The sequence below is a fragment of the Motacilla alba genome, chromosome 5, assembly GCF_015832195.1.
Source record: "Motacilla alba alba isolate MOTALB_02 chromosome 5, Motacilla_alba_V1.0_pri, whole genome shotgun sequence".
Lineage (NCBI taxonomy): Eukaryota > Metazoa > Chordata > Aves > Passeriformes > Motacillidae > Motacilla > Motacilla alba.
The window spans coordinates 18,688,121-18,976,478 of NC_052020.1; the positions used below are offsets into that span (position 1 = coordinate 18,688,121).

The 288,358-nt window shown below is 41.2% G+C and overlaps 5 protein-coding genes across 21 annotated transcripts; 3 read left to right on the forward strand and 2 right to left on the reverse strand.

Annotated features, from left to right (window-relative positions):
• Positions 1-25,393: 25,393 nt before the first annotated feature.
• CD44 (CD44 molecule (Indian blood group)) lies at positions 25,394-78,259 on the forward strand. 14 transcript variants are annotated; one of them, XM_038137924.1, is made up of 15 exons: positions 25,394-25,616; positions 43,981-44,146; positions 47,384-47,520; positions 48,921-48,992; positions 49,620-49,862; positions 50,748-50,843; positions 60,826-60,930; positions 62,625-62,801; positions 64,364-64,525; positions 65,729-65,878; positions 67,117-67,401; positions 68,252-68,437; positions 71,385-71,507; positions 72,758-72,836; positions 74,855-78,259. In XM_038137924.1, the coding sequence occupies exons 1-15, from the start codon at positions 25,550-25,552 to the stop codon at positions 75,069-75,071; spliced, it is 2,265 nt and encodes a 754-aa protein (XP_037993852.1). In that variant the 5' UTR covers positions 25,394-25,549; the 3' UTR covers positions 75,072-78,259. The 14 variants fall into 14 exon arrangements, with proteins under 14 accessions (XP_037993852.1, XP_037993851.1, XP_037993854.1 ...); XM_038137923.1 differs by having other exon boundaries at positions 25,395-25,616; positions 65,726-65,878; XM_038137926.1 differs by having other exon boundaries at positions 25,396-25,616; positions 65,726-65,878; positions 67,117-67,374.
• LOC119701355 lies at positions 50,850-57,309 on the forward strand. Its single transcript, XM_038137938.1, has 4 exons — positions 50,850-54,298; positions 54,956-55,078; positions 56,212-56,337; positions 56,995-57,309. The coding sequence occupies exons 1-4, from the start codon at positions 54,154-54,156 to the stop codon at positions 57,204-57,206; spliced, it is 606 nt and encodes a 201-aa protein (XP_037993866.1). The 5' UTR covers positions 50,850-54,153; the 3' UTR covers positions 57,207-57,309.
• Positions 78,260-84,299: 6,040 nt separating the features above from the next.
• On the reverse strand, positions 84,300-173,938 carry SLC1A2 (solute carrier family 1 member 2). 3 transcript variants are annotated; one of them, XR_005257041.1, is made up of 11 exons: positions 172,536-173,329; positions 120,600-120,739; positions 119,351-119,503; positions 118,474-118,724; positions 114,912-115,071; positions 111,829-111,955; positions 109,176-109,409; positions 106,667-106,861; positions 102,541-102,675; positions 94,338-97,093; positions 84,300-93,443 (listed from the first exon to the last, which is right to left on the reverse strand). XR_005257041.1 is itself a non-coding variant. In XM_038137547.1 (11 exons), the coding sequence occupies exons 2-11, from the start codon at positions 120,727-120,729 to the stop codon at positions 93,369-93,371; spliced, it is 1,692 nt and encodes a 563-aa protein (XP_037993475.1). In that variant the 5' UTR covers positions 120,730-120,739; positions 173,919-173,938; the 3' UTR covers positions 84,300-93,368. The 3 variants fall into 3 exon arrangements, 2 of the variants coding, with proteins under 2 accessions (XP_037993475.1, XP_037993474.1); XM_038137547.1 differs by lacking the exon at positions 172,536-173,329 and adding an exon at positions 173,919-173,938 and having other exon boundaries at positions 96,862-97,093; XM_038137546.1 differs by having other exon boundaries at positions 96,862-97,093; positions 172,536-173,313.
• A 3,077-nt stretch (positions 173,939-177,015) lies between these two features.
• Positions 177,016-232,113, reverse strand: PAMR1 (peptidase domain containing associated with muscle regeneration 1). Of its 2 annotated transcripts, XM_038138944.1 has the most exons (12): positions 231,905-232,113; positions 223,246-223,422; positions 222,361-222,489; positions 216,413-216,527; positions 210,856-211,073; positions 205,870-205,977; positions 187,539-187,709; positions 184,670-184,882; positions 183,045-183,111; positions 180,689-180,921; positions 179,027-179,322; positions 177,016-178,069 (listed from the first exon to the last, which is right to left on the reverse strand). In XM_038138944.1, exons 1-12 carry the CDS (start codon positions 231,975-231,977, stop codon positions 177,533-177,535), a joined length of 2,337 nt encoding a protein of 778 aa, XP_037994872.1. In that variant the 5' UTR covers positions 231,978-232,113; the 3' UTR covers positions 177,016-177,532. The 2 variants fall into 2 exon arrangements, with proteins under 2 accessions (XP_037994872.1, XP_037994873.1); XM_038138945.1 differs by lacking the exon at positions 187,539-187,709.
• Positions 232,114-263,836: 31,723 nt separating this feature from the next.
• On the forward strand, positions 263,837-267,657 carry FJX1 (four-jointed box kinase 1). The gene has a single exon (XM_038139513.1). The coding sequence runs from the start codon at positions 264,005-264,007 to the stop codon at positions 265,283-265,285; it is 1,281 nt and encodes a 426-aa protein (XP_037995441.1). The 5' UTR covers positions 263,837-264,004; the 3' UTR covers positions 265,286-267,657.
• Positions 267,658-288,358: the final 20,701 nt, after the last annotated feature.

Sequence of the window (288,358 nt, forward strand, 5' to 3'; positions counted from 1 at the left end):
AAAAATTGTGAGGCTGAGTTGCATTGTTTTATTATACAAGGATCAGGTTAACATTAAAGACACATGTATGTTTTTATCAGCACTTGCTGAGGAAGGGGTAATATCTGCATATCTGTCGGTGCATTAGTTTAACCTGGAATAGAAAAAAGCCTTTAAGAACAAATTTGAAGGACAAGATTACTCAAAGATTAAAAACAAGGAAGCATCCAAACAGGGATTTTTGCAAACAGACAGTTGAACCACATCAATCTTTTTTCTCTTTCTCTAGAAGATCAGGCCAGAACTATTTGGCAGTGGGGAGAATCTGATTTATTTGAATTAAATGCAACATATATAGGATCACATTAGAGGCTATCCATGAAGAATGTGTGCAAAATTTCCAGTGGAGAAGAAGCTGGTAAAGGAGAAGAGAGATAAAGGAGCACCTTGGGAGTGAAGATTTGGACAGATGGTGACAAAGGTCTTGATCTGTAGTCATCACAATTACACAGGGAGGCTTGATTGCATTGGGTATTGGAGCAATAGAAATGAGATGAAATTCACCAGTACAGCAGAGAAAAGCACTTAATGGTGAGACTAAGCACAAAACAACTCTGAGCTGGCACTGCCACAGGAATAGTGGGCAATTAGGGCAGCTTAGAAAGAAGATTAATTTAGGTGAGAGAATGGACAGCTATCAGTTGCTGGCAACATATTCAACCCTGGGAAAAGACAAAAGTCTTGGGAGATGTCGTTCAGAGCATTGCTAGTAATGATGGAGGATTAAAGATGGAACAACTGATGGAAGCTGGAAGAGGTGCAATCAAGGGCACAACAGATGCTTAAGGGAATGGAGACAATCAGGAGACATTTGCATTCTTTGGCTTAGAAAGACAAAGAGGAAAGGGGGATATTGCTCTCTGAACATGAATGATGAGGATAACCAGTACCAAGAGATGACATCTTACCCAAGGAACACATGATCAAACAGATAGAGGTGCTTTGTTTATACGGAATCTGAAAATGAGAACAAGAATGCTCTGGAGGAGCCCTTCATTAAAAATAGTCTGGAGTACTCATGGGACTTCTAAGACAAAGATCAGAATAGTATGAAAAATCATTTTTGTGCCCAGGTGACTGTTTGAACAGGAAATTGCTGTGAGTGAGCTTGGAAAATCTTTCTAAGCTTGCAGTCTAAATGTGTATTCAATCATTTGTGAATAGTTCGTCTCTGATTCCTCTCCAGTTCTCTTAGTCTACAATGCAGGAACTGTTTAGTTATTCCATATAAACACACTTCTCAGTAAACATTTCCCAAGATTCATCCTTGTTAACACAACAATGAGCTTGTTCATAAATGTAGCGGGTTAAGAAGCATTTCCTGTAGCAGGCAAGGAGAGAAAACTACTCTTTTTTCACCTCTATCAATGCTATGGAAGATCCTGCAGAAACCTTTTCATTTTACTTTATTTGAATGGCCTGTCATCATTTTAATGACACCAAAATATTGTCTCCTCAGAGAACTGCTGGCCTGCTGTGTCTGAGGAATTGCACAGGTCAAAGTTTGAGAAAGGGGGCCGCATGCAAATTTCATCCAGCTGAGCTTATTTAAATTACATGCAAAAAAATGCCCCCCTTAAATATTAACTGGGTATTTTTTTATACTACTGTTTAGTTAATCACCTCTTTCTCCCCTCCTCCCTCCAGTTTAGTAATTGAAAACATTGTTTTACTCCTGCAAGAAGTCCATATGTGGCACAGGACATCAGCATGTGTAATTGCACAGGTGTGAAATTACTGACTTTGCTGCACCAGCAGAGACATTCAGAGCAGCTGAAGTGTGTAGAAATTATGTGCTAAACTCTTGCCTTCCACGGACCAAGCTCTCTCTCATCTCTTTCATGTATTTATCTTGCTAGTGTAGGCATGTACAATATCACTTGGAGATGTGGTGTTTGGGGTTCCTATGGCAGCCAGGGTCCTGGTTGCTGGCAGCTTTGTTTTGGGAGGAATCCAGCAAGTTTGTGATTCTGGGAGGTGGCACCCCACTGTTGGCCACATGGGACTGGATAAGAACGGTGGCCATTTTCCATGGGGAAGAAACCTCACTCCCCCAGTGTCTCAGGCTCAGCTCAGAGGTGGGGCCTGGGGCTCCAATGGCAGACAGAGTCCTGGTTGCTGGCAGCTTTGGTTTGGGAGAAATCCAGCAAGGTTTGCGATTTTAGGAGGTGGCACCCCACTGGTGGCCACGTGGGACTGGACACGAACGGTGGCCACTTTCCTTGGCAAAAAACCTCATTCCCCCAGTGCCTGGGGCTCAGCTCAGAGGTGGGGCCTGGGGCTAGAAGGGCAGTTTGCCACTTTTAGTGTCTGAGTTATTGGCATACCCAGAGTGGCTATGTCAGCCAGGAATTTTTATGTGTAAATAGTGCGTAAAATGATGTATCATATAGGAAAAAAATTTTAAAATGCACTGTTGATCTGGTAAAGTAAATATTACATTATTGTTCATTATTGTTCATCAGTTCACTTTAGAAAAGTCTTGCAGAAGATTTCAGTTTGTCAGTGCCTTACATTGTCAGGAAGTGGACATGCATTTATAGCCACAACTTAGTTTTGCTGTGCTGGATGCTGAATAGGGGAGACAAGTGTGGCTGACAGAAAACGAGAAAGTGGTAGAATTGCACAGAACTATCTAATTCCTTCAATGTAGGAAAGTCATAATCAAAGGGAAACACTCTAGGATGGTTGTGGAGAGACTTGAAAAATGCAAGATAGATAAAGGGAAGGGATACACAACAATGTACTTGGTCTCAACTGCTCTGATATTTCACTTCATGTATCCTAGCCTAGCAAGAGATTGAATAATTTCACTGGCAATGTCTTCATCTAAATGTTCAAACCCTACATTAGGAAAAAATCTTCATTTCTACAAGGCATTTTATTTCTGCAAAAGCAACACTTAATGCTCATTTCATAAAGAGTATGAATTGCCATAAAACTTGCTTTTTCTCTGTGAAATTGAAAACCCTGAGATTCTTCAGGTTTCACTGTAATAAATTTCATACAGGATAAGTAATTTAATTTGTATGTTTCAGAAGAGAAAAGTTGTGTCAGAAATTCAAAAATTTTTCATTTATCTGCTGAAAAATTTCTGGAAACCATTTTAGAGGTTTCGAATGATAAAACTAAGCCATCAATATTCTGCTCATGGGAAAATTCCCCATAGGAAGCATGCATAGTATCAACTAAAATGATGTAATTCTTTTCTGGAAGGAACACATTAAGGTCAACATATAAAGCCCACAAAGTAATTTTTTACATGCTGCTTTGCTTTTGTAGATACAAGTCCTATGTGATAGTACTCCTAAGTGACGGGTGATGATTAAACTAGAATGGAAGAACTAAAAGGCAGCAACAAAAAAGTGTTTCCACTTCTTTGTCTCTGACTGCCATTCTAATAACTGGTCCAGGGGTAAGACTATATGATGATTCCATAGAGGTGTGGCAGAAACTGAGGAATGAAAAAATTAAGTTCTTGCAGATGATGTATCTGATTCTCTCAGATTTTTGTAAGAGGAGGAGGTTTAATGCAGTGAGAATGATTTCCATCCTGATTATTCTATACTACTCTTCATAAAAAATTTTTGCTTTCTGGAAAACCTCCTGAACTCGGGTGCTTTTAGTACTTAAGCAGGATGATTTCATCGAGAGCAAGCCATGAGAGGGACACAAAATAAATTAAATGTTCTTGTGAACACACAAGTTATAATTTCTGTGGGTTTATGTTTATAAATAGTGCCTAAATTCTTTTCATGAATCTGCATAGCAGTAGGATTTGATCATACTTTCAGCTGCTGCATTCAGACATGATTATTGGTTTTGTTTCCAACTGGTTGCTTTACTATTGTGTAGTACAAGTAAAAAGTTGTGGTTTAAAATTCACCTTCAGTCACTCTCTCGGGTCCAGAAGAAGAGTTGATAGAACTGTTCATTAAACATTTTTGATAGAATTTCCCCATATCCTTTCTGGCCCATTTATGTCATATGAACCTGTTTCTAAACATGGTTTTAAAAGTGCCTTGATTAAATGCCATCTCATCACTGATTATATTTGTGTAAATTTGAACTTCTACATGGACAGTGACTGTTCTCTGGGTCATTTGACAGGACAATCAAGCATAATCCACACTGAGGCTCATGTCTGAGTTGGTATCCTAAAAGACTTTGCACTTCTGGTGTTTTTTAGAAACCTGGTTGAGGTTGGAATAGATCTCTTGAGATTATTTAGTCCACCTGCCTTGCTCTCCTAAAATATCTGTGATGGTATGTATTTGCTTATAAAGAGACTTGGCATGAAGGGCCAGGCATGAGGTTTAACATATTACGGAGTGCCAGTTGGGCGCAGAGCAGTGAGGGTGAGCCTGGCATGCCTTGCTCCTAAATCCTACTGCCTACTGGAGCATTGCCTACCCCTGGAATGCCTGCACTATTGCCTGTAGTTTCCTGCTGGGCACAAAAAAGCTAATTGTCCTACTTTGAAAGTCCTACTCCCTAGAAGTGATGGAGTGCAAGCACAGGGCAGAAGACACAGGCAAGAGAATCCTTGAAGGAAACTGGCAGTGGAGGTATCACCAAAATACAGCAGAAGAGACTAAGTAAATCATACAGCTAGTTCTACTTCCTGCTGCTTACCAGTCTGAAATCAGCCTGGAATAACTCAAAAGATGCAGCAGTGGACATGAGCCAGAAGTGATAGTGATTTCTGGTTTCCAGACTGTGCTCCTGTATAGTTGTTAAGGGATAACTTTCTAATCTTGACCTGTACTCATTTTTAATATGATTATTTTGAAGGAGTTTTGCATGCGAACCTTGCTGCTTCATTGGTTTGTTGTTTGTTTGTTTTTTTCCCTAGTTGCAGTAATTTTTGAAAGAACATTTTGTCATACTATTGAATACTATTTGGAATACTATTCATTGGAATTCTAAGCATATCTGAATTTTGGAAGTTTTTCCACTAGCCCAACAGATGTGGTAAGCAATTATTACATGCTAAAAATTCTACCCTTAACCTTAACCCTCTGTTGTTTCTGGGTGGGTTTTTGGACAGAGGACAACATTTTTTTATTTTAATGCAACCATGGCAAAGAACTTCTGATCTGTTGCCAGAACATTATAGTGTGTTCCTCCTCAGGATAGTAATCCTTTAGGTTTTATATATAGTTTATATTTTTGCATAAACAATTTGTAGTTGCAGAAGTGCACAAGCATAGTCATTAAAATCTGGTTAATATGGGGCAATATAAGTGTGAGGCTCAGACAGCTTGTGGTTACGGAAGAGATAACATAAATTGTTAGTATAGATTGTACTGTAAAAATGGAAATGTGGCAAAAAGCTTTATTCCTCCTTTTCATCTTCTCAGTAACCTAATCCTATTTAATCAGACCTGGTAGAGACAGCAACAGTTTTCACCAATAATTTTTATCTAGGAACGAACTCTGCAGTATTTTTTTTTTTTTATGCCTGAACTAACTAGGAAAATACAGTGTGAAGATTCAGTGTTTCCTGGGTAGCATGTGGAAGGGCAGTCATGTGGTGAAGGAGAGATTTAGCATCAGTATTTTGGTCCAATCCACTGAAGGTCAAAACCATGAATTACTTTCTTCCTTGGCACAGCATCAGTACAATGAACAGCTCTTTCATGCATTTGTGGAGTGAAAACAAAAAGACTACTGAGAGAATGCAGGAGCACTCCCTGTCTTCATTTGGAACATTGTCTGCCATTAGTTAAATCTCAGCTCCATCTCTGTGCTCCTATTAGTGCTCCACGGCAAAGGTGCTTGGTAGTTCCCAGGGAGGGAAGGACTGCAGTGGCATAGTTCTGATGATTACACATCTACTGCATTTCTTCCCGGAAATGTGGGAGAAAGCCATTGCTGTTCAGGTGTGTCACTATTGTTTTGCCTGCTGTAGGCATTTTTAAGTTTCTTCTAAGATTTTTAATCCAATAGAAACATGAATTCTAGAGCTGAATGATCTAGAGCTTTAGTGTAGAGGCATGAGAGGGGTGATAGGAGCTGTACCCCAGATGTCAAGAATGAACCTTTTCCTCTGTTAGCTCTAAAAAGCCTTTGGTTGCTATGGCAAGGTAGTTTCCTCAGGAAACCTCACAAGTTCATTGCCTCCCTAGCTTGGTGTTCTTTGGAGGGGGAGCAAGTAGTCTTTTACGTCATTCAGCTTCTTTTTGCTTGGCTCTTTTTGTCCAGCCTTACAAACCACGGAAATGGGAAGTCCAAAATCTGAGAGCAATTTGTTGAAGATAAGAGTTTTCTGTAGGATCATGTTAAACAGAAATACACATATTAAAGTAAACCATCTGAACTATATCCTCAAATGTGTAATGTACTAAGTTTGACATTTCTTGCAATAAATTTTTGGTGAATTCAACAACTGAAGAGAGTAAATAAGAAAAGGGGAAGGAAAGGAAGGGGAACTGAAACACAGAAATCAGTCAAAGAAAAAAGTTTTAGTTAAATAATCCCTGTTGCAGTTGAATAGATGAATTGTATGAATGAAGTGGCTGGCTTTAATAGCTGGCAGGAAAAAAGCTGATCTACATTACTTTCTCATAAAGAGTATTTAAGGACAATTTAATTGAGAACTTGCTGAAGGCCTAGCAGATAAAAGCAGTCAAATAGTTTAAAAATGTTTTTAATCTAGATTATCACAATGTCTTAATGAAGTGGCAGTGTTGATTTTCAAACTAAATTCTCAACCCCTTGATGAAATTTTAATACAACCTTTACTAACATCTTTTCAGTGACTTTCAGAGTGAAAGAATCTGCCATATTTTCCACAGTTATCTACTGAGTATGAGAGAGAGAGCTGATACCATCCAGCTCTTATATTAGCACATGGTAAAGAGTTTTGGCAATAGCAGGAACAGCATAAGAGCACACAGAGTTGAGATCTGTAGGAACCACTTCAGTAAAACTTGGGAGAAAATGAATGGAGGAGATCTCACAGAAGCAGCACATGTGTGAAACAAAATCTGACTCATTGAGGTATCAGAAAAAAGTAACTGTAAAAAGAGAATCATTAGAACATAGAAAAGTTTCTAGAGGACTGTCTGTTTTCTTGGCTCACTTGTTATTTAATATTTTCCTCTTTAATTATTATTAGAATATAAAGCCATTTCCAATCAAGTTTATGGAAAAGAGGAAGCACTAAAAACTGGTCAGACAGGTCCTTTATATGGAGTCCACTACAGTTCACATGGTTGGTCTGTACCTTATATTTTAGTACAGCTTCATGTGATATTTTAGAACTGTGAGCAAAGAACAGTTTACTACACAGGAAACCGAATCCCACAAACAGCAAACAGCAATGTGCATTTCTCTTTTTTTATGATTGATGGCTAACTGGAAATGAGATTGCGGTATAATTTTTGCCTTAGACCACACCTACATCTAAACTATTATTCTCTTTCCTGTTTTTCCCCCTCCTATTGATTTGATACTAGGATCTTCTAAACAAAAAATTCACACAGTGACATTTGAATTGTTTCCTCTTTCCAAATGTAAATATTTTTATTTTTTCCCTTCCTGTTTCAACACTACATTATTCCAGACTGATTAAGCTGTTTCATTTTGCTCAAAGTCTTGCTCAATTAAGTATTAGCTTTTCTTCTAATGCAAAATCATCACTTTTTCAGAAGTGAGTCTGTAACTTTCCATAATAAGGGCTGAAAGATTAAAATTATTTTCCCCTGATTGCTTGCAAGACCAAAAGCTTAGTAGCTTTTAAAGACCATCTCCTACTAATTGTGGGAAGTGCTTGGTACCCTGTTTGGCAGTCCAGGTAGCAATTAAGCTGACCTTTAGACCACATAACACTTTCTCCAGGAATTGCAACAGAAACAAAACACTGAAAATGACGAGCAGACTGGGTAAATGAGACAGTAATGTGCCCTTGTGTTGTGGTTTAAAGCCCAGCTGGAAATTAAACATCACCCAGCTGTTTGCACAGCTACCCTGCCCCCCACCCCCTGTGGAATGAAGAGGAGAATCAAAAGTAAGGCTTACAGGTTGAGATGGGAACAGTCTCATAACTGAAACCAAAATAATAATAAAAAAAACCCAAAGAGTGATGCACAATACAATTACTGACTGACTTGTGCCAGACCCACTGACTGGTGGGTTACTGACCCACTGACAATACTCACTGACTGGTGCCAGACCCTGTCCCTGAACCCAAAGTGCCCTTCCCCCCAGCCCTTCATTCCAGGTCACTCCCCCAGTTTATGTACTGGACATGTCATTCTATGGTGTGGAACATCCCTTTGCCCAGTTCAAGCCACCCTTCCTGGCTATGCTCCCTCCCAGTTTCTTTCCATTGGTGTACCTTTCTTTCCTTGCTGTACCTCCTCACTGGCAGAGCATGAGACACATAGAAACAACAAAAAAAAAAATCCTTGACTTCAGACAAACACAACTTAGCAAAATCCAAACCTTCAGTTTATTATCAACATTATTGTCATTTTGAATCCAAAATACAGCACTGTACCAGCTACTGAGAAGGAATTAACTCCATCCCAACTGAAACCAGGACACCTTCCTGCAAAGAAGTTAATGATGTCGTGGGCTGCATCAGGCAAAGAACTGCCAGCAGATCAAGTGAGGCAATCCTTCCCCTCTGCTCAGCACTGGTGAGGCCACAACTGCAGTGCTGAGACCATTAAGAGGTCTTGGCTTCATGGAAAATTATTCCCTTGTCCCAGTTTTTAATTCAGTGACAATTCAAGCTGAACAAATTTTTATCTAATATATGTCCTCCCAGACCAACAGATATAATTAATGATGCACAGAAAATCAGCACTGATACATCAGGACTGAGTAGCAATACATCATTTTCAATTCACTTGAAATGGAGTGATGTGAAAATAAATAAGGTAGCATAAACTAATCTGAAGGAGAAATATAGAAATCCTGGAATCAAGCATGTAAGGAGATTATTTTCATTTGTATTGTTTTAAATTTCAAATAGAAAGATTCTAATACTCCTCTGAGATCTGCTGTTAGAGTGGCTAAAAAAAGTCTTACTCATAATCTGTTTAACTGGTAATACGGTCTTTCAAATTACTTCAGTTTACCATACTGAAAGCAAATATGATGTCATTGCTACAAGTGGTTAAACTCAAAACTTTAATAATGTTCTGGGAAAACGAATGTATCAGTATCACGCACAAGCATTATTTATATTGAACAAGAATGCTAAGCAATCATAGAAAAGCAAAACCATGGCCATAAAAACTATGAGAGCTGCTTTGAAGCAGTAGTTCGGCTGCTCCTTTTGAGTAACTGCAGAATCTTTTGACTGAAAACTTATGAACCTTTGATTCTTCAATTTAAGAGTCCAAATGGATGTATATATTAAAAGGGAGTTTTTCTGGGTGGCAGCCAATTTATTTGTGAGAGCAAAACCTGTTTGATGGAATTGGTGCAAACATTGGATTTCCCTATAAAACCTATTATTTTTGGCTTAAGCAAATTTTTATGGGCTTGTTTGTTGTTTTTTTCCTGAAATTATTATAAGAAGGGCTATCAGCAGTTTCAGTGGATGACATACTGGATTTTGAAATAATTTCTGACTCTTGTTATCTAGACAAATACCAAGGACATCTTACTGTGGAAAGATCAGGTTTTTTCCTGAGACTTTTCAAAACAATGGTTGCATTCTCAGTCACTGAAATAATTTAGTTTTGCTTAATGCAAGCTGGTAGAAAAAATGTATGAAGATTGTCAAATTATCATTTGCATTAGTATTTATGTAGATAATATAATCTGTTTATAAACCCCTGATCTTCTCTGACCCTGTAGAAATAATTTTATTCGTTACCATAGAGGTAAATATGCACAAACTGGCAAAATTCCTGCAAGCACTGCAGTGCATCTTCAGATTTTCTCAGCAAAGTAGTCTATCTATTTTAGCTCATTTTTAAATTGGACATCTCTGCATGTCGCCAAAGCAATGTGGCTTAAACATGCAAATTAATCTGTTGGTCCTGGCAAAGAAGAATATTTTAAAGAAGAGTATTTTAAATATTCTGTGTTACCCACTTCTTTGCTGGCTTCTATTATTATTGTCATTCCCTTTGCTACTGATTGTGTAAAAAATTTTTTTCTCAAATGCTGTGAAATTATTGCCACTATGTGCACTCCCCCTCAAGCCAATGGGGCCACGTACATCAGCATAGAGCATAAAATCATTTATTTACTCCTCTTTAAAAGTGCTGTGAAGGATTTTTGCAATAGTGACCCATCCAGTTATTTCTACTTGCAGTAGAATATAATTTCCTTTCTCTGGCCAACATAGTAAGAGAGAGCTGATGGATAAATAATTTAACTACATCTCTTCAAATGAGAAAATCCATTTTGGAGGAATGGTTTTGTTTCCATTGCACAGATGAATATCTAGGCCTACCCTTTGAAGGAGAAACTATTAGGCTCAACAATAACATTTCTGCATTGATTATCGCTGCTTTGCTTTCCTGTTTAATAATTTCTTCCATTAAGCTCTGAATATTCATAAATGGGAACATAAATGTAAACACATATTCTTATAAACATGAAATCAATTTCTAGGTCAGAACTGCAAAATTCCTTAAAATACAGAGTTCTAAGTTGAGAGATCCCTGGGAGGGATTTATATCCACTTTGCCAAAAGTGCTCAGGGAAATAAATATTCTATGCTCAGGTTTTGTGTTTTAAGCCAGGATAATTGGGGAAATAATAAAATAAAAAGAAAGAATGTTGTAAGTAATGGAAAAGGAAATACTTTAATTAGGGTTGTGATCTCATGGGTGGTGGAAAAGCTGCAGTCATTGCTGCTTTGGGAGTACACATCTTACAGTCTGCTAAGTGAGGGGAGAAATAATCCCATCTCCATCAGTAACTCCCTCTCTGTCCACGTATGCTGTACAAATACAGTAAATGGGTATGCCCTGAAGTGCTGTAAGAAAATAAAGTGAGGGAAAAAAATGTCTTTTTTTAAAAAAGACAATTATTATTTTGACCATAGTGATAAAGGAGGGATGCTGTTTTATACTATTCAATGTTTACAAGTGTCCCAAATCATGAAGATACATTCTTGTGTACATATCTAAAGAAAAGTGAGGGTATGTAAGAAGATTCTTTGTTTTGATTTTTACTTAATCGGGAAGATAAAAGGGCAACAGACTGGGCAGAATGTTTCTCTGAACTAACATGTTAATGCAGCTTCTTTTTTTTTTTTTCTTCTCTTTTGACATAATTGTCCTTAATCCAATGAGTAAATCAGAATAAAAAAGAATTGTGCCATTGTTGAATGAGTGGAAGCCCAGGCAGGAAGCACAGTACCTTCTTGTAAAAGGTGATATTATGAAAGGCAGCAAAGAATAATGTTTCAGAGATTCTTTAGCAGGTAAACAATTGTCTTTCTCTTTGGGAATTTCTTTTTGTCTTGAGCACTTTTATTTGAATCATATGTGCAGTCATCAAGGGTTTCTCAGCAGCAGTTACAAATAAATGAAGCTGCCTGGGGTATGAAATAGGCACTTGATGAGCCAGGATCATGAGCCATTGATGACTGTACAGGAGTACAGGAACTTGCACTCCAGTGGGAATGTGACAGAACATGCCTCTGTGTCCAGTACCTGCAATGTGCTATCAGTCATTGCAGATATCTTGAGGATTACCACACGCTGAAGTGAGGTTGCTCACTGTGTGGAAACACCAGAGAATATGGATAGCTCACTGTTGAACACCTCTTAAATTTTTTAAAGAATTTTTCAAAGACTAGAATACGGACTCAATTTTTAACCTAACTTCTTGCCAGAAAAAAAAAAAAAAAAGGTTTAACATGAGTTAAATGGTATAACCTAAATAAAGACCAAAAAATTATGACCCACTGACTTCTTAAATCTAGGTAAGAATGTTGGGTACTTTTTGTGATGAAAGTAATGAGATTACTCTTACTTGTCACGGGGTGAGGGTGGGGAGCAGGGCCTTCTAGGGAGTAGAAAGGGGAAATTCAAAAATTAAAATAATGAGATGTCAGAAGTTCCTTCAATGAGGTGTTAAGAAGAGTCACCGGACAAAAATGCAGATTTTAGACCTTTTAGACAAAAGGGAAAATAACCCCCAAACATGTGCTTCTGTGTAGTCTGTATGGCTACTGTGGCATTAAAGATTCTACTGAGACACAGGACATGGGGACATTCTCTGTGCTTCCCACTGCACTAAACACTCAGTTTCTGACAGCAGAAAAATGCAGTAATGTGGTGTTATGAAAGGACAACTTATTTTACTGTATTTTGAGTCAGTGGCAGAAATAAAGGCTTAACCATACAAATTCCTTGAGCTATACAGGTTGGACCAAGCCACACCTAAGTTCCATCAGGAGTTTAGAAAGCAGGGGGGTTCTACTCTGAACCTTTTGACTCCATGGGAGGGTCTCCCGTATCCTTTTGCATCTTTTATCTTCATGTAAATCTTTCTAAATCAATGCTAAATCAATTTTCCTTTTTATGTTTCATCCATGCAGTAAGCAATGGATGGAACCTTGCCATCAAGCTTCGTTAAGTTGCATTTTTATAAATTTCCATTAAAATCTCTTTTGCTAATACCTTTCATAGTGGTTCTTTGAGTAACCCTAAACACTTTTTTATTACAAATTGACATAGTTGGCAGGATCCTAAATGGGGATTCACAACTGATACGGAGAAGTGTTTCCTTGATTTGGGTTCCTGGATTCGAATAAAGTCCTTCAGGAGTTTCACGCATTTTTGTTCTTTCTGCTTTTCTTGTAGTTTAGCTCTTTAAATATGTGCTGGGTGATTCACAAAGTTTCTTGTTTTACACACACACACACACACACAGAAACATACATAGTGCTAGAAATATGTACACATATATATACATATACAAGTATACTTGGATGCTACTGTAGAGGTTTCAGCCTTTATCTGCATCTTAAAATGAAAATAGATATGAAGAGACCTGGTATCACAACTGTATTTTTTTCCTTTTTCTTTTTAAGGATCATTAATATGATGGACATTTACAACCAAACCTATTTCTGTTATAGTTTCTCTCCTTTTAAAAGAAATGTCTCCACAAAAGTGAAACACCATTAGTAGTTGCATAGGAATTCAAACAGCACAGCAACTGTGCTATGAGTACAGAGAAATACAGAGCAATATTTAAACCAACCAATCCTTGAATGCCAGTCTGGCCCTCTCTGTAATCTACTTGCATAGCTGAGACTCTTGTCTCCCTTAAGAGGATGCTGAGAATTTCTTCAAGTTTAAAGTAAATTGTAACTAAAAACCACCCAAATAAGCAAACAAAAACATAACTAAAAAAACAAACAACCCAACAACAACAACAAAAAAACCCAACAAAAAACCCCAAACCTGGTGTAACATACTGTTCTGCAGCTTCTCATCTGATGTGCAATTTGTTGACTGTAATTGAGAGAGCTCATTGCAAAATACCTGGCATGTTATTTATGACTTTCCTTTACTCTTCATGTAGCCACATGCTGAAGAAAGAAATTATTGGACTGAGGTGGAAGTTGAGAAATAAGTATTTGTTCCTTTGGAAACTGGAGTTTATTTATAAACCCCACACATGGCTTCTGATTCCAATTCAAAAACTTTTAAAAAATAATTAAGCAAGTGTGTTTGATGCTGAATTAAAAAATAAAATTAATAATTGAAGTTTTGTTTATCCAGAATTAGGATGGGTAGGAGATGGTTCCATGCAAATGACTAGTGATTGAGACAACACTGGCTTAATTGCTGGGTGGAAATGAGTTCCCTGTCCATATAATGGTTTTTATCTCCTTTCTGGAACTTGAGATGTTATGACTTGTAGCAGGTTTCTGAATTCTCTCCGGGCTCCCCTTTTCTCTGCTCTGCACATCTCCTTTGGTTTCCACCTCTTTCCACCTCGTAGCAATCACCTGAGATGCAAATTCACTCATGTCATTGATTTAACAGAGAAGGCAAACTAAGATTTATAATAACTCTTGAGACTACGGAGTTTATTTTCCCCTCTAAAATCTGTCAGGTTTTCGGGCATACATAGGGAGAAAAGTCAACGTAGTATCTGGCCTAGTGAAGCAGATTGGTTTTCTGAACACAATTCTACATTTGTAAGTGTTCAGCCTTGGGCATAGGTTTCAATTCCTAAACAAAGCTGAACTTTACAACTGAAAGGGGGAAAACAACCTCCTTGATTTTACTACATCCAGCATGGAACGGACCAAACTTCCAAGACTTTAATTTGTATTTTGTTCTCCTCTTTTTATTGTAATGTTAGAGGTCATTGACAGATACAACTGGTTGCCTTTTGGGTTGGTCATAATTTTTTTGAAGATGGGCTGGACACCTGAATTCAAACTGCTTTCCATGTTTGAAGACTGGCTGACAGACAATACCCGGATCTCAAAATGCTGAAAGGGTTCAAAGTGTCAAAAATGGTGGTGTTTGACTTGGAAAAAAGGTATTTTTACACTGAATGGAAAAGGAATCTTTACTCAAAGAAAAAAATTACTTTTCCAGCTCTAAGAAGACAAATCTGTCTTGAAGTTTTTACATTCAGAAGCCAAAGCACCTAAACATACACAGGATCAAATTCTGGCTCATTTTGGGACTATTTAGAAATAGGGAAGGCATAGTCTGGAACAAAAAATCTGGTGAATTTGAGTCTCTGCCTGTAGGAAAGAAGGGCTGAGAACAGTATTGCTGTGTAAGCCTGTGGTCTATCTCAAGAAAAAGGAGCCACCATCATGTGAACTTCTGTAATTCCCCCTTTCCCCCCGCTGTTTCCTATAACTTCTCTTGTGACTCCCAGATGCTTCAGTGTTGCTTGTATGACTAGTGTTGCATGGCTGAAACTGTTCATGAATGATCATTGTCAAGAGTCATCTGGAGAACATTATATAAGTACATTTTGCTTCAGATCTCTCTCTCTCTAGACTTGATATTTTCAGTGACAGCATATCTCCTGACAGATCTTTTACTTTTTCCTTACTCTACTACCATACTTATAGCAAGAGATCATTATATATTTCATGTTTCTGAGCTGCAGCTCAGAAGGGATTCACTGACCTCAGTAGAATAATGCTAATAAGAAAAGAATGTGTTCAGCCCAGTCCTTATTCCCTTGTTTCAACCCCTGTGTCTCTCTCATATATAATTTCTTTCCCTCTGTACCACTCCACTCACAGGAATCTCTGAAACAAGTCAGAGCTGCACAGTTATTAATTCCAATATTCCTTTAGCACTGCCTGCCATTCTAAAAAGCAAAATTATTTGCTAAGTAATAGCTCAGCATGCAAAGCACTGACAAATGTGTAATAATTGCACAGCAATGAGAGTGTACCTGACCTAGGAGATCACTATACGTCTCCTTACGAGAACTCTTTTTTGTACAAATGTTTTTCTTTAAAATGCCTGTGTCTTGAACTCTCCGTTCAGTCATGCATCAACCCACACGTTTTCTCTGTGGTAGAAGCAATTACTGAATCTGTGAGGGAGTAGAAATTATTCTAAGATCTTGATCCTGTGAGGTTCTAATGGCATTGCAGAGCCCAGAGCATAATGCCCTCTTTCCATGACAATGGCACTGAGTGGAGTAAAGTGAAAATAAGCTGGTGTTTCTGTTGGAGTAAAAAAGTAGAAGACAATTAAAAATTAATCTCATAAATTCATACACAGACTATTCCTAATTTTTCAGTCAGTAATTTGCTACCTAATGATAATATCCCATCCATCAGGGATGTTAAATGGATAATTTCAGAAATGTAAAAGTAGGATGTCTGCAAGATGGTTAATTAGACAAAGAGAGAATAGATGGGTTAAAATACAAATGTCCCTTCCCATAAAATAATTAAACTATCTTTCAAGAAACAGAAAAAGCTACTAGCTGAGTTTTAGTCTGAAAGCTGAATGACTGAAAGCACCCCTTGTCTGCAGCCAAGTCTCTGAGGAATGGCAAATCCTACCATGGTGTGACTAATTCCTAGTACTGGCTTCAGTGACTGTTCAGGTGTTCCAAGTATAGCGCTTGAGATGTGGGATCCTCTTAAGTGAATCACAGAGTCATAGTTAAAAAGGTCTAGTCATTTCATCTATTCCTCTGCAAGGGTTCTCAAAAGCTATTCCACTATGTAGCTGGTCTCACAACAGGACCTTTCTAATGTTCCGATTTATTTCTTTCCTGACTGAATTTTACCTCTTACTCCAGCTAAGCCTCAGGAGAAATTTTTCCTAGTCTTGCTTGGCTTCCTAGACTTGCTTCCTGCTTGGCAAAGAATTTATTTGGCAAGAACAAAATCTGTTACTGAATAGGCTTTACAATCTGTTGGCTTTAGGCTTTAAATCTGTTACTGATTTTGGCTTCAGTCGAAATCCCTACCTCTGAAATCCTGCAGATCCTCACCAAAGAAAAAGAGTAGGGAGGTGGGGAAAGCACAGACAGCTCATTTCATACAGTCTCTCTTATCTGACAGGTCACAAGCTATCTTACTGGTGACTTGGGACTAATTCCTGTAATGAGATGTGTTCTTCAGGTAAGCTCCCCTCAAGGGATGAGGGACATGACTTCAGTTTGCAGTAGAAGAGGGTGAAGAGCTGTACCCAGCTGGTACTTCCACATGCTCGAATTACCAGGTATGCAAAGACACGAGTTCCTGAAAGCCGGAGATCACTACCAGAGCGTAGCTGGTCCCAGCTAGTTAGGCTTATCTGCAAGGCTAATTGGCTCATCAGCAATGCCAAACAAGCGAGGCTACAATGTTTTCAGCTCTGAGGCAGGCTCGGCTGACGGCAGGCTAGAGCTGCCTTTGCTATGCAGATGTGCGAATACCTGCTAAGCTGCCTACTCCCTGAAGGAAGGAGGATCTCGATTCTCAAACAAGAGTGTCAAACAGAGCCATCAGCCATAGGTTCAGCTTCTCTCTCTGGCCTAATATTTCTCTGTTTAAGCAAAACGGAGCAACTTCAATGTGACTGTTTAGGAGATACCCAGTGGACCAAATGTCCAGTGGCAGCTGTGCTTAGAATGTTTATAGCAGGTAAAGGCAGCCTCAGCCTCCTCGGGCATCCAGTAAGGGCTTCTGGCTGCTTGTGACTAGCACTGTGTGCTGCATTTTTACATTCCTATTTCTCGGGTGTCTAGGAGTGCTTCAGTTAGTTCTCTAAAGCTAGAAGAAAGTGTAAAGTATTGCGGAACTGCTAAGTTCAGCAAGGACTGGGCCATGTGAACTGTATTTCAGATACATCTGTCTGTACAGAACTGTGTGATTAAGAGGAGAAGAAAAACTAGCTAGACTGGGATTGAAGAACCAAATTTGAATAGGGAGTTAAAAAGGAATCCTTAAATAGTTGAGATAAGCTTTAGTATCCTTATATCTGTATTTGAACTAGACTCTTGAACATTCATAGCCTATCTTACATCTGTGCCCCTTGAGATATGCTTTGTATAATTCATCACTTAGGGAGTAATATATTTGTCAGAGATCATGTTGATGTTGATGCAGATCTGTCCTTCCAGGACCAGCTAATACCAAACAGTGACTCTCCTCCTGCATAAGGGAAAGAATCTTTGCAGAAGTGCACTCAACACATTCCACTTTGTCTCAAGACTCTCAAAAAACTGTACAGTATGATTCACTTTCTGTGGTCTTGTCTAGCAGTTCCTGCTTGCTAGATAGGGGTGTGTGGAGTTTATTATAGTACCAGATCTATCAGACTAACAGAACAGTTTTTTATTCCTCCTATTATCTCTGCCTTTCTACCCATTCCCCTAGGGAAAATTTTCATTAAATTATTGCAACAATTATGGAAGGGTTGCTTATAGAAAACAAAGTGAGGGGAGTATGAACCTCAGATAAATCTTCATGTGTACAAACCTCTTAATGTTTCTTGCAGAGGGCAGGAAGAGGGGCTTAGTACTGATGAGACTTTGGGTACAATGGACAGCAGATAAACTACAGATTCTCTTGCTAGTTTTCATATCTATTTGTATATCACTGAATTTGGTCTCATATCATGTATCTTTGAAATATCTGGTGACTCAGAGATAATTTCTTGTAAATTCAGTGCAAGTTGGCTGAAGCTTTAACATCTGAAGGAGTCTTAATAGCTTTCCAGATCTGACTTGTTCAAAAAGCTGTTCAGACATGACCTGCTTAATTCTTCCAACTCTTCAGTAAAATATTTAGACAATATAAGTAATGTTTTAGAGGTGCACTAATAGCTTATAATGTATTTATTGCCAGTTGTATTTCTGCAAACGAAATGGTTGTGAACACATTGCAAATATTTTAGACATGCACTATTCTGAAGAATTTATTAATTCATTAACAAATATTTTGTTTACTAGTGAAGCACAAATTATTGAAAAAGGAGTTTTCAGGAACCAAAAGATGATATGGAGTTGTTTAGCGATGATGATCATGTCATACTGTGTAATTTGATGATTACTGTATTTATATAAATCACCAGCATAATGTGAATTTTGTAATGTACAATTGCATAAAACACTGCATTTCTTTTCCTCTTTTCTATATAGGATTTCTGTCTGGCTAATATCTGTTGCTAATAGATCCTGTCTCACATCCCTCAAAAGGTAACCCAACAGGACTGCAAGTGAATGCAAGAACATTTTCAAAATCATATTGAAAATAATATTTTTTCTAAAATTTATTTAGTTATGGTCACTCAATATTACTAAAGAAAAGAAAAAATAAACCAAATTTTGGTCAGTAAAAAAGGTACATTTTCAAACACAGCTGTGTTGTTCTAGGTATGAATTTCTTGCTAATGAGAGAAATTTAATCCATAACTAAACTTTTACCAACTGTGTAATAGTATCCCAAATGAGTGTTTATTTTTAGTTTCTAAAATGTTGGCTTTCATTGTTACTTAAGCCAAGTTGTTGAGTAGGCAATGAGGGTGCAGTCTAGTGTGACAATTACCAGTTCCAAGAAAAACTCATTGTCTGGTAATAGCACTCAGCTCCTCCCTTACCTATTTCTATAGCAGAAATTCAGGCACATGAAAATGTGCAAAACCAGAGTTTCTGTCTCACTAATTTTATGAATTTTATTTTCTGTGCCTCTGTCCCAGCCTCACACAAATCTCCTGCCTTCAGTCACCCAGAATTACCTTCCTTTGATTGTTTACACTACAGAGAAGGGAACTTCCCTCAGAAGTCCTAGGATTTTCTACTTGACAACCCCAACCCACATTATGTCGAGCTCAGAAATAAGGCTCCAAGGGGAAAACTGGGAGGAGTTTCCTGCCTTGAGCATTCTCCATCCATGGAGGGGCACTTCGTGCCACCTGGACATGAGACAGCTCCCCGTCTTCCAGTTGAACTCAGGGAGACAGCACTCCTGGCTTTGTCTGGGTATATCCAGGTGGAAAGGACCAAACCTTAGGAAGCAGGCTGCTGCTGTTGCCCCAATTCATTGATTCCTGGCTGTGTTCAACCTGCATAACTTACAGGGTTCAGGGGGAGTGCTGGTTGCTGCTGATGTCTGCACATCCAACAAGGCAAAAGAACTGCCCATTTGAGGAATAAGATACCACTGCTGGTGGAATTCCCTAAAAGTACATGAGGGCCAGACTGCTTTGTGTGTATTTTCCCCAGTGAGTTCAGTATTTCCAAACCTAGCACTGCTGTGTCTCTCAGCCTCCTCACCCTGTTCATGCTATGATGTGCACACCTGCACCTTCCCTCCTAGAGCCACACTGGAAACAGCTGGAACCCTTGCCTCTGAAAACAAACATGCTTATTATGGTCTAAAATTAAGATGCTTTTCCTTCCCTTCCACCTTTCAAAGGAATCATAAAACTGACTAACAGAGTGACTACTGAAATGCAGTCAGTTTCTGTTTATATACAGATGGGGTCTGGTTTTAGCACTCTTTGTAACTGAAAAAGATAGGCTTAGCTGCTCATTCCCACACTGCTATGTTTAAGACACAGTCTAAATGTGGATATGTTGTGTGTGGCTATGGCAAGAGTGGCACAAACAGATCTGGTGTGAACAGAAAATGTTCCAGCTAAAATTCGTGGTTTACTTTCATTAGATAGGAAAATATTTTATCTGTGGTTATAAATCTGATGTGATAAATAAATGTATAAATCCTTAAAGCCTCTATCCTCTCAGACTATATATATATATATATATATATATATATATATATATATATATATATATATACAGGGCAAACACATAATGCAGTAGGCAGAGTTATCATAATACAGATATACAGATTATACAGATACTGGGACTGAACTGCAAACCCTGTTTGCAGCTGCCTTGATCTAAAATTTCTCAAAATGAATGGAAAACCTCCCTTGACTTTGAATGGCTTTGGTCAGGTCTGTATTAGGCACAAGGGCCCCTAAGCATTTATCTATATATAACAGTTAACAGTTTGGTTATGCAAATATGAAGTGTTTCCTGAGTTTCCTGAATGTTTGCTTTTTGTAAAGCTCACCTGCTCTTCTGGGGCTTTAAATGTTTGATTTAATAATTCCAATATGCTGTATGAAACAGAAAATGGATGAGAAAGAACGGGGGCTAAGAAAAAAGAGAAATTAGTGGAGATGACAGAGAGAATCAAGGTAGAAGTCACAAAGCAAAATCAAGTAGAAGAAAATAGAAAGAGAGCAGGGACAAAAGAGTACATCCAGGAAGTGGCTTGGTATAAGCTTGATTCACCTCTTGTATAACTGCAAACAAAAGAAATAAAAGTGGGAATACAGAACGCTGAGCACAAAGAGGGCGGCTCATGCTCAGCTGTATTCCCGCTTTCATTTCTTTTGCTCGCACGCATCAGTTCCAGGCACTTCTTGCACAGTGTGTGCTGGGAAGGGTGGCCAGGGGAAGGAGGGGCAGGGAGAGACAGAAATCACCTACAGAGACTAAGAGTGTGCCCTTCTCCCCTGGGTTTCCCCCGTGTTCCCCCACCCCCAGCTGCGCAGCTGCTGCTGACTCAGTCGGTCACTGATGCGCTCTGTGTCCCTGGGACAGCTGGTGGCCCCGCTGGGGACGCTTTCCAGCTCCATCCCCACCAACAGCCGAGGGGGCACAGTGGTGTTGGAGCTGTCCGTGGGGCTGGGATGTGATTCGCACGGCTGGCACACGAGGGTCAGCCTGGGACTGCGTGCGCTGCGGTGGTGCTGGGACCAAGATGATGGGGCCGCATGGTGTGACAGAATTCCTTCAAGGCAGCCCGAGCCGTGCCGGCTGCCGAGGTTCTGCCTGGCTTGGATTAGAGAGTTGTTTAGGGATCTGGGGCAAACCAGTAAAACAGGCTGATGAATCCACACGGTAGGTGCCAATCTGGGTTGCTGCTTTTTTCAGGAGTAAACAACTAGGAGCCATTGTTCATCTTCCTAACTCTCTGCAGGACACAGGCTGTAAATTACATCCAGGAACAAAAGCTCGATGGGAGTAGAACCGGGCGCTCAACTTCCCAAGGGAGTGCTTTGCCCTCCGGCCAAAAGAGCAGCTTTTCTTGCTTAAACCAGCACGGGCTCTTCTGGTGCCTTCCCATCAGCACCCAGAGCCCGAGAAAAGTGTGCAGTCCAAGATTTGCCACACTGGAGCATTTACAACCGTTGCCATTACAAAACCTGTTTTCAGGATTGATAATGAAAATTAAATCTACTCTGAAATTGAATTCAGTCTGAAATGCAGGAAACTAGATTGCAGTCTAGGGACATGGAGGAAATCTTATTAAAAATAGCATATTTTATTGATATTACAGATAAGTGGGTATGAAATCCTCCCTACTCCCCCAAATCTGATTTTCAGCCAGTCTCACAGATCACCCACAGTCTACACAGAATACACACAGCCATGACCAGAACTACCTAATGACATTTGTGCTTTTTATATTCACTGAGACCAGTTGCTGTTCAACTCCCCATAGCAAGCTTGAAATATTCACCAAGTTATGCTCAGAAAATTATTTTTTTTTTAAATTTCAAATAAATAATATTTCTGCTGATAATAGAAAAAAAATAAAATCAGGAGCTGTGGTTTTTTTTTTTTTTTTTTTAATTTTGGGGTTTCAGAAGACAAATGCCAGCTATTTTCACAGAAACAGGATTCCATTCTACTCTTCTTTCAATTTCTCCCATTCAATAGTGAAATCAATCTCCATTGATACCTTTTTTTTTTTTCCATCATAAGTGCAGGTTCATTCAGGTACATCCATTTTCTTGTCTGTCCACAAAACAAAATCTAAATATTCATTCTAGGGTGAGGTTGTGCCACTGAGTTCAGTGGAATTTTGGTCTTTCCATCAAGCTAGGCCAGAATTTCATCCTATTTGTGAACTCCTGAAAAAACCCCAACATTTTATAACATTGTAAGCCATGCATATGTTTCTAGGACTCCAACATATGTGCTCCCTATTAGGATTTCTATCAAAATTAATTAGTGCTGCCTACAGTTCACATATGTGATAAAATCACAAATGTGAGTTATTCTGGCGTTCCTGTGCTATATTTTACCATCACAGATTCAGTATTCACTGTATCAAAAGCATCATAGAAAAATACTCTTTTAAATGCTGGGGTTTTATCATTTTTCAGTCTTATTGTTTCATTCTCTTTTGAAAATTTAATTCATTAATCATTTTACAAATTTTTGGTGCCAGTAGTTTAGCTTCCTGTTGCCAAGGAAGGCAAGCAAATTCCAGATCTCAAATATTTAACTGTACTGACAGGCTCAAAAGGGATGCTCTGCTGCATTTCTTCAGCTGAAGATTTGCTTCAGGAATTTTCTGTTCCTATGTAATAAGGTTTTCCCAAACGAAAGGAGAAGTTACATATTTCTCACAAAGAAATCCCCCAAACATAACCAAAACAAACCCAAAAAACAAACCCCCAAACCCAACAGTTTTTCCAGAGTTGTACATCTGCTTTGACTAAATTTTCTGAGCAGCATTATGCCCTGCAGCCATGCTAAATTTGGACTGCTGGCTACCTGAGACCGACACAAGCTGACCATGCCTGTGTGGGAAAGAAGGAGATCTTTTTGTAATGTTTTTATTGGAATGCACATGTGTGTTCTAGGCTGCCATGTAGGCAGGCTGATGGCACGAGGAATGGCCAAATGCACATACAAACAGCTCATTAACTGTTTTTGTGATTTATCACGTGAAATTATGTAATGTTATCAATTATTTTTCTTGTGTAGATCTGTCTTTTCCTTTTGCATTAGTACTAGCACGTCCATGCACATGGTCTAAATGTACCTAATCTTAGCCCAGTTTTTCAGGGCAACAACCAAGAGAGAGTCTTTCCAAAGCAGAATACCACCTACCCTTGCTGAACACATGCAGAAGTATTGAAAATACTGAGATGAATAACAAGTAATATTTTGGTATCTAGAAAACAACCTTTTCATATTCAGGTGTCAGAAGGGCTAGAATTAGAAACTTTAGACCATGAAGAGACTAGGAATTTTCACTCCTAGTTATCCAAGACTCTGCCTCTATCCCTAAAATGGACATTATTCTCCCTTTACCTGTGCCAAAGAAAACTTTCTATTTTTTTTTTTAAATTCTGCATCATTTTGAATACAGGGTATTGATGAAGAGGCAATTTATGTTAATCAAATTTCCTGAATTTTAATTAAATGTTTAATTATTCTGTTTCATCCATAGGACGTGAATTTTAAAAGTAACTTAGCAATTGGAGAAAAAGATATACTTAGTAAATTTAAAACATTCATTAACTGTATGCCAGCATTTTGAAATCCCACTAAACTTTATTCATGGATTTTGATGCCAAAACATTATAGATATAAATGTACAGGATTTTACAGAATTATTTTTCTTTCCACTTTAGAGAATAAGGTATATAGGAGATTGCTTTTTAATTGCTTTTAAAGCCATTTCTTTAAAAAGAAAAAGTAGCATATATACTAAAGAGAATGTGTTTTATCCATAATTTCAAAGTTGCTAGCTTCATAATAAAAAGATACCCTGTGTTTAAAAGAAAGATTTTTACTTTAACTTTGTCCCATCAGATATTCTAGACCTGTAGGAAAAGCCTGTTGAAACGTGTTGCTAAAAATTTGCCTGGTAGAGGAAAGGATAGCCAGCCATCTCTAAGTCAAAAGGGGAAAAAAAGGGCAAAGTCCTGAAAACCTCTTTGTGTGACCTTCTTGAGCCTGTGGCTGGAGAGACTTGTCTGTACTTTTCCATTGTTTGTGTTAACGGAGATTAAATTAATGAGAAACTTCTTTCAAGTGGGAAGATCGACAAAATGGTAACCTGATATAGGACTATTCATTCCAGATTTGGCAAGGGAAACTGAAATCAGGGCATTTCTGGTTGTAGTTAAAGGTGAGAAGTGCTGGCTTTGGTGATCCCTGACCAGCCCCTCATCCCACAGCACAGGAACCACTGTTCCAATTCTCCAGCTCTAAAGAAAAGCCAGTGCATGGAGACACCACGGGAAATCCCCAAGGCACACAAGAGACAAGCCTTTTGCTTATCTACAGAGGCCTTGAGGTTTTCACCAGGGGTTTCATGAAGAGCCAAACAAAACCACACACTGCAATGAACATATGTCCCTCAGGAACCGAGACCTTGTCTGAACCTCATAGATCTGGTACCTTTTCATCCTGTTCCTCTGCTTTCTGAATCGGGAATAGGAGGAAAAATTCCTTCTGTACCTTATGCCATCAATAGAATAAAGTATCAGCCTTAGTCCCCACTACCCAGTATCACTCTCTTCTGGCACTGGCATTATTCACTACTCTTGTTCATTCATTATTCTTCTTGGAGCAGCCTGTGCAGGGACATCAAGGGTAGAGAGGGCTGTGGGAAACTGAACAGCCTCAACTTACCTTCTGCATGATGTTATCCTCCAGCAGCGAACAAAAACATTGCAGAAAGCTTCACTGCAGAGCAGGCATTTTACTTGCTCTTAATTGAACCGCACAAAGAGAAAATGGTGAGATAGAAATAAATAAGCAAAATATTTTTGGGAAACATCTAGGCTGCTATAGGTGCTTTACCAGGGTTTAGAAACTCCAGTGCTTTTATGTTCACTTGGTTTGCAGTAATGAAGAGATTTTAAAATGCAGGATGAAAAGCTTGTAACAAACTGCATTTCTGAGAGAACTCAGGAGTGATTACACAAATTTTCCTATAAGCACACTAAGTATAACTTTTGACTAGACTAGTGCAAGAAGAGAAGGTTTAGTGGCTCTTTAAAACTCAAGTGTGCCTGCTTAGTCAGTCCTAGCTCTCCTTCCACTCCCCCTTCTTCTGCTGCTGGGTAACTTTTGTTGCAATATGGGTGTGACTTTTGATGGAGCTTCCCCCTCCCAGTTATGTCATTACTTCAGTTCCTTTGAATCAGAATAAAAAGTGCAGCAAACTTCAGACTCATTGACTGCAGGCTTAACAAGCGTCGGGGCTTTTCCTCTTTCTGCAGCTTGCAAGGATCTTTGGATTTTGCAAAACAGTTCCAAGAAAATAATGGCCAACTTCTCCTTATGGACAGTTTTTGGATTATGTTTGCTGAAGCTCTGTCTAGCAGAAACAGGTAAGGTTTTTATGAATGAAAACGCTTATGATTGTTAAGTTAATGCTTCAGACAGCAAGTGTGCTTCTGCTAGATAGCTAACAGCTTTCTTGCATCTATAAACTTTTATTATTTCAAGTGTTATCAGAGATGATTTAGAAATGTAATCTCAGTTGTGCTGGTCTGTACAATCATGGAAAGCCGTGTATTGCTTGTAAAGGGCAATTCCAAATCTGTAAAAACTGAATTGCAGAACATTAAAGAATGAAGTTTAAACTCGGAACAGAACTACATTAGGGAGTTCAGAACGGCTCTGGCAAAGCTCAGTTCGACAATGTGACTGCTGTTACAAACGCAGTTTGCTCTCCCAGCTCCCCTCCAGACTGCTGTGAAAAGGGGGGTGGAGGGAAGGGGGTGACTCCCCCCCCAGCTTACAGCTGCCTTCTAGAGTTTACATGAGCTGAACCAACAGCTGAAACAAGCTGCATTTGGGCACAGCCTTGCTGAACAGGAGAAAAAGTGCAGGGATCTCTGCTGAAATTTGGAGAGCTTTTATGCCAAGCATGCTTGCTTCTGACTTTGTAAGGTCTCTTTGGGGCTGACTGATGAGCTTTTGGAACAAAGAGGGTTAGAAGTGACAAAGTTCAGTTGTGTATCACTTACCTTCAAGCAGCTTGGTTATCTGCTTCAAATATTTGTATTTAAAAATCTAAGGTCGATACAGAGAATAAAAAAAAAAAAATTATGTCCAAAGTGACAAAATGCTTTTGAAATTTTACATGGTGCAGGCTCAACCATGTTGTAGGGGAATGATCATACTTTTAGCAGACTCTCAGTGTGACTGCAACTGCCTCGAGACATTTTGTGGTTTGGGATAACAGTTGTGTTTCTATATTGTTTTTGTACTCATCAGTTCCAGAGTCTAACAAAATGCATTTTTCATGGCCATTGTCACCCAAGGGCTGTGTGTGTGTCTGTGTGTGTATAGTAAATATGTGTCTCATTTGCTTGAGCAGCAGGGGATACTTCTGTTAATGGTTGCAGCGCTGCCAGGCTGGGAATGGGTGTGTCAGGGGGAACAAGTTTCCAGTGCTTCTGATAGCTGAAGCAGCCTCATAGCTTTTCTGTCTAAAATCGTGTGTCCATTGTACCAAAATGCTCTTGCTGAGATCAGATATATACAGAAAGCCTTAAGAGAAAGCACAGGACTATTGTAGGCAAGTAAAGTATGTCTAAGATGTGTTTAAATCCTTGGCTTGGTCCATGTCTGTGCACTGTATAAATATTATAGCTGCTTGGCTGATTTTGACTTGTTTGAGCTGCCTGGAGTGTCCTAGAGAGCAGGGTCTGCACTGACTCTGGGAGTAATGTGTTATTACAGTGAGACAGAAAGCCCCATTATTGAGCCCTCAGCATAGTTACAAAAAGTGTGTCAAACTTCACATATGCCCTCCAGGGAAGTTTCTTTGCTGGCTTAGTGAGGTATTAGAATATAGCTACACTATATTTGAGTTGGTATACAGTACATTCCAGCATGACTTTGTAGTCAGTAATGATTCCAAAACAGCAGTTGACGGTGTTGTTTTCTATTTTTAGCCAGTGATTTTGCTGCGTATCATAGACTAATGGCTATTGCTGTTGGGAAACTCCTGAACTGGAATTTTGATTCTTTTAGTACAGAATTTTATGAAATTAAAGAGGATCTGGAATTACTGTGGTTTCAGAAAGAAAAATGAGATACAGAGAAAGCTGAAAAACTTACTCATCCTGATTTCTGTGGTGGTGTGACTATACAGTCTCTGATATGTTTCTTACTCTTGGTGTTGACATGACTTATCTAAGGAGTCTGGATCCTGGAGCATGTAGATGCTGACATCTTGGTTAATGATGTTTTTAGAGGAGATTTTCTCCTGCAAGCATTATGGATTTGTAGAAATATTTTTCTCAAACTTTTCCTTGATTAACACAAAGCAAATCCTAGAATTTTGACCCCCAAACTTGGAAGAAACTGGAAGAGAAGTAGTAGTGGTAAGGATGAAATGGAAAGAGGCAGAATGAGTCTGCCCGTGGGAGGAAGGAGCTTGCCTGTTAGCCCTGGAGAAGTTGGCAGAGCCCCACTCCAAAGTAAGGCTCTGAGACAGGGCTCCTGCAGCTGCTGGTCAGTCACAATGGAAGAGACCTGCCTGCCCCTTGGTTTGCATACATATCCTGTAAATTTGTAAATAAAGCAGTTTGAAGAAGCTCTTTGTGCTAGTTTATTTTCACTCAGTCCTTCCAGTGTGTATCTTGGCAGTTTCCCAAGGCTACAAAGTAACTGGACTTTATTAAGAGTTCACTTGAACTTTCCATCATTGTTTAGTGGAAGGGCTGTGGAGCTGTCCTGGAAACACTTGCACACGCAGAAACAACAAAGCATGGCAGGGATTGTTCTGCAGTCTTTGGAAAAATGTTTGAAGATTCTTTAGATACTAGTGTTCACCATAATGAAGAGCCATTACCTTGAAAATAGGAAGTCAGAGAAAGGCTTAATGAGGACAGATAGCATCGCACTATTGAGGAAGAACTTTTTAAAGTAAATGCTTTTAAAACCACTGGTAGCCCTAGCCAAGGTTAAACAAAATGTTCATCCACATGTGGTGTATCTTTCTTTCCAGAAGAGTTCCCATGCTTTTATAGGCCTGAATTGAAGATAGTGTGAATATTGCAGTTACTCATCTATCACCTAAGCATGAATGAGGTTTGACTGTATCAAGAATGTGCCAGGAGATGGAGACATCATGACATACTGATAGACAGATAAACACCAGAGAGAATCATGAGCTCATTACTCCTAAAATACTTGTTGAAAAGATGTGATAATATTTGATAAAACTAGTTCTGAATGTAGTTGATTGGTAGTAAAACACGTTGTAGAGAAGCAGAGATAAAGCAATGTAGACTTCCTTTATAAGGAGATGGTGAATCAGTCAAGGAATTAATAAGTTTTTTAATGTTCCAAATGCTGTAAAAAGGCTTCTCCATCTATTTTCTGGTATTCTTGCATCACATTTTCGTTCCAGAACTAAGGGGTAAATGTTTGAAAATACAGTCAATATGGATGATAATTCTTCTCTTCACATATCACTGTTTGGTCTTTTATTTTAAAGATAATACTACATGAGACAGCAAGGGAATGAGTTCTGCAAAACTTGCCTCTAAAATTGGTTTTTCCAGGACCAAGGCTAAATGTGCATAGTTATCTGTGAAATATAGCTTCACTGAGAGGATAATTGTGAAACAAACATGACCCATCACAGTAATCTTGCCTACTTTGAAAACAATGCACCATTGCACTGGAACAATTAATGGTGTTCAAAACACACCATATTTGAGAATCAGCTGGCATCTGGGAGTGTGCTGATTCAATTTGTCAGCATTAAACTGAATTCTTAAAACAGAGAAATGGAAACTTCCAACTTGCTAGAAAGCAGAACATATCCACAGTCTAGTTTGTTCTTTGCCTTTACCTGTCAGGGTTTTCTGTGTGATAAACCTGGTGGTTTGGACCATTCTCTGTGTGTTACCCACGACTGTGGGCGGGAAGCCAGTTTGGTGTAGCTGCTGGTCATCTTCCAGGAGTCCATCATCTCTTAACAGACAGCCATCTCTCCCTCCCAGAGAGGTAATAATAATTTCAAAGCTATCAGACGCCGTAATTATCAGTGGCCATGATGGGTGCTGCTAACAGCAGTGGCAGAGAGGATTGTGTCAGTGCTGTGTGTTTATCATTTCCTCCCCGCAGTGCCTCGGCAGCAGTATCAGTAGCAGCTGGCTGTGATTTCCCTCCCTTGCCGCGGCTGCCGGAGCTGCCCCCGCCCTAGGACGGCCGAGCAGCGCGTCCCATGAATGAGTCTGCAGGCAGTAATGTGAAGGGGCAGCTGAGGAAAAGGGGGGGTTTTCCTTGGAGAATCTTTCCAGTCAGACAGAAAGTTCAGCTAATTGCAATTTAAAGTTCAAACCTCCGTGACTGTTTCCTGCCTAACGAAACCTGCAGTCATTTTTTGAGTCTGTGCTTTCAATTAGGAACATAATTGAACTTTCTTTTGTAAGCAATGGCTTTGGGACTTTCCAGTTCCTCTACATGACAACACTGGCAACTTTTTATAATGCAGCTGTCTTATTTTGGTACAATAATCTTCAATTCTCATATTGTGAAACATTAGAAAAACCCACCCCAAACAACAAAAAACCCCCAAAAAACCATCAAAGGAGTTGAAGAATAATCTACAGTTTTAGCTGTTAAAAACATGAAAGCATAAGCAGGGTATGGCTAATTCAAAGTAAAAATCACAGAGAAGACCTGAATTCTACTTACATTTGGAGTTTGAAAAAGACTTAGCTTCACTTTTTTTTTTTTTTTCTCTTTTCTGTTGATGATTGATGTAGCTTAGTAGCTGGAAATTCTAAGAGACTGTGTTGTGTCTAAAAAAAAGAAAAAAAGAAAAAGAAAAAAACGCCAGACAAGACATGCAGCAGCTGTGTTAAAACTTCATCTCTCTGCTGATGATACTGTTGCAAAAGCAGTGTGAGAGGGTTGTAAAAGAGGTTGCCAGGGTACATACTGTCAGCTGCCTAGGAAAAGGGTATTAGCCTGCAATCCTAAACTTCACAATTAATGTTTTACTAAATACCTGCTTTCATAAATAAGATGCTGCCTCTGACAGAACGTGTAATAGTAAAAAAAAACTGCCGTGGCATAGCTTTTGTTAATTATGTGTGTCTCACAGTGACAGCATGTTAGCAAAACAGGTTCTCAGAAGTACATTTCCCTAGGGGGCTTTTTTATTGTTATTTTTGTTAATGGATAGGTGTCTGTAAAGAAGCAGGGTGTGGTGTGTGTGGGTAGCTGTAATGAATAGTTTCTTGCAGATTTCCCATACAGAAGTGAGAGGTTAACTGAAGCTCAGTGGATGTTCTGTGGACACCCAGAACCCTGTGAGCAGATGTGAGCGAGTGCACAGGCAGCAAGCAAGCTGCTGGCCAAACTGGTGCGTAGAAGTTGAGCACCAGCCTTGAGCTGGCAGCCTCTCCGAGGGAACAGAGCTTCCCAGCAGGGAGGTGTATCAGCGAGGGATGGGATAATGCGTGCCAGGGCGGCGAGGCTGTGGCTGTTTGCAGGGAGCGCTCTGAGCCCACATGCCCACTCAAACCAGACCGAGCAGGCTGCAGTGTGCTCCTCCTGGAGCGTGGAAAGGCAGCAGTTCAGCCCTGCTGGAGGGGTGGCTCTGATGGGAGCGCTTTACCTACTCTTTGCCATCGGCCAACTCAAGTGTCCCCATCACGGAATGAGGAGACGAGGGACTGACTCAGTATGTCACTGCTAAGGACAGCGACATCTTCCCAGCTCCATCCTGGTGCTCTGGATAAAGCTTCTGCACAAGGAAGATGGAGTAGTTAACCAGGCAGGTTTCAGGGAAAGTAGTATTTGCCAATTACAAAGAAACATGATCCATTCATAATGGAGACACTGAGGGTGCGGCCTGAACGCATCTTTCACTCACTTCCTTATTTTCCCTCCTCCTGCTTGGTTAGGCGTCCTTCATTGTTTACATGTCCTTTCCCTTTTCATCATTTACACAGGTGTGTAAATGTAGAAAAAAGCTTATTTTGCTAATAAGTCTTCATATTTATAAATATAAGGTTTTGTTCTCTGTTCCCATATGTTGTTTATGCATAAATTTGACATATAGGAGCCATTAGAACATGGGAGTGAAATAACACATATTTTGTTTTAATCAATTTCACCAGTAGCAGTGCTGTAAAAATCAGATAAAACTTTATTGCTCTGACAGTTTTATCCTGTTTACTTGTGTGTTTGCGATCTACATGTGTACTGAGGACTGGCAGCTTGCAGCTTTTTTCAGTTCAATTGCAATTGTTTCCTGTTAGACAACAGCAAATGCAAAGTAGAGCCTCCTTAAAGAGTTCTTATTGCATGCTTATCTTTTTATGATTAGCAATCTTTGAAGCAGTTTGCCAAGTGAGAACTGACTTACATCTTTTGCTCTGCTGTCAAAATGAACACTTCTTTAGGTTCAAGAACTTGAAATTTTTAATACTTAGCTGAAGAATAGTGTCTTAAATTTAGTCAAGTTTTGCTCCTGTTCGAAGCCATATTTCCTAGTGATAAATATCAGTTGTCTTATTGAGATTTTGGAGGTATTTCTACTTAAAGCTTGATGCTCTGGGAAGGGCTGTAGGGCTGGAGTATTTGGGAGATTGGTATTAACATAATACCACTCTTCCATTGCACTAGTCAGAGTAACTTTGTCTTGTGAGGAGCACAGTCTCTCCTAGCACAGAAAATAAAAATGTCCGCTTTGAGATTGCATATTGAGCTCTAAACTTTTAAACTCCTCTTTTCCACAATGTAACCAAATCATTTTATAGCCTTCTGAGAAGAGATACTTGGTGGTTCCAGTTCATCACTGAGTAGGCACAGCTAAGGTTTTAGAGAAGCACTTATCCCATCGACAGTTCTTGCATTAAAAGCAGTAACTGCCAGACATTTTGAGCATGTGAGACACATTCCCATGGTGACTGCCTAGAGAAAAGTTTCTTTCCTGCATTTGTGGCTTGCCTCAGTAAAACCCTGGGTCATTTTCTCCCTGTTGTGGTATAAAATATGGTAGAGCACTTCTAAGTGTGTCTATGATGATTTTCATGTCTTGTGACATTTCTGAAAGATCAGTTGTATTCACACTTTTTTTTTTTCTTCTTTTATTCTTATGGCCTAATTTCCTGGCTGTTTTTTGGGTGGGAAAATATTACAGTAGTTTTGTTTTTATTTTCTCAACATGCTCTTGACCTGCCAAGTCTCACACATTATCCAGTAGTGAGTTTGTTTGTGCTCACACTGAACAGAGCACAGCATTATCTGTTTTGTTTTTTTTTTTTTTTAACAGTGAAGCAGGGGCATTCTTAAAGCATCACGGAAGAGTAAGATCAGCATAGTTTTTCAGGTGATTTTCAAGGGCATCTCTAGGCAAATACACTAGACAGTGTTTTCTGTCTCTGTGGGTTCATGTGGATTAGAAAAAGCCCAGTTGTCCAGTTGTCCAGGAGGAGACATATCCTGTGAGTAGGAGATTGTTAAGACCAATGACTAAATCTGAATTTGCTTTCCAATAATGCTTTGATGTGATCTTATTTTAATTTAGATAGTACATATAACAAGTAGTTTGTGTTTCTTTCTGGATCTGGAGATTGTTTTTCTTAATCTTTTCTATTTCTTAACAACTCTTGTTATTTATATATGCCAGTGGGGACCAGACCTATTATACGTTGGTGCAGCATAAATAATATATCGCATAAAGAATAGTGCAAGACTGGTAAGATGTTTCTACAGTGCCCTTAAAGAACAGTAGAATTTCTATCAAAAATTTTGCATTTGCCAATGAATAAACTCTTTAATTAACTTCTTTTGCTGAGAAAAGGAGAAAAAATTCAAAAAGCTCTCTATGCCTGACTAAGCTACCCTTCAAAATAAAATATAGACAATGTTATTTGCTTCAATTGCTTCTGTTATCACAAGCCCATTAAAAACATAGCCACAGCACTAAAAGTCTTGGGCCCAGCAAGGTTTATATCTGTTAATAACCTACACAAAAGTATTTATTGATAACATTTACTTGATACACATCCATGTCTTAAAAGCTCAAGGTAGACATTACTAACAAAAAAAAGTGGTCTCAGTAGTGGTCTTCCCAGTATATCCTACAGTACCTTAAACATTCAAACATTTCCACACCAGCACATGTCTGAGATGTATTCCTTCTGTTTTTCATCTGCTGGATTCTTCTGACCATTGTGGAAGAAGTCTTGAAACAGATTTGCTGTCTTAGGCTTTCTCAATGTATCACTTCAGAAATAGATGGTGCCTCTGTTGAAATTTTGTTCTGTTTTTTTTTTTTTTTTTTTTTTTCTTTCCTTCCATTGCATGGAGTTTACGTAAATATTACAACATTTGGTCAAGAGCGAGTTACCTTATCTGGTGGATTTCATCAACACCTTCAGCAGAGCTGGAGTCAGGCTGAATGTGTTTAAATTACCCTAGAACTTCAAATTTGAAGTCTAGGTATAGTAGTATTTAACAGAGAAATAATATTCCCAGCTAATGAAAAAGAAGTGAACTGACAAACATGATGCCAGCAGAAAATTTTGATTTATGATTTTTGTAGCCTGTGGGGAGTCAGTGTTTTTTATCCCTGCCTCACAGGCAGGACAACAGAGAGACAGCAATGTAGCTGTAAATAGAACATCTTCTCCAAAGCCCCAGACCCTTGTCCCATCAACAAGATCAGTGCCTCTTTTGCCTCAGTTTCAGAAAACAGGTGTCATTTCACATACAGGGCTATTTCAGATGAAAGAAGCATTATGATTAATTGTAAGAAAAATGTTCTTGTGCAAATATTATTCTACTGAATAGGAAGTGAACAAGAACACAGAGGACCAGAGCATTCTGTGAAAACTGTTACCGTAAAAATAGGAAACTCTCTTCAGTTACTGTTTGGCAATCCATCGCTGAGTTTGGTTGTGCAATCCTTCCTTCTGTCGAACAATATGTGTGAGAAAATACCCCTTTTGTCAATCCTTTTTCAAGGACACCGTTGTAGCTTCAGGCCCTAAAAGTATAAATAACGAATTGAGGAGAGACATCTGGGAGGATGGGACTTCATAACCTGAAGCTGTCATTGGACAACTAACCCCAACATGTAAATGGACCAAAACTTACAAAAGTGCAAAAACTCGTGACCCATTGTTCATCTTGGGTGTAGCCATGGCCTAGCTCTTGTAGTGCCCAAGGTGTATCCTTTGAAGGCCTTTTAATAAATACCTACTTTATTTCTTTAACACTGTCTAGCCTCTGTTCTAGGTAGCCTCTCAAGGCATCAATACAACCAGTATTTTGTAGACCTGCACTGAATTTCTTAACACTATATCAGTCTACTGTCTGAGTTTATTGCTCATAGTGTTCAGATCATGTAATTTTTTCAACACAGTCATAATCACATCACTGTTGACTCACAGCAATTGCAAGGCAATGCATTGACACCTTTTTTCCACCCCTGATGTGATACAAATATATCCACAGTGATAGTCATGGCAACATGACTAATATCTTCTGCTTTTTAACCCACTGCTTTTGGTATCTTGAATTGATTTCTATATTGGGAAGTAGCCCACTATCTCCCACCCTTCCAGAGAAAGTAGTTTTATGAGTCAGGTCAATTAGCAGTTTGTTATAGCAAGGTGTGTCTAAGACAGGTTTTTAGGCTGTTTGAGGAAGACAAGAGGATCTATGCACAGTGATTGGCAGCAAATCACCTGGAAAAGTGGTTTCTCACTGCATCAGCTACTTCTGCTGTTTCTAAGACATCACAGAATCACAGTATGGCTTGGGTTGGAAGGGACTTTAAAAGATTACCTCGTTCCAACCCCTGCCATGGGCAGAGATGCCACCCTCTAAATGAGGATGCTCAGGGCTCCATCTAACCTGGTTTTGAATGCTCCCGGGGTGGAGCTTCTCTGGGCAACCTGTTCCAGTGCCTCCCATCCTCACAGTAAGGAACTTGTTCCTAACATCAAATCTGAATATTTTCTCTTTTAGTTTAAAACTGTTCCCCCTTGTCCTATCACCATCTGCCTGTGCAAAAAACTCTCATTCTTTTAAAAAAACCCTTTAAGTGCTGCAAGGCTGCACTGTAGCCTCCTCAGTGCCTTCTCTTCTTTGGGTTGAAGAATCCCAGCTCTCTCAGCCTCTCTTTGTAGGAGATGTGCTCCAGCTCTCCAGTCATTTTCATGACCCTCATCTGGACTGGCTCTGAAAGGTCCATGTCCTAGTGTTGGGGACCCCAGAGCTGGATGCAGCCCTCCAGGTGGGGTCCTACAAGGGCAGAGTAGAGGGAAAGAATCACTTCTTTGCCCTGCTGGCCACATTCCCTTGGATGCAGCTCAAGATGCTGTTGGCGTTTTGGGCTGGGAGCACACACAGGTGGCTCATGTCCAGCTTTTCATCCATGACAAATCCCAAGTTCTCATCAGGACTCTTCTCAGTGAGTTTTTCTCCCAGCCTGCACTCTTATGTCCTGGATGGATGCTTTGTCTAGTGGTCTTGATAAAGCACTTCGTGAATTTTGCTTCAAGTAATATCCTTGGTAGGGGAAAAAATATTGTGGTGCTTTATTAATTAGTAACTGTCTCAAATTTTGTATTTATTAAGATAGCATATTCTCAAACTAATGTTTGAAATGACTCTTGCTCAAAATAAATCCAATGTCATAGAACTCACTGTACCTGAACAGAGGTCTGCCACTGTATCATTTACCATTGGAACATGGATTTAGCTCTGGATCCTCCTGTAAAATCCAGTTATAGCTCATGAAAACAAAGTACTAGAATCAATGAGCATCACAGCAAATTCACTGGCTTCACAGCACTTTTGGGAAACAATGATGCTTCACTGTTTGAGGATGATTACATGCAAGCAATAGTGCATTGCTTTTATGTATCTCCACTGCCTAAATATATTTAGGATTTAATGTAGTATTTGAAATCACAGAATATCAAGGCCACACTGCCAGTGCCTCTTTCCCATTCATCCCTCAAGCAAGAGAATCTTCACTGCCTGTCGTGAATTGTTAAATTTAAAAAACCTTTTTTTTTAATAGGAAAAAATATCACTATTTCCACCATATTTGTGATGGCAAAATCATTGTGTACATCCTAATGTTTATTGCAAACTCTATTTATTAAACATGCCTTTTTATGAAACCAGTTCTAAAAGATTCATAACCAAGACTAAGAATTGTACAAGAAATTAAACTGCTCACATAGCTTAGTGTATGAATAACCTGCGTACATCTTAGGAAACTTACTTGCTAGTCAGCATTTTCAGTATAAATCTCAAGATTCTTGAAATGCTAGTACATGTGTGGATAGAGCCACAAAGACTCGAGAAAATGGAAATATTTTGTCACCAAAAATTCCAGGAGAAGTTGCCTGCTGGCCTAGGCAATCTGGTTACAGGCTATGAGATCCCTGTCATTCTTGTATTAGGGGAAAAACAAAGGGATAGTGCATGTGACAATATTCTCTTCCATCATCAGAAGCTTGCATAAGAACTTTTCCTTTGACTTCTACAGATCACATCCTACATTGTGAGGCATATTCTGAGCAGCCTTCCTTTCTTTGGTTTGTCTACCGGAGTAATCTTATCTTTGTTTTAACTGGCTGGCTTTCAGAGCTTTTGAAAAGATTCCTGAGGTTCCTTTCTTTGATTGGATAAGTGACAGAGCCGCAAATAGGAGTAAGGTCCTTTGGGCTCCAGGCTGGGGTTCTGTCTGCTGAGCCTCTCTGTGTGTGCCAACTGCTTTTATCCCAAAAAACTAAATTGGTGTAACAGTGAAAATCAGACTCCAGCTATCATTCTCCAGTTTTGTTTCATGTGTTTCTTCACCTGGGTTGCATGGAACTGATCCCAACTGATTCTGCTCACAGCCCTTGTTACTCAGCCTTTGGGGTAAGACTGCTCACTGTACAGCCTGGAGCTCTCCTCGTATCGGCAATGTTGATTATGTTTTCATCATTTCGAGGGGGGCATATCAGATAACTAATTGCAGACTATGATATCACTGCCTGCAATTTTTCCCCCGAGGTGCTGTGCAGCTGTACCGTGTTCTACTGGAGTCTGAAAACTTTCAGCTCCCTATTGGGTGAGACTATTACAAAAAGGCTAATATTAATGTCAGCAGCAAGGAGGTTTATCATAAGTGATGACACAGTATAGGCTCACTCAGGATGTTTACCAGAGCAACAGTTGCCACGCAGATAAAGTATGATTGGAAGATGCATTAGCAGATTCTTTTCTTCCTACAGCAACTGCTGAGGGCTGAAGCATATTTCTTGTACTTACTTGCATTTTGAGTGACTCTGTGAATTCTTGATTTATTAATAGCGCTACCCCCACACCCATTGTTTTAAAGCAGTAGCCAGGGGAGCTGTCAGTTGAGAGACTGGAGCATTTTGCCCATCAGCAAACAGATACAGAGACAGTGACTGCGATGATCAGTAGGCAGATTCATAAGGAACAACATTTAGAAGAAAGTCAGCAGCTTGAGCTTTGTTTTGCATCCCATTTCCAGTGTGCACTCCCAGAAGTAAGACAAAAATGCAAGGAATACTTGCTAATTTTTGTTGGAGAAAGTAGAACCTCCCACAGCACTGTATCCCGCTCTGGCCCCTGTGCATACGTCCAGCCACATTTCTTTTTTGCTGCACAGATCCATGTCAGCCCACTTGGACCTCAAGGTTAGCATGGCTGTCTCATAACTTTCCATGCAGTTAGCAGCACAAAGAAAAGTGAGAAAGCTACACTCTTATTTGCTTTTTTAGACTGAATTACTAGGTACCCAAATATAACTGGGTAGTAGGTAGAGCTCAGGCACCACTTCAAAGAAAGTTCTGACTTTACACCTTTGGATCTATGGAGAGTCATCTTCACTTTCTTGTCACCACACCCAACTACTAAGAATACGTTGTCTCTATTTATAGCAGGAACGCCTTACAAATATGCAGGTAAATCCCTTTTTAAGTGTTTTCCTGGACATTGCTGTCTTTAAAAAGCCAGGTGTGCAGAGAGTTTTTCCCTCCCTGAATATCACATATCTATTAGGGATATAATTATGTGGGATTTTTCTTTCCCATTACAATTTTCAAGGCTTAGAACATTTTTCTATGCCAAACTGAAATGAAAATATGACATTTTAAAAAATCCCTGAGGAAAATTTTTGTCTGGGTTCCTTAAACCATCTGCATGTATTGCAGCCATGTAAACATCTAAACCTGACTTTCTTCAGTGACTTTATTTTATTTTGTGCAAATGAGTTATTTTAATTTCAGAACTAAGCTTAATTTCAAACTGGAAAACAAATTCCTTATTTTGCTTTATTTAAGTATCCACAAGGGATAATTTGAAAACCAAAAATACCATTTATTGCCACCAAATCTGGAAATGTATTTCCTATAAATCATTGTAGGTTTCACAACTTGGCAACACTCTAAGGAAAGCATTTAATCAGACAACTCCTAAGAATCTGTGAAGACTTACTTTCACTGTCGCTATTTGGAAAAGCCTTGTTTATGGTGCAGGTGGTCTATTTCTAGATTTGTTTCTCTGCTTTCTTTAGAGAATGGTGGTTAGCAGAACCAGAATATCATAACTGGAGGAACACAACACCAGCCACGCTTAATGATCATACGTGTGGCTTGATCCTTGGTGCTTTTGTGTTGGGATGGTAAAGGACTGCTGGCTTCATTCACGTGGATCTTGCAAATTTGACTTCTGAATTTTGATCAGTCTGTAGTCGTGCCAGTTTTGAGTCCTATTTTCCCAGCACAGTTTTCCTTTCCTCATCAAGCCCCGAGGGATTCAAGTATAGGTGTGTTTTAATGATGTCGACACGTGTCTATTAGTGACTGTGGCTGGGATTAATGAATCATTTTACATAACCTAGCAAACAGCTATCCAGTGGTTTTCATCACTGACTTGGGCTTTAGTCCAACTTCTGACATAAAGGTAAAAGCCTCTGTATCCTGTTACAGTTGCCTGGGCTGTAAGTTGCTTGAGTGAAGTTTTTTACTAATAGACTAAAAAAAAAGGTAGAATATTCAGCAAATAATGCTTTCCAGGCCCATGTGTGTTGTAGTGTATTAGGTAATCGCTGAATAATATTTTTTATACATTTTAAGTTCTCACAGATGTCAAAATGGCAGTGATCAGACTGATATAATATATACATTGACAAAATGTTTTGGATCCTGAAATGTTTTATGAACCCATCCCATATGAAATTTGTATTCAGAGGCCATTTCCTCAAGTCAGAAATATAATATGCATTCTTATTTAGTCATGAAGTAGTTTTCTTGAGAAACAATTAGAAAACCAGGCATGACTAGAGATAAGTCTGAACTGAGAGACAAGATCTGGTCCAGATCTCCTTAGATTTTAGGACTCATATGGCCCAATTCATAGATTTGCCTGAAAAAGAATAGTAATGACTAGGATTTTCTTTTAAATATATTTTAATCTGTTTCCAGTATGTTACTTTTTGCTACTTCATTACTAGCATGCATTTAAAGCAGGTGATAATATTCATAATGTAGGTATCAGTGCTAAGCTGGTGGTTGTTCCTGTTCAGAACTGTCAGCACAAAATTCCATAATCTGTGATTATAAGGAAACAATTACACATGTACATCTGCATAAAGCTAGAAATCAGTTTAATAAATCTAGAACCAAGTTCTTACAAAAAATGTAAATCCTATATCTATTAAAACAAAGAGAATGAAAACTATATGCACTGTCAAACCTCTAGTTCTGTCTCTGTTGTCAGCCCCAGTTTAGCACTTCCTGGTGAGCTATCAGTCATCTTGAACCACAAACTGAAAAGAAAAATCCCCACCAAAACATCCCCCTAACATTTCCTGGTTGCCATACAATTCAGCATGTGGTTTTACCAAGAAGTCTGTTAACACGTACAAGTCTTACACTTGCTTTCGCTCCAGTGGGCAGGGTGTTCGCAGATCTTCCACTTGGTTTGCTTTGATGTATCTCTGCAGTTGCTAAAAGATCTGCTGCTGGGTTTTTTTTTTTCCCCTCAAATAAAAGACAGCATGCACCCTGATAATGAAACCCCCAGGTGGTGTCTTGAAAACAATGAAAATTGGCGAGTAGTGCATGAGACATCCATACAGTATACCAAAAAAATCTTCATGGAAAATGAATTCCAGTGGGAAGAGTTAGCGTGAGTCAGTGTTACTCATTATACATAAGGGTTGCAGAATCAGGGTGGAAATGGAAATTGCACCTGGTTTCTTACAGTGACAGTTTCTAACAAGCCTCTCCTTAATTATCAGGGTGTAACTCACACTTCTCTGACAGGACAATGCTCTTTCGTCTGTGTGAGGCGATTCTACCCCACCAGTGGGCTCTAGCTAGCAAATTGTCTGGGGAGCCAAAGTTAGTGATGTTGGTGGACAAGTATTAATTGAACCTGGTTTAGATATGTGAATGAGGATAGCAGAGAAAGGTTTGCATGCAGCTGCTTGAAAGAGGGCACCAGAAATCCCAGCAAAGACAGGGAGAAATGGCCTATGTGGAAGTTTGTGTTTTCCATGCTCATAAAGCTCAGCATCCCATGGCTTTGGTTTGTGTCACCCAATCTCACGGTCTGGGTGAGACTAATGATTATGACAATTCAGACGTATTTTGTACCATTTACCTTCTTCAAGGGCTATTATTAAACAGCTGTAGCAAATCATGGAATGAAAGAAGAAAGGAAGGATTGTGTCCTGTCAGGCCCCAAAGCCAGACAGCTCTAGGAGGAGGGAAGGAGGGAAAGTTTGCGTGCTGTTGGTGATTTCACTGTGAGTCCACTCTGAGTCAGCCCCTTTGAAGCTTCAAAAATGTAAAAGGATCAGCAATAGTTTGTCACGCAGAATGAGTTTTACATTGTCTTGGCTCTTGGAGCACAATAAAAATCCATCTTTTGCATAACTGTGTTAAAGCCAGCTAAGTAATATCAACCCGAAATTAATGGATTTGACCTTCCTGCCCTATGGGAAAAGGTGAAATATGCGTTTTGATTTAAATTTACAGTCATGTTTCTTCCTTAATTCAAAATTACTCTATAAGCCTCGCATGGGAAAAATATTAAGATAATAGTTTAGTTTAGATTCCATCATTTGTTTTTGATATGGTATTTATTGGTGGGATCAGAATCTATTTTGTTAATTCAGTTAAGGGTCCCCTCGTGTGAATGTTACAATCTGAGACTGTACTGTAAAAATGCTGCTTTCCCTGATAGCTCTGGGTTTGTATTGTGTCATTTTTAAAATGTGGTAATAACTGCCTTCAAAGAATAGATGCTGAATTTACACAATTTGCTTCGACTGTGAAATCCCATGATAGTTTTGGGTACTGCTTTGGTCCTTTTTCTGTACTCAGCTCTTCATGAACAGAGTGTCTCTGCTACAGCAGTGGTACTTTTGGAATAGTAGGCGTAGAAGATATCATCAAAGTGAAGACAAAGATGCTGTCTCAGCATTACTTTAGGGCACAGTGCCAACGAATTGGATGGCCTCAAACTCAGTTATGAGAACTCGATTGCCACATTTTTGCCTGGAGTTTCCTGGACACCCACGTGATCTCTCAAGCTGCACAAGCAAGGCTTCCTGGGAGCTTTGGCTTTGCTCCTGTGCGTGCGTGCAGCGCAGCTGGGCAGCACACGTGCAGTCAGCCTGGTACCTCCCAGCAGTGTCCTGGTGTGCAGGGTCTGCTCCGGCTGAGCATTTCCATGGAAAATGTACACATGTGTGGGCAGGCAGCTCACGTGTAGTTCCATTAAGCCTATCTGTGTAAGTAAGCCAACTTTCTCAAACAGCAGAACTCTAAGTTGACTCTCTAAGCAGAATTCTATGAGTGAATCTCAGAGTGGCAATAGAGCATAAATTGTAGTGTTTAAAACCAGGAATGGGCTGAGGTTTAATGATAGCTAAATCAACTCACTCTGAACAAAAGTGAACTTCACTTTTTAATTCAGTGAAGCTAGGATTAACAGCAATCAAATGGAACCCAAAGCAAGTGTATGTGGTATCTGCTTTCACAGCCAAATCTTTTTAGAAATTAGCCTAAAATTATCAGAAAAGATGTTGATACTCCAAGAAAATTTATCTCCATAGTCTCTGAGCTTGTTACTTTAAAGTAATCAAGTACAACTTTGTGATTTTATCCCTATATTTAACATTAAATCTTGGGCCTCAAAGAGTATGTTTTAGGAAGAGAGAATCAAGAAGGGAAAACGAAAGAGAAACATTTTTCTTGTCTAGGTAATTTGTGCTTAATACAGCTACTGCCTGGACAACTTCCAAGACACTATCAGGCTTTGAATATGAAATATTTGGAGCCAAAGTAGAAGTCACTTACATGGCAGATGTGAGAGCAGCTCCATCCTAGCAGTAGTCAAGGAATGGCAGAAGGGCCATATGTTTTTTAATGATATATGACAACAAAATATTAAAAATATGAAGAACTGTAATCAGCAAGACTGTTAAACAGCTCTGAAGTACTAATTGATTTTGTCTAAATTAAATTTTTTTTGTCAGCCAATATACTGGGGAAGGTGGAATTGTTGGAAAGAGTTTGTTTCCCCATTCTTTTTGTGGGAAGGCTGTCCAAGTAACAATAAGGATTAATTCTGTTGGCTGTGGTGCAAGCATTCAAGTTTGGATGCACAGCTTTTGGGCTTCTTTGGACAAGCAAGCATCAATACTATTGGACTCCTACCTATGCTGTGAATAGTGGTTGTCCTCTCATGCATCACCCAGCCTGCATCTAATCTGGTATTTTTTCTCTCTGAGAGTTTCCTGTGAGCTATGGAAAGGAAAGTTCCTTGAGGTTTACACTGAGTAGATACCCTATACACAGAATAACATTGATTTATGAACGGACAAAAGTAATTAAAGAAAGAGTTCCTGCCTTGAATATTATCATTTGCTTTCACATTTATGCTATAGAACAAAATGGACTGTCAAGCAAAAATCACATTAGGAAAGTTGCTCATTATTTATAATGTGTCAATGCAAATGTGCATGAATTGCATTTCGTGTCTTTTAGAAAAACAGTTTTTATATGTCATCTTTTTTTTTTTTTCAAATAGATGGTAAGGACACACCCTTTTAATATTGGAGAGGACTGGTCTATTTTTCCCTTTCTTGCACATGGAACTTTCATTAAAATTAAGATAAAAATGAGTCATGCTCCTCTTTGCACTGGAAATAATTGCTACTGCTATGAAGTGTGCTTTGCAGTTGTCATTCTAGTCTGGAGTTGCAACTGCTTTTTCTCTCTTGAGGGTAAGGTGGTTGCAGAAGCAAAATTAATTCACATTGCTTTGAAGTGCCCTGTTGTTTCCCAATTCCTCTCTATGCACATGATTATTCTTATTTGTATTGATATTATTATTATTATTATTATTATTATTATTATTAACCCTTTCTTCTGCACATTAGTGTTAATGGTATGTTAATTGTGCTAGATACCCTTCAAAAACATGTTGTATTGCTATTTTTGAGAAGGCTGAAGATTTGGCTCACGCCTCAGCCCAAAGAGGGAAAGTATGAAAAAGGTGATTGAAAGTGGCAGTGCTTTTTCTGAATGAACTGGTACCTGTTACTTCTTGTGGGTTTGATTTGAAAGCATTATACTTGAAAATAAATAATTTCCAGGTCTTCTGTGAAGCATTAAGTCTAAATTTTTAACTTTTTTTTTTCTTTTCTTTTGATAACAGAATTCAATGTAAGTTGCAGATATGGAGGAGTTTTTCATGTTGAAAAAAATGGTCGCTACAGTCTCACACGATCTGAAGCAGTTGAACTCTGCAGAGCTCTCAACAGTACCTTGGCAACACTAGAGCAGCTGAAGAAAGCTCACGAGCTTGGATTTGAAACTTGCAGGTAAAGAAACTCTTGAAAAATATAGTATGATGAGATATATAGTATAGATGAAAGATAGTGTATCATGACACTGCTAGTGTAGTCATTACATTTGACTTACTGTAGATGCTATGATTAGCCAAATAAATTATATTCTATAATGAAAAAAAAAATCTTTGTGCATGTGTATGTTTGCTCTGAGTCCAGTAATAAGTAGGTCCTTGATGAATATAGTTTTTTGCCATTTATTTTTTTAAAGAAATCACAACCTCACACAGATAAAGTATAAAGGTAACAAAAGATTGACAGTATAATAAATTAATTAGGAAGATGTTCAGATACTAGTGTGTCACTGAACAATTGGTAAGATAAGCATGTGGAAAGTAAGGGCCCAGTGTGAGGTCAAAGGCTGAGGATGGTGTCTGTGGTGTATGGAACTCAGTCTTGCCAAGGAGCAGTAAAAAGCAGCAGGTGGTACTGTGAGGGGTGAACTCTTGACATCCCAGTGAAAAAATGGCCACAGCTCTAGTGCATTCTTGTAATCTGTGAATGGAGATGCTTCAGATGACAGCTACAGCAGTTATTAAGAATCCCAAAACCCTGTTGTCAAGTGACCTTATTACTTGCTGTAATTAATGATATATAGGGCAACAAATGTGGATGATATAGACTCCCCAGTTTCTCAAAAAATAACTAGACCAAGAGACTAGAAGTTACAGAAAACTTTTAATTCAAAAAAATTAAGTGAATAAAAATATGTTAGGCTGGACAATCCAAATTTTCTCAGTGTTTCCTCATAGCAGAGGTGCTTCGTCCCTCTGATTAACTTCATGACCCTACTCTGGACTCCAACAGGTCCATGACCTTCTTGTGCTGGGCACTCCAGAGCTGGACACAGCACTTCAGGTGGGGTCTCAGCAAAACAGAGCAGAGAGGGGGAATCTCCTCCCTTGACCTGCTGCCCACGCAGCTTGGGACAGCCCAGGATGAGTTTGGCTCTCTGGGCTGCGAGCAGGCACTGCTGGCTTGTGTCCAGCCTCTCATCCAGCAGTACCCCCAGGTTTTTCTGGGCAGGCTGCTCTCAGTGTGTTTATACCCCAGCTGATATTGGTACCCTGCTTCCATCACCTATGCATTTCCTTCCTGTGCTTTAGTCCCAAAACAGCTGTGCTGGTCTCTTGGCTTGGTTTCCTGATTTGTTAAACTGGTATCAAGAGCTCTTGCACTCTATGGAAGGAATCCTTGAAGACCATCTCTGCCATCTCTGTTCTGCACCCTTGTCCCTGAGGGAGTTTCCCAGGAGAGCCTCTTGACTACCTCCTTGAGGTGCTGGCAGTTTACTTCCCTAAAATTCAGGGTTTTGAATTTACTCTTCTCCTCACCTATTTCTCTCAGGACTTCAAACTCCACCACTGCATGATCACTGCAGCCCAGGAGATTCATGGTGGCGCACCATTATGCAGTTTAAATAAATTTCAGCACATTTTCAATTTTATTGCAGTCTAACTTAAACAGAAAACATGGAGAAATTGAATTTATCTTCTAACTGACACAGAAACATTCAGTGGATATTTCTCCAAAATTTTAAGACTTTTGCTCTGATACTATGAGAAATAGTACTGACATCTGTACTAGTTGCAACTACTTCCTGTTCTGGCATGTTCATTTCACAAGTATTATTGTGGTGGAATATGCGAACAGAGAATTCTTAGAGGATTCTTCCATCAGAAGTGGAAATTTAAAATTGTACCACAGTGGTAATTTAAAATTGTACCACATAAAGACTAGAAATAGTTCTTTACTCTGAGGGGAAAGTCCTTCATAACGCAGTAGGCATGATCTTTTTCTGACATTAGCACATGAACATATACAGCATTCTGAATTGCCCAGCACTACACAATATTTAGAGACCAAATCCTGTGTAGGGATAGAGATTTCTGTGCAAGCAATTATGAGTATTCTAAACTATGGAAAGTATTTTCTAAAGCTAAAATATGAAGGCAATTGAAAGAAGAATTTTTTTTTTTTTTTTTTTTTTTGCGGGGGAAAGCTGTAATTTTTAATTAATGTTACAATTCCCTAATTCACAATTTACCCAAGGACGGATTTGGACATGTAAGCCATGTAGATAGGATTTCTTCTGCCTTTCCTTCTGGCCAACCCTCCCACCTTATTACTTTCACTTGTTGATCCTGTGCTGGAAGTAGTCCTCGTCAGTGAGCTTTAGCTCTTATTAAATGTGAGTAGGAGAGGGAAAATACCTGCATATAACCATCCAAATGTGTGTGAATAAGGTGAATCAACAGAACATAACACAAGTAGATCAATAATGGTTTGTAAAGTGTCAGCATTGTAAGCTTAGTTGGGAGTGTGAGTAAAGTAATTTATAATTCCACCTACAGGAGTTTCAGAATTGCACGTATCTGCACATTAGACATGAAACTGGAATGATGTTCTTAGATAAAAAACTGCAAAGCTGTGACATTTACTCCTCCCTGATAAATCATTCCTCTCAAGAAGTAAAGCAAAACCCAAACCAAACTCCAGTTCTTGTTACCATTACATCACATCTCCAGTTAAATACATTGGAATCAATCAGGTGTTACAGGATTGCAAAACAGTAATAATGTATTGTACCTTATGTAACCACAGTCTTCACTGAATTATGTGAGCTCGGTGCACAATAACCACACTGTTCAACTGAAAGATACAGTAAGAATTTGTGGATGAATGATTCTTGTATTTGAATTTTTTACTAGGCCGCCAGTTTTTGCAGATAATGATGTGTATTGCAATCATTCTTTAAACTTGCTCAGGTACCATAAATTGAGCCCTCAACATTTCTCTGTGAAATGTTTCGGTGTGTTATGTCAAAGCAATGAAAATGGGAATCCCTAAAGAATGGGAATTTAGTGTCAGGTAATACAAACTCACACTGAACAAAAAGTGCACTCGCTTCCCTCACTTCCACTCCCTTGCTCTGGAACTGGTCACCGTAGCTAGCTAATAAGCTGCATATTTAATTTAGATGGGTTTAGGTCTAGAAATTAAACACAAAATTATGTTGAGTGATGGGAGACTGGTGTAGCTGCATGTGAGAAAGGAACACTGAAATGAAAAAGGAACAACAAAGCAGCAAAAGAGTATGAATAAATGCGTGCACCTTTAAAAAATAATGGCTTCTTTGCAGCTTCTTAATGTTTGAGGTGACATCTGCTATAGTAAGTAATATGTTTTATTTACCTCTGTTCTTCATAGGTATGGTTTTGTGGTGGGGCATATTGTTATCCCACGGATCAATCCCTATCATCTTTGTGCAGCAAATAACACTGGCATTTACAAACTTTCAACAAATACAACTGCTCGGTATGATGCATATTGTTACAATGCAACAGGTAAGGAGATGATTTTCTGATGCATTTTAGAAACAGATTAACTAAAAATAACATATATAATCTCCTATTTAAGGTACTGGGATGAGGGCTTATATAATAAACATAGCCTGGTTTTTAGCTAGAGAAGAAATACATTTTGTCAGCCTCTAGAAGTGTATCTGTCATCTCATCAACGACCATTTTGTTATCAGTGTGTTTGGAACTAAATCACTTTTCTGGCCTTGGGACAAACTTTGCAGCTTCAGAATAGTTCATTATAATGGCTTAGTGAAGTGAACCATTGCAGCAGTGAATCTGAAAGACATAACTGTTGTCAGCCCTGGAACTCAGCTCTTCTGTTCATGCAGACATGAGCTTTACAGCCAAGAGCAGTTTTTTGTGTTCTGGGAGTGGCTGCCACCTGCAGCAGCTCCAAGGCCTGCAATGGCCGTCCCAGGCCCATGGACACTGCTCTGCTGCTGCTCTGCTGTTTGCAGATTCATTCAGTATTTGCTCAGGCATATCTCCATTTAAACATGAGGCAGCTGAACAGCAATGTGTGTCAGCAGCAGACCGCTTTCATCTAAGGTTTTGGACTTTTTAATAGTTGGAGGTATTATAGCAAATTATTAGGAAAGTGTGTATAGTCTGTGACAGATGCTGAACATACTGTTTGACAATAAAATCTAAAGTAACTTCAAGGATCTTGAATTTCAGTAGATTGTGACATTCGTAGTGGAAGTAGAGATTTCTTACAGAAAGCTGTAGGAAAAGTTCATAGTTGATTTGGGTGCAGTGATATTTTTTATTTTGTTCTTGGTAGTGATAAATGAAAAATCTCTGCAGTGGTGTAGCATCATGTGAGTTGCCGTTGTGTGTCACTCACAGATGACTACAGTGGTGATGTCCATCCCCTCCAGATCTGTATAACTCCTCCCAAGTATTATTCCCTGCCAGCATTATGAGCAGGTAGCCCATACACCAGCCCCAAGTGGGGCACTTCAGCCCACAGGAGCCAGCAGTGCTCACCAGAGCAGGGCACACGCTGCCTCTCTCGAGCCCTCTGGGGAGGGGACAGTGTCTTGCCAGCTAAAAATGATTAGAGTTGCCACTGCCACAATGACAGTGGGTCTGACTGCATTAAAACTGTGTCATAAGGCTGTTTTAACTGGCATTGAGTGCAGACATTTTCTGGACTGCTTATGGAAATGGAGAATCTCGTTGTTAGCTGACGGAACAATCTCAAAGTGCCCCACCTGGGAAGGTGGTACATCAGTAAATAACATTTGTTTGGAAATTTGCTTTCAGTCCTCCTCATCTGAAGCTGATGTTTTGTCATTTTGTACAATTGATGTAGGCATATGTGTGCTTTTTAATCCATTTTTTTCAAATTAATGCTTTCTATTTTCCTTATTTCACAGAAACAGAGGAAAAAACATGTGAGCCAGTTGTAAAAATAGATACTTCCTTACTCGGTAACCAGGATGAAACAGGTACTGTACTGATCAGAAAGACTTGCACTTTCTCAATTTTTAGTGAGTGGTTATCTTATTTTTACATAAACAATCACTAATATTAAAAATGCCAAGCCAAACATAAGAAAAAGACGTTAAGAGGTGTTCAATAGAAATTAAAGCAACTAGTTACTTGTCTTCCCCTAAAGCCTATGGAGTTTAGTTTATCTCAGGGTACCAAACATTTTTATATAGATATTTGACATTTTTGGCACCTCAGAGCTGCTAACAACCCTTTAACATGAAGGAATTTGCTTAAGACTGGAACCTTCATACATCTGATTTGAGCTGTTTGTTAGAAAAGCTGCTGGAAGCTGAAAAAAGGCTCATAATAAATTATTTCTTCCAACTCTAAATTCTGATTGACTTTACAAATGCCAAGACATCATATTAAAATCAAGCAGTTTGATAAAAATAAGTGATGCAAGTCAGGCCCTACAAATGCAAAAAATATATAAATTAGCATATATGCATTGGACATATTTTAGTGGTGTATTATCTAGGTTAGATAGGAGGGCAAAAATGGGTGAGGTGGTATTAATCCATAGGCATTGTTACAGCTGTGTAGCTCCTTGACATGAATTCTGTTGAATTCCGTTTGCGCAGTCATTGACAATGCAGATGGCTCCCGTTACAACCCGGACGGCACACGTCACACCAGTGGAGAGTCCTCCACCTCAGGGGTGGATGATGAAAATGCAGGTAGTGGATCAACTCATGAGACAACTCCCATGGATGCCTCCATCAGCAGGTCCAGCCCCTCGTATTATGGAAGTCCTACTCCAGTCTCACAGATGCCAGATCATTCTTCTGGAGAAGGTGAAAAAGGAATTCCTGGAAAAGACTATGGTAAGGACAGTAGGTTGACACGAATTTCATGGGGCCCTGCCAAATACAAATGCTGTGTTCTTTTCTGCTTATTTTATTCAATCTTTTATGTTGCTTGTGTGTCTGAAATCATCAGAGGTCTGAAAGACTCGCTCCCATTGAACATTAGGGATACAGAAATAAGATATAAGTCATTCTCTAAGTACAGTAAAGCTTACTGTGTGACTACAGGCTTTTTATCAAATCATCAATAAGTTACCAGTGAAGGATACCAGTATTTTGCATCACTATCCTCCTATCAATACATACTGAAATTAATTTTAAAAAAAAGCAAGAGCATTAGGATTATTAAATTATTTTTCACTGGTACTCATGGCATGTTGTGCTTGTTTTGACATGTAGCTAGCACCATGAAAGGTAAATCCTAAAATTATCTTGCTTAGGAACTAGGATCAGAAACATTCCCCACATTCCCCAAGGTGTGTGCAGTGTATTTCTGTTGGTTGCTGTTACAGCTGTAACTATCTCTGCTTGCATGCATAGTCTAGATTTTTGGACTAAACCTCAGAATATATCTCAGGAGAGCGGAATATGAGTAACTTCACTCATCGCTCTAGAATCCCTGTCCTCATGTCGTACAGGTACAGTGAGATCTTGTATCACATAAACAGATCCTTGCCAGAGTGTTCATTATCACTGTAATACATTCTCCTCTTCAAATGATCTGTTTGGGTGATACCCTTACTGTGTTAGTGAGATAAGCTTATGTGGGGTCTGCACCTTTCTTCTCTCTTGGACCAGTAAATGAAGGAATGGAGCTTGCAGGGTAGAATAGCTGAAGTACTTGTGAGTACTGTATTGCAACTGAGCTTATGAAATAGTAATGATTTATCCATCACCATCCAGATGATGAATTTCCATCTGTATCACCGGACATCTCTTTCGGGACAGTGGCTGGTGATTTCCATGAAGGAGATGATGGACAGTATCCTGCAAGTACTAGTAAGATTTATGTTTCATAATAACTACATTACACATAGATCACATTAAAACTGCTTTCTTCTTCCAGAAGGGCGTTCTGGTAAGTGGTGAAGTATAGAACACCTCAAAAATTGGAAAGACATTAAAATAGACTACTTTCTAGACTGGTTAAGTGGGAAATGAGCTTCACTCTCTGAGACAAGGGGAGCAAAATCATTTACGGTATGTTTGCTGTAATGCTTGTACCTGAGCTCAGAAAGACTGCTGTTTTGCATTTCCCACAGCTGGTTTGTCACGTTATGAGGAATCACAAATTAGTACAACCTATTATCACTTGAAGTCAATTTATTTCTGAGGTAGAAAAGGATCTTTTTGTAGATTCGTTATGTTATTCTAATATATTTGTGGTTGTGAAAGTAGATAATTCATGTCAAAAACCATGGCCTTGCTAACCAAGGCAGTGCTTTATATGGTAGTTCCAACTACCAAGCCATTTGTGCACTGCAAAAACCAATTTCATCCTTGCTGTTGACAATATGCATAGGAAAAAATATGGGTCTGTGGTGGCTCCACAGTCTTTGAGGACCCAAAAGAACAGTAGTAATCTTCTCTTCTTTGTCCTTAAATATCTTTACTGAGTTGGAAAAAATGCTTGTGATGTTTTTATCGAACATGTAGTGCACAGCAGCTGCAATAAATAAAGAGCTTTTGAAGTCCTCTTCCACATTTTAAAGTGGAAATAACGTACATATGTTCACACTAGTTCTTATGGCTAGAGTGATAAAGATCTTTGCCTCAGAAAATAAAGTGAACCTAAAGGGAGAACATTTTAATTATACAGAGGAAATCTACAGAGGCATGTTGTAGTAAAGATCAAACTGATAGAAATGAAAGTTCCTTCCCACTGCCTCTTTTTTTTTTTTCCCGTCGGGGGAATCCATGTTGCTTGGTTATCTGTTGGTTGCTGATAGTTGATCAAATCGTCTGAGTGACTTGGAGAAATGGTGCCCTCATCACTGTATTTAGAGGAAGAATGACTGTATGCATTACAGTTGGCAAAAGCTTTGCTAAAAGACATAAATTATTAAACCCAAACATCTTTTCTCAGAAGATGTGAAGATTAGTAACGCCTTGTAAGTATGTAGATAGAAAAAGAAATATTAGGTTGATTTTACCCCCAACCTTGAAAAAAGTAGAGAATTTTCTGCTGCTTGTTTCCAGTGAAAGCTTTTGTTACAAAATGTTGCCTGTGGGGGGTAGAGGTTTCAGAAAATCCCACCTGGTAATAGTGGGGAGCTTGGTTGACCCTGGTGGTGATTTTTCCTTCCTATATGTTCGCTTTTGTGTGCACATGCGACTTAATGTTTGTTTGTGCTGCTGTTTCTGTACCCAGCGCAAAACCCTGTGCATTGTTTCTGTACAGGAAAGCTTTCTGTTTTCATTTTAATACTTCATTATCAAATGTATTGGTCCTAAATATGTCTGTCCCTTCCTCTTGCTAGCAGTTCTCTCTCATGGGCAAGACTGTTTTACAGAGGAAAAACTGTAGATATTTAAGATCTTATAGGATCAAATAAACTATAGAGCAATGTGACAAAATGAGTCAATACTGATAAATGTGTATCACAGAAGTGATAGCATTGTCATGTTTGTTTATAGGGTTAGGATTGATAAACTGGTTCTCTGGAGAAAAAAAAAAAAGAAAAAGATAATGAAAGTAATTTTCCTGGGCCTTTCTGATCCTTTGGCTGTTATCCAGCAACATCACTTTGACACAGAAGTGTTTAACTCATTTAATTTAATTTTACTGCATTACAAATGAATCAGTAACCTAGCACTCCTTTTAGAAAGATGTAAAGTATAACTTGTACATCTCTCTGAGAAGTCATAAATTTTCAGTAGCACAGAAAGTGACATGGAGAGCAGTCCAAAACAGAAGGAATAAAGCCATGTCCCAATATCTTTTACTTAGTTTGTATAGCAGTGCAGGCTCAGTGGAATATCCTGGCCACAATTTAATTTCCCAGAGAAAAATCCCACAGATAGGAAAGTAGAAAATTAAGAAATAAGTATTAAATAAAATATAAATAAATATATAAATAAATATAAATAAAAGTATTTGTTGTATATCTTCAGATAGATGGCTGAAAATCTGTCTATCTATCTAATTCTGTAGTGTGTTAAAGTGAGAAACAAAATTGGCGGCTCTCCACTGTACTACAATTCATTTGTAAAGTTAAAAGTTTTTTTATAAAGCTTTCTAGCTTAATCTAAAGAATTCTGTGCTATGGTTTGAAATGAGCAATTTGCACAGCTCCTTTTTCTTCAGACGATACACATTCATTCTTTCTCTGGATTTGGACATCACTGGTGGTGTGCTCCATCAAGTTAATGGGCCAGATTAATACAACATCAGCACTTTACCACTGACCTTCTCTCTTTGCCCAAACAGGCACTCTGTATTTTACTCTGTATTATTAGCAAATTATGATTCACCTCTAGGTGTGCCATGAATCAGATGTAGGACACATATTGATTAATGAGCTACCTACATGAACAGTAACTCTGACTACTCAGACTGATTTTTTTCATCCATATATGATAGACACATTTATATCTATTTGCATACTGATACATATTTGGATGCACAGAGGAAGAAAAGGCTGTAGATTCCTGTAATTTTTCAAAGCAGAAACATCTTTCCATTCAGAAATATCTATCACAAACCTATAGAACTTAATATGTGATATGCTGTGTTCTGAGGAATTGCTGTGGATTGCTAATGTGATGGGAGTAAAGCTGCGCCTCTCTACCTGTGATATACTAATGCTTGCCTGGAAAGTGGTTGTGGTGTAAAATTAGCAGCTAGCATCAGGACAAGGGGAGTGCATGTGCCTTTTGAATGGCCTCAGTTCTGAGCTCAGGTGCTTGGCAGGATTGACTTTGTGGATACTTCTTTCATCTTTTGATATTATGTCATCTTGGTGGATGTTCCTCATTCTGGGCTCTATTTCAAAGACTATCTACTCTCTCCTGCTGTCAGAGCCTGTGAGGAACTCATTAGCCTTATGGAACATGGAGTGGTGAAAAGCCCCACAGGGTTTTTTGGTGGCTGCTCTCAAGGGAGCATGTTCTTTCCTGGGACTGCCAAAAGTGCTTGCATCTGGCTAGGCATTGACAGAATGTAATGACACCCTGAGTTCATACATTCTCTACCCTGCTCTCACATCCATCTCTGGCCATGAGCGTGCTCAAGGTGCTGCTGCTGGTGGACTGGACTTTGCTGGAGGAAAAGTTGCTTCTCAAGAAATAATCCCAAGATCTTGGTCAAATGAGCCATGTCCTAACAGCTCCAGGGCCTCATCGTGACAACCTGGAGAAAACCACCACCCAAGCATGGTGGAATCCGTTCCCAGACAACTGGTGGTGGTCGAATCCTGGAGAGAAGACGCAAGAACCCACGCCTGCAACCAGGGGTAAAGAATGCTCAGAGGCTGCTTGGATTAGGGGCTGAATTAGCAGAGAGCAGGGCAGCAAGGTGCACAAACTCTAAGTGGAACGGGGGATGAATGCGTGGCATTTCTCCCTGCCGTTCATTGCACCATGCTTGAAGTAGGAAAAGCAAAGTCCCGGGCTCCCTGTCACCAACTGTAGAGGTGGTAGCGGTAGAGCAGTTGTGCACAGTGTCCGTGTGCCATGGAGGCATTCTGCCTGTCTGGAGGGGATGAGTGTGGGAGTCGTTTTTAAAGCATGTGTCTGGGTCTTTCTTTCTTTGTGTTTGGAAGCGGTTCAGGAGTGGACTGTTCCAATGAGAAGGACTGGTAGGGGAGAGGAAGGAAAGGTTTTCATGGAGCCAGTGGGCTCTGCTCTACCTGCTATATGCTGTGATGATGCAGAGGGTCCCAAAATGTATCTAAGAGCTCTGGAGGGGCAGCTTCAGCAGGGCCACATCAGAGTGGTGAACCCCTTGTGAGTGAAAAGGCCAGGAGCAGCTGTGGCCCCTGGGAAGCAGGGGGCTGTAAATTCTCCTCTGTGCTTGTAAGGCTGTGAGTAGGGGAGGCAGGAAAGCTGAACTGCCACCAGCAGAAGGCCTTGTGGGTGATGGCTTCATGGCAGATTTAACATCACCACAGCAGGTATGACCACCAGTGGCAGTGATTCAGATGATGAAGACTCTTCTGAGGAGATTGTGTATCCCACAATGTTTCCAGGCTGGGGCAGGAGTGAGGCCAAGGACGAGAATGCTCAGAGCACAAGTAAGGAACTTCTGTTGTCTTTGGTTGGTTTGTTCTTTGTCCTGTCCTACCTGAATCTCCTCCTCCTTAGCTGCACATACATTGTTTGAAAATTGGATGATCTCATCAGCTCTTTTCCAAACACATCTCCCATGTCACAAAACAAGCCAAATTTAGAACATCTGGGCTCCATATATCTAAAAACACCAACTTCTATTGGTGCTTGAACTGTTGTCTTCCTTCTCATTTGACTTGTGGATTTTCCATGTGACTTCTTGGAAGTCACGGACTGATTTCACTTTGGAGGGAATTTCCAACCTCCTAGAAGTGGCTTGATTATTTCTCTTTGTCTGCCAACAGCTAGTTGGCTTGCCTAGCATGGTGGATGAAAAGCATGTTGATTCCTGTAGTTTTTCTAAGCAGAAATCCCTTTCCATCTGTAAATACCGGGCATACGTATGCTGCTATTTGATATGTTATGTTCTGAGAATAGGCTGTGCATTGGTAACAGGATACAAGCAAAGCTGCTCCTATCTCTCCATTCTGTGCTGATGCCTACTGTGGAAGGTGCTTCTGGTGTGCATTGAGCTTCCAGCATCAGGTCAAGGGGAGTGCATGTGTCTTTTGAGAGGAATAACCTCAGTTCTGAGCTCAGGTCCTTGGCAGCATTGGCTTCATGGGCTTGTCAGTAGAAGACCAGTTTGTTTCTCTGGGTGTGCTTGTCTCTGGATATCCCTTTTGCCTACCATGGATACTTCTGTCATCTTTTGTTTCTGATTTTATGTCATCTTGGTGGATGTTCCTCATTCTGGGCTCTATTTCAAAGACTACTCTCTCCTGCTGTCAGAGCCTGTGAGGAACACATTAACCTTATGGAACATGGAGGGGTGAAAAGCCCCACAGGGTTTTTTGGTGGCTGCTCTCAAGGGAGCATGTTCTTTCCTGGGACTGCCAAAAGTGCTTGCATCTGGCTAGGCACTGACAGAATGTAATGACACCCTGAGTTCATACATTCGCTACCCTGCTCTCACATCCATCTCTGGCCATGAGCGTGCTCAAGGTGCTGCTGCTGGTGGACTGGACTTTGCTGGAGGAAAAGTTGCTTCTCAAGAAATAATCCCAAGATCTTGGTCAAATGAGCCATGTCCTAACAGCTCCAGGGCCTCATCGTGACAACCTGGAGAAAACCACCACCCAAGCATGGTGGAATCCGTTCCCAGACAACTGGTGGTGGTCGAATCCTGGAGAGAAGACGCAAGAACCCACGCCTGCAACCAGGGGTAAAGAATGCTCAGAGGCTGCTTGGATTAGGGGCTGAATTAGCAGAGAGCAGGGCAGCAAGGTGCACAAACTCTAAGTGGAACGGGGGATGAATGCGTGGCATTTCTCCCTGCCGTTCATTGCACCATGCTTGAAGTAGGAAAAGCAAAGTCCCGGGCTCCCTGTCACCAACTGTAGAGGTGGTAGCGGTAGAGCAGTTGTGCGCAGTGTCCGTGTGCCATGGAGGCATTCTGCCTGTCTGGAGGGGATGAGTGTGGGAGTCGTTTTTAAAGCATGTGTCTGGGTCTTTCTTTCTTTGTGTTTGGAAGCGGTTCAGGAGTGGACTGTTCCAATGAGAAGGACTGGTAGGGGAGAGGAAGGAAAGGTTTTCATGGAGCCAGTGGGCTCTGCTCTACCTGCTATATGCTGTGATGATGCAGAGGGTCCCAAAATGTATCTAAGAGCTCTGGAGGGGCAGCTTCAGCAGGGCCACGTCAGAGTGGTGAACCCCTTGTGAGTGAAAAGGCCAGGAGCAGCTGTGGCCCCTGGGAAGCAGGGGGCTGTAAATTCTCCTCTGTGCTTGTAAGGCTGTGAGTAGGGGAGGCAGGAAAGCTGAACTGCCACCAGCAGAAGGCCTTGTGGGTGATGGCTTCATGGCAGATTTAACATCACCACAGCAGGTATGACCACCAGTGGCAGTGATTCAGATGATGAAGACTCTTCTGAGGAGATTGTGTATCCCACAATGTTTCCAGGCTGGGGCAGGAGTGTTGCCAAGGACGAGACTGCTCAGAGCACAAGTAAGGAACTTCTGTTGTCTTTGGTTGGTTTGTTCTTTGTCCTGTCCTACCTGAATCTCCTCCTCCTTAGCTGCACATACAATGTTTGAAAATTGGATGATCTCATCAGCTCTTTTCCAACACATCTCCCATGTCACAAAACAAGCCAAATTTAGAACATCTGGGCTCCATATAACTAAAACCACCTTGAACTGTTGTCTTCCTTCTCATTTGACTTGTGGATTTTCCTTGTGACTTCTTGGGAGTCACGGACTGATTTCACTTTGGAGGGAATTTCCAACCTCCTAGAAGTGGCTTGATTATTTCTCTTTGTCTGCCAACAGCTAGTTGGCTTGCCTAGCATGGTGGATGAAAAGCATGTTGATTCCTGTAGTTTTTCTAAGCAGAAATCCCTTTCCATCTGTAAATACCGGGCATACGTATGCTGCTATTTGATATGTTATGTTCTGAGAATAGGCTGTGCATTGGTAACAGGATACAAGCAAAGCTGCTCCTATCTCTCCATTCTGTGCTGATGCCTACTGTGGAAGGTGCTTCTGGTGTGCATTGAGCTTCCAGCATCAGGTCAAGGGGAGTGCATGTGTCTTTTGAGAGGAATAACCTCAGTTCTGAGCTCAGGTCCTTGGCAGCATTGGCTTCATGGGCTTGTCAGTAGAAGACCAGTTTGTTTCTCTGGGTGTGCTTGTCTCTGGATATCCCTTTTGCCTACCATGGATACTTCTGTCATCTTTTGTTTCTGATTTTATGTCATCTTGGTGGATGTTCCTCATTCTGGGCTCTATTTCAAAGACTACTCTCTCCTGCTGTCAGAGCCTGTAAGGAACACATTAACCTTATGGAACGTGGAGGGGTGAAAAGCCCCACAGGGTTTTTTGGTGGCTGCTCTCAAGGGAGCATGTTCTTTCCTGGGACTGCCAAAAGTGCTTGCATCTGGCTAGGCACTGACAGAATGTAATGACACCCTGAGTTCATACATTCGCTACCCTGCTCTCACATCCATCTCTGGCCATGAGCGTGCTCAAGGTGCTGCTGCTGGTGGACTGGACTTTGCTGGAGGAAAAGTTGCTTCTCAAGAAATAATCCCAAGATCTTGGTCAAATGAGCCATGTCCTAACAGCTCCAGGGCCTCATCGTGACAACCTGGAGAAAACCACCACCCAAGCATGGTGGAATCCGTTCCCAGACAACTGGTGGTGGTCGAATCCTGGAGAGAAGACGCAAGAACCCACGCCTGCAACCAGGGGTAAAGAATGCTCAGAGGCTGCTTGGATTAGGGGCTGAATTAGCAGAGAGCAGGGCAGCAAGGTGCACAAACTCTAAGTGGAACGGGGGATGAATGCGTGGCATTTCTCCCTGCCGTTCATTGCACCATGCTTGAAGTAGGAAAAGCAAAGTCCTGGGCTCCCTGTCACCAACTGTAGAGGTGGTAGCGGTAGAGCAGTTGTGCACAGTGTCCGTGTGCCATGGAGGCATTCTGCCTGTCTGGAGGGGATGAGTGTGGGAGTCGTTTTTAAAGCATGTGTCTGGGTCTTTCTTTCTTTGTGTTTGGAAGCGGTTCAGGAGTGGACTGTTCCAATGAGAAGGACTGGTAGGGGAGAGGAAGGAAAGGTTTTCATGGAGCCAGTGGGCTCTGCTCTACCTGCTATATGCTGTGATGATGCAGAGGGTCCCAAAATGTATCTAAGAGCTCTGGAGGGGCAGCTTCAGCAGGGCCACGTCAGAGTGGTGAACCCCTTGTGAGTGAAAAGGCCAGGAGCAGCTGTGGCCCCTGGGAAGCAGGAGGCTGTAAATTCTCCTCTGTGCTTGTAAGGCTGTGAGTAGGGGAGGCAGGAAAGCTGAACTGCCACCAGCAGAAGGCCTTGTGGGTGATGGCTTCATGGCAGATTTAACATCACCACAGCAGATGTGATCTCCAGTGGCAATGATTCAGATGATGAAGACTCTTCTGAGGAGATTGTGTATCCCACAATGTTTCCAGGCTGGGGCAGGAGTGTTGCCAAGGACGAGACTGCTCCAAGTACCAGTAAGGAACTTCTGTTGTCTTTGGATTGTTTCTTTCTTGATTTCCCTGTCCTACCCGATGCTCCTCCTCCTACTTTGTCACTCAAAATTTGTGAAAATTGGATCTTCTTCTCATTAGTTATTCTGTTCAGAAATACCTCTTTTTGATTGGAAAATTATCTCAGGTCCCTAGGATAAAATAATGTCTGTTCTTTCACTACCTTAAATTAGTATCTCAGTTTCATGTTTATTCAAATGTTTGCATTTTCTCATGGTTTTCCAAGAAAAAAAAGTTTATCTTTCATTCTGTTAGTTTATTTTAAATGTTAAAATAATTCTATTTCATAGTATATATAACCTACATCTATCTCTCTGTGGAATATGCTCACGCACAATTTGGAAAGGCCAAACCCCACGTCCCTTTTTCATTGGGAACTGTCAACAATGCAGTCTTGTTTTTGCTACCTTCTACACACATGCAGTCTTCTAACATCATCTCATTTGTTTTGTGACCTCAGATGTCTAGGCATCATCCAGTATTACAACTGACATATTTTAATGTATTTCAATACATACATTACATAGCCTTATTTTCCTCATATGAATAGTCCCACAGTGATCATCTGAGAACTCTTCTTTAATTCAAAAGCCATCCATAGGTGAAATAATTTTGTCTGAAAACCAGAAAAACACCACATATGAAGGTCAAAGATAAATGCTATGTGTCACTGAATTACACAGTTTGCTACTTGGCTTTATGACCAGGGAATGGCCCCAGCCCTGGGGGTTTTTTAGCATAGATGTTGCTGTTAATGACTATACTCTAATGCTCTTACTTGTACAAAGACATTAATCTGTTCTATTTCTGCAATTTTATTTAATTTAAGTACATCTTAATGTGTCTGTTGTTTGTGCTCTTACTTAATCAGCAGTCACTGTTCATAAGCCTTTCATTTTTTTGAAGATAGTTCAGTATTTGCATTTTTTCAGCAGTGGTTTCCATTTTTAGTAGAAAATGAAAAATCAGGAATTCATCTTGCTTTGGGACTTCTTATCTTTCTTCCTATGCTTTGGATAGTTTTGGTGTTTATTTATCTTTGAGACTCTGCACTGGTGACTTGTCCTACAGGTGTACTGCATTCCATACCTTTGACGGCCTAGTGGTGTCTGCATGATCCATGGGTGAAAGTGTATTCAGTCTCTGGTCACAGACTCTTGCAGAAGTTCTGTTTTATCTTTTTAATTGTATTATAACTTGACTAATATTGGCTTCCTGGTGCTTGTGAAGGTGCTCTCATTTTTTTGCTGACCGTCACTTTTTTGCTCAGTCGTGGATATTCTAACATGGTACTTCTTGAGTACTTAGCAAGCATGTTTTACATGTATTTAGATATCTGCCATATTCCTTAGGTCCAGCATTATTTTCAAAACATGAGTTTAAATTTCTACAGCTGTTGTAACGGTTTCGCATTGCTTCTACTGTACATTATTCTTCTGCTGCTTGTTTTTCCCATTTTTCTTGGGAATCTTTTCATCTGTTGAATGCAAAGAAAAGAGCAACTGGTTTGATGTGAAGGGATTTGATGAGAAGATTAAAGAGACTACAGCTAGGCTATGCAAGAATTTCTGTTTTCCATCACCTTTATGGCACACATGGACAGTAGATTTAGAGCATAGTCAGCATTGAATCCTCCACTGTCCCAACAGCTTTGGACTCACAACACGAAACACTTCTGGAAATCACCACACAAGACCATAGGAGCCCCACCTTTACAGATGAAGAGGAGCAGTATCCTAGCTCTGCTAGCAGGGGTAAAGCAATCAAGCATTTCAGATAATATTCAGGTTTCTGATATAATTCAGTGAAGTATGACACTCGGGTGCAGCTGTTTGTAATTCCCACACCATTAGCCTCAGTTCATCAGTTCAGTGTAATTTACATTATTTGTACTAGAGCCCTCAAAAGTGGCATCTGTAACATTCATCTGTCATTTCAAGTCTATCTTATGTGTCTAAAGTTCATTTCTTTAGATACATCTCCTCACATCTCTGGTATTTTAAAATTTGCACTACCAGTAGTGTGCAATAAAACTGAGCAGACTGTAACTTTTGGTGAGGAAAAAAATCCTTTTTCCACTTCAAAATTTCTGTTGTAAAATCAGAAGACAAAAGACAAAAAAGGGAGCTAGTGTTTCCAATACATATATTGTCCTACAAAGGATAATACACTACCTCCAGATGAACTGCAGGTGAACATTTTGCTACCAGTGTTAGTGCCAGTAGCCAACTGAGATACCAAAATGTTCAATTCTGTAGGCAAAAGCTACAGAGTGCATCCTCAAGCTATTTTCTGTCTTTCTGGTTCTGAGATTGTTTTGAACAGCAGAAGTTTATGCATTTGGCATTAGAACAGATTCTGTAATCACACAGAAATGTTTTTTGTGATAACTTTCTTTTAGTGGTGAAATATTGTTAGATCAGTTGTATTCATACATTGAATAATATTACCTCTTTTTTTTTTGTAAGACTATATATATATATATATATATATATATATATATATATATGGTTTAATTTAAAAATAATGAACTACATTTGCATGAGTGCTGTCTTTAGGAATATTTCATTGCTTGAATGTGAAGATAAATATTCCTCCAGTTTTTCTCTTCTTGGGAAATAGCATAGTTTCTCTCTCTGGTAACTTATGACATATATGACACATCCAGCTCATTCTTTGCATGCTCTGATCAAGGACCTTAGCTTTACTTTTATATACCATTCATGGGAATGTTTGATACTTAAGGCAAATATATTTCCAGCTGAGTTCTTATGCTTATGTTAGGTTTACTGATGTATCTTTTCCAAACCTTCGTTAGAGCATCTCTTATGGTGGTGGTACTTCAGCTGATTTCTGACTGCATCTTCTGCTGTGTAAACAACTGCAAGTTAAAGAGTAAGCAATGAATTAATTTAATTGGTAAGAGCTTTAATTATTATTAAGTTCAAAATAAGTATGGTTATCTACTTATATGAGCCTGCTTATTTAATTCTTCCAATCTCAGAAGAAATTACAATTTCCTTAGGGCCAGCTTTGTAATTATGCAATTGAGATAACTCAAAAGAAGAGATTCATCAGTGTTTTACTTTAAAAACACAGAATACAAACAAACCCAACAGTTAAGTTTGTATTAATAAATATGAAATAGAGATGCAAGCTGTTGTTTCTATGAGCTCTTCTGGTTCTCGGATATCTCTTATCTTCCATTGGTCATTGGGATCCTTTCTAGTGTACTTAAATCTTCTGCTGCTCCTGGTGATGCTTTTGTGTAATAGGGTTTCCAAAAGACTTCTGTTTTCTTTCATCTTTCATTTCACACGAAATGCAACAACAAGAAAAAGCCAAGACGCAAAAGCCAAACACCCTTGTTATGTAGACTATGATGATAAGGATAATATGGTGATGTTGAGCATTTTGATCATTATTGATTTGATCACAATCTTACCAGCACTAGTTACAAGTGAAAATGAAAAACATCAAGGACCAACCCAACATCCACTATTACACAGCCTTCATTCTGGAGGGATCAGTCAAGAACAAAATCCTGCAAATACCACTGGCAGTATTGAACAACAGGAATTTACTACTGCAGGTGAAATTTATTTTGGAAAGGAAACTTCTACAGGTAATATTGCAGGTCATATTTTAGTAAATTTTCAGGGTTTTCTAAAGATTTAGTTTTAGGATGTTTTACTAACATTTTTACGTTCTGAGGCCATAACACAGGTTCTGTGAATAAACCTCAGCAATTTTGATGTTATATTATTATTTTTTTAATTAGTCTGTTCTTCAAACTTTTCTGGGATGTTTCTCTTCTATTTGTCTTGTATGAGAAGACCTTTAGTAGGGTAATTCTGTAACTGTCTCCTATGTTTTGTGTTGTGTGTCATGCAGTCACAAGCTTTCAACAAGTTATCTGCCAGGGTTTTGTCTGCAGGAAACGGAGAAGGCTTAAATGGAAAAATAATAATGTGTGCTGCATTTTTCACTCCTTTGGCAACAGTGTTCACTCCCCTGCTGCAAGCCATTCTTGGCCCTGGGATTTTTTTCCCAGTTTTTTTTTTAATGACAGTTATATCTAAAAAAAATTATCTAAAATGCCTACTTATCCCACTTTTGAACTATAGCAATCTGAAGGGAAGAAAACAAAGCATAATGTAGAATAAGAGAGAGGCTTCTCACTTTCATTGGTTGAATCAATTGAAAAATAAAAGATAAAATTACACTGTAAAGATGGTAACTGAAAATTGATGTATTTTAATTTCTGTTCCTGTGAGCATACCAAAGTTACGAGTTAATGACAGATGTGCTGTATTAAGCACTGCCAACAGTGAATGCACCACAGTCATCATCTGCTCTTGTGGATTATCAAACACAGGTCTCTGATAATCTGTTATACTACACTACTACAGCAATACATAATGGCCTGATTGCAATTAAAAGTGTAACATACTGTGGCAAATTTCCTGCTTATTTCCCCCCCCCCCCCCCCCCCATTGGGTTGAAGGGGTTAAGAAGGTTTATGCTTTTTTACACAATTTGGGTACTCTTTTGCTTTGATTGTGTAATAAAATTTACAGGTTGGTTGACATGGATGGTGTTTTTCTAAATAACTACCACGTCAGATATTCTCCAGCTGTATGCTGTCTTATTCATTGTGTGCACCATTCACAAATCTGAACCATGACCATTACCCTTTGTCACACCTCCTTGTGTGTTTTCCTGGAGATGCTGCAACAAATGAAACAGTGAAACTTTGAGGACAAGAAATTGGATATAGTCAACACACTCAAATTATATAATTATAATCTTACTGATGGGTCATATCCTCGCAGTTATTTATGTCTGAGGTTTTTAATTCTGAATCAGTGAATTTTGGTTTAATATTCAACAATACAAAGTTGACAGCAAGATTCAGATAAGTAATTTTGAAAAACAGTAAGACACCTTGATTCTGAAAAGCATATGCTCAGTTTGAGGAAGGATTTGGTCCTACTGATGATAGTAGGCAGCTCTTCTAAATATAAACCAGGATGAGAGGCAAATCTACTTTACTTCTCTTTGCCATTAAATGTAGTAGACATGTGAGCAAGACCTGTCATAGAGACAAGAACTGAAGAGGAGAATAATGTGAGAAATGGATCTTTATATACTGAGTTCATAATTGCTTCACCATCATCATAACAGCTATGGTCCCCAGCCGTGGGGCCAAACAGAACGACTCAGCGCAAGAGCCTTTGGTGTACCCAGGCTCGGATGAGGGAGAGGATTATGCCACACAGCCTGCTGTAACGGATAGAGTTATTCCTTCCAGAGAGAGCAATCATGAAAGAGACTCTTCCACTACAGGTACTAGTAATAATGTCTGTTATGTACGTTGCATCACTTCTGTCTCTCAGATGGCCTCTCCTGGAAAGATATTGCATCTTGTAGAACAGGAGTAATTACTGATCTCCTAAAATTGTCTCATAAACTGTAGAGTGATTGATTTTATCTGTGCCCTGTCTAGATGGTAGTGAAACAGAAGATTTCAATTTTAACTCCGTATAAAACATTTGATCTTTACTTGCCAACACCACTTATAGGACTTTTCATTCCTTAGTGAAGCATGGCTGTGAAATTGCATCCAGCTCATTGCATAAATTATATTATTTGGTGCTGCCAGACTGTCTTTATCATAAAGTCGAATCCATACTTATACTCCATAAGTATACTCCATACTTATACTCCATATATAATCCATACTTATATCCATGCATGTTTGTACCTCAAGAGGTTCATTCATTCCATTTGTGAATATTCACCTGGTGAAAGAGTGTTCTTTTCTTTATTGAAATCTTTATTGAAATCTTTATCCCTCTGGTTCATTCACAGAATGATGAGAGGCTGGAATCTATAAAACTGGCATGACCCAGCAATGCATTCTCATATAACACAGTATTTATAACATCACAATAGTGTTCTAAAAACATGGTGTGATTTCTTCTGGAGGTCTCTCCTCTCCAGCTGCCACTGGAATCTGTGTATTTTGCCAACATCTCGCTCCAACATGCTGAGCTTAAATGTGGAGCTTAAGGGTCTCTCAGAAGCCAGTGACAGTGTGGAGGAAGAAGCAGAGGCCTTCATCTCTTCTTGATGTCAGTATTTCAGTATTGATGCCTGTAATGTGAAACACACTGTAACAGCCACTGACAGTGACAAGGAAGCTGAGACTCTGTAGGTAGCCTGGGATGCAGGTCAGGGAATCCTTCTGATTTCTGCCTCTGTGTCTTTTTCTGGGTCCACTGACCTCAGGAGTCTTTTTGATAAAGTAAAAAAGCCGGCAAGAACAGCAAATGGATATGTCTCACCAAAACTGTGAGAGAGCAGTGATGATGTACACAAGGTCTCCCTCCTCTGTCCTTTTTGTGGAGAGAAAAGGATAGTAGTGCTTTAAGGGGAAAGGAGGCTTGACTGGGATGGTAATGGGAAGGCCACAGCAGCACACACATGGAATTCACAGCTATTAAATAATCTGTGCTTAAATCATCTGTTATTAAACCATCATAGCAGCTGTTGCCTCTCCTGATGGTGCCCACCACAAAGAGCCAACTCAGCCGTGGGATTATGAATCAGAAATGAGCACTGAAGGCATGATGAATCCCACGGATGCCCCTGGGGACGAAGTTCTCCACAGGACCACAGCCACTATGATCAAAGCTGGTAATGACTCTCCTCCAATGGGTTCCAGTAAGAATAATGGATTGTACTCATTTCTCATGTCTGGTGTGAAATGAGACATTATTTCTTCTGAAACTGACTTCTTTCATTGTCTTTCTCATCTTCAAAGTGTGCATTCTTGTTGTGAAATTACAGTGCCAGTTTTTTTATGATTTTGTGGCATGTGAATATTCCAACAAGAATTTCTGTCTGCTTAAGGATTTTTTTTTCCTGTGTGCCCTGTTTCTTTGCGTCAGTGTCCCCTGACTTTGCTCAGGTGTATTTTTAACTGAGAAAGGAGGTGCTTTTTGGAGGTGGCGGGTAGTGTAAATGCTTGTTTTTCATGTCTGGTCGTCCCTGGTCTTAATATTTCAACATATTCTCTTAATACTGTAAAATTTGAAATAATTTATTGGAGTTTGTTCATGTAGTTCTGCAAGGTTCTAACTTAAATTCCCAAACTCTGCATGTTATCTATTTAAAATTATTCTCATTCAAAATACTGCTTTTTTATTTAATACAATAAGATATCTTTTTATCACACAGTTGTTGTTTGGAACTTCTTGCATCTTTTTATCCTGCATTTTCTAAAAAAGACATTCTAAGGGAAAATTAGCTGTTATCCTTTTGCTTGTCTTCCTCTAAATCCATTTTTATCTGGATTATTTAATCCTCAACATTTAGGATTTGACAGAAAGCTATGAAAACTACAAATTGTGTGAATTATAAATATAGTTTGTAGATTAAAAAGTTTGTGTTCTCTATCATCTACTCATGTTTTCTAAATATGAAAGAGATTCTGTAAAGTTTCCCAGTTCACTGTTTTCAAGCTTTATGAGGTTTGACAGGTCAGTTGCAAATATGAAAGCCCAAGTATGATTTTGCAATTTTTTCAGATGTTATTAATTAAGTCATTCTAATCTGATTCCTGTGTAACAACAGGAATTCTTATACTCATTCTGAAAGTAATATTGCTGTTTTCTCACTTCTAAACAGTGTTCTTTAGGTATTTTCAAAACCATTATTTTAGGCTGCATTGTGAATATTAGTGAAGGAAGAGACAAGCCAAAAAGAGTGTGTCAAATGCAGAGGATATTCTATGCTTGTGGCTTTGTTTTCTTTTGTTTTGTTTTCCTTCTCACTGCTTAGCCTACATAGGCAAATAAATAAAAAAAAAGTAGAGTTTACTAAAAATAAAGAGGGAGTAATATGTAAGGTGCATTTTTAAAATGTTTTTGAAGTTAACTTGGCCGTCATCACAACAGTCACAGCCTCCACTGACATTCTGGCACCAGAAGATATAACCCAGGAAGCATGGGCACCTCGCCTTGTGGTAACATCTGCTTCCTCTCCTGAGGGTGCCCACCACAAAGAGCCAACTCAAACACCTCTGCCTTCAGATGATGAACCAGGACAGGGCACTGAAGGCATCACAAATCCCACGGATATGGCCAGAGATGAAGTCCTCCACAGGACCACAGCCAGTGTGACCAGAGCTGGTAATGACTCTCTTCTGATGGTTACCAGTAAGAATAATGGATCATACTCATTTCTCATGTCTGGTGTGAAATGAGACATTATCTCTGCTGAAGATGACTTCTTTCACTGTCTTTCTCATCCTGGGGATCTTCGTTCTTAGTGTGGACTTGTAGTGAAAAATCTGTCATATGATCTGTGAACAAGGCCTAAGGAAATCCTTGCTGGTGCACTTGGTGGTTTCTGACCTTTGCTGAAGCATGTTTTTGGGTGATCTCCCAAATGTTCTGTGAGACATGCACTTTGGTGGTTCTGAATCCCCAGCCTCATCTTCCTTTCCCGTGCATCAGTGGGATCAGACTGGATATGCTTTGGCACCGTGACTGGTGTGGTGGAGGTGCTCTGGCAGATTAATCAGATGACTTGATCCTGCAACTCAGCAGCAGCACTATCACTGGGCACTGGTGTCCCAGTGGTGAGGGCAGTGCATTCATAGAAGAATTACATCCCTTAAATTCTGCAATCAGTTTCTTACTTCTCTTCCCCTCTGTATTGCCAGACAAGACCAACAGAGGTGAGGCTGCTCACTCCTGAGTTACAGGGTCAGGTTGCTGCTGCTAAAGTCTCTTCTTCTAAAGGTCTCCCCTTTCCATCTGTCACTGGGATCTGTGTATGTCGCCAGCATCTTGCTCCAAGATGCTGAGTGTAGATGTGGAGCTTAAGGGTCTCTCAGAAGCCAGTGACAATGTGGAAGAAGAAGCAGGGGCTTTCATGTCTTCTCCCCTCCTTCTGTGCTTTGCATGAGGAAGGTGAAGGTGCTTTCTGGCTTGCTGCGGCCCAGGAAATGATGTGGGTGGTGGTTTTTGTGAGTGTTCCCTGATCATGCCACCATCATGGCAGTCATAGAGTCCGTGGATGATGCTGACCAAGAGAAAGCAACCAAGGAGCCACTGATGCCTGGCACTGCATCTGGAAGGGAAGGTGAACCAGCAAACACCACAGATGGTTTCCATGTCCATGGGATACCTGGAGTTTTTTCAGACATTGAGGAGCGTTTTAATCCCTTGCAGACTTCTCTTACTACCAGTAAGAACAGTGAATTATAACCATTTTCATTTATCCATCAGTAAGTTGTTATTGTGGACAATGGCTATTGTCCAAAAATGTGTACTAAGCATAATTGTAAAGGTTGTCATATTATGATTTCCTTTTTGGGTTTCATTATTGGTTTTAACCTGCTGGTAAGATGTTATGAATGGTATCTCATTCTAGTAAAAGCATTAGCTAAAGGCTGAAAATAGTGTTTTGCAAATAAGCTTTTTTTATATTCTGTTATCAGCATGTGGTAACACAACTATTGAAATGAAGAAGTGCAAACTTTCTGCTCATGCCCATACATTTGTGATAGCATTTTTTTCTTTCTTTTTTTTGCTGGGCACAAATGACAGCTATGTAACTCTTAACTGTCTGTCACTCTTCCCCCATTTGTAACCTTCTAAATTAGCTGAATATCTACAAATGGTAATTCTCTGTGACACCATTTTTTTCCTAGCTATATGTGCTGCTGGTATCTTTCCAGTGATTAGTTGTAGCTGTTACTGGGCTGTTACTGACATTTCATTTGTGAACAGCCTTGCTTTTCAAGGGGTTATTCTTCTGATGTAGGGCAGTTAACAATGTTAGGCTATTATACTACACACAGCCTTTGGTATTTTTTTTTAATGTGTGGTCACAGGCTAATAATATGGGAATTGAAGGGACTTTTCTTTATTCCCAAATGTAATTTCCAGACAAATAACCATCCTAACAGTAAGGGGTTTTTTCCCAATTCAGCAAATCCAAACTCTGTTTTCGTGCATTTTCTTGGAAGTTAGTAGAACCATTCCAGAGCAGAATTTCACCAATGCTCTGTGGACATTCATTGCATATAAACAAAATTTTGTACCTATATTTTTACAGAATTATACAAAAAACACTTGAAAACTAATTCTTTTAATAATTAATTATTATTAATTAATATATTGTGAGGTAGAACTTGGGATAATTATTTTTTCAAGAATTTTGTATAAACCAGTAAATTGAACTCTAACAAAATTGCCTGGTTATATTTTGACATAGGCATAGCACTATAAATGCAAAATATGTATTCGTCAGAATTTTATTGGAAAGCTAAATCTGTTTTAAATAATTTCTTCCTACTAAAATGCATTTCTTTCATTTCACAGGCCCTATTCACTTAATTAATTTAGGCTGCCTTCTCAATTTTATGTGTAGACATTACACACTATGAAAAAATGTTTCCTACCTTTCTGTTTTAAGCACGTAAAACCTGTAAGAACAGGTTTGAATCTTTTCCAGTGGGAATATCTTTCTCAGTAGGAATATTGTCAGTACCCTGGCAAAAGGCTCAGAAGGCCATTTTCTCAAAACTCTTCCTTTTTAAATTGCCTTCTCTTGGTGCATTTTAAGAACGCAGTTTATAGGAATTACTAATACACTACCATTGTCATCAAAAAGCTTTTTGAAGGGTTTATTCATTTGTAATGTTGCCCAGTATAGGTGAAATGGAATGGAAAAGATTCATGGATGTATTGTTAAAGGCCTTCTCTGATCAAATGAATGCTTTGATGTACTGTACCACTTTTTTTCACTTGCTTTTTTTCTACAGCAGTGTTTAAGCTGTGGTTAGACCACACTAAGTGTCCAAGTGTCCACAGCATAACAAGTCAGTCCACTGAAGAAACACAAAAATAACTGTCTGTTAAGAAAAAAAATCTGGTATGCTACCAAAATGAAATGTAGAGGGCTTTTGAGGTTCCCTCCCTGCCACTTGCAAGCACTTCCCCAGAGCCAGAGCAGCAGGGAATGTGGTTGATCCTTGCTGCTTCTTCTCAGTGCTCAGGGGAGCAGCAAATGTAGCAGGTTTCCCAGCACACAAATTTTAATAAATGCCTGAATGCCTCTCTAAGGAGTTTTGTGGAGGAAAAGTTCAAAAATCTGCTCAGATGTAGTGCAGACAAGTTAGTAGGTCCCTCTTGGTCCACTTTCTTTGGTGCTAGATCAAGACTCTTCATTGTTGAATTTGTGCTCTGTCCTTTGTTGTGAGATAGCACCAAACAACACACCAGTCAATAAGTTTCTTGTTAATAAAAATAATAAAAACAGCTGGAAAATTCATGAGCTGCTTGCTGGCTATGCTTCACAGAGGGAATAAAACATGCTTCTCAGTTTTGCATTTGCCAGCTGTTACTAGGAAATGAGATCAGAAATAGAGGACAGAAATGAGTTGTAATGTTGTTAAAGAAAAACAACTTTACAGCTGATTAGAGTTAGTGTTTAATTTCTTAGAGTCTGGAAGAATTCAGAGAGGTGGAGATCTGTAATATATATTTTTGTAGTGATAATGAAGCAGCAGTCCCAAATGAAATTACTGTATCTATAATCTGCTGATAATTTTAGACCTGGGATACCCCTATGGTAATAGCATGGGCCAGGAATGTAATTGCCTAAAAGTTTAAGCAGTATGGCCAGCTTAGAAAATATAAGAGACTGACTTAAGATCTAATACCATCTTGGAACCAAATTACACAACTTACTAAAAAGGACAAGAGGATCCACATCTAATTTTGCAGAGAACACTTTTTTTCTATTAGGAAAAGAATACTTTTTAGAGTCCCATTCTATAGCTGCCAAAGTAACAAGCATTCAGAGAACCATTGTTCAATTTTATGACAGCATTAGAGTTTTAGGTGTTCAGTTTTATCCTATGTCAGAATAGAACTGAAACAAATGTGGGAGACAAGAGGGGAAAGCCATGAATTTTGCCTCTCAAAATACTAAAGCTAGCCATAGTTCAGATGAGTGTCATGTTACAGTCTGTGTGATAGTTTTCAGTATAAAAACTCATTAACTGCTTCAGTATGGACTTTCCGGAATATGATTTCTGCGTTGTTTAAGTTGCAGTCTTCATACGTTGCTGTTAAATATCCATCAAGCATATTTGGCCTAATGGATGGGGTTTTTTGTTCTTTAGGCTCTACCTCTAGTGCATATGGTAACCAAGGACCACACCAGGGACATTATGAATCCACTACTTCCCCTGGAGAGACCGCCACAACAAAAATAGATTCGCATCCAAGGTCGGCCCGTGTACCAGGTGGGTTTTGAAAGTCAAATGTTTTAAAAATCCAAGGACAGAATTCTCTTCATATGAACTGAAGTAAGAGATGAAAATGAAAGTCAAATGCAGTTGTTCAGGCTTTGTTCTGGATCAGATAATATTCAGCACTTCAAAAGTAGTCTGAAAGATGGAGTATATTGTAACTCACATAGTTTTTCAGCAATATTAAGATGAGAGAAACCATGCATTTGGGGAATGGGATTAAGATTCAATTAACTTTTATAAACTGAAATTGAATTAAGCAAAACTTGGTGAAGTTATATGCATATCCATGAGAAAGTTCAGTGAAAATAACAGCTGAGACAAGCTCTCCAGAAGAGAGCGTGCAGACTAAAACAGAATAAAAAGAAGCCAACACCATGATACAGCTGCAAAAGAATGCAAATATATTCTGGGACTTATTAGTGGTAAAGTCATTTTTAAAACAGAGAAAGTAATTATCCCACTGTACTTAGGCCCAGCAAGTCCAGAGGTGAAACTCTGTGTTCAGTTCAAGGCATTGCATTAGTCACAGGAAAAAAATGGAGAAGAGCACAGAAAATTTTGGGAAGGCAACCTTTGAAGCACTTTTTGAAGAACTCATCACTTATGGGGAAAACTGAAGGGAGATATAAGAACAGCATGCTACGAAAAGAATTCTATCAGTTTTTCACCATGGAGTACTAATAATTGACTAATTAGAAGAGGAAATTTGTTGCAAATTAAATGTACGAGTCTTGTTAAACAAGGAATGGTTGTTTCAAACAAAGAAAGTACAGGACGTAGCTCTTGGGAGAGGACCCCCACTGTAATGGTAGCAGAGCTATAATGGTAGTAGAAAGTAGGCTACTGGGAAGATTGTGAAACCTGCTTTACTAAAAATGTGCTAAAAGTCATCCTGCTTCTGTGCCTGAGACTGTAGGTGTGTCATGCTAAGCTTTTTCTTTTGCTATTGGAGTAAATCAGTGAAACAGCTCCTCTTTACCTGTGCCCACCAAAGTGCTTGTAGGTGACAACAGTGATGGGGTATTTAATCTGAGCTGGCCTGTGTATAGCTGAGTGCTGAAAATGTGTTTGATTTGCATGGAAAGTCTTTGTACGCCAAACAAACATTCATGGAAGCTTGGAAAAGAGTGTGACAGCTTAAAGGAAGTAGAAGAGATTGTGTTTCTGTAGCTCTGTGAAATGGCAAAACCACATGAGATACATTCACATGCTCTCTTGCCCTCCCTCCTCTGTCCCTACAGACTGGCTGATCATCGTGGTTGCTCTCGTGGTGCTTGCATTGATCCTTGCAGTGTGCATTGCTGTCAACAGTCGCAGAAGGTAAGGCTCCCCCCTTACATTTCCAAAACACACTGCCTCACTTTTCTCTGCCTTGAGAGTCTCCAAAGCTTTCTCAAAGAGCGGAGTAGCAAACCACAGGAAAGAGCATCCTCTGCAAAGCTCTGTGGCTTGTAGTGTGGGGACCCAGGTCACCATGTCCTGCACAGGTCACACATCAGCCTTCACACTCACCTGGAACCACTCACATGAAGTCAGCAGCTACATGAACTGTTTAGTCTTGTAAATGGAAACTACCTGTATATAGATCACAGAAAATTGATTACCCTCTGTCTATTAGTTATTAATGGGAAAATCACGTTCACAGAGAGTGAAGTTGTGAGATGAGCATAGACAGTAACAACCACAGGATGAGCCAGGAATAATCCTCCACCATTAAAGCGTTGTCTGTGTGCAGTGTGAAGGGCTGTCTTAGACAATCACAGCGATTCTGTAAAAACCTACTACTCTGTTTCTTCTGAACAAGAGCCAGTATCACAGCTGGCAGTCATAAGCATATATGCTAACATTGCTCTCAGAGCTCTTAGTAGCTTTATGTACTCCATCTTACAGATGAGGAAGCCGAGGAGTGAAAAGTAATGCAATGATCTGTGCAAAGTTAGCTGGGAAATTGGAAAAACCCTAGCCTAAAGGATGGGCTATGATATTCTTACCTCTTTCTTTTCTCTGGGGCCCATTCTGGGGTTACTTCCCAGTTGTCTTCAACAGCTTTTTGCCTCTTGAATGTTAAAATTGAGCTTTTTAACAGAGTAACTATTTTCTACTTGAGTGTTGGATTTTGACTCCTTTTTCATCAGAATGACCATATAATATGTGGAGATTTTTGTGCAGGAAGCAGTGAGCACATTTTTTCCTAGTCTGTTGGTTGCAGAGCACTCTGAGCTGCTCTTTTAAGAGGCTGTGGAGCTCCACAGCTCCTTGCTGGTGTCTTTTGGCATTTTATGGCTGCAGAGCAGGAAATCATTCCCAAGGGTGTGTGTAACATTAGCAGAGTGAACTGAGCTACTTCAGATAAAATAACCCTCATCTCTGAGTCAGTAGGGATGAAAAAAATGCTATTTCAGAAGCATGTTAGTAAAATTGAACAGCCGAATTAGTCCTTCAGGAATAAATATGCTTCATTTAAGAAGAAATCCAACTTCACAGACAGGTTGTCCCTCTTAGGCATGCTGGGCTCTGCATATTCACTTTACTCAAGGCTGTTTGAGGACAAGTAGGATGTCCAGCACTGTGTAGCCAGAGAGTCATCTAAACAGTAAATCTGACAGCTGTGTAAGTAGTGCTTTTTTAGTATGTTGAAGGACACCCAGCCCACAATAACCAGCGTGCATCAGCTTTGGACTGGTGACTCTTTAAAAGATGGTGTGTGTGCGTGTGTTTTAATTCAGAGCTACATATAAGGTTTATTGGGCAGCCCTGCCCTAGTGTAACTTCAAAAGCACAGTACCATTTTCCCACCTGAACATCCCAAGGAGCTCTGCTGCAGACAGCAGCAAGAGTAACTCTCCATATTTCCTTACTGTTGGTTGGCTTCTAAGCATGCTAATACAAAGGAAATACAGTTGTCTTGTTTAATGAGGTGAGAGCTTGATCCAGATTTTCTGCTTGCTTAAAAATTTGTGCATGTTCAAAGTTGTGGTCCCAAGCCTGGGTTTTGAAGGTGTCCTCTTAGTAGGGCTATTTACAAAGTTCATAAATGTGGATAAATTCAAATGACAGAAAAAAAATTTCTAGCTTTCAGTAATTAATGTTATTGCTATATGTAGTAACAGTAAATAAAAATAAGGTAAGTGAGCTCCTGATAAATTTTATGCATATAATGGTGGATGCTTTCAAAAATAAAATATGCAATATGGAGAAACTTTACATTTTGTATGGTATAAGTTTGCACTGGCAGACACAAGTTTAATTTCCAGTCACCTTTTCCTAAATATTGACCTTCAGTTTTTTTATTATTTTTTGGACTGTATTTATAATATTTTATTTTTATGTCTTTCTAGATGTGGGCAGAAGAAAAAGCTAGTGATTAACAATGGCAAAGGGGCAGTGGAGGACAGGAAGACAAGTGAATTAAATGGAGATATCAGCAAATCACAAGAAATGGTGCACTTGGTTCATAAAGAGCAGTCAAATGACCGAACACAAGCATGTGATGAATTCCTGACTGTTAATGAAACACAAAATCATCACGAGTTTGACATGAAGACTGGAGTGTAATGGTACCACACTGCCAAGCAGATCAGGGCTGGGGAAACCAAAATCACGTGGAACTTGAACAGGAATTCACAGATGCACTGTGCTACTGATGTCTTTTGAACATAAGCATAAGTTCTATTTCTTTTTAATCACTTTGCAATGACGCCTGAGTTTAAAAATTGACATGTGCTTTCTGAAATACACCCCCAAGAGTTGCGTAATGCTTTCAGTTCCCAGTCCCTTCACAGAGGACTCTCACTGTGTCCTGGATGTTAGGAGGCCTACAAGTTTACATCATTATTCCCCAGATGGAAGGTCTTCACTGTGTGAAGCTAAAGAAGTATCCAGTCACTCCATCTTACTGATATTGAAAGTATGAAACATGCCATGGTAGAGAAATAAGTGAGGAAAAATGTCAAGAGTAAAAAATCAAGTTTCAACCCAAAAGGCATTTTCTACAATGTCTGCAACAGCTGAATCCTTCAGAAATGCCTTCCAGCCAGGAATAGCAGTGGGTACATTCAGAATCTGCCAGTATAAACAAAAAGTGACATTTTATAATTATGTGTGGCTTGGTCTACAAGGAAGGAAACCCAGAAGGACAAAATTTATTTATGTCTATTTTTAAAAATCTATGGACCTACAGCAAGTCTTCTTGGGAGGGGTAATAAAGGCACGAAAACATGAGCTGAAAGATAATAAACGCCTATTCTTTATTATCCTAGGAACCTGTACAATGATCCTTCAGTTTCTGAGGTGTTCATTGCTCTTCTCCCCGCCTCATTCATTGGTCCAAGTTTGTGCATGTTTTTAATGAGCCTGCTAGTTAAGATAATGAATAAAACAAAATGACCCCAGCTCTATCACATATGCACAAATCAAGCAATTGAGATCACTAGGGGAGCTGACAGTATTTTATTCCTGAAAATAGGTCTCTATATTCTGCTCCATTTTACTAAGGAGATGCTGAGCCTATTAAATTTTTCCCCCTATAACTATTATATTATACAAGATTACTGATATTTTAAAAGCTGCTTTTCTATGATCTCGCTCATTTCCTCTGAATGCTATTTAATCTACATTTTTTTCCATCAGCTTTTTAAAAACACCAAAAAGAAACATTGCTTGCTTTTTGGTACCAGAAGTTCAATTTCTACAGAAAATGTCAAAGCAAATGAAAGGAAACTCTTCCCAGCCATGTAATATAGTAGAGTAGCTGAGCTGCATTGTTACATGCTTTTGTTATGTCCCCTTGTGTCTGTTTTGAAAAGTATTTGTATTAAGCTATGATGCTGTGCATTATATTGAGATGAATTGTCAGGAAAACAATTATTTACTACCAGTGGTCTGTGCCATTTTTAAGAAAGGTTATTGGAATGGAGGGAGAATTGTAACTTCTAATTGGACTCCCCCCAGGAAATTCAGGGAAAAATGTTGGTCTGTGTCAGCTGTGGGATTGAATGGTCTGTAGCAGGGCTGTTCAGGAGTTCTGTTCACTGACCATAGCCCCTGTCTTTGAAACTGTTCTCCTAAAATATGTTAGATTATGTTCTCCATCTGAAGCAGTTTGGAGGATGAATATTCATCTGGCTAAATACTGACTTTAGCTAGTGCTGATCTTTAGTGGAACATGAAGCACAAGACTGTTGATTATATTTCTGAGTCACAGCCCTCCAGCAGTTTCCCATGTGCTTCATGGAAATGCTCAAGTGCCCTGGTATCTGCTGGCAGATCTGCTCAGGGCAATTTACACCTGGGCAAAAAGTCCCAAGACAAGGAAATGTTTTAAAATGCACATAGGATGTTTTCTGACTTTATGCAGGTCAGCTATTTCATCTGTGAACAGTGCATTGATTTTTGTTTAATGTTTTTAAGCACACTTTTCCATTTGTCATGAGAAATCAAAATGATCTGCTGAAGGCTGTGTTTAAACTGCTGTTACATACTCATTCCACGAAGTATGGAGATCCAGAGTAAGAATTAACAATCTTTAAATCCTATCTGAATATAGGTCACAGTGAGAAGAACATATTTCACTGTCTTGGAGGCTAAACTTCTCTTTTAAAAAACCAAAAAATCTGTGGCACATTATTCATCTTCCTCTTCAGATGTTGAATGAAGAAATCCGCAAACTTCTTCATAATTTGTCTTATAGTCAGTTGCTATAAAAGCACAGGCAACACTGGTTGGATTCTTTGTATATTTTTAAATGAGAGATGCTGAAGAGGCAATGCCATTATTTTATATATGCTGATTCTTTTTAGATTATGTCCTGTGACTTATGTGTAATTGTTTCATTTTAGTTTCAAAACTAGATGGCCATTTCATATGTATAATACAGTACATATTTTTATTAATCTTGCTTTTATTATGAGGGGTTGTTTGTTGTGTGTATGTATTTTTATATAGAGCACTTGATATATTTGCATATTTATTTAACAGATTAATCAGAATTAAAGAAAATGCCACCTCTAAATTGTAACTAGAGATAGTATTGCTAAAAACACATCGGACTTCAAAATAAACTTCCAAAATAAACCTGATTCCACACTGAGGATGCAATGTAAGTCCAGCTGTTAGTGGGAGAAAAGTCTTCAGCTGGACAGTCATGTTGAGTGCTGTGATCATTTTTCCTGCTTGCAAATTCCAAGCCAGGCTGAGGTGAATGCTGTGTGACATTGTCTGCTCTGCTGGCCTCCCATAGGCTCCATGGATGCCCTGGGATTTGGTGATGAGCTCAGCACTACCCCAGAAGCAGACAACAGCTACAACAACCTGGTTCAGTTAAAGATCAACCCAGTAAGATCTTGATGACCATTCCTGGCTCACTGAACCAACATTTGAAGAGTGCAGCACCCAGCAAGATCCAGCCCTTCCTTCAGGGTGCTGACAGACAAATCAGCTGTGACAGACAAATCTCACTGGGTCTTGGTCCATCCTTGCTTGGTGCCTAAGAAGAATGAGGATCTCTCCTAGAAATGATGAAGAGCCTGCGATCAGCTTCTGTTATTCCTTTGTCATGAGAAGTTTCAAATAAATGTGATCCAGACCATTGGAAATACCGTCTAAAGCAACAAGCAACCTATTTAAGACAGTCTCTGTATGTTTTATGGGAATGTAATATTTTCATGAGGCAATGCAGGCTGATTGTTTCATCTGTATTTTCTTGAAGTTCTGAAAAGGAGTATTTGATTAAAGCTGAGAAAGGATGTGCAGCTGTCATGTCTACCTTTGAGGATGTGAAACCCTTTCCACAATACCAATTCCAAAATTGTACTTTTGCAATTTTTCGTATGATAGGGATGTTTTTTGTGTGTCCCTTGTCAACAACAACAGCGTCTGTACTAATTAGTTGGAGCATTTTGCCTGGAATATTTTTAGGAGAAAATTACCAAGTGTCTCTTTAGCACATATCATTCTGGTTAGGGCTGGTCCTAATTATTCTTTCTGTAGATGAAGGAAATAATTCCCCTGACAACTGTGTTCTGCCTCCACATAGCAAGATGCCAGGGTATTTTGTAAGTCAGCAGTTAATGGGTTTATTTTGAGCTATATTAGGCCATTAGACAATAATTATTTCTTAAGCTTTATTAAACAGTTCAAGGGTCTAATGCCTCTGAGTCTCTGCAAGAGCTCTGATTAGTACAATACCAGCCCTTTTGGTAACCACAGCTTCTGACTACTTCTCTGTGGAGGGGAAAAGGACAAAAGGTGGCAGGCAGGAAAAGGGCTGTTCCTTGGGGTGCAGTTCCAGCTGTGTGGGAGGGGGTGACAAAATTCCTGTTCCTTAAGGGTGGAAAAAATTGTGCAAAGGTGTTTTGGGCATGAATCTGGGGGGTTCAGAACGGAGGGAGAGCACAATTTCTGGGAAAGGATGTAAAGGGAGAGTGAAATTTCTGTACTACAACTGGGAAAGTACCATCAACACCCCCAGCACTCTGGCACTCAAATATTTCACAACTCTGAGTAGAGAAAAGAGCCTTTTCCTGTGAACCTCCCCCACCTCCAAGTCATGCTCTACATCTACCACCTCATTTGCAAACTGATTTTGAATTTTCCCCTGGTAGCTCATTTCTCACTGGTGCTATGCCCTGCTGCATGTGGCATCCCCCATGCTGGGGCAAGCAGCTGTGGCAATGAGGACAGGCAAATTCAGGCAGGATGAGTAGCAGTGTGTTTGTACAGCACAGAGACTGCACTTTTTGTCTTCTCTTTCTCACCCCTTTGGAGTAAGGTTAGTAAAGGCAAGATTTCAAAAACATTTCTAAGAGGGACTGATTTGATTTTTATTTATGCCTTAACATATATTACACATGAGGTGGAAGATTACTGCAGGGACTGTACAGGGGCTGAAAGCCCTGACACATGCCAGGTGTCAAGGATGCCTGGGAAAAAATGCCTGGGATATAGAGCTGTGGGAGCAGCCTTGGCAGATAAAAGCAGTGACTCTCTCCATCTCCCCTTTTCTCTCTCTGGTCTCTTTTCTATCCCACTCTGGGCAGAACCATATCCTTTCTCTATCAGTAAATGGTTCTTGGGGATTTGCTGCTTTTTGGGCATTATTTTCATCCATGAAATCTACCAAAAGCAATCCTCCCTGACTCCTCTTACAGTGGGACGGGACAATTCCGCCTCTTGCCTATCTTCCTCTTTTGAAAGTGCAAGACTGATACAGATCTTCACATTGGTCAAGGCAGCTGCTTTGGGGTTTTTAAAAGTTAAAACTCTAGAAGAGAATCCACCATCAAAGCAGCTCTCCTGACCTCAAGACAGTTGATTATTGTTGAAGGGCAGGTAAAGCAGGGGCAGTGAAAGCTTTACCTGTGCTTTAAACACAGCCTTTCAATTTTGTCTGGATGGTTCCAGCAACCAATTGAAAGGTTTTGTCTCAGTGACACCTTCAAGGAGTCTCAGACTTTTTATTTAAAAAGTTTATTAAAAGGAGTCAATTTATTCCTACTCTACAGGAAGAAGTGTTTTGGATGAAAAAGTGGGGGAATGAGACCCACCCTTAGACATTCTCTGCCACAGAAAGGTGTGCACTGAACACTGATGTGAATGTCTTTAGTTTTTCTTTAAACAAAAAAATTAAAAAATATGAAGTTTTGTATTGAAACAAGTCCACAAAAACTGCCAAAAAAGAAGATAACTTTTTTTTTTTCTCAGAAACAAACATAGTTTCAGCTATTTTTAATATTCCAGATAGAAGATACAGCTGTACAAATTTACAAATTTCAGTTTTGGTTTGGTTTGGTTTTTGTTTTGTTTTGTTTTGTTTTGTTTTGTTTTTTTTTTTTTGTTGGTTGGTTGGGGGTTTTTTGTTTGGGGTTTTTTTTTTTTTTTTTTTGTGGGAGAAAATTCTCCATGTCTAATACATAGTATAGCTTTCCCTTTGCACGAAAATGAAATTTTTAGAAGTAATTTATGGTCTCATTGGAAAAAAAGATATGCAGATTTACAACAAAACAAGATTAAGTCTAAGATGTCATAAATTTAAGGGCATTTACCAGTAAAACCTCCAGCGTTTTTTTAGAAAATTAAGGAAAAGTCTCACTCAAACACCCACTTAACTTAGAATTTAGGTCAGCAGGTGCACTTTCTGCTGGTTCTAAAGCTGAGGCACAGCTGAGATTAGGGGTGTGTAGGCTGGCAGTGGTCAATCAGCACACAGCTCACAGGCACTGGAGACTCTGCATATCCAGAAACTTTCAGGTCTGCTGAGTTTGTCCTGAAGTCCTTGTAATTCTCAGAGCAACCCAGGGCAGAGGAGGACGCAATAAATCATTTTCCATTTCTCTGGAGGCTCTGAATTTTGTACCTGACGTCTGAAATCTTGCCTTGGGCAGTTGCAGTAGGATGGAGTCTGCTTTAGGACCCATATTGCCAGTCTCATGTGAAAGTGTATAAATTGTTTGGTACCATTTGGTACCAAATGGCTTTGGTACAGCTGAGTTTAGCTTTAATTCTAAATTTACCTGTAGTCATGATGTGTACACCATGTAGCTTCTGGCAGGACAAAAGGCTTTTCTTTCCTGGATAAATCTAAAAAAAGACCCCTTAGATCATTTCCAGTGACAACATTTTCTCTTGCATGAATTGAGACTCCACACTTCCATTTTTTCTCATAAGAAACAGTAATGAACTGATCTTCCCCACAATGGAGTTAAAGTCTGAGTTTGTATTTATATTTATATTTATATTTATATTTATATTTATATTTATATTTATATTTATATTTATATTTATATTTATGTTTATATTTATGTTTAGATTTAGATTTTATCAAAGTACTTTTTTTTAGAAGTAAGCATCCCGTTCAGGGCTGCTGCTGTAGATTGCTAGCAGCACCTTACCAGAGCTAGCTTAGGGAGAGAGTTTATCCAAGGTGAGTCCATGACAGCTGAGCCCCATACACGAGACAGAGTGATCTCAGCTGACAACAGCACACCAAGGGAGAGAAGAGTTCCTGCACATGCTGCAGACTACAGCCATCAGTGATACAATCCTCAGAGCCTCAGAGCAATCCTCAGAGCAATCCTCAGAGCAAAAGTTGGGCTCCTTTTACTTTTTGGAGCCACAAATTATCCTCTGTTTTGGCTTTGTTCAAGCATTGCCTGTCTATCTGTAACCTCGTGTGCAAGTACATGGAGTCTGTCTTCCTGTAAAACTGTTTCACAAGCATCTCCTCAGTTCAGCAGGTTTTGTTTTCCAGCAGTAGGTCTTCAGATTCACTAGCATTACAGTTCTTGGGTATTTCCCTGCAGTTCTTTAGCGGTTTATTTTCTAGTTAATCTTTCTTTCATTAATCAAGTGAAAGTCTGAAATGAACTCAAGGTAGGGATGTTTGTTTGTTCAGCCAGTGATTTAAAAACAAACTTACCCTTTGTTCAAGAAGGTTGACTTTCCCTCTCCACCCATGAAAAGGGCAGGTATAAAGCCTGCCCATGGTTTACTGGCTGGTCAAAAATGAGAGAAGCCTGGTTCAGAAACAAAGCTGAAATGATCCAGTCAATTTAGATAACACCAGTAACCTGGGTGAAATAGTGAAATGATTTTTGAGTGCATTTCCTGGCTTGGTCCCTCTTCTTGTCCCTTCACTGCACTGGGAGTCCGCTGCCTTTTCTCCCTTGCACACCTGCACAGCAGCATTTCTCAAGTGCTGTTCAGGGATCCCAGGAGAGTGATCCATGCAGCATCTTCAGGCACCCCAGTAAAAAAAAAAAACAGCCAAATGGGAGATTGATCTGTTTTACAAACGATTACATGAAAAGCAAACATTTTTAGTTCAGTCATGAATGAGAATGAAGAGCACAACACTGTGTAAAACAGACCCCATGTTGCTTTTCTAAGAGCTCCTCCCTCTACTTCAGAAGCCCTGCTAAGAGTGTGAGGCTCCTCCAGACCTTGTTCCTGTAGTTTTGGTGGGCAGCAGTCAGTTTTGTCATTTATCTGTGTACGCAGACACATCTTGTTTATCACCACAGAATGTGCCTGCCCCAACCACCACGACCACAAGCCTTTATCTTGCATGCAATCTGTTTTCCTCCCTGCCTCCACTGCATGCTGCAGTCACCTGCCTGGCCTGGGAAGCTGCCTCAGCTTTGGGAGCCTGCACAGGGCTCTGCACAGCTTTGGAAGCAAAATGGCTCCAAGCCCTGCTGGGGTATGTGTACACTATTGCAATGCAAGTGCCTGCTGCAGATAACCCAGCCCAACTCAGGGTAATTTTTAATGCTGTTTTCCTCCTAAAGCGCTGTACGTTGGGGCCACCTGTTTCTTTCTTAACCTCATCCTGTTCACCTGTAGTATCTAATACAAAGGAGAAGATTGTTTCCAATCTAACAACCCCGAAGTATTATCTCAGTTGTTTTTTCATGCCTTAGAGGAGATACAGAAATATCTCTTAATATGGGCCCATGATTCATAACTCACTGGCTTTTATATCCCCTTTTAGCAGATTCTTTCCTTTAGAGAGGAACACATTCCAGACACAAACACAATCCTGAAAGAATCTTTTTCTCTAAGGCTATGGACATGGAGAAAAGGGGTACAAGGAGCTTGCAAGGGCTTAGAGAATCACCCTTTGGGGTATGTATTTTCAGAAAGGTCAGCTTCATATAATTGCAGTACTGGTTCCTGTGTGGGTTGGTTATTTTAAGTCATTTTGCAGAAACATTGCTTTGAAAAAAGCAATGTACTCAGGTTGGTGTTGAGCCTTTAATTTTAAACTTTTATTCTGCTGGGTAACAGAAGAGCAGACAGATTCCTTTTATGGAAGGAATTTGAACGTACAGAGTGCACATGAAGTATGTGAGGGATGAGCATCCTGGAAAAACTTGAGAGAGGAATTTTACATTAGCAGAATGCATTTATTAACAACATTTCTTGATGTGGCCAGATCAGGACATTTTTGCTCCACTATCAAAATGGCAGCAGATAGATTTACTTTTTCAGTAAATCAGATTTCCTTTTTGCCCAAAGATTCTCCCAGCACCACATCAGGACTTAGTTCGTTACTGACTCAGAGGGCAGACTGCCAGCTGAGGCACTGCCAAAGCCACTTCCTGCCATGCCTGGATTTCTTTGGAAATTTCTCAAGTGGATGATTAAGAAGAAAAAAGCCCAGGGTTGTGCAGACTGTTGGTGCTCACAGCCGAGGTTTCGGCTGTGCCTTTATCACACACCGGTAGCTGTGCTATTTCCGTAGCGCCTGCTATTCCGAGCATGCATCAGCGTTGGAGCTTTCTCTCTGCACTTGGCAACTGCCACTCCACTGGGCCACGGTTCACTCCATGAGATTTCTTAATTTATGTGTTAAATACTGTTGATTTCTTTATAAAGAACTCCAGAAGTTCCGCTACGGGCTTTGTTTATTATTTTTTTTAGAAAGGCTATGAATAAAAGATTTATTTTTTAGCAGCCAGGGGAGGGAAGTAGGTTTCTAAAGCAACTGCAGCCATTGATTTGTGTCCTCCTACTCTTCTAACGTCTTTTCACTTCTCTTCTTGCCAAGAACTGAAGTTAGTGAATCCTGGCCTTTGTGGAAAATGAGCTCATTTGCAGCCAGCATCCTGGAATATTTGGAGGATAAAGTGAGGGGTGAGATTTCTAACTCTTTGGCAAAATCAGTTCCATCTTCTACCCTGCATGTAGTTCTCAGAACAGGCAGCCTCTCTCATCAGACTGCTTTATCTAAACTCCCAAAGCATTCCCATATTGAGCCCAGGCTGAAATGAAAACTCACAGATGTAAGCTGTGAAAATTATGAATCAACATTTATTGATGATATGTACATAAGAGGTACAACACTTAGTGAAATATTATATTCATGACTATTTCCAGTATAGAAAGAATGTCTAGTTTGTTTTATACATGAAAGTTACAGAAATCAGTTCACTCTGTAAGAAAGCATTAAAAGCAAATGACTAACAATCCTTGTAAAGAGGAAAGGATCTGAACTACAAAAATAGAATCAGTCTACAGGGCATTCCAACTACAATATACAAGAACAGAGCCCAGGGTTGGGAGAAATTTTACCATCTGCATTTATTAATTTCTAAACAAACTGTGCTATAGATACTGTACAGTATGTAATTTCAAAATCTCAGAAACTTTCTGAGTGTATAGACCAACCTTATCCCTTTTCTTTTTAATCCTTTTTACAAGAGAACATCGCAAAACATTCCAGTTCATGCCTGGTCAACTTAAAGAAGGGGCAAGGGATGATGAGCAGGCAGCACAGAATACTCCAGTGTGCAATTCATCCTGAAGCATCATAATGGGACTCACCAAGCAGGATAGTTTCTGTGCTTTTGGGCCTAATTTTTATCTTTCTTCCTAGAGGGGATGATTCTGTTTATAAGACCCAGGTCCAGAGTATCTAGAAATGAATCAGCTTCTTGTTGCTGCAGGGTTCTATTTTCTTATAGATCTGAACTGTAGCTCTGACATCAGAAGATTTTTTGCCACTGACTATGTAGTTGATCTGTCTGTTTTTATGATCAGACATACTTTTGTAAATAACAGGCCTGTACAACAACCACAGTAGCTTTAGAAGCATTTCCTTTGGCATTTATTTTCCAATAAAGGCTAATATCCCTTTTTAACAATGAAAGAAACAGTGCCTCATTGCCCATGAGGGTATTCATCTTTCTCAGAGACTGTTCCTGCTAGGGGGATGAAGCAGAGGTTCCTACTTGGACTCCTCAGGCACTCTGGAGAGAACTGGCAGCCCCTTGCTGCCTGCAAGCTTGCCCAGTCACAGCTGTGGGACTGCACTGCTTTCCTGGCATCCGTGGCAAGGAGTGACTGGAAGTGACTCACAGGGATCCTGCCATGCTATGAGGTGACTGAGGGCTGAATGAAGCACAGAGCCAAAAGCAGCCCGGGCATCCAACAGGAATGCAGTTAGATGGACTTCCCCTCATTCACTGTGCCAATTCAAACAGTGATTTACTAAGCTTCAGGTGATAAAGAGTCCAAACATTTGAAGCAAACAAGAAGAAAATAAAACAGAAACTTATCATTCCAGGTGAACATTAACTCTTTATGTCATAACAAGTGTATTCACCAGGCAGCAAATCTATGCTGGGATCACTTTCACTCACTGCCAGGGAACTACACACATGCAGCTTCTAACACACACCATACTGGTTAGGTATTGAAAACTAAAATTAACATATTTACAAAGAGCTGGCTGCATACACGATTCTGAATGTTATTAAAACTGGGCACTCCATAAGAGACAGATAAAGTAGTTACTAAGCCGTGGAATCTAATCAGTTGAATGGTCAAAAAGAAACAAACCCAGATACAAATGGAAAACAGAAAGTCAAACAAAATTTTAAAACACAGTCTAATTTTCTACCATGGCTCAACACACAGAAACCAATTAAATTAATTTAAAGCACAGCTACACATACTGTATACACCATTTCACTGAAATTACGTATTGATAGCTACATTATCTACACTAAGTGCAGAGAGGCACTGGACATCATGCTTCAACAAAATGTCAAAACTGGTACCGATAAGGTTTTACAGCTATTAGTAACTCAGCACTAGTCTACCTGCAATTCCTATTAAGTTAATACCTGTTACATCTGATTTAAAATACAATATAGATCAAAATACAAGGGTATATCAACACAATTCCTACATATATATCTACTAGAAACGTAGGCTCCAAAACCTCAGCAGAAGAACATGGCCCCATGGATTTCTGAAGAGCTTAAGAGATACCCAGTATCAGTCACACTGGGAGAGCAGTCCTTCCTATTCAATGTTTTCTTTGTTTTGAATTACAGTCAAAGAGCTAGTAGGCCATAGAATTTTTTTGTTTGTTATATAGTTGTTATGAATATTTCTATTATTTTATTTTGAATATTTCTATCATTTTATTTTTATTCCTCTAGAAACAGTTCTTTATTAATTGAGTTGAAATTGTTATAGCCACGACCTTAATGCCAACAGGTATTTGCCTAATGGGAAGAAATTACCAAAATGAGAAGTAACTGTCATTTGGGTTGAAAAATATAGTGGTTATTCTCTTTAAAATATTTAAGAAAACAGGAGGTATTTGCATGGATGCTACCCAGTTATATTGGTCCCATGGTAGTTCTGTTGGTCCTTTTTCAAGAAGGCAAAATTAGGTGGCAAAATCCTGAACTTTTTCCACAGGCTGAACTCACACACACTGTATTGTAGCAAGATGGATGGGGCCTGACAACATATTTTTTGCCTACCCAGGTCTATTTTCTATAAACTGCATTCTGAGCCAGTCAGTTATACATTAACAGGTCCTAAGGAAGAACTGCAGGATTTGGCAAAGGTAACATCAGGAAAAATTATAAAAGTGAGGGACGATTGCCCAAAACAGTCAATCTAGAAGATTGCTCAGATTATTATAGTATTGTTCCATGATGAACTGCAGCATTTAAGGACATCTTGAAATTCCTATTTGCTTCTTGTATTTTGTGCTTTGTCTATAATTCATCATTCAACATAACACAAAAATATTTCATTGATCCTAAACATCATAAGAAAGCTGATTTTGTTCTAAGGTATAGATCACCTTTAAAGGATTATTTCCCTACCTAATATGATCCCATACAAAACATTCTACGAAAATATCTGTGTGTCTGTAAATTACAGATACTAGGTAATTTAATTCAGTCTACACTGTAGTTTCCAGAGAACAAGTACAAACCCCTAAAACCTGTATTATTCTTAACTAAATCAGTGTTGAGCACACAATATTTAACACTATAAATACATATTCAGCTTTTTCTGATGCATTCTACAAGCAAGAGCTCATACTGGATCATAGGAAATAAGATATATTTAAGAAAGGAGCAGGATATATTGGATGGAAGTGTATGCAGTTGTCTTTAAGTAGGAAGGACAACCTGTAGTACACAAGAACTCACAAGTCAATACAAAACGCCAACATGGAAATGCTATAACCTACAATACTGACTGCAAAATCAATAGGCAAGCACAGTTTGCTTACAGTCTTTAAAAAACTGTAGAAAAAAATGAATGGAATAGAATGATACAAAAATTCCAGCAGACTACACTATTTATGTACAAAGCAATATACAGGTACGAGACAATCCAGGTTGTGTGATGCTGCCTATGACAGCTTCCCTTTGTGCAATGGTGTGTGCTACAGAGCATCATTAAAAACAGTTGCAGGACTCCTGAATGGTGAGTAGAAGACTAGAAGGACTGGATGCTCTAGCATCGATCAGCATTGGCTCTGCAGCAGGATGGAGTTAGAAATGAAAGAAGATCAAAGGTTGGGTTAAGTGAGAAACCTCACAAGTCTTCTTGTCTCCCCAAATTTTGCATTAGGCTGTTGGTTATTTCCATCCTGGACTAGTAGAGACCTACTCAGCGGCTCAGTCATGTGCTCTAGGCTTTTCTAATGTTTGTAACCTGGCTTTTTTGTAAGACTCATAGTTGCAACTGCATAACCACTTTATCTGTTAGAGTTGTATCAATCCCTAGTAAGGAGTCACTGGGTTTCTCCTAAACAGGAGAAGATGTCTCTGGGATGGTGGGTACCTGTGAGGGACAGTTCCTCGGAACCTTGTGCCAGGGAGGCCACTCAAAACACAAGTAAAAGAATTACCAGGACCTGGACATCAGCGGCGGTTTCACTCATTGATAGCAGCAGATTTCCATTGAAAGTATGAGCAGGAGGAAAAACTGAGGGAGGCACCCACTGTAGAGCCTCTAGCAGGCACTGCTGCTGGGGGCTTCCCCAGGAGTCCTGCCTCAGGTCTGTGCCTTGTCTGGGGGGAGACACAGCCTTGGTGCCCATGGGGGAAGAAACACTGATGACTTTGGACGGAATATGCACCAAATACATTGTTTCAGGAAAATCATGAGCAAGAATGCAACATTTTCAAAAACAGCGTGGCAAAGCTGAACAATTCATTTACAGCTTGACTGCCTTCTTTGACACTTCACTACTGTAAATACTTTGTTTGTTCTTTTTACTACTTGAAACTACACTCTCTATACCATTCTTCAGGCAAAGGAAACTGGGTAAATCTTTTCCCTTCAAAGTCACCAATATTATTGGAGAGAAGAAAATAACTCATCTTTCCAAGAATGCTTTCTGCTGGGAACAGGTGCTACTACATATTCTTATATGGTGAATTATAGCTGAGGTGAACTGTCCTAATGGACTACACACCTATCATAATGGCTAATATGAAAAATATCGTAATTGTGTCCTTAAAAGTCACAGTAATAAAATCAAGATAGTCTTCAGGCTCATAACAGAATAATATTACAGTACATTTTTATAAAGTGCCCTTATTTATCCTTCTGTAAATTAATTCAAATGTAGCAATAAAAAGAGCTGAATGGAAATTAAAAAGATGAGAAACAGTTATACCTTTACGAGTCCACAAAAGGATTCTTCTGAGCCCAGTACTAAAGCTCAGAGCCTTTTTAAAGATAGAAAGAGAAGTGAATGTTAGAGGGGAGGTTTAATATTTTCTATAGTTGTGGGGATTTGTGCGACTGCTCCTGTGTTGCTACAACAAGGCTGCAATAAATGAAGGCAAAGAAGCAAAGAAAATCCAGGCAAGTCACTAGAATAAATTTGTTCACATGCTGATGCCTCAGCTTCTCAGATGAACAGTCTACTCTTCTGCATGTCTACTGCCAGAAAACTAATGGCCCTGGGAGTGATGGAAAACAAATTAGAAATCTATATGATTCCTACTTTTAAAAGTGGCATAAAGTTTAGAATTCCATGTGCACTGAGAAAGAAATGGAGATCAGCTATATCTCAGAAAAAAACATGGGGAAAATCTGTAATGAGAGTGATCCTTATTTTTGTGCTGAGTTTAAATTCAGCGCTGGACTTGTAGCACTGAAACAATTAGGTATTAAAAAACTATCTTGGCAGAAATTTTTTCCATGTGAGAGTCAACTTCATTATAAATAGCAGACAAAGACTATTCCCTAGGATGGGATTGTGAAATGTCTTATAACTTAACAGAGTCAGGAAGAGACTTGACTTTTCCTGGAACATTGTGACTCCCCAGATTTCAGTGGGGCTTTCACGTAGTCAAAGCATTGCAGGCTTTACAGTTTTTACTACTGCAAACAGTTTTTCAAAGACATAATGAGTTTCTCACCAATTCAAATGGAAAAAGTACATTTTTTAATAGGGACCAAGCGGCTTTTGCCATACCTGTTTGAAGAATCTTTGTGTGTAAGACCCACACACATTTCTGGAAAGGCTGGTCCAGATGTTGTTTTCCAAGGGAAGCGATGAAGAAACAATTTAAGTGGCAAAGTGCTCCACCTCTCCTGCAGTTCTAACATACAGCCTGCTTTACTTTCAGTGAACAGATACTATGAGAATGCTGACCCAGCTTCAGCAGCAAATGCATGAAGCAAATGTGCAAGCATGTATGTAATTTTGTATGCAATGAACTGAGTCTTTGCCTGGTCTAGACTCTTCCATGTGCCAGTGTGCTGCCAGCAATCCAAAGGCCAAAGGTTGCACAGACAAAGGTGGGGGGAACTGACAAGAGCAGAAAATGCAGAAAACGATGTTAATGTGAACTACACAGAAACCAAATGACATTTCATGGATCTTTAACTTTGCCACCCCAGCACTGTAAGCAGATACAAAAATTTGCCAGATGCAAATTAATGCACTGAGACTCCTAGTGAAAGTAAAAGGAGGCTGGCCAGTAACCAGCACTGCCTGCTGAAACGTGGACCTTGGATTAGCTGAAGTGGATGGTCCCTGGGTTATTTTCTGTTTATTTAGTTAAGTAGCAACCCGGCCTCGTGGAATGAGCAAATCAAGAAATAAAAGCCAAGAGTGAGTTACATTTTCCCACATAAATGGAAAGCTTTTTGATGATTTAATACAGTGCTGCACTGGAGTAACACTATATTAAATATTCAGTCAGGCTACAAGCAGAGGAATATACGAAACCAAACATTTCTCCTTCTCCCACATCCACATTTAAATAGAGAAATACTGTCATAAGTATATTTTGAAAAATCCCTGAGTTACTGTATCTACAGAATTACCACTTTAAAATCACAGTCTGCTATTCTAATCCTATCAAAAGATCCAAATTTATCCTCCCATTTGTGGGTGGGGTTTCTCTAGCCTGCATTCCTTCCTTCCCTAGTCTCCATCCAAAGAAGCACTCTTCAAAGGGCATTACATCCCAAGTGGATAACTGTAAGCATATTCTAAGTGTTTCTCAATATGTAATTTTGTGGAGCTGCCTGGTCACATGTTGCTGACATTCCTGTTTGTTTCCAACTGCTAAACAGTTTCAAATGACAGCTAAAAGTATATGGACCAATTTTCTAAAGCTACTTTCAATGCAAGCAGTGTGGCTGCTCCTAAGAAACTGCTGTGGTAAAGAGGACAAAAAAATCATCTATTAATGGGTGAGCTGTGCCATGAAACAGCTCAAGAATGCTGGATATAAATCTATCTATATATAGATGCTGTATGTTCATTCTTGGATATAACTGCCCCTCAAGTGACAGCAAATTTCACTTGATGAAAGCCAGCACCCTCAGAGTAGGGAACATTTTACAGTACCTACACACCATCCCAGGCACATTTCTGGCCCATAACCCAGGGAATGCTACTTGGGAAGCAATAGCTAGACAGAGATTAACTATGGATATGCTAATAGCAATGACTGAAGAAAAGAGAATACAACCTGCCTGCCACTTCTCTGAATAATCTACAATTCCATCCTTCACAAAAAAAATTTAAGAAATAAAAAATGAAATCCTCAAGATCCCTCAGGAGGCCTTTGGGAATGGCCTCCCCCTCTAATACATGTTAGAGGCCTACAGAATTCACAGTGGTTCAATATTGGTTAAATTATATAGGCCATTTTGCTTAGGATTTGCTCAGCCATGGCATACAAGTGATGACAAAAATACAGTGGTAAGAAAAATATTCCACAATAAATCCTTAAATGAGGGATACTCTGACAATGGACTTGATCTTGCACATCATTAATCATGCAAGTAGCCTTGGCTGGCTTAGGTCCATGTGCAGTTTCATAGATATTTAGATGAATGCAGATGAACAAAAACAGATTACATTTTTACTTTAATAGCTTCTACAGAGCCAAATAACACTCTACAGTTAAACACATTATTCCCCTTTAAAACCATGACTAGTCTGAGCATAGACACTAAATGGCCTATTCCCATAAATGTTTGAACTCTGTTTCTTGCCATTTTTAAGTTACCATATGCTCATATTATGATTCATTCTGAAAACTTCTGAGAGCTCCCCCCAAAACTGCACAAAGCTTGTTCTGTGAGAAGAACCTTCCAAGACCACGCGGCTCAGCTTTGCTATGGAACATTGCTAACAGTATAATGGTATTCACCAGTATCTTAAAATTGCCAAGTATTAACAAGCACCTTTAAAAAAATCTCACAAGGTGTTTATTCTCACTGCAATTTCTTCTGACAGGTTGAGTCAGATATAGTATGTTGATCAAACACTGTCTCATTAATTCAGATGCCATGTGCTCACAGAAACATTTCTCTGACATTAGGGAGTTATATACTTATTACTCTGCAAAAGAGACAGAGATGTAATTCAACATACTGGCCTAAATCCTGAAATTCTGGTTTCATTTTCATTCAGTCCTAACCCTGGACAAACTCTCTTAACTTTATATGGAATTTTGTTTAGCAATAAATTCAGGATTTAGCCACTTTGTGAAACATGACATACTCGAAAGATGGCTTCCACTTCACAGCAAATGCTACTGATGATCATATTCAAAAATGCTGTAAGAGTAATGGATTCAGAACTTGTCTGCAGCTCATTATCAAGTACCCAATCATGACATCCATAATCAATCTTAGTAGTACCTTACTTGAGTATCCCATGCATGGACAAAGCTCGTGAATAGTAAGGTACCACCTACTTTGATTAAAAATGGCACAACTGAGTCCATGGTTTTCTGTATTTTGCACATCAGCCATAGATTTTAGTGAAGGAACTACCACATTTGTAATTATATTGCCTTGTATTGTATGGTGCATTGTGGTCACAAAGCAGCACAGCCCCAGCATAAAAGAAAGGCTCCACCTGCCCTGGGACATCTGAGAAAAACACACCACATGCACATACAAATCGAAGGTCTTCTCTCGATGCTAAATTTTAGTTGTACTGATCTAACAAAATGTCTGGGACAATTTATTGACTTCTATGCATTAATCCTGCCCCTGGATCTAAGCTCAGTTTAAAGTACAACTAGGCACAAAAATACAGTGCTTGTTATTATCAAAACAAATGGAAATCTTTACGGCTGTTTTCAAAAGGTATTTTAGCCATACAGTGATAAACAGATCAGGTATGCCACAAGAGTCACCAAAACACTTGAAGGCTTACGTGGTGTTATGTTTCTCTTGTATCTGTGACCCTGAGTCCCTGTAGTGAACTGTACTGGCACTTTGATCTTCCCATTTTGCAGCATTTACATTCTCTGTGTCTTGAATGAAAGGGGAAGTGGGTGAGAGCACATTGCACTGCATGGAGCATTCTCCAGGTGCATCATCCAAACAGTAACACAAGGGAGACAGATGGCTATGGATCATTGCTTGGCAAAGACACTACAACGACTTGATGAGATCTTTGCTAAGTTTCAGTTACAAAATTAAGCAGAAACTGTAGATGTTAAATAGGGAAAAAAAAAAAAAGAGAAATCTTCTTAATTATGGGATCTTCTGCCACAAGATAGCTTCAGGACTTATTAAGGATGCAGCTAGGAATCTCTTCACTTAGTTTTCCCGTTTCCAAGGCTCTTCTTCAACAACATTGAAGTCTGCAGATTTGCCATTGGTTGCCAGTGTTACCTGCAAGTAATTATCATCAACAAGCAACTTAAAGGCCAAGGCACTTTGACAAGAAAAGTAGTGAGCTTTATATGGAAGATTATGATTTTTACAGGAATTACGTACACTGTCACTTATTATATAAGTAAAATGTATTTATTCAGAATTCACAACACTCCCAAATAGTGAGACTCCTGTTCATTTATTTGTTATAATTACTAGAAAACATGAGTAGTAGAAAAATGTTCCACATTTTCTTAACCTTCACTGCAGTTTCGTTTTTTTAAATAAATATGTCAGATTTTACCCCTTTCTGTCTCTTGTAGATTTCTCTGGATAATGTCAAGAACAGATTTTTATTTTTTTGATGTAGAAAATAGTGTTTTTTCAATGGAATTCCTTAGCAAAGCTGCATACCTGATGCAACAACATGAAAAATATGCAAGGCCAGAATAATTATAGATGTGTATCTATACAAACTCACCTACAATTACACCACCTTTAAAGAAATGGAAGAAAAGACATGTTGTGAAAGTATTGTTCATTGTACCACTGTAACAATGTAGTGAATGATTTTGACTACAGTCCAATCAATAATTCATAATAATGCTAAACTGGTCTCACATGATGTACAGCTTTCCTGTAAAGATATATGCTGGATTTTTTAGGTTTTAAGTATGGCAAAAGACCTGTAGAGATCTATCAACTCACAGTGAACACTGGACAATGTGTTCCATTCCAGAGACCAGTAAAAATGAACCCATGTTTTAAGAAAGAATCTCCAGCCAAACGACTTTAAAAAATCAAAAATCAAAAAGGTAAAATGTCAATTTAACAAAAGTGATGTAGATCTTAATAAAGTGAGAGAATCTTTCATTTAGTTCTTAATGGATGGCTTACTTTTTCCTAACTTACCTTGTAAGTTAACATCTTCAGCTTCAAATGAAAACTTAAAGACAGAGCTGAAATTCCCCATGCTGGATAAACAGGATGCATGGAAGCATTGGGACATGGAAACATGACAGAATGCACTGATTTTTGAAACAAAGTCAAGCTTTTTCTTAGATAATTGGAAGGGGAAAACATGCAAGTACAGGAATGAACAGCTTATTCAGAAATGAAAATCACACAGAGTCACGTGAAATATGATAATAAAAAAATACAAAAATATCATGCAATAACAACCACTCTAACCCCATACAAAGGTAAACTACTTATTAATTATGTACATTGACCATGCAACATTATAAACTACTAGTGTTATACATGGAATATATTACAGAAAGTAAATAGAAAGGGCATGCTAGTAGATTAGCTTTTCCATATCCTGACCAGAGTTGCAGTAAGCTTTTCAACCCACCAGTGCATTGGACAGGATGAAGAGATGGCTTTTCAAATTTAACAGCTGGCTGTTTCAAAGCCCCAGATCCTACTCTCTGTTGCCTTTGCAAGTCTAACACTTGGGAGTTGTAGACCACTTCAACATGATCCAACTGCTTTGCAAGTGCCAGCATATATTCATAGCTCATCAATTAGGTCACAACAACAAATCCTTTTGGCAGCTTGCAGAGTCAGTCTTGTGCTCAATCCAGTAAAGCCTGGCTCTTTTCATGAGACTGAGACTGTAAGCAGAGCAAACCTAAAACAATTAAAAAGAACAAACATTTCTTGCTGATAGATCACTGGTCCCAAATTTGAATTAAAGGGCGTGCTTAGGATGACATACAGCACCATTAATCCATGGGTTTGAGGCAATCTGGTGCCTCAATTGAGGGAAATGATATGAGAAACTGAAGGAGAAAAAAGTGCAGCAAGTATTGATTTCATCAACAGGCTACAACTTTTTAACTTGACTTGGATTTCTCTGCAAATCTGAGAAACTGGGAGCAGATAAAACTATCAGTATTCAGTTCCATAAACATATTCTTAAACACAGCATTGTCTATTTAACTTAAAAACAGTTTGCAAAAAATTCCAAAAGAAGTTATCTAAAAAGTGTGCGTGTGCACGTGCTCTTTATCTTTCTTTCCAGAGAGTTTTTTTTCTTCAAATTTTAATCTCTTGTGTCCTTGCCTTTTTTGAGAATTCTAAATTAATGACAATTCTCAATTTTGTGTAAGCATGTATTCTCTTTCCATTTCAGATCTTATTTTTTAAACTTTCCAAATGGAAAAAGAGTGGGTCTGAAGAGAAAGGGAAGAGCCATGTCAGAAAAAAAGAATGATTTAAAAAATTGCTTCATTGAAACTTTGGAAAATTCAGGGAAAATTAAAGATAAGATGAATGCTGTTTGGTTTTTTTCCTGAATTCAATATTAATTTTTCCCCTGAAAAATCAGGTTTGTCCTGCATTCTCAGGAAGTAAGCATTAGGGAAAAAAAAATCATTCTAAACATTATCAGCCAGGCTAGAGACAAGTGAAAATGACAGTATAGGATTATATTTCCAATAGAAATGGTGATCTGCTAATGAACTTAGTGCAGTCATTCACAGCTAGATACTGGCTCAGTTGTGGCAACTGGAAGGTACAAGAGAATCTGTTTGGATAAATGGCTAAAGTAGGCTGATTGGCAAATCCACTGTCTCAAAGACAGGGCACAGCATCAGACTGCAGCAGTAATCAGTGCAAAAAAAAAAAAAAGAAGACTATGAAATTAGGAAAAAAGACTACGAAATGAGAAGTTACACCTTGTTTCACTTTCTTTTCTCCTCCTTTTCAAAAGCTCTCTCTGGATTTTAAACAGCTCCATCCCAGCGGTGGGTTCTTAGTGAACTTTTAACCACTACCCTCCCGAGCTGTCTTCACATTCAACTGGTGGGGTTGCTTAAGCTCACTTCACTCTGATCAAGATATCATAATTAGTATTAATATTGCATGTTAGTTACAGCCAGGGTTACAGAGGGGAGAGAGTGTTTGTGTCTCAGTGCCTCGGGAAGGAATGTTGACAGAAGAGAAGCAGAAGCGTGCTGTGTGAGTGCAGGAGCATTCTCATGCTAAAGCGCATTCAACGTGTCGACCTCTGAACAGCATATCATGAAGGCAGCCAGCAAGTGACAACACCTGCATCTGAATTGCAGCCATCCTTCATTTGGGTTGGCAATTAAGTTCTCTGTTGCCACAGAAAATTAAGTAAATGTCCATAGAAGGTGATGCCATATTCTCTGTGTCTTGGCATATTCCATAATACGCTGCATCTTGCCTTTTGATATGTAAACAAAGTACATGATTTTTTCCCATCAAATGACAAGTTTTAAGAAGAGTGCAAAAAACCATCTTTTGAACTGCTCAAACACATTCAAAATGTCTGGGGTTCATGGACCTTGTTGTCACATTGTTATTTGCAGAACGACTTGAAAAATACATGCAGGTTAAAAAATAAGATAAAATAAAGCATGCAGTGCTATATACATGTCTCAATATCCATAAATGTGAAAGGTACCTTGCACTCATCTACCATGACTGAGTTGTGAGCTGCAAAAACACATTGGTTTGAGTTGTTTTCCCTATGATTTTTCATGTCGTCATAGATTGACTGAGTCTTGGTCATTTCAATGTCTTCATGCCCTTTATGATGGGAATCAATGGTGTCAAGTTCTGCCTTGGAAAGGTGGTAGACAATGCCAGCACCAAAAGAATCCCCCACTACATTGACTGACGTTCTCATCCGGTCCCTACAAAAGAAGGAAAAGGCAGAGGCTGAATGGCATGAGAGGAAGAAAAAGTAGGGCATGGCAGCCCCGTTTCTGGTACAGTTACTGCATTTGTTTCAGGAAGCTTAAGGTATCTTTTTAACAAAGAGAGGGGAGCTTTCTAGGGAAATGGGAGAAGTTTGCTTTCCCAAGGGACTTGTTTGGACAGGGAGGATGTTCAAACTCCCATGTCCCAGCTGCTTATTCTCATGGAGTTTGGCAAAGTATGTATGCTAGATCACAGCCAAACTGCAGAGCTGTGCTTTACTGACATTCCCCGTGCCTGCTTCTGGAGCTGGAGATTTCAATATCAGGGTGCCAGGCTCACACCCCTGCCCTTTGTAAAATCTGAATTTATCAGAGCACTGAACTTAATGCAGCCAGAAAAAAGGATTTTGGTTCTGATGAGCTGCTCTCATTTCTAGTTTGAATTAACAAAAGGCCTCTCCCTTTACTCTCAGTGAACAAATTATGGGGAACAAAAATGCCTGAAATATCTCCATAATGCTTAGGCTGTTGAAGCTCCTCTCCTGGCACCATCTTTACAGATGGCCATCTGTTGGTGTGGCAGCATGCCCGCTCACACTATGTGCGCCAGAGCTTGGCATATGAGCAACCCAAATATAGGTCATGGCCTACAAAATTATGAGCCTGTGACAGCATTTCGCTAACGAGTGCCCCTTGTTGTAGGAGGGTGCCAACAGAGGCTAACATGCTTCATTACAAAGAAATATGTTTGTTGGCACTTTCTGGACAGGATGCCATTAAACAGACATGCTGCCTTTCTCCTGTCTTGTTTTTTATGTGGCTCAATCTGACAACAGTGAAGTCACAGTTGTGGATTTTCCCTGACTTCAGAATTCTGCCCCCAAACCTGACCAAAAATCTGCAAAAATGGGAGCTGGGTCCTGATATCTTTCCTGCTACAGGGAAAAAAAACAAATCATTTACAATCTCATTTGCCTCTTCATATCTGCACTAAACATAAAACTCCGAAAAACCTTCTGACCAAGGGTTGCAAATAAAATAGACTGAAAGCAGCTGAGTCTAGCTCTGCCAAATAGGTCAGAGAAGTGATTACACTGATTAATTCTCAGAAGTATATTCATGAAGATTCATTTACACAAAATGGCCAGGTTGAACAGTATGGACATTTGCCAAGTGACAAAAGCTAGCATGTAAGACCTCATTTCCCAAAACAATGATTAATTTCAAAACAACCTTTCTAGTATTTCTAGTACTAGATTTGTGTGACATCTCCTTTTTCTGTGGAACACCGAGAAGAAAACATCTAAATAGATAATGTCTCAACTGGTAAACATTCATTATTCATGCTTATTCATGACCATATCAAATTTTGAGCACATTTTAACATCTTTGCTCTACACATCAGTCAATCTTCCTTTCTCAGCTGCGGAATTACAGTCCCATTCAAGTTTCTCTCTCCCTCTCAACATTATCATGCTTACATATTTACAGACTTTGTGGTGTAATATCTGTGCTGAAGCAGTTAATTTTCTGGATTTTGGCTTCAAAAGAAGACCCAGAAGGGGAAAACCTCTACAGTAATTCCCTCGAGAAACAAACCAACAACCTACAGGAGGAAAACATCCTTCCAGTTTTGCTTCACCCAAATTAAATCCTTTATACAGTTCTCATCCAATGCCTGTGAAGACTATTTTAAACCTGGTCAGAGTGGTAGAATACGAAAATAAGACTTTCTGGTGTGATTTTTAATTAAGACCATTAAATACACTGAACCTGGCAATACAACTCTACAAAAAGAACATCTACTTAATTTTTTTGCATGAGTGGTATTAAATTTTGAAAGGATTCACTGATGCCAGATGACAGAGGGATAGTATAGCATGCCAAAACAAGGTGGAGAGAATACATAAATATAATTGAGGCAGAATTCAAATTCTGAAAGGGTCATTTGAGGAGATGCTCCAGCTCATGCACACGTACTGCTAGCTGAGAGATAAAGCAATACAAACTGCACACTGATGCACAATATGTTACACTGTGCAATCCAAAGGAAACAAGGAAGTTCCTTTCAACCTTTCAACAGAAACAGCAGTCTCAGCTGTCAGGAATCAACAGCAAAGTGCCACTGACCTCTTTTGGGGCAAAGAACACCCTGTGAAGAACAAAGACAATTGCACTTACTCTTTTGTGAAAACCATCCAACCAATTAATTCCAGGCAAGTGGGATGGTATAAATAAAACAAATACAGGAAAGTTGCAGTCTAGACCCTGTTCATTACATCCACACTTCAACTGGGTCTGAATATTCTGACTCTGATCTAAGCCTTGGCTTAGATCTAGATTCAGAATATTCAAACCCAGAATCAGAACTGAAGCAATCTTTTTTCTGAGTTACTGAATGAAGGTTTAAGTACTGGATCAGCTGCCCAAGCTCATTTTCCCTAATTCCTCTCTCTTTGCTGCAAAATACCACTAATCTGGTAGCACTGATATTTGCTAAGCTTGTCAGCTCACATCTGGAGAGTACCCAGTTTGTGGCTCAAGCAAAATAAGCTCATTTTATTCCATCTGTTGGCCTATAATTACTGTCCTATTAAATGTCTCTGCTGTGTTGTTCTTGGTTTTAAACTGTAAGAGAGACTGTAAGAGTTGCGAAACCCTGGGAAACTTGCCTGGTTGAAAGAGCTTACACTGGGTATGCATACATGGGAGGTAGAAAAATTGAACAACCCAATAGAAACTGGAGAGGCTTGTGGAAAAATCAATATGGAAACCTTTCTGTTCCAGTTTGAAGGAGAGAGTGTCACGTTTAAGGATTTGGCATAAAGAGATCTTTATGTTATACAACAACCAAATCATGCAAAACTGGTTTTGGTAAGACCACAATTTCAGATGGTGGTAGTACTGTAAAATCAGCTGATGTTCTGATATTTGCTTTTATCAAAAATAATGAAAAACTCATAGAGTAGAATATTTTTTAAAACCTTTTTTATCTGAAATTGAAATGCTATTTAAGGGATGTTCTAAGTATTTGTACATGGCTGGTTGCATTTACTCATGGGTTCCAGAAAAGTGGCTGGAATTGGATCTTAAATATTTTATTAACTTTCTCTTGTACATTCTGTTAGAAATACTGCTGTAACATTATTTAATGTTTATAGGTAAAGAATATGCATTTTTATGACATTTCATTTCAGATATTCTTTAGATTTGGTTTGTGTGTGCAAAAGCTTGCTCAGAAGTTGGCCTGGGTGCCTTTTCTTAATATAGCAATATCAGCAGCATCATTTTTCATAGTGCATTACATCATTACGGCTACCACAACACAGCCACTGAAAGATGGAAAATGAAGCTATTAGTTGTTGAACATAGATTAATAAGTACAGTGGCATGACACAGAGCTTTTCACCTCTTCTTTTATCTCTTCTCCTTCTACCTCTCAGTTCTGAATCACACTGCACTGGCACTGCTGATCAGTAGGCCATGAGGATCCAAACCCAACTGTTCGGGCTGAAAGTTCTCTTGACTTCCATTTATTTCGGAAAGACATTTTGAAGTATTTCTTTCAGAATTCCTATCCTTCCTATTCCTACATTCATCATGGCTACAGCTGCACAGTACAGAAGTTTTTATTTCGTAAGCAAGGTTGGATTAGCCAGTGGGGACAAGGCTGCTGAAACACAACACCCACTAGTGGATCAGAACTGCTGATAAACTACAGCTCTGAGGCTTGCCAGTGTTGGCAGGGCTTCTCAGTCCACAGGAATATTTTAAAAATACTTTTCCCTAAAAAACCAAGCAAACCACAGGCCTCTTTCACACATCCTCCTACCAGCTGCAGAAACCTACCTATTTGCCTTACTTGGAGAGCGAAGAAAAACAGCTATTTAAAATAGATTTTTATATATTTTAATATATTTTTCTTACTTTCTTCCAGCTGCAGATTCCTATACCACTTTCCTGTTTTCAACTATGACATCATAAATATAATAAACCCACAGAATATCACATCCTTCCCTATGCCTGCTGTATCTTCTCACTTCACCATTCTCCATCATGATAAGATTCAGTTATATATAAATAATCTAAGTCAAGTTTTCCCTTTGCCTCCTCAAGTTGTAAATTCCTTTTTCTTTCTTCACTGAAGCAGAAATCAGAGCTGCATGTCACCCTTCAAAATTCTTAGTGACAGATAGATCATGCCAGTAGACCCAAAATACATGTCAGAGGATTGATTTAGTTTCTTGAATTCTTCTCAATAAGCCAAGAGACAATGACAGAAAATTAAACTTCTATTTAATCTGCACATGTACATTCTCAACTCTGCTATTTCTTCTTGCATAATTTTAGTTGTACATCTGGAACTGAAAGTTACCAGAAGCAGGCAGCTGAGGCTGCTAGTGTAGGAGAAAACACATAAATAGTACAGTTACATTTATGTCTCCCTTTCTGGGCACCACAGCTGGAACAACAAAAACAAATGTCTTTACTACTTCAAAGGATATTATGGGAGAGCTGGCTGTTGGCCAGAATAAACCAGAATATACTGTGCTGCAGCAGTACAGGACAATACACAAGTGTCTCTAGAGGCCAGAACAACTTAAGGGCTACTGAGTCTCTTTCAGCTCTGCCCTGATGACAGAAGGATATCCCAGCTGTCAAATTACAGCAAGAGAAAGGATGTGGCCTGGCCAACCCTCTGTATTTACAGCTTCTGTATTCAAGTGTTGAAGACCAATAGCCTCAGAAAACAATATGTGGGTTTCTTGCTGGAGGACCTGCAATGGCACTGGAGGACTTTGATCACAAGTTCTTGGAAATGAAAGCCATTCTTTCTAGTCTGAATGATCTGTCAGTAAAATGAAACTAGGGATTACCTTCTTTATTTCTGTTTTCATTCCTATTTGTTTTTGTCTTTGTCCTGCCCTGGAACAGACTCTTTTAAAAGGTATTATACTTTCTTACATACAAAAAGAAACCAACTTTCCCCCCTACAGGTATAAAACATTTGATACTACAAATGCCCACATCACTCTATAACCTGCTGGCAACATCCTGATGGAACTTGCATTTTCAGTGCTCATCCTTCATTTTAGACCAGAACTATAACAAATGGAAATATAAAAGCAAAGATTAGAAAACTGCTCTTGAGTGATGGAAAGGCATCATTAGGGAGAAGATTAAATAGAAGTGTGAGCTCACAAGTGTGCCAAGAAGTCCCTTGGCTCATGGAAACTGACTTCAGTAGCTCTGTAACAGTTTGTAACAGATGAGAAGCTACTTTCAGTGTCTCCTACTTCACTGAATAGCCCATTTCCTCCTTTGGTTTATCTGTAGAGGAGAGACTTACGGTTCTTCAAGACCAATGGCTGTAAAGCACTGTGGACAAACATTACTTCACTGCCTTTTCTGCACCGAGCAGTGGTGTCAGCACAACTTACAAAAGCCAGTCAACAGCAACAAGCAAACTGATGTCCTGGGTAGGGAGACCCACTGCAGTCAGGATCAGCAGCATAGTGACAAGTCCTGCGCTGGGAATGCTGGCAGCTCCAACACTTGCAAGGGTGGCGGTCAAACTGCAAAACCAAAAATCAAATGGGAGTAGCAGGAAGAGAACGCACACTTTACTTGCATACTCGTGCGACCATTAGGAAGGTAATATTTTTAATGTGTTCTTCCCATAAAACATAACTATATTATAAATCAAGGTAAGCTCAGGTGATATTTTTCACTCTTGTGTTTCTCTAGAAATATTTATTAGGGGAGGCCAGATCTATGGGGTTTGTTCAGAGAGTTAGAAGAGGGCTGTCTGTAAGCTAGTTATGACATTTAAATCTGTGTTGTGCTGTTTTCTCAACTCAACAAACTCATCCAGGGTTTTGAATCCTGAGTTTTAACCATCCCAACATGCCAAAGTTTGGTGACTACCAGTTGAATTTTCAGGGTGATTCATTTCTGTTTATTTATGTTACTTGAAGACTGAATTGGGAGTTAAGGCTGAGAGAAAGCAGTTATTATTAAAAATAGAAGAACAGAAGTCTGGTATCCAAAACTCCCAAAATACAAGCCAGTTCTCTACCAAACCTAGATACAAATCAGCCTAGATGAAAAAGCAAAATTGATCTGATTGTTTCATAAATCCTAACCTGTGTTTGTTTTTGCCTCATATATTTTGATGAAGATCAGTAGAGTGAAATGTCTGAGCTTCAAATGTTTGTAAAAATACAACATGGACTATAACAAATATCAACATCATTGGGCAGTCTTACAAAGAATGGAAAATAAATTTGTCAGAGAGCAAGTCAAGGGGAGAAAAACAGGGAAGAGGAGAGGGAGAAGCAGAGGGAGAGGAGGAGGGTAAATAAAAGGGAAGGCAGGTGAGAGGGACAAATTTGATTTTTGTTTATGCCTTGTTTATGAGATGAAAAACTACTACAGGGCCTGTACACCTGCTGAGAGCCCTAACACAGGCCAGGTGTTAGGGAGACAGAAAATGGAGGGACACTCTGTCTCTGGGGGGACTTCATCTGACAGCCAGTCAGGGCATAGAAAAGTTCCACAACTGGGCTGCCCAGGAATAAATGCTGGGAAATGGGGCTGTGGGTGGAGCCGTAGCACCTCAAAGCATGAACTGCGCCACAGTGGGTGCCATTTCCTTCGGGCTTCCTGGAGGCACCCGGGGCTCACCCTGCCACTTCCACTCATACCCAACAAATCTGAAAGTGTCTGGGAGAGGCTCACAGCTGGTCTGCCAGTCAGAAAGGCTTAGTGAAAGAGGAGCTGATAAGAGTCGCCTTTGCTCCTGAAAGGAGCTTTACCAAGGCCGTCAGCATGGAAACCAAGGAGAGAGAGAGAGATAAATGAGGGGCGGGCTGCCTTGCTCCAATGAATATTATGTTGATTTACTCTGACCAATGAATAATTATGAACTTTGTGAAAGAGTATAAAAAGAGTATAAAAGAGTATAAAAAGCCTGCTGTAAAATAAATATAGAAAAGCTTTCTTAATTACAGTTTGTTCTTCAGTTTGTTATGACCGTCTTGACAATGACAGAAGTGCTTCCAATACAGAAGTAGGGGAGAACAGACTTTACAGGAAATACTTGTCTATTAGCCCCAGAACTCATCTGTGAGGATGTTAGCCTGATTTAGAGCTGCCAGATGCTGTCTGGCTGGGTCTGACCTAGGGTGCAGTGTGTTTGTCAGGTGTCTGGGTTAGAGTGCAGCCTGGCTCACTAAACACCCAAATAGGTCCAGCAGATGTGCAGGCAGGATGCTCTGCTCTGCTGTCAGGCTTTGCACGTGATGCAAGATCCTCTCAGGCACTTCCAGCTTAAACTGGTAAGGGATTCCTTCCAAACCCTGTGAGCAAATGCTCCTGCCTGCCTTCCCACAGCAGCACTTACAGACCTGGAGGGGAATGAAGCTAGAAGTGTTCAGAACTAAACAGAACCTGTCTTACCTACCAAGATCACCCTTTCCCAAAGAACACAGAAAATCAGAGGAATTAAATGACCAGTATGAAGTAACTAAGGCTGGTCAAAGGCTAATTAAGTCTTTATGAGGTTATGTCTGGGTCATTTGAATAGTGTCAGTATCACAAAGTGCCTATTTCAGAAAAAAAACTAATAATCTTTCCTTCATTTGTATTGTAATCTCAAGAGATAGTTCTTGTCATATTCCTGTAGCAAAAATGCATGAAGAGGAAAAGCAGTGGTTTTGCAAATCGACCGAAGTTGCTCCCTGCTTTGTAAATGTCAGTTGCAAAGCTGGATACACCAGCCTTGAAATGGTGAGATCAGGAAGAGCCAATTGCTCAATCCCTCAGAGAAAGTGAAGATGAGTAACTCAGGTTCAAGCCTACCAAATCTCCTGTACAACAGCAGATTCCTGATTTGAATTTCCCTGGTCTCAATTTAGTTTAATATGTGGCATCTCTGAAATGACGGTTTCCAGTTTTAGGAACAAATATGGATCATGCAGGTCTAGCATCCGCCTTCATTAGAAGCAGCCCTGAAAACCTTTTACAAACTTGGCTTTACTATTTCAGGAGTCAGGGCAGGAAGTAAACAAATGGAAAGTGTGGAACTAGTATAGCTGGGCAAGAAACATAGAATTAGACATCTCTTTGAAGGAGTTTCTTTAGTGTTAAAAAGGTTTAATAAAAGAAAACTGTGTGGGTGAAAACGACAGGAAGAAGACAAACTTGGCAGCCTTCGCTTGTGGTTTCCATTTTAACTATTCAAAATGTTAGACCTGCTGTCTTCATCAAGTTAAAACTCCCTTATAGTAAACAGCCTTCAATCACTCTTATCCTTTTTTAATGGGTATTTTCTTTTGTCCTTACAGATGCTCAGCTTTCTTCAGGATAAGACAAGTTGATATGGAAAGACGACAGTTAATATTTGCTGGGTTAGAGATAAAAGGTCTGTGAGTATCCAGACCATGCCACAGACAATCTAACCCTCAGGATGGGCTATTCTCAGTTCATTATTTTTTTCTTGTTCACCAAAGTCACAGAAAAAGTACAGGAAAATATAAACACATAGAAGGATTTTTTAGGTATAAATTTTTCTTGTAGTGTATATAAACAGATATATTCTAGAAAGTGAATGGAATGGCCCGTACACAAGTTGTAGCATACCCCTAGACTAAAAAAAAAAAAAAAAAAAAAAAAAGTAAAAAAAAAATCATTTCATTGGCCCGAGAATGCTTTATATTACAATTGACATTGTTTTGTGTGCTGGTTTTGGCTGGAGTAGAATTAATTTCCTTCACAGTGGCTGGTATGGGGCTGTGTTTTGGATTTGCTGAGCACAGGGTTGATAATACAGAGATGTTTTTGTTATTGCTGAGCAGGGCTCACACAGAGCCAAGGCCTTTTCTGCTTCTCATACAGCCACAGTGGTGAGGGAGCTGGGGGTGCAGGGGAGGAGGCACAGCTGGAGAGGAGACAGCTGGAGAGGAGACACAGGACAGGTGACCCCAACTGACCAAAGGGGTATTCCACACCACATGTATGTGGAATCATCAGTGCGTAAAGCAGGAGGACGAAGGAGAAAAGGGGAGTTTGGAGTGATGTCCTTTGTCTTCCCAAGTGACTGTCACATGTGATGGGGCCCTGCTCTCCTGGAGGTGGCGGAGCACCTGCTCACCTGTGCGAGGTAGTGCATTATCTCCTTGGTTTCATTTGCTTGTGGGCACTATTTCTGCTTTCCCTATTGAACTATTGCTATCTCAGCCCATGAGTTTTCTTTTACCCTTGTGATTCTGTCCCCGATCCCGCTGGTGAGGGAATGAGCGAGTGGCTGTGTAGGGTTTGATGTCTGCCTGGGGTTAAACCATGACAACTGTCAACTGTAGAAGTGTAAAACACCACCAGCATGCACTACAGCTGCAAATGATAGAAAACACACCACCAGAGAATCAGGACCCATATATAAAACATTCATTTGCATACCATTATTAGAAATCCATGGATTTCATACTGAATCCAACTGAGAAGACATCCAACCCAAAGCATTCACATTTTACAGTCTGTAGAAACAAAGGACTGTTTTGAACTGACCTCACAGTAACTATCTGGCCTCCATCCAGGTCAATTCCATTCATCTGTGCTATGAAGATGGCAGCCACAGCTTCATAAAGGGCAGTTCCATCCATGTTAATAGTTGCTCCAACAGGAAGAACAAACCTTGTTACACGCTTATCAATGCCCAGATTTTCTTCAAGACACCGGAATGTGACGGGTAATGTTCCAGCACTAGGGAGAGAAAGCAAAAAACACAAAGAAGTCATAATTAAAATCAATATAACACACACACATAAGGGAGCAAAATCAGAAATTCTAATAGCATTGTTTATATTTTCTACTTCCACTTTCTGCTGTGATTTAAGCCTTTTTTATACAATTTTTAAATTAGGCCTACATTTAGCTGGAAGTGGGACTGAAGCCAAGACATGAATGTGGCTTGATGTAGGATGAGAGCTTGAAAGTGCCTGGATGAATTTTTCAGACATTGCTGAGGCCTTGCACCACAGCACTGCACATGATGCAGCAGACCCAGAGTCTGCTGCAAGAGACTGTCAAACTGCCTCCCTCCCTGGAGGAAGTACCTGGGCATTCCCACCTGGGCTGAATGCAGAGTAATCCATTGGATTCTGTGTTTTTTGGGGCACCCTCACCACCAAGAAGACCTGATGGACAGCATCAACAGGATGCTGGTAGGATCCACAGAGTGGTGATATTTTCTTTAATTTGTCACTCTGTTTCTATTTCTTTCTCTTCCTTCCCTTCTTCTCTCTCTCTCTCATATTTACTATTAAATAAAATCCATACTATTGACTTTGGCATATAGTCTCGTTTGCACTTTCATTCAGGCAGAGGCATTTCTAAAAATTTTAAGAACCAGACTGATATACAGACCTCTGAGTGTGATAACACAGACCTCTGAGTGTAGGGACAAATTTTAAATTTCTTTGATTGTGAATTCACTCTAAATGGAGAAATTGGTATGGCAAAAAGGACTGAAAAAGCCAGGCAAAACCAAGTTGTTCCCAGACACTGGACGGCAGGAAAAAAAAGATGTGAAGTACAATAGGAGGATAGGAAAAGATGCAAAAGATGGGTGGAAGAGAACAGCTCTTTGCACAGACACACAGTGCCTTGCTTTTGTGGGAATATTTCAGGTCATTACACTCACTGGCTCAAAATAAAACACCTCCATCTAAAAGTACTGCTGAAGTAGAAACTCAAACACTTCAACGAACAAAAGCTTCACGTAAATTGTCATTTATGAAAACTCTTGGCCAGACCAGATCTCCTATAATCCAACATTGTTTATCACAGAGCACAGAATTACTGAGGTTGGAGTGTATTTCTGGAGGTCACCCACCCCAACCACCTTGCTCAAGGCATGGGCAGCTAGGGCAGGTTTCCCACATTTCCCAGGACTGCGGCCAGGTTTAGTGAATCTCCAGGGATAGAGACTCCACAAGTCCTCTGGGTAACCTGTGCCAGCATTCATGCACTGTCACAGTATATCACAACAGAAAGAGTTTTCTTGTGTTCAGATGGTACTTCCTGTGCTCCACTTTGTGCCCATTCCCTCCCTCCCAGTCACTGGGCACCACTGAAAATGGGCATCACTCCATCTTCTTGGCATGTTCCATCAGATATTTATGCACATCAGTGAGATCCCCCAGAGACTCTTGTTCATCAAGGGAGAAGCAGTTCAGCAGTGTGGTTTGGGTTGACCCAAAGAAACAGCTGAATTACAGTTCGTTCAAGGCATTCTTCAAATCAAGAATGCTCAGTTTTCTGGTGGTCCATTTTGAACTATGGTTTTTTTGTTTTCACCTTTTTAATTTAAATGGAAGACTAAATTTTCTTCAGAAACAAAACATTGATTGAAGGCAAACACTTCTAAATGTGGTATTTAACTGAAAAACATTTTCAACTCAAGATCTACCGACTGCCCCAATGCAAGACACCAATTTTTTGATTTTTAAAAATTTATTACTGAGAATTGTGTTATTTATAGACTTTTCTGAGTCTGTTCTGTGCATTGACAAATCTAAAATGCTTAGCTTTTCACTAAAGTCCAATTTTTTTGCCAAAATTGATTAAAATACAAACTGAGAGATTTTTTCCTTTATTTTGTGAAACCTAGAAATGTTTGGTTTTTTTTCTTGAATACAATGAGACTGGTCTTAATGTGCTCTCAAAATAAATAGAATTCTCACTTTTCCTAGTTGAGGAAACAAGCATAGAATTAACACAATTTACACAAGTGATTAGGGAAATGGCAGAAAAGAAAACAAAAGAAGAAAGAAAAGAAAACAAAAAAGTAGGTCTCCCAGATGTCTGCTGGTCTCTGCAGAGATACAGCCTCTCTAGAGAATCCTGAAGTCAAGTGGTATTTTGATTTATTTAAACATGCCTGTATTAAAAATAGTTTTCATTCAATAGCATAGAATGATTTCGCAGTGAAGGTCAGAACAGCAGATGTACCATGTCTAAACAGCAGGTAATAATCTGCTAAAAAACAAAGCACATTGGTATTTCTCAGGTGTACCTGGAAGCTGTGCCTAGTGCTGTGATCCATGCCTGGAAAATCCCAGCAAGGAATGAAAATGGGCTTTTCCTTGTTATCACGAAGTAGAGCAGAGGCAGGAAGATCCCTCCATGGATGACAAGACCCACAATCACAGTGACCATGTACATGCCAAGTTGTCTAGCAACTACTTCTAGGTCCTTGATTGCAATGATTTTTCCACAGATGAGGCAAGCAATACCCAGCGGGGAATACCTGGAGAGAGAAAACAAGCATAGACAGAACTCATCTTGGCAGTGCAGTCATAGAAACTGTGCTGAACAAAACACAGACTGGAGAAGAGCAGGGAGCTCTCAGGCTCAACACTGAGGTGCATGTCAAGAATTGATGGAAATTCAAGGGATAGTTTTCACATCTTTTTTTAAAATAATGGCCATCTCCAGCAAATTCCCCATCTACTTCATTTTCCATCCTATCAAATAGAATATGCCTTTCCTGAATAGTTCTCAATCAAAAAATAACATTGGACTAGAATATGATAATATTACACAGGCTTGTATCATTATAAAGAATGGTGCAGATTTGTTCTTAAAACCTAACTTTTACAACCCATTGTTTATCTGGTTTCAGGCGGTTGCATTATTTACTTCAGTTAAACTAGTTGTTGAAATGAACTGTTTTTATCTTGAAGGCTGAAAATGTTTCCACTATGTTCTTTCAATAATTCAGACAAAGGCTTTTTAATTTATGGATTCTTCATTAATTATGTACTTTTGTTACTTAGGGCAGGGGTTTTGTCTCCTCAATCATTAGAACAATACAAAGGAAACTGATTTTCAGAATAAAAGTGCTTCCTGGTTTTTGTTAGAATGTCTCATGGTTTCTCAAGCAATGTGCCCAAGGCCTGGAAGCCTTCAATCACTTCAAATGCAAGGCCAGCTGTTATACCAGTTATCATAAAATGCCACGTTTCAATGAACTTGACAAAATGCAGTTCTTACAGAGAGTTACATGTTGTCAGAGCCAGATGTCTGTTTTGTTTTATGCTTGTGTAGCAATGCCCTGCTCCTGAGAGTCTCTAGGTGCCATGGGAGTTGCAGATGTCTGTGCTGAGCAATCATAAACCAAACATAATGTAACTCTGCATAAGGAAGTAATTTTTTCTTTATAAACACACACTAAAACCCCCTTGCTTCTGGCCTCAACAAATCTTTAAAAATTCTAAACAGAGATGAACAAAAGGAATTCCCAACATCAATTTCCTTTTTTCATGAGAAGAGAAATAAAAAATCACATCAATAAAAATAAATATTTACAGTGAATTTCTTGAAAGATTTCCTCCTGTTGCAACACTGACTATGAGAGAATGTTTATATTGTAGGCAGGGTATTATGTCTTGGGTGTACCAAATGGTGCTAAGTAAGACTGAATTCTAGCTCCTGGAGAGCTATGGGGATATAGTAACCATCTCTCTATTGAGTAGAGATTGAGAAAATATTGAAAGCTTTGTGAATGAAAACAGCTTTGGTTTTATGCAGCAAGATCATCTACAGAAAGCAGAAGCATATCAGGAACACAAGGTCATTGCTTCAAGTTCTTTCTGTTATTCTGCAAATTCCCACACTGTTACTGTCTGCATCACTCTGAGAGTGTCTCTCTGAAACCCTGATGGTGCTGACTCGTGCTTCAGGCACCCAGCTCCCCTTCCTATACACCGTGTCCAGCGAGCTCTAGAGAAGAGGGCAGCCTTGGAACTCAAGGAATCACTCCCAGGGACACCAGGGAATCCCAGGTAGCAATGAGCCACAATGTGTGTTATGTTGGAGTGGCTATTTCTGCTCTCAAAGATCTAGGAAACACAGTAGTTCAATGCCAAAGATAACAATGCATTTTTATGTTCTGGAAAACTGGTTTATGTGAGATGGCCGTGCTTGGCATACAAATAGCTCTGGGGAAGCACTCAGAAGAAATGCTTGGAAAACAAAAAAAAAAAAGAGTCAGAGAGAGCCCCCTCTCAGAAGTATAAACAAGGGCTCGGACAAAATTGGGTAAAGTCACTTCCTTAAAGGCAAGTCAGGCCCTGTTATTACAAACAGGTAATACTTCAAAAAGAGGGCAGATATCTTCCAGTGACCCCAGTGCAGCAAGGTCGTAAGACATTCTGCAGAAACTACGAGTGAAAGGATTACACATCACTGAAAACTACTGGAATTTTATTTGATGCTAAAGTATTTTTACTAAAGAAAACCATGAATAAAGTGTGTCTACAGGCTTTTTTTTTTTTGTAATTATACCTCCTAGGTAATGCCCTGGGATTATGCTAACCTCCCAGGAAGATTGGGATACTCTTGTGTGGGCCATTCTTGCTTGCTTAGGTGTTCTCCTCTCTAATGAACTTCCATAGTCAATATGGCATTTGAAGGCCTCTGCTGGTATATGCCTGTGTTGTATTTCAGCACACAAAGAACAGAATCTCTTCAGAAATGTTTCAAGTTGGGTCCTAAATAATCCTTACCAAAGGGAAATAATGCTGCTAATATACCTTTCAAGACTTTAGAAAGTCAACTATTTAATTACACTGTTTACTAACAAACTGGCGTCACTATATCAAGGTTTTATAAGGGCTTTTTAAAAATTACTTTTTTTGTTCTGTGAGTTAGAGCTACAAACTTACCACATGATCATGGTTACTAACTTCATTACAATCTCATTCAGGATATTGAAGAAATCCACCATCATCTTGGCCTGTTCTCCCATTTTCCCCATAGCAATGCCAAAAGCAATAAAGAATCCTATCAAACCTGTTGGGAGAAATTGCAAGACAAAAAAGAAGGCTCTTAGGAAGTTTTTGCACTTAGTTAATGATGTCTTGATGCTACCTGCAAATCCAGATTTCACAGAAGCATAGAATCACAGTTTAGGTAAATTTGGAAAGAACCACAGTGAGTCATCTGGTCCAACCTTCCTGCTCAAGCAGGGCCATCCTAGAGCACATTGCTCAGGAATTCAGCACTATAGGGTATTACACATATCTTGGGACTTTTGAATATGCACTCATGCTCAACTACCACGATAAATCCAGAAAATCTTTGATTCTTCAATGTTTTACTAAATTCCAGTATCACAGCCCAATTACAGGTTTTTTGAGTTTTTTCCTGTATTGATCTGATCATCAAATACGCATACAGTAATCTTCTCAGTGCCATTCAGCCATTAGAAACCTCATGAGCCCTGGAAAATGGGAAAGGTAACACAGTGCTGCACTGTAACTCTGTTGTTAAAACAGTTGCTAGAAACCAAGAGGAATTTTCTCAGGCTTTACAAAAGTGCCTTGACAGACCAATCAGTCCTGGAGTGTGGGGAAAGGCAAAGTAGCCCTAGAACTTTTGTAGGGCAGGAGTATTCCTGTTAAATGAAGAAGGTAGAGGTGGGAGGAGAAGGTGGGTATTGCACTTAAACACAGAACTCCCAATAAGCAGCTTAACCTCACCGAAAAGGCTATCAGTTGATAAAAAACTGTAGCATTCAAAATGGGTAACATTTGGCTCCTAAATGTAGATTTATCTGGAGTATTGGACTACCAGTGTGAAAAAACAACGGATGCATCTGTCCTGGATTACTTTGGACCTGTTTCTTCAATGCTAACCTTTTATATCCAGAAATTTTCAGTGTCCAGAGTTGGATTATTAACTGATACTGACAGATGGTTTGAATCTTCAGCCATTCTTTGAGGCTAAATTTTCAGTCATATGAGTTCAGTATTTAACAAATGTGCAAACTAATCTGGGAAATTCCTATGGAAAAAACCTTCTGGGACACAAAAACATTCAAGATAAGGGAATATGAGCTGCCAATACCCTGGGAAAAGACAGGCTGTCCCATATCCTCACACTGGGTTTAGCAACCAGATTTTTTTTTCTTCTTTTTTTTTTAATCCAGTTTCCTGTATACAAAGTCATTCTTTAGAACCAAGCTATCTTTGTTGAGTCAGTTGAATAGGGAAGTGAAGCATATGTTTGTGTGCTGCAGAGCGTAGAGAAATGATGAAAAGCTTTTCAAAGACCAAGTTACTTCCTGGAATTCAGAATCTGCATTAGAAAATGTTAATAGGTAGTTTTGTTCATTAATTCCAAATGAGCTATTATGTTAGTCATGAGAGTCAGATTCATTCCTATTTGCAGGAATTTGCCTGGCTTGTACAGATTATCCAAACTGGATGGCAATTCCCACAACATTTTCATTTATTCATTCAAAATCAAACCCACAGCAAAGCAACCCAAAAAACTCAAGAACATTTGAGAGTCATTGATCAAAACACCACAGCAAATTCCCCAGCTAAACTGTCTATTTCTTTTCTGTAGGAATTGTATTCAGCCTTCTAGATCTTTTCTTATCCATGACAGAGCCTACACAAAACAAGCCCAGCATTAAATGCAATGCATCTCTCACTCAGAACAACTGTTTCATTTTAATGCATAAGCAGAATGCCAAGAGAGAAAAAATCAGGTGAGGGTAAACAGCATTGGCAACGAGCTGCTGCCTCATGCCTGGTGCAAAATGCCAACTTGCAGCTCTGAAAGTGGCTCCTCTGCCCACAGATGCCGAATGGAACGAGAGTCACGAAAGCAGGCAGGATACAGGGCTCTTGCAGAGCAAGCTGCTTCACAGAAAAACAAGACCAGCTTATAGATGCTATCATCTCCCCTGTATCTAAGCAAAGCAGCCAACCACCTCACCAACACCTCAGGAAGGTCTGCAGACAGCACTGTGTCAGCAAGAGCTGTTCAGCAGCTGTAAGAGGCCATGTGCCCTTCAAAGATTATGGCCTAGTGGTGAGACAAAGCAGGGGATTAGGTACCCCACTACTGTCCCACTTTGAGGACACCTATAGACAACTCAGCCTTGTGGACATGCTGTCGCAGAGCATCTTCAAGCGTAGGTGCGAGGCTACAAATTGAGAGCTAATCTGTGACTGACTTCACCCACATGCAGAAAGGAAGGAGTTGAAGGAGGAGCACTCCTCTCTCAGATGAAAAAACAGGGATTCTAGACATAGAAGAGAAAGTAGAAGTGGTGTGGAAGCTGTTTGTTTCTCGTGTGCCCCTATCCCAGACTGAACAGTTGCTTCAGGAAAGGGTGGGAGATAGGCAAAGTTTTCCTACCACCTCCACTTGCGGGCTGGTCCAAACAAGATGGCATGATGGCAATTGCAGCTGGTAAAGGTCAGCAGCCAAGATGAAAGGAGGAGGGAGTTGTGACTCAGAAATGTGTCAAGCCTTTCTGGGACTTTTCTTGGGTGGTGTGGTTCACACTCCACCTCTCACTTCAGGCTCTGCCTCAAGCCAAATTGGTTCAGCACACCCAAGACACCTACTGGAAACAACTTGGATCCATCGGGGGTGTGTGAAGCACTGGCTCTTGAAGCCCTCCCCCATACTGTTTTGCCAATATGCATTAGTATTAGCCTAGGTCAGCTTCTTCTAGGATGAAAGGATATTTTGGGTAGCTCCTACATGTTTTACCACTGCACTCCTCCAATTCATAACCACAAAGCTGCCAATCCAGAGCAATTCACTTGCCGATTTCTGTGGAATCTCAGAGACCAATGAACAGCCATTAGGTGATAACATTTGATGATTATCTAGAGAGACTAAACGGGCATGAAGACCACATCAGACAACACTGACAACCTAGCCACAGCAAAAAGCTGTGACATACATATCATGTACATATTTGACAGGCAGAAAATTTTCTTACCCAGGACATTCATGCCATCCTTAAATTCAAGTCCCTTCTTAATGACCATCTGGGCTTCAGGTGGTGCTGTTTCATTCACCATAGCAATAGCAGAATCAGTGACATTAGGCGGCTCTTCAACGGGTAGTGGCACCAGCACTTTCTTGGTGACAGTTTGGATCTGAAGGGAATAAAAAGGGAGGATGAGAATGGAAATAGACTGAATGCATCCATACGGTAGACAAGGCATTAATAATAAAGGGTCTTCACTCGAAATTACAGGGAACTATATTTTGAAAATATTAGATATGCATTCAACAACCTCTTAACCCTTCTTTTAAAACTAAGTTTATTTTTCAACAGTTTCATGTGCGACAAAGTACTGGGGGTCTTCCTCATGATTCTGGTGTGAAAAGTATGGCAAATGCAGGTTTTTTATCACTACAATGAAACATTATACAGATATTTAGTCCCTTTGGCCAGGCAGTTCACAAAGGGTGCTTCCCGGACTGTGTGTCACAGGCTGATACCATTTGTTTAGCACCAAAAGCCAGGTGCCTCTAAGATCAGTCATGGCAGCAGCTCTGCAGTAAGGCTTGTTATTCAGGATGATCTGTTCATCTAAAGTCATCCCAGTTTAATGGTTAACTTGAATCAAAAGTTCAGGACATTTCCAACACTTCTCTTACAACTTTGGAGCTCTTGACTGCAAGAGCTCAAAATGGAATATACACAGTGCCCTGAGCTCTCTAATTAAAAGATTGTGGGGGATAGATAACAGAAAAATTACCAATGCTGCAAGATACAAATCTGACCACCTAAAAAAAATAAAAAGGCAACAGCCTCTGAATGCATTTGGTCCCCCTCCTGGCACATGAAGGTCAGGGTAAACGAAAAGCTGGGAAGGAATGGTAGGAGGAGAAGTGAGCTTGAGGTTACAGCTAGGGAAAAAATGGAGGAGGGAGCAGAAAAAGAGAGATCTGTGATTTGCTGCTTTTAGAAGGGATGTTTTCCTCCCACTTCATGCCTTGACCCTTTTTCCACCTCTTCATGGTCCTGGGACAGGCAAAATGGTTTGGAAGCTATGACTGGCTTGCCATGTTTTCCCACCTGTTCCCTACTCCCCCTTGCTCCTAGAAACACTTAGGAAGATAAAACAAACTGCATTAGCTTTTCAAAGAACATTTCCACCTCTTTCTTGTTGACATGGACATTGTAGTACTATAGATGAGGATCCAGATTTGATCCATATGGTTTAAAGCCTGATGGTTTTAAAATACCTTACATCTCTCCTTCTGAAACCTGCTGCCTAAATCTGGAGAGGCGGATATAGACAGAAAACCTACATAGCTTTGCATGATAAACTCCTCAGTTGTCCTGAAACCACCTAACATTCTTCTATACCTACTTTTTTCAGAGTTAAATTTTATCTGAGGGATTTTGTCAGCAGAGTACTTTTTTATGTGAGGTATTCAGAATGTAAGAACTGAGTAATGGAAATTAAAATATTAGACTCTTCACACTCACAAATTCCACTACAGTCACTTAAGTTAAAGGTCCTCAGCAGTCCTTTGCACAAGTCCACAGTCTCTAAAAATGCTGAGTCTGACATAAAGCTTAGATTCTGACCACATCTGAGACTAAAAAACTATTTAAATGTCATAGTCAAATTCACAGAATGTCCCATGGTTTTTCTGCAATTTTCATTATAAATTCAAACTTTCTTGTGGACCATGTGAAAATTCAGGAGACATTGAAATTTCATGATAGCCTCAGTCCAGTTTGCAAATGAACAGTTCCAAAGCTGCACATGAACCTCTTCACTGGCTTTTGCCTGGTTGCAATGAAAGGCAGAAAAACCTCCCCCCACACTGTTCAACACCATTGCTGTGCATCCTTCAGAACCACTCTTTGCAGGATTACTGCAAAATATTTCTTCCACCTAAGGTTACCTGGAACCTCCGAGTGTCTACGGAGAGAGACTGTATGAATGTAGGAAAGAAAATATATGCTGACACTTTTAAAGCAGGTTATTTCTCTCTTAAAGAGAGAGAAAAGTAAAGCCTAACTCCTTACAGAGGAGTTAAGGGCTAACAGAAGCAAAAGGTCCATCTAGTCACACTTCACAAATGAAATGTAGCTTTGTGGCAGAGGTTTTCACTAGAAATTAGTCTGGAATCTGCTAAAATCAAATGCCAAAAAGCCAAAAGCTCTTTTTTTTTACTAAATTTAAAAATAATCAGTGAAATTAGTGATCCATAACTAGTGAAGTAACCTGAACATTGGTATTACACCCACTGAAAAAATAATACTAACATTTTAAATGAACCTATCTGACACAGATAGCTTAATTCTTTTTTCTGCTTTTTTTGCCCCTTTGTCAAGATATTTGACAACTTTCAACTGACAAGAAACTGAATTTTCCTCTCTTCCACAGTTAAAATGAGGGAGAGCAAGAAAAAACCATAAGCACCCTGCTTTCCCTCACTCAATTTTGCAAAAATACATTTCACATTACATGTGATGTTTAGCCACCAACAGTTTGACCACATGACTGACATTCCCGTGATGATTTGGAAATATTGAGAATGTTCTCTCTCTAAATCCCCAAGGATTATATGTTTTCATGTGGAAGTCCATGTAAGAAGTGAAGCAATCCAAATCCTTTTGGCAGTTTAGGTCACCCTCCATTCTTCCACTCTCCCATGGCCTCTTCTCCCTTCCCCCCTTCTCGTTACTTTTTTCTCTGGCTATAACCACAGCACCAGCTATCATGCTGGATATTTCACACAGGAACACTTCAGAACAGGTTTGGCAACAAATCCTGTTACATCAAAAAAAAACCCAAAACCAACCCAACCCCCAAAAAACCCTGTCTGCATTACTTTCAAACAATTCAGTTGGAGGGAAAGCAGCTTACATACAAGAAATATGCTTAAGCATATTTTACCTCTTAAAGTCAAGGTGTTTTGATTAAGCACTGGTGAAAAGCTTTAAGACAAAATTAACTCCCTACAGGGAAAGAAACACATTGTGCAAGCATCCTTCCTTCCCAGCATGCTCCAAAGCTGGTGAGATGGAGCCACCTGTAGGTGCATCAGCCCTTTGGATCTATTATCCTCACCTCATCTGGACTCTAACACAGCAACAGAGGTTATGAGAGGTTAGGTTTTGGGGTACATTTTTGGCAACAAGTTGGAATTATGATTATCCATATATTCCAAACAGGGCATTGGAGAACCTTCATCTCTGTAATTAACAGCCAAGTTAAAATTCAACCTGGGTGAAAGACCAAGTCAGCTTTCATGACCATAGATACTGTACAGAAAACATGGAGAATATTAAAGATTACTTAATAACAAAATTTAAATAAACTTCATTAAAAACACCCCGATTAATTTAAACAATAACTACAGCATAAACCAAGGCAGCTATAAATAATGTTTCATTTACCTGCTCAAGAGTTTAGACCTGTATACCTCTTTACATCATCATTTCTCTGATTAACCTAAACAATGACATTAACTCTACAGACAACCCTGACAAGATATAAAGAATATTACCAAGGAGGAGAAGGACTTACCTGCTGAAAGCATGCTTGAACCAGATTTTCAGGGAACAAGTTTCGGATCAAATCCAGGAAGGCATCCAGACTAGATACTTCATCATTCTTCTTCCCTTGTCCAAGCTGTTTCTTGAGTTTTGGATTCCCTGGATGGATGGCTAAAACCAGAATCACACCCAGCACAGCAGCAATAATAGTGGTGGACATGTAGTAGACCATGGCTCTTGTCCCCAGGCGGCCACTTGCTTTAGCATCTAACCCAGACAGTCCTGCAGGTGTTTAAGATACAAGCAAATATGTTGACACTCAATATCCAGTTAAATAATCATAAAATAAAATCCTTTATAATTTTCAACATTTAATGACTACCTCTGGGTGCCTACTTTCATCCCTGTGATATTCTTGCCATGAGACAGATTACTGATGCTTCTCCCTCTAGTTCTTATGTGTGTAGTGTCTACTGCTAATAATTTGAAGAGAAGCATTTAAAATTCCATCTAATTGCAGAGGAAGCATTGAAAAATAGAGAAGATCTCTACAGTCTTTTCCCTTGACTTTTGCAAACTGGTCACAGTCTGGCTGACACCACACCTTCAAGAAGGCTAGGCTCACTAGTGTCAGGCCATTTTATTTGCAAGGTCCAATCCAGAAATTAGATAAAGGAGCATATTAAGAAATTTCTGAAGGTAGCATGTGTGCATATGCTTGGAAATAAATTCACTGGAGCATATACATACTAAAGCCAACCGAGTTATTCAGAAATTTACTCTGAAATACTCACTGCAACTGCAAAATGCTGACAGGTTCCCATCATTATTCTTTCTACACCACAAAAAGCAAACCAGGCGATACCTGTAGAAAGCATCTTAAAGTATTTATGGCTAATGGATCTTACCTGTGATTAAACTGGAGATAATTAAAGGGAGGATCAGCATTTTTAGCATCCGCATAAGTATATCTCCTGGGAAGGCTATTAACATGATGATGTCAGGGTCAATAGGTGTTGCTAGGCGAAGAAGACCCCCACACACTGCACCCAGGATGACACCTGGAGGAAGAACAAAAAAAGGAGCAGGTGGGTATTGGAAGGAACTGCCTGATGTGGAATAATGCATATATCTTTGAAGAAAACTTGATTCTTAGGGCTCATGTCTTACTCCTGTTTTTGATGCTCTGCATCCTTCTCCTGTGCTGATATTCTCAAATCTCAAACAAACCCCTCATCATTTATGTGGATAAAGGGATAAAACTAGGGGAAAAAATGCCATGTCTACTTTCATAACATGATCTTTGTGAACAGGTATTTTATGTTTACATCCAGTGTGCCTTTTTTTCCTGATCCCAAGTGTAATAAAACCTGATAGCAAAGCTTGTGTTGTGATTTGCAGCAACTATGACTATGAAGTATCTCTTTGATGCAATGAAAAAATACAAGTGTATTTAAAACTTTTTTCTTGGGCAGCATCAGGTACACCTTTGAAAGGTGATTCAATGCAAACACTTCAGCAATATGGAGTTTTGCAGGCTGAAAATATGGAGATGAAATTTGCAGCTCAAGACCAGTTGCAGCTGTTTGTTCAAACAATAACAAGACTATGTCTACAAATTTGCTGCATATGGCTGTTGGGCTTTCAGTGAAAAAGAAACAGGCAAAAAGCCAGTGAACCACAATAAAATGTCAAACTGTTCCGTATATGGAAGCTGCTAAAGCCAGAGGCAATATTTAAGATGAGATCATGGAGCGCTGGCTTACAGCTACAGAGGAAAGACAAACCTTAAAACCAGTGAAGTGTAAACTGAGAGATAAAATGAAAATTTTGAAGAGTTTTTGTCTTTTTTTTTCCCAAATCACTGAGAGGAAAAAAGAGTAGTGCATTCAGTTGTACTGGATGAAACTGACCTGACTGGCCTTGGAGTTTAAATCATACTCCTTTCCAAACCAGATACCTCAGTGGTGTGGATTTGCTTTGTGTTGTGTCAGGAATACCCTGCTGTCCTGAACTACACAAGCAGTGCCCATAGGCATCCTATCCTACTCTCTGGCTGTTCAGATGGAACAGATGAAGGCCACAGACAGGGGCTGTGGTGCCACAGGAACAAATGCAGATACACACAGAGTGCCCAGAGCAGCAGATGTAGCTTACCAAACACAGTAAGAGTCAGGAGCAGATTCCTGTGGAGGGACTGGCAGAACTGCACACATATGTTCCTGGATCTGTGCTCCACTGGATTTAAATGACTTTCATGCATCCGGACTTCTACTTGCTTAGGCATATTGTTGGCACTAGAATAAAAAGTGAAAATCAAGTAGAAGTTATAGCACAAAATGCCAAAAGGGAAAGTCTGGATTACTTCCATCATATATAACTGGGGAATCTGACGTATATTCCACCACCTCCCACATTTCATAAACACTGCATATTTACTGCTCCAGAGAAGTCTCTGAAATGGCAGTGGTGTGTCCTTCTAAAGGTGTAGCCTTCACAGTATTTTTTGTAGTTATTTCTCAAATGGTAGAGATACAATGAGAATTAATTCACTGGACATATCATCCCAAATATTTCAAGGACTAAACTATTGGTATGGAGCTAGAAAATTCAGTTTCCCCAAAGACAATGACTGTTTACTTAAGTAGAAGAGACAGCTGAAGAACAAAGTTTTTATTAGCAGGAAAACGTAGATTTTAATACCTCATTTAATTCCAACTGAGGATAATAGTTTAAAAATTAGGATTAATTTGCAAAAGGAAGCATTCAATACCATTTTGCTTAATCTTTTGAAAACATTTAATTTCAACATTAACATTTTATTTTAATATAATCAGAATGCTGAGAATACTTTTAACTTGGTTATAATGAGACTTGAACAATTGCCACTGAAAATTAGTTAGAGAACTATACATTTCCCAAGAAAACCTTTGATTTCATTGAATTGGCAGTGCTTAGAGGAAAAAGCTTTTTCACTAGCTCTGGTTTATATTTGAGCAAGTGTATAGTGAGTTGAGGCTGGCTGGATGCCAGGCACACACCAGAACTGCTCACTCACTCCTGTCTGCAGCTGGACAGAGGAGAGAAAATTTAATGAAGGGCTCATGGGTTGAAATACAGACTGAGAGAAATTGTTCACCAAATAGCATCACGGGAAAAACTGGCTCAGCTTGGGGATATGAGTTAAATTTATTGCTAACAAAGAGCAGGATTATGAGAAGTAAAGTAAGTCCTTAAGAACACCTTCCTGCCACCCTTCCCTCCTAGTCCAGCGGTGCAAGGAGACAGAGCATGGGGGCAGTGGTCAGCTCATCACCCAAGGCTTCTCCCCTGCTTCACCACAACATCCCTCCCACAGGAGACAGTTCTCCGTGAACTTCTCCAGTGTTGCTCCCTCCCACAAGCAGCACTCCTGCCAAAACTGCTGCAACGTGAGTCCCTCCCACGGGCACACAGTCTTCCCAAAACTGCTGTAGCATGAGTCCCTCCCATGGGCAACTGTGCCCCTCCAAGTGTTGCAGTGTAGGTCCCTCTTACACAGGGTGCAGTCCTTCAAGGACAGGCTGCCCCAGGATGGGAACAGGGCCCCTCTCTCCATGGGCCTCCCAGCCTCCTCTCAAGCATCCACCCACTCTGGTGTGTGGTTCCTACATGGGCTGCAGGTGGATCTCTGCACCCCAAGGGGTCCCCATGGGCTGCAGGGCCTCACCATGGTCATCAGCACTGGCTGTGGAGGAATCTCGGCTCCAGTGCCTGGAGCACCTCCTCCCCCTCCTTCTCCACTGACATTGGTTTCAGCAGAGTTGTGCTGAAACCTGTTTCACATGTTCTGCTTTCACATGTTCTCACTCCATTCTTCTCTGGCCACAGTGATACCTGTGCAATAAGGTTTTTTTTTCTTTTTTCTTTAATTTGTTATCACAGAGGCATTACCACCATCCTTGATTATCCCAGCCTTGGCCAGCAGCACATCTGTCTTTGGAGCTGCCAGGGAATTGCTCTAGGGGACATGGTGGAAGCTTCCAGCAGCTTCTCACAGAAGCCACCCCTTCTTCTTCCCTGCTACCAAAAGCAGGCCATGCAAAACCAATAGAAAGTGATACACACATGAGTGCAGGACTGCAAAAGTCATGCCGCTAATTTTCTCAATAGCTGAGAAATTGTCAGCAATAGACTCCCTTTTTATACACAAAATATTAAAATGTATTGGAAAAATATTAAAGATACTACGATGAATCAAACATTTCCCCTAAAAGGTAAGGCTATGTAAATACAAGGAATAGGTAAAGAACAAAATTTTTATTACCAAGAAAATTAAAGATCAAGAAACTGTGATCTCTTTTTGAGATCTGGTCTTATGCCAGATTAGAACAAGATTTTAGAAAATCTTCCTCTTCAACAGTAGACTGAGGTTTACAGACCTCAAACAGGTCTGAAAAGATGTATGAAGTTTTAGTGTTCTCAGTACTGAGCCACTCCCAATGAATCAAAACTTTCTTTTTTTTTTAATATTGTACTACTTGTTGTCTTTGTAAAGTTTTTCAACAGAAAGTTATTAGATTTGTAATAAGAATCCAGCCATTTTGATGCAAATATTTCTACAATTTTCCCTTTCAAATTGAAATTGCATTTCTTTCCAATACACTTGATAGTTAAAAAAATAGCACCACTTGAAAATGCATTAGAGAATACTCCTTCTTCTTCTTCTTCTTTTTTTTTTTTTTTTTTTAAGGGGGAAACCCCCTCCAACTGTTGTAATCTTTATTCTGCAATTTTAAAAATATTCACAGCAGTGGTCACAACAAAATGTGCTTCTGGCAGTGAAATAACAAAGAATACCAGTGCACATTCTGACAGCTCAAGTGTGAAGCTTGCTGCCTTCTTGAAGACTAATCCATGCAAATAGCAGAGATACACTAGGATTAGCCAGGGGATAATGTGCACAACTTGAGGAATTACAAGAAAGATGAGACAGTGTCTGCACTTTTCATGCACATGGGCCCCAAAGCCATGAAATCACTGGTGGAAATGTGCCAGAACCCCAAGGAACTTGGGATCCAAACTTTGCAACTGAAGATTACAACTAGTTTCACTTGCATTCCAAGCATGAATATATAACTTCTTCTGACCTATTAGTCACTACAGGTTAATTATGTACTCCTCAGAAACTCTGAAATATGGACAGCTGAAACTAATTCAAAAGAAAGCCTTGGAGTCTTGCTCACTAGTAAATAATTGGGTGGAACTGAAATGGATCAGTAAACAGAAGTACTTGATGATTTTACTTTGGGCTAATCTTAGTTTGGTTTCCTGGAACCTTTTCCACTTTTCAAAGTTTTACACTCTCCATCTACTTCAAGATTGTAGGTGAACCTTCAGCATGGAGTGAAATTCTGATAAGTATGGGCTTTTTAAAGAAAAAAACACAGTAGGAAAATATGCTGTGGACCCATGTTACAAAAAGTGATGACAGATGAATATCAGAACATGAAAAATGGTACCATAAAGGAGTTAGCACTGCTTTTCAACAATGAGATATTTATCACTGGACCAGAGAGGAAGTATTGTTCCGGGCTTTTGACTATGTTGTGGGAGGAGAGGAAGAGAAAAAATAGTGAAATATAAACCTTCTGTGAAGGATAAGAGAAGCTTCTTGTGTAGTACATGACAAAATTGGAATTTTGCAACAGAAATTTTCTATCCAATTACTAGAAGAGGAAAATCTATTTATCTCAGAGTCACGGAAATTAATTTTTATCTTATGGACTGAGACATCTTCCTTGTGCTGGTTTTGTGCCTTTATTTGCATCTTGTAAATGATACTTGGCTCCAGAAGAATGCACAATTTTTGCGCCTGAAACCTGCAGTCACATGATGAGATAACTGCAAGAAGTGCCTATTGAAGTCAATGGAAGATGTAAGTCAGGGCAGAGTATGGGCCCTTATGAACCGGATCCCCTGGATCTGTTCTACTCCTCTGCCCTCTCCCTCACACACACAGCTTTCTTCATACCCTGAAGGCCACAGTGCCATGTTAAAGCATTCAGGGGAGGGACTTAAACATGTATAAGGCTTTCTTCCGCTTCACATTTTCATGCTGATGGAAAAAAATGAATGCATGACGGAGTGGAGCTTGACTACACTCCAGCTCATGGGCCGTACTGTACTCAAGTACAAAGCCAGAAATGTACCAACAGCCAGAGGCCCTCCTACACATCTGAACATCCTTAATTTAATCTCAATGCTAATGGTACCTCCGTACATAGGTAAGTATCACAAAACAGTGAAGAATGCACTTTAGCAGCTGTGATCTCTCAAACATGCACATTATTACCTTAGTTAAATAAATCATTGTTCCATTGTGCTCAGCTCCTATGGTTGTTCAAACAAAGGGCCCATCCTGAACGCTCATCTGAAACCCATCCGACCAAAACATCTTTTAGTCTAACTCCACTGAGGCCAGAATATAAAGACATAAATTAATTCTGCTCATTATTTTCTTATGTCATTATGACAAGCAGTCAAACAGCTAAGCTCCAAAACAGCTCCACAGAGAACTCATAAGTACGGAGACCTTCAAAGACGCTAATATTTACTGCTAACTACAGATGCTTAATAACATTGACAGGATTTATGAAAAATGAACAAAATATTGGAAAATAAGTAGTCAAGTAGTCACATGAAACAGCAGATCATACCAAAAAGCACATACCAAGAGCTAGACATATGTTGTAGCTTTTGAATAATTTAGCAAGATGTTCTGCTTAGCTCTGTCACCTACCCTTCTCCCTTTTGAGGCAGCACTTTTCTCTAGAAAAGAGAGAAACTCCTTTGAGCCCAGGAGATTTTATTTTTATTCACCTTAGTAGAGTACAGAACTGTCCCAAAATTAACAGTCTGTATTTTTACTGATTTCAACTATGTTCTACCCTGACAAGGTGATACATAAGTGCATTAATAGAACTTTGTATCAGAATTAACCTCTATTTTATTCCCTTTTAACCAAAGAAACAACCTCTTGCCTGAATAATCCAGATGTTAGCTACTGTCCCTCATCTTCAGAATGTGCACAAGGTAGAAGAAAAAGAATCTGTCCATAAACATTTGAATTTACATTATCTAAATATTTATAGATAGTTTTGCATGTAAGATATACAGTGCCATATGAGATAATCTATTTATCTGCACTTTTTAGGCTGTAGTCTGTTTCTCTTGCTGGTTGCTACACATAATGTGCCAAAATGCAGGAAAATAATTTATTAAAGCACTAAGGTCCCTGGTATGTTTTGTTCCTATTTTCCTCCTAAAGCATTTTCCTTAGGTTTTCTCTCAGTTCCCTCTGGACTAGTCTGCTCTCTGTATCTCTCTAACTTCTTATTTCTTTCTTGTATTCACACTGAAGCTTCTAGAACTAAAAGGCTGGGGGGAATGTTTGCTTTTCCTTTGCTACCAAATGTAACTCCTTTCCTCACAAAAGTTGTGTTAATGATTTACACAGTGCTTGAGTGACAATGCACTTTTATTTTCAGTCATTTACAGGAAAGAACTCTCCATCTCCCATATACTCCCCCCCCCCCATCTTGGCATAAACCTAGATTACAGACTAGAGGAGAAAAAATAATCTTTCATTTAAATGAAAAAATGTAGGCAAAGGCCATAACAAGGCTAGTGAAAACAGATGCTGGGAACAAGATAAATTAACAGAGACCATGTTTACTCTGTTCAAGGTATTTCAGCTCTGTCAATTAATCAAACAGGTATTCTCAGTATAAAAGTCTGCTTTGTTTTGTAGCAATTACTTCAATCGAGGTAGCAAGAGCTGTTCTTGAGAAAACAACCTTGGACAGACAGGCTTAAAATCAGGGTTTAAGAACTTCTCTAGTGCTATATGTTTATTGTCACACCAAGCACTGGTCTCTTCTGAAGAAATGAGTAAACAGCAGCTACAAAAGCCCAATTGTTCCTAGAAGGACTGTTCTTCTTAAGGAAAGAAGAAAAAAAGAGGAGACATAGAAAGTTGAATCAAATTTTTTGACCTCAGAATAAAAATTGAACAGACTGCAAATCTTGTCTTGCCAATTTCGTAGTACATAGACAAGTGGTTCAAACGTAGTTGGAGCTGAAAAGCCATGGCAAAAATGGTCTGATGAAGTTTGGTGGACAGCAACCTTGGTGATTCCTCACTGACAGAGGTCCTAGCAATCAGTGGGATTGCATGGGAGTAAATAAGAGCTTAATATGCTAGCAGCTAATCTCTCCCTCTTTCCCTGGAGAGACAGCATAACATTAATTATTAAGGATAACATGCTGTGTTTGTGACAAGGAGAGGGAGTATGGATCTGCTCCACCCCATGATCAGTTTAGTGCTGTCTCATATGTAGGAAAGGGCCTGCTCCGGTTGCTAGATAAAAGACGAGTGACCAGGAAAACTTTTGGAACATCACCAGAACAAAAGGGATTTCACTAGCTGGATGGAAGGAGTCCAAACTGCCACCACTCTCTTGAAATTAGGACTCAAGCATGAGTTCCCCAAGAAACTTCTAGTTTGAGTTCAAATAGTGTTTTCTGCTGCTTAAATTAATTATATCACAACAGCTGCTGAGCTTCTTTAAGAAGACAGTCTGGGACAGTCTATCATTCTGCTGTGCCATGCCATGTGCTATAGTTTGGGGGTTTCATTTCTTATATTAGATATATTTTTCAAACCACACTGGAACTGGTAAAGCTCAGCATATAGAGCCAAAATATGACAGGCCATGCAGGTGAAACAGCAGTAATATTTTTATTGTGGAAAACACACATTAGCTTTGGCATCACTCCTGCTATGTAATGTTCAGTTGTTAAAATTCAGTTTATATATCAGTAAAATAATCTGGTCAGGTCTCAAATTCTGCACAAAAATAAAAAAGTGCAAAACCAAACACACAAAACTTCTACAAACAAGAGTAACATAAGCTTCAGCCTGCAAAAGAGTCGGCAGTAACAAGGGTTTTAAACAGCTCGCTGCCGCTAAGCCCTTCTATTGAATTTTAAGAGCATTGTGTAGGCTTTTTTCTTCTTATTTGTGAGACATTAATGAATTCTGAGTGGAGATTTACTACGGAGCCTGATTTGGCCAAGGGACTGGTATTACAAGCAACACCCTCAAGTATGACTTGCCTTTTTGTAGCAGGAAAAAGAACTTTTCTCCCTGAAATAATTTACAGCCATGTTGTTTCCTCTGAGTTAGCATTTACTGAACATTCTGTAGCTTAATATAATCATGAGAGTGAGTATAATCACAAGCATATCTGAACAACCAGGGGATCAGGCCCAGCCAGCAGGGTCTTAGCAAAGGTAGGTCTTGCTTGACCAGCCTGATCTCCTTCTATTACAAGGTGACCAACTTAGTGGATGAAAGAAAGGCTGTGGATGTCATCTACATCCACTTAAGTAAAATCTTTGACACCATTTCCCACAGCATCCTTCTGGAGAGGCTGGCTGCTCATGGCTTGAATGGGTGCACTGTTTGCTGGGTTAAACCTGGTTGGATGGCTGACCCAGAGATGACTGGAGTTAAATCCAGCTGAGGGCCAATTACCAGTGGTGTTCCCCAAGGCTCGGTGTTGGGGCCAGTCCTGTTTAATATCTTCATCAATGGTCTGGATGAGTGTTCTCTCAGTCAGTTCACAAACTACACCAGGCTGGGTGGGAGCGTTGATCTGCTGGAAGGCAGGAAGGCTCTGCAGAGGGACCTGGACAGGCTGGATCACTGGGCCAAACCAATTGCAACAACACAGAGTGCTGGGTCCTCCCCTTGGAACACAACCTCAGACAGTACAACAGGCTGGGGGGAAAGTGGCTGGAAAACTGCCCAGCAGAAAAGGACCAGGGATTGCTGGAGAACAGCAGCTGAACATGAGCCAGGGTAGGGCCAAGTGTGTGCCCAGGTGGCCAAGAAGGCCAATGGCATCCTGGTCCGGATCATCAATAGTGTGGCCAAAGGACCAGGGCAGTGATTGTCCCCTGTACTCAGTACTGATTAGGCCACACCTTGAATCCAATGTTTAGTTTCAGGCCTCTCACTACAGGAAAGATATTGAGGTGCTGGAATAAGTCCAGGGAAGGGCAATGGACTGGGGAAGGGTCTGGAGCACAAGTCTTGTTCTAGGAGCTGGGATTGTTTAGCCTGCAGAAAAGGAGGCTCAGGGGTGACCTAATCACTCCCCAGAGCTGCTTGAATGGAGGCTGTAGCCAGGTGGGGGGTGGTCTCTTCTCCCAGGCAACTAGGGATAAAACAATTAAAATGGCCTCCTGTTGCACCAGTGGAGGTTAAGATTAAAAGTTTGGAAAACTTTCCTCACCAAAACACATTGGAACAGGCTGCCCAGGAAAGTGGTTGAGTCACCACCCCTGGAGTTATTTAGTGTAGATGTGGTACTTAGGGACAAGGTTTGGTGGAGGAGTTGGCAATAAAGGTTCAACAGATGGACTCGATCTTAAAGGCCTTTTCCAACATAAATAGTTCTATGATGCTCCAGTTATATATTCAAATAGCTGATCAGCAGCACCGTTACTGAACCTGAGAACAGTGGTCAGTGTGACCTGACTTCTTACTCTGATTTAGTTACCAGTTTCATCTCTTTCTTCAGATTTTTTTTAAGTATTGTTTCATGAGATCATTTAGGAAAACAACTCTTCATGATCTACCTGAGTTTGCAATCCTTAAATTTATGCTACATTTGTTTGCGCTTTTAAAACCTTATTAGAATAGTCATGAGATTTCTACTCATTAAATGCCTCCTTTAAGAGCTTCTCCAGCTTTTAAATCTGGCTTAGGAAGCTAAATTGTCCTGTAGAGAGAGAGAGTAGTCTGTACTTGATAGTAGGTGCAAAGGAAAATGAAATATAACATCACACTAATTTTTTACAAGTGCATGGTCCTTTTTTCCATATCTATCCGGGTCTTTTCACAAACACATATATCACTGTGGAAGAGAGACTTTTTTCCCCCTCAAGGTTTCTTTATGTCTGACTGACTAATGTATTGACTTATTTATTAACTAGGCTGCAGCAATACATCTGAATAATAAGAGAAGTAAAGATGATGGATCTGTCAGGCAGGAATTCTTTTCTATTCACAATCACACATCCTGTGTATGGTCACATACAGGGCTTTCAATAATCTCTTTAGACAGACCACAATGAATGGATAATGCCTTTTCCTATGCTCAATTTTTCTCACTGACTTTCAGCTTAGATTTCGTGGAGCATTTCATAGGTTGTTGTGTGATAAAGAATATTAGTCTCTATGGAGAGATCGTGAACTAAAGTTCACTTTCCAAGGAACCCTGCACCATAAACCACGAGGCCTAGGGATCACATTGAATCACATGGATTTTGTTAGTGTATTTTATACAGACATTTATGTACCTCCATACCTAGAAATTCCTTGGAAATATCATGAAGATAGGGATAAAGCAACCAGGATAACATCTAGGTGTTAGAAATTATGTGAGAGAGAAATTTCTGCAGTAAGTTGCCAAAGGGGAGATGTGCAACAGCACCTGTGTACTCACTGCATGGAGGCTCTGATGGAAGTGGGCCATGGGAAGCTTTACAGGAGTCCTTCCATGCGGCAGCGGTGCGGTGCCTTTGGGACCCTGCAGAGCACTGCCTTCAGGCATTTCCTATGCAATCTGTTGAAAACCTGTCCTGAACACCTCAAAGAGAGTGTGTATTGGAGTGTATGAGTTAACTGACTCTGGCTTGAGTGTCATGACAAAGCCTGATGGAAAAAGATTAAGCTCCAGTTTGTAAGTACAAAGCTAAGGTAGTTATTCAGACTTCACACAGGCAAGTGTCCTTGTAGGCTTCCACAGTCCTTGGCAAGATTCAGATTTACTCTGTATTTAAGACTTTAGAGGGATATCAGTTCCATATGCAAGAAGGGCCACCAGTTTGTTTCTCATTTGGAATAAAAAAGATGCATTTCTACCTCCAGGGATTCAATTCTATGCATCATTCAGAGTCTAAAGCAAGAAAGTGTGGTTTAGACCAGACAGTATAATACCTACCATAAAGATGATAATTTATTTATGTAATAATGCACATGAATATCTGCCAATTTGCTGATAGGGCTTTATAGTGGTGTAACAACCTGGGACTGTGCATGTTTCATTACCCAAGAATTATGTACTGAGGCTGAGATGAAGAATTAAGGATGAATCATACTATTATCATCATGGCAAATTATACAATAACAGTGTGCTTTGTGCAAAAGTTCTTTCCTTACACCCTCAGAAACTCTGAAACAAGTAAAATCATGACCTTGCTTTTGCTTCTACTTGGGCTGTGCCAGGCAGCACAAAGAAAAAGGCTACGAAATTACTGGGGATTAGCATAGTTTTCAAGGGCACTGAGCAAAGATTAAGCCAGTGAGAATGTGAGAAGACCAGAAATGTAGCAGCTCCTAGACATGCTGGCTAGGAACAAAAAGGAGTAGAAGAGTGGAAGGTTTTGTGTAATTCAGAATAGTCCACAGAAAGAGAGACTGATCAAGGAGCTCAGATTGAGATAAACAGGAAGAATTAATTTGTCATGACAAGGGGAAACAAATGCAGTTTCTCCTATGAATTTATTTCTTAAGTAATGGCTCATGAAACACTTTTATTCCTGAAGTAAATTGTCACAGGTTTGTGACTGCAGGTGGCTACACCAGTGATTTTTGACCACATCACTCACACAGAACAAGTTTCTAGCGGCCATGTAACCCCACCCCCCCCCACCATGGCTGAATTAGTGCATCAGAACTCCACCAGAACTCTACAACTAAGCAAGTCTTAACTAAATCTGAACAGTTATTATCAGTCATCTAGACATCACTGGGGATAAAAGGATACTATCTCAATTGCTTAGTTTATTTTGTCACCAAATCTGTGTATTAACTATTTATTTTAAATGTATGATATGCATTAATGAGAAGAAAAAATATAAAAATTTAGGAAAACCCTCTAGGCCCATCCCATCATGACTGTTGTTGTCTACTTTGAAAATTCCATATAGTTTGCATAGCTGCACAAAAATGCCCATGTACCCATCTAATGCCTCAGGAGTCTTACTCACGCTGTGCTGTAAAATTCCAAGTGATTTCAAAACAGTTCCAAAGTATTTTCCAGCTAAAAACAGTGACCACAGGTGTTACTGCTTTAACCTGCAAACAAAAGTTCCCTCTCAGACCAAAATTTTGTATTTCTTTTCCAATATGCTTTAGAAGCTACATATCCAACAAATTGCATCTCAAAGTACTAAAAGCCCTTTATGTATTCTGAGAAGTGTTTGAGTAGTGTGAGGTTTGCTATGCACATTCAATCAGAAGACTAGAAGACTAGAAAAATCAAGATAAAAAAAGCCAACCATCAGAGCTACTCTCTAACAGCCAGTGGCAAAGGTCTGAGATAGCTGACCATTCACATTGCAATATTTTCCTCTAAACCCTGCAAAGTGCACAGGTAGTTACAAGTTTGACAAGGCTTCAGATATTAAAAAGCAACTAAAAATGCACTAAAAAATGCATTCATTTCCATGAGTTGTTTGTCAATGAGCCAGCATGTAGCAGTGCATCCAGCACTAATTCTCTTTGAAAACATTCCTCAGGACTTCCTCTGGGGAAAAGCTCTCTTCCAGAAACTGTGGTGGATAGAGTCAGAAACTGCACAAAGAGCAGCTAATAAGAAGCCCACAAGAAAACAGTTGAACTTCTATGCAGAAAATGTCAGAATTTGAATTAGCGTATGAAAACTCAAAGTCCCAATTTGCTCCTACGTACCGTAATGGATATTAATTCTGCTCTGAATACAAATAATGGTCTTTCTCAGCTGTTCTCCAAAATCTGACTTACAACTATAAAGCTAGTAATTTGATTACTGCAATCTCTGAGTGCCAGAAACATCTACGAAACAGCAGAAATCTCATAGCATAACTTTATAAACAGATTGTATTTGTTCCCCAGTACAATATTACCGCAAAGAGTGACAAGAAAAAAAAAAAAAAAGACATTTTAAGCTTTTTCTCTAACCTTATGACATATTTAGTTTTAAAAGCATCCCATTCAATAAATTGCTTGCCATTCTTTTATTTCTTTTATTTTTTTAGCTTTTCTTACCTAGAACGACTGCTTCCCTTTTAATACAACTACACTTTTGTTGTAGCCAGACATTCAGATTGCTTTCATCACAACTATTTCTCCAACAAAATTACTTTGGCCAAACTGCTCATGATCTTGAAAAACATCTCAGCAAAAATTTCCTGGGCTGGGCCCTGAAAAAGTGAAGAAACTTTGTTTTGTAGACATACTAACTCCCTGTAGTATGTTAAAGAGATTATAGGAATCACATGTAGTATAACAGAATCCCTTGGGATTTAGTTTAAAAAGAGAGCTCCGTGTGCTCCTTGCAGCAGCATTTGTGATCACACACAGAAAGCTCTGAAGAGTGCATGCCATCTACTGGAATCAAAAGGACTTCTTACAGAGGAAGTCCTAAAAACAGCAATGACTTTCACCCAGTGTAAAGCATCTTTTTCTTTGCCTCATGTGTCTTTGTAAGCAGGGTTTGGAGCTTTTTTTTCATACTGTGCCTTTAAAATAAATGAAAAACAGTGGTAACCACACTTTGACCGCAATCTTGTGAAAGGAGGGAAAAGTTTCCTATTCACATGGACTAGTAATTTATTCTAGTAGCTGCATGAAATGAAATGGACATTCACATAAATAGGTTGCTGGGTGATCTGCTTCTATTGCTCTCTCTTACCAATATATCAGAGATGTCTGTTGGGAAACTACATCCAGAAAACCCACAGTATTAATGTAAGAACTCATAAATACAAAATTGCTTTCAGAAAGTAGAATATATTTAGGATTATGCACCTGAAGAAGGGTGATTGGGTTGCTTTCTACCTTATACATGTGACACCCTCAGGGCATGCACCACTCCATCAAAGGATCTGCCTGTCTCCCCCAGGTCTGCTTCCACTCATTTTATAGATGCAGAAGAGTTGAGAGAATGTCATCAATAGCAGGAACAAGATTCTTTTTGGCATCCCAAAAGTCTCAATCCTAATGAGGCATTTTCTCAAACACTTTATTTTTCTTGATTATTTAATACTGTCTGCTGGACTGTAGCACCACTTGGAGGAGTCTCAACTGAAATACTGAGTTGAATTTGGTGGTGCCTTCTTAGAGAGGCATTTACCTTCAACACAGAGCAGCATGGTTACTATATAAGTGTTGAAGACAAGTCTTTACATCCAAAACTTGTGAGACTCAACAGCAGGTTGCATTTCTGTGAGCTGCTGAAGTTGGTTTTCTGCATGACACAACTGCCACTGCATAAGGATCCAAGAGCTTCTCTGAAAACTAGGATGGATTTTCTAACCATGGCCAAGTTTGAACATGGAAACTTGAATTTTTCTGTTAGTGGAAACCTAAAATGTTTAATTTTCCAGTTATCCCATGTTTTTTTTTAATATGAAGAGTGAAGCAGGTAAAACTAGAGGGGTCATTTAACTGGGTTTGAAATCTCTTGACACTGAGCAGCTCTAGATACCCAGGACATGACTATAAGACAAGCAGGTAGCACAGTATTTCCCAAAGTACTGTACGGCATTCATTGGTCTGTGGCTTTAGGATTTCAAGTGTTTTCCCGACACAAATTGTATAATTCTTTCAATACGAAGTTAGAAAAAGGAAGCAGAAGGACATATCACAAGCAATTTTTCCCATTCTACCTTGTGAGATTCATAATCCAGATTGCTTAAGGAGACACCAAGCCTAAGATGGCTTTTCTAAGATGGAACCTCTGTAGAACACACTGTACAAGTAGAAAGCTTGCAGACTTTAAGCTTAAATTATACTCATCTACATCTCCAGTCATAAATTACAGAATGGTCTTAACCCAAACCACATGCACTATGTCTACATTTTCCATTGTGAATTCCAAAGCATATTATGTAAACATCATGTCCAGCAAAATGGTGATGTATGGCAGGGTGCTTTAGTCCAAGGAATAGAAAGTTTATGCCCCATAATGAACTCCCATAAGGTAAATCCTGAGGCTTCTGCTGAGTTTTTGCAGACATTTCTACTAAAGTCAGTTGAATGTTTACCTAAAGTCGGAGCTATGGAAAATCTCACTCACTTTTGGAGGAAATTATTGCCAAGAAATAAAAAAATCTCACACCACTAAAGGTTTAAGCAATGGATGTCTCCACATGAGTTTGAAACAGGATAGTAAAACTGTGTGAAGCATGACACTGCTCAGCTGTCACTGGCTCGTCCCCAGGCCAACATGAGACGAAATGCACACAACTGGAGGCTCACTTTACAACATATCACACCCAAATATGATCTTCTGGTCTTTTAATCTAATGAAAAGAGATCTCCTGGGACACAGCTGTGTGTTAACCAGGCAGCTCTTACACACGTCCTTAAAGTTAAGTACCTGTTTATCTGGTTGGCTGAACTGGTCCCTATCCACTGAACCACAGGAAGAGACAGCTCTAGAATTTACTAGGCGACTTCTCATAAGAAAACCCCAATTTAAAATGGAGTTTTAAACTTCAAACAACTGATGCCTAATCATGAAATTATAACTAATGGCTGTACATATCCTACCTTATCTTTTTAATGATGACCAAATATTAGGTTTCTAAGTATTTATGGACATTGAAGCTAATACTGCTTTGAAAGGACCTAATGGTTATTTTTATTATATGCAGATCATCTAGAAAATTCTATTTAGTTAGGAGGCTTTAGCTTATATTGCTTTTATTTATTGCATTTGTATTTAGTTGCTTCAAAACTTTAATAGCAAAGGACACTTGAAACAATGATTCATTGCCATTGTCCTGCTGTTTGTAGCCAGCAGTGAGCTGGAGTCCCAGCTGGCCACACTGCTTCTGATTCCTGGCACTCTCACTCAAGCTCTGGTTGTCAGTACAGTGACCACAGGGGTCCTCAGTGCAAGCCAGTGCATGTCTTGATCATTTACATTTCCAGCTTCTTCCTCATCAGCAGGCTGTTCTTCAAAAACAACAAGGGGGAGAAGCAGCCACAATGGACACACTAAAAATACGCTGGATTAGTAATGCTGTGGTTGTGTCCATTTAATCATGAACTGAAATTATGATGCAAAGTTTTACAGCACCTTATAGCACGTGCTTTAAGGTTTGTGAAGAAATTGCTATTAAAAATCCACAGAGTACATGACCTAGCTTTGATCCCTGCAAACAATACAGTATGTACTACTTTAATTGCTTGTCTTTGGCTACATATTCAGTATACAGATTTAAGTGGGAAAATTTTAAACGTTTTGCACAGCAAATCTAATTCAAAAAGCATTCTCTTCAAATGCTCTTTAAAACTCTGCTGCCCTACCCATGTATCCCGCAGTTTAATTTATGGTACTTTTCTGCCAGATTAACTAACAGGTAACACCAATCAAAGCACAAAGTCTGTACTACTGAAATATTTTAAAAGCCCTGGAAATGAAAAATCTGTGACCATGCATTCTTGTGTCTTTCCTGAGGCAGCACAGAGTCACTGACTTGAAGTTACCTCATATTTTTTCAATTCTCTTTCCCTCTCTCTCACTGTCCAGCTCAAGTCTCATACACTAACCCTGCTACTTTCTAATTACTTAAAACTATAGGTTTTTACAGTTGCATTTACTGTAACACAATTAAACAGCTCAGTCTTGCAGTTCTTGAATCCCTTAACTCAGATTCTTCTGCTGCTAATGATTCTCTAAGCTATTGGTGCAGCCCAAATATCACCCCACTGCTCGGTGAGTAGCCAAAGCAAAAGTCTCCTGTGACCTTTTGGCCGTGGCATCCTTCATATGGCACAGGTCAGAGAATGTTTCAGAATACACAAGTCTCTCTTAGGACATTTACACAAGCACTGTGACCATCCCCAAAAATGATGAGCAAGCTCCCTCAGCTGATGGAAACCAGAAGATTAATCAAAGTATTTTCTGTGGAGAAAATATCAAAGGATTAACTTCTTGAAGAGGAGTCCTCAGCATTTTCTCTGACCAATTTCTGTCCCTGTCTCATCTCCTTCATCTGTCCCTACTCCTCTCTACAGCAGCAGGTGGCCATTCCCCATTCCTTGCTGTCCCCCACCACCTGCCTGCACAGAAACTCCAGCTGTGCCATGCTGCACATGCAGGCAGGCTTCCCAGAACTCAGATAAAAGTCACCTTCTAGAAGTGCATGAGAGTGACATTTTGAAAAATTTCAAGCCAGAACCAATGCATCACTCCTCTTACCATAATTACTTTATTTATTATATTTCTTGACAGGTTCACTTGAACCTTCAAGGGGCAAAAGCACAGTTTGTTTCAATTCCTTGCAGCAAACTCTCTCTACCAGCTGCCACAAAGATAAATTCCATTGGAACAAATACTGTCTTCAGCTTTCCTAACATGTTAAGAAGTTTTACTTCTAGCAGATTTCAGCAGGGTTTTGCCTGGCAATCATGGCAACAGCCACAAAGAGAAAGATCTCTTCTCCCTCTTGCTACACAGCAGAAATCTACTGGAGATGAATGGGCACACCTTTTGCTGGTAAAAAAATGGTGTGTTTTTTCTGCAAGGACTTTATGAATTGACATATAGTGTCAAAAGGCAAACTGGGCTAAAAGAAAATCCAGTTTCCTAAGAACTTCATGGAGCTCATATTTTGTCCCAGGCTAATGTAAATTTGGGGACACACATTAAGTCCTCTATAGTTTTTGTATTCTGGGCTATAATTGACAGGTGGCAATGAAATAATTTTATAAAAGATTTCAATTTATTTTAACCTTGGATTTATTCCTATTCTGCCTCCTTCTTCATTATTCTGCTTTAAACTCTTCAGCAACTGAAGCTTAAAACACTTAATGAAAAAAAAAATCTTCAATTGATGCAGGAGGCTGTGATTCTTTTTAGTAACTTGAACAGCACAAGGGCTCCATTTTGGAAGGAAAAAGACTCATCTGAAATGGCCCGAGTAATCTGACATACACACTTCTAGAGTGACAGGAGCTAGGAAGTATGGTTTATGCTGGAGGTACACTCCTTGCAGCTGTCTTGACTCCCCACAGCAGTTTGAGAGCTGGTTTGCAGTTTGCAGAAGGCAGCAGAGGCTTGGGCAGAGCAGCACCTTACACCACCACTACTGCTGGTGCCTCAAGCCCAAGTTACCTACCAGGCCTTGCCTTCAAAAGGCAGGCAGCTGGTGAGAACCACAATTAATGACCTCTGTATTTTTGCCTCTGGCTCTCTGTTTTAGTCATTTGATCACTTCCATGGCAAAGACTAATGCAAAACATTTTTACACACACATAGCTTTTTCCCTGCATTTCAGTACTGCCTTGCTTGCTAATTTATTAGTAGCACAAATAATGACTCACAGGTGTTTTGCAAGGGATTATTTATAACAGGAAGCATTGGTGTTAGAGGAGAAAATACATTCTTCACCTAGAGTTAAAAATAAACATGAAACATGAACAGTTAAGGCGAACAAATATGGTATAGACAGGTAAGTGTGAAAATATACAAGAGAGCAAAACTATAAAACAAGGCCTTAACCTCTTCTATTAATGTATGAAATTAGACCTTTGAAAAAAAATATAGAACCTGTGCATTTTTCTGTATATTTTTAACATATAAAAATCTTCTCAGCATCTCCTTCTTTTAGTTACTCACCTCTAGAATCATGGAACTTGACTATCCACTCTACTAGCATTGCTTAGCATTAATTATACCAAAGGCCACAGGATACCAGAATCTGTTACACAGTTTCCTGTTTTATTTACATGAAGAAAAAACACACTATTCTGATTGCTCTCCCTCCTCTCACACATGACTTGGGTTGAAAACAACTTGCCTTGTTATTGCACTTGCAGAAGTGTGCTACAGATTGCCTGGTATGATGAAATGCACACCATCTACCAGCAGAAAATCTACTTTTAAAGTCATTAAATGGAAATTGGTTTGCTTCGTTAACACGGTATTTTTATAGTATGGACACAATTTTGTGAAACATATTAAATCCAGTATTGTTTTTACCTTCAAATAAGGTTTATCTGTATGTAGCATAAAAGAAGGTGAGGGTTGGGAAAATTGACCAGAATGTTACTATAGTTTTTAATGGTAAAACAACACACTTGGTATCCGTTATTCCATAAATGAGTCTTCTGGCACTCATTTCAATGTCCCTGGTAACATCTACTTATTTTGTGTCTGTTCTCATTTCCTGCTTTATATGAAAGAAGTATTTTTGTCATTATAACTGTATAAGATCTAATTGAAAGGAGATACTGCTTATTTTATTCATGTGTGTGGCAATGACCACATTTCAACTCCCTTTACTCTTGCCTTGGAACATAAAAGGTTGGTCCTCCATGCCTCTCAGTGAAAAGCTGTTCTGTTTAAAATAGTCTAAGAACAAAACAATTCACAGGTTTTCTATAAATTCACTGAAATAGCATGTTGCAGTCTAGACTCACTTACTTCTACTAGAAATAATAGCTCCTCAGACCATTATTCAGTACAGTAATGTTCAGACAATGTACAGACTGTTAATAAGCATCACCCAAAAGAAAGCTCACCTTCATGCTGAATCCTGAACTGTGTTTTTCCTCTTTATTAATTTTCCAAGTTAAGCAAGGTCAGCACATCTCTTTTTTTGTCTTTCACTTGCCTGTCTCTTTAATCTCCTTATGTTTAATTTATTTTTTGAGCTGCTACGTCTCACACATTGACAGATATATATTTATACAATTTTTTAAGGCGTCAGCCCACTTAGAAATTGTCTTGGTTATTTTCTTTTCTTTTTCTTTCTGTCAGGAGAGAGATTTCTTTCTCTTGGTTGTACAGGTACATATGGGAGGAGAAGACCTGGCTCTATGAATGACCAAAATTAGGAGTACATAAAGCTCAGCAATATCTTTCCCCAGGTACAATGGAATTTATCACGTGGGACATTACCATGTCTCTCAACTGCCTATTTACTCTTAATTCAGAGCTTAGTCAAAATTCAGGGCTTGAGAAAAATTCAGCAAAAGTTTGGAACACATTCCCATTTTAGATATGCTAAAATGAAGGTCTGTGATTTCCTAAGGTCCACACATATTTTCATCTTTGTAAGGGACATTAACATGATTTACTCCTCCCATCACCAGACATAATGCTTGCTTTCGCCCAGGCTATTAAGAAGTATGGGAAACCATCTGGGTACCCTGATTACAGCTACTCTGGCAAGACAACAGCAATACCATATTGTGACAGTTTGATAATCCAGCCAGGGGAGTTCTGATCTGAGTTTAGCTTGAAGTCATTCCATACAAGGAAAAGAAAGCATGCCCCAAGATCTCTGTCTGCACATTCGTTTCTCACACAGATCCTCCAGGCAGTTTAAATATCTGCTATAAAATCAGATTCACGTAATTACCTCAATTTTCTTAAACTTCCTTCATCCCTGGGCCATATTTATATGACAAATAAATGAAACATCATAGAATTCTGGAAACCCTTTGTTTTAGTTTGTGACAGCATCATTAATGCAATTTAATGCTTTTCTTTTTGAATAATAAACCCCTCAGCTGTTCAACACAAATAAAGCAATATATATGTGGTCTCAATATGCTCTTTGAATAAAATATAAGCAAGAAAAATCCCAGGAGGTCCATCAAATGCAAACATGCAATACCAGAACAAACATGTCATCACTACTTGCCAAGATACATACTCATACCACCACCCCTTGGTGTATAACATCAGAAAGGAGTTAAACTAGCAATAGATTTACAATTTCTACTCTGCAGATTCTTGACTAGGAGCCACATTAATTATTACAAAGGTTGAAATGTGAATCTTTATACAAAAGCAAAAAAAGAAAATTACAGCTGCTGATTTTGTTTATTCTTGCTAATACATATTTATTATAGATATATATTATAACCATCCATATATATATATGGTTGCACGTAAAAATCAATTTTTTCCCGTCAAAAGCAAAACATATTAGAAAACAAAAGTACAGTTTAGCAGCCTTAACACAAAAATGGTTATGTAAAAAAAGAGTACTAGAAGTTGTTAAACCAGGTTAACTCAGGAAGAGACATAAAAATGAATGCTAATATGTCCAAAGTATACTAATAAGCATGTTTGTCATCTGTAACAAACAAATAGAAGAACTCATATGATATTAAATACAATAAACAATGTCTCAGTTCTGCATATTTGAACATTTTTTTCCGTAGCCAAATCTTTCATTATTGAGAAATATTAAAGGCATACAGGTTAGAAAATATTCTTAAATGCAGTAATGCATTTGCAGTTTCCCTGAGAGCTTTTGAAGCTCTGCATTTGCAGAGTAAAGTGCCATAGGAATTTTTTCACAGAAGCATGAGCTAGAAAGCACCAAGTAATAGAGCTGTATTCAAGTACTATTTGACTGTGGACAGGAAAGTTGAAAACATTTGCAAGAAAATGATTCAACACAAAACTACAATCTGACAGTGAAACTTCCCCACCTCTCCTGGAATTTGACCCTGACTTTTTGCAGGCAGTTTCTTTCCCACATATCTCCTACACAAAGGTGAAATAAAATAAATACTCCATATGTAACTGAAGGAAATGAACACTGAAAGCATGCTACTGAGTTACATAATCACAATCTAGGTCCTTCAAGTCTTTCTCCAAGCAGCTGTTGAGGAGAAGAGCAAATGTGATTCACCAAAAAACAAAACTTTGGTTTCACCTGGCCCCCCACTGCTTGCCAGAAAGGCAACACTAGAACCCAATTTACCCATTCTGTTCCATGGTCATTGCGCTGGATTATATGTTTTCTTGTAAATGCTGCATCCATTCTGTGTTTACTAGATTGAACCCACAGAATAGTTATGAACTTAAAACCAAACCAAAAATGCCAATAACAATTCAGAATTTAAAATGAAATATATGTTAAACCTCATGTAAGTCCAGCAACTTGAAATTCATACAGAAGATTGTGCTGGATGTAAACAATCAGAGTCTAAAAAAACAGTGTTCAATATTTCTATTCACTGTTTGCTTTTGCCTGCCTCCACAGATCCAGCAGCCCAATCTACAGGCTCTTTTGAATATGAAATTCTTCTTACTTCCCTTAAATGTAGAATGGGAAAAAAAACTTCTAAAGAAGAAACTGGACAATAGAAACATTCACACTTCTCAATATACAAGTTGTGAAATGACAACTGGTGTTGTGAAAGTGACCCTTAGCATAAAGCTTGAAGTGGAATTTGGCCAGAACATCAACTCCCCCATGTGTCTTTTGCCAGTTGCTGATGAAGTCAGCATGGCTCTAGACAGTGGTGTAAAGAAAACGTGTATGTGAGGAAAGAGAATTAATAACCATACATTTCTTGTTTGTTGACATTTTCAAGGAGCAAATATGCAGCCTTGTCACATCAACCTGCATGTGGTGCTATTGGGGCAAGAGAGCTTGTTCCTAAAATCCTTTGCCAGAGGAGGATGTAGGACACTGCAGTGATGGGAAAGGTCTTACAGAAGCACTGCAACTGTATTGCCCTGGAATAATGCAAAGTCTGTCTTGCTCTGCAGCCAGTTTTCTTCCCTTTTGTCTCTCCTGGCATGGGCTGTGACACACCTGCTGTGCTAGACGAGAGAACAGTGGCATGAGGAGCAGCAGCAGCAGCTCACTTGTGCCTTCCCTTCCCTTTCCACTCACCTAGAAGCAGGCACAAAGTGATTAAAAAAAAAAACCTTTTTACTGAGGCATGATCCTGAAACTATGCCTAATGATAAGGAGACACATTCAGCTGAGGAGTTTTAGCATATGAGGTGGTATTTGAAGCAGGAAAAGTAACACCTGGCTAGCAAGGGCTTCTGTAGTCATATAGATCTGAAGGAGGACTGGATGTCTGGTCTGATCCTACATTGCCTGTAAGTTTCACAGTGCTTAATTAATTTAATTCTTCCTGCTCCTTGCTTGGGATTTTTCCACCCTAATGTCTCTATGGTCTGAATTAACATTCATTTTTTACTGTAATCAGTCATAAAAAGGTGGTGGTGGTGTCAAATTATTTTTTTAAACAGCTGAATCCACTGTACCTATGCCAAGCAATCTGTAACCAAAGTGATGTATGAAATGTGGGATAAAGACTCAAAATGAGGGATTATTAATAAAGAAATACAGAAGTAGGAAAACAAACACCACAAACAACTTGAATGAATACCACCTTTGTTCTTTGCAAATGCATGTGAATGTCCTAACTCCAGTTTCATAACTTTGCATTCTGACATGAAAGGAGTGCACACAAGGAAAACAGAAAGAGGGAAATTTTAATGGGAGCTATTAACTTCTAAAGATAAGGACAAGACCTCATAAAGAAAGACACCTTCTCTTACTTAACTTTAATGTACATGGGGGAAAAAACCTCCCCCAAAGCAAACTTCCCTGGGTACACTCAAACCTCAAATCATTGAGGGGCACAAAGTATGCACTATTGTGCAATTAAAAGTCCTGGAGAGTACACAATGTTTTCTATGATGGAGTAGTTTTGGTTTAGCTTCTGTTCTAATAATGCTTCAGGAGGTGCATCTGTGACTGGCACTCAGGATAAAGGTTAGCAGACAGCAAATAGCATGCCCTCACTGTGCTCACTCTCTGTGCTCAGCTGCTGGTTTTTGCAGATTCTTCTCTTGTTTGGTTACTCATGGAGAAATAGGTATAACCTTGATTCACACTTCAAAACTAACAACAGAAAAAACAAACACGAGGGGAAAACAACTGCTGTTTGAAAATATTTTGCCAGAGTCTCTGAAACCTCTGAGTGGATACAAATTACACTCTTTCAAGTCTTAGTCTGCCCAGGTCCAGACCAGGGGAGCTCTAGAACTGACATATTTTGCTCCTATAGACCCTCTGTGGGTTCATTCAAAGGATGAAGAGATGACAAGAAAGATGTTTTTCACAAGGATGATTTTGCTCTGTTTTGCTCTGTATCTACTTTATACACTTCTGCTCATGCCCATAGCACTGTTTCACCTCTGGTTTCAAAGAAAAAAGAACCTTGAAAGATCTTCCTTATGCTCAGCCATTAGAGAATGAGCTCAGCAGGTGGAGACTCAAGTTCTTGGGCTGTGAGCTTTGTGCAGCTTCCTAATGCTGGGGGCTGTATGTAAGACACGGTGCCATGGTCTCACGTGCTTGTCAGAAATGATAATGCTAAAGGCTTTAGAAAAGGAGCCTGTCTGATTACTCAGCCTGACCCAAACTGCCTTAGAGGTCATTCAACTATCAATGGACGCATCCCTTTTTAGCAGATGCCTCAGGAGTCCTTTTCCACAGCCAATAAAAAGGGTACAGACAGGAAAAGTAACTGAATAGCACAATAATTAGAATTGATGATTGTCATGAAAACTGTCTTAGGGCATTTGATATAAGAGGTTCAGATTATGCCATCCTTGGCTAGGATGGGCTAGGCACCTCCAAGCCCCATCAAGGCACTGCATTACCCAGACAGTGGTGGATTTGCCCTCTGAGCCAGCTGCATGACAATGATCAGATTATATTTTGATAAAAAATCTAAAGCTATAGTTGCACAAGGTCTCTTCTTTTTTTTCAATCAGGAGCTTCTTCAAAGGAAGGAGAAAGAAGCTAGAATGAAGGTCCCCATTATTCTGCCAGCCAGCTGAGATGACCAGATGTAGAAGGCAGCTCAGCATGCACCATCCTACAGGTGTGAACAGAGCATGTTTCCCTTGGATACCGTTCTCCAGAACTGCACAATCATCTAGAGCTGCAGGGCTCTATCTTGAGAGGTTTGCTAAAGGTTAGACAAGTTGAGACAGAACTCAGATCTCTGCTGTTCTTCTAAGATACCATGCTTTTGAACCTGAGCCAAACCATACACAAATTAATGGGGGATTCCTATTTCTTTTAGCGATTTTCAGAGAAAGCACTCAAACCTCAGGGCTGCCTGATAGGAGGATGTGGGCTCCTGGCTCTGAAAATACTGAGCTACATGCCAGGAAAGATTCCCCTGAGTAGGAAGAAGGAGCTATCCCATTCCTGCTTTTGTGGATGTAAATCTCATTCATTCCATGTCTGTCCAAAAAGGTAGACTGACTAAACTGGTAGGAGCAGCAATTCTATTCCTGTCTAGTATAAAGTTATTCCCTACAATCTCACAGATACTAATCCATACTTTTCCTCCCTGTGACACATCTTCCAAAGACTTATACTACATTTCCTAGCTCAAATATGACTATTTCAAGCAATAAAAAAAGCATTATTCAGTATTGATATGCTGTAGAGGGGCGCTTGAAATCTTTTATTTTACCCCAGCAATTAGTGTCTACAATGCCATCAAAGAATATTTCCATCTCCAAACTTCTGTTACTGGAGTATGGAAATAATCTGCTATACAAATTCCTTTTGGGGATACTGAAAATAGTGTTCAGTGTCTTAGGGAAATACAATACTGTCAAACAAATAACTAATTATTTCCTTAAGCTAAATATTTTCTGGCTTTTTGGGACTGTATAGCTTAACTTTAAATGAAGAAGCAGATTTAATTTTAAAGCATGCAATATTAACATGAGCTGAAATAAACTCAAAAGAATCATCATTCCCCTTGTTTCAGGGGGAGTTCTTGCAAACAGAACAAGAGGAGGCCAGAACTACTGAAAAAACCTATTTAGTTGTTACACATGTAGTGCGCAGGTTATTGAAAACATTTGCCCTTAGAAATATTTTCAACCATAGCTTTTTGCTGATATGTTCTTTCTGTCTAGATTTCCCAGTCTGGGTTTGAAAAACAAACAAGATTTCTGCACTTGTTTGTTTCTTTTTCATTAAAAAATACAAAATTAATGAGAAACTGGAAAAAACCTTTTAAAAAAATATAGTTGTAAGTTTGAAAAACACATAAAAACAACCAGTCCAGAAAAAAAAAATTAAGTTCCATGTTTACACAAACATGCTTTAAAGGCACTACTACAATGGCTATAGGAAAAAAGCAGAGGATTTGCATTCCTGATCATATCCTCTTCCCTTTAAGGTTTGTGGCAGCTCTGCCCATAGGCCCAGCCTTTTTAAATCTAGCCAAGGGGAAAAAAAAAGAAAAAACCACACGAAAGCTCACAACAGATGAACCCTGTGAAAAAATGTCAACCATCCAGAAAGAGATTGTGCGGCAGACTTGATAGGAAGGCAGATCTTGGACTAGAAACATAGGCAGGAATTTTATGACACCTGGCAACTCTTTCAAAAGCCTAACTGAAGCCAGTTCATTGTAGGCATCACCAACTGCCTTACAGGAGACACGACATCTGCTAATACACACAGATACACACTCCTGCTCTTTTATCAGTGCTTTTCCTCTGCTGTGAATTTAAGTCAGGATATAAGTGCTATTGGCAACTATTATGACAATTTGGCATATCTAAGGAAAAAGTTAAATGGAATAAGCCGTCTCAGCTTTATTGGCAATAGTGGACATAAGCCAGTTAATGATTAATTAGTTAATTAGTAGGGTTTTGAAGAGTTATAATTCCTTTTGACTTGTCCTTGACTCTGTCATGAGTTAACTGTTACTCTGGTGAATTGTCAAAATTTCCTGTAACTTCATTCACCTGCCTAGCACAGTAAATGAATGGAATGCTTCCCACAATAGCATTCTAAGATGCTGAAACGTGTTTGAGGCCACTTCAGAATTACAGAGGTTCCATTGCTGTTTTACTTTAGCTTCAACATGGAAGTCTGATTGAAGGGGGGCAGGAGGAGCTGCTCCTGGCAGAGGAGGCCAGCAGCGCACAGGCTGGGGAACAAAGCCAGCCTCCATCAGTGCAATGACTCAAACTGCCCAGTGCCACACCAAATGCTGAGAGACTCACAGCAGAGCCTCAAGGCTTCTGCCACTTTCCTCTCATAGACAATCTCCTGAGCCTGAAAATGACACAAATAACAGCCTCAGAACAGAAACCCAGGAGAAAGCACAGGAGCACAGTCTTTATCTTGGGTTGGTGATAGTAGAATAATTACTTATTTCAGTAGTCCCTACCTAGCCCAGAGCTCTCCCTGGACTCTTTTCCACTCACTGACCAGTAAAACATTTAAGGTCCTTGCATAGCATCCCTTCATTATTCTAGCTGTACAAACTAAAAGCCAGTGTGTTTTTTGCTTTTACCTTCCTCTTCCTCCCAGAAGTCTTCCAGAAAGGAAATGAGCTCCAAATACATCTTATTTTAAGTACAGGTATGATCTCTGCAAATTTGCATCCAAATTCTTTTATGCTACCCACCTTTTGCCTTGAGAGGGAAAACGGATATTAAAGGCTTGCACAGAAAATGCTTTATCATTATATTTTGGTGAGAATTTCTGATGTTGCTTAAGAATAATTTTCCATTTTTCACCTTCTTCTGTCTTAACCTGCTGTGTTGGAATTAACATAGGCTCTAGGTAACATTTTACAAAGTTAATGTTAGACTCACGTTCCTCATATCTCAAAGATCATCAGCATGGGAAGGTCATGCAAGGTGAGTGTGCAAGTGTACACACTTAATTTGCACAGTTGTGTAGATGTGGCCTGGCCTCCTCTAGGTGCTCTCTTCCAAAGAAGAATCTGAGACACAATACTGAGAAGCTAGTGCAAACCTTGATGTACTTCTTAGTAACTTTATTCCATGACAACCCATCCAGCATCTTCCGTTTCAAGCTGCTTGATCCCAGCCACCCCAACAAAAATCAGAAATTATTTGCAGGAACTATGTTACAAGGACAATAATACATAGGCATTTGCCATAGAAAAGACATTTTAATTTCTCTCATGCATTTTAAACCTTTTAAAAATATTGACCTTAGAAAAATTACCTGACCTCAGGTTTCTTACACCAATGTTAGAAAAGTCTGATTTTGCTAAGCCTAATTCTCCTTAGGCTAGCATCAGAGATTCATCCTGGAGTCAAATGAGATCTGTGAGAACATCAGTTCACTGGATTCCCTCCTGGGATTGTAACAATGCACATTAAATGAAAATTAAAGCACTCTTAGTCCTTACCACAAGCTTTATTCCCTCTATTTATTATACCACTCAGCTTTAGAGAGTTAAAACACCATAAAACTAAAGTGATTAACAATGCTGCATTTTGCTGTTTGCTCAATTAGATTACTTAGCTGCCAAGGATAATCACCTAAACATTCTCCTCTCATGCTTTACCACAGACTTAATAAATCACTGTTCTTCTATTGTAGGATTCTAGACAGCTTTCATCAAAAACCAGGGTGCTTTAATCCAGACAATGTACTAAACTCTTATTTAGTTCTAATTACACTTCCCAAATGGTGTCTTTACCAAGGGAAAACAAAGAGGAAACGAAGATAGTCTAGCAAATTCAATCCCATTTGTGGTTAAGCACAATAGCAAAAATGAAACTTCTTAGAAAATCAGAATATGCCACCCAAATTTGTAAAGCTTAAATGAAGTTAGACTCTGCCACCCCCTTCACAATGAAAATCATCATGTTTCAACTCAAGACTCTTCTCAAAATGCAGCCATATTATTATAATGTAGAACGACAAAGTAAGACTTTTCTAGAAAGAGAACGACATCATTGGCCTTACTGTCCCAACTGACAGCCTTACTGACACCACTCCCTTAGGTGAGCATGCAGAACACTTCCTGACCCACTGAACAGTGCGATTCATCCCATCTGACAAAGTTCTTCACTTTTCCTCTTTCTCTCTCCAGAGACAAGTTGGTGATTTTGAAAGCACACAGTGAAGAATACTGACTGTAACCTCACTTGGTCTACAGAACCAGACACATAAATACTGTAACAGAGCTCAAGGAGACCAGTCACCAAAGACAACTTGACACCTTTCAGTAAGAAGCAAAATAACTTCCAGTTGTGAGCTGGGAGTTAAAGTAGCTCTCTGAAGAGATGTTAAGTTACAGCTTTCACCAAAAAAGTGGTCTTTTCGAAATGTTCCACAAGAGAGGCCCTAAATCTAACCTGCTGGTGAAATGGAAAGAGGCTATGCTGAATATAGCATCATGAAAATACCATATTATAAACCCAAGTGACTGATAGCTTTATTATGATTGGAATAAAAATCAGTTTTATTTTGTGGTTGTACTGCATCTCTTGTAAGCTTTAATATAACAAAGGTAACTCTTCCCATAAAAAGTTAGGTATTTAAATTAAGATATAATGTGGGGATCAGAAGATTAAGATATAAAGTGGGGAATCAGAAAAGCATTCCATTATGAAATAGGCTGCTCTATGGGACAGAAACTGTTTTTCATCTGTGGCTGTAGTAGACTGAAGAAAAAAACCTTAATGTTTAGTGAGGAGGCTAAGGTTAGGTGTTATGAAAACTATTCTACTCAGCAGAAGTAAACTGGAGGCTGGGGAAGTAAACTGTGGTGGCTTTTTGCTAACCCTCTAGTTTAAACAAAAAAGTCAGAGTTGGAGAGGGACTTAATACACAGGCAGATAGTGAAAGGACAAGGGGGAATGGTTTTAAACTAGCAGAGGAGTTATTTGCATTAGATGTCAGGAAGAAACTTCGTACTGTGAGAATGGTGAGGCACTGGAACAGGCTGCCCGAGAAGTTGTGGATTCCCTGTCCCTGGAAGTGCTGAAGACCAGGTGGGATGGAGCCTTGAGCAACCTGATCTAGCAAATGGTGTCCCTGCCCATGTCACAGGGATTGTAACGAGATAATCTTTAAGGTCCCTTCCAACCCAAACCACTCTTTGCTTCTGTGATCAAAGGGCCTTGATTAGTTGATTGCATTTAATCTCTTACTAATTATCGGTCTGCCTCAGACAGTGAATGTGTTTTACAGTTTATGCAGGGAAAAGGAGTCATGCTGCTCTCTATGAAGCAGGTTTGATGTGCTAAGTCCCTAACAGTGGTGTCTGGGTTGTTTGGGATCTAAAGCACCCTGTCACTTTTCAAATAACATGGCATTTTTAAGCACCAAGAATTTCAGTGATGCTCATTAGCTGGAAGATTCCAACTGACAGGTCTGTACACGTGCTTCTTTAATAGCATGATGCTACTTAGTAATTTAAAATCATGCTGGATTCCAGATTTCTTCAAAAACCCAGGATACCACACCCCATCTAGTGCAGAGGCATTAAAATTCTTATTTATCATATCTCAAAACAAGACAGCTGTTTCTTTGCTCTGTGATTGTGATTCCATGTTGTTTTAAGCACAGGTGTCTATTTGTAGTCCTTATACCTATTCATGGACAAAAGCATAACAGTTTATTTTTAGTGAACTTTTTTCCAAGCAGTTTTATTTTAAAGCCTGACTAATCTTTGCTGCACCACAGACTAGGCTGATCTCTTGATAAATCTTTGCTTAGATTGGTGGCTGAGCAAGACGACACCAAGTGCTTTTTTCAGTTAATCCTCTTTTACATCTACCTTTAGAAGAGGGTAAGGAAGACACAGAAAGAACCACACAGCATGCGGCACTTCCCTGGGATGCTAGTGCAGCCTGGAAAAGATGGGACAGCCACATGCATTTAGTTGTATTCTCTTTCTTACCACAGTCTTTTCAGCAGCTCTACAATGGATGATTTTGTTAGCTCTGTCGGCAATTACTGACTGCATCTCAAAGAGAGAGGAAAACATGAATCAGATTTACTTGCTCAGATTTTCTTACTTTTATCTTAGCTTCTCTAAATAGGATGTTGGAAATAAAACAGCTGAGGGAGAAACAAGCTCAATTAATGGAATGATGCATTTTTGGATACATATTACTGTGGCGTTTTATTATATAATAAAAACAGTACCAAAGCCACCAACAGTCTTAGAAATCTTTCTCCTGGAGTCTGTTACTGGCAATTACACAGCCTGAGCCTGTGAGACAGAGATGGAGAGACACATAGAGAGACCTCTTCTGTGTTAACAGCCTTACAGCTGTTAATTCTGAGAGCCCCTTTCCCTTGTACTGGGAAACATGATGCAATGATTGTTGCAGGTGGCATAAAGGTAAGGGTCACCTGGACATCATGCAATGATGTCCAAGTAGGAGGGATTTCTCTGGTGTGAGAGAGGTCCCAGAGACGGAAATACACATGTATGCACAGCAGACATATGGGTACAAGAAAAGCTATTTCACACACTTTTACAAGAGTTATGAGAAGGATAACTAGTTGACTCAATCTGTCCTGGAAGTGGCAACCTAGACCCCGAATTACTCCCAGCTGGGTAGAGATAAAGACCCAAACATGTTTTCCTAATCTGCGTCGGAGTAGTGGCCATGTGGAAAACAGGGGAGCTCTGGCAGGCACTTCCCCATTTCACCATGTCTCAGGGCACAGACCATAGTCTGATTTTCTTCAGTAAGAAAAAATCTTTGGCTTCTGCTTCCTGATGTGCTCTGCAGACAGGAAGAATGCAGCCTTTATTCTTCCAAGTAATCTCACAGGGACTGCTTGTAAGAGGAGGCATTGCAAAACCAAGCTTGAACTCTTCTGCCCCATGCTTAAGTAATTTCCTTTCCATTTCACAGAGGGAACTAAGATACAAATACAAGAAAACACTGGATCATTCAGTTTTTGGTGAAATGACACCTAGATGTACTATTCAGCTCGAGATGTTTATTGAACTCTGGGCAGTGAAATGCCTTGAAAGTGCAAGTAAAGGTCTCTATAAATATTTGACTAAATCTTATAAACCAGTCTCTAGCTGTAGCATTTTGCCTTTCTTGGGGCATGAATTTTGGCTCTTAAATCCCCTGGCCAATCCTCCTAATGCTTCTGCAGGGACATCAGCTGAGTGGGGTAGGGCTTAATACACGGTAACGTTCAGAGAGCCTGGTGGCCATCAGCTGTCTGCAAGGGATGGCTAAACTGGCTGCAGGACAGAGGAAAATATACAAGTGTTAGGGATGGGTGGAGACTAGCAAAAAGCAGCATTGCTCTTGCTACAATCAGAACTTCTTGGGTTTCTGGTAATCCTCTATTTTTAACTCAGTCATGAAGCAATGACTACGTCCAAACCAGTATGTGTTTATTACACCCAGCCCCTGTGGGCTGAGTGGTAATCAACACACAGCAAAAAATACATATCGTCCCCAAACCTTGTGGATTTTCATGAAGGTTCACTGATATTTATTTTTATTTTTTCTGTTTATCCTTTTCTTTCCCTTTTTTTTTTTTTCTTTTTTCAACCTGATTTATAATGTTTCCATTTTAAGTCACAAGCGAGAGGGAGTTGCCTTAAATATTCCTGAATCAGGATTTTATCTGGGTTTACTCAATAGCTAAATTATCTGCTGAGGACAACCCCACTGCTAATGTTATGGCCTCACACATTCCCCAAAGGCAACCTACTTTCCTCCCTGCTATTCAGTTTTCAGTGGATTGCATTTCAGGGTCACTCCTTGGCCTTAGTAAATAGATCATTTCCAGCCATGGACTGCACCCCACATGGGGAAGGAATAGTTCCTTTCCTGCTAAGAGATGGCTTTGGGGCAGTAGTGCAAATAATGAAGTGATGAAGAAACTGAAGATAAGCAAGTGCTCCCCTCTCTATTGTGCACACTGAATATGTCAAGTGTGGTGGAAGGTCTCAAAACCCTAGGGACAACAGGATCCCACTGCAGAAGAAAAAGGAGGGCTAGATTTTTTTAATTTGACCTTCCTTCTCCTAAATAATGCTCTAAACCAGATAGGTTTAGAGATAATCTAACTAGTAGGTTATCTGGGCACTTCCTGAGCAATTCAGGTGGTACACCTTGTGACGTCGAAGTCACTTGTCCAGCCTGCTCTTTAAAATTTTAGTGTTTTACCTAAATTTACCTTCCACTCTTTGGCTTAAAAATGTCCAAAACTGTCCAATGAATCCTGTCATTAATACATAAATACATGCATACATTTGGATTCTTTTTCAGCAAATTCAAGTTCATGTTTCCCTTTTTTTAAAATCTGAATATTCCTAGTTATATCTCACGAGGACCAAGCAAAATAATTTCTTTCCCTTCTTCAGAGTACAAATATTTGTCTCAACCAGCAGCATTATATCTCAGCTCAGAGCCCAGCAGTAGAATGTCCTCAGACATTCCTTAAAACACCAAAGGACATCTCCTTAAAACACCAAAGTAGTAATTTCTCCTTCCCATGGCATTAATGGTAAAGACTAACTCTTCTTCTCCCTCTAATTCTGTCAGCCTAGGACAGAAAACTGACTTCTAACAAAATCCTGACAAAGAGCAGGAGTCTGTGCTTTGAACAACAGGTCTTCCCAAGAAACTTACTGTGCTGCCACTCATTTGAGTTCAGCTGGTTAGCCTGCTGAACAGCTGAACTCTTCTGTTCTCTCTGAAATGGGATCACACATTTACCTCTACAGAGTTGCAGTGAGGCATGATCCAACTTGAACAATTGGCAAGAAAGTTGCCTACTCTTCAGTTTATTGCTTTTCCTGGAAATAGAAGTATGTCCTCTGATAAGCACAGGCACCTTACTAACAATGTTAATATCACTATTTCTCCTTCCCATGGAAGTAACAGTAAAGGCTAGCTCTGCTTCTCCCTCTAATTTTGTAGCCTAGGATAGAAAATTTATTTTTAACAAAAAAAAACCTGACAAAGAGCAGGAGTCTTTGCTTTGAACTGTAAGTTTATGCAAGAAACTTATTGTGCTGCCACTCATTAATGTCAGCTGGTTGGCCTGATCTGCTCCCAGCTTTGTTGAACAGACGAGTTCTTTTATTCCCTCTGCAATGGGATCACACGTTTACCTTCATAAAGCTGCAATGAAGCATGATCTGACTTGAATAGTTGGCAAGAAAATCACCTACTCTTCATTTTATTGCTTTTCCTAGAAATGATCATTGCCACCTGCCAGGTGTCTCGGTACAGTGAAGCATCCCACACCACTGATTCTTTGGTTCCATCTTTTTTTTACAAAGGCCTCATTAAGGGCTTGTGATGGACAGACAGGCAGATACAGCTCTAGTCTGTTTGGCTGACAAGGTTATAGTATCTGTTCTAGACCATCAGATATGGTTTTCAAACCCTGCATGTAGAACCTGTCTTTGGTGTCATTCCTGCATTTCAAAGCCTAGATGGAGAGCCAAGAAAGAACAGGAAGAGGTGTGGAAAAATCTGTGCTAATAAAGAACACAACATGAACTGTGAGCCTGCAATGATGTCTGAGTATACCAGACATCACAATGTGAAAAGTTAGGGTTGGAGTAAGACTTTGATTGAGCTGCATATCCCTACAGCAAGCTCTGAATTTGAACCAAAGACACAAATTCCTGTTCACAAGGCATAAGGGTGATGCACTGCACCCTACCTCAGCTACACATGTGGGAAAGAAAGGTCTCTTATCTGGAGTCACCAGACAAATCTGTTTGTGAGTAAAGACTAAAGACAAATCTGAATAACCAAATAAACCTGACTGTACATAAATGAAAAAAATCGGTAAGTAGGATCACACCAATATATGGTTTTAAAGAAGTAAAGACCCACAACAGTAGTTATTCAGAGCCTTTTGAAAAAAATAAGCATTGTGTCAACAAATTCTGTAAGCTTAAAGTAGTTGTCTGACCCTCTGTGAGCAGCTGCTGTCCATGCCAATCCCAGAACACAGTAGTACACCTTGATCTTGCTATTAAAGGTGGAAAAAACTGTCCTCAAATCATGCCACTGGCATATTTAATTTCCAAGTGAATTGTCCCCTTATCTTCATGAAGATTTTCATACTAAGCCCTAAAAAGGACTTCCAGGAAATTTTGTGAAAGAAAATGTTTGAAGTATGTTCAGGAGAGGGCAGATCTGAGCAAGTAAAACCTGGTATGAAAACTCTTGATAAATAGTGCAAAACCAGAATTTCAAAGCTCATTAATATAGCTTCCATTTTCTTGTAATATTAGAACACTAAAATCTTTCCTTACATATGTATTGGTCAAAAAATAGTTTGTGGATTACTGTATGTACAAAAAACCCCTTCAAATCTTCTGCGATACTTTTGCAACCATGACAATTCTGCATAGAAAAGCTGTATCAAAAATTATTGGGCACCCAAATATTCCCCAAAATTTTTATTTTTATAGTTATCACCTAATTTTAATTTAAAATAGGATTTTTTTAAATGTCAGGAGGTATCTTATTTAAATTAAACCAAGCAAATTTTGCATTGGAATTCTGAAGTTCAGAGGAAGAAATTTCCTTTTAAACACAACCCATTCTGTCTCTTAATGGTTAGAAAAGCTGTTAGAGCTGCCTAAAGTTTGAGAGTGGAAGACAAAGCTCCAGGATAAAATATATAAAGAAAAAAAGTCTTATAGCTTACATGATGTACTATGAAATCCCCGTGCTACCAAACTCTTGCACTATTTTCTCATTAAAATGCATGACTCCGCAGTGATCAGGAATAGAATTTAGCATTTTCTGCTGCTGAAAACCCCTAATAATTTGAACAGTGAAAGTCTTGACAAAGGGCAGGTAGATGTGTGTACACTGAGGCCGAGGTTGCCCCATAAAACACACAGCCTGCAACTACTGGAGAGATGAATGGTCTTTATAAATTGCAGGCAAGCATAAGATCACATCTCTGCTGACATAAGCTGATGGAACTGGACTGAAGTCAATGGAGTGATGATCAGTGGACACAAGCAGAAAATGTATCTCACTGAGAGTAAGTAACAAGAAATACCCTTTCTTTCCATTTTCTGTCTCACTACACTTCCTGGAAAAGCATTGTTTGGTTTCATGTTAACATTATAATAGGATCTGCTTCTCCTACTGAAGGACCAGTTGTATATAGACACAAATGCATTCACACAACCACCTCCAATGCTGAGTTAGAACAGCTTCAGTCTATGTCCTTTGGCCAGAAAAGTCAATGTCACATTTTTACACAGCTCCTTCAGTTCCCTGGAGCATAAAAGCAAGTCAGAAGGAATGGTGACATGTGCATGGTTTGCTTTGTGGTGCTGACCATGATGTCAGAAGGAGTGTCTTGTGGTTTAGGCCATTTTTACCAGCTTGAAGTAATTATTATTCATAACAACACATAACTCATTACTGCTTGAGTCGTGCACATGTTGTCAGCCTTGCTTCTCTATTAGGGCCACTCCTCTATGATGGATGGAGCAACACACAATGTCACAATGTCTTCTATTTTGGGAGAAGCAGAGTTAATTTTACACAGTCGAGGGTGTTGGTGTTGCAACTGAGTGGAACTGGATGCCTAAGGGAGGGGAATTGGGATCATTCTTGGCGTCAGTCCAGCCTGACTCGGCTGTGACCGAAACGCACAACCACAAATGGCAGTTTTGTGATATATGTAAAAGGAGTGATTTCAGTCCCTAGGAAGCAGTCCCACAAACCACAAAAACATTACTTGTGGCACACACAGCAGGGAGAAGCCAAAGGATAAATGTCTGTTAGGACTGGATTCACTCCTTGCAAGAGGCAAGATGAGACTTTTCAAGCATACATTAATCAGATGCTTGTACTTCTGGAAGCCTCCTTAAAAGACTGTACTGAAGCAGAGACCTTCCTTCCCAAGGAGAAATACCAACCCAAATCTAATCTTCTGGGTTGCTCATTTAGCATCCTTCATGAGCACTGAATTCACACTGACCTAGAGGAGACAACAAGCATGCTAACACGAAGTAAAGCCATCAGGTAACTATGGTTCAGTTTAAAATCTAAGGCTAGGAGAGAAACAAAACTCAGAGAAACAGATCTTAGATATGACTAAGATCTAAAAGGCAAATGTAAAGAAAAGCTTGGCAGGCACGTATTTCTGATGAGCTGTGAATAAGATAGTAAGGAGCAGAGAATAACAAGTAGGAGAAGTTAATTCATAATCTCTTATGGTGCACTAGAATATGACAATCCACATTAAAAATTTTAAGTGCGCTATGGTACCTAATTGTCTAGACAGAATTTTAGTTTGGCAGGTTGGCCTTTGGGTTCAGGCTCTTGTCTGAAGACCTGAAAAAGATCAGATCTCAGGTCAGCACAACCATGTCCTTCCTGTTCCACCAGACAAGGTGCTCTGGGGTCAGCCTGCAGAAGGGCTGTTGCACCCCAATCCTGACTCCCAGGGCTCAACAGTGTAAGACAAGCAGGAACAGACTGCCCCGGCTCAGGCTGACCAGAATGGTTACCATGACACTGCACACAGGCTCAACTGACAGACAAGACACTGGGCTAATGAAGCAGCACAACTCTCCTGACTGGAATTGCCCTACATCCCTCCAGCCCAGAGCAGAGGCAGAGCTGTATCAGCACAGCAAGGGGCTGAAAGATGTGCATCTTGAAGCTAATTGTATGAAGAGGCAACAGCTAAGTTTCAGCTCTCTAAATTAATTTCTGACCAAGCCCACCTCTGTCTGTACCTCAAGCATCCACCTATACATTCCAATCTGCATTTTACCAGCATGTTACCCTAAAAGTAGCAGCATTAAGCAAACAGGGAGGAACAGAGACTGGCCTTTCTTACCTTCTTAAAAAATGTGATCACCTGAGTTTGATGATATGAACCACCTTTCTATTCTGCTTTGGGAAGCAAACAAAAAAAAATTCACAGATATAAAGTTCAAACTATGTCATATTTTCTATTATAAAGCAGATCTGAGTATTAGGAATTCTTTCTTTTTAATACAGCAAGTCTTTGCATCTGCTAGCAGAATTGAATTCCAGGCTTGTATTTTCGTAAGACAGGAAGAAAATTTCACTCCACAACTGAACTTAGAAGTCTTATTATCAGTGTATTACTAAATGGAGTTTCATTTGCCTATTTACTGTATCTTATTACAGAAAAAAAAGTCCACTTAACATATGTGAGCACTTTCCTCACAGCCTCACTAAGGAAGCATCTATTTGGCTTGTTTTGGTTTTCTCAAGTAATCTTTTTTTAGTGTTAATTACACCCTCCCATACAGCCTTTTGAGTCCTTGTGGTTATGTATTACTGTATGGCAGCATTTACTGTTAACAAGATGCTCTGTGAAGGGAAAACTGGATAATATCACATAAATGTTACTGAGCTTTACCTCTTTGGGGCTTTTTTTCCACCACTGAATCACAAGCATCATGCACAAACACTCATGTACATCATCTTTTTTATAAGTGTCTTGATTCTTTTACATTCACGGCACAAGGGAACTGTGCCACAGAGGGAACAAGACAAAGACTGAAACATGCAAAGAAAGGCCTGTGGCTCTGACACTGTATTTCTGAGTCAAATTCATTTCATGCACAACATCCAGCAGTTTTATTAGCTGCCAGGCTCAAACTTGCAGAGTGCCTCATGTACTGCTAGGTGGTAGTGAGAAACAAGCAGAGTCAAAATCAATTCTTCAACCCCACCTCCTGGCCTCATCTGGCCAGTCCCGTTTAGGACCAAGCCATGGAAAACAAAACTGCTGAAACACAGTGCACTGAAAGAAGATGTGATTTTTTTTTTTTTTTTTTTTTTTGAGGGAGGCAGCAAAGCCTTTCCAATTCCAAAGGCTTGCCAGCACTAGTAATGCACCGTGGTGCAGGCAAAGGTAGCATGCTGGGTCTCCTATACTTTCAAGGTATAGTCAGTTACTTGCCCCTTGCTTTGGGGTAATCCTATCTGTGTGAGAAATTACTGCAGAGTAGCTCATGCACATTAGCAAATAACTTGCTTCACAGAAGGCAAGCCCATACATTTCCAGACAGAGTGAAGGACTTCTAAAGAAAAACTTTCAGATAACAGGTAATCCAGTAAAGCATTACAATTTACATGTGACACATATCATGTATCCTATGAAAGTCTGGGCTTGAGCAGAAAGACCAGCATGTTCCACCGACACTGCTTTTTTGCTGCCAACCACATTGGCAATAGTCTCACTGAAGGAAGAGTAAGCCTGAAATTAAATTTTCCACTATTACAACTGATGAGAAATGATTGCCAGAACAAGGGCAAATAGCCAGAGCAATCTGTACTGGCAAACCCAAATAAGTGATGCAAAGCTGGCCAAGAGAGCTACAATTAAATGTGCACCCCCTTCCTCACATTCCTTTGTAATTAACTTTTATTTGCTGTTGCAAAGTGTTAAGATCTAAAAAGTAACCAAGAAGCAGAATACCTACCTTGCACCTATTGAAAGAAGTATTTGTTTAGCACTGCGAAAATCCTAGAATGTACTTTTTTCTTCACTTCCCTTCCAATTAAAACCTGACACTTGTATAATTAATTAGTTCTAGCAACTATCAAGTCTGATTCTAGTTCAGGTGACAAACTATTGCCAATAGTCTGAAAAAAAAATATGACATAGAGGCTTATAGTGTAAACAGAAGAGAGCAGGTAGCCAGCACTGTTAAATCTTACTGTAGTTTTTGTCAGGGATCACTACTTGATCAGTTTAAAAAATTGAGACTGAAAAATTTTCAAGTCTAATGGGTGCTGAAATGTCTGGGCAAACTTGTGGGGCACTGCATGTGAACAGTGATGTGCATGTGAGTGTGGGTATTTGCATTCACATGCACTGAGAACACACACTCACAGGAGACAGTCTGGTTACGAGTCAGACACTCGTAACCAGACAGGAGACAGTCTGGTTACGAGTCTGCCAAGAACCACCAAGGAGTGCAGTGCAGGGAGGGTCTTCAGAAGAAGCTCTGTCCATACAGGCACTAAACAAGGTGTAAGAAACTTCCACTTTGTATGTGAATGAATGATTTTATGAGAGTACGGGATTTAAGGCTAAAATCTGGAGTCTTTTCTGTTCCACATACATAATCTGAGTATTTCAAGAGGAATTACAAGTATAATTCTTGAACACAAAGATACTCATCTGAGAAAACAGAAAGATAAAAGATATAGCTCAGCCACTCCTCTACCACCTTCTCCAAACTCTGGACATAGGAAATGTTGAGGAGGAAATACAAGATAAGGATGTCTAGTATACTTATTAGCCATTATAAACAAAGTTTTGAAAATTAAAACACCTGCTAGAATATTCTAATTTATACTGGGATGGGACTGTGAAGATCACTTCCACAGTGCCCTAATACTTCTTTTACACTGAATTTGGATCATGATGGAGAAAAATTGACAATAAAACCTTAAGAAAGGTGTGTTGAGGTCAGTAATACCCAGTGATTGTCAGTTATGTCCTAGAGACACCTGACAGTTTAGTGGCAGATGTAACTTGGGATGTAACAGTGACTGCATGCCTGAATTTGTTTCTTTTAGTATATGTCTAGTATGCATCTTTAAACAAGAAAGACCATTCACAATAATTGTTTATGGCCAATTTCAAGAAAACGTACTATTCTGTTCTTTTACTCTTTGTCATGCAAAAAAATATATTTCTAGGGTGTGATCTTGCTTACTCAACTGATATAATAACTTTTCTGTCTCCTGCTACTCTGTCCTGCTAGATAGAATCTAAAGTTATGTCATGAGTGTAAGTCATTAGGAAGAAACTATAAGTTGGAACAGGACACCTTATTCTAGGAAACTGATAAAGGAACAACCAGCTTCAGATAAGTTTTGACTTCCCTGTTCCTGAGCACTCTTTTGTAATAGTCCACAAAATAAACAGTGATGGAAGATTAGCAAAATGCAATAACCTGATCACCTGCCCATAGAGATGTTTCTATTCCAGCTTTTGATGTACATTTGGCACTAGTTTATTTCCCATCACTGGTAAATGTTCTATCTATCTTTCAGGTATATGCTCTTGATGTCTAAAAGCCTAGATTTACAAATCAGCCACTCTTAATTACCCATCAGTTCACAACAGTGCTTATAAACAGCAGTTCTGAGAAAGGCAGTCTGCCTCTAAAAATGAATCATAATTTTCAGGTTTACAGATAATTTAAGCTTCACCTTAAGAAAAAAAAAAAAACCTGAGAGAAAGCAAAAGAAGAATCTAAGCTTTCCCAAACAATTCCACAAATGTGATGACAACATGGTATTTTCATAAGAGGAGAGAAACCACTGCAGGTCCACACAAAGAAGTAAGTTGAGCCCCTCATCTGGTCTCCATCTGCTCTAGTAAAGCAGAGCAAAGGCAAAACCAACATCACCTGTGATGAAAAATATAGGAAACAGAGAGTATTGCATTGTCTGACTGGCCATGGCGACAGAACAATTCTTCTATTCACACATGCAGAATCTGGTGTGACAGGGAGCAAACTACACCTTAACTCTCCATCTGTAAAGACAAGAGTACGTTACTTCTCCGAAGCTGTCTCTGATTTCTTTGTTAACATAGGAAGATGAATTAGGAAATATTGTTCTTCCTGTACATGTCATTTTAGCCACAAAGAGGCACACCTTAGGCACAGCAGTATCACAGCATAACTAATAACAGACTGGAAAAATAACACCTCTATGTAGGCATGCTTGAGATGTTATGGATGAGAAGGGAGGTTGACCAAACTATCTTCTTTCTTGATGGCAGAGAGTATAAATAGAGCGTAACTGGTTAGAAGTTAAAATCCTCCTTCTCTTTCCTTTCCCTCTTCCTTGGGCATAATGAAGAAACAGTATATGGCAGTTATTATGATGTCCTCATAGTATCCAGAATTATAAAACACAGGATGGTGTACGGTCAGTGAGTAACCCAGGGTGATTATGAGGCATTAACACACAGGTAAAAGATGGTAATTAATTTGTGCCACTCTTTTCAGTTGTCAACCTTGCAGCCACGTCTGACCTCCAGGCACCGAGTGCTGTTTCTGCAGCTTCAGTTTGATGTTTGATGTGCCTGTCCACCCATGTCCCGCTATGCCAGGGTCCTTTCATCAGCACTGACCAGCTTCCAAGTGACAGCGTTTAGTGCTCCCTTTGCAGAAGTAAAGCCAGTGGTTTTGATGTGAGAGCTCTAGCTTTTTCTTCTCATCATCTCCAGCACTCAGCAGGCTATGGCTGTCAGAAGCAGCCTAGCAATCTCAGACATGTGCTGACTGCTTAAATCCTCCTGTATTTGTACGAAGAGGAGGGATATGTCAGCTCAGACTGATTCAAGAATCACAGAGATTCTGTACCTTCAATGCAGAGCCTGAATAGAAATATTATGAACTGTTACCACCCAGTGGAATTAAACTGTCACTTAACACTTTTTCAAGTTCATTGTATCAATCCTACACTGTCATTCCATCAATTTGTCAAGGAAGTCTAAGCAATGAACAATTTTTATATGCAGGTTGAATAGCATGACATACAGCAGAAAATCATTTGTACTTATCAAAACAAAGGGCAAACCCAGACTGCGTGATCCAGACACATGGGAAAACTTCACAAATTAAGTATTATTGATTTTTGTGGTTTTACTGTTAGGGGCTACATATGCTGGCTTCACAGGGTATTTTGTGAAGAAGTTTAAATTGAACAGAAATAAAGACACGGGCATTTGAGCTTATCTAAAACGATATCTTTACTACTCCCTCAAGACATAAAAATGTCTTCTCCTGACTTGGACAATACATACAGATTAACTAACCACTGATATTTTGAATTAGAAACATGTATCTGTAGGTTAGTGAATAAATAATGTTTACAAATTGAGTTGATTTTGGACTGCACCTCACTCCTTGCCATCACCATGGCTGCTACATCAAAGACCCGTAACAACTGAGGCTGGTTTTTTTTTAGCTATAAAAATGCATCACACAAAGAGGGTTTGGTGATAAACACTGCCACACCTTTGCTACAGCAGCTTGCTGGAGCTCTGTAAGAGAGTGTAATTGGCCAAAACAGACAACTACCTGTCTTTCCACTATAAATGTATGTAACACCACACAGCTGGGCTCTGACCCCCAGCCCAGGCTTTCGGACACTGTTAGCACAATGACAAAAGGCTCAAGTAGATTGATCTCCTAAAATGCAGAGGATCCTAAAACATACACAACTGCAAAACTGAAACACCTAAACTCAACAATGTACCTCCTTTGGAAGGTAGGTAAGGCAAAATGGTGTAAGTATTTAAGCTCACTTGGTAACACAATACTTCCATCTAAGCCAGGAAGCTGTTCAGAATCCAGGTGGCCAGAACAGGATTCCTCCAGTGTGAATTTAGCTGTGTATGTTCTTGGTTTATGTTTCGCTAAATCCCTAACTGCAACTGAGAGTAACACCATCATTATTAAATATTATTGAGGAAAAAAAGAAGCAAATTAATCACAAAATTAATCACCATAAATACCAACCAACGTATTGGGATTTTCCCCTTTGCACTATGATCTGGTGTCTACTGCCAGGAGGCCAAAAAAAATGAGGCTTATACAACCACAGTGTCCCTGTGGTTTTATCATTTCCTGCTGCCCAGTAAGTCTTTCCACCTATTCACTGATTTCAAGCCGGACACAATCAGGGGATCAACATTCAAAAGACACTGAAGCCTCAGTTATTGAGTGAGAATGAAGACCCCCTAGACCTCCCCGAGAGAGGCTGCAGTGGGAGTTCAAGCTTTATTTGGTTTGCAAGGGTGCCACCGTGTGACACAAACCCGTTACCAGAAAAGGTGACAGGAATGTCCTCCTCAAGGCACTCCAGCAACTCACTTGAAGAACAGGTGACTGCTGTAAGGCCCTTCTGCCCTAAGTGTTGAGCCCATTACCATATCTTTCAGAAGATCCTCCCCAGGTTCCCCTTGGAAAGGGTTACTGGGAACCCCCCCTCAGCAGACCACCAGGGAACAGTTGCCTGCAAATGGGATAGGAACAAAAGCAAGAAGAAAAGAAACAGCTAATCCTGGAAGCAGCAGAAGGCTTCCTACTAAAGTGCTTTGGTACTACAGTGAGACAGGTTTTGAATGTTTTTCCCTACATAGCTGTGAAGGTTCCTCTGGCACTATTTATGTCAATAGAAATAGCATTTCCTAACAGTTTCCAGCATGGGACACTGCAAATGCCTGTTCTAAGTCCTCCTAAAATGTCGAGTGAGTGAATGTGGTCTGTTTTCCACTACCTGACCTAAATTCTGTGATATAAATAGCAACCAGGTGTTAATTAATTCCCATATGCATGCAGTATGTGGATGACATGTGTTTATATACACGTGTGCTTTTCGGGACAAATCTTTTCTCAGTTACCACAGCAAAAGTAGGTCTTACACAGATAAGGACCAGATGCTTAATTAATGAGAGAGCTTTCTGCCTCAAAGGAAGCAAACTAAACCATATATACTTGAGATGTTGCCTCTGCCATTGTACGTGGCCCAGAACCCTCTGCACACTTGGCATGAATTTGCAACAGAAGCCTCCACATTCTGTGTCACTGGAGACCATGGTCTACCTCCAGCCATGCTTTGCCCTGCAGCAGTCGGTGCTGCTCATGGCCAGTAGGCCCAGTGCTGCTCATCAGTGACTTACACAGGCAAGTCTACACAGACTCGACGGCCAGGTCAGCACCTCAGCTTGTGGCTGCAGAAGGAGCCGTGCTGCCAACACGCACATCAGCAGGCAGAAGATGATGAGAGCCTGCCAGGAACACCTGCCCACCAGGGAACACTTACCTGAGGTGTATCAGTGACCAACTGAGGGTAAACTTATATTAGGAATATAAGTCCAAAGTGAGCTTCTGGAGTGAACTTCCTGAAGATGCCCACCTGCTGTGCTCTGGTTCAGGTTAAGGAGCTGAACTACGTTTGGATTAAGCTACACCAGGAATGTACTCTAGAAGCACACCTAAGGCTCGTCACATGGTAACCAGGACATTGTGGACTTACAGGTCCAGCTGACTCTGTTGGGTTAGATTATTACTCATGTATACATAGCCTGAATCCAATCTCATGAAAAATCAGTATATGGATGCGTATATTACAGGATGGTATGCTGGCAGTACAGGGCAACACAGCCATAGCCAAGAACTAGGATATGAAGATACTACATGGAGATAGCTGTATACCATGTATTTGTCATGCACAGAATCTCAGAACAGTTAAAGTTGGAAGGGATCTCTGAAGAGCCTCTAGTCCACTCTCATATCCCCAGCTACACATTATGTATTGCGTTGTCACTTTTTCAATTAAGGAAGCCGTGGTTCCAGGCAGCTGGTGGTTTATAAATCCCACAAATGCTGGCCCTAATTTTTGTACTCATAAATAATGCTGATCTTTTTTTTTCCTTTCCTTAAGAAACAGGCCTTGAGACTCTGTATGGGCTGAACCTGGGATACAAAGGGTACCTGGGTCTGCCTGTGTGCTAGCCTGGCGGATCCATACTAGTGCTTTCCTGCACTCAAGATAATTAGCTGGACTAAGAGGCTGTCATTAGCTTGGATACAATACCAGACTAATACAGTTACACCACTTTCAGGATCTAAACTGGTCCCTGGTCACGTTGCTCCTCCAGATTGGAAACATGTACCAGAAGAGTTTGTCAACCCCTCTAAGAGAGAGCTGCATTAGACACACTTGTCCAAAGGAGTAGGAACAAGCAGGTTTGTTCCCTGCATCTTCCAGACAGCCTCTATGAATGATGTGCAGAAGCTTAGCAGTGCATGTGACTTGTTTAGCAGTGATCTCTGTCATTGTCCCTGCAAGAGAGCAAATCCCCAAGATCCAAACTTCACTCAGCTGCTGGGTAAATGACAGTACAGAAAGTACAACGAACAGTTGGAAAGGCAAACACCAGGGGTTCCTGCCTCAAGGGAGATGAAATCCACCATCTGGAAACCACATGGTATGGCTTGAGGAGGCCACCAGTCAATCAGAAGTGCAGTCATTCCCAGATGTGAAGCACAAATTTGGCAGTAGGGCTAAGTGAGACAAACTTGAATCACACAGAGATGTGAACTAGCAGGTGATGCAACCTTAGATCCTGTTTTCCCTGGGAGAAATTAATGCATTTACACTTTTGCTAAGTATCAGTTTGAATGCATTGTGTGCACACTTTGTAAGTGTTCCAGGACCAAACTGACCATTTTCTCACTCACACAGATTTTACACTTGGATACACCTCTGATTATTCTTAATCTGCCAAAGAGATGATAAATTAAGCTTGCCCCAAAATACCTACTTCAGAGGTGCTGTTGATTATCCTCTTATTAGGGATGCAGTTGATAGTGAGCTATCAGAGAATAAGAAAAAGCTCAATTCATGGATGGGGCTCAAGGACTTTGACTTTGGGAGTGGCAGTAGCATCCTGCTCACTGAACATTCAGGCAGGCAGCCTCTATGCCTAAATACGGTTACCAGTACTAAAAACCAACACTGCAAAACTGCAGTTGTGAAAATCTGCAAAATATACTTGCAGGGTATGAGATTGACAGGGAAAAAAAAAGGCTCAAAAATTTGTGGAAATTTTGAAAGCAACACCACTGAACCAGTTGAAGACAGAATCAGATATGCCATTTTATGCAGCCTGCAGAAAAGGAGGATGAGGGGGGACTTTATTGCTCTCTACAACTCTCTAAGAGGAGATTGTTGGCACCTTGAAAAACACAAAAAAGACAAATATTGTCTTAGTCTATTCAAAATATTTCCTTAATACACAGTGAAAAATTTTCCTTTATATTGGAGGGCCCACCATTTTAGTGTTCTTAAGTGAAGATGAAACTAAGAATTTATTTTTGAAAAGTAAAAATTAAATTATTTTACTTTTTAAAATCTCATTCTATCTTTTGTTCTTTAAAACACTTCAATTAATTTGATTTCTCAGACATAGCAGTGAACCTGAAATACTGCATTTTTTTGAATTCCACACTGGTCTCCTAAAGATACCTGTAATTAGCAGGAGTATTCCTTAATTCTTTCATGCCTTGGTCCTTTTTTAGGTCTTCCTGTAAGGATCCCAAATTTGGAATTGCTTATGTACAATCAAAGATGTTGAAGATAAAAGTTAGAAAATATGATGAGCTTTGAACTTAGTCTTTTCTTTCCCAAGGACTGAAATGTATTGTAGTTCATTGTCGTATAACTTCAAGCACACTGAGAGCCTTAAAATTAATACAGAAGTAGGATTAAGTATATAAAAGCACATTTATTTTTATTGCTTGTACGCCTCTGGTAATAACATTTTAGAGTAACGAGCTGGAGGCTAAAGCTGTGTGAAACATTGTACTGAGTTGGCAAAAGAGGAGTTTCATTAGTGGATGGACAATTACAGAAATGATGGATTTGACAGATCCAGCCAGCGTTTTCAAGAAATCATACAATTAATTGCTCTAAATAGCAGGCATTATAACACATTCTGCTGGTGAAGGGAATTAAATCCCACAGAAAATGGAAAGGTATTACATGAGAAGGTACTGAAGATGAATGGTCACTCATTAGCACTGCACCTTCACCCCACACCCCTCACATGCACAGACTGCTTTGGAATGGAGACAACTCTTCACAGAGACAGCCCAACACTGAGGCTCTTGTTAGTGTGGGATCCATGTCCACACAGAGTCCCAGCATTCCCACTGTCACCAACACCACTAAGGAACCCACATGCCAACCACACTGCCTCTGAAAGAGGACAGAGTTTTAATGTTACTCAAACTGAAGCACTGTGACCCTTTAAACACTGCTCACACATTTACTGTTTTTAGCAGTCTTCTTCGGGGCAGCCTGTAGATCAAGGGGAAACAGGAAAATGAAGAAGAGAAAATTAAATGCCATAATCTGCTAGTACAGCAATACAGTACTGCTTTGTAGGCTGACTTCTTAGTGCATTGTATACAAACATCTACACGTATGTCCACGGAGAAGGCTGTACATATACATAAATACACACACATACATTTATCTCACAGAAACCTATGGTAAGATAAGGCTTTTGAAAACTTCAGTCATTTTTTAAGATTGTGCTATCTCCCTTCATATATCTAATCCAATAATATAACCTGCTGTTTCCAAAAAGTTCAAAATAAATAAGCACCTGTAGATTTTATAGAAAACATATGAATCCCTGTGTATCTATAAAATGATCTGAATATGTATAAAAATGGAGTTGCTCTCTAGGTGACAACTTCTTTTTGAAAGGGTATCTTAAGGCTAGACTGAAGGTTGGGCCCATGAGAACTATTGTGGCATTTAAGGATCACAAGTTATCTTCTGCAAAGCCTAATTGTCTTTTACTGAAATTGATGAGAGATTTGCAATTGACAACAGTGAAATGAGGTCAGAGCCACAGCTGATATGACTAATTACCAAGCAACATTCACTCCATCTGTCCCACAAAATGTCTAAGAAAGAGCATAGGGTAAAACATCTTCATCCTATGCTGGTGCTCATCAAATCCTGTGTAAAAATAACAGTCAGAGCACTTGGAAGATTTCATCCTCTGAAGTATCTAAACATTTGTGCCAGAAGAATTCCTCAAGTTTCCATGTAGAGAAATTTTGTGGGTAAATTACAGAAGAACTCAGATGACAAGAAATGTGTGGGTGTGCTTGTATATATTGCGGCAGATCCTGAAAACCCACGCTCCTATGTAGGTGCCTGAACCCTACGATGAAATGCCAAGTTAGTTTTCCTGACTCACCCAGGTGTGCCATGTTGTCTCCAGGCTAGGTGCATAATACATGCTGGCAATCTCCCTTTCAGGCTTTGCCTTGACAATGCAGCAAATGGCTTATGACTCCTGCTCCAAGATCCAAAACCATCACAGCTGCATGACTAAAAAATAATCCTGTGTAGTAAATGAATTCTTAATGTTTGAATTTGTTCAAAGAATTTTGGCATGCTAACTTGTATTCAAAGGGCTTTATGCCAGTAAGGTATTTATTATTTGTGCCTCCTGTGTTAACTTATGCTGACTAATAACCATCCAACTACAGCTAGTATAAAACCTATGTGGGTTCCACAGCTGTGGCTAATTTTGGAGAAATCAGATCACATGCTCTCTGGTCTGGACCAAACTTTTATTGTTTGGTGATCTGGCAGCACAGACAAACAGTACTCCTGACAGTGAAACTGCAGTTTCAGAGACAGTGCAACCTGTGATGAAGATAGCAGTATCTATAGACAAATGTAGAAACAACCAAGTTTGGAGAGGAGGAATGGACCTCAGATGAGATTTTTTGTTTGTTTCCATCTAAGTAAGATACTGATAGAGTCAAATACCACAGTGGGGATCTCTGCACCCACCATGCAGTTTATTTGCTAGTGTGAACAGAATGGGAGCACTGCATTTGTGCCATTTCATATTACACAGACACCATTTATATTGTGTACGTAGAACTGAGAAGCACTATTTCACTAATCAAAACACAACACTAAGCAATTACCCAGACTTCTGTCTATTCAAACACAGTAATGTTTCATACTCTTCCACTTCACTGACTTATTTTGTTAGCAGAGTGCATACACATGCACACACACACACAGACATGCCTGTTAACTAACTGTGCACCACAAATCTGAACAGGTGACATCTCTGTGATTTTCATAAACCTTGCCTGGGACCACTCTCCAGAACTGAGACCAAGGGAAGTGGAAGAGCCCACATCAGTATCAGTAACCTCTGCAAAACATGGTGATCTCACTCAAAGTGCCCACTGGGAATGGCCACTGGCCCATGTTGACTCCCTAACCATGCCCATGGACTGGGAGAGGGCTGCCCAGCCAAAGGCAGGGGCTGCCCTGAGGCTGACCTGCACACAGAGGGCTGAGCTCCCGGCTCACACACCTGCTCTGCCTCTGTTTAAATTCTTCTATCGATGCAGTGATAGTGTCTCCTAGTGGCTATATTCCTGAAGGAGCAGACCCTAAACCAAGCTTCATACCTGAAAATTCCGTTCTTCAGAGGCGAAATACAAACGCATCTCTAGATTTTTAGAGTATCTAAATCAGCACTCTGAAAGGGTTTTTTTTAATAACAAATAACCAGAAAAACAGTGGCACTTTATTCTTTTCCTTTAGTAAGACTAGAGAGATAAGAGCCATAATAAAACCATGTGAAGCAAGGACTTTGCTCAGAGGTCTGAAAGCAAGCATGGGCATCAACTGATCAGTCAATCTCATGTAACCTTTAGGTCCCATCCAGATCCTGTAAAAGCAAAGGAAATGCTGAAATGCTCTGCTTTGGTAAATCTCCATAGATCAACCCACCATGTACTGAGCCCTACACCAGACACCACAGTCTGTGGGTGTGGACTCACGTCCTGGGATCTTTGTACCACACTAAGCACTTGTGAAAGGCATTGCCAGCACAGATCAGGAGGCCAGGTCTCCCAGCAGCATCCTGCCTGAAGTCACGGCCCGCAGAGGACATTTAAGCAGAAGATAAAAACAAGAAACCTTGAACTGTATCCATACTCGGTGCTAGCCCTTCCTCGTTGAACAGGATATTTTTCATTTTCAGCACCAGCTAAACACCAAAAATCCATCTTAGTAATGAGATCTGTGTCAGGAGATTTTGTGAAAGAAAGACTAAAACTTCAATATTCAGACAGCATAAACCAAAACCCCACTAGCTTGAACTACAGTAAGGTAGACCCAGAGGGCACATGGGTCTGATTTTGCCATGTTGTTGAATGTTTCTCATTTTCTTCCAATTGAAGTTTCCCATTGCTGACCATCCTCTTGGAAAAGAGATTTGTGCAGCAAATTTCCATACATGGATAAGCTTAACCAAATAAAATATTGAAAGAAAAGAATGAATGGAAAGGCACAGGCAAGGAAATCTTTCCTAGCAAATCCTGTCTGCAAGTGACGACTAACTCTTAACAATGGAGCACGAATTTACCTTCCTCTGTATGTATATCAGGGCCTTTTGTTGTTTATTAAACATCCTGTCACACACCTGACACCCTCACTTTGAAGATTTTACATAAGCTTCCCTGTTAGAAGAGTAATAAGTCACTACAAAAACTACTGTAGTTGGAGCCGTTTTAAGACCACAAAATAAAACCTTTTTATATATATATATATTTCTGATCTCATCTAACATATCTAGCTGAACATCACAAGAGTGACTAGATATAAATATGGAGTTTATTCCTTTTGTTCCCACCTCCAGTAGGTCCTTTTCCATGTACCTGTGTGTGCCTGAGACAGTGCCCTTTGCTGCAAGCAGAGCACTGTTTCTGCCACCATTCTCACATTGTGCCAGTGCTGGTGGAAAGCATTTCTTGAACAAGGTCCAGTCAATATTCACTTTCCCTGATGATCCTTTTGGTGTCTCTTTTTGCTGACCTTTACGCCAGAGTGAAAGCTAATCTCTACCCCCAGCTTTTCACTTGAGGGAAGAGAAAGATGAGAATTCAGCTTTGGATGAGGTTCTTACTGGTAAACACGGATTGACAATTGAAACGCTTCCCACTCAACTTCTTTTTCCACACCTCCTTCGGCTGTCACAGACCGTGAACTGAATCATACCAAACAACAATTTCAGTTTGTCTTAGTCTAGGTAAATTTCCTACAAGGTTTGAAAACAAGGCCTAAACTTTTTCTTTTCTCACCCTGACAATTAAGCTCTGTTCCATAAGAAAAACAAAGGCATGCACCTACTGAAGCCTTTCTGGTTTCAGCACTCTGATCTTTTGTAGCCCACCTATTCAGTCGAATTCTTTTAAAAGCACCTCTCTTTCTACACACATTTAAAACCTCCTTTCATCCAAAGCTGACAGATCTCTCTAACACAGCACCTCTTATTAAACTCCTGTACAATTGATCCCACCTTCCATCACTGACCCAAAACAAGCACAGACCTCTACAGCCCACCTCATGTGGAATACAAACAGCAGATGACTGCACCATCCAGAGGAGAGTGATAGATAGTTGGGGTAGTCCAAGGATACAGAAGAGAAAGAGCTGCAACCCTAGGCTGGTCCTTCCACCTCTGAGCTTCTTTTTCATGGCTCTGATCATTTGTTGACAGTAGCTAGTTAAACAGAGAAAATGCTACATAGGGCAGATTAAACTGCTGCACTGCCACCAAAACAAAAAAATGTATAAATTCAGTGCAGAAATTCCCCACAAAGGTAAGGCAATAGCAAATGATAAATTAATGACTTCTGTCACAGTCCTGAGAAAAGCCAAAGAGCCTCACATATTTGTCCTCTGTTAGACTGGGCAATTGTCCTTTTCCCAAAGCAACCCAAACCAATACTTTCTAAGCTTCCATTCCTCCCAAGCCAACTGCTTGAGGGCCGCTGCACAGTCAGTTTCTTCTTCTGACCAGCTAATGGGACACTTGTGTGCACACCTTCCCAGACATGTGTTGGGTTATTTAAATCAGCTCAGCAAGTCTTTTAGCCTGTGAGACACAAAGGCAATATCAAGAGAGCTTCCTTTTGCACCCTGTCCTTAGAGAGTCCTATCTTGAGCAGATCATGCTGATACAACATGACAACATCCAGGGATAAAGGGGAGGCTCACACTAAACACAGTCTAATACCAGGTAGTGTTATAAGAGGGCAAGCAGAGATCAATGAAATCTTTTCTTTTCTTTCCTACAACTAGCAAGTCTGTAAACTGAACAAGCCCCCTGCCTCATCAGAGCGATGAAGTGGGCGACTCCTGCAATCCGGGCATGGGTAGGGACAACGGTTTCCTTCCAGGGGACGCTACCAGAGCTGAACTGTGTTTGCTTTTCTTTAAAGCCTCTTGTAGAACCCTTTGCCCTTCCCAGCATTTTTCTAGCTAGAACTTTAACGCATTTGGCACAGAACTGCAAAATTGCACAACTCCTCAAGAAGTTGGATTTGTTTGTTGCCTTTTGAAGGGATGGCTGGGGGGACAGGTTTTCGATTATTTTTGAAATTATTATTATTATTATTATTATTGTTATTGTTATTAACACTACTGTTATATTTAGGAAGAAGCTTCCCTCTCCCTTCTGAGTGAACCATTCACATGTACTCTTCTTTCACAGGCAGGTGGTTTAAGCTTGATCTGCCCTCCAGGGGTTAAATAAAGAAGTGATGGGAAGGAAACCCAAGACCTTTTCCGTGGCTCATATTTGAAATTTTTTCCCTCGCTCTCTTCTATATGTGGATCGTCTGCTTCTCGTTTCCTCTCGCTCCCCAATTATTGTGTTAGGGAATGGCGAGGGGCAAGGATTAACAATGAAGCAGATGACAGGAAACTGTTACCAAAAGAACAATGCCGGGCATCTCCCCCATCCTCCCGTTCCTCCCACCCAAGAGATGGTCCCCCTCACCCTTCTGTCGATGCCATGGTTCCGAAAAAAACCCTGTCTTCTCAAGGGTCCAAGGGATTAATTTGGACAGCAGGGCGCGAAGGAGGATGGTTCTTTGGTATAACCCTCGCTCACGTCTGGGAAGGAGCACGCAATTCCTTGTAATCCTGGGGGCTCCGCAGGGCGAGGATCCGGCAGCTCCGCTCCTCGGCTCTCCCCCACCCCGCCGTCCCAGAGCAGGCTCTCGGTGCCCCAGGGACCGGCGCTGCTGCGCCGCGGCCGCCCAGCAGTGGCCGGCGGGGCGAGGAGGCGCTGGCACCTGGGCTGCGATCCCCGGCGCCCTCCCCTCGCCGCGGGGAGCGTGTGCGTGTCTGCGCGGCTGTGTGCGAGAGCTGGGGGGCGACTTCACATCGGCGCGGCGCTGGCTGAGGCTGGATTGGAAGCTTTAGCCCTCGAGCCGTGGATTTGCAGTCAATCCCTCTCTATTTTAGGCACGGGCTGACATCACGAGCCGTTGTTACTCCTATAAATCCCCCCCAACAGCTCCTTGGCAGCAGCGGGGGGGGGCGGCGAGCCCCTCGCAGGGGGAGGGCCGGGCGCCGCCGACCGCGACCTGCCCCGTTCGCCGCGGCCGCCACCGCCTCCCGGGGCAGGCTCGGGACTCCGGGGAGCCGGCCGGGAGCCGCGGGAAGGCGCGATCGCACACACCCACACGCACACGCGGCCCCGCTCGGGGTGTCCGGCCGCCGCCGCACACCCGCACGTGCCCCGGCGAGCGGGGTCCCACAGCCCGGCCGAGAGGCTGCGCCCCCGCAGCCGCGGCACCTGCGCCGCCGGGCCGAGACGGCGGCAGCCTCCCGGGAGGCCCGGCCCGGCCGGCCCCTATCCGCGCCCTGCTGTCCCACCGGGACGGCCGGGGCTCGCCGGCGGGACCGAGGGGCCGCGGGAGCGGGGCCTCCGCCCGCAGGGACGCGCGGGGCGCGGCGCGGGGTGGTGCTGCCCCCTGCCGGCAGGTGGGCGCGGCGCGGCGCCCGGGCCCCACCTGCCGCCGGCGGCCCCGCAGGCCCGGCCCGGCCCGGCTCCGCACCGCCGCGGCCCCGGCGGGCGGCCACCGTCCTGCCTGTGGCTGCAGCCTCTCCCCGCGCCTCGTCCGGGCCCGCCCCGCGCCCCTACCTGCGCTGCCCGCCGCCGCCCCGCCCCGCGTGGCAGCGGCCCGGCGGATCCCGGCCCGGGGGTCGCCCTGGGCATTTTTGCAGCGTAGGCAGGAAATTTCTGTACCCGCACCCTGGTGCTGGGGCACAGAACGCTCGCCCGGACACTGCCACACGCCTTCGCTCCCGTTTCCCTCAGCTGGGGCTCTGCCCGCCAACCTCAGTGCTGTCTCTCCATCCAAGTCTGACCAACCTGATGTCCCGTTTAACAGGGACCAAACATTTCTGCCGCAGCTCGTTTCCTCTGCGGCGAGGAGGTGGCACGGGAGGCCAGCAGCCATGCGGAACCCCCTGACACGATAAGGAGCTGGGAGGCTGCAGGGATTGCACAGCTGAGCAAAGCCTGCCTGACCCTCCGCACCACTCCCACTCCCCCAGGATGCTTTTCCTGCAACCAGGCCAATTCCAGTTACTTGCCCTTAAAAAATGGCAGGATGCAGCCTATCACGCAATCCCCAGTCCTAATCAAATACACATTTTTTTTCTTGTAATCTTACCATGGACGTCGGCTTTCAACAAAAATCTTGTACAAGGGCAATTCTATGAGAGTAACTGAGGATGCCTGAAAAGAGCTTGTATCTCAGTATGTCCGTTTCCTTTCAGTGCTATTTTTCAGCTAAGCACCCTGGCTTTTGGAAGTCATTTAATGCAGCCCTGAAACATACAAAGGAAAAACATACACTCGTTGGAGGGAATAAGAATGCAGAGAGTGTTTTGCTCTCCTCTTTCCATAGCAATATCCTTATGGCCTTTCCAGAATGCACAGCTCTTTTTCCTTGGAGGGAAAATGAGCTGCTATCCATGTTGTGCTATTTCACACCCTTTCTCCAACAGATGGCACAGATCCTCACCTGTTTAGAAAGAGATGTTTGAAATAGTTCTACATCTTAAAAATAGAGTCAAGCTATCAAAGATATTAGCAATTCCAGGTCACACATTGGGTTTTTTTCAAACATTTGTCCCTATTTTTCCTCATTATTGGCATTAGATGCTAACCCCTGCATAGTTCTCTCAGTCTGTAAACAGGAAACTGCTGTGGGTAAGCCTGACAGAAAGGATGGACAAGCTGGTTTGTAATTCCTGGGAATACTTGACATGGTGCAGGTGCTTGGATATGTTGATATGACTGCTCACTCATACATGTGAATACCTATCTCATACAACCAGAGAAATAGAACATTATGTGGGCATTTAGAGATAGCCAGATTTGAATCTGGGATTCAAACATGACTGAGGCCCAGAAATAGAAGCAAATGCTGCAACCTCATCCTCCTCCCGTAAAGGGCTGTGCTAAAATCTGAATCCTGGGATTGAGAGGTATCTGGCTATCTTCTTACTTCTGCTTTCTTCGATGAGCATCATGGCTGTGAAAAGAAGGGTTTGAATAGTATTGTGCATGTACAGCTATAGCAACCTCCTGAGATTTTAATTCCATTAATTCCTACAAGTTCCTCTTCAGGAATGTACTTTTGTGTGATCTACAGCTATATTGTTGCTGTCCAAGCCCAGAAACTTTCAGCTGATTTGAAGCCAAATGGGGATGGGATTCAACACTGAGAAGCAGTTAGAGGATCAGTAAATATTAAAATATGGTTGATATTTAGAAAAATTAGAAGAGTGAGGTCTAAGGCTGGAATGAAACCAGACCTTTGCAGATCTGTTTGGACTGGACAAAACCTAAAAAGAGAAAAAAGCATTTAGAACCTCGTCTCTCTCAGTTGTAGCAGTGGAGAGCAATAGTACTATGGAAAGCAATGCAGTCATGGTGTCCTAACTGAGAAGACAACCAGCTCATAGGTCTTTATAATTTCTGTTTACCATTAAATAATATAATAATTCTTTAGAGTGTAGAAACTCTCATTTAATGTAATCAAGAAAGAGCTTTCTCATTTCACTCTTTGTCATGGCTGTTAGGAAGAAACACATGTTGACTTTCTGCAAGTTTGTGCTTCTCCAAAACTGACACCTAATTTACTCTAACCCATTCTGTCAGCAGGGGAGTACCACACATTCATTGGCATGTGTTCCTCCCGGCAGAGGAATGAAACACATCATGTTTTTCACATTTAATGCAGGATTTTTGTTGCTGTTGTTGCCATGCACTTTGTCGGCCAAGCATAATCTCCTGGCAGGAGAAGACAGACAAACAAGATAAAGAGAAGCAATATACTTTAATTGTAGCCCTTAAACTTTTTGATTTAAGCAACATCATGTGGTCCTATTGCCAGTGAAAACAAGGAAAGTGCAAAAGCATACACAACAAATATTTCTGCCAAGAAAATAAAAAATAAATTACATGGAACGATGTCCAAAACTAATTGTCCTTTTAGCAGCCGTTTTCAAATTCAAAAGTGGGTAGAAACTACTGAATGCTAAGAAACTTGTAATGAGATTTTACAGCAGCAGAGAATCAGAACTCAAATCAGACTAGCTAACTTCAAGTTGCCGTAGCCATGCGATAGGCAGAACACTACTTCAGGATCTTAGTCCTTCTTGGTAAGAGCACTAAATCATTTCATCAGATTCCCAGCCTTCACATCCAACTACGGCTGTAAGCTGTTTTGGGCACTGTAATAATTTGAAGGTCCTAAAAACTCCAGAGTGTCATATATGACTTACCAAGAAATCATTACTGATGGAAGACAGTCACTACTGTCTCTTCTCCCCAACTTTTATAGGGTTAATCCCTAGTCTTTAGCCATGACTGAATAGAGAATAGAGAATGATTTAGTGAAAGAGCAGTGACAAAGGACCATGAGGACACCCAGGTGTCTGCCTGGACAACATGCCCAGTAGGAGAATCTTACCCTCTGATGTCAAACAGTTCAGCCTCAGTTCAAGAAAGGTTTCTGCTAAGTGTGAGACCTGGACATTATTCTTCACCCTGAAGAGCTACAGAGGAGAAGTTTCACCACAAATATATGGGAACTAATGGGAAGAGAAAGTTTTCCAGAGGTTTTCATAGTTCTATGAAATAACCCACTTGGAAAAAACATATTTAAAATATGTTTTGTGCTTTCATCTGTTTAGAATACAAGGTGAAAGAGAACTTCTCTGTACATTTCATGGTGGTGGTTTGTGTACAATTGTAGGAATGGGTGTATTAAGAAAAAAGAATATTGTTATTTATGTATATAAATAGCCCTTGAATTTTGTGCTGATTCTGCATTTTAGTGTTCCTGAAGAGTTCCAAGTGAGAGTGACATGCAAAGAGACAAGGGCAGTAGAGTGTTCCAAGAGTGTGACACAGATAAAGCAAAAATGAATCTAAATAATTTCAGACATGAGTATGTAGGTTAAAAAAACAAACCATGGTTTATTTAAATGTGTAAAGTACTTGGGAGGGAAGAAGATTACATTGTACTATGGGAATACAGACAGCACATACCACAACAAGCTCACCTGTCATATTGAATTCAGGCTACTCTTTCCAGGCTCTTAATCCACTCAGTCACACAGATCTTTGGGAGAGGCTCACCATCAATTTCTCCAGGGAGCTCCCCACTTCAGATTAATTTCAGACAGAATTTACTGTCCTGTTTCTGCATGTCAGACTCAGGAGCAGAGCATCGTCCTCCCACCAGGGGAGACAGAAAAAATATGGCAAAACTTCTCATGCACTAAGACCCTCTGTCATGGGTTAAGTAAAAGTAGCCTGATGAAATATCTGATCCTAGGACAAATTACCAGGCTGCCTGCCTTAACCTTATCCCAGATGTGTCTCATCACTGGGATGAGAAGCCTAAAGTAGCAGAGACTGAGAGAGATATTATTATATTATAAAATGCCATTTCCAGACTCAGATTTTTATTTCATATTCTTCTCAATCCAGTCTTTGAAGGGAAGAGCTTTGGTGTAGCCACTGTAGAGTTCTAGGCTGCAAGTTTTATCATAACCCCAGCTCACTAATCCCATCAGGTGCCACCTTAGCTCAGGAGATGCTTTTCCTGGCAAAGTTATGGCAGCAATCCCACCAGTTTCAGCAGGGCAAATATTAGAAAAGGCTGTGTGGTCTTGTTTGGCACAGAACATGCTGTCAGTGATGCTGACTTGTATCCCATTATCCTCATACTGTTGCTCACACAACAGTGAATCCACCATCTGAACAACTCCCATGCGGATTGTGTCATTCTTGTATCCGAGATCTTTAATGTCAGCCAATACCTTCCAGCCAGTAACCATTATCTTTAAATCCTCTGTGGATGAAGTCAAGTCATGAGAAGATGACAAGCAAATGGGTTGAACACGACTGCTGATCCTGGCTTTGTCCAAGAGTTTTATGACAGCTATATCAGAATCAAGTAATATAGGGTCATAATTGGGATGCACTATGATGGCAGAAATCTGGAGAGGAAACACAGTAGGAAGAGTTGCGGGGTTAACAGCGATGGCAGGTCAGCAGCACTCTTTCCATACTACTAAAATACATTTTAGTTTATCTTGCATACTTCTCCTTTACCCCCATCTATGGTGTTCTTCCACTCAAATAAGAAACATGCAATACATTACATAATATTGGCCAAGCCATTACTGCTCATGTCCTTAATGAAATCCTATAAGAACACATAGGATTGCTATAAAAAAATACTGTAAAAAAAAGTAATATATTTTCTTACAGGAAAAGAATGAAAAAGATGGGATTAGAGAAAGAAACTACAAAGGAGTCAGGAGGGAAAGAATCAAGTTAATTATGATATTTTGGATAAATTCCATTAATTAACTCAGACACACACCCCACACTTCCCCCCAAAAAGAGACACACATAACCAAAATTGCTGTATTTCTCATTTTGAGTTCAGCCTTTCTAGTTCTGCTTGAAAAAAGCAAATCGCTCTGGTGAAACCAAGGTGCTATTTTTGGAGCTGGAGTCAGACATAAACTTCTTTTCAGTTTAGAGCTGTAGGGCCTTGGGGCTGAGAAGTGAAATGTGCTCATGGCATCAAACCAGGATTTAGAGCACAAGTGTTCCCCTCATAAATTATGCTAACCAATTTTGACAGTAGCTGGCATCTCTTCTACTTTTTTACTGGCAGTATCAGTCAAGACATTATGGCCCACAGAACCTGCACTATTTTCTTAATTAGGGGTGAATGTATGAGTTGGATGGCTTCAAGGAATTCAATGAACTACAGCATGGGCCCTTCTTATGCCATTCCACTTGAGTCTCTACACATGCATTTCAAAGAACAACATGTAAGAGAGTGCATTGCCCAAAGGGTCACCCTTTTCTCCCCATAGAAGACAGATGTGATCAGCATCTACCTGTGCTCATCATTTTTCACTCCTGTTGGGCTTACTCACCCTCAGGTTCTGGATGGTCTTTTCATCCCTGTCATCATCTCTGTAGAATTTGCCCAGAACCACCTTGAGCTCTGCTGTCTTGAGCACGATGGTCTTGCCCAGGTCAGTGACACAGTGGGCTGCCACCACCACGGTGCGCTCATTCACCAGGGCCCCGCTGCAGATCAGGATCCAGGCCCCTTTCCGAAGGCTGCTCTCCTTCACCCCGTTGGCTGTGCGATAGATGGCTGCTTGCCATGGCCACCTCATAGAGGTCACTGCCTTCTTAAGGGTGATGTTTTCTGCTTTTCCGCAGACTAAGGAAACATGAAGCAAAAATTAGGTAACACTTTCTCCCCAAAAGAATTTGAGCATTACTCTTGATTCCTTCTTAGATTGTGCCAAAAGAAACTAAACTGCAGTGATAAATGTGAAGGACAGTTGTCTAATTAGCCTCTGTCTCTAACCTGCAAAATTATAGGAGTATTTGATATAGCTTTTTAAAACAATATTCAAGTTTTCCATTACTATCTGAATTCCTGAGTAAAGTAGGAATGTGGATTTAGCACTTGAGCGGGTGAATTTTCACAACTTTATCAAGTTGCACTATAATGAGATGACTGCAGAAAGAAATGAAAAGAACACCCCTCATTCTTGTTTATCATAAAGTGCCATAAAGCCATTAGTGCACTAAAATTCACCCTAGGCAGTCACAGTGTATTTTTGAGGCCCCTCTTGGCACAAATCTTTGCACAGGTCAATTCATGCCTATAAGAACAGACTTGCCTTGCGACAAGAATGTTGAAGCAAATGAATCTAAATCAACAGTCATCCTAGGGAAAAGAAAAAGCTCTGCCTTGTTCTAGGAATGTGTTATCCATTCTTGGACCTCGGGTAAAATCCTCTGTATCATGAAAGGTTTAACTTCAGTTGAAAGAGTTACATTGCATTGTTGCATTTTTTAGTCTCCCTTAGGAGCCTTTTTCTTCCTGGCTTGTAGTGTGTGCATGTCCATAGTGAATGTGATACTTTTCAAAATACATGATATCATCTCAAAGTAAAACCACAAACAAGAACAATAAAAATTTGTTTGTTTTTAAGATCTACTTTTCACAGTTTGCTTGATGTCAGTAGTGGGGTTTACCAAATCTTGTGACGTTCTTGCTCTAACTTACTTTGTGCACCACGTCCAGATTAGATTTTATCTAGACCTATAGTTTGCAATATGAACCCTTCCTTAGCAAGTTTTATTAAAGGAAGAGCCTCTTTAAAATTGCAGACTCTCCCTTCTATTGCTTAAACTTTGATGGTTTTGTCAGCTGTGTGCCAAAGTATACAAATGAAAAAAGAATCCCATTTGTAGTAAATAATACAGAAAACCATGAAGTGGTAGTAGAAAGCTATTTCAAATCAGGAGAAAGACTCACTATACCTCCTGCTCAATAAAAGAGTAGAAAAATTAATGGCAAATAACAGTGCTGAAAGCCTGATCACTTTACCATCAAGTTCTACTGGTGGATAAAAGGACACATATATCCTTCAAGCTTTATTGCTCCTTTCTCCCAGCTGGAAGTATAGGCAGCCTACACTGCTGTGACTCCCTAAATATCTAACATGCATACACATCCTGTTCCCTCATTCACCCAAGAGATATGCACTTTTTTTTTTCCTTTGGAGACTCACTTGGAATGCACACAGGGGCTCTCCCACTCCATTTTCCTGTCTTCAGGCAAGTCCTCCTGCTGCTGCCCAGGCGGCGGTAGAAAGGAGAAACGCACTCATACTGGAGCTGAGTGTGCAAGTGCTGGTACCCTGGGGGCAGTTCTCCAAATGGCAGGGCTGGCTTCTTGGTTGGATATATTTGAAGCTTTTGCTTGCTGAATGCAGAAGAGTAAAGTTGATGCAAAGGTGTTTCTCTGTTTCAAGGCACAAAGAACACAATAATTATAATATTATAAAAGCAATCATTACCGTAACTTTATCACCAGTTGTGTTAAGTATCATTTAAAATCACGTGAAGTTTTCTTGTAAAAGAATAAGGAAAAAACATAATTCCTGCATAGTTTAGTAATACTCCCATTTACATCCCAACTACTTTATTTACATATATCTGCACATATATATAATTATATTACACACATGTTTATACATATCCTATTTGTGTCTCTTTTTCATTTTACAGTTTCTGAATTGAAATCAATTGCCTCTGAATGTGGAAGTTTTTTCCATTCACAAAAGGACTGAGATACCATTTTTTAAATAAAGAAATTATACCTGAATTTGGTATTGTCATAATTAATTCTCAGTAGAGGAGAGATAGACACCTCTTTTCTCTAGTGAATATTTTAATAGACAGTCTTAGGAATTGATTCAGATTAAATGATGTTGCTAAAGTTGCTTGATTTAGCAATTAACAGAGATAATTGCCTCACCACAGAGTTTATAATTTCATAATTGCTAAGCTTCCACTTAGAAATTGTACTGATTATATGAAACAGAGCACATATTAAGAAATAAATATATGCACCAGCATAGATATGGACCATAAGCTTGACTACAGTTATACTTAAATTTTTATCATTTAGAATGTGTCCCTTGCTTTAACGCTTAAAAGCTCATATCTACAAAAAAAAAAAAAAAAACCAACAAAAACAAACACCCCTTTTTATGCCTGAAAAATTCAGCAGGAAATTAGTTTCCTTTGAGATTTCTGGTACTGCCTACATCCAGAAAAGGCTTCCTTCTTTTTTTTTTTTTTCTCATGATGATTTCATTTTTTATCACAGAGAGACACAGACACCTCCTTCATATCCAGTCTGTGAGGAGATACAGGAAAGTAAAGTTACAAAGAACAAGAGCAATGGCAAGTCTCTTGTATTTTGGAAAAAGGATGAGAGCTGCTGTGGTCATACTTAGACTGCCAGGGTACCATTCCAAACTCACAGGTAACTTGCAATATTGCATAATCTAGACTTCACCTCACTATTGACCTATTAAATGGAGATTCTACTTCAAGGGATTCAAAACAGTCCACAAACATGAGATGCCATCATCTCATGGCATCTTATGGATGGGAGGGCATGTATGTTCTCTCAATACAGCTGGTGTTCATATCTGAAACATAAAAGACCTGTATTCAAAAGTTAATAGAGTAATTTAAGCAAGAAAATTAATTAATTTAAGCCCCTAATGGCTACTAAAGCCCCATGTCAGCTTCTCAGGGCCATCTCTACAATCACACATCACAGACCTAGAGAGTGGCAGAGTGACTGGGAAGTATATGTTTGCCTTGTTCCTCCCATATTGTCTACTGCTACTGGCTGTTGCCAGAGACAGGATATGACTTGAGCTGGACCTTTATTCTGACCTGATATGACTGTTCTTAAGACCAAAGATGAGGACAGTTCTTGCACTGAATTGAAAATTAAATTAGTCACGTACTTCAAAAATAACCCTGAAATGAGAAATTACTACTTGGACAAAAATGAACCTGAACATTGCAACATATCTAATTCTGATGGGGTTTATTTCAAGAAATCATCAGAAGGGTAAGCCCAGGAAGGATCTAATCTTTCATTCCTTCCTCCCCTCCTACTCTACTTTCTCCTCTCCCTTACACCCAGCCTATATAAATTATGCTGTATTGCTTTGGATGGTGAAACTTACTGGGAGCAGGTTGCATTGCCATCCCCTCTTCTCTCCTTGTGCTCTCCCCGTGCACTAAGATGGCACATGTTCATATTTTTCCTCATTAGCCCCAAGGAACTGTTCTTAGACTGTTCTCAAGCTTGCAAGCAGAATTCCAGCATCATCCTGTAGTTTGTCTGTCTCTATCTGTGCATTTCTTCTTGGCTGCCTCCAGCAACTGACAACCTGTGCTCAATCAGACCTCCCCTCCCAGCAGCTCTCATTGCTCAGTTATCAGTGGATTTGTAGGAATCACTGCTCAGGCAGCTAAACACATGGAGTGAAAAGGAGAGGAGGGGAAAAGCAATCACATTTTTTTCTTTAAACTGTAGTTGACATATTGCATTCTCACCTTGACTGAACCTGCATTGGAAGCACTTTCTGTCTCACCAGGTCAGAGATCTTTGGCTCTCTGCAGGCTAGAAAAGATATAATGTTGCACAGTACTTTTTCACATTCACAGCTCAAGTGCTATGGTCCATACACATTTCCAACCTTTCCTCTCTCTAACTATAGTGGACTGGATTAAGAAAAGAGGCAGTTAAGTTACGTGCTTTAACAATCCTAAAACCTAAAGCCTTGGAAAAATACTTCTTCACAGTTCACAAGATCTATCCCATTTACAACAGTGGAAGCTACTGAACTAGTCTGCATTGGCACCTTCAGGCATGGAGGAAGATTTTTCCATCAATTCAGTGTGTCTGAATGCCACACTTGCACCACTATGGATGATAGTTTTGTATCAGAGCAAACTTTTCCAGTAATGGAATTATATGTAAAAATACTTCATTTCCATCTGTGTAGCCCCACACAGCTAATTGGCATACAGAGAAAAGCTGCAGGATATTATGGACTTCTAGGAGTCTGTTTGTGCACTTATTGAAGGAATTGGAGGCTCTGATTCAAAGGAACACTTCAGATTAACCTTAATATGTGTAAAATAACAGAAAGGAGATCTGAGATTTCTAGTTTTGCATATTTAGTTTACTTACTTTAAGATTAGGATAAAATAATCAAGTTCAATTAACTCTGCCAGGGTCTCCTTCCTGCCTCCCTGAGTGGAAGAAAAGGAATCTTGCAGGATGGATTTTATCTGTATGCCTGAGCACTTGTTCTCTGTGTAATTTAACAATATCTAGTTCTTTGTGATTGATATATGTGTTAACCATAATGTCAGTATCACAGTAAGCATCAATAAAGATGCTTTCCACAGATGACTATATGCTTCAGGGAGAGATTATTTTCATCTAAAGCTACAGAATAAAGCCAATTACCCAGGGGACAGACATATTTCCTTATATTATCATCATTTCAGTTTTTAAAAAACCCATATGTCAAGAAATTGTGTTCATAAAATGAATTTAGCAGTTCCCCAGCCCAAATTCACTCACTCACTCACTCACTCACTCACTCACTCACTCACTCATTCAGGGTTTCATACACACTTAGTAGAATAGCTCCAGGTCAGCAGCATAGGATTTGAAGGTATGATGCAGAGTTTTGATGAGTACATATCATTTAATCATATTGTACAGGCTCTGCCTTTTGCTTTCATGACTGGTCCCATTGTTTTAAAAGGATTGTGAAAGGACAGTTATTCCCTGTGACAGCAACTGATTGTTAACTGTTGCATGAGACAATTATTTCATTCTATTTCAATTCCCCCCTGATCTTCTTTGATTTTGATCTTATTCAGGTTCAGTCCTAGAATGAGGGTAATAAGAGTCTTGGGGAACATTCCTTTCCCTGTTTGAAGATGGAATCTTCTCAAATCATTGGCATCTTCTCTGTCTGAGTATAGCAGCCAGCAGAGCTGGCAAATTACAAATACTGAGTTTTTTAACTCAGTATCAGGTATCAGCCAGACAGCTTACTCTTGGCATATATGATCATTTTTTCGGTGCAAATGATATTAAACACAATCAAATAAAATCATAGCAGCCTGTGTGAGCTATAGTAAAAAAATTTGTAGAGTACCTTTTATGCAGATTGGTTGCTTCCCTGACCATTCTCCATCATCTTGGCAGGTCCTTTGTTCATTGCCGCTAAGAACATACGAGTTGTTACAAAAGAAAGCAATGACCGTGCCAATTTTTGCATAGCGTCCATTCAAGAGCCCAGTGTCTTCTACTACTCTTCTGTAGCCATTGAGTGGGCCACCAGGATCTGAGCAGTTTTTTTCTTCTAGAACTAATGGTAGGGGAAAAAGATAGTAACCATTTTATCAGGTTCACTACATTATTTTCACCCATCAAATTGCTTGGCATTTCATTCAGATGTTACTAAACAATCTAGACTTTATTAAAGACGCCTTTTCAAGACCCATCTGGGATCCCTGTCTTTGAATATGTCAAATATTAAAGAAGAAATTATAATATAGAGATGACTGTTTATAATACACACTTCAGTCTTGCTGAAAGCATAAGATTCTCAAATTGGTAAAAATTCTCAAATTGTTAAAACCTTAAGAAGTAGCTGACAATCCTGAAAAAGAACCTTGACTTTCCATGATGTTAACGTCCTATTAATAATAACAAGGCATCTTCAATAGCATAAAAGACTGCACTTAAACTATTTGCAGGAAACAGGCCCTTGGCATTCTTTTCCCTTTTTCTGTATTTTCAATACTTCACTGCACTTGGATAATAAAACTAGACTACTTAATTTTGCTTTTATGTTTGGTTGCATTTTGGTTTTTTAGCACTGAAAGAGATATCTCAATAAGCCAGGGAAATACAGGAATTGAAAGAGAACATATGTATGTATTTACTGACAATAAAAATTTAATATGAAATGCTTGCTCATGCTATATTCTGCCTATAAAGCTTCTTTTAATTCCTCCTTTCCAGTATTTTCCACTTATTTTTAATTCTTGTGGTGGTTTTGGTTTTTCTGTGTTTTTTTTTCTGAATAAACTTAGAATTTTGGCCTAAATCTGGAGGATAGTATTCACTATGTGATGCTAGAAGATTATTTTTCCTTTATTTTTATCTCCTCTGCTCTTTCTATTTAGCAGCTGACAAGGTACTTTTTTTTTTTTTCCTTTGGATTTCACCTCTGTTTTCTTGTCAGGACAACACTAACATGCAATTCTGTTTAATTTCTCTGCCTGGTGTCTCAGTGCATGATAACCAGTGCACATCTAGTTCAGACAGCTGGTGTTGGTGCTGCTCACAGAGTGCCCAGAGGGCTGGGACATATCAATTGACCCAAAATTACCTCTTCATGTTAGTGCTTCAGACTTGGCTGCCTGCTGAGCCTCAGTTCACAAAAGCACCAACATATAACAAAGCACTTGGACATTTATTTAAATTGCTGTGAAATCAGCACATTACAGTGCAAAGGTATGGCTCTGTCCTGTCACAAAGTCATACCTTGTGCCACCAGACAAAGCCCAGCTCAGCAAAGCATGTGAACACACAGCCAGCCATAACAATGCCACTCCAATGAAGAGAATGTGCTTTTAGCAGTGAGTATAGCATTCAAGCCAAGTCTATATTTCAGTGTTTTCTTTACAAGCATTGGATTTTAGCATATGCTGAAGGCTATATATGTACTTAAATACTTTTCCACAAGTTATATTCAGTAAACAAGGATTTCTAAACTTCCTCTCCATCAGAAGAAAGGGAAAAGCAGAGCCCTGTCTCCTTTTCATTTGGCTCCATTTTCCTTCTGTGTACCTCACAGGCTCTCTCAGTTGTGAACCCTAAGTGACTGATAACTTGATAGCAGCTAAAGACTACAGAGAATTCCCCACAGAATAATGCTTTATTGCAAGTTGCTTTCTGCACTGATGGCTGGCCTGGAGGCATCATCTGATCACCACAGTGCATGTTTCCAAATGTACCAAATCTTGACCACGTAAGTCACTTAAGGCCTTCTCTTATTTCAGTACTTTGACAGTAATTGTCTTCCTTAGGCTCAGGGTTATAACCTTTTTGACTTAATAAAAACAAAGAGAAAACATCTGGGAAGGAGAGACCTAGCACTTCAATGACTGCCAAGTCTAGAGACTGCTCTTTCTTTAGATCTTTAGCCAGGGCCATCATGCAGCAGGGACTTGGCATGATCTTGACATTGCATTTACTGCAATTGGAGTCTTCTCTCTAGATAGAAGAATACTTCTTGCTTGCTCTTTCAAATTAACTCATATACAGCCATTTTACAACACTCCCCCCAAAATGTGCATTGTTTGACATAACACAGTTATAAAACAATTTATCAATTGAAACAAGTTACTCTGGAATACAGAAATGAAATTGTGCAATGCAAATCAACTAAAGAAAATTTAAAGTCTCTTTGGATGTCAAGACGGAATTTTACAGGTGAACCAATGTGAATGGTAGGCATGCCATCCTGCACAGTCAGAATGTATGGAAATTTCTTTTTTATCAATTTTTAACTAGTATGGGAACTGAAAAAAACAGTCTAGTGTTCACACAGTAAGCTCCTATTCACCTCCACAGAGTGCACCGCGCTTCTGCAGAGAAGGCGTCAGACACACAAGTAACAGAAGTTCATTCTTGTTGCACTATGTCTCCCCCTTGGCTTTGGTCCTAGACATTTTCTCTCTATGTGTAAGAAGCATACATGCCTAAAGACTTTGAGGTTATTAGTTTTCACTAAAGTGATGTTTCAGTCAGACCTTTATATAAAAAAAAGTCTTGCAGGCTGGGGTTCCAGCAGAGTAAAATAAGAATTCCTACTGCTTCATAAAGACAGGAAGACAAAAGCACATGTTATGTCACAGAGCTACCAAATTTCAAGCGAGATTTAGATAGTCTAGTTTCATGGGAATACATTGGCCAAAATATTTGATAAGAATTAAAAGTTAAAGTGACCTTACCACATTCAGGATGATGTGTTGACCAAATCCCATCAAGCTGACAGTAGGCAACACGGCTGCCTTTTAAGCTGTAACCTGCGTTGCACTTGAAGTAAACCCGGGCCCCGTATTTAAAGTCATCTCCTTCCACAGTACCATGAGCGGGAGCACCTGGAGTCCTACACATCACCACTGACAGTTCAGATATTTCAAAAAAATCCACTTTATTACAAAAACAGGACTGTGTTAGGATGATTCTTTACTTAGAACATAGAAAAACTAATTACAATGGACCCAGGAGTCAAAATTAGAAGACCAGTATATGCTGATCTTTAGAAGTTGTTTAGATGTCAACTCTACACACATTTACATCCCACTTTTCAAAACCTATCTAGATCTTAGGTTCAATAGGATTACTCTGAAATGTCATATAATCATGTACATAAATGTTTGAATTTTTAGGGCTAATTTGCTCAGAATATTAGTATTTGAAATACTTTCCATCTTAACAAGGGTTTTGAATGAACTACCATGCGTGATCAAGAAAAAAATCTAGACCCTTAAAAGCCTTATACTGAATTTCTTTCAAACACCTCTTTACATTTTATGTGGATTTTCAGATAACGTTTCAGAAATTATAAAGGATCATTATTTGTGTAAATCAAACATTAACATAGTAACATTAAAAAGGAACCTTGATATTTACTAAACTGGGGTTTTTACCTTTTCCACAGGATTTGTTCTATTGGAAAAATACAGATGATGTTCTATATAACTACTGCAAGTAGTAACTATTAAATTAGGCATCAAAAGCAAGATTTCTCTGACAGCATCAAGCCAACCATGCTAAGGTCCACCCAGCACATAAACCTGTCCAATTGGGGTAAACAACAGATTTGAAGGAAGGACTATAAAATTAGAACAAGCATGTAGGATACTTTTCTGGCATAATCTATCAGCATTCAAAAGTCTGAATCTCAAAGACTACCTGAACTACAACAGTATTTTTGGTATAACATACCTTGCTGATATTTTTTAACATTCATTTGTCTTTGTATTTTCCAAACTCAACCACATACTCGGTGTCCACAATATCCTGTGGCAATGAGTTCTACAGACTAAGTGCAAAAAGTGCACTGCCTTCTTTAGTTTTGTTTCTACTCTGCCACCTGATAATTTTATTTGATGCTGTACTTTCTTCGTTATGAGAGAATGTCCATGCCTTATTGACCTTCTCCAAGTCACTTTTTAAGGCCAGTTTCCTGTATGTAGAAATTACATGTGTATTTCTGTAGGTAATGTAGGAAACACATGGTTTATTATCTACACAGTTACCCATCTCTTTGCCTGGGCCATTCATTGTGAAAAACTGCATGGGAGAGGATTCAGTGCAAGACATAGATATGCATATGGGTTTTTTACCTGCCACCTGTGGTACTCTGCTGGCAATAGATAGATCAATTCTCAAGAGATCATCCCTACTTTATGCTTTTAGAATTTGGCTTTTCTCTTTTGCCTCATAGCCAGTTGCTTGCTAACCTGCAGCCAAATTTTTATGCTTAAAACTTTCAGAGGAAAACTTCAAAGTCCTTTGCTCTGTAATCCTCACACAGAGCACACATAAATGCATCCAGGTGTATGGACTGTGGACCATCCAACGATACACATAAAGAAAACATCAAACAATGAGTTGGAAGAACCCCTTCTGCACTAGTGAGCAAAGGTCTTTGCAAGAAAAACTGTCTAACAATTAAGCATTAGAGTGAGGCCTGGACTATTATGCTCCTAATCAAATCACATTCAGTTAGGGGAGGTCAGCATTTCCTCTTGGTTACAAGTATTCTTCATTAGCAAAATGAGAAAAATGTAAAAAAAAAATTCCTAGCCCTTGATGTTTCTCATATAAAATATAGGCACATATATCTATCTATCTATCTATCTATCTACCTATCTATCTATCTATCTATCTATCTATAGGTGGATATGTGTATACATAAGCATGTAGATAAACAAAACATAAATAAGGGGAACATAGAATTTGTAGGTGTTTTAAGTTCTCAGAACACTCATCTTCCCACTCATGATCTCTGTATTCCCAGTCACTCCCTCCATATCTTTCTCTGAGCAGCAATCCATTTCCCTACCTTTATATTTCTCTCTTTCAATGTAAATTCACACTCAGCTTGTCAAATAAGAAAACTACACCAACCATCTGTGCACCTCTCAGACTTCTACTTTTTGTCATAAACACAGGTTTTCTGTTTTGCTTATGGTCCAGTTCAGCTCTGCAGAACAAATATTTTGGTGCTTTTGTGTTCTAGGTCCATCCTGGAAAAAAAATGTCGCCAAGCTACACTTGCTTACTAACTATAAGTATCTGTTCTTGTTCACTTACTACGTGCTGAAGAGATTTAGTTTCTCATCTTTTTGATTTGTTTGTTACCAGACTTTCTTTAGATTCTCTGCACCCCTGGGAAGAATTCTGTTTTATTTATGATGTAAATTCAGTATTTCATACACAGATTCATTTAATACTGAACTATGGCCTACGGCAGAGGACATGGAAGCAGAAGGTCATGAGATCTAATCATAGCTAAAGAAATGTGGTCATAGGTAGGTTGCTTCATCTGCTGTGTGTGACAAATGAGAGCACCCCTTTCATCACAGGGATGTTACAAGCATTAGCTCATACCCACTTGTGTCACAGAGCCACTGTAGGGTTTCTCTGATGGCAAACACCTTAGCATTATTAATAGATGGGTCCATTTTGTTACCCATGCCTCTAGCTACTGGTTGTCTGTTCTCTTGTAACACAGGAATAAATTTGCAACTGGAGACAGAACCACTCCAATAATTTTTTAATATGAATCATTTTGTAAGTTCATTCTTTCTCTCTCGAAATTAAACGTGGTTTTGAATCGTGAGATGTTCCCTGCATCTCAGTACCACAGCTGAGCTCTCTGTTTTCAGTGATATTATCTAGTCTGAAAGTCTCACACAGTTACTCCAGTACATGCTTTTACTGCTTTGGTTTGAACTCTACAGGTTTTTTCTTCTTCAGTTTGACTTGCCTTTTATCCCTTTCACCTAATGTGTTTCAGGGAGCTCTTTTGCACCTTTTCCCTTTACTTGTGAACACTTCAGGCAGTGGAATTTTGAAGAGTTATTATGAAGGGAATTCTAGCCCCCATGTGTTTCATCCAAGTCTATCTTATTTTTTTGTGGATAGCTTCCCATCAAGAGCAAATTTGACTGGTTCTTACATCTTTCAGAATGGGCAGTGTATTTCATTGAATTCTCAGACAGCCTTCTTTGTTTGAGATATTTTATTGATGTCTTTCAACATTCTCTCCTGGTGTACGACTAAATCCAACTCTCCAACAGACATTTCTCAGAAGTCAAAAAGAAAGTAAAAGAACATTTTGTAAATGTCGTTCATAGCTAGCTCTGCCCTCTGGATACACATTAGTCATAAAATCCAACCACTTCTGGTTGATCTGACCCACTTCTCTTCAGGTTCGAAGCTTTCTAAGGTATTTGATATGATTTCAGATTCCCTTGCTTAGGCAGGATGGACCTTATCCTGCCATCTACTCAGAATTTTGAATATTAGTCCTCTTTCTGTGCATAGTCCAGCAGAGAGGGCTGCATCCCCCTCACAGCTCTCACTCACCTCCAGCCACCCCATCCCAGCTGCACCTGTGCCTGGTCTACCTGACTGCTACAGCACAGACAGGGCTATGAGCTGTTTGGACAGCACTTGGGAAGCACGTGGTGGGCTGGCCAGGAGCACTCCATGAGCTTGAACCGTTCCTAGGCCTCTAGTTAGATTGCTCTGCTCCACATGAAAAAAAAACCCAAACATTCCTACTGCCCTGTGACTCTGGCTTCCTGCCTTTGGGGCAAGTTGGACGTGTGTCAAATGCTCGACCTGTGCACCTTCCTCTTGGACCAAACCCACCAGGAACCCAGAAAATGGACTGGTGTCTACAGAATTCTACTATGAGGTGGTAATGGACAGCCAAATATGAAAGACATTTATTCAAGTTCTGTCAAAAAAACATCTGAGCAGCCCACAGACTCCATGAAGGTCAGGCTGATCCCATTCTTCCTGCCAGGATGTCATCAGATCTACAAAGATCCTGGTGAATTTACATCTAGAAAGGTGAAACTAATGTTAGGGAAAAATAATCCTGAAAGTGATTAAGAGCTAAGAATGACCACCGTGCTCATGCAAAAGTTAAAAACTATAATGATTGAAAATGTAAAAAAGAGAAAGGATACATTAAGATGTTTAAAGGAGCACAAAGAAGTATATTCAAGTAGGATAAAAATAGGAACAGGATAATTCTTACTCAAAAAAAAATTTATAAAAGTCTCCTTGACAAATGTCGGATAGGCATAGTAGGATGTAAGTAGAAATTTTATGAGTCTTGTAATTTGAAAACTGAATCTCCAGCTAAAAAATATGGAACAGAAATGTAGGGAACAGAGCAACACCAGCAAATACATCATGAGCAGAGAGGTTTTTGTTTGTTTTTATTTTTTTCCTTATTTTGCTACACAGCATTTTTCCTGGGAAGTTCCACAATTAATCTATACAGTCATGTAGGCAACTTTTGCCACTTTAGGGTTTGAGGTGAATTTTGGCTTGAGAGCAAAGCAGGAAGGATATGAGAGGGTGGTTGCAGGCTCCTCTGGCAGAAATGCTCATTTGTGACAGAACAGCTGTTAGATAATAAAAAACAGAGATGCCTCAAGTGTTTATATCACAAACTCACACATTCCCGATAAAACTTATTATACTTCTTGCCTCTTACTTTGGTCTCATGGGAAAAAGAAAACAATTTCTGTCCCATATGAAACATTAAAATGGCTTCACATTTCATGGATAACTTTCCTCAAGCTGAGAAAAACTTGACTAGAGGAACAGTAAGTTCCTGAATTTTTAAGTAAAATATTCTATTATTAATAATAACAGTACAAATTCCTTTCCCTTTTAAATTATATGTAAGAGACATTCCTTAGAATTATCTGCCATTTAGAAATAGTCTTTGGCCTCATTTTATCACCAGTGAGATAAATTAGATGATCTCTTGAGCTACACTTTTCTCTCTCCAATATCCTTCAAATCCTGCCTGATGGAATTATCATTTGCTTTTGTCCCAGAGTCTCTTCATTAAATGAACACTATTTTTTCTGCTGCCTTCCTCTCACCCACTTTGTTAAATAATATATAGCCCTTCATACATATAATTTATTATCTCTATATTCTGCACAACCTTTCAATAATATATTGCATGCCTGACATATATCTAATTTCTCATTGATGGGACTAATAAAAGGGTTATATTTCCCTTTTTGTCCCTCCCTGAAATTAGGTGCAAGAGCTTGCATGGAATTTTGTTCTTAATTTGCTTACAAATTTTTTTAATATTGCCACTTGCATATTCCCAAGTCAGAGTTTGGCTTTCAGGCTGACCCATGCACTATCTGCCCTTGTGGAAAGTCTCTCTCCAGATCTCTTGTAGCCCCCTTCCAGTACTGGAAACCTGCTGTGAGATCTTTCCAGAGCCTTCTCTTCTCCAGGCTGAACAACCCCAGCTCTCTCAGCCTGTTCTTATAGGAGAGGTGCTCCAGCCCTCTGATCCTCTTCCTGGCCCTCCTCTGAACTTGCTCTAACATATCCACATCCTTCTTGTGTTGGGGGCCACAGAGCTCTTCTGGGTGCTAGTAATGTTGCTTTTGCATAAGCTGTGCTGGTGTGCTCAGGAGGCCAAACACTGAAAATGGTCACAGAAACTGCACTTGGTGACCAGCAGAGGAATAAGAGCAGCTTCTGCTGTTAGGAATCCTAGCATCTTCTGAAAAAGAGTTTTGGACTTATGTTGGAACCCCTGGGGCCACCATGCTACCCCAACCATTCTAATGACTGTCAGAGAAAGCCTGATAGACTGAAACTGAAGAAATTTAAATAACTATCTTCAAAAAGAGGACATTGTGTCTGGAGGAAGCCTAAATTACATTCTGTTCCCCAGTGAGTGCTGTCTTTACCCGGCATGCTGCTAAAAGTCACAGCAGCCTCTGAGCCAGAAAAACGCCTGCACAGGGATCCTGAGCATCAGGATTTGGATCTGAGCTTTGGATTTTCATGGTTTCACAGCAGTGGCCGACAAGTGCTCTAGAGTTAGAGGACCTAGAAGTCTGAGAAACATGGCTTCAGGATCCTGTTGGTGGAGGGAGCACAACATGCAGAGTATGTGGAAGTGACTTTTTTTTTCCTCTCTGTGATTAAGAAAACAAAAATTAAAGGAAAAATACAACAGATAATACAAATTTCTTCCTAATTTACTGTTATGAAACCATTCTAACAGAAAACTCCCAGCCAGCTCCACCTACATGCACTTCATACAGCTCACTGGTATTTGCAAAGGCTGCCTACAGCCAAGCCTGCTAAAGTCAATAGTGGTAAATCCCATCATGTTTGCCATTTTGACTGTAAGTCTGATTTGATAAAATTCTTTTCCTTGGTTTAAGTTTTGTTTAGAGGGCAAGCCTGATTACCTGAGTATCATTACATAACAGTAATATCTGTTTTTCCAAAATTTTTATAACATTAGCATATTGGAATTTTACTACTGGGAAAGCTACAGCATGAAGTTATCAAGAGATTAACCTGGTAAGCAGTGAGTGACTGGCAGAGCTAGGAACAATCCTGTCATCTCCTGACATTCTTACCACATTTACACTTAAACTGACCTGACTTTGTGCAGAAATCAGCACTAACTATTATACCATTTAGTAATCAACATACTATTCTCAGCAGCAGGGTTTTGTCCAAAGGTGGTGAAGCCACAGTTCAGAGTGTCTGAATACAAAGCATATGAGTCAAGGAAGGACCCAGCCATGAGCAGCTCAGCAGCCAGTGCTGGGTATTGTGATTCCCTTTGCAAAGCCCCGTGTGTAAAGAGCTCTTCTGAATTCAGACAACATTTGTAGTCTTCACTCAAAACAGAGCTTATTTCCTAATGTTGGCCCATGAGCTCTGTCGGTCCATGTATCTGATGCCGGTCCAAATCTCTGATACCATTTATTCCTGTGATTATCTTTTCTCTCCCCAGAATGCATCCACAAGGTGAGTACACCCCAGGTTCTCACAAGGTTTGCCAGCAAAGAACTGCCATGGGGGAGGACTCAGATGGTTCTCCAGAGACATCCTCCTTTTGCAGCTTGGCAGAGCAGCCAGAGATGGTTAATGCCTAACACAGAAGCCCACAGAGACTAACTTTAGCCAAAAGCATAAAGATATTGGCTGTCAAAATATTAGAATAGCTATATCCTCCAAGAGGGAATGAGGTGAGGGATTCCTGGAGGCCATGGCTCAGAGTGCTCAGACCTGCTTTTCTACTGCTTCTCGTAAGTAGTGCACAGGGCTTTCAAACCAGGATATTTTATCAAATCCATTTGGCAAATGGATTTGATAAAATAATCTGCACTGGGAGGTGTCAGGCTATCCTGCCATCCTGAGGCAGCGTGGCTGTGCATTCTTCTCTGCTCATTAGAGACCTTGTATTAGGTCACACGCAGTATGAAGTGGGAACCCTGACTCCAGACTGATTCTTTAGGAGTCCCAGTGCTCTTGTCTGGCTCCTGTCTGCCTTCAAGGTTCTCTTCATGCTGGAATCATGGGCATATCCTAAATCTGCTGATAGCAACACAGGGTTCGTGAGGTCCTGTGGTGCCTCATAGAGCTAACTGTGTAAACTGTGTTGGGAGTGTCCTCTGACACTGCTGACACTCTCTGAGCCTACAATTGTTTCAGCACAGGTTTTGCTTCTACAAGGAGCTCAACTCACAGTGATGGTACTTATACTCAGGAAAGAGCCTGGCATCTTCTGATGCTGTTCTCAAGAACAACTCTCAGCTCAACATCTCCTGAATAAATGGAGCAAACACTGCAGGATCCAGCATAAAGAAACTAACATGCCTTCACCACCTCCCTGAACGTCCCACCTCTCCTACACTGGAGAGCACTGATGACTAACAATCCACACGAAGGAGCCCAGCTGTTCTGCTCCAGATTCTGGCAAGAGCTGGATGTGAATGGGAGCCAGAGAGGCTCAATGGCATTAGCTTTGCAATATGATCTTCATTCTTCCCCACAGCAGGAACAGACTGCTGGGAGCTGAACAGCTTTGGAGGACAGGTGGTCTTGGTCAGGACTCTGAAGAAAATGCTTTCTGGAGGTGGTGTGTATTTACACGGGCTGTGTCTGAGGGGGCTGGTGATGACTAGAATGCTCGCTTGTCTTCTTTGATTCCACTCAAAACTTTTACTTTTTGGAGCTGACAGGCTCTGCACTTCAGATGAAAAAAGAATGTGGCTGCAACTTTTAGAACTAAAAATTAGACAGGGGTGAGCAAGGAAAGCCAAGAGTGCTAAGGTTTGGATTGAAAACTAATTTTTTTAAAGTCAGACTCTCATAGCAGAGAGCAAATGATTGGAAACACCACAGTAGACCCTGTACAGGAAAGGGGATGGAAACTAATGTGATAAAAAGGTGTTCACGGGGATGGCAGTGTTTTCTGTACAGCTACAGCCACATATCAAAGGAGCTCTGTTCTACTTGGTCATGCCTGTCACCTCAGACTCAGCAATGAGTGGGTGAGGCTCTAGGCAGGGGCCTCAGAGGTACCTCAAGCCTCTCTGTTACCACAAGCACTTAGCCAAGTCTAAGCTCCACAGAAGTGCTCGTGTCATGGTGATTGCAATAGCTAAAAGAGCCAGTATCCCTCAGGAACTTGGCCTTCAGTATCAAATACTAGTCCTGAAGGAGTAACAGCTATTCCCCAAAAGTGTGCGTGTGCATTACAGTAGCCTCCATTTAGGTTTTTGGCAAGGGAGGATTTTTGATGAACTATCTCTGCCCTCAGTCACTTGTGTTTCAAAAGAGAGGATACATCTAACCTCCTTCATGCCTCTTGTGATGTCCCAGGACACATCCTCCCAGCTCCATGCCCAGCTCCAGCCACAGCTCATGCAGAACTGCTGGGACAGGCTATTCATTACAAAGGTCTTTGGCCATAATTTATTCCCCATGAAAGAGTCCTGGAAGTTCAAATCACCTCTCATTGTTGTATTTTGCCAGTCTTCACATTAATCTTGGAAATGTGAAAAGAAAATCATAACAAGAGCGCCTGATCAACCAGCCCCAAGAACCAGAGAGCAGGTTTCCAGTCCTACTCTCTGGGCCTCTTTGCTTTTGCAGTAGTTCCACCAGCTAGGAATAATTACACAAAATTATGACGTAATCCCTACTGAAATCCAAATCTTTTCATTCCCTTCCAGCCAATTGGAAGTTGCCCCTGATGTTTTCTAGCTCCCTGCCTCTGTGAATGAGACCGTATCCATGAGAAAATATGCTTGGATCACTCACTGTGATTTATTCATCCGGAGGCAATTTGGAGGCTGTTGCTTACAATTAGCCACTTGATCTTTATCAGCATTGTTCTTAGCCCTTAGAAGGCTGTGTCTCTGGATACAACCTTTCCGGTACTTGGATGGCCTATTTAATTATACAACTGGACCTATTTGTGCATGGGATACTGGAGTGAATGAAATCCTAACAATCCTCAACATTCATTTTCTCTATCAGTAGCAAGAACTAATATTTATCATAAGTTCTCTAATGTGTCCCATGGGAAAAATCACAATGTCATCCTGCAGGGGAGAGCACTGTCTGCTCAGGAGGAAGATTATAGGGCAAGAAAGAAGCAGGTATGCTCATTATTATATCAAATTACAAATGGGAGAGTAAATAATCCTGAGGTGTTTCATTGTGGAGATGTCATCTTTCCAAATAAAGAGGGACAAGCCCAGGCAATACTGGGTGAAAAAGGCACTCTAAACAAATGCATATTGCTGTGAAAAAATGTTTCTGGATGCGTATTAACTGAAACAAGAGAACAATATATAATGATATAGATTCACCTTGGCATAGCTGACAGAATATTTCATTCAGCCTTTTGCAGGGATCTGAGTTGAATTTTGTACAGGAAGGAAGACCTGGCAGTGGCCATTTTAGAAAAAGAGATGGAAATTACCAAGCGTTGAGATGAGAGTACAGGGAAAAGAAAATGAAGGGAACTGAAAAGCAGAAGAGTACTAAGGAAGTAGCAGGGCAATTTGATTGGCTGTGAAATGCAGTTTCTGAGCTCTTGAAGGAACCAAAGTGGAAAGTGGGAGTCGTAAGAAAGAACAAGTGGGATTCTGCCTGGTCAATTTTGTCATCATTCCTGCCTCCTGGGGCCATTCTGCCTTGGCAGTATTTTGCATCACCAGCGAACAGTGTGGAAGACAATGCAATGATTCCCTTAAAGGGAAGTGTGTAAGGTAGTTGCCTCAGAGATGTTTGAGTGCATAATCCTCAAGGAAGAAAAAAGCCTTTTAATGAACTTCGGGGAAGGGGGAAGGGAAAGAACAAAACTGTAAGCATTGAAGAATGCTGATTATTTCAGCAAACTTTCACAGTAGTTTTAAGGTTACCCCAAAGCACTGCAAGAGCTGCAGTCTGCTTGCACCCCAGAAGTACAAAGAGTGTAACAGCAGTCTTCAGAGAGGACTGAACAGAAGGGTGGGAGGGGGAAGAAAAAAGAAGCAAAGTTGTATTTTGGGAGGGTTCCTGCAATTGAAGCTTATGATGACATGTTTTCAGGCCATAGACACTGGAGAGAGGCCAAGCAGGAGCAAATATGACCTATTTTCTACTTTTCTTAGGGCTGTGCTTTGTTTTGGGAGTGTTAGTAGTTGCACCTAACCCATCACTGTATTCTGGAGAGGTAGGTTTGGTGTTGGCATCTACTGCAAAGTATGAGTGGGTGTTGAGTTTAGAGGTCTCCTTTATGTCTTTGGTGCTGTTATGATTTATTTGGGTGGAATGTCAGTGGATTATGTTTATTTTTGTCTTTAGTGGCAGATCATTTTCAGAGACTTGGGGGGATTGGTTGTTATGGTGTGGGACTTGTTTTAGTTCTTGGAGGTAGTTATTGGGGGAGTTTACTGAATGCTGATAGTTTGGGGTGGCTGCTGTTGATAGTGGGAATGCTTTCTGTTCAATCAGGTTTTAGTGGTGGAGCTATGTTTTATCTTGCAGGGTGAGGATAGTTTTGTTGGGGGCTGTTTCTAACTTTATTTGTTATTTTGGAACTTGTGTGAGGGTTGTCTGACAGGGTCATTCAAGCAGTTTAAGGGTAGAAATCAGAGAATAGTGTAATGTAAAATACCAGCTTTGGGAGTTGGAGATAAGGTTTAAGTCCTTTTTTTTCTGAGGTGATTTTTGTGGAATTCTAAGAAGAGGTGTAGTCTTCACTTATTGGTTCAGAAGACCAATGTTTTTTCCTAAACTATTCGAGTATTTTTAGAAATTGAGTATTTAGTTTTTCTAGGGCTCTTGTAATGGGGAAGAGGATTAGGAGGGTGGTGAAATAGGTGAGGGAGGCTAGCTGGCCAACAATGATGAATGGTTGAGAGAGATCCCAAATCCCAATCCCAAATCTATAATCTACTATGGATCCAAATCTGTAATCTACTCTGGTCCCTTCTCTGAGTTCTTCTAACTCCAAAAACCCCAAAAGTTACATCTCCTCACACTCAGCTCAGAGGCAGAAATCATCTCCATCAGCAAATTAACAACTGTGTTCCAGCCCTCCCTACTCTGTGACCTTTGCAGAAGGTGGGGTGAGCTTGAAGTGTGCCAGTGATGCAGACTGGTTTTTGGGCTGCAGGCAGTCATTCTGTGCTGAAGAGCTGGTTTTTGCCATGCATTAGAGGAGGCTTTCCAGGAAGACTCAGCCTCCTAAGTGATTCAGTGGTGAAATGACAGGCAAAAGTATCTTTGTCCCATCCAGTGTGGCAAAAATGCCTGTGATGGAGCTTGGTCCAACCTGCCCTCCTGACACTGATTCATCCTTCCACATGGCAAGTCATACCAGGGAGAATCCTATGGATAGTTTTATCTCTAAGATGTCTTAGCAGGCTGAGGAAAAAGTTCAGTATTGTTTTGGGGTGGGCAAGTAGAGATTGCTATAAATATATTTAATGTAGTTTAGAAATACACCTCTTTTCCCTATGGCAGGCCTGCCCTTGGATAGATTACATTTACAAGGAGACAATTTCTTGTTTATTTAGATGGTGGCTCTGCCTGGGGCTGTGCTCTGGGCAGAATACCATGGGGTTTTACCAGATATGTTTCACTTTCTGAAAAACTAAAAGAACTGTCTAGTTAATTGACACTGAGGAAATAACAAAGCGACAAGAGGAGTTGTCAGTAAAGCAGATGTTCTGTCTCTTTCAGCCTTGCTGTAAGTGACACTTACTCACTGGAGTTTCAAGACACTGTAAAAGTATTATGAGATCAAACACTGGTAAGTGGTATGAGCACCTCCCTCCCAGAGAGTGTGTGACCTACCCAATCCAACATTCTTACTAATGGAACCGAGGGAAAGGCCAGCCCTAGGGACCAGGGTTTTGCAGGTTGATATACAAGCAGCTGTTGTTCAGTGGCTGCTTCAGATGTTTGTAGCAATATCCATCCTCAGCCATAAACACCATTTTTCTCTTAGGTGTTTCTGTCCTCCTATGAGGCATTTTGGCTGTTTGTGTAACATGAGCTGCACAGCTTTAGTTTACTGCTCAGTGAATTAAGACAACACAGAACTGATGCTAGGTTATCTTAAAGCGCCACACATAGTGTTTGGTGGTTTGGCAGTTTCTCTGTAAGCATTTACAACATCCTTCTAACCAAGGGAAAAATCTCCAGGAAATGTATTGAAGCGAAAACTGGGAGCAGAAATCTCTACCTCCATCTCAACCAAAGCCCTTCAAATTCCTGCACTAGGCACTAAACAATACAGATTGTAAGCACATGATTTTCCTGGAAAGGAGTGTACTGCGGGGCTCTGAGTCTGTTGTGAGGCAGGATGTATGTTTGCTAACATCCTAGCAAACATCTACACTGCATCACAATGTTCTTCTGATCAGCTCAGTAAAAGAAGAGAGGGCATTATGCCACCAGAACTGAACTTTGAAGTGACTTATTAAAAACCTCTCTATATTATGTTGCCTCTCAGAGGCAGTTCCAGGAAAGTTCTGGAAAACAGCCACCTCTGAGAGCATTCTGTGGTCACACTACAGAGCTGCTGCATGACAGGCTAAAGGGGGGTGCTGTGTCACACTTCAGCCTGTAGCCCCTAATGGGTCTTCAAAACCCAAGAACTGCCACACTGAGTGAAAGCTTTTTGTGTGGCTCTCAAGGCAGCCCTTGGATTGTAACAGTGAAAAAAAGCCTCTACTCCTTAACAGCTCCAGGTATATATGTCCTTCAACAGCAGGAGCAGGGTTTAATTTCCCATTTCATACACATATGCCAATAGGAAGGACAATGGAAATGTGGTGGAGGAGTGGCAATAATCTCATATCTTTGACATAGCCGCCAAAAAAACGTGACCTTGACACAAGCAAGGAAGAACTCCGACCCTTTAAAAAAACCTGTAAAGAGCCATTTTCCACTGGCAAATTCAAGTAAAACCAAACAAGCAACAACAACAACAACAAAAAAAAAAAACTAAACCAAAAACCACCAGAAAACAACAAACAAACAAAAAACCCAACCAACCCAACCAAACAAAAAAGACCCAATGGCAGTCCCAGGAGCAGGGAAATTAAGAGTCATATTTCTATTTGGAACATTTTCCCTAGCTGGAATAGGACTAATTTCCAGTACAACGTTGCAAGAAAGGACTCAGGGGTTTTTATTTAATTATACCTGAAGTTCTCCATTGTAATCATGCAGTGTAGGTAAGGTGTAACACACGTGAGCTGTAAATGGTGAAGTGATTATACACTGATATAATGTAATTATACACTTACAGAATGATTATGGCACTCCTTGAAAACTATTACTGAGAATCTTTCTGACAAAATTAAAAAAAAAAAAAAAAACCTCCTAGCATGCTATTAGAAAACTCTGCATTACATATCCAAGGTTAGGTAAGAAAACTAGGTTCAGTGCCCAGAACCTCTCTCCCCAGTGCCTCATCCTCAGCTCTGCTGGGTTTCAAACTCTGTCTAGCTTATGCCAAGCACTGACAGCTGGGCTCCTTTCTCCCACAGCAGAACAGGGGGTGAGGTGTGGTTGGTGGGATGTTAATGCTTCCTCCCTATTTTAGATATAAGGAGGCTCTGATAGGATGAGCACATCCCTAAGAACCAGCCCGAGTCACAGATGTATAGGGCCAAAAAGGATGGAACTGGATAATTTCAGCTGTGGGGAAAGGCCTGAAAGCTATATTCAGAGGCCTGTTGGCACACAGTAACACTAGCCCTTGCAACATCAAAGGCTACAGCAAGGAGTTAGTTTATACAGTTTTGTCAGTTGGATTAGACTCTTCATTAGGATGCAGAACAAACCTCTCCTACTTGGCAGACAGGAGCAAGAAACAGAATAAAAATGGAAATCAGATCTCAGCCCTGAATTCCCCATTCAGTGAAGCTCTTCTTATTTGCGTAGGAACTCCAGTTTGCCTGGCTTTGTTTGAAATAAAGGTAACAGGAAATTTCTGGGCAGGCTGAGGTCAAGGTCTCTTGCTTTGGGGCCAGCAAGCCCTGGGAGGACTCTTGAGTCAGAACAGCCCGTTCTAGGAGGAGGACAAGCAGAGGGCAAGAGCACTTGCTATGGGGTACCAGCAATACTGTCTCTACAGCTGCATCCTCAGCAGGCAAACTCAACAGGGAACTTTGGAAAGACCTTTCTTAGTTTGAGTTGAACAAATAGTTGTCACACTGCACAGAGTCATGGACATTCTGACACTAGAGTGGATGGTTTTTAGCAGGCAGGTTGTGCACTAGTCAGCTTCTTACTTTTCCCCTGCATCTTTTGATGAAGTTGCTGGTTTGTCTCAGTGTATTTGTATGCCAGGAGAACAAGATTATCTGATTTTGTGGGTCCCTAATGCCTCTGACAGCATTAAAATATACAAAGGTCAAAAAGAAAAGCCCGAGTTTGCTCTCAATCATGTCAGCATGGCTAAGGGGTCACAGGGAGGGGTATGTAGGTGTACTGCAAATTCACCTTAAGGTCAGAAAGAAGCCCAAGTATTTAAAATAGGAGTTAGTTTTCTCTACCTACTGTAGCATGATAGCAAAGCATGTTTATCTTTAAGAAGGTATTTTTTTTCTATCCTTAGGATTTGTCTTTATTGTGTTTTAGAAGATAGAAGGTTAGCATTTGTTTTACAATTTCATATACATTTTTTTAAATAGTCTCGGGAGTGAAATCAGACATATTTATATAAAATATTTCTTGCCCTGAAACAGGACTGACTGAAATATAATAGCAGCTGTCAGAAAGATAAATGCCTACGTTTCACTGCATGGTGTTGAAACCTTTAAATCACTATATTATCCCTTCAAATTGTAAACAAAATGTTAATTGCTTGGCTGCTATAGTAGAAGATAAAAGAGACTGCTAGTTGTAAGTAACCTGTACCTTGGATTATTTTATTAATATTGCAAATTGTAAGTGACAGGGCAATTAGGGTTAAATATGACCCCAGGAAAGCAGCTTGACCAATGTTGATCATCCTGCTAAATAGATGGAATTTAATTTAACGGAGGAAACAATAGGTTCCCTGTGGTTTATCTCATTAAGGTGATTTCCATAATTCCAATAGTGATTCTCACATCTTTAAAATTAAACTTGGTAACAGACAAAAAGATAGAGCTGCATTGGGATGGTCAGGGATGAAAAACATTTCTGATTCTGTCATGAAATACTCATTGCTAAATATGTTTAATTTGGCCTTAACTCATTCCTGAGATAATCCCACAGTCTCTCTTCATCTGAACTATGTCCCTTGGATTTCTTTAAAACCCTCATCTCTCTCTGCGTACCTTCTGTTGCACCACCTCAGAGCTTCTACATGCACTTAACATTAAGGGGCTCTAATTTTCCTCTCTCTCTTATACCTATTTTACATCCATTAACTTTAATGGGATTCCACCTGATTTCAAGAAAACCAGACTGAAAAAAGTCAGTCTTATAGTGCCCAAAGTCATATTCCATACTCCAAAAGTGACTATTTTATGACAGTTTTCTGCAGAAATAAGTTTATTTCCCTTGGCTCTAGCTCAAAAGAAAGCACTTTTGCTGAAAGACCTAACAGAAAGAAAGATTATGAGGAAGACACAATCTCTCTTTAACATTTAAACTAAAAGGCTGTTCAGGAAACTACAGCTAGCTTTTAAAGAATTACAGGCATAGATATTTTCCCCAGTTCTTCCTTTTGTTTTTAAAAAAACAAATCAAACTTTAATTTTCTGGCTTTTCTTCCCATACATTGGAAAATACTTAGGATGCATTTTGGCAAAACTGAAGGAAATATCTTTTAAAAAAATTACTTGAAGCCAGAGAGAAAAAAGATTTGCCATGATGTTTTCTAACTGTGAGGTTTGCTATTCACATAGAAAGCAGTAATATAGGTGCTGGAAAACGATATTATGTCTAGCATGAGCAAAAGGCAAACATACAGCCACAAACATCATAATGTAACAGAATTTTATCCACCAAAGTTGTTCTTTCACAAATCAAACTACAAGATTCTCATCAAGTTAAAAATCTTACTGTATACATGTTTAAGTGTCTCCTCCCTTTCATCCTCTTAGTACCTGTACCTTCCCTTGCTTACAGTGACAGAAATCCCATCCTATTGTTTTTCAACTATCTCCCCTGTTGTCTGCTCTCTGGGTTGCACGGGTGAAGCTTCTACACTGGAATTACAAAAGAAAGTCAGTAAAAGAATATGAGCTTCATTCTTTGCCTTGCCTGTACTGTAGAGCCTGCCAAAACTAGGGCTGAGGTTTGCTGGAAATGTAATTATTTGAAATTTTGGTTGGTTCTGAATCAGACAGGAATCTTTCCTTTTTTTTTTTTTTTTCCCCTCGCTCCATTCTAAAGGAGCAGAACTAATCTTGCTGAGCAGTTGCAAAGAGCTCAGGAGTTTCCAGACCCTAAATGACCTGCTAAACAACTACTCACAGGAAAGCAGGAAAGAGGCTGTTAGCAGAAGAGCCAGCCACTCTTAGTCCTGAGGTCAGGAACTTCCACTTTTTAGCAACCTCTTTCCTACAGAAAACATACCAGGAATCTGTGCAATCTGTTCAGAAACAACATTTTTTCAGGTTTATGGAACATACGAAATGATCTTTCCTCACATCTGAGCTACTTCTGGATGTGTAGAAATTGAGAGGTTTTTTACCTCAAAATGATTCATCAAAGGAGGTATCATGCCGCTATGATTCAACTCCTCTGATGAAATAAAAGAAATTCCAGGAGATAAATCCACTCCTAACAATGGCATATGTGGGGAAAAGATTTTGAAGAGAAGTTTGGTGTATATTAGTTCCTTTAACATAGAACTGAAAACTCTGCTAGCAAGCAAGGCACTGTGTGCCTTATGGCCAGAGGAATGCCACAGCAGGATAGAGTAAGATATAATATGCTTTCTGTCTTGGGCTAAATATGATCCCCAGTGGATTTCACCACTATCAGTCAAATCTTCCAGGATCAGCTCAGTGACTTTAAGTATTGCAGAATGCTCCTTTCAGCCAGTATAGATGATACAGCTTTTATCATGGCATATATTGCAAAATTCTTACTCCCTCTTACTCCCTCATGCTCTTTTGAGCCCTGTTAGAGGAAGATTTTCTCATGCATGAAGAAGTAAATCACTGGAACAAAAAATTGATTGAATCCAGTAATTTTACAATTCACTTGTCAGGACAGAACCAGGTGTATGACTATAGGTACAGATATGAACAGAATCTACCCTTTTCCATTTGTTTTGATCCCAAGTCTCTCATTCATGGTCCCAAAATTCTACTTTCCAAGGGACTGTGAGGAAAGATGAATTTCCTATGACTAACTCAGTCTAGAGCATTAAGCACAGGGCTCAGCTGGGGTATGTGTTTTCAGTAGAGAACAGCTGATGCACATAGTGGAAAGCAGCAGGCAGGGATACTTCTGTCTGATAAGGCTAATCCATTACAAAGATTTCTTGTGTGCAGTTTCCCAGCTTCAAGGCTGTTTCACCTTTTTACACATTGACATAAAGCTCCTGAATGACTGAGTGGAAATCTTCATGAACTGCAAGAAACATGTGTTAAATAATGCCACAAGAAACTCAGTGCATTCTCTGAATCTATGACTGACCAAACCTACACACCAACAACACTCCTTACAATTAATGCATCAGTCACAACCCTGGAGGCTAGTCATGCACACAGTGCCTGTACTCACAGTTTTCACAGCGATTCCCTGTATAGCCAGCCAGACAGGCACACTTGTAGGTGCTGCTTTTGTCCAGAATGCATGTCCCATCATGAAGACATGGAGATGAAGAACAAGCTGTAAAAGAAAAGCAAGAATGCTCATGGTCTCTCATAGGATGGGGAACCTACCTGTTTTTCCTCATGGTGGTTGTGTCTTTGGGTAAATCACATATTCTGGTTAGAAGTTAGAAAGACACAGTGAAGGGCCTGATGCATGTCAAAAAGTCTTCTGCCCTTACTTACTAGAGGAGGGATCTAATAGGGATAAGCAGTTCCTTTTCCCAGTATACATTACTTTTACCATTTTTCTTTAACTGCAGGCAAGGGGTGAGAAAGATTTATGGAATAAAAATAATTTACATTGAGATCAATTAATGTTTAGAGCTTAGACTTAATTAAAGAAGTCTAATAGCAACCTACATTTTTCCTGGCATTCAACCCAGAGTTTAAGGATAAGTTCTGGGATCCATGGTTTTTGTAGTTTTTTTGTGTCTTGGACCTTGTTTTAGATTTTGGGAGTTGCTTTGTCCCTGGGAAACTCTTGGATACAACAATCTAAGAGTGATGCACATCAAACTGTATACAGTTTGTATACACCAGCATAACTTAGTATTAGAATGTGTAACTGTGCATTAAATACCAGAAAATTCCATTTAGTAATAACATACACACACATGTTTTTTGGTGGCTGCTCTAAGAGGAGATGAGTCAATAGAACTATTGTGGTTTAACTCCAGCTGGCAGCTAAGTACCATGCAGCCACTCACTCCACCACTGCTGGAGGGGAGAAGAATTGAGAAAGAAAAACTAAACCTCATTGGTTGAGATATGAACAGTTTAATAATTGAAATAAAATAAAATATTATGATGATGATAATAATAATAATATGAATAATAATTACATTGAAAGGGGGAGAAAGAGAGAGCAAGAGAAATAATGCTGGAGAGAAAAAACTATCTAACCACAATACAACTGTTCACCACACCACTGACTGAAGCCTAGCCCCTCTCCAAGCAGCAAACCATGCTCCCAACCAACTCCCCCCAGTTTATATGCTGAGCATGATATTCTGTGGTATGGCATATCCCTTTGGCCACTTTGGGTCAGCTGTTCTGACCATGCTCCCTCACAGCTTCTTGTGCAATTCCTCACTGGCAGAGTGTGAGAAACTGAAAAGTCCTTGATTTAGAGTAAGCACTACTTTGCAATCACTAAAACATTAGTGTGTTACCATACAAAATCCAAACCACAATATGGCCCCCTGAGGAACACCACTTGGTCACTGATATCCAGTGGGGCATCACCCTCTAGATCTGACCAACGAATCAATTGCTCATCCACCAAACAGTTCACCCATCAAATCCATCTCTCTCCAGTTTAGCCAGAAGGATGTTGTGGCCATGTCCAAAGGCCTTATGGAAGTCCATAGACATGACATCTGTAGCCCTTCCCTTGTGCACTGGTGTAGTCCCTCCACTGTAGAAAGCCACTAGATTGGTCAGGCAGGACTTGCCCTTGGTGAAGCTGTTCTGGCTGTACTGAATCACCTCCCTGTCCTCCATGTGCCTTAGCACAGCTTTTGGGAGGACCTGTTCCATGAACTTCCCAGGCAAAGAGGTGAGGCTGACATTGATCATCTCTTACGGGGGGAAGGATTTTGCTGCCCCAGTCCTTGCCTGGCAGTCCCTCTGCTTGAGGAGTGCGGGAAGAGAGGTTGCCAGCAATGACTGAGTCAAAAGAGACAGGCTCGGGCTCTTCCTGCAGTCAAACCTGCATGGCTCCATGTTTATGTGGCAGCCCTGCCTGGGTCATCACCTCCTTCCTGGTGCATGCAGAGGACACAGCTCCTGATGAGGGGACACCACGGCTGCGCTCCCTCCCAGGGATGCTGACCCCAGCCTTGGCTCTGCTCTGCAGCTGCAGCAGGACCTTGCCCTCCCTGCACTCCCAAGGTGCCATGAACTGCTGCACACCCTGGCTGCACCCTGGGCTGCTCTAAAAGGCCTGGGGGTACAGAGGGGTGCTTGTTCTGGCAATGTGCAGATCTCCTCAGCACCTCCCACAAGCTGCTCAGGTGTCTCCCAACTCAGGAAAAGCCCCCGTGTGCCAGGATCTGTCACTGCCACCATATGGAGCGACCTCAGAGCAGCTTCTCTCAGAGAAGTTTCTTATTATCCAGATGGTATGAGGCAAGAAATATATAGGTGCTACATATAGATTTCTCTGGAGGCTTCATGTGATGAGGTAAGAGCAATTTATACATGGCCAGGCAATGAATATCTTCCATGTCTCATTGAAGATTAAGGCCTGAATAAGGACAGTAATTCATTAGTTAAAAGAAAATATATATGTGGCAATTATACTGTATACAACTAATGTAAAATATCACTGAGAAAGGGAAGGAAGTAGAAGACTCCTTACAGACTGATATTTTTGTTAAAATATAAAGCTAGTGAACTTTTACCTTTGTATTTGTCCCAGCTTTGTCTCCTGATTCTGGAAAATAAGCAGGTCAAGTGAATAAGGGTAAGTGTCAGATATTGGCCTTGAAAATGCCTGATACTAAAAACCACTAAATTTTTTTTTATGTTTTAAGGAGTCTTGATTTCCTGGCTGAAGTCAAACAACAAGGGACAATACCACAAACATTTAAAGCCACTATGTTATGTCCACTAGCTTGGGCATACAGAAAAGAAAGCATTATTGAAAGTCAGTAACTGGCTTTCATCTAACTGGATCCAGCATATGTCTAATCCTTAAGAGACTCTGATAGCTCCCCATCTGGCCTCCCATGCTTCTCATCTGAATTCTGTTCAGTGACTTCTAGTCACTCATGCCAATTACTGGTTCCCATTTCACACTTGGCATGGGATGGGACCTAGCACCTGCTTCCAGACTAGGCAGCACAGCAGGTTGTGTGGTTTCATCCTTTAATAACTATACACACAGTGACCTTTCCAAAAGGAGATATAGGCTTTGCAGCTTATTTTGTATCAATCAAGACCCTTCTGGAATTTGAACCAGTGATCTCTGTGCAGTGAGTGCCCCTGCTTAAGCAAACTATGGCTTCTAAGCCAGTACAGAGCTCACTGTAAGAGGAGGCAGAAGAAGAAGGAATTCATTTTAGACATACTTCTTCAGTCCTTTCCACTACACCACTAAGGTGCTGGGGGACACCAGATCACCTTCATGTCCTAGTCCACATCCTGTAAGCACCTTTGTTGCTGCTGCTCTCACCTGCAGCATAGGGAATTGCTTTAGTAAGCCCCGTGAAATCTGTTCTGGGGACCTTGGCTCTTCCACAGTGCTGTGCACAGAGGGAAATTTCAGGGCAAATGCTTCAGTTTTCAATGTGCTGCCAGAGCTTTCGATCCTGTGCTGCCCCCAATTTCAATTCTATGCTGCCCCATGCACACTCTATTCTTCCCTTAAATGGTCCTGCTGGCCAGGTTAGTGCTTCACATAAAAAGACACTGGGAGTGTTTGAAAAGCCTTTCACTGCACTACACATTAGACCAGAACAGCCTCAGAATAAAGTGCACAAATAGAGCTCCTCACAAACTCTGAGAAGCCCTTTACAATGTGCTCTGTGTGGATTACCACACTTGCAGCCTCACAGCCTCAGAATAATTACCACTCAAAATGGGACGGAAATAAAGTGCTCAACAATATTCAAATACCAAGTGTTCCCTGCTGGGCAGGGAAAACAGAACCAATTCAGCTTGCACCATATGGAAAATGTTAGTTCCCTGAGTGTAGGCAGCCCTTATGCAACATAGCCCACGCCACACTCATTTGTTCTATATCACCTCTCCTGCTGTAAGCCCAGGCAAACTATCAATAGCTAACTGCTCCTGCTAACAGGTACTAAAGGTGACGTTGAAGAACAGGGCAGGCTGAGAAATGGCATAGGAGATACATCCAGAAGTAACATTTCAGATTGCTAGATACACCTCTGATCATTGTTAAGAGCTAGGTTTGTGTATTTATATAAGGGTTATATAAACTAACTAAATTTCCTGAGCCAGATATACCCTGGATGACCTCATGAAATGTGGGTCACCAGGGTGTACAGAACGCAAGTTATGGTGAGTCATAGATCCTGCAGGGTTTATCTATGGCAAAGCAGCACAGTCTGATTACCCTTCTGTGCCAGGAGTTCTGTAGATAGATTTGACTAAAATTCCTTACATAGCTAAACAACGAAGATCCAGGGTGAGCGTGGAGGCTGCTGCAAATCCAATAGCAAAATGACAAGCCAGCTACACTTTCAGTGCTATTTTGAAACTATGGAAAGCAAGGTAGAGGACTGAAGCACTGAGTAGTCATGAAACCAGTAATTCTGGAGCCCCACTTCTGTCATTCATAACACTGAGATCATCACAGAATGGGAAACGCCTCTTCGTTTTTTTTCTTAAAGAAAATAATTTGTTCTGTGTACACGCTTGGGGATCTTTTGTTTGTTTTGGTCTTGGTTGGTTGGGGTTTTTTTTAATTCCTAATGGTACATGAGCCAACACGAGTTCTGTCAGGGCATTTTCACTGAACTATCTATGAGACTTTGCATCAGGTTTTTGGCTGCTTGAGACAATGACTCTGCTCCTGCAGACAGCATTGAGCAATTCTGCCACTGCAGATACACATGCCCCTTCCTCTACTTCCTCTGTGCTCTTAATTCTTCAATTCAAACAGAAAAGTCACACAAAACAGCAGCTTTTCTCTGCTGGCTGATGTGCTTGTTCTTCACACAAGTAGAAGGAATTCAGTCTTTTTTAGAAAAGCCTCACATTCACATGCCATCTGACAGCTTTTGAATCTTCCCCACACTGACTTTATGTAAGTTGCTGTTGGCAACACAGCATGAAAGTTTTTAATGAAGCAAAACAGGGAAAGAGATTAGTGAAATTGAGTTAATGAGAATGAGTGGCATGTTCCACTTTTAGATTAGGTTACCTGTAATTTCTTCAAAGACAGCATGAAATCCATCAAAGTTCTTGGATCCATCAGACTGGAAGAGGACATGGAGTGAAGACCCAGTGCTTCGGATGGGAGGTGGCCTCTCATTTCCACAGAATTTCTTTATTATTCGACTGTCCAAATTGTCCCCATCACGAATCTCCACATAGTCATACTGGCACATATAATCAAACTCCAGGCTCAGCATGGAAAATCTTGGGGAACAAGTACAAACAGTCAGACTGCTTACCTGTGTACCCTGAATACTATTTATTTGGGCAATTAGGTATTTAGGGCCTACCCCTCTCAGTGAATCAACAAGTCCTTAACCACACAAAGACCCCTCACTCATCTCAATTTTTGCATCATGACGCTTAGAAGCTGGCTCAACTCTATACAGTTGCTCCATGAGAACATACGAGTATCGGAAAAGTGAAGTCTAACTTGAAGTCATACAGTCTATACACATGCATCAGGTCCCTAACCATAATACAATGTCAGAACTTCCATCCAGGCTCAGGCACTGCAGGGGGCATATTTCTACTGTCGTTGTTTGCTAAAAAATATTCTATTTGCCCTAAATAAAGTTCTAAGTACTGGAAGTTACTGTATAAAATAACAAGGTTCAAAAGCTGTTTACATTGTGATGTTCAGAAGTCAGCAATTAGGGATACACGGAAAGCTTAGGGATGTAACAGAAGCAGAAACAGCCACAGAAACAGAATCAAAATACTACAGCACGTTTTGCATTAGAAAGCAAAATGGTAGTAAATCCCCAATGTGTGGCACTTGCCCGTCTTTTGAGAGCAGAAATAAGGCACAGGAATTAGTGCAGAAGGGAAATACTTAAAGCCTTTTCCCACAATGTCTGTCCTTTCCTAGCTTCGATCCAGCCACTGTGCAAGGCTTTTGTTCATTAACAGCCATGCTATATGCTGCCATTGGAATTCAGGTGGGCACAGAGCCAAAGCACCCCACCAGAATATGAACAAGAAACAGAAGGAGCAACACCAAGTGCCTCTGGAGAATGTGCAATGGTCAGGGGGCTGGGCTCAGCCTTGGTACAGCAGGAAAAGGAGAAGAAATGGGCCTGGGAGAGGCTGTGCTACTAACTGTTCAGCAGGATATTTTATAAATGAAACTCATTATGTACTTGATCTTCCTGAAGACTCCTAACACTGCAGATGTGTATTTAGCATTAGGCTGTATCTCCCTATACATTGCCTATTCCAGCATGGGCCTGGAGGTTTGCAAAGACTGCATTTTCGCACCAGAGGTGAGACAAATTTTGGATCTGCTCCTGGACCTCGCAGTCTGAAGGGAAGAGAATTCTGGAGCCTGTTTAATACTATTCTTATCTTGAGACTCAGGCGCTCATGTTAAGGAGGCCTCCATGTTCCTCCACTTTCCCTTGACAACTCATGAGCTGACTAAAGAGGCCTTTTCACTCAGTCACCTTTGTTCAGGTCATATGGCTGATTTTTGAACATCAGGAGTACACTACCTACAGAGAAATGACTGAGCAGTTGTAGGAAGCTGCACCAATGGAGCAGAGCCCCTCATTTTTTTAAATCATCTGATGGAATGTAGAAGAAAAAACAAAACATCTGCTTTAAATATGCATTAGAGAGAGATAATTCAACTTTGCTTTGCATAAAATGCATGAGTTGAATTCTAGTTCTGTCAGGTCTGTCAGAGACATCCTCACATGTATCAGGTTATACACTACATTTTCAAAACATTCTTTCAGTGGTGAAACATACCCCAGGGATCTACCCTTATGGAAGTTACAGAGCAATAAAAATTAATCCATTCATCTTTGTCACACTTATCAGGCTACAATTTATCCTGACCCAATCCTAAAAATACTTTCTGGTTTTCTGAACTGGTACATTTCTGATTAAAATTAAGTATATGTGCAAGTACAGAAGGAAAATTTCTGGAATGCCCACCATGTGCTGGGAGCAGTATTATTTACAGATGTAAAGGTAAATTGTGTCTTGATGTGTGTCCCTGAACAAAGAATGTCAAGACATAGGCACGGAGAATAAAAGAACCATACAGAGAATACTGGTTTCAACTGTTTACTTTCTCTGTTTTAAAAAATTATGAAAAGAGTGGAAAATGTGAAAGGCATAGGGGTTCTGACTTGCATTTTATTTAACTTGGCAAAGAAGCAGATACACTGTACTGACAACATGAGATCCTGTGATTAAGACTCAGAATTGGCAGGTCAGGAAACCTGCCAAAGCTTTAAAAAACCTCTTGGCTATGGCCCAGCTGACAGGACCCTTTACAGACCATGAGGTCTGTTGCTGTTTAAGCCTCAGGTACACACAATTCAACAGACCTCAATTTCCTCACCAGTGAAAGCGTAATTATATCATAATTCTCTTGGATATTATAAAACTCAGCATGCTAATTTTGTGCTACAGGTCATCAGATGCAAAAAGGAATGAAAAGTATTGTCTTAATTTCATCAGTGGCTGCAGTGGGCATATACCGGCCAACCCCTCTGAGGAAAGCTGCTAGCCAAAGGACATATTTAAAAATGTGTCTCTGCTGAGGCACTAAAGAAAAGAATTGAAAGTTGTGAGCTACTTCCACTGTGATATGACATCCTTGACATGACTCAGGCTGAGGGAGCCTATATATCACAACCCCAAAAAAAAAAAACCCAAGGCTGGCAAAAACAGCAGAGAAAACAAACTACCACCACAACATGGACACTATTTAAACAGCTCTACTGAGCCAACCCCCACAGGACTGCATGGCACAGCTTAAAGCAAGGGAAGATTTATCTGTGCTTCTGGGAGCTTTACTCTTCCTGCCCTATGTAAGCAAAGACAACCACTTTGTTCACCTTCTGTATTACGCTGTCCCCATCCTTGCCCTTGCAAGCCAGGGTGGCAGCAAACAGGATTTGTGCACAGAGAGAATGAAAAAACGAGTTCTTTTGTTGGCAATTGTGCTGATTCAGCACAGTACTGGCTGTGCATTACAGCTCTAAGCAGTTACCACCCACAGAGGGGATCAGCATGTTTATATGAAAATACAGCGAAGGAAACATGGATGGCAGACCCAGGAGGCAGGCTCTGTTGGTTAGCTTGGGTGAACCTGCCCTTCTGCGTGGGATCAGTCTAAAGGTAAAGTTTTAGTTTAAATGTACATGTTTTCCACAATATCTAACTGCTGAAGTACCTCAATGGACAGCTCTGAGGTGGTGCACCTTGAAGATGTCAGCTGACTCAGAACATACTACAGGGTTACCTTCTGCGAGGACCTCCTGTTCCATCTTTGCCAAGAAGGTTTCCTCTATGCCTCCTGCAGGACTTGCAGGGTGGCAGGGTTAAGTGTGGACATTCAGGAGGGCTCCTGATCTTTCACTGGGAGTGCTATATCATCTGCTGAGATTTCTAGGCATTCAGACATTAGGCTCATCATCAGGCTAGGCAATTCTCCAATGTTAGCCAGCTCAGATAAATTAGATGCTGACAACAGAAGTTTGGTAGTTCAGGCTTCCCTCTTGGAGACCTTTGCAGTTGAAATGTAACATTATTTCATATCAAGGTGATACCTAGTATTATGTTTGATTGCAGGAAGGATGGACATAGGGAGGAAGAGAAAGACACTCTTGTGTTAAAGTTTTCCATCTTCCGTAACAGCAAATTTGGCCAGTGAACTGTGAACCATACCATGAACTGTATGGATCTCATGTGACACATCTTCCTAGTCTGTGTGTGGGCGGCCCTCAGGGTCTAGAGTGGAAGTCTGATTTCTCCAAAGAGTTAATACTTCTGTTAATTACAACACTCCCCATTCTACTGCTTTGAAAACAGATTAGAGTCTCTGTGCAGCCACAGCAAGTTCTGCTCTTCGATATAGTGCTCTTTGTTAAAATAACCTCTGGTCCCTTTCTTGCATCTTGTGCCTGATGCCATCTGGCTGTTAACACTTCACCCACAGATAGGTGCATTCAATAGTTATGTGCATGCACAGGATCCATTTCCACTCTCACACATCACATTCCCACAAAAGCAAAGACAGGGTGACACCTGTAGCTCTTGAAGCACTTTTTAAGCCTCCCAATTGACAAAGCTCTTTTCAGATATGTAGAAAAATATCACCTCCCTAAGCTTGTGCTGTGCAAATCATACACCTCACCAACAATATCTCTTAAAAAGAAGGCAGGTACAATCCATGCTGACTGACACTGATGCAAAGTTGTGTCATGTGAACAGAAAACTCTTCCTCAAAGCATTCTTCCTGTGTCTTCTACACAATGCTATCTAGGCAATAACAGCTCATAACTACACAATAGGCTTGCATTTGCAGGTCTGGAAAAAGCGCATTAGCGGAGGAAAAACACAAGCTCTTCTTTTCAACTGATTTGTTGTTTGTCCTCCCATTAAGTTTCTCTTCAAACATATTCAAACTGTTTAAACGTATTTTAACTGTTTATGTATCTAGTATAGTTCTTTTGCCTGGGCTCCAGAGTCGGTGAAATATTGATGTAAAGGGTTAAGCTATTCTTTTTATTATATTAGCTAGTGTGTTTCCAATACCATCCCCTGCCATGCTTCCTGCTGCATGTGTGAGCACCCTGCTGTGTACATTTGGAAACATTATTAATTACACCGACAAGAGGCTCTCCTGCACTAGACAGGAACTGTGAGCTTGAGTCATTAGGGGTTCGTTAACAGGTCTAAGCATACACTGCTCAGAAGAGCAATGACAGGACAAGAGGACACGGTCTTAGGCTGTGTGAGTGGAAGTTTAGGCTAGACATTAGGAAAAAAACAATCACTGAAAGAGTGATGGGGCATTAGAACGGGCTGCTCAGGGAGGTGGCGGAGTCACCGTCCCTGAAGGTGTTTAAAAAAAGACTGGATGTGGCACTGAATGCCATGGTTTAGCTGATGGTGTTAGGTCACAGGTTGGACTTGATCTTTTCCAACCTAGTTAATTCTGTGATTCTGTGATTCTGTGACTTGCAGGAGAACCAATCACATCCTCCAGGCATAGGAATGGTGAGATGAATAATAACTGAGGCTGAAAGAAAACAGGGTTGGTGAAAAGAGAGAAAAAAAATTAAAAATAAAAAAAAAAAGAGAGGGAAAATGAAGTCTAAATGTAAGGTATGACCCATAGGCAACTCTCTGATTGCATGAGACATTATATTAAAACATTCTTACATCTTTTCTTAAAAGAATGTCTTAGTTCAGCCTGGTACAGCTTAGTTCAGAAAATATTGGGTACTTTGCTGTCAAGGTCTTGAAAACACCTCTAAAGAGAAACATTGTGCCCAATGCCTGAGAAATTCTCCTCAGCATCCATCTGTCCTTAATGGGAATTGAAGCACAGCACTGATCTGTCCAGAGCCTGTCCATCACAAGCCAGACCAGGGGAAAGAGCTGTGGTACCAAATGCACAGTGATTGCTATACCTTCACTGCCCCAGGGCGCACAGCTGCTGACCCTCTTTGACTCTTGGTTACCCACACACCCCAATGTCCACCTGAAATCAGAGCTGGCTAAAAGTCAGTAGGACTCACCTTAACTCAATGTTAAACCCAGCTTGAACATGGATAGTCCATTCACATCGTGCATTCAGTGGGTAACCCTCCAGCAAAATCTGACCTCTGGAAGCCCGGAGAACCTGCCCACACCCTGGGGAGAAAAAGAAGGAAAAAAAGTGTGAAGAGCCTTCAAGATACATCTGAAGAAAATATACATAGAAATAACACTAGAAGGAGATGAAGGGATGGCTTAGGAAGATGCACTCTTAGGAAGATACTCTCTTAGGAAGATACACTCTTTCTTACAAGGCAGTGTATAAAATACTGGGACAGCCACACAATGATGGCAAAGAGTTATGATTATATCGGAGTATTGTCTAGGCTAAGAGTACCCCCAGGAAAATTGTAGTTGATTGCTTCTCCCTGGTTGGCAATGCAACCCCATGAAACCATTGCTTGCAGCTTTTGCCTCGCTGTTAATTAGCCCACCTACACACCTGACTGATGCTCTAGCTCAGAACAGTTTTGATGGAGCCCATGCTGACATTTGCAACCACTGAAGCTGAGGAAGCTGGTGGAAAAGTGACAAAACTACAATGAACGCTTGAATTAGCTCAAGTGAGCAAAAGAATGAGACAAAAAAAATCTGTTGCACTCAATGTCATGGTTGCTAGTCCTTCATAAGGAGACTCTAGGAGGAAAAAGAGTTGATATATTCTTAGAGGACAAATTTCTTCTCAGGATTCACTACATCATCCTCGCATGTTAATGCCACCATGCCAATGAAGAGATATAAACATCACAGCTCCTCTATCATCAGCGTGACACTGATGACTCAGTGTGACACATATAGAATATACAGCCCTTATCTCTTCTTTCAGGTTCATTCTTATCCTTCCTCTAGTCTTGTTCCACTCTGCCCGTGCTGTGCTGCTCTCAGTTTTTTCACCATACTATGGAATGTACTTCAACACCAACAGGATAAGATGAAGTGCTCCAGTCATTTGTGCCCAATCTAAGAAAACCATCAGAGGACAATGAGCTGAACAAACAGCAGACAAGGTCACACTGGGGGGAGCAATATCTTTTCATGACAATCCTGCAGCTGTCCCTAGGCATCTGTCCAGGGATAGTTGTCCTAATTCCTCATCTTGAATGCTGAACATTTTTAGCCCAGAGAGTTCTCTCACCTTCAGTAACCTCTCCCTTTTCCCCAGCTATAAAATATGGCTAAATATATTTTCCTCTGTGGAAGATGCAAAGTTGTTTAGTGATTTTTGCAGAGCTTACTGTGATCTGCACATGCACGTCCTAGCAAAATGCACAGTTAAATCACTATGTATCAGACAGAGCTAATTTTTCAGTTCCTACTTTCCTGACTACATCTTTCTAAATGGAGTCTTGCACATGGCTACATCCCCTGGTAAGCCTTCTGTTGCTTTGCTGGAGTATGGGGCTGTATCTGTAAGCCAAAAATTGCAATTCAGTCTAAGAGCATCACCTAATCAGGAGAGTCTACACACCGCAGATGAGGATAAGCAAAAAGCTGAATGACCCAAAAGACCTCCACAGCAATTCTCTCACTTCTTTTTACCTCTTCAGTCTGACAGAAAGCTCTGCTGCTTCCGTCTGTTTCCCTACAGAAACACTAAGCTTTTAACCAGGAACCCAGGATGAATGTTTCCTACTGAAACAGAGGGTTTTAACACTCGCCTCTGGGCCCTTCCTTCCCAAGGGAGAAAGGGTGACAGTGACCTGATTTGGTGAAGGACCGAGCATCTGTTGTTCCCATTGATCATAGTGTCTGGAAATCAATCCTGCTGCATCTGGTCTACGGGGAAACATGAAGACTGCAGGTCAATTCCTCCTCTTTCTTCTTAAGAAAGTGTTGTTTAAATGAAATACCCTTTGTTCATTTACCCTCGGTTACCCTTAATTAAGCAGGACCCAAGGAAACAGAAATCCTGCTCAGAAGAGTTCCTCAAAAGTGTTTCATCCTCTTCTGTGACTCGCTCAGTTCCCTCTGTAAAAGGCGAGGATTAATGAGTGTGCCCAGCAACCACATTAGGATTCAACGAGTACAGCAGGATCTGCTGTGGTGAAAATGATAATGCTCCTTCCCACAGCAAGAAACAGGCCCTTGTGCTGCCATTGGCTCCTGCCTCAAAAACAACCTGAGACAAAGCTGCTAGAAATCTTCAGAGGGTTTGACAGGGGGCTTGGACCACCTCAAAGAAAGTTTCCCTTTCGTCCTGAAGGGCTTTTGAGTTTTCGATGCCTTTAACAAAGGAAAGCCAAAGAACTGGTGCAAAGAGATACTTGTATGCACGGCATACTAAACACACTTCTCTGTTTGCCGTGGTACAGCCTGAACTCTCTGAACACTGGCGCCGAGGAAGTAGGTTTGGCCAGCAAAGCAGGTGGTCCAGAGACTAAAGAGGAGCCATTCAGTGACCTTCTCCAAAAGAACGTTCTCAGGTTTGCTCCCACCCTTCTCTGCACGAAGCACCTTTGCGATCACATCAAATCTGTGCTCTTTAATCTCCAGCGCTTCTAGCAGAAGTTAGGCTGACTCCCCACACCAACAGTTCAATCATATGTTGATCAAAAGGAGTCTTTTCTCTTCCTATTCTAAATCTGCAGGAGACCTGGAAAGCCCTCAAAAATAATTTACATCATAAACACAAATGCTGGCAAATTCTGCCTCATTTACAAAAAAATAAACCACTTTGGCAGAGTATCAACATCCTTGTTCCGTTCCTGTTCCTGAAAAAAAGGCAGCTTTCAGGGCCACAGTAAGATTTCCTCCAAGGCTTGTTACTAACAAAGAATAAAAAAATTCAGGAGACCTCTGAGTTGTAGCCCACAGAGACCTGTGGGTTGATGGAGGGAGAGGTCCTGAGACGACCTTTGGTAAGAACTCCTTATCTTCTGTTTGAGTGTTGTATCTTAGATGTGACGCTCCCTCAAAGGTCAAGATGACTGAACAGAGGAGAAAGACAGTAGAAAGGTTTCTGCTATTGTATCTGCTGATATAGGAAGGCAGCTGTCACTTGTCATAACTTGTTGCTTCCTGTTGGTTGTTGGTCACCAGTATGTGAAACAGTAATGTTCAGAAAGTTTCAAAAACTACAAGTACTCCTGTCAGGCACAGGGTCCACATTTGGACAGCAGAGCTGAGAACAGCTGTCAGAAAACACCACTTTCTCCCCTGCTTTGATGGAGCATGTGCCTTGAAGTGACATTACAACTTGGGGCTGCAAAAACTCTTGGAGTTCAGGGTACAGAGGAAAGGGTTCTGCAGGGTTGGTTTTGTTCTGGTTTTAGAGCCTGATGTGCCTCTTGGGTCATGGTGATTCAATCCAAGAAAAGTCCCATTAGGAAATATACTAGCACCCAATTAAATCTAGTAAGTGGGCTTATTTCCTAATAGCACTTCTTTGGCCTACCCTGTATAATTTATCTATTTACCAAGTGCTCTGGTATCCTTTGGTGGGTTTTCAGCCATACCCATGCTTCCAGCTATGCCAGTGGATACTACAAACAGGACAGACCCATGGGCCATTCCGTGGTACTTCTTCCTTGCCACGGCCCTCCGTCATCGCTACTTTTGCTGGCAGCTCCCACAAATCTCGGGGCTCACCCTGCGCTGGCAAATGCACTCAGTCTCCGGAGCGCTGCCAGGGGCTAGGCCTCATTGTTCTCCCGGAGGTACCCAGACCGTGCCACACGGCTCCCCCCGCCGCGTACAGTATTAACAGGCATTGATTCTGCCCGCAGATCCTCCGCATCCCCCGCGCTGCCCTGCTGGCGCCCATCCCGCGGGATGACCGGGGCCTCACGGCGCGGCCTCCCGCGGGCCCCCGGTCGCCCCCTGCCGCCCGTGCGGCGCCGGTGCCGGCGGGGCCCGCCGGGCCGGGGGCTGCAGTGCCCGCCGGGCCGGGGGCTGCCTCGGCTCGGCACGGCCCGGCAGGGCAGGGACGCGGCCGGAGCGGCGCTCGCCCTCCCGGCCGGCCCCGGCGCCGGAGCCGCGGCAGGGCGGCAGCGCCGGCCGGCCCCGCGAGAGGGAGACAGAGCCCGCCCGCGCCGCGCCGGAGGCCGCGCCGTGCCCCGGCAGCGCTGGCACTGGCAGGGTAGGACGAAGTAGGCAGATTTTTTACATCCTGCTATCACCGTGGTGGCACTTCTTTGTAATTCTAGAATTCCTTGGCCCTCTGCCGCTGGCGAAGCACCCAGAGCTGTCTGCAAAGTTTCAGCTGTGATGCCGTATGCAGGTACCAAAGAGAGATGGCTCCTCCTGTGCTCTCCCAGCTGTGGTGTGTTAGCACATCCACGGCTCCAGCAGCCAGTGCCTGCTGGCATTCCAAGGCTACTTGCTGGCCACCCTCCAGACCCGAAGCCACATGGCTGTGAGGCGCAGTCCGGCACCCATCATGCTTATGGGCTGCTTTCCAGACATGCAGTTTTCTCCATGCCTGAGCCGACCATCAAGGCCAAAATTGATAGCCACACAAGGGGAGCTCAGGATGTGCTGGCATCACAACTATCCTCTGTGTCCCCACTTTAAGAGTGGAAGAGACAACAGCACTGTCTAACCTTCCTACCCCACCTCTCAAGTACCACAGAAACACGTGAAAGAGAACACAGCCTCAGAGTTCCACTGCTTCCCTTAAAAGAGCAAGTAGTAAGAAAAATGTTATCAGATAAAGCTGCCCAAAATTTCAGTACTGCAAAAATATCCAAATAGACCTCTGTGTGAAGGTGTATTTGCTTCAATACAAGTTGGAAGAATAAACTGAAATATACTGTAGGTAACCAGTATATTCAGGCAGATGGAGGAAAAATTAGATGAGTTAATGACTCTTTCTTGGCTCTGCTTTTAAAGAAAATTCCAGAGAAGATCTAGCATGCACCTAGAGAAAATGGGACTTTAAAGTGTTCTCAGAAATCACACTGTAAATGGCAGGGGACTCAGTTGATCAACTTCCAAAGCCTCAAGGTTGGGATAGCTCTGTTGCTGAAACATGTTGATTCCCCACATTCTGCTGTTTGAAGCAATGATTTTATTTTATATGCTTTCACCTCCTGAACGGTCATGGGCAGTGTTGTGAAAGTAAGTTAAAATTGTTGCTTTAAAATCAATGACTAAGAGGACACAAGTCTAAGGTATGTAGCACAGAGGACAGAACAGAGTAGGCAAAGCAGACTCTGCTTTTATCCCTTCCAGCGAAATATGAACAAAGAGACAGTCAATAAAAATTGAAAGAGAGCTGCACCTTCACTGGTAGGAAATTGGTGAAGGAAATACCAGTCTTAAACATTATACAGTTAGCTGATGGAATTCATTATTGAAAGACAGAATTGGAATTAACAATTTAGCAAAACTAAAAAGCAGAAGCTTTTGTACACTGTCGGGAACAAAACCTTTAGATACTGCTATCAGGGCCTGAACCACTCGTTGTTGTGCCATGATCAGAAATTGCAAGACAGTGTTTTCTAGAGGCACCTTGAAGTGTGTGGAAGATGTGTGGCAGAGGAAGGAAACACTGGGATATACTTGGGGCTGGCAGGGCTTGAAGGAGGACAGAGGGTAAGCTCTTTGATAAAGCTGTTGCCTTGTAAATGTTTATGCTTGTGCTCAGGGGCTATGATGACGTGTCCAAGAAATGCAGATTACAGAAGATTTCCGGAGTCACGGTAGTTAAAGTTTTAAAATAAACCAAACCCAAACAGACATTTAGTCAGTCGGGTTCTAACCCACCATGACATGAGGCCCAGTCCAATTCCTCTCAGACAAGCACTGGGAGAGAAGCTTTTTTCCTAATTGTAGATCTGCTTACTGCCTGTTTGTGTTTGCCTTTTCCTGCTTGTCCCCTTTGCAAGAGTCACTGTGCAGGAATAGCTGGAAAGGCACAGCATGGCCCTGGCTCTGTCCCACCACTCCCTGTCCCTGACATCCCTCCCTGCCCATGTAGGACACTTACTCATGCAGTCTCCTCCATACCAGCCAGCTCTGCACTCTGCACAGTAGATTCCCTTGATGTAGAAGTCGTCAAGTGTCCCTCCCCAGGAGCCATTGCGACAGGACTTGCAGTTCTCAAAGATGGTGCAGCCTAAAAAGAGAGCCACTGTGTTAGATGAAAGCCAAGGTGGATTGTCCTGCAGGAAGAGGAGCAGCCTCTCTGTCTTTTCCACAGAAAATGCCAATGACGTTAATGACTGCAGAGGTGCTGACAGCTTTCCCGCTGGGAACCATACCCAACCTCCACGCCCTAGGCAGCTCAGACTCTGAGATTTGGAACCTAACTCCCAGTCTGACTTGCCCAAACCTCTAAATCTCATTGCTCCAACTGTAAATGCCTCTCTCAGGAGTTCGAATGTGTGTGCTGATGCCATTTGGGCCCAGCCTAAATTATTCTGATGACTTCTAAACTCGTCCTAGCTCCTCCTGCTCTCTCCTCTTACCACCTTTCCCTTTTCTTTTTCCTTCTTGCTTGTGGGACTTCCAAGTTATCTCTCCTTTTTTGCTTTGGGGATGTAAATCAATCAAGAGTACCCCCAAAACACTCCTGGTGTGAAGCCAGCTATAGTGTCACCCTTTGGCAGCTTCCAAGCCTGCCCAAGACATCCTGAGAACAACACTGCTAGTAGAAAGTGTTGGGTTTTTTGGCCAATGATGCTACCTGCTTTGGGGGAACCTTGCCAAGTGTCTTTCTGCTGTCAGCTGAGTGGCAGATAAAGTTCCTGAGGAAATGCAGGACAATCCCATGCCTCAGTGAGATGTGCTTGTTCACCACTGCCCTGCCCAGCATCTGCCATGATGCCTTGGCCAAAGATTTGCTGTGAACACAGCATAGCCACAAACATACCTGGATGGATTAAGCAGGAGTCACACTCGTTCTCCTCGTTCCTGCAGCAGGGAATGGTGTAGCCCACTCTTTCTTTCTGTCCTGGGCAGATGCACTCGATTTGGTCGTATTCACAGCATTCCCGACACATGATATTCCACTCGGCCCCTGGGCAGTCTTCATTGATCACTGTGTACTCTGCAAAGAACAGAGAGGAGGACACACAGAAATAATCCATTATCTGAAGAGGACTGGCAGGATCTATTGTCCATGAATGGCATGAGGCTGGCCAAGGTCCTCAGACAGAAACACCCAAACTACATGGCAATATGTGCCTGAAATGTCAGCCTGATTTGCATGTCTAAGGAACACACAGGAGTTTCACAGTGTCAGCCAGATGAAGCAAACAGTCAAGAGGGAAGGAATATGTTCACTTCCTCTGCAAGGCCTTCCCACTTCTGTGGTGAGAAAAATAGCTTTTAAAAAACACAGAGGATGATACCACATGAGAAGGTTTCTTCAGAATGCAGGACTGATTTAAAGCATCATCTATAGTATAGATTATTTAAACTATGATAGCATGTTTTGGTTGTATTTCTGCTTGTGAATTTTCTATTCTTGAAAACTAGGGGGCCCACCAGGAAAGGCCACTTTTAAAGTTGGATTTTAGCTGGTTTCACTCCCTATTTTCACCCGGAAGCACATGTTGTTACATTTGACTTCACAGCCAAAGGAAACAAGATTTTTTGTTAGTTTTAAAGGTTTGTTTTGCCTGGCATTTCTAATATGGTAACATCTTTCTATTATTTAGCGTAACCTCAAATGATATCTAAGCTATGCTGGAAGTACCCTTTTAAAAAACAACCTCAGACTGTGACTCAGGACTGCCACAGTAAGTGCAGATCCTGTCTTTCCCCACCAGTGTGCTGTCTAAATTCTACAAAGAGAGATCCAAGAAGTGCACAGAGCTGTCAGCATGCCTTCTAAGCAGCTGACAGCCCTGATGACTGCTTTCATGGAGTCTGATAGTAAAAAGAGAGAGCAGACTAGAAAGATGAGACATGAAGGAAACTTAATGAGACTAGCTCTTTTTTCCCCTTCTATCCTCCTCTTCTTTTTTTCCTTTTTTTTTTAATTGTGGTTAGGTAACAACCTTTTTCCTTGTGTATTAAACTCTGAATAACTGGGTTGCCTTGTCAGGAAACAAGCCATATAATTCTAAGGAGAAACACTCCCATCCATGCCTGTACCTGTCTCCCTTCTCACACGACTGTTTTTTGTTTCATTGTCACTGATAACCTAATTCCTGTGCCTGCTGGAGCTCCCTACCACTGAGCCTTGCTGCTCTGTCTCACTTGACTCTCCATAACCTCATGAAGCCTGGTTGCTGGAAGCTTATCTTCTCCCCTAATGATTTTTACTGACTCCATAAAAAAGGACCACCGAACTGTTTCTTTTTTTTTTTTTTTTCCTCCCTTTGGCTGGGAAATGAAATGCATCCCTTTGTGCTTTTGTGCTCCTCAGAACTGAGCCTTTCCCTTGTGCCTGGTGCACCAACCAGGGAGAGTCCGCTGCTGCTCTAAGTTTAGGAATGAGGCTGCTGTTTGTGCTGAAACCTTTCCATCCCCCTTCTCTTCCCCTATAATCATTCCAAAAAGAAGAAGCTGTTCCTGCCATCCAATAAGATTCTGTATTTTTTTATTCCAGTAGTGGAATCTTGCATTGAAATAATCTTATTGTTCAGCAGTTATAGACCTTTTTACTTGTAGATCTTGACATGCTTTACAAAGTTCTTTTTCCAGATGGGAAAATGAAGCACAGGGAAGGTGAAGTGACTTTGCTCAAGGTCCCAGGGAAAAACAATAGTAGGGTTGGGAATTAAACTCATGCCTTCTAATTTCCAGAATGGCAGTCAATCATCCTGGCTAGGCTGGGGCTTCTTAACCTATGGCTATTATTCCCTTTTAATTAAGTCTTTTATCTGTGAATTGTATCTGATTCAGATTCCAGAGAAAATTAATTACACACATCTAATTATCTCCGTAGAACTGACACTCACCATGCAAGGCAGACAACAGCTCTGTCTCTGGTGTATGGGGTGGGGGTCTCACTCCTTCCTGAAGTAGTACGCTTTAAAGTCTGACTAATAAATAATTACTCAACACTCAGAGCTTTTGTAAAGCATCCTTCAAATTCTCATTTTTCTCTAACTCAAGATAGAAATCTAATTTATCTCAAGCTTGCTAAAGCCTATTAATAAAGTGGATATATTATTCAAGAGAATTTTTTGTCTGTAAAATGATCCAAATATTCACAGGCAAACTTACATTGGGGTGACAAAGGAATGTCTCCATCCTTGCAGGAGCTCACATCCTGGCAAGGTAAGGCTGTGAGCAACACAACTTTCAAGTTAGCACCGAGAGATGGGCTGGACCATGTGACATCCAGACGTCCCTTTCAACCTAAATTACTCTGTTCTTCCCTAAAATATTACATATGTATTTGCATGTAGGTAGAGAGTGTGAATGTGTGCATATGCATATTTATTTTCATATGTCGAGCTTGTTTACACAACAGAGCCAAAAAGCAGAGGCCACACTTATTCTTCGTGGATCAAATGTAAGAATTTGTAGAATAAGTTGACCTTGAGGTAATATTTAGTGTTAAGAAGGGAGCAGCTGATCTTGGCCTTTAAAAAATTGTAGAAATATACTTGCTGCCACCTAGAAATGCTGTTTGCTCACTTCTTTTGTCTCAGCTTAGACAATGAAAATGTCTAAGAAACTGTCTTTTGACTTACTGACAATTTAATTCATTTCAGGTTCTCAGTTTCTGCAGTTTGGGCAATTTATATAGCCTTGACAAGGAAACATGTGGATTTGAAATCTTTTTAAGTGGCCCTTCTAGGATTTTCTTCACAGAAATCATGGAATCTATTATTTTGAGATTCTGTAGAAGCTATTCTTTAAAGACATATGATTGAAGAGTTTATGCATCCCTTTAATAATGGCAGGATCCCTTTGGTTTTAACCTGGGGCTACTGAAAAAAGCGCAAAGAAAACCTTTGCCTCAGAAGTTTAAGAGGGATATGCAGAGAGTCACTTATGTGTGTAAGCAATGTTTGTTTGTGTGGCTGAGCTCAGCCTGTGCTCCAGGGAGGGAGAGGCATAACCTTGCTCCTCCTTGTGTGTTTGGGGATGGGCAACCACTGGCAGCTCCCCCACACACACTTGGCCATTATTACTGCAAAACAGAAGAGAATGAGGCAGAGAAAAGTGGGGGAAGATTTACTGACTGAGTAAAATGCTGAAAGCAAGGCCTCAGCCAGCTGTGGCAGAGATAATTGTGGGGTGTTTTGTGAGCTTTACTTTGATAATCTTCCAAAGCAGGCAGTCTGGCTTGCAGGCAGTTACTGTGTCTTTGATTTTGGGACAAGCCGGAAGAAGCTGCTTGACAACCCATGCAAAATATTTAACTGCAAAGAACAAACAAGACTCTGGACAGGCAAATAAACAGTGGATTAATTTATGAGATTTTAATGATGGAAGAAAAGCCCATTAAATCCAGGCATAAACAGCTCACATGGAAGCAGCTCAAGACCATGGAAACCATGCAAGAAATGCCTGTGTTGGGAAAGCACACAAACATCCAGGGCGTGTGCTGGAGGGAAGACCTGCTTGGCTCAGGAGCCTGGCACAGCCCAACTCAACACTTCACCTGATGCTTTGGGTCCAGCCTGAGCAGGACTGTGAGGTGGGAGATCAACATTTTCAGGTTCAGATGGCAGTGCAGTCATGCTTGCTACCTACCTCTGCACCTAGCAAGACCTCCTAATCTCTACAGCATGTCAGATCCTAGAGGCTGTCAGTGATGGATTTTGTAGGACACCAGTTGGAGGCGATGCTCCCAGACAGTGTTCTCCTTGTTGGCAGTGTCAGTCCAACAACAATTCTCCTCAGTGATGCTCCCCTCATGCCCAGGGCTGAGATCAGGCTTAAAGCTTTGGTGATTCAGGAAGAGATTCACAAGCATATTGTTGCCTCAGGGGCAGGTCAGGCTGCTCATCATGGTGAAATGTCAGCTTCAGCTGACTGATCTTTTGCCATGGTGAATTTGTATATCATAGATACCTTGCTAGATGGAAAGGGATTCCTGCTCCAAAGATCTGAGAGCTGGGAAAACTGTGTAGCTAAGAACTAAGGTGAATTGAAGCAAGCCCAATTATGCCAATTATTTGTTGTGTCTTCCACTTCTTTAAAAGAATGAGGATTTTTTTAGAGTACAGCCCATGCTGCTGCTGAGATGGGACATTTTTCTCCCTCCTCTCCCTGACTTCCCATTCCCATCTCTGTATTTGTGCTGACAGTAGCTGTTATATGGAGGGATCAGACAACTGACTGAGAAAAAAAACAGTTTGCCATATCTGTCCTTGGAGGGAACTTCCTATGCTATAAGTCCATTCTGTTCATACTGCGAAAATTTTTCTTCCATGCCTCAATTTATCCATCAGTACATTGGTAAACACTACTTAAGCTCAAAGAAATATTATTTCAAATTGCCTTGAAAAGTACCATTTGCAGTAACAGCTCAGTGTAAGACCAGATACAAACAGATAGATACATCTCTAGAATTTGAGTCCATAGAGGATGACTTTTTGAAGTGATTATTTAACCAGTTTGTGTTCCACAGATGAGAACATGCCCCTTTGGGTTTGATTTAATCTTTATTTTTCAACATGCTGCTCAACAACTACTGTCTTGAAGAAACAAGCAGTTGAATTTGAAGGAGTAATTACTTAAGGCTGTTAGTAGGGAATGTTTGGCCATGTAATAACTCTGAAAGGATTCTTTAGCTTCTCATCAAAGAAAAGACAACTTCAACAGAGATGAAACCTAGTAGCAACTTACACTTTCTTTAGGTGCATCTCATTTTTCTGCTCCTTTCTTACTTGGCTCTACTGCCATTGCACAGATATGCAAGCTGAGCCTCACGCCACGGCCATCAGGTGTGTGGACATTGACAACAGGAAACACTCTGAGTGCAGCACTGGCTGAAACTGTGGCTCCATTGTGATGAATAGTAAAATTCTCCATTTGATTTCAGTGAGGCCAAGAGGAAGACACCTTGGAAGGGAAGAGGGATGTTCCCTTTAAGAGACTTTTACTGGGGCTCTTGGAAAATGATGTACCCCAAACCCTTAATAATAAAGGAAAGTGCAGGTCTTTATTGTTAACCTTTTTGCCTCCGATAAACTACTGTGCAAATTATGTCTGCTTGTCTTTTTGATGTGTTAAGAGGATGAAAGGGATAATGCTGTCTCTAAAACCGCTTGCTTCTCTTTAGAAATTATGTACCTATTACTCTTTCAGCAGCTGGGCTAATTAAAAGAGGAGCTGAAATACATCCCTGTTTCAGTTTTCTCAGTGTGCTTACTTTATGGTCACAAATCTTTGCTGAATAATTAGACTGCTGCTTCTACAGAGTCAGTTGCATCCTTTTCTGCCTGTTGTGTGTGCTTTCACACAGTGGCAAGGGGGGAGAGGCAAAAAGAAAGGATCTCTATTTTATAAAATAATCAAAGCCAGTGGAAGAGCACAGGAGGAAATCTACTATAGTAAGTGGAATCTGCCCACTTAATAAATGTGCACTAATTTGACTGTCTTTTTTAAACACCCTTCTCCTTTGGTTTCTTCTCAGTATTTATGACCTGGCATTTGTGATCCTATTATTGACACTGTGGCCTTGTGGCTTCATTTGAGAAAAGCTGTGGCAGGAAGAAATGGCCAGGTTAAGACTCTTCAGAGGTTGCCACATCACCCTTCAGGTTTGGATTCTCTCTGGGACAGAGGATCTTATTCTGGGCAGAAAATTATACTAGTATGATCAGGAGGAGAATTTGTCTTCTCTGTGCTGCAAGACAAGGAACAGGAACAGGTAATGAATATAGAACTTTAGAGTAAGTGACAGCATTGATGATGTTGGACTTCTAGAGAATGTTTGGAGAAAATGTTTGGAAATCTGCGGAGAAGAAGCAGCTGCAGTATTGAAATTAATTCATGACCACATAACATGAGAATGTGCTCGTGTCCTGAACATTGAGGAGTGGTGCTGGACCTGTCTTCAGGACTTGCCTCTTGTTATGGTATGAAACCTGCAACATGTTGACAACTTAACTTGCAGTTAATGTTGCCCAGATAGAAACAGTCCACACAGACTGCAGCAGCCCTCCTCAAATTTTAGTCCTTACAGCTCCTGGGGAGTGTGTAGTCCAGCCCTAACCAAGGACTGAAGATGCTCTCAGTCTGTCAGGCCTCTGTCCCAGCTGATGGCCCTGCTCTGTGGCTTTCCTTCCAGTTTGCCCCTCACCACGTCCCTGTTCTTGCAGGAGGGAGAGGGGCATCCACATGCCCAACTGAGGTCCTGCTGCTGACTACTGCATCATACTGTGGTGGTCAGGGTTCCTTCATGGCTGGTGGAGAGAAAAATCCTGGGCATTGGCAGGCTTGCAGGGACTCCTGGGAGCTACTTGAAGAGACCTCAGGGTCAAAAGCAAATGACCCCAGCATTTTTTCCAAAATAAAAAGCAAGTCTCTTTCCCTTTGTCCATGCTAGGAACCTAAACATGTGAACTGAAGTAACCCATTTGCTAAGATTGAATGCATCTGGATGTGTCTGAGTGCATCTGGCCTTCACTTCTCTAGACAGAGGCTGGAGGGGGAGGGGAAGAGAGGTTGAGAAGGGTTTAGATAGTCAGAAACACACAAAAACACACATATATTTTTAAGGAAACATGAGTCACTTGCACTCCAAGTTTATTCCAAAAAGTAAATTCCCAGACCGCCCTGACTCCTGCCCCCAGCTCTCGAGGCAGGCCCTGTGCAACTGGGTGTGATAAATATGGATAAAAATTGGATACATCTGTGGGGAGGAGACAAAACGCTATTTTCCAACCTGCCCTGACATGTTAAGGCCACTGCACTTCTGAGTCGCTCCCCTGTCTCTGAGAGCCCCTCCTGCTGTGGCTGGAGGGGGCTCCTGGCCCCCACATGCTGCCAGCTGTGTGCCAAGCGAGTGCCACCAGCAGCAGGGCAGGGGAGGCATGGCAAGGAAGGGCAGGGGGCAAGGGGGACAGCTGACATCCATATGTCCCACAGGCTGCTCTCACACTGCTCCTGGTATGCGAGGAGAGCGTGTTGGGGGAGCCAGCACCCTCCCTCCAAAGCTCACAGCCCCACAGCCCTTGTGTCCCACTGGCCGTTGTTGTCCTTCCTCCTGCCTTCCCTTGTCACTGCTGCCGAGGGGATCAGTGCTAGATTACTCTGCAGATCAGACTCTTGCCATAAGAGAGAGAGGTGCTGCCCCTGCAGCAGGAGGGGTTTATGCCCACCCAGCTGCCTGAGAGCCACAGCCTGTGCCCAGGGATGTTCTGCCACAGCAGGGCTAGTTCTGTGCCACTCCAGCACATGGCACATGCCATGGAGCCACCTTGGCTGGCCAGTGTGCAAGGTGGCAGGTGTCTGAGGGACAGGCCACTGCAGGGACAAGTCAGTGCATGTGGCACAGAGGTGGGGAGAAGCTGTCGGTGCTTGTGACCCAGGGGGAGCTTTGGCAGGAGGCCAGCTGCCCAGGATGGCTGCAGGTGCTGGTGACCAGCCTGGTGGGCAGATGACCCTGGTCATCACCTGCTCCCTGTGTCCTGAGGGTTTGGCAGGAAAGGGCACGGCAGAGGCAGACTCTCTGCTGCAGCCCCACTAAGGGGCCTCCGCAGCACCATCCTTGACACCAGCTCTTTACAGTCACTGAGATCTGAGTGCCTGCAGATCTGACAGCTCCCCTGGTAAGTCAGCAGTACCGAAATATGCAGCAGCTTCAAGGGTGGGTGACTTGAGGGCGCCTCACCTCCCAGTCCTTAGGGCTGCAGCTCCCAAGAAAGCAGCCCACGATGCTGACAGCTGGCTGCTGCAAGCAGGTCTGGACACCTCCAGGTGTAAACAGCCCAGGTTCATGGCCATAACTACAGCAAATTTGCACTCAACAGTAAATGCTTTTTGCTCAGCCTTATCAAGATAATACTTGCTGGTTCAGCAGAAACTGGGATGGGGCTTGAGTATAAAAAAGATCCTTCTGCTTTAACAAGGCTTCCCCTTTGAGAGAATAATATTGGAAGAACTAAATCCCAGATTGGAAACAATGTGTGGGTTTTGTTTTCTTTTTTTCCTTCACTTTTTTCTCCCTTGCCTTCATTCTTGGTGTTGGGGCTGGAGAGGAAAATCTCTGTCTTGCCAAACTAAACAAATTACGCTTTACAATTCAGAGACTTAAATGCCTCTTTTTATCATCATTTCCGTAGCAGTGAGTGTTGAGAAAATAAAAGGAGTAATAAGCAAAGTGATTGCATACCTTTTTCTTAATGGCCATTGGCAAACAAATTCAGCCAGTTGTTTCTCTTTAAGGCTATTAAGTTTGCCTGAAAATCATTGCTGAGTAAACCTACACACACACACACTCCATGCTGACAAGAAAAAAAGTACATAAAGCAAAGCCCCTTCTTTCTCTTATTGCTGTCCCTGAAGATCTCTCTGCTTCCCATGACAGCGCATGAGATCAAACCCCTCTGACCACACTGAAGGAAGGGGGCTCATTCGACCATGCCGGGAACACACACGCTCTCTTACAGTACCTCTTGGCAAGCAGGAGATGAGCAGGAGCTGGAGAAGAGTGAGTCCTACAAGTGTCCAGGGTGCTCGCTCCATACTGCCCAGGCCAGAGCAGCGGTGTGACTGCTCGGGAAGGGAAAGCAGGCAAACAGCTTTTACTGGGACCTCACCAGCTCCAGGCTGCGAGGGATCTCGGATTTCAGACCTCAGCACGCTCCCATCCTCACCAGAGGGGAACTACCTTCAAGAGACTTCTCAGGCGTCCAGAAGCACACGTCACCCCAAACCTCTCCAACTGCTGCCTTAACCCTTTCTGGACTCTGGCAACAGATCCTTTCTGTGATGGCTTTATTGGCTCAGTGCTCAGAACAGAGATAGCAGCTTTTCTTATGTAAAGAAAGCTGTTTTAAAGCGGGGAGAAAGAGAAATGCAGATATCTCTCTATATGAGCCATCCCGGTTGCTGCGGGTGAGCTGAAGTTACGGGCATCTCCAGAAGGAGGCACTTTTTCCTTGCTCCCCTTGGGCTTGTGGGGCTGATGCATCCCGGGGGGTGGCAAGGCAGGGTGTGGGGTGGGTGCAGAGATGGATTCCTGTTCCACACTCCCACAACTGGGCAGCCTGGCCAAGTGACACGGTTCACTTTATGACGTGCTTAAAATAGCCGTGCCTTTTTATGGTGGCGCAGATGAATGAATGAGGCTCAGTAAAAGTTCACTCCACAGTGGATGAAAACCACAACACACAAAAGGAATCACTTGGCATACGTGTGCTTGTGCTAGTCAAAACCTTTTTACTGTCCATTTCTGCCAGAAAATGCAATTTTGGCAAAATTGAAATGTTTTGTCGGAACATGCTGATATTGAGGAAATGTTTAATCCAAACAAAGGACACCATTTAGTTTGGATTTTATCTTTGTGTCATATTTTGTTTTGCCTTTTATATTAGCACATGCTACTGACTTTTTTTGCAGTCTTCAACCCGTATTTTATAGCAGCATACTTAATTTTCTCTAAATTTTTTCTTGAACAATTTTTTAATGCTTTCCTTCTAAATCAGACTTTCTCAATTTGATTTCTATAGCAAGATTTTGAAATTTACATATATTATATAGGGGAAAAATTGAAAAAAATTGGCATTTGCTTTGGAGTAGGAAATCAAGTAACCCAAAAAGCTTTAACAAATACCTACAGTTTGTAAAACTCAGGCATGTTGAGCAGCCTCAGAAATTTGAGAGCCATTGCCAATGGAAGCCTTGAGTAGTTCAGTGCAGTGCAACATCCCCTACACCTTCAGGTGGTCTTTCGTGGGGTGAATTCCTTTAACCAGGCATCTCTCTAGTTTAGGCTTGTCTGTCTGCCAACCTGTTGACTTTGCACTGTGAACAGTCTTTTCAGGGTTTGTGCACCTTCCATATGAAACAGTATGGAAGTATTTTTTCCCAAATCTTTAACACTGATATAAACCTACCACTGAGAATACTAACAGAAGAAGACCTGAGATGGGTGTCAAGATTTTAGCCATTATGGTACATATTCCTTGCTGAGCTAGCCAGCTGCTGCCCTGGATGCTTTTCAGCTCAGGAGGAGGTCACCAAAGCTCTCCAAGTCCCACTGGGCCTTATTATGGCTCAGTTACTACTACTACTATGGCTCAGTTCTCCTGGAGCCCTTGGTGGGCATCTCTTGCCCCAAGGCCCTGAAACTCTGCCTTGGTGGTCCCTTGCTCCTTTCTGATCATTCATATATATGCTCTAAACTCCTTCCTAATTCCAGCTTTGGGCTCCTCTAACAAGCCGTTTCTGGTCAGTGGCAGGAAGAAAAAAAAGGACAATAAAAAGGAAGCCCCCAAGAGTAGATGAAAACAGTGAGAACAGGAAGCTCTTACATCTTCGCAAAGAAACATTAAGCTATTTTAAAGCCTGTGGAATCATGATTAGTTCATTTCCTAGCTATTCTTTCCAGTAAGCAATTAAATTATTTAAGCTGGTAAGACCTTTTTGGACTGCCAGTTGACTTACAGATGTCTGAGGCTTAGATATCTCTGAGGGGGACTGCTCATGGGGATGCAAACCAAAATCTGGGTTTGGTGTGTAAAGTGAATGGAAATCACAGGGCACTGAAGGCACTGAATGAGCTGGATACAGGGAAACAGAATTTTAAGGCCAGACACAGAGGATTTAATACATGGTTTTACATAAAGGCCAGAACCACTGGGGAAAATATGCCCACAAGGGCCACAACTATTCATTTGAGTCAATTCCTGTGGTGAAACATTCAACATGGGAGAAAAGGAGTAAATGAAGTTGTGTCTTTGCAGGAATCAGCTCTGCAGGGACACTTTCTGTTTTAGACTAGAAAAATGGTCCTTCTGTACTAAGGAGGTGTAAACTAAAGGGTTAACTGGTAGATTTATGACATCTTTTTTTTCTTTTTTTTGTCTCAGAGGAAATGCAATTATGCCGCCAGAAGATGTAACCACACTCAGCATTACTCCACAGTGCTTAGCTTAGCTTGGCACCTTGCAAAATCCATTTAGCTGGTGGATCCACTGCCTCCTTAGAGAATGGCTCAGCAGCCAAAGAAGAGAATTCAGTCATAAACCCACAAGTTTGCACATGGCCAGCTTACATGGGTTGTCTGTTGGGATGTAGCTTTAGTCCCAGGAATGACTATGGGCAACTTACACAATGCTCCTGAATGCCCTTCTTGCATTCCTATTCAGAGGCAGGGGCCAAACCAGGCACAGTGCACCAGCCAAATATTTCAGGTTGTATGTAATCCCCCATGAAAGAGAGCTAAAAGCTCTTAGCCATGTGTCTGTGCTGCTGAGGAATCTCACTGTAGCACTTGGCTTCGATGCTGTATGTGCTTTACTGTTGAATGTAAAGGTTTGGAAAGTACATTCCACTGAGGCTGAATTGTAAAATAGTGCTGCAAAACCTGATAGAGTTATTGTGTACTAATAATAACTTCCAAGTACCTAGCAATCCATTTCAACCTAGATTAAAACAAGACCTTCAATAACTAATAGTTGACCACTGACTGAATAATTAATGTGCAATTAATATCACCAGCTCATGTTTCTAATAATTTGCCATGAAATCTGAAAAACAGTGTGTGGTCCAACCTGCAAAAACAGAAAGAATGCCATTATTTTATACTGGGGAAAAGTGACATGGTGGGATATGGGCTGAGGCACATATCCTGAAAAACAGTGGCAGGTTCCAACAGAGTGGAACACAAACTTCGTTCCATTTGGTACTTGTAGCTCTGGACTGTCCTGTTTTAGAGGACTCAGTGAAGAATAAGGATGGATAAGGATAGATAAGGATGGATATATAGTTCTGAATAAATTCAGCTTGGACTTGAAATAAAAATTATTGCTTTTCAGTCTTAAAAATTTTAGTGAACTCTTTTTTCCCCCCCAACCTACAAAAATCTCTTGTTTCTATTACTGGAACATTGCCAGAAAAATTTCTGCTATTGTGACTTCTGCTCAAACGATTCTGTCCCAAATATTCTTGATCATTCTCCAAAGCTCCAGAGGTTCTGCTAGGAGGAAATCTGTGATTTTTAATGTTATTCACTTGTGCTACTACAGAAGAGATGCCTTCACAGGACCTCCTTCTTACAAGAACATTTGGAGCCCATTTCTTTTTTACAGGCAATATTCCCACTCAACTAGAGGAGTCCTCTGCCAAAGAAAGAGTTTGAATCATCTGGACTCAAACATGCTCCCAAGAAGATTGCTGGAATTAGGTCTCAAACTTTACTGGCTGCCCAATAATACCCATCCCACTCAAACAATATATGGAGAAACCACTGGAAAGACATCATAAAAGAAAATGGACCCATTGAGAGGGTGGAAAGGATTTATATCTCAGGGGGAAATGAAGTTCAGATGAAACTCAGAGCTGGCACTTCAGGAGTAACAGCAAGAGAGGTTAATGAAAGATTAGCATTAATATTTTGCTTCTCCCTTCAAAGCATTGTTGTCCAATAGGGAGGGGCCTTTTAGAGGAGAGATTATGAAGTGTTTGCCTTTAAAATAAAGCTTCTAAACAAAATTCCAGACCTTACTGGAATTTCTGAGGAACATTTTATAAGCTGCTAGGATTATCAAGAGTATACTTTGCCCTTTGGGCTTCAAGTTCTGCTGAACATGTGCAATGCAAATATCCAGTGTTCATGAATTACATTGGTATTGTGGCAGCCTACCCACACAGGCACCTACAGATAAGGGTCTTTTGTTTGGCTTTTTCTTGCCTGAGCTCTGAAAAATATTCCCATCACTCTGTGGGGTGTTAATCCTGTGACTGAAGCATTACAGTCCAGGAGAGCTAAATGGGTGTGAATAGAAGTGGCCAAAAGAGGTAGGAGCTGCTGTGCCAGCACACAATACAGCCCTTGATCTAATGACACATGTAAAGAAAATGATAATGCTTTGTTAGAAAGCATTTGTATTTGATAATGTATTTGCTAGCACCATTTTGTCAGGAAAATTGAAACAGTTCAAAGTTTACAATTCCAAATATATTTCTGGACAGGTCAGCAAAAAAATATGGCCAGAAAAATATGACTGCTTAATGGCACATACCAAGCAATATGCCTTTTTTCAGTTATTATTACATGTCTTTGTCTGGATGGTTTTTTTCAGTGATCCTTCTGTGTTTCACTTTTGTGTGCAGTCTATGATAATCTTCACCATAGCAACGTGCAAGAAAAGAAACAGGTGGAAGATTTGGCTTGAAATTAAAACTAGCCAGTAGGCAATCCTACTTAACAATCCATCAGACACTGATATTACTGTCTAAGAGGATAATAAAAAAGGGCTGCAATTATTTATTTCCCTGTGTGGAAATTACCAGCTTGGAGATTCAATCATTCTTGCATACACATTTTTGATTTGAAAGTTAGCAAATAAGGCTTTCTAGGTTAATGAATAAAGCTTTTAATCTGTATAGCAAATTCAAATTTATCACCAAAACATGAGACACAGAAGATCAGGAATTGTTCTGATTTTGTGTAAGTTGGACTAATGTTTTATGGTCTTGGGTACATGTGAATCAGGATGGAAGCTGAGAAAAGAGTAAGGTTTTGGGACAGAAACCTAACCATGTTCCACCAAAAAGGCCAACTGCAGCATAAAGTCCAGTCAGGTGAATGTATGCATAAAACAAAGGTCAGAAAAATGTATGTGGGAAATAATTGGTGGAAGGTCAGCTTTTCACAGGTGCTCAACATCTGATTTTTCAAACTGTAAATGTAGAAGAACAGCAGTTCTGGCAGTACGCTTCACAAGCTGTGACCGTACTGTGGCTAGGTAATGGAGATAATGGAGTGATGTAGGGCTTGAGCACTGCTGTCTGACAAATTAAGAGTTTCATCTGAAGTACTGCTTTTTTGTCATCTCCTTTTGTCCCTTCATTGATCCTCATAGAAACTGAAATTAAGACTCACTTTCTCCCTGTAGGTCAAATTTGCCAAAATGTCTTTAGGAAGGTTCTGTGAAAACATCTATTTGGGAATAACAGTGAAATTCTAATAACAAGCAGTAACAAAACCATTCACCCTTTATGCAGTTGTTTTACATGTCATACAAGTAAATAATCACAAAATGTACAATAACACACCATTTATTTTCCTGATGCAACTTTTGGGAGTTCTGCTGTTCATCATTTTACACCATCTTACACTAATCAGTTCTCAGGTTTTTTGTACTTCTCCCTTGGTTGACTTGACCGACCTTGACAGAAAGGGAGAGACTGAAATAAGATGACAAAGATGATAAAAAGAAATATTTATAATGATTCAGAAAGAAAGAACAGGATTACTCCAACTAATAGATGAAGTGGCTGAGATCTTTCAGACCAGCAGTCTGTTCTGAGAACAGTTGGACAAGGTCACCAGGGGATTGCAAAATTTGATCTCATGTTATAAAAATATATACTGCTCAAAATCCCAGACCAATGTGCAGTCATGTCATCAATTTTTATTAAAAAAAAGGCATCGCTATCTTCAGCTACTGTAAAAACAAGTGCTGAGAAGCAAGTTGCTGAAAAATATAATTTTATCCACTTTTTCTGTTCCTACCAAGAACTGATGTGCCAAGTTGACAGTCCTGATGGTCCTGCTCCCACATAGTTATCCTCCATGTCATCCTTGTCATCTTTGAACTCTGGTGTGCCAGACCAGAACTACTGTTTCACTTAAAAACTTGGAAAAATTTTCCTAACAATTTTCTTTTTATTATTTTTAGGCAGTGATATTGGGATATAAATCAGATCATACCTTGTTAAATACTGTCCCTCAGTATTTAACCTGTGCATAATTCTGAAGCACAAATCCCATCCACTGCCCTTGCATAATTCTTAGGGGAAAATTTGATTTGCATCTGTGAAATCACCAACTGTGGCACTTTTCAGGAATGCAGCCTCAGCAACTATAGGATATGTTTGTATCATGAAATCCTCCTCTGTGTATTGAGTACCACAGAAAAATGCATCTTGACATAATTCTGCTACTTACATAGCTATATAAACTGGGGAGGTTTAGACAATTTATAAGCTGTTACTCAAGTAAAATTCTCTGTATACAAAAAGTATGAAATAAAGTGTTTATTCAAGTTAATAGAAGATCTTGTGTAGCTCATGTTTGTTTAAAATATCCATGAAGATACTACACAGTGCTGATCACAATGGTATTTTAAGCTCTGACTTAGTAAAGATTTAAGCATGTGCCTAACTTAGGTTGCATCAGTAGTCTCATTGAATTCAGTGGGTCTAAATGACTCATTAAAGTTTTTGAAGCCTAAAAGTACCAGTGGATAGCCATAATTGAAACTGGGAGAAGTGACAATGCCAAGGGTGAGATGGAACATTTTCTGCCCAAGTCCTGGGGTGGCTGGGCTTCCCTCACCTGCAGAGATGTGAGGCATCACTATCAGTACTGCAGCGTGCTGCCTACTTTGTACAAGAAATAAAAAGAAACAGATTCCATCAGAGCTGATTTCTCTCTGGGATTACCATCAGACTAGCACCCGAACCCTGCTTCAGAGACACAGGAAGAGTGACAGGAATTCTAATTTCTAAATCCTTCAGCACACATTGTCAATAAGTGTATCAGAGTTTTTAGCAAGTATTTAGGTAGAAGACTCCAGAATTAGAAGTCAACACTGCTGGTTCACTTTAAAGATTAAAAAAACTCTGTTGAAACAAAAGTAAGATTTTTCCACAGCATTATTGCTCCCCTTGGCTTTTAGCATTCAATGGTGTGCAAGTTGACAGAGAGGGTATTGATTTTTACTACTTTGAACAATTCTTCCTAGAATGGGAGCAATAAAAAGGACTAGAAAAGAAATAATAGCAATTCTTGTTTTCTCCAGCGGAGTTTTGATCTTACAAGTTTGAGCAGTAAAATAAAGGAATGGTCTATTCCATTGCACTCTGTCCTGGTTGAAAATCCACCTTTCTCCATCTTTGTTACAATTTCTCTCTCTTGAAGCCATGAGCGTACGTGTCTCATGACAGCACAGGTTTAAACTTCCTGTATGACACCTTCATGAACTCCTATTGCACTATAACACACAAAAAATACTCAAGAACAAAAAAAAAAAGTCTATACAGAAAAATCTGCTTCAAGTACTTTTAAGTGCTTTAGTTTCTGCTGCAAGATTATTGACTTGGGGCAGGGGGGTTTATTCTTATATATTTGGTTCTGTCCACAATACCATTGTTTATATTCAGTCACTGTTTTCTGTATGAACAATCTCTTGGCTATTGACATTTGGTTTAGATTTCTTTTCATGTATTTTTAATCAAAGGAAAACATGATCCAAAGCCAGGCAGATTGTGCTGGTTTGGGTTGCCACTCACCATGAAGCACATTGTCTGCTTCTGCAAAGTGCATGTGCCAGAAGGGTGGCAGGATCTGGCCTTTGGTGCCAGCCCTGCTCTGCTGTTCTAGCAGAGTAAAGCTGCTTTACATGTTTCAGGATTTTATCAAGCAAAATAAGCCACGTGGGCATCTCTGTAAACCAACAAAGGGAACAATAAGATGTGTATCCAAGAGATCTGCATATTCCCAGCTATCTGGTGTATATTTGGTATTATCCTCTTCCTCCCTGTGGTCATAACTAAGGTGGACCCACTGCTTTCTTTTACAACTTTTCTCTTTGAAGTATGACCTATCAACTGCAAAAAGAAAAAGAAAACATAAATCAAAATGCCTTAATAAACAGTACTCAAAAATAAGTTGGTGAGACTTTTTTTTACTCTGTGTGTAGGCACAGAGTAAAGATTTTAATCAGTTTAAGATTCTTTTATAAGGTCACAGTGCTCAGTGTGATTAACTAGATATGAAATTTGGCAGGCAATACATTCATAATATGATCTAATAATGTTTGGTAGTGTGGGGAGGGAAAGAAAGAAATTGGCTGAAAGAAGATTGCTTAAAAGTTGGCAACCTTGCAAATACTGTAACTTCTCTATGGAAATCTCATCAGAATGATGAGCCAGCCATCTTTTCCAAGCTTGTGCAGAAATTTTCCTTTCAAAATATTTGTGCCTGAGAGATAATGGATGACTTCTATTACTGGATGGCTCCTGCAGTGCACTTTCAGGACTAACCTGAAGTATCCCCTGCTATTTCATTATTGGACCACAAACTGCTTTGCCAAAAGCCTCACTCCTCAATCCTTCCCTTTTTTTCAGGCCCAGGGCTCACAGATCTGCTGGAATATTGTCACATAAATGCAGTCAGGCCAGACAAGATTAAGTATCCTTTTTGTATAGTATTCTGCCTCCAGAAATGACCAGATAATTCCTTATTACTTCAACAGATTAAACCAGTAAACTCATTGGGATAACCTTTCTAGCTCACAGTTCTATCTTGTTCTCTACTAATAAAGGCCAACTCAGCTCCTGAAGTGTTTTTGGTTTAGTAATTATGCTTCTTACCTCTTGCTCTCTCTATATATATGTTTAATTCCTCTTTAAAATGTGTTAAGGTTTTGCTCCCAGAAATGTTTGGTGAAATTGGATTATCTAACTTACTTTGCACCAAGAAAAAATTATCTAGTCAGGTTTGAGCTTCCTACATTCTTTTTCATTAAATTACCCGTTGGTTCCCAAAAACCAAGACAAACAGTTAAACCATACCTCTCTAACATTTTCTTGACTCACCAGCTTGGTATTTTTTGTTAAGACAAGGCTCCCCGATTTTTGAATTGCCACCAATGGACAAGTTTAGTGTTCTTTACCCTGCTTCTCCCCTTTCCCTCTCCATCCTTTAGTTCCGCAGTATCCATTTGAAATGCAGTGATTGGGATGAGGTGAGTATGACCCCACAGGGGTCATTCCACTGATTAGATCAAAGCATTGCATCCCTCCCTTGATCCTGCTCTCCTCTGTCCATACTTGCTGGTGTGCTGGAATGCAGCTGCCACTGGAGCCACCACCTCTTTGGCCTGCCCAGAGCAGGATCCAGCCCATCTGCCTGTTCTTTCTTCCTATCTCTCAGACAGTTTTGACCCATAAATTTTGTTTCTGAGCTATGTTGGTTTAAATTTATTTCCATGATTCTATAAGGCACCTCAGAAGAAGCTGCAGGGAAGTCTGCGCTATGACAATCAGCCATCCTCTACCCACTGCTTCACTCTCCTGCAAATTCACTGGTTTTTTTTTGTCTTGCAATGCCCCTTACTATTCTGAGCCCAGAGGTCCTCCCAGCACCAGCAAAGCTGCCACTGTCCTGACCTGCTGCAGCCTCAGATGGTTCCAGATGAACTTCCATTTTCACCCGTGCAATTCCATTATGTGTGATGTAGATCTCCCATGCAGCCCTATTGGTATGAGCAATCATTGTGAACATCTCCTACTTTTACCACAGAGTTGGTTTTTTTTAATATGTCTTCATGCCCTTCTTCCCCATAGGCTCAAATATGCAGACACTAGGTCCCATTGCAACATCAGCATCAAGTGTCTGAAATTCTTGCACCAAAAATATTGCTTACGTTACAAATGAGGAATAATAGCACTACTGTCAGTAAAGAATGATTCATCATTCTGTAAGGCTTTGGTAATGTGACAAAGGGAAAATATTCAAGAAAAGACAGTATTTTCCCAGTGTTGGTAAAATGTTCAATAAAATAAATATGATCTCCCTAGAGATCACAGGCAATGAACATCTAATTTCAGCCTCTACAGGAAAGTGTCACTGTTTCTTTTATTCTTGTAACTCCACAGAATAAGGGATGTGTTTATAGAAGATTAATATCTAGATAGTGTTTTTCCCAGGAAAGGTATTTACCATTGCTACACTCTCTTTTGACTCTTTGTTAATTTACACATGTTCTCAGTATTAATTGCCAGACAGTTATTTGGTGCAGCCTTGGGCACACACTATTCATAGAATCATAGACTCATGGAATCCCAGAATTATAGAATCATAGTATATCCTCTGTTGGAAGGCATCCACAAGGATCACCGAAGTCCAGCTCCTGGCCCTAGACCAGAAAAACACACTGTATGCCCAAGACTGCTTTCCCAAAGCTTCTTGATCTCTGCCAGGCTGGGTTCTGTGACCACTTCCCTGGGGAACCTTTCCCAGGGTCCAAACACCCACTGGGTGAAAAACCTTTTCCTAACAGCCAACTTAAACCTCTCATGATAAAGCTTTATGTCATTCCCTCAAGTTCTGTCACTGGTCACCAAAAAGAAGATTCTCACTATTGGAGACATTCTTTAGCATTTCAAATTGCCTTTAATTCACCCACTTATCTTTTGTGTAAAATAACTTTTAATTTCTGCAGCACAGTGATGAGCCAGTGTGACAGTGAATGCCACACCACACTCTAAGAGTGCTTTTACTGGAAGGAGAACCCCTGCTTTGGAGCAAGTGCCTCAGTCCCAAGCATGGACCCTGGTGTCCAGAACTCTGCCATGGAAAGTGGGGCTGTAAGCATCTCAAGAAGTGCCTGCCAGAAAAAAAAAAGAGGTGCCACTTATTCAGACTTAATGATAGCCTGCCTAAGGGAAACACTTTGGGAGGAAGGGCTGGCTAACAAGTGTTCATGAGCTTCTCCAACTTCTCTGCAAGAGAAAAGTGAAACATGCTTAACATCAAAAGAAGAGGACCAGATGTTGGTGGTGGGCTGTATAGAACCGAGGAATTCCCAAAGGACAGGAAATCTTAGCAGGTGAGAGGATCAAAGAAATGTTTTCACAGCAGAAGGTCTTCTCCTAATGTGTGGGAATAGGCAGTCAAAGCAAGCTGTTCTGCAACAAGGAAGAAAAGAGAGAGAGAGAAAAAACCACCATGACTGAAGAACAAAGTAAATTTTATTTATTGCCCAATTCAAATACCTGTCAAAGAAAACTAAGATACATTTTTTCTGCTTTGTTCACTACTTTTGTTTTTTATGTTTGCTTTTATTTAAGTAAACCACTGTATTTCACAAGGTTTTGCATCCAAAGTGTTTATTTTCTTTGTCACAGAGTTACACTGTTATCTCCAACACCCTCCAGGCAGAAATGCCAGAAAGAGAGGCTCCTGCTCCTATGGCTGGCTGGTTTGGACAGCTGCACCAAAAACAGGCAAACCCATCCTGTGGTGGAGCATACAGAGTCAAGAAACCTCTCAGAGAGATGCTAATCTTCATAAGGATAATGTTTACCATTGAATGGGTCCTGAAATGCTTTCTTCAATGGAGAGGGACTGGAATATCATATCAAGATCATAATCTGGTTTAAATTGGCCTACCAAATGTGAGGTTTAAAAAGTTTTCAGATGTCTCCAGAAGTGTGGTTATTTCTGGCATAAGGGATTGGCTGTTGGGTTTTTTCCTTATCCTTTGCTTTTTCTTTCCAACTCAGCCTCTTATCCCTGTGTAATGGAAGGAAAAGACAGGATCAAAATATCATGGCTAGTGATATGGCAGAGTTCACAGGTGAAGGAAAATTATTGATCAGGCCAAGTGATATAGCTGGAAAAAACAGACAAGCTTCCAAGCACACAAGCATAAATGAGTCCAGAAGCTTGTCAGTTTTCCCCAGCTGTGAAACCTGGTGTTACAAGAGCCATTTCCTCTCTCTGTGTCTTGGTTTGTATGGATCATCTGGGGGCACAGTATGGAGAATGTGCTGGGAGCAAGGGAGCCCAATGAAGTGTCCTAGCATCCCACTTTGTAAACTGGCACAGCCTTGGCTGAAAAGTGCCTTGTTGCCCTGAAATCGCTCTTAATTCAAACCACAATAAAATCAGTAACAAATAAAAGCATTTTTTCATGAGATCCAAAATAGATCATATTGTCTCATAATCTATGAAAGGCAAAGCTGAAGCTATGGAAGGAAAACTAATTTGAGATTCATTAGGGAGGGAACTCCCTCCTACAGACCTTTCTCTCTGTCTTTCCCCAGCAGTTCATTTCAGCCTTTCCCCATGGCCACCTGGCAGGGGTAGTCCTGTCCATTTGCCTTTCCCCTCAGATTTAACCCACAGGAGGGTTCAGCTGGGCAGATTACCACAAACCTCAAGCCTGGTTTCCCCTGGAAACCTTACAGAGAATGCAGGCAGGTCTCATCCCTCTCCCTGAAATCCATTTATTTCTTTTCTATCCAGGCAAAATCCTGATTATTCTTCATTAAAATATGGGTTGTTTGACTTTCCCTGCAGTGCACCAGGTGTTATTTCCCATTCTTCTCTGACCACTTGCCCATGCACTGTGCTTCCTTCCACATCCTCTCACAGCCATAAATGTGTATAACTTGCATTACACTGGACCTCACACGTCACAGTAATTGTTCATTAACAAGGATGCTTGATGCATCTCTGTGAGACAACCCCATACATCCCCTGACTGGATTTTGACTGAAAGAAGACACAAAAGGAATTAAACACTTTCTGGCAAATGAAGATTTGGCATCGTTGACTGTGAATATCTTTCTTCTTAACACACTCAAGTAAGTGTCCTACTGTCACACCCCATAGCAATAATGAATGCTTTCTCACAGCTCTGAGCAAGGAGATGATGACTATAGCTCATTTTTTACTTGAGGGGCTGAGACAGATGGGCTGACAGATTAAGTTCACAAGTGTATTTGTCAACATGGTCCAAAATTAGATGCTTAGGCTTTTTTTTTCGTTTCTTCTTTTGTTTGCTTTTAAATTCTGTTGTTTCTTCTAAAAGCACCAGAGCAGACTCCCACTGGCTTCCATTACTGCTGTCAGTAGTACCACCATCCTTCTGGTGGTCAAATCTTTGGGTGCCAAGTGAGGAATCCTGAAAAACCAAATTCAAACAGGTGAAAAGCTTGGCTTAAGAAACCCAGATGAAGTGTTTGGGTTTTCTGTGCCACTCTTTAACAGAACTGTGGATAAAATCTGCTCGATTCTTCCTGTTGGAGCAGAAGGCATCCTCTCTTTCTTGTATTCCCTGATTTAATTCTCCACAATACTGCCAAATTCTGCAGGCTGTAAGGCAGATGTCTGACCACTTCCTACCCTTGCTTAAACACCATAAGGCAACATTTTACAAAGCTCTCTCCCTTTGTGTCACTCTGTGCAAGATAAGCAAAGCAATTGGTAGAAATGCTTGTTTGGATGATGCGCCTTTGTTCAGAGCTTTCGGTGCTCCCAGGAAGCCCTGCTGTCTGAGCAATTGCTGGTTTGTTTTTATTCCATTATTTTAAACATTCTGAGACATTTCAAGCCCAGAATGAGCTGCAGGGTCGGCTTCTCAAGGCTGAGGGTGAGATGCACAGCTGCTGCCTGTGACTTGGTGACTCTCCAGCCAGAAACTTCTGCCTTGACTGAGGCACCTTTCTGACACTTGCTGGGATATAAGGAGAAGCAGAAAGGAACAATGGCAAAAGGAAGTGCAGGGTGAGTCTGTGCTGTCCTTTTTCCTTTCAGAGACAAATAAGCAAAGGCTTGAAAAATGGGACATTTTCTCCCTCCTGAAAAACCTCCATGCTCTTCTTGTTTTTAACCTTTCAAGCATCAGAAAGGTCAAGACTTATCAGAACAGGTTTTCCTTGTGGAAATGCAAGGATATCTGTGTTACTAGCTGTATAGAGCAGACCAAGATGAGTCTTCAGCAAATTGATGTTTTTTTCCTCCAGCTGTCTATAGTAGTGTTGCATTAAACATGTACTAACAAAAGCCAGAATTTTAAACAGTCAAGGTATAATTTACTTTTTCTCTAAGTTATTTGTGCCATACCTTTATCATAGATATCATAATCCTATTATTCTTAAGCTGTCCAGAGGGTTTATCAGGAAAAAGAGTAGAGACAAAATCTGAATTTTTCATGTGCAAGGTATCTGCTGAAAAGTTCTCTGAGAATATCTGTAAAATGCAAACACTTCCAGTCTTTCTTTAGAGATAAAAGAATGCAAAGCAAAGACATAGGTTCCTCCCTTTGTATCATCTCCAAAAGCTGGGAAAAGCTGTGGTTAAGTCGCCATGGAGGTATTTGAAAGGTGTGTAGACAAGGTGCTTCGGGACATGGCTTAGTGGTGGAGTTGTCAGCAGTAGGTTTATGTTGGACTTGATCTTTTACAACCTAAATGATCCGATAATTCTAAAAGTTTTCTGATTTCTCCTGCTCTGGGTCTGTAGGCTGCTTTCCTTATGCACGAGGCACACAGCTGATGTAGTGAAAGCCCAAAAGTCTTTCAGCCTTCAAAAGATGTTCATCTGAACACTAATACCTCTGATCCCACTGTTATTTCAAAAATCTTGGGTTCCACTTCCATGCAAAATGTACCACTGAGGGCTGCCTCAGTGAACGGTGCCACAGGCATTCCCAGTGCTCCTTCAGCAGCACTGAACCAGGGTTTATCACAGACAGAAGCTGTTCACGTGTGCACAAAACAGGCAGTGGGTGAGGGGGAAAACGCTGCGCTGGGTTGTCCTCTAAAAGCTGCTGTAACACGAGAGCCCTGGTCCTGAACAAAGCTGTGTGAAATGTGCTCAGCTGAAACACTACATTGCATAGGATGAGTGTTACACACTTGAGAACTTTGGTCAAAAAGGATCCCTTTGTCTGCAAGGTACCTGGCCCAGTTCTAGAGAAATTTGTATGTAATAATAAAAAACATAAACTGCTTCTTTTTCTTCTTTCTTTTTTCTTTTTTTTTTTTTTAACTTGGAAATCGCTGAAGCTGAGGGAAGAGAAGTCCACTGAGACCAAAGAAAAAGGTTGTCGTTATTCTCATTTACTCTTTTACTCTCTCCTCATGATGCCTTGCCAGGACACACAATGAGAAGTTTACTGGGTCCTTGAATGAAGGAACACAACTCTCTTTCTTTCTGTGCATTTAAAGCAGGTATATTTCAGTGTGGCACCAGGGAGAGATACTCAACAATGTCTTTTGTACAAATGAGAGGCTTTATTCAAGAGGAAGATAGCTGTGATGCTGATAAAAATAATAATTTGTAATTTCGATACAATGTTTTTCCTCCAAAAGACCTCACAAAGAAGGGCATTCTTATCCTATCATTATAGCAAAAGGAAACTTTTAGAACAAGTAATGAAGGAACTAGTCCAAGATCAAATGGTAGATCATAGGTGAGAAATAACCACTGTCCCGTTCCTGTCCCACATGCTTAGCCTGCCCTGGGAAACATGCTGAAGGTAAGAGTTGCTTCCTCACTCTGGTCTTCTGAGGGAGGAATTAACACTCATGAAATTTCATCTTCTTCCTCTACTGCTGCTGCTACTCTTCATCCCCTCTTGCCAGCCTGGCATGTTTTCTCCAAACGCTGAGCAGCCTGGACACAGAGCCAGCCCCCCTGAAGAGGGCAGGTTTGCTGTGGCTGTCCCTGCTTTGCTGCAGGGCAGTCGGTGCTCAGAGCAGTGAGCTGCACAAACCTCTTGTGCACACACATGCAGGCACAGCTCACACCACACACACTGCAGCTCACAGCAGCCTCGGTGTGTGGGAGTAGCCTGTCCTGCCCTCAGAGCAGCAGATGTCCAGGCCATATGTCTCCTCCTTAAGAATCCTCTCAGCCTGGGACAGTCTCACAGCAAGGTAAGAGCAAGGGCAGTGAGGAAATGCAATATCACCTTACAGGAGGAGAAAATTCCAGTCTGGGAAAGAGATGCTCAGGGCAGCTGAATAAGAAACAGATATGTAGTCTCTTGCCTGAGATTCAGGTGTTATTGCCATTGAAGGCTGAGAAGCAGTCTTGTGATGTCATTTTTTAAAATTAAAAAGCAGTTAAACCTGATCCATTTTTTATAAGGAAATGTGTCTTTTTCACCAAGATGATTTCCAACTTACTGTACATACATCATTAGGAGACAGCAGCTACAGGAGCCTGGAAATGCAGGTGCTGAGCTTTGCAGTGCAATGTGCTGCAAGGGAACTGCCTGGCAATACTTTACACAACAAGTTCACCCAATGATTATACTGAAGTAGCTCCACCAGATGAAACCTCATTATGGCAGATGCTGTGCATGCACAGGGAGAGAATCCTCACCCAGATGGGTTATGGTCTCTCTAACATAGACACTTCAGAGCTTGGAGGCATAATGAAAGGGGATGTCTTGTCAACGACCTCAAGGGAGTTCTGTGGCAGAAGTGCAAACACACTAAATTCAGATCTGCTGAGCTAAAGCCTGTGTCCCGACTTCAAAAGGCCCTGCCTTTCACTGAGCAATTTCAGACTACTTTTTTTCTTGTCTCTCCTCTCCAGATGTTTATTGGAAACTACTGTGGCATGGTGGTTAGAGATTCAGATCCACAAAGGAAATAAAAGAAACGAGAGAAACCTCCTTTGGGCTACTCTGGATAGAGCTCAGGAGGTTTATGTATGGAAAATAGCTGTTTGCCAGGGATTTAGGGGTTGAAGGGAGACCTGTGAAGTGTCGTCACTAGGGCCAGGATAAATGGAACAAACCCCAGCACATCCTGAACAGATATATCATTTTCAACAGAGTTGTCAATTAGCACAGAGCAAGTCAGATGTCACTGGAGAAAAATCTCTGCTCTTCAGGGAAGGGAGGAATCTCTCCGTGACTCAAGAGCAGATGGTTTGGCAGCAGCAGCACAGCCAACTCCTAGCACTGGATTAACAAATTACAGAGATATGCTCCCTCCTTTGTATTTACAGCACATGACTGGAAAGAGGGCTCAGGAAAAAAGGATAATGAGAGAAGAACTCACATGTAATGTCAGCTGAGTGGCCAGAAGTGATTCTCAGGAAAGCCAGCAGCCTGCAGCAGGATGCTGCCTGTCTCCCTCTAGCAGATATACACTTCTGTTGGGGGTAGGATCCTACCTTCTCACTCGAGATAAAACACAGCATTATAAAATGCTGATATTTCCCCCTCTCTAGTTCCCACTGCTTAAATTAATGCTGAGCCTGTGTCTTTAAGCCCCTTTTGTTTCTTCTCTTGTTGCCATAGCGTTTAGTGTTTCCATGTTTGAGATTTCCTTTTTTTTTCTCCTTCCAGACATTACTCCATCAGCACAATTCCAGACCTGGGATTCCAGCCACTTTTGGCTAAAGGGAAACTCATTTTTGTTGCTATAAAAATATCAAGCCATGTAAATGCCTGTGGCTCAGATTTAGGCCCTGTGTCTAGGAATAGCAGCACAGCTGAGGGTGAATAAGAGAAGTGAGGAAGAAGCAAACAGGTCTGTGCATCTCATCTCAACTCATTTTTCTAGGCCTACCTGTCCTTTCAAGGACAGGAAGAGTAAGAGATCTTTGCCATCCTCTGGCACAGCAGCATTCCTTATGCTTTTGTCAGGGTGATTTTTAGGGTGGGAGATGCTTGCCTCAGGTCTGAGCCTCTGGTTGTCTATCTGAAAACCAGAAGTAGTGAATGGATATTTAATTGCCTTAGTAAAGTGTCTGCTGGTACAGGGGTGGAAGATATAAGCTAAGCACAAAGTACCAGTAATATTAAGCTATTTCTTACAGCATTATTAGCACTGCTTTCTGCAAAACATTGCTGTTGACTCACCCTGGCACTCAAATTATTTAGGCTGTAGAGTGTGTCAATCTGTTACAGTGCACTACAGATTGAAAGAATAGGATAAAGTCCTCTGGGGAATACAGCATTAAGTTTTAACTAGCTCTAAGTAACTGCTACTGCTATTATTAACATTATACATTTCACTAAATTGCATTAAAATAAGAAAAAATTCTTATTACTTCAGTAGCTTAATTAGCTACTGTATTATGTCATATTGTAATATATCAGAAACAGCAGTACATGCTGGCCATGTATTGAGAAATTACATTAAAAATGCAGATAATTTTAGAAATGGAGAAAATTAAATTAAATTGGAAGTAATTTTTTTTTGCAAACAGAACATTTTATACAGTGCTTTTTTAATTTTAACACTTTTTTCTTTCAAATTCTATTTTTGACCCTAATGAATTTCAAGGAGAAGAAAATCTAATCTCAGTCCTGGGACTTTTCATGAGATTAAAATAAGAACAGTGGTGCCAAATGCAAACAATTTTCCTGGTTTCTACCCACTTGTGGTTTTTTGTGGTTTTAGATGAATATTTCCTGAATACTCATGGGTTATGTTGCTCAGGGAAAACCCCTGAGAGAAAGGAATTTCAATAAAGAGCTTGTTGGTCATACTATAGTAATTTATTTTTATTACCACTTCTTGAAGCAGTATCTTTTTGTGTTTTTCTTTTTTTTTTTTTTTTAAGCTTTGCACATGAAAGAATGTTTCTGGCAAAGGGGAAACTAGTAAAATCCTCAGGGTGAATGTGTCTCATTTGGAGTGTCTTGAGAGTCCAAAAGAAAAGAGGGCTAACAATAGAAGCAAGGCTGAGAGGTTTGGTAAGTCATGGTTAGGGAAGCAAAAAATGTGGATCAGCTGTGGGAATCCCCAAGCCTCACTGCCAGAGCCCTGTGCAACAGTGCAGGAACTTGCTGCAGCAGTGAAGAGCCCCTGCTCTGAAAAAGCACAGGCAAATGTTCTGGCTTCCCTGTGGAGACTCTTCCCGGAGGCTGATAAGGCTGGCATAGCACAAAGCAGGTCTGCAGCAGAGCAGGAATTACAGGTCCATTTGTTAGGCAGCCCAGACAAATGAATGGTGGACAATACCTGGCCTCTACAAAGGGTCTCTAGCTGGGATTTCTGTTATCTGAACATTTCCCATCACTGTGTCTCTAGCTTTGCTAGGATCCACAGTGAAGCCTATTAAGCTATCAACCAGAAGCACAAGTAGCTAGTAAGGACTGACAGGTAAGGTGATCTGGATCTTCTCCTTTTCCAGGCCATCAGAGAATGTGCACATTTCTGGGCAAGTCAAATTAGAGCCTGCAGAAAAATCTGAGGGGGATGTAAAAACATTTGCAAAATCAAGATGTACATTCAAGCAACATTGTCTGATGCTGCACAGCAGAACTGCAATTGTGAAAATCAAACCATGGCTTGAGAGGGGAAAAACTCAAGCTGCATCTAAAATCCTAATGAGGATTGGAAAATATCCTGAAGAGGATCCTAAATAAAGATCCTAAAAAAGATCCTAAATAAAGATCCATACAGGCAGATTCTCACAGACACTAGAGACCTACAACCACATATGGAAACTGCACATTGGAAATCCCCAGCTCAAGCTCCTTATTAGCACAAGGCTGCTGACTTACCCCTAGTAGGGGCAGGGGGCAGCTGTGAATTCATATTCTCCTCCCTGAGCTCCCTTCTGTACATGATAAACTAAAATTGATTTTTTGTTCCTACCTCCTTGCCAGCCAGCCTAATTGCCCAGCTAATTGCCCCCTCCCCAGCCAAGTTAATACACAAGCTAAATTCAAGGTTTGAATTTCTACCAACAGAAATATTTTGGAAATTTAATAGCACAGCTGTTCTACTAAGGCTGCCTGAAGGGAACTCTTACCAACTTTTCTGGAGCAAAGATTGATTTCATCTTCTGCTGTTTTATTTTAAAGGTCCAGATCCAGATGATGTAATCTTTTTGCCAATTACACTCCTGTGTCAGCTGCATCCAGTCAGCTGCATCCAAGAATACAGAATGTCAAAGGCTCTGAGCTCCAAGAAATGTCTCAGCTGGCACTTGACTCCCCTTGGCTTCTGGACACCGTGCACATGTGCACAGAAGGCTTTTGCTATTTCATCTCAAATCTGACGTCCCAATTTGTAGAGCTCTCATCATGAGGACTGATTTTGATTGTGTGGTTTTGACTTCCCCGCTCACAGTGATAGCCACAAACACAAATGCCCAGCCCACAGCTGGACAAACACATCATGTGATGGGTGAGCAGCTGGCTCACAGGATGGGCACAAAGGGTTACAGTGAATGGGGTGACATCAGATAGTCACCTGTCATCAGTGGGGTTCCACAGGGCTCCATCCTTGGCCCTGTGCTCTTCAATATCTTCATAAATGCCTTAGATGCAGAACTTCCCCATCCAAGGTGGGGAAAAAGTCTCATAGAGACAAGTTTTGAGAGAGCTGAGCTGTTTACTGCTATGTTGGTATTCAGACCATCAAGCCCTACTAAAAACAACAAATCATGGAATAATATGTTTAAGTAGAGATTCTTAGTGATCCACTGTCAGGATCTAAACAACTTTTGACATTTCAGAGCATTTGACCATGAGCAGATTCAACCTTGATGTTTGAAGATAATAAAGCAAGTAAGATGAGTGTTGCACACTAAATATTATTTTGTTTCCCGGTCAGAATTCATAACATGAGCTCATCTGAGCATGTCACAGCTGTAGTCTAAATCAGAGCCTGAGCATCATCCTCACATTGCATATTTAACTTAGTAAATATTGTGCTTTCTTTGGTTTTGGCAGCAGGAGGCAGGAAGTTCTCAAAGTCCTTGTGTGGGCTCCTGAGTGCTGCAGCTCCTGATGAGAGGATATACAGAAGGAAGGTCCAAGGTCTTTCTACAGGCTTTGTCCTTGTCCTTTGTTCTAGCAGGCAGAGAGAGAGCACCAAAAGTAATCTGTGATAATTGCTTCAGGTTGCCTGGCCATACAGTGGCATAACACAGCAGCGCAGAATGTGGAGGAGGTTCGTGGTGATGTGACCCCTACAAAGCCAAATTGCCCCTTCTTGGTGCTTAATTTGAGAAAGCTGTAAAAAGGCAACTAGAGAAATGCAATGGATTTTTTTACACTTAGTTCTGTTCCAGAATAATAGACTCTGGTACAGACTTTGTGAAGGGACCTGCAATGCCTTGTGTCTGCCTCAGTGCACTGTTTCAACATCCCAATGCTGAACTCAAAGACAATTTTAAGGTAAGGACTGGAGGGCAGGGTGGGATACAGTGGGTCCTGGTGATCTGAACAGAGGAGCTGAAACAGCCCATGCAGTTTCTTGTCCAGCCCAGAAACACCCAGTACCAGCTCAGCTCCTCCCTACCACCAACTTGCCACTTATTGTGGGACAGACTACATTAAACTCTATCTCTACTGCCACTCCATATCTGAGGAAGTTCAGATGTCTATTCAAATCTATCTCAAAGCTTTAAAAATATACTATATATTTATATATATATAATATATAGTATATTTTTATACACACACTTTCTGTATGATGCATTTGTTTGTTTGTGCTGTGTTCTCTTATCTTCCTGGTCTGTTTTCTTGTGATTAAGTTGAAAAACAGCTCTGTGATGCCTAACAAAGAGCAGGGGGAAGAGAAGAGAGTTCATTTCAGTAACTCATGACTGTGTTTATTTTTCTCTTCTTTGAGGGATTTGTTTTATGACTCTCACTAAACTGTTTACAGAAAGTTCAACAGCTAGGCAGAAAGTCACTCACAAGGAAACTGGGCTAAATTAAAACAAAAATGTTGGTCAGCTTCCCAGAGGAAAGAAGGTTTTTCTCTGTTATGTCTGTTCTGCTCTTCCTCTCCACCCACATACTGGAGAAGTTCAAATGGGATATAACAGGGGACTGGGTACAGATGAAAACTGAAAGAGCTGTAGCTGGTCTGGAAGATAGTGAAATTCATTTATCCATCAAAATTTCTGGCTTTTACCAATCTTTATTTTGAGATCAGTAAGAAGGGCACAGACTTACATAAACGAGAAGTTATGTGAAATGACAGTGTATAGGAACAACAACAAAAAATTCTACTGCATTGACTTTCTTGAGTGTCCACCAGCAATTGCTAGCTCTCAAAGAGAACTCAAAGACCTCAGTAGATATTATCAGGTAACTTATCTGCACAGCATCCCATTCTGCAAGTAGGGAAACCAAGGCACTGGCTAGCTAAATGTCTCACCCACTGTTGCAGAGGGGAAATACACAGGGCCAACTGGAGAAACAAATGCCTGCATTCACTGTCTTGCCAAACTATTGGATGGAAGAAAGGTTAAGAGAAATACTCCTGCTTTTTCATTTCATTGTTCCTGATGGAAGACACATTTTGTGCAGCACATGGTATGCACCACAAGGAGCTTCTTACACTGCCCATAAATTGGCTGCCAGGACTCCTGAACCTGCCTCAGGGTTCTGGAGCAGGACAAGCAGCACCTCTTTGCCCAGCGAGGTGGAGGAGGCTTATCCTACAGAGCACATGGCAGACATACAGCCTAGCTACAGCAGAACTGCAAATTATCCCTATCTTGCAGTTTTACAGCCCAGAGCTCCAGCCACTCAGCAGCGTTACTCTTCCTGCTGGGCTCTTTAGCAGCAGCCACAGACTTCACACCCTCAAGAACCTCAAGTATTGCTTTGGGCCAGTTAAGCTATGCAGTAACTGAGAGGCTTTCCTGTTTGTAGGTAAACCGGATTTCATTTAGTTAAAATACATTTTGATTCAAAGAAAAGCATCATGGTATTTTTAATAAAGTTCACTGAATATAAAAATGTTCATGGCACTTACAGGGCAGATCTAGTTCCTGAGTGTAGTCCTCAAAATTAGAAGGGTCCTTTCAGAGTTCTTTTTAAATCACATGCAATAACTATTGCTTGCTTCTGACCTTTTATTTATTCCCTGAGACAATGCTACATAAATAACAGATAAGTAAATATGTAATAAAAAGACATTTATTGAATGGTAATCAGGCTTATAATTTTAAATGGGTCACACTAAGATGTAGAGGGTGCAACAGGGAAAATTCTCAATGTCACCAACCCTAATCACAGAAAAATCATGAGCTTGGACCTTCAAAACTGGGTCACCTTCATGACTCAGATGTGTGCATGTGTGTGTGTTTTGATTTCTGCTTCACACCCTGTCAGACATAAGAGTCCTGACAAGGAATATCTCCACTGCACAATGAGCAGTAGTGTACACATCACTGAAGCTGCAGAGACACAAACCTTTAGTCCACTTGAGCCTTAATTTAGGCTAATCATGAAAGTAGGCTAAGAACTGAACCTGTGATCCTGAGCTCAGACAGGGAGCATCATTAATGCAACTAGACCACATCCAACTTAGCCTTGAACAATTCCAGGAATGGGCCAGCCACAGCTTCTTTGGGTGACTCCTTCCTGTGCCTCTCCACCCTCACAGTAAAGTATTTCTTTCTTTTTTCCAACCTAAACCTACCCACCTTCAGTTTAAAGCCATTTCCCTTTGTCCTATCAGTGCACAGCCTTGCAAAAAGTCCCTCTCAAGATTCCTCGTAGGCCCCCTTCAGCTACTGAAGGGCCACAACAAAGTCACCCCAGCACCTTCTCTTCTCCAGGCTCAACAATCCCAATTGTCTGAACCCATCTTCATAATGGGAAATCTGATTATCTTCATGTCTCTCCTCATTACTCTCTCCAACAGGCCCATGTCTTTACTGTGAGAAAGACCCCAGAGCTGGACATGGCACTTGAGGGTGGGTCTCATAAGAGTAGAGAGGCAGCATCACCTCCCTTGACCTGTTGGCCATACTTCTTTTGATGCAGCCCAGCACGATTGGCTTTCTGAACTAAAAATGTCTTCTTATATCCAGGGTCTCATCCAGCAGCACACCCCCATGCTTCTTGGCAGGGCTACTCTCAATCTGTTCATCCCCCAGCCTGTGTGGATGTTGGGGGTTGTCCTGATCCAGGTGTGGCACTTTGTACTTGGCTTTGTTGAGCCTCATGAGGTTCCCATTGGCCCAATTCTTGTCCAGGTCCCTCTGGATACATCCTGTCCCTCAGACATGCCAAGTGCACTGCTCAGGTTTCAAGTGTAGCCAGGATCTCTCAAAGTCACCAGCTGAGTGCCCTCACTAGGTCCTCATCTCTCTAACTTTGCAGTTTCATCCCACAGCTTCTCACAGGCAAGCCTGGCATTATTCCTCTCCCTCTTCAAGTCTAGTTTAAAGCTCTGCCACTGAGCCCCACTAGCTCCTGAGTGAAGACACTCCTCCTGGTTTGAGAAGAATGAATCCCACCTGATGCCAGCAGGCCTGGTGCTATGTAGGGTATCGCCCTGTCAGGACCTCCAATGTTTTAGTGGTGACACCAGCCCCAGAGCCATGTACTTCGTAAACTGGGCCCATCTTGTTTCTTCCAAAGTCACTGCTTGCAACTGGAAAGATAAGTGAGAAGATAACCTCTGCTCCATAGTCCCTTATCTGTCCCAAGGCTCTGAAGTCTCTTTTGATCCCCCCTGAACTGTGTTGTGACTTCATCAACCTGCCACATGGAAGAGCAGTAAGAGATAGACCTTACTCTTGTTTGAAAGTGTCAGTCAATAACTCATTCCCAGCAGCAGGAGTGTGTAGAACAGCTATTACAACAGGTATTGCAGCCACAGTCAGTGCTTCCAGCAGAGACATCTGCTGGATAGAATGAGGAGGAGTGGAAATCTCGTTGAGTCACTCAAAATTGGATAAAATAAAACCCTAGAGAATGTGGAACAGGAAGAGCCCTCATGAGAGAAGAGCAAGACTCTGTGTGGCCTGTTGCAAAAGACTATACTGTCACATGAGATGGAATTGTACCTGCTCCCAGAGGTAGGGTTGCACCCTATATGTGCCTGGAGGTTGTATCCTGTATCCTTCAGGATGTTGCACAGGTTGATGTGTACCCTGCCTGCTGCTGTACAGCCCTAACTGCCTGAGTGTCAGGCCAGGGATGCCCCTGGGGACAAGCTCTGGGCTCTCTGGAATGCCTGGTGTGGGTAAGAGGCAGACAGAGCAAAGAAACCCTGCACCATGCAGGCATAGTGTAAGACTTCCTCTGGCAGGACCTGTGGGCCAAAGGAGGACTGGGACATTGCTCCAAATTTCTTACTGCCTCACCTGGCAGCTGCATGTAGGGGCAGAGGACACCTTCAAGGAGGGGAGAGGCTGGGGGAAGAGAAGCAAATGTCCAGGGAATTCATACATTTCTTTTGTCAATGTCTTCCCCCTTCAGCACTCTTGGCAGCTGAAGAGGGTCCTCTGGCCTTGGAAAGAACCCAGCTGCCCCTCCAGACAACACATTGGTAGGGGGTATTGAAGGTATTTGGGGGCTAGAAACTCAGTTTGCTGTTTAGGCTGGTCATTTTCTCTGCTTCATTTAGAGACAACTGAACATCTGGCTTTCCACTGGCACAGCTGGGGGTTTTACCTTAAGACTAATTAGAACAGTTTCACTGGCAGTGGAAAAGCTGCAGGTTTTTAGGACTTGCTGAAAATTTTAAGAAGTGTCCTGGGTGTATTTTTGCAGTAGAAGCTGAATGTTATGACCTTTTTTTTCGCTTTCTGTGACAATAGCAGGTCTACCTTTAGCCTGACCTTATTTTTCTAGTCAAGTCTGGTCCACTTCAGTTTTTAGCTGGGCCCATCACAGAGCTAAGTGCCTGGAGAACACATTAAAGTGATGATAGTTTTAATAGTGGTGGTATTTAACCCCGGCACAGCTTACCAGAAGGTGATGGAGGCTCTCTATCTAAAGACAGTATCTTTCCAAACCATACATACTTCTCCACATAAAATCTCATGGCTTGCAGGAGGGGTCAGAAGGAAAGAAGGCCCGTGGGCTATTATAAAGGTTTGATCTTCTCTTTTCTGGAAAGACACTAAATTTGGAGTTCCCCTCTCTGTTCTGTTCTGCTACAACAGGGCAGGTTCCTAGAACTCCTGTATTGAATAATAGAGCTGTATTGAATAACAGAGCTATATTGAACAATATTCTTCACTCACATGTTTTGGCAGCCAGAAGAAAGAGAGAAGAAAAATTATTGATATAACTGACATAAATATTGTAGGCCATGGTGTCTTAGCTTTCAGGATACCCTACTTGAAATCAGAGGCTATTACCTAATGTGTTATTTATCCTCTCATGGGGTAATTGCCTTTTCTCTCCCTAAATTACCTCAGCAGTTTCACTTCAAGGGGTCTTGAACCTCTTTACCTCCTGATCTTAAAAAAGGTGTATTTTTTACAGACACAAATGGCTACTGTTTCCCTCCAGAAGGGACTGTATTTGAGGGTGAGTGGTGATCTTCCAGAATTGTTCTAATGTGCACGCTGAGAGTTTCAGTGAGCAGCTCACCAATGTGCAGCTTTGCCAGTTCAGATCAGCCAAGGATTTCCCCCCAAGCCATGAAAAGCAAGGCCATCATGCCTGATGTTGCTCATATGAAAAATCCTCCCATCTTAATCATCAGCTGTCTGGAGAGGCTGGGTTGTATTTGTATAATGGATGCTGCTGACCTATCAATTCAATTTATTTATTTCATGACAGCTCTGCAGAATCTGCTTGTTGGAGACCCTGAGAATGTCAGTCTGAGCATAACACAAATGTCCTTCCATCTTTTCTGCTCACTTTTAATAGGGATGAGAAAAAAATCCCCTAAAAATTCCCTAAATATTGCCCCTATCAGGCAATATCTTATGAACACTTTCAAGAGCCAGGCACAAGAGCCCAAGTACTTACTCATTTATTGCTTTGATATTAAAAACAGAGAGTCCCAGAGCACAGGGGAGATAGGTTCCATTCTTTTGCAGAATTTTTCTTTTGCAGGTTTCCATTCAATTGCAGAAATTGCCTAGCTTCACATTCTGCATGGTACATCAGATTGGAAAAAGTCCACAAAAATTTTTAAAAATAAAAAACAAGGCAAAACAAAACAAAACAAAATACTTATATAGTCCCATATATCTGAGAGCTTTTGTGTGAAATCAACTACAGAGTCAAAGCAACAGTAAAGCTTCCAGATTTCTCTATTCCAGGCTGAGACAAGTTTGTAAATACTTCCAGAAATTGCCAACACGCCTGCAGGGTAACATCTCTAAAGCACACCTCCCTGATATGAAATGCAGAGCACCTTAACTTCTTCAGCCCTTCCCCAGTCACAACCAGCTGCAAATCCTGCCCTTCAGTTGTCAGAATATCTCATCATGAGGGATGCATTTTTTAGGCTGAGAAATACAAATCCACCTTGACAGAGCCAGTCAGGCAGGCATACACATGGGCTGTGCTGCTGATAGGTTTGTACCAAGCACTCCCAGTGTGAGAGTAACCTACAGTGGCACTAAGCAGATTTTTGCACACTAATTTGTCACCTGTATGGTTTATTCCAAACTCCCCACCTTTCCCCAGGAGAAACAAGCTGTATTGGCACTAGCAGTGTTTGAAGGTAACCCAAACAGGTACCTGTTGTAGGTAGCTTTGCAGGCACAACTCTTTACCCCTAGCCAGCCAGTCTAAGTAACTTCCTTGCAACAGGAAGAACTGAAACACACAGGCTACACTGGCAAGAGGATCTGAGCCTGCAGCAGAAAGGGAGCCCTGCAAATCAACCAGCATAGGTTACTGGGGTGGGGAGAATTGACACTGCTCTCATGGAAGCTCCTGATACCCACATTTACCCTAACCCAGAGACTCAAAATGCAAAGAGAGGAAATGTCAAGAGACAGGAAAGTGCAGCACTGAGGAAGCAGGGGCATTGTTTAGCTCCAGCCTGTCTGCAGCAGCTTTCACAGCAGACCCAAGTCCCACAGGTAGAGACACATTGTACCATGTACTAGTGCCCCTCGCCAACAGCACTCTCAAGAGGTCCCTTTCAAAATGGCTCTCACTAGTTTGGGAGTTCACTGGCACCAACTCACTGCCAGGAACCAAAGGTGCTAAACAGCGGTGGGAACAAGCTATTCATGGACAGAGCAAATGCTGGATAGAAACAGATGTGTTTGGTAACCTGACTGATAAAGAAGAAAGAGTGCAGATAGAGCTGGAGAAGTACTCAAGGTGGGAACAAGCAGTATAAAAATGAAATGTAGAAAAAATATGCTGGAGCAGAATAAAAGGACTCTATTCCCACCCCACCCCGGGATCCTGAACCCCAGTGTAGAGTAAATGAAGGGCTTCATGTGTTGTGCTAGTGAGAGAGATCCCCATGAAGTAATAGCTCAGGCTCAGCTCCCGCAGTCTCCAGGAAAGGAGCTCACAGCCCTGCTGTGGTTGATGTGGCAGTCACCAGACTCAGTAACTTGGCATTGAGATGTGTTAGGTGTGGCTTTGGGTATGCAGTAAAACCAATGTTGCATAGAAAGTATCTGTCAGTACTCAATGAAGGGAGAGAAAATTTCATGAGCCTGGGAATTACTGGAGGGGACTGACTAATTTTGGTAGTCCAAAAAGGTCTGTGCTGGGAAATAACTTCCATGCAATGCCTCTGAAATGTGGGGGCGGAGGCGTTGTACTGAAGCCTTGAGCTGTGGGAGAGTATCATCACTCAAAGATACGCAATGTTAGCACAGGCCAGAACTTGCCTGAGCCAGAGGGTGCCTGCTCATGGCTGGAACAGTCCTCCCTGAAGCAGGCTACAGATTCATGCCCCCCATCAGCTGCAGCTCCAGCCATGGAGGAGGCTCCCTTCTGCCCTGGAGAGCACTGGTACACCTCTGGGTGCTTTGGAGGTGCTAATACTTTTGGGGTCTGGTGCAATGGAGACTCGCTCTGTGCCTGGTTTGCCAGCCTCCCTTGCCCAGCACAGACTGTTAGCAGAAGCAGGGCCACTCAACTCCAGCATAGATACAGTGTCCAGAGAAATAAAGTCCCCATCTGCTTTCCCATGCTCCTAATCCTATCAGAGCCCATTAGAGTTTGGCATTTGTCTTGAATGCAAAACAATTTTCACTGCAGGGGAGAAATCCTCAAGTCTCTGTACAGTTCCTGTTTCTTCTGCCTTTATTTGGAGGAATTGCTTCCTGCAATGAGAGACACTCCACATCACTGAGAAGGTGGGTACTCCGGCACCAGGAGGGGAATGAGCAGAATAAAACCTTCACTAGACTAAAAACAGTGTGAAACACCAGCAGTCAGGTATTCTGTGAGCCTAGCTTTGCCAGGCAGCTAAAATCAAGTTAATATAAGAAACAACACGGAGAAGCCAGAAATTATTTTATTATCTTTTCTCTTGCTAGAATTCTGGGCCTGGACAGTAGCCAGCACTCCCTTCCTCAGTACAGGGCTGTGAAGCCTGGATACTTTCTCCTTTATCTCTGAGCTGCTCATTGCAATGTCTGCAAAGCACTAACAAGACATCTGATTGACCCAAATATATCAGTGATCACAGTTTCAGGAATGCTTAACATGCTGTAAATTGAACAGCTTGGCTGATGTTTAACCCTCTACCAATTGTCTGGTTTTAAAAATATTGCAGCTTGTAGGCAGATTATTAGCCAGAGGGCTGGCTCAGCTAAACTCTGCCTTGTACTGCTTTCAAAGAGTGCAGTTAGGAGGCAGAGTATTTGGGGGAAGTGATGTTTTCCCAGCTATTGATTTAAGGGTGTAGCCACAGTATAGCCTGTTGATTAACTGCCTAGCTTACGAGAGGCAAGCTGTAATTGAAATTAATGTCATGCATAACTTGGAGGTTATGTCCACCTTAATAACAGGAAATCTAGTGTCCTTATCCATGGCAATGGTTCTTCTCTGGGGAGAAATCCCAGTGCAGACACTAGGAGCTGGATGCTCACTAGAAGCATAATTCACCTGAAAGAAACAAAAATTCATATAAAGCAAAATACATGTCCAACCTACGTGTGGAATAAAATTAGTTTTTTGCTTTCAATAATTATCCAGCAAGCTAGGAGTTTTCTTAAACCTATTTCGAGCTAGAAAGTGGCAGAGAACAGAGGCAATTCTGTGTCATTTCTTGGGTAAAAATACTGTTGGATAAAAGCCTCCTGCTCAGAGTAACGGTACTGTTCTCATCGACCACTGTGAAGTGCAGCAATCACCTGGTGTTCACTGTGCAGCTCGTGTGGCTTCAAAGGGGGAAAATGCCATCTGGCAATACGGCTTCAGGGGGGGAACAGCACGGGACCCGAATTCTTGGGTAGCAAGAGGAATATTGGAGAGCTTGTATTGCCTTTGAGGGGCGCCAGGCTGGTGACTATGTCTCATTATCGTTGTGACCCGTGCCGCCGGTGCCGCCGGCGGCTGCAGCGCGGAGCCGGGAGCGGCAGGAGGTGCTGGTGCGACACGGCCGCGGCCGCACGGAGCGGCGGGGAGGCGCCCCTGCGCTCTGCCCGGGAACTTGAGGCAGAAGACAGGGAAAAAAGACAGTGAATTCAACTTCTGGTGTTTTGTTTTTTTTTCTTTGTGTTGTTTGTCGTGGGGTTTTTTGTTTGTTTGTTTTTTAAATTTTGGTTTGGTTTGGTTTTTTTGTGGTGGGTAAGATCGATTGTGTGTATAACTGTGCGTTGTTAAGGTGTATTAGGTGAGTTTGAATGTTTTTAACAAAACTGTGAAAAATAAAGAGTTCCCTAATTCTTATTTTAAAAGCAAATGAACTGTATTCCATCCAACCTGGAAGACTGGAGTGTGGCTGAAAAACGGAGAGCAGAAAGAGTTCAAGAGACGAGAAAGGGAATTTTTTTCGTTTGCAGTAGTTAAGATTCTGCGTGCAGTGGTTTTGCTGCACTGATCCAACTTCAATAACTACTTTGGAGGATAGCCACGGCAATGATAGCAGAAGGGAGAGGTGTTTAATCTCGTTCGGCTTACAAACGTGTTCTTTGCAAGAAAAGTCCCCAGTAAAATACTGAAAGAGCAGAGCTAAGCATCTTTGCCTCGAAAAGGCAGAAAAATTGAAATGGGGAATAGAGAAATAGCTACTCTTCTAAATACCTCACAGAGACATAACTTGAAAAGAAAGGCTGGCTGTCGTTCCCTCGGGCAGGATATCCCGCGAGGGGGGTTAACCCGAGGGTTAAAATGCCAGGAAAAGCTGGACCGCAGACTCCGTGACACACCTGGTGCTCGAGCACCGCGCACATCCCGGTGTAAAAGGAGGGGAAGGGCGCTGCCCTCCATGCAGGCGGGACCCCACCGAAGCGGGAAGAACAGGTGATGCTCCGTGGGGTCTCACCACCGCACCTCGCCCACGGTCACTGGCGGCCCTGCCCGGCAGGCAGCCCCGGCCTTACGCAGCGGTGTGCGGGTGGGTCCGGTTCCGCTGCCGGGGGATAGGTGTCTGTCCGGGTGCGCACCGCGCGGTGCTCGTGTTTGCAGCGATCCCTTTGTGCAACCACCTGCCGGCTCCCGGCCCCCGCGCGGCGCCGATGGTGGGGCCGGGGCTGAGGGGTGATGGAGCGGGGGGGTTGCCGCTCTGCCGCTGACCGCGGCGCGACCCTGCCCTGCGGCCGTGGGCGGGAGGCGGCGCGGTCGCGCCCGGGGCTCCGCGGCCGCCCGTGCACCGGCGCGGGGGGCGGCCCCGCTGGCGTGCGCACCGCCTTCCTCTTCCCCTTCCCCCTCCCCGCTTTCCTCCCTCGGTGTGCAGGCTCCTTTGTGCTGCCTGCAGCGGCGAGGAGGAACCGGCGGGCCAAGCGCCCGCGCCGCAGCGCTCTCCCTTCCCGGAGGCGGGTGACCGGCTCGGCTCCCACGCCATCCGCGACCCTTCCGCCTCCTCGACGGGGCTCTCCGCCGCGTGTGGGACCGCCACCCCCGCCGCGCGGGCCATCGCCGTTTTAAGCGGAGGGCCACGCCGGGAGACGGGGCGGGCCGGGCGCGCCCCCCCGGCTCCCCCACGTGGTGCGGTGCCCTTGTCTCCCGGCCGCCGGCGGAGCTGGGCGCACACGGCGTGGGGCAGCCGCTGGGGCTCGTCTGCTCTCGCCGCCGCTCCCCGGGCGGCAGATCCGGCCCGCGGCCATGCGACAGAGCTGCGCTGAGCGGCGGAGCGGCGGGGCTGCACCGCCGCCGGGTCCCGCGGCAGCGGCGTGAAGCGGCGTGAGGATGAAGCGGGCGAGGCGGGCCGCGCCGGGCCCCCTGCCCGTGCTGGGGCTGCTGCTGCTGGGCGCCCTGCCGGGGCTCTGGACGGTGCTACTGCGGCGGGAGGCGGCGGCGCTGCCGGAGCCGCGCCCGCCCGCCGGGCAGTCCCCGGGGCGATGGGGCTGGGGGCGCTCCCCGCCGGTGGGGGGCGAGTCCGGCGGCGGCGGGCAGAAAACTTTTCGGACGCTGCTGGCGGTGCCGGCGGCGGCGGCGGACCGGGAGGAGCGGGACGGCGAGGAGCGGCTCGCTGTGACCGACTCGCAGCCGCCGGCCGACACCGCCTCTCCGGTGGAGCGGGGCATCTTCTGGAGCCGTGAGCTGGAGGAGCAGGTGCCGCCGGGCTTCGCGGCGGAGGAGGCGGCGGCGTGGCTGTCGGCCGCCCGCGCAGCCCGCGTGGCCTCGCTGGAGCGGGGCGGCTGCGGGCGCAGCTCCAACCGGCTGGCGCGGCTGTCGGACGGGAGCCGCGCCTGCGTCCGCTACGGCATCAACCCGGAGCAGATCCAGGGCGAGGCGCTCTCGTATCACCTGGCCGGGGTGCTGGGCATGCAGGAGCGGCTGCCGCCCATGGCCCTCGCCCTGGTGGAAGCCCGCGGGCGACAGTGGGAGCCGGTGCGCGAGGAGCTGCGCGGCTCGCACTGGGCCGAGGGCGCCGTGGTCAGCCTGACCCGCTGGGTGGACAATCTCACCGCCGTGGTGGCTCCCGCGCCCTGGGGCGCCGAGGCGGGCGCCGGCCGGCGGCTGCAGCCGCTGTCGGCGGGGGAGCTGGTCGGGCTGTCGCCGTCGCAGCTGGTGGAGCTGGTGCAGTGGAGCGATCTGATCCTCTTCGACTACCTGACGGCCAACTTCGACCGCCTGGTCAGCAACCTCTTCAGCCTGCAGTGGGACCCGCGGGTGATGCGCCGCGCCACCAGCAACCTGCTCCGCGCCCCCGACGGCGGGCTCGTCTTCATGGACAACGAGGCGGGGCTGGTGCACGGCTACCGTCTCCTCTCCATGTGGGACCCCTACAACGAGCCGCTGCTCCGCTCCGTGTGCGTGTTCCGCGAAGGCACGGCCCGCCGCGTGGCCGAGCTGCACCGCCGCCGCAGCGCCGCCGCCGAGCTGCGCCGCCGCTACCGGGCGCGGGAGCCGCTCTGGGCGCGCCTCGGCTTCCTCTCCGAGCGCCAGGCCGAGCTCCTGCAGGCCCGCGTCGACTTCGTGCACCGCCACATCGCCCACTGCCGCGCCCAGGCCGCCGTGCTCTGAGCGCCCCGCGGCCGCAGCGCTCCGCCTGTCCTCTGCTCCCGGGCAGCCAGGCTGACTCGCCCCGGCAGCGGCCGCGGGCCGGAGCTGACCCACGCTGCCACCTCGGTGCCCCCTAGGCGCTGCGACTGCCGGGGACTGGGGAAGTAATGGGCTACCTGCCTGCCGGGGCTGTCGAGAGGAGCGATTAATTCGCTTTGTCAAGAACTCCGAAGATGCAGAACGCAATCGCTATAATTACGGCCCAGTTCCATTCCAGGACTCTGCCCCCAGAGTTGGAAAAATAAGAGGGTTCAGCGTCTTCAGTTCCTTAACTCTCTTCGTGCACTCACCCTCATAAGAGACCCCTTAGGAAAGCCGTCGTTTTTTGTCTGGATTGGGGTCGAGTAACTTGTTTCCTTCCAACGAAGGCAGGCAGAATTTTTTTTTATATTCTATTCCTTTTGCAACGGCATATTTAAGTATGAATGTTGATGTTCATAGACCAAGAACTGATTGCACAATAGGGGAGCCCCTAACTAGCGAAACTGCCCTATTTATGAAACTTTGTTTCCTACCAGTTTTCTTTAACGAGAGTGAACCTTTCCACTGATTGTTGAATCTTGTTGATGAGAAATGTATAGGAAGCCCATATTCTTAGGTTTTTTGTGGATTCGTTGGGTTAAACTGTTCTGATTTTTAAAGGTTTGCTTGTAGTCATCATAATTTCATCTCACCAGTAAAGTAACTGACTAATGGGTGGCACAAGAAGATCTCCCATTTTTAAAAAATATTGCTATATGCTAAGACTTTGACACAATAATTAAAGTGGAGGAAAAACTGTTTCATGCACTTTACTTTTGACTTTTTAATATTTTTTTTATAGAAGACCTTTTTATTTTACAAAGTCTACCTTTTATGTACATTATATATGTTCATAAACTTTTCTGTAACATACTAAAGAAACTGATATTTCAGTAAAGTGTGTTAATGTTTTTCCTTCTGTGGACTGGATGTTTGCCTGAGCTTTGACAGGAAAGCTTGCATCTCCTCGGTCTTTCCTGATGGGTGATGGAGGTCACCACTTCACAGCTTATCACTCCACTGAACAGAATGAACTTTTACTCATTCCCTCTGAGGCAAGGAGGGGTAGAGTTCAGCTTTCAAACACTACTCTCATTCCTAGGTGTCCCTGAAAGGGGAAAAGCTCTTGGAGTGGCTAAAGTAGTGAGTGCTTCAGCTGAACAGACATTTATCTGGTTTTCAAAGCCTGAAATGGACTGCCTGGGCTAACCCCGAGATAACTGAAGCAGTTAGCTTCAGCAAGCTGACAGAGCTGGTAACGGCTAGCTGTGTCAACCTCTTTGGGTGTTGGGACTGGATACCAGCCTGGCACAGGTCATGTCAGCTGTTCCTGCTCCAAAAGCTTGTCCAGGGATGGCAGTTGCTTTCAGTGGTGTTCATACTGTCTTCCCATTTTAGTTACCTTTAGAATGAAGAGATTGAGGCAGAATTGAAAAACAGGAAAGCTTTTTAATCATGCTGAAGTAGTTGGTGGTTTTTTTTTCCTACAGAAGTTCTGTTCTAGGGTGAAGTAGTAGCAGTGGACATACAAAATAAAACATTGGCATCTCTTGCTTGCTTTTTTAAATGTACCGGTATTCATAAAAGAGGCCATTGTATGGCTTGAAATAACAGCCAGAATAAGGACAAAGGATAAACTAATCCTTTTTAGACCCCAAATGCCAGTATATATCCTGCTACAATCAAACAGCAGCATAATCTCTTCTGCATCTGGACAGGCAGCTCTTGATGAAGGCAGCAGCATGCCCCAATGGCTGCTGTGTGAGTAGGTGCTGTTTTTAGTGTTGAGCACTAACCCTCCCTTGAACTCAGGGAGGGCAGTGCATTCATACCTACAGGAGATCTTTGGTCTATTAATATTCATTATTTAGATTAAACTTCACATAAACACAATTTTCATTGGCCATTACAGTGTTGTTGGGGGTTTTGGGGGGTATTTTTTTAATAAGACAACAGTTTTACAAACAAAATTGATGGTTGATTAATTAGATATGTTAGATAGTGCATCTTTGTGTATGAGTATTTATTTCAAAATGTCCCAGCAGCCTGCAAGACTGGCTTTCATTCAGCTGCTGAACTGTCAAGGCTCTCTATTGAACTTGTATTTATAGTTCACTGCATTTATCTCTACGAACAATGCAGAGAATCCCATGTGACATTCCCTTGTCATTTACATGATAATACACAACTTAGCTGTAATTCTTAATTCTTCTTTAGCATTGCTTTGTAACTGGAATGCAGCAGTTTCTGTCGCATTCACCTCATGAAAATATATTTAAATAATAAACTGCTGGCATACATTATAAACCACAGTGAAGAGCAAACTGCTGTGCCACAAGCATCGAAGGTTTTATTTCTGTTTAAGTACTTCTGTAATTATGGCACAACTGTGGCTTTGATGGCTAATGAGAAGTAAATCTTGTTTGCAATGTCTTTAGAGCCAGAGCCTAGCTAATTACCTCTTTTGAGAAGAAACATGATTTCCTATTTGGTGACTGGTGACTACCTCAAGTTATATATATAAGTTTACATATAAGTTACATGTTCAAAAATGGTGTAGTTGTAGGTTGGTGTGAAACTAGTGATGCTGTGCTAGGGAAGCAGTGCCCTGGCAAACGTGTTCATTCAAGAAGGATGGACAAAACTAGCACAGATGGATGGCGATACTTCATTCTGTTGCTCTATTTTATTCTTCTGGTGCAGATCATCTTCTGTAAAAGCTTTGAATTATCATTATATTAAGGCAAACTTACTCTTTTCTGTGTGATTTCTTTAAGGCAAACAGTGCTTTGTAAATTAGTGGTCTCATACACTTTTTGCTCGTATTTTAGCTGTATGTGCTGTGTTACATTTGACTATCCTCCTGCAGAACCAAGGGATAAAACTCTATAAAACTTAATGTGGTGTAATTTCAGTGGCACTCCTCTAACTGTGCTTACTTCCAGCAGTGATTCTTTTGAGTCAGAGTAATCAGGCAAGGAAGGCTGAGAACAGGAAGACTTCAGGACCTGAAAGTTGCCAGTAGAAGGTTGTCAGTAGTAGGATCGGCAGGTTCTGGCTATGCATTGCTAGCAGCTCAACAGCACTTTGCCTGAGGCTCAAGGAGTTGTCTGCACAGCCTGAATCAGAAGGGGGTTGTAGGGCTTCCGACCTCACTCAGCAGAACACTTAAGGATGCACTTCCCGCTGCTTTTCACAGGCTTTCTCCGTAAAGTATGTGTTGACAGGTGGGCTGCACTGATGCCTTGGTCAAATGTGGCCTCTTGCACAGATCTGAAGGGGCTGGGTGAGGGTCACAGCCCAGATGTGGTCTGGGTCTGTCCCAAGTGTGAGACAGGAGGTGCTTAACTAAGTCAAGTAGCTAGGAGACCTAGGTGCTTAACTGGTATCACAAGCTTCAGGAGGAAAGAAACCAAACAAAAAAAACCCCAAAAAACCAAAAACAAACAAAAAAACCACCCCAAAACAAAACAACAAAAACCCAACAGAAAAAAAAAACAGGGAAAAATATCTAGAGAGGATGTATTTAAATGCACTGCATTCAGTTCCCTATTTCTGTATGTTTCCCTAGTTAAATTCAGAATGACTCTCCTGATTTGTTCTTGCATTGGAACCTGAGGAGGCTTGTAGGGTTAGGTGGTTGCTGTTATTCCCAGCTTGAATTCATAGTCACTGGGACAGTGTCTCCAAACACTTGAACAGTGAAGGGAGGACTGAGTTCACAGTTTCTGAGAACTAAAGGATATTAAAATTGCACTTGCAGTGGCTACTGCACCCCCAGGGTGCACCAAACAGCAAAGCCTGTGAATTCAGCAGGGTTCCCACTTGGTGAAAAAAACAAGAATGTTGTTTACAGCACAAATCTCCTTTGCTTCTCTTTGCTTGCATCTGAAGTAATTTCCAATATGGATTTATTTGCAATGTGGATTTCCCTTTGAGAATTTTCTTCACAGCTTGGGAAGCTCTTCCCAGGTTCAGAGTTCCCTTACCTCTCATACAAAGCAACTGCCCTGGGGATGGAGCTGTGTTGACCTCAGGTGCCACACTTTGCTGCCCTGCTGAGGCTGTGTCAGCCCCTTCAAAGACTGGGGAAATAGCTCAGGGCCAGTGGAAGAGAGTGAAAATATAGTTAGTAACACTTTGACTCACTGGTCATACAGCATGCTTTTGACATCACCAGTGCATTCTTTTGCTTTCCCTTTGAAGTTTGATGCCTTTTTTAATGTTAATAAACTTAGAATTATCTCACTGACATTACTAGGTGGTCCAGGACTGTGAGATAGGAGATTATATTAAAACTTAATCCCATTTTGCATGTTATTCCTACTTTGCAACCACAGCATGAAATTTAATCACTCCTTCAGAGCTGTGCTCCCTGGGTTAAATGTGGCAAAGCTCCCAGGAGAAGGGGCTGGGCTGCACAGTAAGCAGTGCCTGCTGGGCGCCCACAGAGCTACTGCTACTCTCAGTGACCTAAAAAACCTTTTACCTTGCTGGCTTAGGTGCTAATATAGCTCTCCCTTCTGAAGTGATGCATGCTTATCTAAGCAGAAGTTAACTTCCCAATGGGGTCATTCATGTATTTTATTGCGAATCAACTGGTGTTGATTGAGGGGTTTGTGTGTGTGGCACTTCCTCTGTTTCTGCAAGACAACAAACACAAGGGAAGACTGACTGCAAAATGCAGTGATTGCTGATACAGGGAAAATTGAGCAGATATGCTGAAGACCCAGACCCTTCCAGTTCCTGTCCCAAGGAGGGATATGCAGGTAAGGGGATTTCCGGTGGAATGCAAACAGAATGCAAGCTGGTTACAGGGACAATTAAGACAGGGAAATTTAAATTGTAATGCCAGAATGTCACCATGTTTTTCCAGCCTCTGTCACCTGGGCTTTTTAAAGTGCCACACTGTCAAGCCAGTCTTTGGTGTCAATCCAGCAGAATGTGTTTTATAAGAAGTAGTCAAAGGCAAAAAAAAAAATTAAATAAAAAAAATGTTGAGGCACTTTAAAGCAGGCAATTTCCATCCAGATAGTGGGACCAAACAGCAAACATCCTTTGACGAAATTGGATGGCTGCAGAGATAGTGTTTCCCCCACCAGCCCCTTTCTCTACCTTCTGTGACAGGTTTCTTGCAACAGCCTCTGAAACGGGCCTTTTTGAGGCTGTCACAGAACAAGGAGAAAAACGTGGAAATTTTTGGCATTCCTGGTGTGGAGGACCTGCCTTTTCCCTGTGTAGACCATCGGCAACTAGTGATCTTGAAAGAATAGGCTCATTTTCAAAATTTCTCCTTAAATGATTTTGTTATCCGGCAGATTTCAGCCTGTGTAACATTATGTATTCTCAATGATTTTTATTGCCTTTAGCATTTTATTTAATCAATATTATTTGCCAAAACTTATAAAGTACTTTCCTCATTCTGAATTTTGAGCAGTTCACCAAAAGCTCTCTTTTGATGCCATAGAATCCATTATATAACTTAATATCCAAGTATGTAACAGTTAAGGTTTACCCAAACTATTTGGACTAGAGGTTGCTGTCAACCTTGATCTGCATCCTCAGATCTTACACCTTCAGCTGTGTGATGGTGAGGATTAAGAGGTTTGGGATCAGTGTGGTTTTGTGTGAGTGAGGCTGGAGTGGTCTCTTTGCTGCTGCCACTGGCTGCTCCTTATGTTCCCCAAAAGTATGTGCAGGAGTTAAAATTACTCTTGGTCTGTATGGTCTGAGTTGATTTTCCTGTTTTGACTAAAATGTAGCTGAAGGGCTTTGTTCCGAATAGTATCTCCCAGAACACAAAAAGGAACTGTTTAAGTGTAGTTATCCACCATGTCCTGCCTCCCACCACCTATCCCTCCCTAAAAAACTCCCCCTTCTGCCAAAAGCCTTCTCCCCTCATGGTGGGATTTTTAAAAAATTCATTGCAGTGAAGCCAGACAGGCATTTATCTCCAGTGATGGCAATGCAGAAATGCCCCCAAGTAATGAGGTAAGGAAGAAACACATTTTTATCAGTATCTCCAACCTCAGCGTAAAAGAAGGGAGGTGTATTTCTGCATAATGTATGTTTCAGTCAGAAAAGTCATAATTTTTTAATATCCCTGTTTTGCCAGTTCCCTTTTTGTGTCCTGCTGTGGGGTAAAGGGCATTAATAAACTATGGTTTCAAGCTGCTGTTGTGAATATTTTTTAGCCATACATGGTTTCTTGTAGGCAACCTAGAAGTCTGCTCCAGAATTTATTTGTTTAAGTGATTGCAGTTAGTTAATTTGCTTTAGTTTAGCTGGGTCACCTTTATCACCCCTAAAGTTTTCAATGTCCTTTACTATATTCAAGCTAAGGGGAGGTAATTGATTCCTTTCATTTTTTTTTTTTTGAAAACGTGCAGGATCTGCTCATCTGAAAAAGAGTTACTTTTTATTTTTTAACAGTGCAGTTCAAAGTAAGGTGGCAGATTATGGATGAACCTGGATGCAAGGATCTGAAGGATATTAATGGTATTATTTCCTTTCACACCAGCTACCCCGCAAGGCAGCTGCACAGTGGAGTTATTCCTGGTTTGATAGCCACCAGAGATCAAAATTAAAGCCTCTGTTTGTGATTTGTTAAATGCAAGTAACACATTAAAGTATTTTCTGATTTACAGCCCTGCAGGCGTAAGAACAAGAATTTCCCTGCAGTTTGGATGCGAAACCTGGTCATGAGTATATGCACAATGAGTATTATTTAAAATATGCTTTTAGAAACAACAAGGGGAAGTGACAGTGGAGCCTCTTGCTCCTTTCTTTGCTGACTAACCCAGCAGATTCCTGGGATCCCAGCTAACCAGAGCCGGCTGTGAGAGTCAGGATGAAAGAAGGTTTTGGGACCTCTTCTAGCAAGAAATATTTCAGGTGCCAAAAATGAAGCCATCATCTTCTAGCTCATAAAAACATTGAAGATGAGTGGTTGGAGCTGATACAGTTAAGTGGATGCTCTTGGGTTGCCTTCTGTTTTTCAGTAATCACAGAATCACAGAATGGATAAGGTAGGAAGGGACCACTGGAGGTCATCTAGTCCCACCTACCTGCTCGAGCAGGGTCCCCTAGAGCATGTTATTCAGGATTGTGTACAGACAGCTCTGATCTCCAGGGAAGGAAATATTCTTCTTTAAAAAACCAAAATAAATAAGTACCCCTCCTTAGGTTTCTATTAGTGCTTCAGGTGACTAAAACTAAATCAGAAATGTAATTCACTTATCAGTGAATAGGCCAGTACTTATATGTTGCTCCTCCCAGTCAAGGTACATAAACAAGGTTTTGTCAATCCAAAACAGTTTTTTTGTCAATAATGAGTCTCCAAGCAGTTTCATTTCCTAAACCTCTCCAACACAATCAGGGCAGTGCAGTAACTACAATTGGTATTCCATTTCCTTCATTGAAATGAAGCTGTACCCATACAAATAATTAAAATTAGTGTTGTATTTTATAAAAGAGAATATTTAAGATTTTTTTCCTCATGAATCTTAACAAGCAGGCTACAATTTTTTTCCCCCTTTCAGACTGTCAGGTTTAGCTCCTTTATGCTGTAGGCAGAGGACACAACTGCTTCATGTGACAACATCTGTTTCGGATTAAGCAGCACCGCAATCCCGTCTGCTTTAGCAGTGCTTTTGGTGACATCAGGAAGGTTGTCTCTGATCAAAGAGGCATAGGGCAGGTAGGCTACTTACTGCAGTATGGATCTAGGGCTTGGTTACTTTATGGGTGATGTACTGATGCTTTGTGAGTGTATGGACAGTTTGGGTTGGTATCTAGATCCCTGTTGCACATGCAGTGTCAGAAATTGATGTGAATTGTGATACTAGTGAACTCAGGTGTTAGAGAGGTTCTGTTTCGCACTGGGAGAAGAAAACCCTTAGATCACCCCCAAACAACCATCTCCCTTCCTCTTCCTTCACCTCCCCCCTCTTCATCTGAAAATAGATGTTTGAGTCACAGAGCAAGACAAAGCAAATTCAGGCAGGATCAAAACAGGTGGCCCATGAAGATGCAAGGTCTGGGCTAACCCCAGCGCAATTCTGTGTCAGCAGAGTGGCAGCTGGCACAGGGGGTGGAGCTCGGCTCCTCCAGGAGCAGTCACCATGTCTGCCACAGCACCATGTCACAGCTCTGTGCTCTGTCTGGCCACATCATCAGGAACTGGGACAGGCACAGCTCTCTTCCTACACAAGAGAGGAACCTGACACATGATCTGTAGAAGGTACCAAGTGGCAAAAAAAAAAAAAAAAAAAAAAAAAAAAAAGTTGTTTTTGTAAATTTGCTGATGCAAGGTATCATCTTGTTCCAGACTTGGTGCTTTTCCCTGCCAGGATCATTTTCATCACTTCAGCAGCTAAGGCTGCTCTTGAGACATAGTTTGACCTCAGAGGTGGGAGGCAAAAGTAGAAGGATCCATCAGGAAGAAGGGAGACATCCTGCAAGTCAAGGCGGCAGCTGTGAGCAGCTCAGCTGAAGTTTGCCAGTGGAAAGGCTGCAATAGGGGCACAGCCTAAACACAGAGGTGGGATGGCTGCTTCTGCAAGAGGCTCAGCAGAGTGCAGCCAGTAGGGAAGAACAGGCTCCAGCCAACTCATATGTTCTGATGGCACTGAAAATGCGTAAATCCATATTATCCGGAAAGAGAACTAGAGTGTATTGACTCCTTACTTTGTTCAAAGTGCTCAACTCCTTTTCTTTACCATCCAGGTAATTTTTGCTGCTGTCCACACTTTGCTTCAAGTACTCAGATGTCTCTGATGTTCACACATGCTGGTACATGTTATACAAGTCTGCTTGGCCCAGGGTCATGCTCCCTCCTCTTTGCTGCTCTGCATTAGGAGGACCTACCCACACACATGGTGCCCCAGAAACACCAGCTAGGGCGGTAAGAAACACATGACATGCTCTTTTATGTTGAAATGCAAATAAGTGTTTTCCTCATTGTAATTTTTCAATCTGCTGTCATTTTAATGATACCCATCCATTTATTTCAATTCCAGCAACTATCAGTATATTCAGAGTCATCAAGAGAATTTTTTCTCAGAAAGAAAAGTATACTCACTGAAAAACTTTAAAAATTATCCTGCCTGATTTGAATTACTCACAAAGCTTCTTAATATTTCAGTTCTCAGTTTGCATAATAGCTGAAAAATATAGGTGTGCCGGATGGAGTCTTTTGTGCATTAGAAATTACAGAATTTTGACTTCTAACATTTCTGATGTGCAATACATCTTTCTGAAATTGTTGGGAAAGGGCATATACAAGAAAAACGTTTCCAACATCTCTGAACAAGTGCTAAGAATCAAAGATATAGCATAGATGCATAATGAAGAATAATATTCCTGCTTAATGATAATGACATGAACCATTCAGAGACAATAAATTTGGTGCTAATATTGATGATACGCTTTGAGCTTTTGCAGAGCATTTCATGATAGATTCAAAGCTTTTTATGAAGATGTGTTAGGCATCACAGTGCTCTTGTAGCATTTGTCTTACTGCTCTCGTGTTACAGAGAGAAAAACAGGTATGAAGAGACCATGAGAGGATGTTGCATGGCACTGGCAGAGCCAGAGCACCCAAATTAACAGGAACACAAGGCCAGTGATGGGTGAGCTCCAGCACTGAAAGTGGAAGTGAGCAAAGGCAAACCTTGCACCCATGTGGCCAAGACTTGGACACAGGGTTTTTTCTACCAGCCATGCCGTGCAGGCAGCAGCACTCTCTCACTTCAATGGTGCTCTCAATGCTGCTGGCTGCGGGAGCCTTCACCATCTGCCACGGGCAGGAGGGGCCCTTGTTCGGGGCCCCTCTGGGGACGCACTTCCCCAGAGCTGGCAGCTGGCAGCTCAGGCTGCCTGCACTGCTGCCAGGAGCCAGCAGAAAGCTCACTGCTGCTGCTGCTTGGCTTCCCCCGCACCTCTGCCCTTGATGGAGCAGCACAGCCACGTTGAGGAGCTCCCATTGTTTCCCAAGAGTGCCAGACATGTTTCAGGGTAAAGAAGAGGGATTATAGATACAAGCTTCATCCTTGCATAATTGCAAGTAAAAGAAAACTGTGACATCTTTGTCTCATGTTTCTCCCAGAGTCCTTGTGTGACACATGCCTTGAAGGGCAGTGATGTGCATTCAGTGGAATAACCTAACTTCAAGTACTCCTCAGTATCCAGATGAATTATTTCTCTTCCTCCCCATATTTGGACCAGATCTTTCTGTTCTTAATGAGCACGAATGTGGCATCAATGTCTCACATACCTACATCTGCTGTCTTCTGGGATCCTTACCCCAGAAAGATGGCTTAATACACAGCATTAAAGTATGCTATAAAATCTATGAGATTTTACCCAGCAGTGCTGTTTCAACTGCACACATTTTCTGAGAAGACTGTGCTCTTTGTGCCTGCCTTTGCTAGCAATCAGACAGAGCATCTTTGGATACCATATGAACGGGAGACCAAGAAGAAGCTCTGTGCTGGTGAAGCCGTTCAGGTGAAGCTTTTCCTCTCTTCGTACTGTTGACTCAGGAAGGCTTGCAATGTGCAGGGGGGAGCTTGCACAGTGGTTAGTCCAGTGCGATGCTCTCATCCCTCTGGAGTTGTCTCTGGGCTTCTTGTAGAGGGTGGTGTCCACTCCTACCTGCCACTGGCCTGACCATGAAATGGGTTTCCTTTACCTCAGCAGGGGCACATGCAGTCTCACAGCACAGCTGATTCCAAGCTTTTCCTGGAAGAGCAGAGTTTTAAAGCTGAAATTTGAAAATTTGTGGCTGGAGGAGTGCAATACTATATATTAGCACAGAAATGTTCACTTACAGGGGCATGGTAATGACTTGAACAGATTTGGTATTTCAATGCCCTTTTTTCATGTGGATGTGGATAGACATTCAACTAGGAAATGGTTTTTCCACTGCCTTGCTGTTGATGTAAGAATTTGCACTTTATGTAGATCATAATGACTGCAAAATTAAACCTTATAAGAAATGTATAGTTTAATGCATTTTGCTCATACTCTGTAAATAAAACCCTAGGGAGAAAGCAGAAGAAAATCAGGCAATTTTATGTTGTTGACTACCTAATTCAATAACTTCAAAATAACTGGGTTTGAAAAAGAAAACCAAAACCTTTATTAAGACAAAGGAATGAATTTAAATCACTACACATAGGTGAGGCTTCTGTAGATCATCAGATACCAAACACAATTTTATCACAAATGTCACCTAGTATTAGCAAAAATTTCCAGCATTCGGAAACACAGGAAGGACCTTCTTTTGTTTTAAACCATTGCAGCTTGAAAACTGATTTTCTAGCTTTCTACCAGTAGAAGTCAGATCAGAATCATGTTTAGAATATTATTAGTCCAAAATATAAATATTTGATAATGCTTGGTAGGTTTTATGTTGTTGTTTTTATTTTGTTGTGATTTTTTGTGTGTGTTTGTTTATAGGGTTGGGGTTTTTTTGGGTTTTGGGGTTTTTTTGGTGGGGTTTTTTTTGAGTGAGGTATTGGGTGGTTTTTTCCTATAATTACTTTTTGAGACTGACTTGTTTGAATGTTTGTCTGTTGAGAGCTGCTGATGATTCTGTTAGTTTGCATTAGACTGTGAGTACTGTCTGCTGAAATAAATTTGGCATTCATATTCTCCTCACAGAGCCTCAAGTTTTGCTCTATCAACACTTTTCTTAAGTTCACTTCATTAAGAATTCAATATGACAGGTTTGCACCTGGAGGCAAAGCCTGTTCCCTTCCCTCCCCTCCTTCCCAAAAACCCCAAGTCTTTAATTTTCCTTTGTTCAGGATAAAATGATATGTAAAGTATGTGTTGCCATGGATGCAAAACCGAGAGCCTATTGATCCTCCCCTTTACCAGGTAGATTTCAAGCAGAATATTTAACATCAGAGGGCACTATGGCATGGATTCCCAGACAAAGACATATTGGGACAGGAAGGAACTACTTTAAAATTGAAGTTCCCATAGCTCAAAAGTATCCTCGTGAAATAAAGCAACTCTTATGCCCCTTGGGGAAGCTGCTGGACTTGTTCCCCGTGTGCTCGGCAGCATTCCTCTGCCTGCACTCTCTCCCCTCCTCCATGCATTCCCACCATGCCAGGGACATGGTTCATTCCCATTTCCCCCCCAAACCCACTCAGATCTGAGCTGTATCCCAGATAAGAAATCTGTTGTGTATGCCACACAGCAATGGTGTTTAAATGTCGTGGGAGAGCACTGTGAAAGTGAATGTCTGCGAGTGCTGCCGGAGGATCCCCCACTGTGGAATAACCCATCAGGGTCAGGCTGCCCATCCAGCTAGGGCAAGCAGGTAGGGAGAGTGGAACACACTGCCACTCCACAGCTCAGGGACTTCTGCAGACACCACCTCTGCTGCTGTGTTTTTTTTCTTGCAGCAGATGAGAGCAAGCACCTGGATTTCATGCACAGTACAGGAGGTAATGTTAAGCCACTGTAAGAAGTAGTCATCTTACAGGAGTGTTATCATGCCAGAGAGGGACACAGTTGGGCTGTGATATAAATAAATACATTTCAAAAGTGGTTCCCTAACTTAATTTCAATCTTGGTTTTTTATATCTATTGTTTTTGCCATGGCTTCATACCCTCTCCTTTCAGGAACAGCATACTCAACAGAACATAAATTTTCCATTGTAATTACATCGGACTGTGGCCTCCACAGAACTCCTCTAAAATTGTTGTATTTAATTTTGTCTAAAGAGTGTAATGTTGCTTCCACAGACTTGCACCAAAATTGGCTCATTCTGCTTCAGATTAATTTTTTCCCTGCAAGATTGCATTATTACAGCCTGCACTTGTTCTTTGTTGCCGTAAGCACACGCTTTCATCCAGCCTGGGTCATGTGTTAAATGCCTTTCCAGGAGGGTTTATATTTTTTATTGCTGGGCAAGCTCTGAGTACTCGTGGGCAGAGCACCACCAGAGCCCTGCTCAGCAGTGCCTGCTTCAGAGTAGAGGAGGCCAGAGGTGAGCACCAAGCTGGAATTAGCTTCTCATTCAGGCAGCTCCATGTCTCTGTTATTGGAGCAGAGGAAGGTGAGGGCATCTGCAGGAGCAGCAGGGACCGTTGTTTCCCTTGTTTCCGACAATCACCCCGTTGTAGGGCCCTTGCTCCTTTGTCATTCATAAGAGCCACTGCTGCAGAAAGGCACTTTCTTTTTTCTAACTGAAAAGGGCTTTAATAAAGCTATTGTATTTGATCACTGGCTAAGGAAACAATAATTTAGCATAATAGAAAAAGATCATTAATGTTCAATGAACCTAACACTCTGCTCCAGTTTTTTGTTGCCCTAGAGAGATGGAGTAAACTCTTCTTCCTTAATTGAAGACTAAATAGAGTACATTTCATTTTTCATTTCCAGCACTTTTTCCAATAGGCTTGTGATGTTTGCTAATGTGTGCTGAAAGGGGTGGACTGCCTGGCAGCAGCAGAGAAATTGGGTGGGAGGGTTCTGAGCACATAAAAACTCGCTTGTTCTTCATCAGACAGCTCTCTAGGGCCTTCAACTTCTTTCTTGACGAGCCTAATTTCTAAAGCCCCTAAGGACCGTGCCAAGGAGATGCAGTAGTCCATTACATGACAAAATAAAGAGGAACAGAGGACAACGCTCACATCCCCAAATGTCTCACGGCCATCTCTCCATGGGACACCTATCTCCAGGGACGCTGCTAAAACTGGGGTCTGGCTGGCATTTTGATTGGAAATGTAATTTTGTATGAAACCAAGCTGATAAAAGCGTACAAGCATAAGGTTTGCACCACTGCAGCTCTGGATTCAATTCCGAAGCCCACTCCCAGGAAAGTGCAGCCATTGTTCTTTGTGCTGGAGACAGCTCAGGGCTGCCTCCATCTCTACAAATCACTTCAAACACTTTAGCATTGTCATTTGCAGTCACCTGCACTCACATCCCCTTCTGGAGGCACAGCACAGTTCCTGAGCTCTCCCCTCACAGGGGCAGAAAGGTGACTCTTTGTCAGAATTGTTGGCTGCGAGGTTTGCTCTGGCTGCTGTGGCCGGTGTGGGAGTGAGCTCTGGCCACGTCCACCTGTGTAAGAGGAAACACACGGCAGACACTGCTGTTTCAGCTCTGCCCAAGGAGCTTGCTGAATAAAATGCCTGAGCTCAGCTGTCGTGAAACAAGCAACTCCACAAAAAAGCTGTGGCACAGCTAACAGCATCAGTGTAGCCTTCATTTAGTGCAATAAAAAAGGGCACCGCTAAAGACTGGTTTTCCCCAGGAGTGTTCCTTGATGGATTTTGCCATCGGAGAATGCACCATCCTCATTCCCTGACGTGCAAGAACAAAATTAGAGGACACAACAATCAGCAGTAAGAAGCAAACTGTAGCAGCCTGGGTGTTGCAGGAAGCACTTGCCCTACCTACAAAAATAATAAAGGACTTAACAATGCATGTTGCTACATTGCATGATGCTCAGGCCAGACATCACTGAGAAAAGCCATGCTAATTGCAGTGATAATTAACAACACGATTAACAATAATTGTTTGTTCCGAAGCCACAGCAAGTCCCTGGTGATGCAGAGTGGGTTCGCTGTCCCTGAGGAGTCGCTGTGCGGGCACAACTGGGCGTTGGAGTGTGCATTGCATGTTTGGGGTGCAATTTCTGGGGGTGTCAGGCTCTGCTGGGCCATGCACTCGCCCCAAACTCTGCCCACCAATCCCGGCAGGCAGCAATCCCAGTGTGAGGCCTGGAGCTCACCCTGGCCCCGCGCCGCAGCTGGGAGCTCCAGGCGTGGGGATGGCAGTGGGCCCTGGCCCTGAGCGGGGCGGGTCTGAGGCAGCGCTGTGGCCTGTGAGGGAGGGAAGATGGCACCGCTGACGGCAGTGGGTGCTCCCCGTGAGGGGAAGAGCTGGGAACTCCAGGCGTTGGGATGGCGGTGGGCCCTGGCCCTGAGCAGGGCAGGTCTGAGGCAGCGCTGTGGCCTGTGAGGGAGGGAAGATGGCACCGCTGACGGCAGCAGGTGCTCTCCATGAGGGGGGCAGCTGGGAGCTCCTGGCGTAGCCATATTTGTGCATGTGGCTCTTGATAACCATCAAAGTGATTTCCTGGATGTCTGTGCCACCCAGCCAGCCTGTCCTGAGCACCACCAGCCCACTGCCATGTCACTCCAGGAGCGGCTGAGCCTGCGGGCCTGCGCAGTCAGGCAGCAGCTTAAGGACTGTTCCAGGAACCTGCTGGCACAGGGCGTCATCATAAACCTGGTAGGTCTCTTTGTAATGTCTCCCAAGAAGCAGCTTGATGGCTGCTTTCCTGGAAGTGCAAAGCAGTGGCAGGTTTTTAAAGTACTAACTAGACAAGGGCAGGGAGGATATTTGGATGAAGCTCCAGGGATTGGAAGTTCATTACTCAGCTGACAGTCGTGTTCATTAACAGACAAAAGAGTATAGTGGAAGAAGCTAGCACTCCCTGTGTTTTCCCATGTTCCTTCCCTGCTGGATGCTTTGGGAAGCTCCTCCTCAATCCAGTGCTAGTGAGGGAGGGGAATGGAGTGGTTCAGGGTGGGCTGTTAGCAAAATATCAATCCTCAAGCCTTCAAGTTGCTTCCAACCGTAACGGGCGGCTGCTGCCATGTGATGATTGCTCTGAATAGTGCATACGCCATAAGTGTTACCTCAGCTGGCAGGGTTATCAAAAAGGCTAATGGTGAAGGGGTTTTTTTCTGACTGCTAGGTTAAATCATGGTGCAAAAAACATGCTGTTGTTACTTAACATATTTTGTATGTAAAATTGGGATTCCAGTCTTCAGGTTTTATAAGAACAGGCTCCTGTTTTGTGCCCAGTGCTCTAGTGGGAATTAGGCATATTAAACTTTTTCTGAGAAATGAGGGCTGTTATCTAGGGGAATTGAAGAAATGTAACATGAAGACTTCATCTAGGGAGTAGGCTGTGGTCTTTCTTTAATGCTTCAGGTTACTCCTGAAGATCACAACTTTTCTTTATTTCTAAAGGAGGTGTCACATCACAGACCCATTCATTCAAGCAAGATTTCTGTGTAGCTGTGGGTGTTCTTGTTTGTCCATGTCTACATTTAGACATTAAGCAAACCAAGAACTCCAGAAAATCAGGGAGAAACCTGGCTATCTGAGTTGGGTTTTTTTGGAGGAGGCAAGGATCCTTTGTAATATTCTGTGCTTTGGTTCAAGATACCACTAGAAGAATGCTAGAGCCTTTGAGACAACCTCACCTTCTTAAAGTCTTTTCTGGAGTCTTGTTTGGAACAAAGTGACCTCTGGCTGGCTTGGTGTTGCAGTAAGATTACTGACAGTCTTTTCTGTTACTGCATGCCCCCTGGAAGCCGTTCATAATCTGCCTTTGATCTATGCTGACTCTTACCTATAATGTACACAGGTTAAATTAATTGAGTGTTACTGATTTATATTTACCCAAATTTAATCATTATCCACCCATCTCCATTACTGACAAGATAAATAGTTGCTAGCTAAAGCTTTAATTTCCCTAGAGTACCATTTCTCTTGAAATGAGTTTGCAAGCTGGTGTTCATCATGTGTCCTCTGACACCTTCCCAGGCAGTTGGTGCCTGGCTGCACCATCTGTGTGAGATGGGCTGTGCCTGAGGCCACTCAGGTAAAAGTGTTGTGAGTTAGAAGTGCTCTGCAGGACAGCATCCACATTTGTGTGTTAGTAGGCTTCCTGCTGAGGGGAGAGAGGCTTTGTCAGGTGGACACCAAATATGATGGATTTGTCTGTGCTGGAAAGGATTTAATGGCCAACGTGTTTTAGCACTGGGATAGATCACAATGTCTGCAATGTGTGTGTGTAAGCCCAAAGGACCCACCTCCTGTCCTAGCAAAGAAATGCCCCTGCATGTTGTCGTTGTGCCCACTTATTAGTTTATGAATGCTTCCTTTAAGGAGCACAGTAATACAAAGCAGTTGGGACAGTATCTCATCTTGCAGAAGAGCCTTACAGCAAGGGAAACCAAGGGTGCAGAGGATGCCTCACACTGATCAGTGGTCAGAGCTGTGGAGCTGCCAAAGTGGAGCCAGGTCACAGCTGAAGCTGGACTCAGGTGGAACTTGTACATAAATCTCCCTGATTTCATGTTCAGTGTCTGCAGTGTCTCTTGAGAAAGGAAAAAGTGTTCATGTTTTCTCCCTCTATCAGTCACTTCATGGGGATGTTAGTGGACTATTGGGATTCTTCTTGGCTCATTTAAATCATTCTGTTTTCTATCTTGAGTATTGCAAGTCCCTCAGGATACTTAACACCAATGCTGCTTGGAAAAAAGAGTATCTATTAGGAAGCAATTCTGCCAGCATAGTATCTGTTGGAAGTTTATGGTTTCCTCTGCTTAGCAACTTGGGGCACCTGTGTGAAAACATTGTGGCTTTTGATTTTTATCTCTTGCTGCTATTTATGCTTGTTATGTCACAAGCTGATTGCTCAAGAGATAATTGTGCTGTCCAAAGTGGAGGATGCAGTTCCTAGCAAGTGTAGTGATTGGCACTCCAGAAACATCCTGACACTTAAGGTGAGAAAGGCGGGTGAGGATCAGGGGAAGTTCATTCATTTCCATGCACCAAACCCCAAATACATGTGAAATGGGATTTTATTTGGTTTTGTGACTGTCTGGTAAATGAAGTTTAGAAGGACTCTTCAGAAGTGGGATGAGTACCTTGAAGACAAAAAGTTTTGAGGTAATGGCAATTAGTGGTATGGCAAGGGGGCATTCACCTGCATCAGAAGGAATTCTGTTAGTGTCAAACAAGGTGCATCCAAAAAAGCCTAGATTGTTGGTTCTGTTGTTGGAAGCCATCAGTGCCAGTGGGGATGATCTCCTTTCCCTCCTCTCATTGTCTCCTGTGGTACAGTTCGTTTAGTCTGGTCTTTGCCCCACACTCACTTTGGAAAACTTCTGTACCTGCACTGATTCCCGTCAACTGTGCTGTGACAAACCCCTGGAAGGTTGAAACCATGGGTAGCTATGGCATCTACACCACTTCTTTGTTTCCATTGGGAGTGGAGGCAAGAGCCCAAGTGCCTGATAGCAGATGATGCCTGTTTGATGTAGCAGTTTCTTTTTCATGGTGACCCATAGTGGAAGTATAAAGCAAACAGGAGCATCTTGATGTAAAAATCCAGTAGTCTTGTTAATACATGGTCTGAATTACTGGGCAGAAACACAAAGAGGACCTCCAGCATTCCTCCTGCTCTTCAATGTGAGCAAGAGGGAGTTTGTCAAGAGTGATATCTATGAGGGGCTAGATTTGGCAAGGAGCCTTAGATCAAGTGTCACATCTCCCAGCTTTGCAGTCATTAGGCAGCTACTGTAATACCAAATGCTCATCTGATTTAGGGCCTAAGCTTCCCATGCTATGTGTGAGAACAGTTACTGCCTGAGAGGATGATTTAGGAAACCCAGAATGTGGATCCATGAGGTCGACAGATGCTTAGGAGAAATATATAGTTTAAGCTTTATCCTTTGTCTTCCATGCCAAGAGGAACACCTGTTTCATCTTGGGAAATGCAGCAATGAACCATTTTTTGTATTCCAACTAATTATTTATGCAGAGAGGAGGAGATAGTGAGATATTGAGTCCTGTCCAGAAGGGCCAGCTGACCAAGCACTGGATCACTTCTCTTGAGAGGACCTGGATTCAGGTCTGTCAAACAGACAGCATCACTGAGCCTGACCCTTGTTAGAATGGTGTCAGCTATGCGAGAAAGGCCATCATGAAAGCATTGTTTAAATTTGTTTTACATGTGGCCTGCCTGTGGCAAAGGCAAAAGAATGGTTCAGTGGATGAATTAGATGGGAAACAATGTGCAAGGCTGCTGCCAGGCTGTTTGGTCTCTAAGACTTGGGCAGTTTCCTTGCTAGAGGAGGGAAAAAGAATATCTAGAGTATTATGTTGGTAGCCACTAAAATGTCTTTAGGATTAGATGGGAGTTGAGGATTGACATTTTGGAAGTCAGCATTTGAATCAAGGTGTAGTTATCTAAGCCTCCCTCTAGCAAGGTGTCAGGACATTTTTTGGATTCTGTTCTGTTAAATGCTGTAGATGAAATCAGAAAATGCTCCTGGAAAACAGCTCCATTAGACTCTGCCTCAATTCTTTCATTTGCCAGTAAGCTGCTGCCTCTCAAATAAGAGCATAAATTTTTTTGCAGGGAGTTGTTGAAGTAAATTAAACAAATATTTCAGGTATTCCTAAAGTGTCTCACACTTCACATTTTCTCTCCTGAAGCATGAATCCTTGATTGCTTCCCTAATTAGTACTTTTAAAATCTCTCTACATTCACATTTATAAATAAATCAAAATAGATATTCAGAGCAATAATTTATCAGACACTCAATGTGCACCCTAGAAAAGCAAATTTAACACCTGTGCATGCAAGGAATGAGTGCCCCCCACAAACTACTGAGCCATTGACTTTGTTGGTGGCAGTGGAGCATCCAGGAATGTTTCTTATAGCCCAGCTTCATAATAAGGATGCAAAAAAAGCCATGAGAAAAATGAATTGCCTATGCAATTACATTTAATTATCTTTCTAGAAGGTTTCCCAGTTCACTTGGCAGCTATTCTTTCTTCTTTTTTTTTTTTTTTTCTTTGCCAATTCATGCTTTCTTTCATTTTTCCCCATTTTTTCTTGGTCCTTTTGACTGAACAAAAGCAGTCCCACAAGGGCAGGCTAATGTATTCATAGTTTTGCTGCAACTTGGCTGATAAAATAAGCTGAAAAAAATGCTGCCTCCTATTGTTTACTGAGAATCTTTGTTGTTCTTTGTAGAGCTGAAATGAGTGCTGTCTCGTGCCCTCTGCTCCCAATCCTGCCAGAACAGAGCCTGTTGTGTGGAACCTGTTCAGGCTGGAGATGGTGGGAAGGCTAAAGTTCAAGTTCACAGACCCAAAAGTAAGTTACAGAAATGATTGCTTGTTCGAGCGTTCGCTTGCTTGCTGCTGCCTTTCATTCTCCTTGATCTAAGCACAGTGTATTGTTAATGCCTATCTGAACATTGCATTAAACTCTAATTAAGCCTGCCAATCAAAAAAACTCAGGAAGCAGCCTTCTAATGTGCCTACTAGTATTTTCACCCTCAATTTTTTGACTGTGAACATGTAATGGGTTTGTGAGGGTTTGTTGTTGTTTTGTGTTTTGTTTGTTCATTTTTCTCTGAACTTCAGACAAATCTTAATGAACTTATACCCCAATGTTTACCTTAATGACTAAATTTCATTATAAAACGGCTTTGAACAGCATGACATGAAAGGTCCAGACCTTGCCAGGCTGTAGCTAAGGTTACACTGAAGGATCACAGAGAACTCAAAGCTGTTCTTAGCTCCTCATGCAATGTCAGAAAACATGCTTGTGCTAACGTGATCAGGACGGGCAAATATGACAAATCATTCCATAAGACCTTTTTGTAAATAGGAGAGTATTGGAGTACTGGATCCTCTATCTGACATTGGAGCAAGACCCTCCAACAGTTACAGCTAGCATAAATCCTAATTTGCTAACCAAAATCCAAAAGTGGGAGTTTCAAATGATGTGGCTTTGGACCTTCCACAGAGGCATCAGGAGAGAGGAAGCTGGAGATCAAAGGCAAACTCTAGTAGTATCATTTTATAAACAACCCTAAAAGAAGAGAGGTGGTTCCTAGTCCACAACATATTTGTCACATAAAGCATATTGGTAGGCTTGAGCTAACAGTATTTGGTACAAGATTTTCATGACTTAGGAAAAGTAAGGAAAAATATAAGGAAAAACATGAGGAGAAACAAAAAGGGTTTGCACATTACAAAAAATGTCCCAAACCTCAGTCAGTAATTTCCTTTCAGAAAGACACCAGAAGCTTAGCTGCCTTATTTTGTTATAAATTGAACAGGATAACATAATGGCATGAACCAGAGACTAGAGTGAGACTCTAGTTACCCCAATAGGCCAAGTTACCCCAATAGGTCTTCCCCATCTCTAGCACTCAGTATTTGTTTTCCTGTGGAGCACAATGGTGATTTCTGCTGTTTGGAACTGCTGACTCTCATACTTCAGTGCTTGTGAAGTTTGCATCAAGTATGGAAGTAGTACAGCATTTGCAAGAGGCATCTGAAAGGCCATGGAGGAAGGTTGTGTCTGAAAACATGCTGCTCCTAGATAGGTTATCCTGGCTCATGGACCTTAATAAGAGATCTCAAACTAATTAAACTTTAATGCTATGGTTGGGGAAGGCTGACAGCTCTGCTCTAGCCTGACCCATTTCTCAATGTGCTTCTGTGCCTGCCTAATTTTTTCCCCTTCCTTTTCCTGCTGTAACCCTTATGGAACATCTGCCTCAGCCAGAAACAAATGGACACTTGTTCTGTGGATGCCTTGTCTTTGTGTCCTTGTTGACACTCTCAGGTCCTGAAATCCTCCTGCCCTTTGTTCCTCTGACACTTCCCCCCACAACTCTGTAAGACTTGATTAAGCCAAATGCTGAGATCCCGCAGGTGCTGTAGTTATTTTTAGCATTAATGTTAGAGCTCTGCAAAGGGTAGAGGAAGATTTATGATTTTGTCTCCTACAAATCTCTTGGCTTTTCCTATCTCTTTTACAACTTGGATGGATTCCAACATCCTTCCAAATACTCCAAACTGCCTTTTATTTCTTTAATTAAAGAGCTATGAGAGCCAGCAGTTTTGCCGCATGGCTGTGGGGCAGAGTGGGTCCCTCGTCCTTCTGAAGTTCAGCATGTTGAGCTCTAGTCTGCAGACATTGCAAATCTCCATCCTGGAAAGAGCCTTTTTAGCACTTTCTATGAGCTAGGAGGTGAGCTGCGAGAAGAAAGGTTTCTTAAGCATATGTTCATCCAAACACAACTTTCATAGTGGGTGCTTCTGTTATTTTCTACTTTAATGTGTTCATCCACTCTTCAGTTTCCTCCTGTAGCTGACATATCAGTGCTTGACATCAGCAGCTTCTGAGTTTGTACTTGTGGAAGAGTTGGGAAAGATTTTTTTTTTCATTAAGAAATGTCAAGAATTATTTTTTGTCTCTCTTTGCTTGTGCCTTGAATGTTGTCCTCCTTCCTGAGCTCTGCACATTCAAGCATGGCCATGGTGCTTCAGTAAGACCAGGATACAGCTCTCTCCATGAATTTTTTCCTCAAGTCAGGCATGCCATACACCATACCTGTTTTCTAGTATGCCTAAGTCTTACATCCCAAACCCATGTTTACACTCCGCTTAAAAGGAATTTGATGCATCAGGGAGGCAGATGTAATTACCATATATTTTCCAGCATGTGTTTAGCCATGCAGGTGTGCCCACTTCTGCCATCTGGGAGCTTCTGTTTTCTCCGTGTCGTTCTCTGGCTTGCAGGCTTCCTCCTCCTCCCCATACACAGGGAGAGCTACATTCCTGGACTGTGGGGGCACAGAATGTTCCTTGATGAAGAATCAGGACAAGTTTGCATCTAAATTATTCTGCAAAATTTCTTTTTGGTGCAACATTCTCTAAAACCTTTATGATTATCAGCAATGCCTAGTAATGTGCCTCTGCGGTGATGCTGGAGGCATTGGGAGATTTAGGGGGTTTTGTGGCTCTGGATACAGGAGGAGTTGCTGTGTTAGAGGACTCCACTTCTTCCTCCACACATGGCTGTGCTGTGGTGCCAGCCATTGTAGGACTAACCAGCTAGGGGTGTCTCCAATTATACGCTTCCGCATACAAACATGAAATCAATATGCTGAAGCAATTAACTAGACTTCATAAACTTCAGCTGGCAAGCTTTCTGGAGTCTGTTCAAAAAGCAGCTGCTTTGGCTGAGAGGGAAGTGAGCTCGGGGCATTTCTTTTGTTTAACTGGTGAGGAGGACACAGGAAAACTGAAAGGGAAGAAGATTTAATTACTTTGTTTCAACCTCAACTTGAAAAAAATTTTAAGAATAAATTCGAAAAATATCTCTGTATCTTCAGTTTTATCAGTGGGGAAATTAATCTTTTCAACAT

Bases quoted from the DNA above. Each gene is read 5' to 3' on its own strand.
- FJX1 (XM_038139513.1), top strand. From the start codon at position 264,005: ATGAAGCGGGCGAGGCGGGCCGCGCCGGGCCCCCTGCCCGTGCTGGGG.
- CD44 (XM_038137923.1), top strand. From the start codon at position 25,550: ATGGCCAACTTCTCCTTATGGACAGTTTTTGGATTATGTTTGCTGAAG. The intron at 65,879-67,116 runs GTAATGACTCTC...ATGTTTTTGAAG, and splicing joins AGCCACTATGATCAAAGCTG to TTAACTTGGCCGTCATCACA. The intron at 67,402-68,251 runs GTAAGAATAATG...CCATCATGGCAG, and splicing joins CTCTCTTCTGATGGTTACCA to TCATAGAGTCCGTGGATGAT.
- PAMR1 (XM_038138944.1), bottom strand. From the start codon at position 231,977: ATGGAGCGAGCACCCTGGACACTTGTAGGACTCACTCTTCTCCAGCTC. The intron at 223,423-231,904 runs GTACTGTAAGAG...TGTTCTTTGCAG, and splicing joins CATCTCCTGCTTGCCAAGAG to AGTACACAGTGATCAATGAA. The intron at 184,883-187,538 runs GTAAGGTCACTT...CCCTACCATTAG, and splicing joins AACACATCATCCTGAATGTG to TTCTAGAAGAAAAAAACTGC.
- LOC119701355 (XM_038137938.1), top strand. From the start codon at position 54,154: ATGAGCCATGTCCTAACAGCTCCAGGGCCTCATCGTGACAACCTGGAG. The intron at 55,079-56,211 runs GTAAGGAACTTC...ATGTCCTAACAG, and splicing joins CGAGAATGCTCAGAGCACAA to CTCCAGGGCCTCATCGTGAC. The intron at 56,338-56,994 runs GTAAAGAATGCT...ACATCACCACAG, and splicing joins ACCCACGCCTGCAACCAGGG to CAGGTATGACCACCAGTGGC.
- SLC1A2 (XM_038137546.1), bottom strand. The intron at 118,725-119,350 runs GTAAGATCCATT...AAACACCTGCAG, and splicing joins TATCTCCAGTTTAATCACAG to GACTGTCTGGGTTAGATGCT. The intron at 97,094-102,540 runs GTAAGTTGTGCT...CTTCTTTTGTAG, and splicing joins GTTGCTGTTGACTGGCTTTT to GGACCGGATGAGAACGTCAG.